We start from the raw sequence: 288,358 nt of genomic DNA on the forward strand, positions 1-288,358 counted from the left end.
TGTCAACACTGGGTCTGACTGAGCGCCTCCAGGAGAGAGGCCCGAGGAGCGTCTTGACACATGTCACCTCTGGGTCTGACTGAGCGCCTCCAGGAGAGAGGCCCAAGCAAGACGCGTCCCGAGGAGCGTCTTGTCACATGTCAACACTGGGTCTGACTGAGCGCCTCCAGGAGCGAGGCCCAAGCAAGAAACGCCCGAGGAGCGTCTTGACACATGTCAACACTGGGTCTGACTGAGCGCCTCCAGGAGAGAGGTCCAAGCAACACGCGCCCCGAGGAGCGTCTTGCCACATGTCAACACTGGGTCTGACTGAGTGCCTCCATGAGAGAAGCCCCAGCAAGACGCGCCCCGAGGAGCGTCTTGTCACATGTCACTACTCGGTCTGACTGAGCACCTCCAGGAGAGAGGCCCAAGCAAGACGTGCCCCGAGGAGCGTCTTGCCACATGTCAACAATGGGTCTGACTGAGGGCCTCCAGGAGAGAAGCCCAAGCAAGAAGCGCCCCGAGGAGCGTCTTGCCACATGTCAACACTGGTTCTGACTGAGCGCCTCCAGGAGAGAGGCCCAAGCAAGACACGCCCCGAGGAGAGTCTTGACACATGTTAACACTGGGTCTGACTGAGGGCCTCCATGTGAGAAGCCCAAAGAAGACGCGCCCCGAGGAGAGTCTTGCCACATGTCAACACTGGGTCTGACAGAGGGCATCCAGGAGAGAGGCCCAAGCAATACGCGCCCCGAGGAGCGTCTTGCCACATGTCAACAATGGGTCTGACTGAGGGCCTCCAGGAGAGAAGCCCAAGGAAGACGCGCCACAAGGAGCTTCTTGCCACATGTCAGCACTCGGTCTGACTGAGCGCCTCCAGGAGAGAGGCCAAAGCAAGATGCGCCCCGAGGAGCGTCTTGACACATGTCAACACTGGGTCTGACTGAGCGCCTCCAGGAGAGAAGCCCAAGCAAGACGCGCCCCGAGGAGCGTCTTGACACATGTTAACACTGGGTCTGACTGAGGGCCTCCATGTGAGAAGCCCAAGCAAGACGCGCCCCGAGGAGAGTCTTAACACATGTTAACACTGGGTCTGACTGAGGGCCTCCATGTGAGAAGCCCAAGCAAGACGCGCCCCGAGGAGAGTCTTGCCACATGTCAACACTGGGTCTGACAGAGGGCATCCAGGAGAGAGGCCCAAGCAATACGCGCCCCGAGGAGCGTCTTGCCACATGTCAACAATGGGTCTGACTGAGGGCCTCCAGGAGAGAAGCCCAAGGAAGACGCGCCCCGAGGAGCGTCTTGCCACGTGTCAACACTGGGTCTGACTTAGCGCCTCCAGGAGAGAGGCCCAAGCAAGACACGCCCCGAGGAGAGTCTTGACACATGTTAACACTGGGTCTGACAGAGGGCCTCCATGAGAGAGGCCCAAGCAAGACGCGCCCCGAGGAGTGTCTTGCCACATGTCAACACTGGGTCTGACTGAGCGCCTCCAGGAGAGAGGCCCAAGCAAGACGCGCCCCGAGGAGCGTCTTGCCACGTGTCAACACTGGGTCTGACTTAGCGCCTCCAGGAGAGAGGCCCAAGCAAGATGCGGCCCGAGGAGCGTCTTGCCACGTGTCACCACTGGGTCTGACTGAGCTCTTTCAGGAGAGAGGCCCAAGCAAGACGCGCCCCGAGGAGCGTCTTGCCACGTGTCACCACTGGGTCTGATTGAGCACCTCCAGGAGAGAGGCCCCAGCAAGACGCGCCGCGAGGAGCATCTTGCCTTATGTCAGCACTCGGTCTGACTGAGCGCCTCCAGGAGAGAGGCCCAAGCAAGACCCGCCCCGAGGAGCGTCTTGCCACATGTCATGACTCGGTCTAACTGAGCGCCTCCAGGAGAGAGGTCCAAGCAAGACAAGCCCCGAGGAGCGTCTTGCCACATGTCACTACTCGGTCTGACTGAGCGCCTCCAGGAGAGAGGCCCAAGCAAGACGTGCCCCGAGGAGCGTCTTGCCACTTGTCAACAATGGGTCTGACTGAGGTCCTCCAAGAGGGAAGCCCAAGCAAGACGCGCCCCGAGGAGCGTCTTGCCACATGTCAACACTGGGTCTGACTGAGGGCCCCCAGGAGAGAGGCCAAAATAAGACGCGCCCCGAGGAGTGTCTTGCCACATGTCCACACTGGGTCTGACTGAGGGCCTCCAGGAGAGAAGCCCAAGCAAGATGCGCCCCGAGGAGCGTCTTGCCACATGTCAGCACTCGGTCTGACTGAGCGCCTCCAGGAGAGAGGCCCAATTAAGACGCACCCCGAGGAGCGTCTTGCCACATGTCAACACTGGGTCTGACTGAGCGCCTCCAGGAGAGAGGCCCAAGCAAGACGCGCCCCGAGGAGCGTCTTGCCACATGTGAACACTGGGTCTGACTGAGCGCCTCCAGGAGAGAGGCCCAAGCAAGACACGCCCGGAGGAGCGTCTTGCCACATGTCAGCACTCGGTCTGACTGAGCGCCTCCAGGAGAGAGGCCCAAGCAAGACGTGCCCCGAGGAGCATCTTGCCACATGTCAACACTGGGTCTGACTGAGTGCCTCCATGAGAGAAGCCCCAGCAAGACGCGCCCCGAGGAGCGTCTTGCCACATGTCAACACTGGGTCTGACTGAGTGCCTCCAGGAGAGAGGCCCGAGGAGCGTCTTGCCACATGTCACCTCTGGGTCTGACTGAGCGCCTCCAGGAGAGAGGCGCAAGCAAGAAACGCCCGAGGAGCGTCTTGACACATGTCAACACTGGGTCTGATTGAGCGCCTCCAGGAGAGAGGCCCCAGCAAGACGCGCCCCGAGGAGCGTCTTGCCACATGTCAGCACTCGGTCTGACTGAGCGCCTCCAGGAGAGAGGCCCAAGCAAGAAGTGCCCCGAGGAGCGTCTTGCCACATGTCAACACTGGGTCTAATTGAGCGCCTCCAGGAGAGAGGCCCAAGCAAGACGCGCCCCGAGGAGCGTCTTGCCACATGTCACTACTCGGTCTGACTCAGCGCCTCCAGGAGAGAGGCCCAAGCAAGACGTGCCCCGAGGAGCGTCTTGCCACATGTCAACAATGGGTCTGACTGAGGGCCTCCAGGAGAGAAGCCCAAGCAAGAAGCGCCCCGAGGAGCGTCTTGCCAAATGTCTGCACTCGGTCTGACTGAGCGCCTCCAGGAGAGAGGCCCAAGCAAGACCCGCCCCGAGGAGCGTCTTGCCACATGTCATGACTCGGTCTAACTGAGCGCCTCCAGGAGAGAGGTCCAAGCAAGACACGCCCCGAGGAGCGTCTTGACACATGTCACTACTCGGTCTGACTGAGCGCCTCCAGGAGGGAGGTCCAAGCAAGACGCGCCCCGAGGAGCGTCTTGCCACATGTCACTACTCGGTCTGACTGAGCGCCTCCAGGAGAGAGGCCCAAGCAAGACGTGCCCCGAGGAGCGTCTTGCCACATGTCAACAATGGGTCTGACTGAGGGCCTCCAAGAGAGAAGCCCAAGCAAGACGCGCCCCGAGGAGCGTCTTGCCACATGTCAACACTGGGTCTGACTGAGGGCCCCCAGGAGAGAGGCCAAAATAAGACGCGCCCCGAGGAGTGTCTTGCCACATGTCAACACTGGGTCTGACTGAGGGCCTCCAGGAGAGAAGCCCAAGCAAGACACGCCCCGAGGAGCGTCTTGACACATGTCAACACTGGGTCTGACTGAGGGCCTCCATGAGAGAAGCCCAAGCAAGACGCGCCCCGAGGAGAGTCTTGCCACAGGTCAACACTGGGTCTGACAGAGGGCATCCAGGAGAGAGGCCCAAGCAATACGCGCCTCGAGGAGCGTCTTGCCACATGTCACCACTGGGTCTGACTGAGCGCCTCCAGGAGAGAGGCCCAAGCAAGACGCGCCCGGAGGAGCGTCTTGCCACATGTCAGCACTCGGTCTGACTGAGCGCCTCCAGGAGAGAGGCCCAAGCAAGACACGCCCCGAGGAGCATCTTGACACATGTCTCCTCTGGGTCTGACTGAGCGCCTCCAGGAGAGAGGCCCAAGCAAGACGTGCCCCGAGGAGCGTCTTGCCACATGTCAACACTGGGTCTGACTGAGTGCCTCCATGAGAGAAGCCCCAGCAAGACGCACCCCGAGGAGCATCTTGCCACATTTCAACACTGGGTATGACTGAGAACCTCCCGGAGAGAGTTCCAAGCAAGACGGGACCCGAGGAGCGTCTTGCCACATGTCAACACTGGGTCTGACTGAGCGCCTCCAGGAGAGAGGCCCAAGCAAGATGCGCCCCGAGGAGCGTCTTGTCACATGTCACTACTCGGTCTGACTGAGCACCTCCAGGAGCGAGGCCCAAGCAAGAAACGCCCGAGGAGCGTCTTGACACATGTCAACACTGGGTCTGACTGAGCGCCTCCAGGAGAGAGGTCCAAGCAACACGCGCCCCGAGGAGCGTCTTGCCACATGTCAACACTGGGTCTGACTGAGTGCCTCCATGAGAGAAGCCCCAGCAAGACGCGCCCCGAGGAGCGTCTTGTCACATGTCACTACTCGGTCTGACTGAGCACCTCCAGGAGAGAGGCCCAAGCAAGACGTGCCCCGAGGAGCGTCTTGCCACATGTCAACAATGGGTCTGACTGAGGGCCTCCAGGAGAGAAGCCCAAGCAAGAAGCGCCCCGAGGAGCGTCTTGCCACATGTCAACACTGGTTCTGACTGAGCGCCTCCAGGAGAGAGGCCCAAGCAAGACACGCCCCGAGGAGAGTCTTGACACATGTTAACACTGGGTCTGACTGAGGGCCTCCATGTGAGAAGCCCAAAGAAGACGCGCCCCGAGGAGAGTTTTGCCACATGTCAACACTGGGTCTGACAGAGGGCATCCAGGAGAGAGGCCCAAGCAATACGCGCCCCGAGGAGCGTCTTGCCACATGTCAACAATGGGTCTGACTGAGGGCCTCCAGGAGAGAAGCCCAAGGAAGACGCGCCATAAGGAGCTTCTTGCCACATGTCAGCACTCGGTCTGACTGAGCGCCTCCAGGAGAGAGGCCAAAGCAAGATGCGCCCCGAGGAGCGTCTTGACACATGTCAACACTGGGTCTGACTGAGCGCCTCCAGGAGAGAAGCCCAAGCAAGACGCGCCCCGAGGAGCGTCTTGACACATGTTAACACTGGGTCTGACTGAGGGCCTCCATGTGAGAAGCCCAAGCAAGACGCGCCCCGAGGAGAGTCTTGACACATGTTAACACTGGGTCTGACTGAGGGCCTCCATGTGAGAAGCCCAAGCAAGACGCGCCCCGAGGAGAGTCTTGCCACATGTCAACACTGGGTCTGACAGAGGGCATCCAGGAGAAAGGCCCAAGCAATACGCGCCCCGAGGAGCGTCTTGCCACATGTCAACAATGGGTCTGACTGAGGGCCTCCAGGAGAGAAGCCCAAGGAAGACGCGCCCCGAGGAGCGTCTTGCCACGTGTCAACACTGGGTCTGACTTAGCGCCTCCAGGAGAGAGGCCCAAGCAAGACACGCCCCGAGGAGAGTCTTGACACATGTTAACACTGGGTCTGACAGAGGGCCTCCATGAGAGAGGCCCAAGCAAGACGCGCCCCGAGGAGTGTCTTGCCACATGTCAACACTGGGTCTGACTGAGCGCCTCCAGGAGAGAGGCCCAAGCAAGACGCGCCCCGAGGAGCGTCTTGCCACGTGTCAACACTGGGTCTGACTTAGCGCCTCCAGGAGAGAGGCCCAAGCAAGATGCGGCCCGAGGAGCGTCTTGCCACGTGTCACCACTGGGTCTGACTGAGCTCTTTCAGGAGAGAGGCCCAAGCAAGACGCGCCCCGAGGAGCGTCTTGCCACGTGTCACCACTGGGTCTGATTGAGCACCTCCAGGAGAGAGGCCCCAGCAAGACGCGCCGCGAGGAGCATCTTGCCTTATGTCAGCACTCGGTCTGACTGAGCGCCTCCAGGAGAGAGGCCCAAGCAAGACCCGCCCCGAGGAGCGTCTTGCCACATGTCATGACTCGGTCTAACTGAGCGCCTCCAGGAGAGAGGTCCAAGCAAGACAAGCCCCGAGGAGCGTCTTGCCACATGTCACTACTCGGTCTGACTGAGCGCCTCCAGGAGAGAGGCCCAAGCAAGACGTGCCCCGAGGAGCGTCTTGCCACATGTCAACAATTGGTCTGACTGAGGTCCTCCAAGAGGGAAGCCCAAGCAAGACGCGCCCCGAGGAGCGTCTTGCCACATGTCAACACTGGGTCTGACTGAGGGCCCCCAGGAGAGAGGCCAAAATAAGACGCGCCCCGAGGAGTGTCTTGCCACATGTCCACACTGGGTCTGACTGAGGGCCTCCAGGAGAGAAGCCCAAGCAAGATGCGCCCCGAGGAGCGTCTTGCCACATGTCAGCACTCGGTCTGACTGAGCGCCTCCAGGAGAAAGGCCCAATTAAGACGCACCCCGAGGAGCGTCTTGCCACATGTCAACACTGGGTCTGACTGAGCGCCTCCAGGAGAGAGGCCCAAGCAAGACGCGCCCCGAGGAGCGTCTTGCCACATGTGAACACTGGGTCTGACTGAGCGCCTCCAGGAGAGAGGCCCAAGCAAGACACGCCCGGAGGAGCGTCTTGCCACATGTCAGCACTCGGTCTGACTGAGCGCCTCCAGGAGAGAGGCCCAAGCAAGACGCGCCCCGAGGAGCGTCTTGACACATGTCTCCTCTGGATCTGACTGAGCGCCTCCAGGAGAGAGGCCCAAGCAAGACGTGCCCCGAGGAGCATCTTGCCACATGTCAACACTGGGTCTGACTGAGTGCCTCCATGAGAGAAGCCCCAGCAAGACGCGCCCCGAGGAGCGTCTTGCCACATGTCAACACTGGGTCTGACTGAGTGCCTCCAGGAGAGAGGCCCGAGGAGCGTCTTGCCACATGTCTTCTCTGGGTCTGACTGAGCGCCTCCAGGAGAGAGGCGCAAGCAAGAAACGCCCGAGGAGCGTCTTGACACATGTCAACACTGGGTCTGATTGAGCGCCTCCAGGAGAGAGGCCCCAGCAAGACGCGCCCCGAGGAGCGTCTTGCCACATGTCAGCACTCGGTCTGACTGAGCGCCTCCAGGAGAGAGGCCCAAGCAAGAAGTGCCCCGAGGAGCGTCTTGCCACATGTCAACACTGGGTCTAATTGAGCTTCTCCAGGAGAGAGGCCCAAGCAAGACGCGCCCCGAGGAGCGTCTTGCCACATGTCACTACTCGGTCTGACTCAGCGCCTCCAGGAGAGAGGCCCAAGCAAGACGTGCCCCGAGGAGCGTCTTGCCACATGTCAACAATGGGTCTGACTGAGGGCCTCCAGGAGAGAAGCCCAAGCAAGAAGCGCCCCGAGGAGCGTCTTGCCAAATGTCTGCACTCGGTCTGACTGAGCGCCTCCAGGAGAGAGGCCCAAGCAAGACCCGCCCCGAGGAGCGTCTTGCCACATGTCATGACTCGGTCTAACTGAGCGCCTCCAGGAGAGAGGTCCAAGCAAGACACGCCCCGAGGAGCGTCTTGACACATGTCACTACTCGGTCTGACTGAGCGCCTCCAGGAGGGAGGTCCAAGCAAGACGCGCCCCGAGGAGCGTCTTGCCACATGTCACTACTCGGTCTGACTGAGCGCCTCCAGGAGAGAGGCCCAAGCAAGACGTGCCCCGAGGAGCGTCTTGCCACATGTCAACAATGGGTCTGACTGAGGGCCTCCAAGAGAGAAGCCCAAGCAAGACGCGCCCCGAGGAGCGTCTTGCCACATGTCAACACTGGGTCTGACTGAGGGCCCCCAGGAGAGAGGCCAAAATAAGACGCGCCCCGAGGAGTGTCTTGCCACATGTCAACACTGGGTCTGACTGAGGGCCTCCAGGAGAGAAGCCCAAGCAAGACACGCCCCGAGGAGCGTCTTGACACATGTCAACACTGGGTCTGACTGAGGGCCTCCATGAGAGAAGCCCAAGCAAGACGCGCCCCGAGGAGAGTCTTGCCACAGGTCAACACTGGGTCTGACAGAGGGCATCCAGGAGAGAGGCCCAAGCAATACGCGCCTCGAGGAGCGTCTTGCCACATGTCACCACTGGGTCTGACTGAGCGCCTCCAGGAGAGAGGCCCAAGCAAGACGCGCCCGGAGGAGCGTCTTGCCACATGTCAGCACTCGGTCTGACTGAGCGCCTCCAGGAGAGAGGCCCAAGCAAGACACGCCCCGAGGAGCATCTTGACACATGTCTCCTCTGGGTCTGACTGAGCGCCTCCAGGAGAGAGGCCCAAGCAAGACGTGCCCCGAGGAGCGTCTTGCCACATGTCAACACTGGGTCTGACTGAGTGCCTCAATGAGAGAAGCCCCAGCAAGACGCGGCCCGAGGAGCATCTTGCCACATTTCAACACTGGGTCTGCCTGAGAACCTCCCGGAGAGAGTTCCAAGCAAGACGGGACCCGAGGAGCGTCTTGCCACATGTCAACACTGGGTCTGACTGAGCGCCTCCAGGAGAGAGGCCCAAGCAAGATGCGCCCCGAGGAGCGTCTTGTCACATGTCACTACTCGGTCTGACTGAGCGCCTCCAGGAGAGAGGCCCAAGCAAGACGTGCCCCGAGGAGCGTCTTGCCACATGTCAACAATGGGTCTGACAGAAGGCCTCCAGGAGAGAAGCCCAAGCAAGAAGCGCCCCGAGGAGCGTCTTGCCTTATGTCAGCACTCGTCTGACTGAGCGCCTCCAGGAGAGAGGCCCAAGCAAGACCCGCCCCAAGGAGCGTCTTGCCAGATGTCACTACTCGGTCTAACTGAGCGCCTCCAGGAGAGAGGTCCAAGCAAGACACGCCCCGAGGAGCGTCTTGCCACATGTCACTACTCGGTCTGACTGAGCACCTCCAGGAGGGAGGTCCAAGCAAGGCGCGCCCCGAGGAGCGTCTTGCCACATGTCACTTCTCGGTCTGACTGAGCGCCTCCAGGAGAGAGGCCCAAGCCAGACGTGCCCCGAGGAGCGTCTTGCCACATGTCAAGAATGGGTCTGCCTGAGGGCCTCCAGGAGAGAAGCCCAAGCAAGACGCGCCCCGAGGAGCGTCCTACCACATGTCAACAATGGGTCTGACTGAGGGCCCCCAGGAGAGAGGCCCAAATAAGACGCGCCCCGAGGAGCGTCTTGCCACATTTCAACACTGGGTCTGACTGAGGGCCTCCAGGAGAGAAGCCCAAGCAAGATGCGCCCCGAGGAGCGTCTTGCCACATGTCAGCACTCGGTCTGACTGAGCGCCTCCAGGAGAGAGGCCCAAGCAAGACGCGCCCCGAGGAGCGTCTTGCCACATGTGAACACTGGGTCTGATTGAGCACCTCCAGGAGAGAGGCCCCAGCAAGACGCGCCGCGAGGAGCATCTTGCCTTATGTTAGCACTCGGTCTGACTGAGCGCCTCCAGGAGAGAGGCCCAAGCAAGACCCGCCCCGAGGAGCGTCTTGCCACATGTCACTACTCGGTCTAACTGAGCGCCTCCAGGAGAGAGGTCCAAGCAAGACACGCCCCGAGGAGCGTCTTGCCACATGTCACTACTCGGTCTGACTGAGCGCCTCCAGGAGGGAGGTCCAAGCAAGACGTGCCCCGAGGAGCGTCTTGCCACATGTCAACAATGGGTCTGACTGAGGGCCTCCAGGAGAGAAGCCCAAGCAAGACGCGCCCCGAGGAGCGTCTTGCCACATGTCAACACTGGGTCTGACTGAGGGCCTCCAGGAGAGAAGCCCAAGCAAGATGCGCCCGAGGAGCTTCTTGCCACATGTCAGCACTCGGTCTGACTGAGGGCCTCCAGGAGAGAAGCCCAAGCAAGATGCGCCCCGAGGAGCGTCTTGCCACATGTCAACACTGGGTCTGACTGAGGGCCTCCAGGAGAGAAGCCCAAGCAAGATGCGCCCCGAGGAGCGTCTTGCCACATGTCAGCACTCGGTCTGACTGAGCGCCTCCAGGAGAGAGGCCCAAGCAAGACGCGCCCCGAGGAGCGTCTTGCCACATGTCAACACTGGGTCTGACTGAGCGCCTCCAGGAGAGAGGCCCAAGCAAGACGCGCCCCGAGGAGCGTCTTGCCACATGTGAACACTGGGTCTGATTGAGCACCTCCAGGAGAGAGGCCCCAGCAAGACGCGCCGCGAGGATAATCTTGCCTTATGTCAACACTCGGTCTGACTTAGCGCCTCCAGGAGAGAGGCCCAAGCAAGACCCGCCCCGAGGAGCGTCTTGCCACATGTCACTACTCGGTCTAACTGAGCGCCTCCAGGAGAGAGGTCCAAGCAAGACACACACTGAGGAGCGTCTTGCCACATGTCACTACTCGGTCTGACTGAGCGCCTCCAGGAGGGAGGTCCAAGCAAGACGTGCCCCGAGGAGCGTCTTGCCACATGTCAACAATGGGTCTGACTGAGGGCCTCCAGGAGAGAAGCCCAAGCAAGACGCGCCCCGAGGAGCGTCTTGCCACATGTCAACACTGGGTCTGACTGAGGGCCTCCAGGAGAGAAGCCCAAGCAAGATGCGCCCCGAGGAGCGTCTTGCCACATGTCAGCACTCGGTCTGACTGAGCGCCTCCAGGAGAGAGGCCCAAGCAAGACGCGCCCCGAGGAGCGTCTTGCCACATGTCAACAATGGGTCTGACTGAGGGCCTCCAGGAGAGAAGCCCAAGCAAGACGCGCCCCGAGGAGCGTCTTGCCACATGTCAACACTGGGTCTGACTGAGGGCCCCCAGGAGAGAGGCCCAAATAAGACGCGCCCCGAGGAGCATCTTGCCACATGTCAACACTGGGTCTGACTGAGGGCCTCCAGGAGAGAAGCCCAAGCAAGAAGCGCCCCGAGGAGCGTCTTGCCACGTGTCAACACTGTGTCTGACTGAGCGCCTCCAGGAGAGAGGCCCAAGCATGACGCGCCCCGAGGAGCGTCTTGTCACATGTCACTACTCGGTCAGACTGAGCGCCTCCAGGAGAGAGGCCCAAGCAAGACGTGCCCCGAGGAGTGTCTTGCCACATGTCAACAATGGGTCTGACTGAGGGCCTCCAGGAGAAAAGCCCAAGCAAGAAGCGCCCCAAGGAGCGTCTTGCCACATGTCAACACTGGGTCTGACTGAGCGCCTCCAGGAGAGAGGCCCAAGCAAGACGCGCCCCGAGGAGAGTCTTGCCACATGTAAACACTGGGTCTGACAGAGGGCATCCAGGAGAGAGGCCCAAGCAATACGCGCCCCGAGGTGCGTCTTGCCACATGTCACCACTGGGTCTGACTGAGCGCCTCCAGGAGAGAGGCCCAAGCAAGAAGCGCCCCGAGGAGCGTCTTGCCACATGTGAACACTGGGTCTGACTGAGCGCCTCCAGGAGAGAGGCCCAAGCAAGACGTGCCCCGAGGAGCGTCTTGCCACATGTCAACACTGGGTCTGACTGAGCGCCTCCAGGAGAGAGGCCCAAGCAAGACGCGCCCTGAGGAGTGTCTTGCCACATGTGAACACTGGGTCCGACTGAGCGCCTCCAGGAGAGAGGCCCAAGCAAGACGCGCCTGGAGGAGCGTCTTGCCACATGTCAGCACTCGGTCTGACTGAGAGCCTCCAGGAGAGAGGCCCAAGCAAGACGCGCCCCGAGGAGCATCTTGACACATGTCTCCTCTGGGTCTGACTGAGCGCCTCCAGGAGAGAGGCCCAAGCAAGACGTGCCCCGAGGAGCGTCTTGCCACATGTCAACACTGGGTCTGACTGAGTGCCTCCATGAGAGAAGCCCCAGCAAGACGCGCCCCGAGGAGCATCTTGCCACATTTCAACACTGGGTCTGACTGAGAACCTCCAGGAGAGAGGCCCAAGCAAGACGCGCCCCGAGGAGCGTCTTGCCACATGTCAACACTGGGTCTGACTGAGCACCTCCAGGAGAGAGGCCCAAGCAAGACGCGCCCCGAGGAGCGTCTTGTCACATGTCACTACTCGGTCTGACTGAGCGCCTCCAGGAGAAGGGCCCAAGCAAGACGTGCCCCGAGGAGCGTCTTGCCACATGTCAACAATGGGTCTGACTGAGGGCCTCCAGGAGAGAAGCCCAAGCAATAAGCGCCCCGAGGAGCGTCTTGCCACATGTCAACACTGGGTCTGACTGAGCGCCTCCAGGAAAGAGGCCCAAGCAAGACACGCCCCGAGGAGCGTCTTGACACATGTCAACACTGGGTCTGACTGAGGGCCTCCATGAGAGAAGCCCAAGTAAGACGCACCCCGAGGAGAGTCTTGCCACATGTCAACACTGGGTCTGACAGAGGGCATCCAGGAGAGAGGCCCAAGCAATACGCGTCGCGAGGAGCGTCTTGCCACATGTCACCACTGGGTCTGACTGAGCGCCTCCAGGAGAGAGGCCCAAGCAAGAAGCGCCCCGAAGACCGTCTTGCCACGTGTCAACACTGGGTCTGATTGAGGGCCTTCTGGAGAGAGGCCCAAGCAAGACGCGCCCCGAGGAGCGTCTTGCCACATGTCAACAATGGGTCTGACTGAGGGCCTCCAGGAGAGAAGCCCAAGCAAGACGCGCCCCGAGGAGCTTCTTGCCACATGTCAGCACTCGGTCTGACTGAGCGCCTCCAGGAGAGAGGCCCAAGCAAGACGCGCCCCGAGGAGTGTCTAGCCACGTGTCACCACTGGGTCTGATTGAGCACCTCCAGGAGAGAGGCCCCAGCAAGACGCGCCGCGAGGAGCATCTTGCCTTATGTCAGCACTCGGTCTGACTGAGCGCCTCCAGGAGAGAGGCCCAAGCAAGACCCGCCCCGAGGAGCGTCTTGCCACATGTCACTACTCGGTCTAACTGAGCGCCTCCAGGAGAGAGGTCCAAGCAAGACACGCCCCGAGGAGCGTTTTGCCACATGTCACTTCTCAGTCTGACTGAGCGCCTCCAGGAGAGAGGCCCAAGCAAGACGTGCCCCGAGGAGCGTCTTGCCACATGTCAACAATGGGTCTGACTGAGGGCCTCCAGGAGAGAAGCCCAAGCAAGACGCGCCCCGAGGAGCGTCTTGCCACATGTCAACACTGGGTCTGACTGAGGAACCCCAGGAGAGAGGCCCAAATAAGACGCGCCGGAGGAGCGTCTTGCCACATGTCAACACTGGGTCTGACTGAGGGCCTCCAGGAGAGAAACCCAAGCAAGATGCGCCCCGAGGAGCGTCTTGCCACATGTCAGCACTCGGTCTGACTGAGCACCTCCAGGAGAGAGGCCCAAGCAAGATGCGCCCCGAGGAGCGTCTTGCCACATGTCAACACTGGGTCTGACTGAGCGCCTCCAGGAGAGAGGCCCAAGCAAGACGCGCCCCGAGGAGCGTCTTGCCACATGTGAACACTGGGTCTAATTGAGCACCTCCAGGAGAGAGGCCCCAGCAAGACGCGCCGCGAGGAGCATCTTGCCTTATGTCAGCACTCGGTCTGACTGAGCGCCTCCAGGAGAGAGGCCCAAGCAAGACCCGCCCCGAGGAGCGTCTTGCCACATGTCACTACTCGGTCTAACTGAGCGCCTCCAGGAGAGAGGTCCAAGCAAGACACGCCCCGAGGAGCGTCTTGCCACATGTCACTACTCGGTCTGACTGAGCGCCTCCAGGAGAGAAGCCCAAGCAAGACGTGCCCCGAGGAGCGTCTTGCCACATGTCAACACTGGGTCTGACTGAGGGCCCCCAGGAGAGAGGCCCAAATAAGACGCGCCCCGAGGAGCGTCTTGCCACATGTCAAAACTGGGTCTGACTGAGGGCCTCCAGGAGAGAAGCCCAAGCAAGATGCGCCCCGAGGAGCGTCTTGCCACATGTCAGCACTCGGTCTGACTGAGCGCCTCCAGGAGAGAGGCCCAAGCAAGACGCGCCCCGAGGAGCGTCTTGCCACATGTCACTACTCGGTCTAACTGAGCGCCTCCAGGAGAGAGGTCCAAGCAAGACACGCCCCGAGGAGCGTCTTGCCACATGTCACTACTCGGTCTTACTGAGCGCCTCCAGGAGAGAGGCCCAAGCAAGACGTGCCCCGAGGAGCGTCTTGCCACATGTCAACAATGGGTCTGACTGAGGGCCTCCAGGAGAGAAGCCCAAGCAAGACGCGCCCCGAGGAGCGTCTTGCCACATGTCAACACTGGGTCTGACTGAGGGCCCCCAGGAGAGAGGCCCAAATACGACGCGCCCCGAGGAGCGTCTTGCCACATGTCAACACTGGGTCTGACTGAGGGCCTCCAGGAGAGAAGCCCAAGCAAAATGCGCCCCGAGAAGCGTCTTGCCACAGGTCAGCACTCGGTCTGACTGAGCGCCTCCAGGAGAGAGGCCCAAGCAAGACGCGCCCCGAGGAGCGTCTTGCCACATGTGAACACTGGGTCTGACTGTGCGCCTCCAGGAGAGAGGCCCAAGCAAGACGCGCCCGGAGGAGCGTCTTGCCACATGTCAGCACCCGGTCTGACTGAGCGCCTCCAGGAGAGAGGCCCAAGCAAGACGCGCCCCGAGGAGCGTCTTGACACATGTCTCCTCTGGGTCTGACTGAGCGCCTCCAGGAGAGAGGCCCAAGCAAGATGTGCCCCGAGGAGCATCTTGCCACATGTCAACACTGGGTCTGACTGAGTGCCTCCATGAGAGAAGCCCCAGCAAGACGCGCCCCGAGGAGTGTCTTGCCACATGTCAACACTGGGTCTGACTGAGCACCTCCAGGAGAGAGGCCCAAGCAAGACGCACCCCGAGGAGCGTCTTGCCACATGTCAACACTGGGTCTGACTGAGTGCCTCCAGGAGAGAGGCCCGAGGAGCGTCTTGCCACATGTCACCTCTGGGTCTAACTGAGCGCCTCCAGGAGAGAGGCGCAAGCAAGAAACGCCCGAGGAGCGTCTTGACACATGTCAACACTGGGTCTAATTGAGGGCCTCCAGGAAAAAGGCCCAAGCAAGACGCGCCCCGAGGAGCGTCTTGCCACATGTCACTACTCGGTCTGACTGAGCGCCTCCAGGAGAGAGGCCCAAGCAAGACGTGCCCCGAGGAGCGTCTTGCCACATGTCAACAATGGGTCTGACTGTGGGCCTCCAGGAGAGAAGCCCAAGCAAGAAGCGCCCCGAGGAGCGTCTTGCCACATGTCAACACTGGGTCTGACTGAGCGCCTCCAGGAGAGAGGCCCAAGCAAGACACGCCCCGAGGAGAGTCTTGACACATGTTAACACTGGGTCTGACTGAGGGCCTCCATGTGAGAAGCCCAAGCAAGACGCGCCCCGAGGAGTGTCTTGCCACATGTCAACACTGGGTCTGACTGAGCGCCTCCAGGAGAGATGCCCAAGCAAGACGCGCCCCGAGGAGCGTCTTGCCACATGTCAACAATGGGTCTGACTGAGGGCCTCCAGGAGAGAAGCCCAAGCAAGATGCGCCCCGAGGAGTGTCTTGCCACATGTCAACACTGGGTCTGACTGAGCGCCTCCAGGAGAGAGGCCCAAGCAAGACGCGCCCCGAGGAGCGTCTTGCCACGTGTCAACACTGGGTCTGACTTAGCGCTTCCAGGAGAGAGGCCCAAGCAAAATGCGCCCCGAGGAGCGTCTTGCCACGTGTCACCACTGGGTCTGACTGAGCTCCTCCAGGAGAGAGGCCCAAGCAAGACGCGCCCCGAGGAGTGTCTTGCCACGTGTCACCACTGGGTCTGATTGAGCACCGCCAGGAGAGAGGCCCCAGCAAGACGCGCCGCGAGGAGCATCTTGCCTTATGTCAGCACTCGGTCTGACTGAGCGCCTCCAGGAGAGAGGCCCAAGCAAGACCCGCCCCGAGTAGCGTCTTGCCACATGTCACTACTCGGTCTAACTGAGCGCCTCCAGGAGAGAGGTCCAAGCAAGACACGCCCCGAGGAGCGTCTTGCCACATGTCACTACTCGGTCTTACTGAGCGCCTCCAGGAGAGAGGCCCAAGCAAGACGTGCCCCGAGGAGCGTCTTGCCACATGTCAACAATGGGTCTGACTGAGGGCCTCCAGGAGAGAAGCCCAAGCAAGACGCGCCCCGAGGAGCGTCTTGCCACATGTCAACACTGGGTCTGACTGAGGGCCCCCAGGAGAGAGGCCCAAATACGACGCGCCCCGAGGAGCGTCTTGCCACATGTCAACACTGGGTCTGACTGAGGGCCTCCAGGAGAGAAGCCCAAGCAAAATGCGCCCCGAGAAGCGTCTTGCCACATGTCAGCACTCGGTCTGACTGAGCGCCTCCAGGAGAGAGGCCCAAGCAAGACGCGCCCCGAGGAGCGTCTTGCCACATGTGAACACTGGGTCTGACTGTGCGCCTCCAGGAGAGAGGCCCAAGTAAGACGCGCCCGGAGGAGCGTCTTGCCACATGTCAGCACCCGGTCTGACTGAGCGCCTCCAGGAGAGAGGCCCAAGCAAGACGCGCCCCGAGGAGCGTCTTGACACATGTCTCCTCTGGGTCTGACTGAGCGCCTCCAGGAGAGAGGCCCAAGCAAGATGTGCCCCGAGGAGCATCTTGCCACATGTCAACACTGGGTCTGACTGAGTGCCTCCATGAGAGAAGCCCCAGCAAGACGCGCCCCGAGGAGTGTCTTGCCACATGTCAACACTGGGTCTGACTGAGCACCTCCAGGAGAGAGGCCCAAGCAAGACGCACCCCGAGGAGCGTCTTGCCACATGTCAACACTGGGTCTGACTGAGTGCCTCCAGGAGAGAGGCCCGAGGAGCGTCTTGCCACATGTCACCTCTGGGTCTAACTGAGCGCCTCCAGGAGAGAGGCGCAAGCAAGAAACGCCCGAGGAGCGTCTTGACACATGTCAACACTGGGTCTAATTGAGCGCCACCAGGAAAAAGGCACAAGCAAGACGCGCCCCGAGGAGCGTCTTGCCACATGTCACTACTCGGTCTTACTGAGCGCCTCCAGGAGAGAGGTGCAAGCAACACGCGCCCCGAGGAGCATCTTGCCACATGTCAACACTGGGTCTGACTGAGTGCCTCCATGAGAGAAGCCCCAGCAAGACGCGCCCCGAGGAGCGTCTTGCCACATGTCACTACTCGGTCTGACTGAGCGCCTCCAGGAGAGAGGTGCAAGCACCACGCGCCCCGAGGAGCGTATTGCCACATGTCATCACTGGGTCTGACTGAGTGCCTCCAGGAGAGAGGCCCAAGCAAGATGCGCCCCGAGGAGCGTCTTGCCACATGTGAACACTGGGTCTGACTGAGGGCCTCCAGGAGAGAAGCCCAAGCAAGAAGTGCCCCGAGGAGCGTCTTGCCAAATGTCACTACTCGGTCTGTCTGAGTGCCTCCAGGAGAGAGGCCCAAGCAAGATGCGCCCCGAGGAGCGTCTTGCCACATGTGAACACTGGGTCTGACTGAGCGCCTCCAGGAGAGAGGCCCAAGCAAGACGCGCCCGGAGGAGCGTCTTGCCACATGTCAGCACTCGGTCTGCCTGAGCGCCTCCAGGAGAGAGGCCAAAGCAAGACGCGCCCCGAGGAGCGTCTTGCCACATGTGAACACTGGGTCTGACTGAGGGCCTCCAGGAGAGAAGCCCAAGCAAGACACGCCCCGAGGAGCGTCTTGCCACATGTCACTACTCGGTCTGACTGAGCGCCTCCAGGAGAGAGGCCCAAGCAAGACGTGCCCCGAGGAGCGTCTTGCCACATGTCACCTCTGGGTCTAACTGAGCGCCTCCAGGAGAGAGGCGCAAGCAAGAAACGCCCGAGGAGCGTCTTGACACATGTCAACACTGGGTCTGACTGAGCGCCTCCAGGAGAGAGGCCCCAGCAAGACGCGCCCCGAGGAGCGTCTTGCCACATGTCACTACTCGGTCTGACTGAGCGCCTCCAGGAGAGAGGTGCAAGCAACACGCGCCCCGAGGAGCGTCTTGCCACATGTCAACACTGGGTCTGACTGAGTGCCTCCATGAGAGAAGCCCCAGCAAGACGCGCCCCGAGGAGCGTCTTGCCACATGTCACTACTCGGTCTGACTGAGCGCCTCCAGGAGAGAGGTGCAAGCACCACGCGCCCCGAGGAGCGTCTTGCCACATGTCATCACTGGGTCTGACTGAGTGCCTCCATGAGAGAAGCCCCAGCAAGACGCGCCCCGAGGAGCGTCTTGCCACATGTCACTACTCGGTCTGACTGAGCGCCTCCAGGAGAGAGGCCCAAGCAAGACGTGCCCCGAGGAGCGTCTTGCCACATGTCAACAATGGGTCTGACTGAGGGCCTCCAGGAGAGAAGCCCAAGCAAGAAGTGCCCCGAGGAGCGTCTTGCCAAATGTCACTACTCGGTCTGTCTGAGCGCCTCCAGGAGAGAGGCCCAAGCAAGATGCGCCCCGAGGAGCGTATTGCCACATGTGAACACTGGGTCTGACTGAGCGCCTCCAGGAGAGAGGCCCAAGCAAGACGCGCCCGGAGGAGCGTCTTGCCACATGTCAGCACTCGGTCTGCCTGAGCGCCTCCAGGAGAGAGGCCAAAGCAAGACGCGCCCCGAGGAGCGTCTTGCCACATATGAACACTGGGTCTGACTGAGGGCCTCCAGGAGAGAAGCCCAAGCAAGACACGCCCCGAGGAGCGTCTTGCCACATGTCACTACTCGGTCTGACTGAGCGCCTCCAGGAGGGAGGTCCAAGCAAGACGCGCCCCGAGGAGCGTCTTGCCACATGTCACTACTCGGTCTTACTGAGCGCCTCCAGGAGAGAGGCCCAAGCAAGACGTGCCCCGAGGAGCGTCTTGCCACATGTCAACAATGGGTCTGACTGAGGGCCTCCAGGAGAGAAGCCCAAGCAAGACGCGCCCCGAGGAGCGTCTTGCCACATGTCAACACTGGGTCTGACTGAGGGCCTCCAGGAGAGAAGCCCAAGCAAAATGCGCCCCGAGAGGCGTCTTGCCACATGTCAGCACTCGGTCTGACTGAGTGCCTCCAGGAGAGAGGCCAAAGCAAGACGCGCCCCGAGGAGCGTCTTGCCACATGTCAACACTGGGTCTGACTGAGCGCCTCCAGGAGAGAGGCCCAAGCAAGACGCGCCCCGAGGAGCGTCTTGCCACATGTGAACACTGGGTCTGACTGAGTGCCTCCAGGAGAGAGGCCAAAGCAAGACGCGCCCCGAGGAGCGTCTTGCCACATGTCAACACTGGGTCTGACTGAGCGCCTCCAGGAGAGAGGCCCAAGCAAGACGCGCCCCGAGGAGCGTCTTGCCACATGTCAGCACTCGGTCTGCCTGAGCGCCTCCAGGAGAGAGGCCCAAGCAAGACGCGCCCCGAGGAGCGTCTTGACACATGTCTCCTCTGGGTCTGACTGAGCGCCTCCAGGAGAGAGGCCCAAGCAAGACGTGCCCCGAGGAGCGTCTTGCCACATGTCAACACTGGGTCTGACTGAGTGCCTCCAGGAGAGAGGCCCGAGGAGCGTCTTGCCACATGTCACCTCTGGGTCTAACTGAGCGCCTCCAGGAGAGAGGCGCAAGCAAGAAACGCCCGAGGAGCGTCTTGACACATGTCAACACTGGGTCTGACTGAGCGCCTCCAGGAGAGAGGCCCCAGCAAGACGCGCCCCGAGGAGCGTCTTGCCACATGTCAGCACTTGGTCTGACTGAGCGCCTCCAGGAGAGAGGCCCAAGCAAGACGCGCCCCGAGGAGCGTCTTGCCGCATGTCACTACTCGGTCTTACTGAGCGCCTCCAGGAGAGAGGTGCAAGCACCACGCGCCCCGAGGAGCGTATTGCCACATGTCATCACTGGGTCTGACTGAGTGCCTCCAGGAGAGAGGCCCAAGCAAGATGCGCCCCGAGGAGCGTCTTGCCACATGTGAACACTGGGTCTGACTGAGGGCCTCCAGGAGAGAAGCCCAAGCAAGAAGTGCCCCGAGGAGCGTCTTGCCAAATGTCACTACTCGGTCTGTCTGAGTGCCTCCAGGAGAGAGGCCCAAGCAAGATGCGCCCCGAGGAGCGTCTTGCCACATGTGAACACTGGGTCTGACTGAGCGCCTCCAGGAGAGAGGCCCAAGCAAGACGCGCCCGGAGGAGCATCTTGCCACATGTCAGCACTCGGTCTGCCTGAGCGCCTCCAGGAGAGAGGCCAAAGCAAGACGCGCCCCGAGGAGCGTCTTGCCACATGTGAACACTGGGTCTGACTGAGGGACTCCAGGAGAGAAGCCCAAGCAAGACACGCCCCAAGGAGCGTCTTGCCACATGTCACTACTCGGTCTGACTGAGCGCCTCCAGGAGAGAGGCCCAAGCAAGACGTGCCCCGAGGAGCGTCTTGCCACATGTCACCTCTGGGTCTAACTGAGCGCCTCCAGGAGAGAGGCGCAAGCAAGAAACGCCCGAGGAGCGTCTTGACACATGTCAACACTGGGTCTGACTGAGCGCCTCCAGGAGAGAGGCCCCAGCAAGACGCGCCCCGAGGAGCGTCTTGCCACATGTCACTACTCGGTCTGACTGAGCGCCTCCAGGAGAGAGGTGCAAGCAACACGCGCCCCGAGGAGCGTCTTGCCACATGTCAACACTGGGTCTGACTGAGTGCCTCCATGAGAGAAGCCCCAGCAAGACACCGCCCCGAGGAGCGTCTTGCCACATGTCACTACTCGGTCTGACTGAGCGCCTCCAGGAGAGAGGTGCAAGCACCACGCGCCCCGAGGAGCGTCTTGCCGCATGTCATCACTGGGTCTGACTGAGTGCCTCCATGAGAGAAGCCCCAGCAAGACGCGCCCCGAGGAGCGTCTTGCCACATGTCACTACTCGGTCTGACTGAGCGCCTCCAGGAGAGAGGCCCAAGCAAGACGTGCCCCGAGGAGCGTCTTGCCACATGTCAACAATGGGTCTGACTGAGGGCCTCCAGGAGAGAAGCCCAAGCAAGAAGTGCCCCGAGGAGCGTCTTGCCAAATGTCACTACTCGGTCTGTCTGAGCGCCTCCAGGAGAGAGGCCCAAGCAAGATGCGCCCCGAGGAGCGTATTGCCACATGTGAACACTGGGTCTGACTGAGCGCCTCCAGGAGAGAGGCCCAAGCAAGACGCGCCCGGAGGAGCGTCTTGCCACATGTCAGCACTCGGTCTGCCTGAGCGCCTCCAGGAGAGAGGCCAAAGCAAGACGCGCCCCGAGGAGCGTCTTGCCACATATGAACACTGGGTCTGACTGAGGGCCTCCAGGAGAGAAGCCCAAGCAAGACACGTCCCGAGGAGCGTCTTGCCACATGTCACTACTCGGTCTGACTGAGCGCCTCCAGGAGGGAGGTCCAAGCAAGACGCGCCCCGAGGAGCGTCTTGCCACATGTCACTACTCGGTCTTACTGAGCGCCTCCAGGAGAGAGGCCCAAGCAAGACGTGCCCCGAGGAGCGTCTTGCCACATGTCAACAATGGGTCTGACTGAGGGCCTCCAGGAGAGAAGCCCAAGCAAGACGCGCCCCGAGGAGCGTCTTGCCACATGTCAACACTGGGTCTGACTGAGGGCCTCCAGGAGAGAAGCCCAAGCAAAATGCGCCCCGAGAGGCGTCTTGCCACATGTCAGCACTCGGTCTGACTGAGTGCCTCCAGGAGAGAGGCCAAAGCAAGACGCGCCCCGAGGAGCGTCTTGCCACATGTCAACACTGGGTCTGACTGAGCGCCTCCAGGAGAGAGGCCCAAGCAAGACGCGCCCCGAGGAGCGTCTTGCCACATGTGAACACTGGGTCTGACTGTGCGCCTCCAGGAGAGAGGCCCAAGCAAGACGCGCCCGGAGGAGCGTCTTGCCACATGTCAGCACTCGGTCTGCCTGAGCGCCTCCAGGAGAGAGGCCCAAGCAAGACGCGCCCCGAGGAGCGTCTTGACACATGTCTCCTCTGGGTCTGACTGAGCGCCTCCAGGAGAGAGGCCCAAGCAAGACGTGCCCCGAGGAGCGTCTTGCCACATGTCAACACTGGGTCTGACTGAGTGCCTCCAGGAGAGAGGCCCGAGGAGCGTCTTGCCACATGTCACCTCTGGGTCTAACTGAGCGCCTCCAGGAGAGAGGCGCAAGCAAGAAACGCCCGAGGAGCGTCTTGACACATGTCAACACTGGGTCTGACTGAGCGCCTCCAGGAGAGAGGCCCCAGCAAGACGCGCCCCGAGGAGCGTCTTGCCACATGTCAGCACTTGGTCTGACTGAGCGCCTCCAGGAGAGAGGCCCAAGCAAGACGCGCCCCGAGGAGCGTCTTGCCACATGTCACTACTCGGTCTGACTGAGCGCCTCCAGGAGAGAGGTGCAAGCAACACGCGCCCCGAGGAGCGTCTTGCCACATGTCAACACTGGGTCTGACTGAGTTCCTCCATGAGAGAAGCCCCAGCAAGACGCGCCCCGAGGTGCGTCTTGCCACATGTCACTACTCGGTCTGACTGAGCGCCTCCAGGAGAGAGGCCCAAGCAAGACGTGCCCCGAGGAGCGTCTTGCCACATGTCAACAATGGGTCTGACTGAGGGCCTCCAGGAGAGAAGCCCAAGCAAGAAGTGCCCCGAGGAGCGTCTTGCCAAATGTCACTACTCGGTCTGTCTGAGTGCCTCCAGGAGAGAGGCCCAAGCAAGATGCGCCCCGAGGAGCGTCTTGCCACATGTGAACACTGGGTCTGACTGAGCGCCTCCAGGAGAGAGGCCCAAGCAAGACGCGCCCGGAGGAGCGTCTTGCCACATGTCAGCACTCGGTCTGCCTGAGCGCCTCCAGGAGAGAGGCCCAAGCAAGACGCGCCCCGAGGAGCGTCTTGACACATGTCTCCTCTGGGTCTGACTGAGCGCCTCCAGGAGAGAGGCCCAATCAAGACGTGCCCCGAGGAGCATCTTGCCACATGTCAACACTGGGTCTGACTGAGCGCCTCCATGAGAGAGGCCCCAGCAAGACGCGCTGCGAGGAGCATCTTGCCTTATGTCAGCACTCGGTCTGACTGAGCGCCTCCAGGAGAGAGGCCCAAGCAAGACCCGCCCCGAGGAGCGTCTTGCCACATGTCACTACTCGGTCTAACTGAGCGCCTCCAGGAGAGAGGTCAGAGCAAGACACGCCCCGAGGAGCGTCTTGCCAAATGTCACTACTCGGTCTGACTGAGCGCCTCCAGGAGGGAGGTCCAAGCAAGACGCGCCCCGAGGAGCGTCTTGCCACATGTCACTACTTGGTCTGACTGAGCGCCTCCAGGAGAGAGGCCCAAGCAAGACGTGCCCCGAGGAGCGTCTTGCCACATGTCAACACTGGGTCTGACTGAGCGCCTCCAGGAGAGAGGCCCGCGGAGCGTCTTGACACATGTCACCTCTGGGTCTGACTGAGCGCCTCCAGGAGAGAGGCCCAAGCAAGACGCGTCCCGAGGAGCGTCTTGTCACATGTCAACACTGGGTCTGACTGAGCGCCTCCAGGAGCGAGGCCCAAGCAAGAAACGCCCGAGGAGCGTCTTGACACATGTCAACACTGGGTCTGACTGAGCGCCTCCAGGAGAGAGGTCCAAGCAACACGCGCCCCGAGGAGCGTCTTGCCACATGTCAACACTGGGTCTGACTGAGTGCCTCCATGAGAGAAGCCCCAGCAAGACGCGCCCCGAGGAGCGTCTTGTCACATGTCACTACTCGGTCTGACTGAGCACCTCCAGGAGAGAGGCCCAAGCAAGACGTGCCCCGAGGAGCGTCTTGCCACATGTCAACAATGGGTCTGACTGAGGGCCTCCAGGAGAGAAGCCCAAGCAAGAAGCGCCCCGAGGAGCGTCTTGCCACATGTCAACACTGGTTCTGACTGAGCGCCTCCAGGAGAGAGGCCCAAGCAAGACACGCCCCGAGGAGAGTCTTGACACATGTTAACACTGGGTCTGACTGAGGGCCTCCATGTGAGAAGCCCAAAGAAGACGCGCCCCGAGGAGAGTCTTGCCACATGTCAACACTGGGTCTGACAGAGGGCATCCAGGAGAGAGGCCCAAGCAATACGTGCCCCGAGGAGCGTCTTGCCACATGTCAACAATGGGTCTGACTGAGGGCCTCCAGGAGAGAAGCCCAAGGAAGACGCGCCACAAGGAGCTTCTTGCCACATGTCAGCACTCGGTCTGACTGAGCGCCTCCAGGAGAGAGGCCAAAGCAAGATGCGCCCCGAGGAGCGTCTTGACACATGTCAACACTGGGTCTGACTGAGCGCCTCCAGGAGAGAAGCCCAAGCAAGACGCGCCCCGAGGAGCGTCTTGACACATGTTAACACTGGGTCTGACTGAGGGCCTCCATGTGAGAAGCCCAAGCAAGACGCGCCCCGAGGAGAGTCTTGACACATGTTAACACTGGGTCTGACTGAGGGCCTCCATGTGAGAAGCCCAAGCAAGACGCGCCCCGAGGAGAGTCTTGCCACATGTCAACACTGGGTCTGACAGAGGGCATCCAGGAGAGAGGCCCAAGCAATACGCGCCCCGAGGAGCGTCTTGCCACATGTCAACAATGGGTCTGACTGAGGGCCTCCAGGAGAGAAGCCCAAGGAAGACGCGCCCCGAGGAGCGTCTTGCCACGTGTCAACACTGGGTCTGACTTAGCGCCTCCAGGAGAGAGGCCCAAGCAAGACACGCCCCGAGGAGAGTCTTGACACATGTTAACACTGGGTCTGACAGAGGGCCTCCATGAGAGAGGCCCAAGCAAGACGCGCCCCGAGGAGTGTCTTGCCACATGTCAACACTGGGTCTGACTGAGCGCCTCCAGGAGAGAGGCCCAAGCAAGACGCGCCCCGAGGAGCGTCTTGCCACATGTCACTACTCGGTCTGACTGAGCGCCTCCAGGAGAGAGGTGCAAGCAACACGCGCCCCGAGGAGCGTCTTGCCACATGTCAACACTGGGTCTGACTGAGTTCCTCCATGAGAGAAGCCCCAGCAAGACGCGCCCCGAGGTGCGTCTTGCCACATGTCACTACTCGGTCTGACTGAGCGCCTCCAGGAGAGAGGCCCAAGCAAGACGTGCCCCGAGGAGCGTCTTGCCACATGTCAACAATGGGTCTGACTGAGGGCCTCCAGGAGAGAAGCCCAAGCAAGAAGTGCCCCGAGGAGCGTCTTGCCAAATGTCACTACTCGGTCTGTCTGAGTGCCTCCAGGAGAGAGGCCCAAGCAAGATGCGCCCCGAGGAGCGTCTTGCCACATGTGAACACTGGGTCTGACTGAGCGCCTCCAGGAGAGAGGCCCAAGCAAGACGCGCCCGGAGGAGCGTCTTGCCACATGTCAGCACTCGGTCTGCCTGAGCGCCTCCAGGAGAGAGGCCCAAGCAAGACGCGCCCCGAGGAGCGTCTTGACACATGTCTCCTCTGGGTCTGACTGAGCGCCTCCAGGAGAGAGGCCCAATCAAGACGTGCCCCGAGGAGCATCTTGCCACATGTCAACACTGGGTCTGACTGAGTGCCTCCATGAGAGAGGCCCCAGCAAGACGCGCTGCGAGGAGCATCTTGCCTTATGTCAGCACTCGGTCTGACTGAGCGCCTCCAGGAGAGAGGCCCAAGCAAGACCCGCCCCGAGGAGCGTCTTGCCACATGTCACTACTCGGTCTAACTGAGCGCCTCCAGGAGAGAGGTCCAAGCAAGACACTCCCCGAGGAGCGTCTTGCCAAATGTCACTACTCGGTCTGACTGAGCGCCTCCAGGAGGGAGGTCCAAGCAAGACGCGCCCCGAGGAGCGTCTTGCCACATGTCACTACTTGGTCTGACTGAGCGCCTCCAGGAGAGAGGCCCAAGCAAGACGTGCCCCGAGGAGCGTCTTGCCACATGTCAACACTGGGTCTGACTGAGCGCCTCCAGGAGAGAGGCCCGAGGAGCGTCTTGACACATGTCACCTCTGGGTCTGACTGAGCGCCTCCAGGAGAGAGGCCCAAGCAAGACGCGTCCCGAGGAGCGTCTTGTCACATGTCAACACTGGGTCTGACTGAGCGCCTCCAGGAGCGAGGCCCAAGCAAGAAACGCCCGAGGAGCGTCTTGACACATGTCAACACTGGGTCTGACTGAGCGCCTCCATGAGAGAAGCCCCAGCAAGACGCGCCCCGAGGAGCGTCTTGTCACATGTCACTACTCGGTCTGACTGAGCACCTCCAGGAGAGAGGCCCAAGCAAGACGTGCCCCGAGGAGCGTCTTGCCACATGTCAACAATGGGTCTGACTGAGGGCCTCCAGGAGAGAAGCCCAAGCAAGAAGCGCCCCGAGGAGCGTCTTGCCACATGTCAACACTGGTTCTGACTGAGCGCCTCCAGGAGAGAGGCCCAAGCAAGACACGCCCCGAGGAGAGTCTTGACACATGTTAACACTGGGTCTGACTGAGGGCCTCCATGTGAGAAGCCCAAAGAAGACGCGCCCCGAGGAGAGTCTTGCCACATGTCAACACTGGGTCTGACAGAGGGCATCCAGGAGAGAGGCCCAAGCAATACGCGCCCCGAGGAGCGTCTTGCCACATGTCAACAATGGGTCTGACTGAGGGCCTCCAGGAGAGAAGCCCAAGGAAGACGCGCCACAAGGAGCTTCTTGCCACATGTCAGCACTCGGTCTGACTGAGCGCCTCCAGGAGAGAGGCCAAAGCAAGATGCGCCCCGAGGAGCGTCTTGACACATGTCAACACTGGGTCTGACTGAGCGCCTCCAGGAGAGAAGCCCAAGCAAGACGCGCCCCGAGGAGCGTCTTGACACATGTTAACACTGGGTCTGACTGAGGGCCTCCATGTGAGAAGCCCAAGCAAGACGCGCCCCGAGGAGAGTCTTGACACATGTTAACACTGGGTCTGACTGAGGGCCTCCATGTGAGAAGCCCAAGCAAGACGCGCCCCGAGGAGAGTCTTGCCACATGTCAACACTGGGTCTGACAGAGGGCATCCAGGAGAGAGGCCCAAGCAATACGCGCCCCGAGGAGCGTCTTGCCACATGTCAACAATGGGTCTGACTGAGGGCCTCCAGGAGAGAAGCCCAAGGAAGACGCGCCCCGAGGAGCGTCTTGCCACGTGTCAACACTGGGTCTGACTTAGCGCCTCCAGGAGAGAGGCCCAAGCAAGACACGCCCCGAGGAGAGTCTTGACACATGTTAACACTGGGTCTGACAGAGGGCCTCCATGAGAGAGGCCCAAGCAAGACGCGCCCCGAGGAGTGTCTTGCCACATGTCAACACTGGGTCTGACTGAGCGCCTCCAGGAGAGAGGCCCAAGCAAGACGCGCCCCGAGGAGCGTCTTGCCACGTGTCAACACTGGGTCTGACTTAGCGCCTCCAGGAGAGAGGCCCAAGCAAGATGCGGCCCGAGGAGCGTCTTGCCACGTGTCACCACTGGGTCTGACTGAGCTCTTTCAGGAGAGAGGCCCAAGCAAGACGCGCCCCGAGGAGCGTCTTGCCACGTGTCACCACTGGGTCTGATTGAGCACCTCCAGGAGAGAGGCCCCAGCAAGACGCGCCGCGAGGAGCATCTTGCCTTATGTCAGCACTCGGTCTGACTGAGCGCCTCCAGGAGAGAGGGCCAAGCAAGACCCGCCCCGAGGAGCGTCTTGCCACATGTCATGACTCGGTCTAACTGAGCGCCTCCAGGAGAGAGGTCCAAGCAAGACAAGCCCCGAGGAGCGTCTTGCCACATGTCACTACTCGGTCTGACTGAGCGCCTCCAGGAGAGAGGCCCAAGCAAGACGTGCCCCGAGGAGCGTCTTGCCACATGTCAACAATGGGTCTGACTGAGGTCCTCCAAGAGGGAAGCCCAAGCAAGACGCGCCCCGAGGAGCGTCTTGCCACATGTCAACACTGGGTCTGACTGAGGGCCCCCAGGAGAGAGGCCAAAATAAGACGCGCCCCGAGGAGTGTCTTGCCACATGTCCACACTGGGTCTGACTGAGGGCCTCCAGGAGAGAAGCCCAAGCAAGATAAGCCCCGAGGAGCGTCTTGCCACATGTCAGCACTCGGTCTGACTGAGCGCCTCCAGGAGAGAGGCCCAAGCAAGACGCACCCCGAGGAGCGTCTTGCCACATGTCAACACTGGGTCTGACTGAGCGCCTCCAGGAGAGAGGCCCAAGCAAGACGCGCCCCGAGGAGCGTCTTGCCACATGTGAACACTGGGTCTGACTGAGCGCCTCCAGGAGAGAGGCCCAAGCAAGACACGCCCAGAGGAGCGTCTTGCCACATGTCAGCACTCGGTCTGACTGAGCGCCTCCAGGAGAGAGGCCCAAGCAAGACGCGCCCCGAGGAGCGTCTTGACACATGTCTCCTCTGGATCTGACTGAGCGCCTCCAGGAGAGAGGCCCAAGCAAGACGTGCCCCGAGGAGCATCTTGCCACATGTCAACACTGGGTCTGACTGAGTGCCTCCATGAGAGAAGCCCCAGCAAGACGCGCCCCGAGGAGCGTCTTGCCACATGTCAACACTGGGTCTGACTGAGTGCCTCCAGGAGAGAGGCCCGAGGAGCGTCTTGCCACATGTCACCTCTGGGTCTGACTGAGCGCCTCCAGGAGAGAGGCGCAAGCAAGAAACGCCCGAGGAGCGTCTTGACACATGTCAACACTGGGTCTGATTGAGCGCCTCCAGGAGAGAGGCCCCAGCAAGACGCGCCCCGAGGAGCGTCTTGCCACATGTCAGCACTCGGTCTGACTGAGCGCCTCCAGGAGAGAGGCCCAAGCAAGAAGTGCCCCGAGGAGCGTCTTGCCACATGTCAACACTGGGTCTAATTGAGCGCCTCCAGGAGAGAGGCCCAAGCAAGACGCGCCCCGAGGAGCGTCTTGCCACATGTCACTACTCGGTCTGACTGAGCGCCTCCAGGAGAGAGGCCCAAGCAAGACGTGCCCCGAGGAGCGTCTTGCCACATGTCAACAATGGGTCTGACTGAGGGCCTCCAGGAGAGAAGCCCAAGCAAGAAGCGCCCCGAGGAGCGTCTTGCCAAATGTCTGCACTCGGTCTGACTGAGCGCCTCCAGGAGAGAGGCCCAAGCAAGACCCGCCCCGAGGAGCGTCTTGCCACATGTCATGACTCGGTCTAACTGAGCGCCTCCAGGAGAGAGGTCCAAGCAAGACACGCCCCGAGGAGCGTCTTGACACATGTCACTACTCGGTCTGACTGAGCGCCTCCAGGAGGGAGGTCCAAGCAAGACGCGCCCCGAGGAGCGTCTTGCCACATGTCACTACTCGGTCTGACTGAGCGCCTCCAGGAGAGAGGCCCAAGCAAGACGTGCCCCGAGGAGCGTCTTGCCACATGTCAACAATGGGTCTGACTGAGGGCCTCCAAGAGAGAAGCCCAAGCAAGACGCGCCCCGAGGAGCGTCTTGCCACATGTCAACACTGGGTCTGACTGAGGGCCCCCAGGAGAGAGGCCAAAATAAGACGCGCCCCGAGGAGTGTCTTGCCACATGTCAACACTGGGTCTGACTGAGGGCCTCCAGGAGAGAAGCCCAAGCAAGATGCGCCCCGAGGAGCGTCTTGCCACATGTCAGCACTCGGTCTGACTGAGCGCCTCCAGGAGAGAGGCCCAAGCAAGACGCACCCCGAGGAGCGTCTTGCCACATGTCAACACTGGGTCTGACTGAGCGCCTCCAGGAGAGAGGCCCAAGCAAGACGCGCCCCGAGGAGCGTCTTGCCACATGTGAACACTGGGTCTGACTGAGCGCCTCCAGGAGAGAGGCCCAAGCAAGACGCGCCCGGAGGAGCGTCTTGCCACATGTCAGCACTCGGTCTGACTGAGCGCCTCCAGGAGAGAGGCCCAAGCAAGACGTGCCCCGAGGAGCGTCTTGACACATGTCTCCTCTGGGTCTGACTGAGCGCCTCCAGGAGAGAGGCCCAAGCAAGACGTGCTCCGAGGAGCATCTTGCCACATGTCAACACTGGGTCTGACTGAGTGCCTCCATGAGAGAAGCCCCAGCAAGACGCGCCCCGAGGAGCGTCTTGCCACATGTCAACACTGGGTCTGACTGAGTGCCTCCAGGAGAGAGGCCCGAGGAGCGTCTTGCCACATGTCACCTCTGGGTCTGACTGAGCGCCTCCAGGAGAGAGGCGCAAGCAAGAAACGCCCGAGGAGCGTCCTGACACATGTCAACACTGGGTCTGACTGAGCGCCTCCAGGAGAGAGGCCCCAGCAAGACGCGCCCCGAGGAGCGTCTTGCCACATGTCAGCACTCGGTCTGACTGAGCGCCTCCAGGAGAGAGGCCCAAGCAAGAAGTGCCCCGAGGAGCGTCTTGCCACATGTCAACACTGGGTCTAATTGAGCGCCTCCAGGAGAGAGGCCCAAGCAAGACGCGCCCCGAGGAGCGTCTTGCCACATGTCACTACTCGGTCTGACTGAGCGCCTCCAGGAGAGAGGCCCAAGCAAGACGTGCCCCGAGGAGCGTCTTGCCACATGTCAACAATGGGTCTGACTGAGGGCCTCCAGGAGAGAAGCCCAAGCAAGAAGCGCCCCGAGGAGCGTCTTGCCAAATGTCACTACTCGGTCTGACTGAGCGCCTCCAGGAGAGAGGCCCAAGCAAGACGCGCCCCGAGGAGCGTCTTGCCACATGTGAACACTGGGTCTGACTGAGCGCCTCCAGGAGAGAGGCCCAAGCAAGACGCGCCCGGAGGAGCGTCTTGCCACATGTCAGCACTCGGTCTGACTGAGCGCCTCCAGGAGAGAGGCCCAAGCAAGACGCGCCCCGAGGAGCGTCTTGACACATGTCTCCTCTGGGTCTGACTGAGCGCCTCCAGGAGAGAGGCCCAAGACAGACGTGCCCCGAGGAGCATCTTGCCACATGTCAACACTGGGTCTGACTGAGTGCCTCCATGAGAGAAGCCCCAGCAAGACACGCCCCGAGGAGCGTCTTGCCACATGTCAACACTGGGTCTGACTGAGCACCTCCAGGAGAGAGGCCCCAGCAAGACGCGCCGCGAGGAGCATCTTGCCTTATGTCAGCACTCGGTCTGACTGAGCGCCTCCAGGAGAGAGGCCCAAGCAAGACCCGCCCCGAGGAGCGTCTTGCCACATGTCACTACTCGGTCTAACTGAGCGCCTCCAGGAGAGAGGCCCAAGCAAGACGTGCCCCGAGGAGCGTCTTGCCACATGTCAACAATGGGTCTGACTGAGGGCCTCCAGGAGAGAAGCCCAAGCAAGACGCGCCCCGAGGAGCGTCTTGCCACATGTCAACACTGGGTCTGACTGAGGGCCCCCAGGAGAGAGGCCCAAATAAGACGCGCCCCGAGGAGCGTCTTGCCACATATCAACACTGGGTCTGACTGAGGGCCTCCAGGAGAGAAGCCCAAGCAAGATGCGCCCCGAGGAGCGTCTTGCCACATGTCAGCACTCGGTCTGACTGAGCGCCTCCAGGAGAGAGGCCCAAGCAAGACGCGCCCCGAGGAGCGTCTTGCCACATGTCAAGACTGGGTCTGACTGAGCGCCTCCAGGAGAGAGACCCAAGCAAGACGCGCCCGGAGGAGCGTCTTGCCACATGTCAGCACTCTGCTGACTGAGCGCCTCCAGGAGAGAGGCCCAAGCAAGACGCGCCCCGAGGAGCGTCTTGACACATGTCTCCTCTGGGTCTGACTGAGCGCCTCCAGGAGAGAGGCCCAAGCAAGACGTGCCCCGAGGAGCATCTTGCCACATGTCAACACTGGGTCTGACTGAGCGCCTCCAGGAGAGAGGCCCCAGCAAGACGCGCCCCGAGGAGCGTCTTGCCATATGTCAGCACTCCGTCTGACTGAGCGCCTCCAGGAGAGAGGCCCAAGCAAGAAGCGCCCCGAGGAGCGTCTTGCCACATGTCAACACTGGGTCTGACTGAGTGCCTCCAGGAGAGAGGTCTGAGGAGCGTCTTGCCACATGTCACCTCTGGGTCTGACTGAGCGCCTCCTGGAGAGAGGCGCAAGCAAGAAACACCCAAGGAGCGTCTTGACACATGTCAACACTGGGTCTGACTGAGCGCCTCCAGGAGAGAGGCCCCAGCAAGACGCGCCCCGAGGAGCGTCTTGCCATATGTCAGCACTCCGTCTGACTGAGCGCCTCCAGGAGAGAGGCCCAAGCAAGAAGCGCCCCGAGGAGCGTCTTGCCACATGTCAACACTGGGTCTAATTGAGCGCCTCCAGGAGAGAGGCCCAAGCAAGACGCGCCCCGAGGAGCGTCTTGCCACATGTCACTACTCGGTCTGACTGAGCGCCTCCAGGAGAGAGGTGCAAGCAACACGCGCCCCGAGGAGCGTCTTGCCACATGTCAACACTGGGTCTGACTGAGTGCCTCCATGAGAGAAGCCCCAGCAAGACGCGCCCCGATGAGCGTCTTGCCACATGTCACTACTCGGTCTGACTGAGCGCCTCCAGGAGAGAGGCCCAAGCAAGACGTGCCCCGAGGAGCGTCTTGCCACATGTCAACAATGGGTCTGACTGAGGGCCTCCAGGAGAGAAGCCCAAGCAAGAAGCGCCCCGAGGAGCGTCTTGCCAAATGTCACTACTCGGTCTGACTGAGCGCCTCCAGGAGAGAGGCCCAAGCAAGACGTGCCCCGAGGAGCGTCTTGCCACATGTCAACAATGGGTCTGACTGAGGGCCTCCAGGAGAGAAGCCCAAGCAAGAAGCGCCCCGAGGAGCGTCTTGCCAAATGTCACTACTCGGTCTGACTGAGCGCCTCCAGGAGAGAGGCCCAAGCAAGACGCACCCGGAGGAGCGTCTTGCCACATGTCAACACTGGGTCTGACTGAGCGCCTCCAGGAGAGAGGCCCAAGCAAGACGCGCCACGAGGAGCGTCTTGCCACATGTGAACACTGGGTCTGACTGAGCTTCTCCAGGAGAGAGGCCCAAGCAATTCGCGACCGGAGGAGCGTCTTGCCACATGTCAGCACTCGGTCTGACTGAGCGCCTCCAGGAGAGAGGCCCAAGCAAGACGCGCCCCGAGGAGCGTCTTGACACATGTCTCCTCTGGGTCTGACTGAGCGCCTCCAGGAGAGAGGCCCAAGCAAGACGTGCCCCGAGGAGCATCTTGCCACATGTCAACACTGGGTCTGACTCAGTGCCTCCATGAGAGAAGCCCCAGCAAGACGCGCCCCGAGGAGCGTCTTGCCACATGTCAACAATGGGTCTGACTGAGCACCTCCAGGAGAGAGGCCCAAGCAAGACGCGCCCCGAGGAGCGTCTTGCCACATGTCAACACTGGGTCTGACTGAGTGCCTCCAGGAGAGAGGTCCGAGGAGCGTCTTGCCACATGTCACCTCTGGGTCTGACTGAGCGCCTCCAGGAGAGAGGCGCAAGCAAGAAACACCCGAGGAGCGTCTTGCCACATGTCACTACTCGGTCTGACTGAGCGCCTCCAGGAGAGAGGCCCAAGCAAGACGTGCCCCGAGGAGCGTCTTGCCACATGTCAACAATGGGTCTGACTGAGGGCCTCCAAGAGAGAAGCCCAAGCAAGACGCGCCCCGAGGAGCGTCTTGCCACATGTCAACACTGGGTCTGACTGAGGGCCCCCAGGAGAGAGGCCAAAATAAGACGCGCCCCGAGGAGTGTCTTGCCACATGTCAACACTGGGTCTGACTGAGGGCCTCCAGGAGAGAAGCCCAAGCAAGATGCGCCCCGAGGAGCGTCTTGCCACATGTCAGCACTCGGTCTGACTGAGCGCCTCCAGGAGAGAGGCCCAAGCAAGACGCACCCCGAGGAGCGTCTTGCCACATGTCAACACTGGGTCTGACTGAGCGCCTCCAGGAGAGAGGCCCAAGCAAGACGCGCCCCGAGGAGCGTCTTGCCACATGTGAACACTGGGTCTGACTGAGCGCCTCCAGGAGAGAGGCCCAAGCAAGACGCGCCCGGAGGAGCGTCTTGCCACATGTCAGCACTCGGTCTGACTGAGCGCCTCCAGGAGAGAGGCCCAAGCAAGACGTGCCCCGAGGAGCGTCTTGACACATGTCTCCTCTGGGTCTGACTGAGCGCCTCCAGGAGAGAGGCCCAAGCAAGACGTGCTCCGAGGAGCATCTTGCCACATGTCAACACTGGGTCTGACTGAGTGCCTCCATGAGAGAAGCCCCAGCAAGACGCGCCCCGAGGAGCGTCTTGCCACATGTCAACACTGGGTCTGACTGAGTGCCTCCAGGAGAGAGGCCCGAGGAGCGTCTTGCCACATGTCACCTCTGGGTCTGACTGAGCGCCTCCAGGAGAGAGGCGCAAGCAAGAAACGCCCGAGGAGCGTCCTGACACATGTCAACACTGGGTCTGACTGAGCGCCTCCAGGAGAGAGGCCCCAGCAAGACGCGCCCCGAGGAGCGTCTTGCCACATGTCAGCACTCGGTCTGACTGAGCGCCTCCAGGAGAGAGGCCCAAGCAAGAAGTGCCCCGAGGAGCGTCTTGCCACATGTCAACACTGGGTCTAATTGAGCGCCTCCAGGAGAGAGGCCCAAGCAAGACGCGCCCCGAGGAGCGTCTTGCCACATGTCACTACTCGGTCTGACTGAGCGCCTCCAGGAGAGAGGCCCAAGCAAGACGTGCCCCGAGGAGCGTCTTGCCACATGTCAACAATGGGTCTGACTGAGGGCCTCCAGGAGAGAAGCCCAAGCAAGAAGCGCCCCGAGGAGCGTCTTGCCAAATGTCACTACTCGGTCTGACTGAGCGCCTCCAGGAGAGAGGCCCAAGCAAGACGCGCCCCGAGGAGCGTCTTGCCACATGTGAACACTGGGTCTGACTGAGCGCCTCCAGGAGAGAGGCCCAAGCAAGACGCGCCCGGAGGAGCGTCTTGCCACATGTCAGCACTCGGTCTGACTGAGCGCCTCCAGGAGAGAGGCCCAAGCAAGACGCGCCCCGAGGAGCGTCTTGACACATGTCTCCTCTGGGTCTGACTGAGCGCCTCCAGGAGAGAGGCCCAAGACAGACGTGCCCCGAGGAGCATCTTGCCACATGTCAACACTGGGTCTGACTGAGTGCCTCCATGAGAGAAGCCCCAGCAAGACACGCCCCGAGGAGCGTCTTGCCACATGTCAACACTGGGTCTGACTGAGCACCTCCAGGAGAGAGGCCCCAGCAAGACGCGCCGCGAGGAGCATCTTGCCTTATGTCAGCACTCGGTCTGACTGAGCGCCTCCAGGAGAGAGGCCCAAGCAAGACCCGCCCCGAGGAGCGTCTTGCCACATGTCACTACTCGGTCTAACTGAGCGCCTCCAGGAGAGAGGCCCAAGCAAGACGTGCCCCGAGGAGCGTCTTGCCACATGTCAACAATGGGTCTGACTGAGGGCCTCCAGGAGAGAAGCCCAAGCAAGACGCGCCCCGAGGAGCGTCTTGCCACATGTCAACACTGGGTCTGACTGAGGGCCCCCAGGAGAGAGGCCCAAATAAGACGCGCCCCGAGGAGCGTCTTGCCACATATCAACACTGGGTCTGACTGAGGGCCTCCAGGAGAGAAGCCCAAGCAAGATGCGCCCCGAGGAGCGTCTTGCCACATGTCAAGACTGGGTCTGACTGAGCGCCTCCAGGAGAGAGACCCAAGCAAGACGCGCCCGGAGGAGCGTCTTGCCACATGTCAGCACTCTGCTGACTGAGCGCCTCCAGGAGAGAGGCCCAAGCAAGACGCGCCCCGAGGAGCGTCTTGACACATGTCTCCTCTGGGTCTGACTGAGCGCCTCCAGGAGAGAGGCCCAAGCAAGACGTGCCCCGAGGAGCATCTTGCCACATGTCAACACTGGGTCTGACTGAGCGCCTCCAGGAGAGAGGCCCCAGCAAGACGCGCCCCGAGGAGCGTCTTGCCATATGTCAGCACTCCGTCTGACTGAGCGCCTCCAGGAGAGAGGCCCAAGCAAGAAGCGCCCCGAGGAGCGTCTTGCCACATGTCAACACTGGGTCTGACTGAGTGCCTCCAGGAGAGAGGTCCGAGGAGCGTCTTGCCACATGTCACCTCTGGGTCTGACTGAGCGCCTCCTGGAGAGAGGCGCAAGCAAGAAACACCCAAGGAGCGTCTTGACACATGTCAACACTGGGTCTGACTGAGCGCCTCCAGGAGAGAGGCCCCAGCAAGACGCGCCCCGAGGAGCGTCTTGCCATATGTCAGCACTCCGTCTGACTGAGCGCCTCCAGGAGAGAGGCCCAAGCAAGAAGCGCCCCGAGGAGCGTCTTGCCACATGTCAACACTGGGTCTAATTGAGCGCCTCCAGGAGAGAGGCCCAAGCAAGACGCGCCCCGAGGAGCGTCTTGCCACATGTCACTACTCGGTCTGACTGAGCGCCTCCAGGAGAGAGGTGCAAGCAACACGCGCCCCGAGGAGCGTCTTGCCACATGTCAACACTGGGTCTGACTGAGTGCCTCCATGAGAGAAGCCCCAGCAAGACGCGCCCCGATGAGCGTCTTGCCACATGTCACTACTCGGTCTGACTGAGCGCCTCCAGGAGAGAGGCCCAAGCAAGACGTGCCCCGAGGAGCGTCTTGCCACATGTCAACAATGGGTCTGACTGAGGGCCTCCAGGAGAGAAGCCCAAGCAAGAAGCGCCCCGAGGAGCGTCTTGCCAAATGTCACTACTCGGTCTGACTGAGCGCCTCCAGGAGAGAGGCCCAAGCAAGACGCACCCGGAGGAGCGTCTTGCCACATGTCAACACTGGGTCTGACTGAGCGCCTCCAGGAGAGAGGCCCAAGCAAGACGCGCCACGAGGAGCGTCTTGCCACATGTGAACACTGGGTCTGACTGAGCTTCTCCAGGAGAGAGGCCCAAGCAATTCGCGACCGGAGGAGCGTCTTGCCACATGTCAGCACTCGGTCTGACTGAGCGCCTCCAGGAGAGAGGCCCAAGCAAGACGCGCCCCGAGGAGCGTCTTGACACATGTCTCCTCTGGGTCTGACTGAGCGCCTCCAGGAGAGAGGCCCAAGCAAGACGTGCCCCGAGGAGCATCTTGCCACATGTCAACACTGGGTCTGACTCAGTGCCTCCATGAGAGAAGCCCCAGCAAGACGCGCCCCGAGGAGCGTCTTGCCACATGTCAACAATGGGTCTGACTGAGCACCTCCAGGAGAGAGGCCCAAGCAAGACGCGCCCCGAGGAGCGTCTTGCCACATGTCAACACTGGGTCTGACTGAGTGCCTCCAGGAGAGAGGTCCGAGGAGCGTCTTGCCACATGTCACCTCTGGGTCTGACTGAGCGCCTCCAGGAGAGAGGCGCAAGCAAGAAACACCCGAGGAGCGTCTTGACACATGTCAACACTGGGTCTGACTGAGCGCCTCCAGGAGAGAGGCCCCAGCAAGACGCGCCCCGAGGAGCGTCTTGCCATATGTCAGCACTCCGTCTGACTGAGCGCCTCGAGGAGAGAGGCCCAAGCAAGAAGCGCCCCGAGGAGTGTCTTGCCACATGTCAACACTGGGTCTAATTGAGCGCCTCCAGGAGAGAGGCCCAAGCAAAACGCGCCCCGAGGAGCGTCTTGCCACATTTCACTACTCGGTCTGACTGAGCGCCTCCAGGAGAGAGGTGCAAGCAACACGCGCCCCGAGGAGCGTCTTGCCACATGTCAACACTGGGTCTGACTGAGTGCCTCCATGAGAGAAGCCCCAGCAAGACGCGCCCCGAGGAGCTTCTTGCCACATGTCACTACTCGGTCTGACTGAGCGCCTCCAGGAGAGAGGCCCAAGCAAGACGTGCCCCGAGGAGCGTCTTGCCACATGTCAACAATGGGTCTGACTGAGGGCCTCCAGGAGAGAAGCAAAAGCAAGAAGCGCCCCGAGGAGCGTCTTGCCGAATGTCACTACTCGGTCTGACTGAGCGCCTCCAGGAGAGAGGCCCAAGCAAGACGCGCCCCGAGGAGCGTCTTGCCACATGTGAACACTGGGTCTGACTGAGCGCCTCCAGGAGAGAGGCCCAAGCAAGACGCGCCCGGAGGAGCGTCTTGCCACATGTCAGCACTCGGTCTGACTGAGTGCCTCCAGGAGAGAGGCCCAAGCAAGACGCGCCCCGAGGAGCGTCTTGACACATGTCTCCTCTGGGTCTGACTGAGCGCCTCCAGGAGAGAGGCCCAAGCAAGACGCGCCCCGAGGAGCGTCTTGCCACATGTCAACACTGGGTCTGACTGAGCACCTCCAGGAGAGAGGCCCAAGCAAGACGCGCCCCGAGGAGCGTCTTGCCACATGTCAACACTGGGTCTGACTGAGCGCCTCCAGGAGAGAGGCCCGAGGAGCGTCTTGCCACATGTCACCTCTGGGTCTGACTGAGCGCCTCCAGGAGAGAAGCGCAAGCAAGAAACGCCCGAGGAGCGTCTTGACCCGTGTTAACACTGGGTCTGACTGAGCACCTCCAGGAGAGAGGCCCAAGCAAGACGCGCCCCGAGGAGCGTCTTGCCACATATCAACACTGGGTCTGACTGAGTGCCTCCAGGAGAGAGGTCCGAGGAGCGTCTTGCCACATGTCACCTCTGGGTCTGACTGAGCTCCTCCAGGAGATAGGCGCAAGCAAGAAACACCCGAGGAGCGTCTTGACACATGTCAACACTGGGTCTGACTGAGCGCCTCCAGGAGAGAGGTGCAAGCAACACGCGCCCCGAGGAGCGTCTTGCCATATGTCAGCACTCCGTCTGACTGAGCGCCTCCAGGAGAGAGGCCCAAGCAAGAAGCGCCCCGAGGAGCGTCTTGCCACATGTCACTACTCGGTCTGACTGAGCGCCTCCAGGAGAGAGGTGCAAGCAACACGCGCCCCGAGGAGCGTCTTGCCACATGTCAACACTGGGTCTGACTGAGTGCCTCCATGAGAGAAGCCCCAGCAAGAAGCGCCCCGAGGAGCGTCTTGCCAAATGTCACTACTCGGTCTGACTGAGCGCCTCCAGGAGAGAGGCCCAAGCAAGACGCGCCCCGAGGAGCGTCTTGCCACATGTGAACACTGGGTCTGACTGAGCGCCTCCAGGAGAGAGGCCCAAGCAAGACGCGCCCCGAGGAGCGTCTTGACACATGTCTCCTCTGGGTCTGACTGAGCGTCTCCAGGAGAGAGGCCCAAGCAAGACGTGCCCCGAGGAGCATCTTGCCACATGTCAACACTGGGTCTGACTGAGTGCCTCCATGAGAGAAGCCCCAGCAAGACGCGCCCCGAGGAGCGTCTTGCCACATGTCAACACTGGGTCTGACTGAGCACCTCCAGGAGAGAGGCCCAAGCAAGACGCTCCCCGAGGAGCGTTTTGCCACATGTCATCACTGGGTCTGACTGAGCGCCTCCAGGAGAGAGGCCCGAGGAGCGTCTTGCCACATGTCACCTCTGGGTCTGACTGAGCGCCTCCAGGAGAGAAGCGCAAGCAAGAAACGCCCGAGGAGCGTCTTGACACATGTCAACACTGGGTCTGACTGAGCGCCTCCAGGAGAGAGGCCCCAGCAAGACGCGCCCCGAGGAGCGTCTTGCCACATGTCAGCACTCGGTCTGACTGAGCGCCTCCAGGAGAGAGGCCCAAGCAAGAAGTGCCCCGAGGAGCGTCTTGCCACATGTCACCTCTGGGTCTGACTGAGCGCCTCCAGGAGAGAAGCGCAAGCAAGAAACGCCCGAGGAGCGTCTTGACCCATGTCAACACTGGGTCTGACTGAGCACCTCCAGGAGAGAGGCCCAAGCAAGATGCGCCCCGAGGAGCGTCTTGCCACATGTCAACACTGGGTCTGACTGAGTGCCTCCAGGAGAGAGGTCCGAGGAGCGTCTTGCCACATGTCACCTCTGGGTCTGACTGAGCGCCTCCAGGAGATAGGCGCAAGCAAGAAACACCCGAGGAGCGTCTTGACACATGTCAACACTGGGTCTGACTGAGCGCCTCCAGGAGAGAGGTGCAAGCAACACGCGCCCCGAGGAGCGTCTTGCCATATGTCAGCACTCCGTCTGACTGAGCGCCTCCAGGAGAGAGGCCAAAGCAAGAAGCGCCCCGAGGAGCGTCTTGCCACATGTCAACACTGGGTCTAATTGAGCGCCTCCAGGAGAGAGGCCCAAGCAAGACGCGCCCCGAGGAGCGTCTTGCCACATGTCACTACTCGGTCTGACTGAGCGCCTCCAGGAGAGAGGTGCAAGCAACACGCGCCCCGAGGAGCGTCTTGCCACATGTCAACACTGGGTCTGACTGAGTGCCTCCATGAGAGAAGCCCCAGCAAGACGCGCCCCGAGGAGCGTCTTGCCACATGTCACTACTCGGTCTGACTGAGCGCCTCCAGGAGAGACGCCCAAGCAAGACGTGCCCCGAGGAGCGTCTTGCCACATGTCAACAATGGGTCTGACTGAGGGCCTCCAGGAGAGAAGCCCAAGCAAGAAGCGCCCCGAGGAGCGTCTTGCCAAATGTCACTACTCGGTCTGACGGAGCGCCTCCAGGAGAGAGGCCCAAGCAAGACGCGCCCCGAGGAGCGTCTTGCCACATGTGAACACTGGGTCTGACTGAGCGCCTCCAGGAGAGAGGCCCAAGCAAGACGCGCCCGGAGGAGCGTCTTGCCACATGTCAGCACTCGGTCTGACTGAGCGCCTCCAGGAGAGAGGCCCAAGCAAGACGCGCCCCGAGGAGCGTCTTGACACATGTCTCCTCTGGGTCTGACTGAGCGCCTCCAGGAGAGAGGCCCAAGCAAGACGTGCCCCGAGGAGCATCTTGCCACATGTCAACACTGGGTCTGACTGAGTGCCTCCATGAGAGAAGCCCCAACAAGACGCGCCCCGAGGAGCGTCTTGCCACATGTCAACACTGGGTCTGACTGAGCACCTCCAGGAGAGAGGCCCAAGCAAGACGCGCCCCGAGGAGCGGCTTGCCACATGTCATCACTGGGTCTGACTGAGCGCCTCCAGGAGAGAGGCCCGAGGAGCGTCTTGCCACATGTCACCTCTGGGTCTGACTGAGCGCCTCCAGGAGATAAGCGCAAGCAAGAAACGCCCGAGGAGCGTCTTGACACATGTCAACACTGGGTCTGACTGAGCGCCTCCAGGAGAGAGGCCCCAGCAAGACGCGCCCCGAAGAGCGTCTTGCCACATGTCAGCACTCGGTCTGACTGAGCGCCTCCAGGAGAGAGGCCCAAGCAAGACGCGCCCCGAGGAGCGTCTTGCCACATGTCACTACTCGGTCTGACTGAGCGCCTCCAGGAGAGAGGTCCAAGCAACACGCGCCCCGAGGAGCGTCTTGCCACATGTCAACACTGGGTCTGACTGAGTGCCTCCATGAGAGAAGCCCCAGCTGTATTTGTAGTACATACACTAAGTCTTCTCTGTTGATGTCAGACTAGAGTTTTATTAGAGTTTTACTTTGCAACAATGGGATTCAAGCAATTGATGTGTATATTTTTAATAGTGCACAATGCTACTATTCCTAGGCTGAATGTATGACATGGCTCTTATGTATCATTATGAATCGTTTCCATTAAGTACTAATTTAAATAAAGTCCCTCTGTCCTCAGTGCTAGGTTGTGGGTTTAATACACATTATTATGATCAACCTGTTGAATAGTATAATAACAATATTCCTGTAAAAGTCATTTAGTAATGAACAACCTCAGTTCTGTGAAAGAACATCATGTCTCTGATGTGTACACTGCAGGCCTGACCGAGGTTTGCACGCAAGGGCCTGTGTGTGTGTGTGTGTGTGCGCGTGTGTGTGGTTGTGTGTGTGTGTGTGTGTGTGTGTGTGTGTGTGTGTGTGTGTGTGTGTGTGTGTGTGTGTGTGTGTGTGTGTGTGTGTATGTGTGTGTGTGTGTGTGTGTGTGAAACAAATAAAGATAAATATAGCTAGTGCGGCCACGAGCGGTCGTGCAGGCTAGAGGCTGCGCAAAAACGCCTCTACAACAAGCGCGTGCCCACGCCCGATCCGTGGAAGCACGTAGAACTAGCAAACGTACTAGCAGAAATCAACGATCGCACACGGGTCATTGATTGTGTACAGGGTTCGTCTGCGTGTGTGGCATTGGGCAATCTAGCGGCAACCGAGTGGCCTGAAGGCGGAACCGGCCAACCCATCGCCCTCACCATCGTTGTGCTTCGAGATGAACTATTGCTAAAGATGATCGTCCTCGTCAACCACGGCGCTACCAGAGTTACCACGACATGCGCCTTAAAAGCGTTCTCGTTTGGGTCAGCGCCACCAGAATTGAATCGGCAAGTCAGCGGATATTACACAACTCGTAACGAAGACCCTCTCCAGGACCTCGCGGCCAGTGTGCGCAGTGTACAGCAAAAGCATAAGTGCTAATGACTCCATTCCTTTTTGTGGTTGTAGGGGCTGTTGATTGGAGTACACTAAAACAAACCTAACCTCTCTAGGACATTCAGAAGCCAAGTTATAAGCCCACAAATGTGTAACTGGACAACTTTTTTAAATTTACACCAGATCCGGTGACCTTTGGGACATGGTTTGACCCCCTTAGGAAAGTGCTATCATCATGAAATGTTCAGATCACTTACAACTCAATAGATTCTACCTTCCTGTAACGTTTCAGCCTGACTGGACCTTGTTTTCACACAAATGAACCCAGAATGATGTGAAGTTGGGCTTCGTGCAACATAATTCTGGGTGCCATTTAAAAACCATAAGTGCTAATGACTCCATTCCTTTTTGTGGTTGTAGGGGCTGTTGATTGGAGTATACGAAAACAAACCTGATCTCTCTAGGACATTCAGAAGCCAAGTTATAATCCCACAAATGTGTAACTGGACTACTTCTTTAAATTGACACCAGATCCGGTGACCTTTGGGACATTGTTTGACCCCCTTAGGAAAGTGCTATCATCATGAAACGTTCAGATCACTTACAACTCAATAGATTCTACCTTCCTGTAATGTTTCAGCCTGAGTGGACCTTGTTTTAACACAAATGGACCCAGAATGATGTGAAATTGTGCTTCGTGCAACATAATTCTGGGTGCCATTTACAAACCATAAGTGCTAATGACTCCATTCCTTTTGGTGGTTGTAGGGGCTGTTGATTGGAGTACACTAAAACAAACCTGACCTCTCTAGGACATTCAGAAGCCAAGTTATAAGCCCACAAAGGTGTAACTGGACTACTTCTTTAAAGTGACACCAGGCCCGGTGACCTTTGGGACATGGTTTGACCCCCTATAGGAATGTGCGATCATCATTAAACGTTCAGATCACTTACAACTCAATAGATTCTACCTTCTTGTAACGTTTCAGCCTGATTGGACCTTGTTTTCACACAAATGAACCCAGAATGATGTGAAATTGTGCTTCGTGCAACATAATTCTGGGTGCCATTTAAAAACCATAAGTGCTAATGTCTCCATTCCTTTTTGTGGTTGTAGGGGCTGTTGATTGGAGTACACTAAAACAAACCTGACCTCTCTAGGACATTCAGAAGCCAAGTTATAAGCCCACAAATGTGTAACTGGACTACTTCTTTAAAGTGACACCAGATCCGGTGACCTTTGGGACATGGTTTGACCCCCTTAGAAAAGTGCTATCATCATGAAACGTTCAGATCACTTACAACTCAATAGATTCTACCTTCCTGTAACGTTTCAGCCTGATTGGACCTTGTTTTCACACAAATGAACCAAGAATGATGTGAAATTGGCCTTCGTGCAACATAATTCTGGGTACCATTTACAAACCATAAGTGCTAATGACTCCATTCCTTTTTGTGGTTGTAGGGGCTTTTGATTGGAGTACACTAAAACAAACCTAACCTCTCTAGGACATTCAGAAGCCAAGTTATAAGCCCACAAAGGTGTAAATGGACTACATCTTTAAAGTGACACCAGGCCCGATGACCTTTGGGACATGGTTTTACCCCCTATAGGAATGTGCGATCATCTTGAAACGTTCAGATCACTTACAACTGAATAGATTCTACCTTCTTGTAGCGTTTCAGCCTGATTGGACCTTGTTTTCACACAAATGAACCCAGAATGATGTGAAATTGTGCTTCGTGCAACATAATTCTGGGTGCCATTTAAAAACCATAAGTGCTAATGTCTCCATTCCTTTTTGTGGTTGTAGGGGCTGTTGATTGGAGTACACTAAAACAAACCTGATCGCTCTAGGACATTCAGAAGCCAAGTTATAAGCCCACAAATGTGTAACTGGACAACTTCTTTAAATTTACACCAGATCCGGTGACCTTTGGGACATGGTTTGACCCCCTTAGGAAAGTGCTATCATCATGAAATGTTCAGATCACTTACAACTCAATAGATTCTACCTTCCTGTAACGTTTCAGCCTGACTGGACCTTGTTTTCACACAAATGAACCCAGAATGATGTGAAGTTGGGCTTCGTGCAACATAATTCTGGGTGCCATTTAAAAACCATAAGTGCTAATGACTCCATTCCTTTTTGTGGTTGTAGGGGCTGTTGATTGGAGTATACTAAAACAAACCTGATCTCTCTAGGACATTCAGAAGCCAAGTTATAAGCCCACAAATGTGTAACTGGACAACTTCTTTAAATTGACACCAGATCCGGTGACCTTTGGGACATGGTTTGACCCCCTTAGGAAAGTGCTATCATCATGAAATGTTCAGATCACTTACAACTCAATAGATTCTACCTTCCTGTAACGTTTCAGCCTGACTGGACCTTGTTTTCACACAAATGAACCCAGAATGATGTGAAGTTGGGCTTCGTGCAACATAATTCTGGGTGCCATTTAAAAACCATAAGTGCTAATGACTCCATTCCTTTTTGTGGTTGTAGGGGCTGTTGATTAGAGTATACTAAAACAAACCTGATCTCTCTAGGACATTCAGAAGCCAAGTTATAAGCCCACAAATGTGTAACTGGACAACTTCTTTAAATTTACACCAGATCCGGTGACCTTTGGGACATGGTTTGACCCATTTAGGAAAGTGCTATCATCATGAAATGTTCAGATCACTTACAACTCAATAGATTCTACCTTCCTGTAACGTTTCAGCCTGACTGGACCTTGTTTTCACACAAATGAACCCAGAATGATGTGAAGTTGGGCTTCGTGCAACATAATTCTGGGTGCCATTTAAAAACCATAAGTGCTAATGACTCCATTCCTTTTTGTGGTTGTAGGGGCTGTTGATTGGAGTATACGAAAACAAACCTGATCTCTCTAGGACATTCAGAAGCCAAGTTATAAGCCCACAAATGTGTAACTGGACTACTTCTTTAAATTGACACCAGATCCGGTGACCTTTGGGACATTGTTTGACCCCCTTAGGAAAGTGCTATCATCATGAAACGTTCAGATCACTTACAACTCAATAGATTCTACCTTCCTGTAAAGTTTCAGCCTGAGTGGACCTTGTTTTAACACAAATGGACCCAGAATGATGTGAAATTGTGCTTCGTGCAACATAATTCTGGGTGCCATTTACAAACCATAAGTGCTAATGACTCCATTCCTTTTGGTGGTTGTAGGGGCTGTTGATTGGAGTACACTAAAACAAACCTGACCTCTCTAGGACATTCAGAAGCCAAGTTATAAGCCCACAAAGGTGTAACTGGACTACTTCTTTAAAGTGACACCAGGCCCGGTGACCTTTGGGACATGGTTTGACCCCCTATAGGAATGTGCGATCATCATTAAACGTTCAGATCACTTACAACTCAATAGATTCTACCTTCTTGTAACGTTTCAGCCTGATTGGACCTTGTTTTCACACAAATGAACCCAGAATGATGTGAAATTGTGCTTCGTGCAACATAATTCTGGGTGCCATTTAAAAACCATAAGTGCTAATGTCTCCATTCCTTTTTGTGGTTGTAGGGGCTGTTGATTGGAGTACACTAAAACAAACCTGACCTCTCTAGGACATTCAGAAGCCAAGTTATAAGCCCACAAATGTGTAACTGGACTACTTCTTTAAAGTGACACCAGATCCGGTGACCTTTGGGACATGGTTTGACCCCCTTAGAAAAGTGCTATCATCATGAAACGTTCAGATCACTTACAACTCAATAGATTCTACCTTCCTGTAACGTTTCAGCCTGATTGGACCTTGTTTTCACACAAATGAACCAAGAATGATGTGAAATTGGGCTTCGTGCAACATAATTCTGGGTACCATTTACAAACCATAAGTGCTAATGACTCCATTCCTTTTTGTGGTTGTAGGGGCTTTTGATTGGAGTACACTAAAACAAACCTAACCTCTCTAGGACATTCAGAAGCCAAGTTATAAGCCCACAAAGGTGTAAATGGACTACATCTTTAAAGTGACACCAGGCCCGATGACCTTTGGGACATGGTTTTACCCCCTATAGGAATGTGCGATCATCTTGAAACGTTCAGATCACTTACAACTCAATAGATTCTACCTTCTTGTAGCGTTTCAGCCTGATTGGACCTTGTTTTCACACAAATGGACCCAGAATGATGTGAAATTGTGCTTCGTGCAACATAATTCTGGGTGCCATTTACAAACCATAATTGCTAATGTCTCCATTCCTTTTTGTGGTTGTAGGGGCTGTTGATTGGAGTACAATAAAACAAACCTGACCTCTCTAGGACATTCAGAAGCCAAGTTGTAAGCCCACAAATGTGTAACTGGACTACTTCTTTAAAGTGACACCAGATCCGGTGACCTTTGGGACATGGTTTGACCCCCTTAGGAAAGTGCTATCATCATGAAACGTTCAGATCACTTAAACTCAATAGATTCTACCTTCCTGTAACGTTTCAGCCTGATTGGACCTTGTTTTCACACAAATGAACCCAGAATGATGTGAAATTGTGCTTCGTGCAACATAATTCTGGGTGCCATTTAAAAACCATAAGTGCTAATGTCTCCATTCCTTTTTGTGGTTGTAGGGGCTGTTGATTGGAGTACACTAAAACAAACCTGATCGCTCTAGGACATTCAGAAGCCAAGTTATAAGCCCACAAATGTGTAACTGGACAACTTTTTTAAATTTACACCAGATCCGGTGACCTTTGGGACATGGTTTGACCCCCTTAGGAAAGTGCTATCATCATGAAATGTTCAGATCACTTACAACTCAATAGATTCTACCTTCCTGTAACGTTTCAGCCTGACTGGACCTTGTTTTCCCACAAATGAACCCAGAATGATGTGAAGTTGGGCTTCGTGCAACATAATTCTTGGTGCCATTTAAAAACCATAAGTGCTAATGACTCCATTCCTTTTTGTGGTTGTAGGGGCTGTTGATTGGAGTATACTAAAACAAACCTGATCTCTCTAGGACATTCAGAAGCCAAGTTATAAGCCCACAAATGTGTAACTGGACTACTTCTTTAAATTGACACCAGATCCGGTGACCTTTGGGACATGGTTTGACCCCCTTAGGAAAGTGCTATCATCATGAAACGTTCAGATCACTTACAACTCAATAGATTCTACCTTCTTGTAGCGTTTCAGCCTGATTGGACCTTGTTTTCACACAAATGGACCCAGAATGATGTGAAATTGTGCTTCGTGCAACATAATTCTGGGTGCCATTTACAAACCATAAGTGCTAATGTCTCCATTCCTTTTTGTGGTTGTAGGGGCTGTTGACTGGAGTACAATAAAACAAACCTGACCTCTCTAGGACATTCAGAAGCCAAGTTGTAAGCCCACAAATGTGTAACTGGACTACTTCTTTAAAGTGACACCAGATCCGGTGACCTTTGGGACATGGTTTGACCCCCTATAGGAATGTGCGATCATCATTAAACGTTCAGATCACTTACAACTCAATAGATTCTACCTTCTTGTAATGTTTCAGCCTGATTGGACCTTGTTTTCACACAAATGAACCCAGAATGATGTGAAATTGTGCTTCGTGCAACATAATTCTGGGTGCCATTTACAAACCATAAGTGCTAATGACTCCATTCCTTTTTGTGGTTGTAGGGACTGTTTATTGGAGTACACCAAAACAAACCTGACCTCTCTAGGACATTCAGAAGCCAAGCTATAAGCCCACAAATGTGTAACTGGACTACTTCTTTAAAGTGACACCAGATCCGGTGACCTTTGGGACATGGTTTGACCCCCTTAGGAAAGTCCTATCATCATGAAACGTTCAGATCACTTACAACTCAATAGATTCTACCTTCCTGTAAAGTTTCCGCCTGATTGGACCTTGTTTTCACACAAATGAACCCGGAATGATGTGAAATTGTGCTTCGTGCAACATAATTCTGGGTGCCATTTACAAACCATAAGTGCTAATGACTCCATTCCTTTTTGTGGTTGTAGGGGCTGTTGATTGGAGTACACTAAAACAAACCTAACCTCTCTAGGACATTCAGAAGCCAAGTTATAAGCCCACAAATGTGTAACTGGACTACTTCTTTAAATTGACACAAGATCCGGTGACCTTTGGGACATGGTTTTACCCCCTTAGGAAAGTGCTATCATCATGAAACGTTCAGATTACTTAAAACTCAATAGATTCTACCTTCCTGTAACGTTTCAGCCTGATTGGACCTTGTTTTCACACAAATGAACCCAGAATGATGTGAAATTGTGCTTCGTGCAACATAATTCTGGATGCCATTTAAAAACCATAAGTGCTAATGACTCCATTCCTTTTTGTGGTTGTAGGGGCTGTTGATTGGAGTACCCTAAAACAAACCTGATCTCTCTAGGACATTCAGAAGCCAAATTATAAGCCCACAAAGGTGTAACTGGACAACTTCTTTAAATTGACACCAGATCCGGTGACATTTGGGACATGGTTTGACCCCCTTAGGAAAGTGCTATCATCATGAAACGTTCAGATCACTTACAACTCAATAGATTCTACCTTCCTGTAATGTTTCAGCCTGATTGGACCTTGTTTTCACACAAATGAACCCAGAATGATGTGAAATTGTGCTTCGTGCAACATAATTCTGGGTACCATTTACAAACCATAAGTGCTAATGACTCCATTCCTTTTTGTGGTTGTAGGGGCTTTTGATTGGCGTACACTAAAACAAACCTAACCTCTCTAGGACATTCAGAAGCCAAGTTATAAACCCACAAAGGTGTAACTGGACTACATCTTTAAAGTGACACCAGGCCCGGTGACCTTTGGGACATGGTTTTACCCCCTATAGGAATGTGCGATCATCTTGAAACGTTCAGATCACTTACAACTCAATAGATTCTACCTTCTTGTAGCGTTTCAGCCTGATTGGACCTTGTTTTCACACAAATGGACCCAGAATGATGTGAAATTGTGCTTCGTGCAACATAATTCTGGGTGCCATTTACAAACCATAAGTGCTAATGTCTCGATTCCTTTTTGTGGTTGTAGGGGCTGTTAATTGGAGTACATTAAAACAAACCTAACCTCTCTAGGACATTTAGAAGCCAAGTTATAAGCCCACAAATGTGTAACTGGACTACTTCTTTAAAGTGACACCAGATCCGGTGACCTTTGGGACATGGTTTGACCCCCTTAGGAAAGTGCTATCATCATGAAACGTTCAGATCACTTACAACTCAATAGATTCTACCTTCCTGTAACGTTTTAGCCTGATTGGACCTTGTTTTCACACAAATGAACCCAGAATGATGTGAAATAGTGCTTCGTGCAACATAATTCTGGGTGCCATTTAAAAACCATAAGTGCTAATGACTCCATTCCTTTTTGTGGTTGTAGGGGCTGTTGATTGGAGTATACTAAAACAAACCTGATCTCTCTAGGACATTCAGAAGCCAAGTTATAAGCCCACAAATGTGTAACTGGACTACTTCTTTAAATTGACACCAGATCCGGTGACCTTTGGGACATGGTTTGACCCCCTTAGGAAAGTGCAATCATCATGAAACGTTCAGATCACTTACAACTCAATAGATTCTACCTTCCTGTAACGTTTCAGCCTGAGTGGACCTTGTTTTAACACAAATGGACCCAGAATGATGTGAAATTGTGCTTCGTGCAACATAATTCTGGGTGCCATTTACAAACCATAAGTGCTAATGACTCCATTCCTTTTGGTGGTTGTAGGGGCTGTTGATTGGAGTACACTAAAACAAACCTGACCTCTCTAGGACATTCAGAAGCCAAGTTATAAGCCCACAAAGGTGTAACTGGACTACTTCTTTAAAGTGACACCAGGCCCGGTGACCTTTGGGACATGGTTTGACCCCCTATAGGAATGTGCGATCATCATTAAACGTTCAGATCACTTACAACTCAATAGATTCTACCTTCTTGTAACGTTTCAGCCTGATTGGACCTTGTTTTCACACAAATGAACCCAGAATGATGTGAAATTGTGCTTCGTGCAACATAATTCTGGGTGCCATTTAAAAACCATAAGTGCTAATGTCTCCATTCCTTTTTGTGGTTGTAGGGGCTGTTGATTGGAGTACACTAAAACAAACCTGACCTCTCTAGGACATTCAGAAGCCAAGTTATAAGCCCACAAATGTGTAACTGGACTACTTCTTTAAAGTGACACCAGATCCGGTGACCTTTGGGACATGGTTTGACCCCCTTAGAAAAGTGCTATCATCATGAAACGTTCAGATCACTTACAACTCAATAGATTCTGCCTTCCTGTAACGTTTCAGCCTGATTGGACCTTGTTTTCACACAAATGAACCAAGAATGATGTGAAATTGGGCTTCGTGCAACATAATTCTGGGTACCATTTACAAACAATAAGTGCTAATGACTCCATTCCTTTTTGTGGTTGTAGGGGCTTTTGATTGGAGTACACTAAAACAAACCTAACCTCTCTAGGACATTCAGAAGCCAAGTTATAAGCCCACAAAGGTGTAAATGGACTACATCTTTAAAGTGACACCAGGCCCGATGACCTTTGGGACATGGTTTTACCCCCTATAGGAATGTGCGATCATCTTGAAACGTTCAGATCACTTACAACTCAATAGATTCTACCTTCTTGTAGCGTTTCAGCCTGATTGGACCTTGTTTTCACACAAATGGACCCAGAATGATGTGAAATTGTGCTTCGTGCAACATAATTCTGGGTGCCATTTACAAACCATAAGTGCTAATGTCTCCATTCCTTTTTGTGGTTGTAGGGGCTGTTGATTGGAGTACAATAAAACAAACCTGACCTCTCTAGGACATTCAGAAGCCAAGTTGTAAGCCCACAAATGTGTAACTGGACTACTTCTTTAAAGTGACACCAGATCCGGTGACCTTTGGGACATGGTTTGACCCCCTTAGGAAAGTGCTATCATCATGAAACGTTCAGATCACTTACAACTCAATAGATTCTACCTTCCTGTAACGTTTCAGCCTGATTGGACCTTGTTTTCACACAAATGAACCCAGAATGATGTGAAATTGTGCTTCGTGCAACATAATTCTGGGTGCCATTTAAAAACCATAAGTGCTAATGTCTCCATTCCTTTTTGTGGTTGTAGGGGCTGTTGATTGGAGTACACTAAAACAAACCTGATCGCTCTAGGACATTCAGAAGCCAAGTTATAAGCCCACAAATGTGTAACTGGACAACTTTTTTAAATTTACACCAGATCCGGTGACCTTTGGGACATGGTTTGACCCCCTTAGGAAAGTGCTATCATCATGAAATGTTCAGATCACTTACAACTCAATAGATTCTACCTTCCTGTAACGTTTCAGCCTGACTGGACCTTGTTTTCACACAAATGAACCCAGAATGATGTGAAGTTGGGCTTCGTGCAACATAATTCTTGGTGCCATTTAAAAACCATAAGTGCTAATGACTCCATTCCTTTTTGTGGTTGTAGGGGCTGTTGATTGGAGTATACTAAAACAAACCTGATCTCTCTAGGACATTCAGAAGCCAAGTTATAAGCCCACAAATGTGTAACTGGACTACTTCTTTAAATTGACACCAGATCCGGTGACCTTTGGGACATGGTTTGACCCCCTTAGGAAAGTGCTATCATCATGAAACGTTCAGATCACTTACAACTCAATAGATTCTACCTTCTTGTAGCGTTTCAGCCTGATTGGACCTTGTTTTCACACAAATGGACCCAGAATGATGTGAAATTGTGCTTCGTGCAACATAATTCTGGGTGCCATTTACAAACCATAAGTGCTAATGTCTCCATTCCTTTTTGTGGTTGTAGGGGCTGTTGATTGGAGTACAATAAAACAAACCTGACCTCTCTAGGACATTCAGAAGCCAAGTTGTAAGCCCACAAATGTGTAACTGGACTACTTCTTTAAAGTGACACCAGATCCGGTGACCTTTGGGACATGGTTTGACCCCCTATAGGAATGTGCGATCATCATTAAACGTTCAGATCACTTACAACTCAATAGATTCTACCTTCTTGTAATGTTTCAGCCTGATTGGACCTTGTTTTCACACAAATGAACCCAGAATGATGTGAAATTGTGCTTCGTGCAACATAATTCTGGGTGCCATTTACAAACCATAAGTGCTAATGACTCCATTCCTTTTTGTGGTTGTAGGGACTGTTTATTGGAGTACACCAAAATAAACCTGACCTCTCTAGGACATTCAGAAGCCAAGCTATAAGCCCACAAATGTGTAACTGGACTACTTCTTTAAAGTGACACCAGATCCGGTGACCTTTGGGACATGGTTTGACCCCCTTAGGAAAGTCCTATCATCATGAAACGTTCAGATCACTTACAACTCAATAGATTCTACCTTCCTGTAAAGTTTCCGCCTGATTGGACCTTGTTTTCACACAAATGAACCCGGAATGATGTGAAATTGTGCTTCGTGCAACATAATTCTGGGTGCCATTTACAAACCATAAGTGCTAATGACTCCATTCCTTTTTGTGGTTGTAGGGGCTGTTGATTGGAGTACACTAAAACAAACCTAACCTCTCTAGGACATTCAGAAGCCAAGTTATAAGCCCACAAATGTGTAACTGGACTACTTCTTTAAATTGACACAAGATCCGGTGACCTTTGGGACATGGTTTTACCCCCTTAGGAAAGTGCTATCATCATGAAACGTTCAGATCACTTAAAACTCAATAGATTCTACCTTCCTGTAACGTTTCAGCCTGATTGGACCTTGTTTTCACACAAATGAACCCAGAATGATGTGAAATTGTGCTTCGTGCAACATAATTCTGGATGCCATTTAAAAACCATAAGTGCTAATGACTCCATTCCTTTTTGTGGTTGTAGGGGTTGTTGATTGGAGTACCCTAAAACAAACCTGATCTCTCTAGGACATTCAGAAGCCAAATTATAAGCCCACAAAGGTGTAACTGGACAACTTCTTTAAATTGACACCAGATCCGGTGACATTTGGGACATGGTTTGACCCCCTTAGGAAAGTGCTATCATCATGAAACGTTCAGATCACTTACAACTCAATAGATTCTACCTTCCTGTAATGTTTCAGCCTGATTGGACCTTGTTTTCACACAAATGAACCCAGAATGATGTGAAATTGTGCTTCGTGCAACATAATTCTGGGTACCATTTACAAACCATAAGTGCTAATGTCTCCATTCCTTTTTGTGGTTGTAGGGGCTTTTGATTGGCGTACACTAAAACAAACCTAACCTCTCTAGGACATTCAGAAGCCAAGTTATAAACCCACAAAGGTGTAACTGGACTACATCTTTAAAGTGACACCAGGCCCGGTGACCTTTGGGACATGGTTTTACCCCCTATAGGAATGTGCGATCATCTTGAAACGTTCAGATCACTTACAACTCAATAGATTCTACCTTCTTGTAGCGTTTCAGCCTGATTGCACCTTGTTTTCACACAAATGGACCCAGAATGATGTGAAATTGTGCTTCGTGCAACATAATTCTGGGTGCCATTTACAAACCATAAGTGCTAATGTCTCGATTCCTTTTTGTGGTTGTAGGGGCTGTTAATTGGAGTACATTAAAACAAACCTAACCTCTCTAGGACATTTAGAAGCCAAGTTATAAGCCCACAAATGTGTAACTGGACTACTTCTTTAAAGTGACACCAGATCCGGTGACCTTTGGGACATGGTTTGACCCCCTTAGGAAAGTGCTATCATCATGAAACGTTCAGATCACTTACAACTCAATAGATTCTACCTTCCTGTAACGTTTTAGCCTGATTGGACCTTGTTTTCACACAAATGAACCCAGAATGATGTGAAATAGTGCTTCGTGCAACCTAATTCTGGGTGCCATTTAAAAACCATAAGTGCTAATGACTCCATTCCTTTTTGTGGTTGTAGGGGCTGTTGATTGGAGTATACTAAAACAAACCTGATCTCTCTAGGACATTCAGAAGCCAAGTTATAAGCCCACAAATGTGTAACTGGACTACTTCTTTAAATTGACACCAGATCCGGTGACCTTTGGGACATGGTTTGACCCCCTTAGGAAAGTGCTATCATCATGAAACGTTCAGATCACTTACAACTCAATAGATTCTACCTTCCTGTAACGTTTCAGCCTGAGTGGACCTTGTTTTAACACAAATGGACCCAGAATGATGTGAAATTGTGCTTCGTGCAACATAATTCTGGGTGCCATTTACAAACCATAAGTACTAATGACTCCATTCCTTTTTGTGGTTCTAGGGGCTGTTGATTGGAGTACATTAAAACAAACCTGATCTCTCTAGGACATTCAGAAGCCAAGTTATAAGCCCACAAATGTGTAACTGGACTACTTTAAATTGACACCAGATCCGGTGACCTTTGGGACATTGTTTGACCCCCTTAGGAAAGTGCTATCATCATGAAACGTTCAGATCACTTACAACTCAATAGATTCTACCTTCCTGTAACGTTTCAACCTGACTGGACCTTGTTTTCACACAAATGAACCCAGAATGATGTGAAATTGGGCTTCGTGCAACATAATTCTGAGTGCCATTTAAAAACCATAAGTGCTAATGACTCCATTCCTTTTTGTGGTTGTAGGGGCTGTTGATTGGAGTACACTAAAACAAACCTGACCTCTCTAGGACATTCAGAAGCCAAGTTATAAGCCCACAAAGGTGTAACTGGACTACTTCTTTAAAGTGACACCAGGCCCGGTGACCTTTGGGACATGGTTTGACCACCTATAGAAATGTTCGATCATCATGAAACGTTCAGATCACTTACAACTCAATAGATTCTACCTTCCTGTAACGTTTCAGCCTGATTGGACCTTGTTTTCACACAAATGAACCCAGAATGATGTGAAATTGTGCTTCGTGCAACATAATTCTGGGTGCCATTTAAAAACCATAAGTGCTAATGTCTCCATTCCTTTTTGTGGTTGTAGCTTCTGTTGATTGGAGTACACTAAAACAAACCTGACCTCTCTAGGATATTCAGAAGCCAAGTTATAAGCCCACAAATGTGTAACTGGACTACTTCTTTAAAGTGACACCAGATCCGGTGACCTTTGGGACATGGGTTGACCCCCTTAGGAAAGTGCTATCATCATGAAACGTTCAGATCACTTACAACTCAATAGATTCTACCTTCCTGTAACGTTTCAGCCTGATTGGACCTTGTTTTCACACAAATGAACCCAGAATGATGTGAAATTTTGCTTCGTGCAACATAATTCTGGGTGCCATTTACAAACCATAAGTGCTAATGACTCCATTCCTTTTTGTGGTTGTAGGGGCTGTTGATTGGAGTACATTAAAAAATACCTGATCTCTCTAGGACATTCAGAAGCCAAGTTATAAGCCCACAAATGTGTAACTGGACTACTTCTTTAAAATTGACACCAGATCCGGTGATCTTTGGGACATGGTTTGACCCCCTTAGGAAAGTGCTATCATCATGAAACGTTCAGATCACTTACAACTCAATAGATTCTACCTTCCTGTAACGTTTCAGCCTGATTGGACCTTGTTTTCACACAAATGAACCCAGAATGATGTGAAATTGTGCTTCGTGCAACATAATTCTGGGTGCCATTTAAAAACCATAAGTGCTAATGACTCCATTCCTTTTTGTGGTTGTAGGGGCTGTTGATTGGAGTACCCTAAAACAAACATGATCTCTCTAGGACATTCAGAAGCCAAGTTATAAGCCCACAAATGTGTAACTGGACTACTTCTTTAAAGTGACACCAGATCCGGTGACCTTTGGGACATGGTTTGACCCCCTTAGGAAAGTGCTATCATCATGAAACGTTCAGATCACTTACAACTCAATAGAATCTACCTTTCTGTAACGTTTCAGCCTGATTGGACCTTGTTTTAACACAAATGGACCCAGAATGATGTGAAATTGTGCTTCGTGCAACATAATTCTGGGTGCCATTTACAAACCATAAGTGCTAATGACTCCATTCCTTTTTGTGGTTGTAGGGGCTGTTGATTGGAGTACACTAAAACAAACCTGACCTCTCTAGGACATTCAGAAGCCAAGTTATAAGCCCACAAAGGTGTAACTGGACTACTTCTTTAAAGTGACACCAGGCCCGGTGACCTTTGGGACATGGTTTGACCCCCTATAGGAATGTGCGATCATCATGAAACGTTCAGATCACTTTCAACTCAATAGATTCTACCTTCTTGTAACATTTCAGCCTGATTGGACCTTGTTTTCACACAAATGGACCCAGAATGATGTGAAATTGTGCTTCGTGCAATGTAATTCTGGGTGCCATTTACAAACCATAAGTGCTAATGACTCCATTCCTTTTTGTGGTTGTAGGGGCTGTTGATTGGAGTACATTAAAACAAACCTGATCTCTCTAGGACATTCAGAAGCCAAGTTATAAGCCCACAAATGTGTAACTGGACTACTTCTTTAAATTGACACCAGATCCGGTGACCTTTGGGACATCGTTTGACCCCCTTAGGAAAGTGCTATCATCATGAAACGTTCAGATCACTTACAACTCAATAGATTCTACCTTCCTGTAACGTTTCAGCCTGATTGGACCTTGTTTTCACACAAATGAACCCAGAATGATGTGAAATTGGGCTTCGTGCAACATAATTCTGGGTGCCATTTAAAAACCATAAGTGCTAATGACTCCATTCCTTTTTGTGGTTGTAGGGGCTGTTGATTGGAGTACAGTAAAACAAACCTGACCTCTCTAGGACATTCAGAAGCCAAGTTATAAGCCCACAAAGGTGTAACTGGACTACTTCTTTAAAGTGACACCAGGCCAGGTGACCTTTGGGACATGGTTTGACCCCCTTAGAAAAGTGCTATCATCATGAAACGTTCAGATCACTTACAACTCAATAGATTCTACCTTCCTGTAACGTTTCAGCCTGATTGGACCTTGTTTTCACACAAATGAACCAAGAATGATGTGAAATTGGGCTTCGTGCAACATAATTCTGGGTACCATTTACAAACCATAAGTGCTAATGACTCCATTCCTTTTTGTGGTTGTAGGGGCTTTTGATTGGAGTACACTAAAACAAACCTAACCTCTCTAGGACATTCAGAAGCCAAGTTATAAGCCCACAAAGGTGTAAATGGACTACATCTTTAAAGTGACACCAGGCCCGATGACCTTTGGGACATGGTTTTACCCCCTATAGGAATGTGCAATCATCTTGAAACGTTCAGATCACTTACAACTCAATAGATTCTACCTTCTTGTAGCGTTTCAGCCTGATTGGACCTTGTTTTCACACAAATGGACCCAGAATGATGTGAAATTGTGCTTCGTGCAACTTAATTCTGGGTGCCATTTACAAACCATAAGTGCTAATGTCTCCATTCCTTTTTGTGGTTGTAGGGGCTGTTGATTGGAGTACAATAAAACAAACCTGACCTCTCTAGGACATTCAGAAGCCAAGTTGTAAGCCCACAAATGTGTAACTGGACTACTTCTTTAAAGTGACACCAGATCCGGTGACCTTTGGGACATGGTTTGACCCCCTTAGGAAAGTGCTATCATCATGAAACGTTCAGATCACTTACAACTCAATAGATTCTACCTTCCTGTAACGTTTCAGCCTGATTGGACCTTGTTTTCACACAAATGAACCCAGAATGATGTGAAATTGTGCTTCGTGCAACATAATTCTGGGTGCCATTTAAAAACCATAAGTGCTAATGTCTCCATTCCTTTTTGTGGTTGTAGGGGCTGTTGATTGGAGTACACTAAAACAAACCTGATCGCTCTAGGACATTCAGAAGCCACGTTATAAGCCCACAAATGTGTAACTGGACAACTTCTTTAAATTTACACCAGATCCGGTGACCTTTGGGACATGGTTTGACCCCCTTAGGAAAGTGCTATCATCATGAAATGTTCAGATCACTTACAACTCAATAGATTCTACCTTCCTGTAACGTTTCAGCCTGACTGGACCTTGTTTTCACACAAATGAACCCAGAATGATGTGAAGTTGGGCTTCGTGCAACATAATTCTGGGTGCCATTTAAAAACCATAAGTGCTAATGACTCCATTCCTTTTTGTGGTTGTAGGGGCTGTTGATTGGAGTATACTAAAACAAACCTGATCTCTCTAGGACATTCAGAAGCCAAGTTATAAGCCCACAAATGTGTAACTGGACTACTTCTTTAAATTGACACCAGATCCGGTGACCTTTGGGACATGGTTTGACCCCCTTAGGAAAGTGCTATCATCATGAAACGTTCAGATCACTTACAACTCAATAGATTCTACCTTCCTGTAACGTTTCAGCCTGAGTGGACCTTGTTTTAACACAAATGGACCCAGAATGATGTGAAATTGTGCTTCGTGCAACATAATTCTGGGTGCCATTTACAAACCATAAGTGCTAATGACTCCATTCCTTTTGGTGGTTGTAGGGGCTGTTGATTGGAGTACACTAAAACAAACCTGACCTCTCTAGGACATTCAGAAGCCAAGTTATAAGCCCACAAAGGTGTAACTGGACTACTTCTTTAAAGTGACACCAGGCCCGGTGACCTTTGGGACATGGTTTGACCCCCTATAGGAATGTGCGATCATCATTAAACGTTCAGATCACTTACAACTCAATAGATTCTACCTTCTTGTAATGTTTCAGCCTGATTGGACCTTGTTTTCACACAAATGAACCCAGAATGATGTGAAATTGTGCTTCGTGCAACATAATTCTGGGTGCCATTTACAAACCATAAGTGCTAATGACTCCATTCCTTTTTGTGGTTGTAGGGACTGTTTATTGGAGTACACCAAAACAAACCTGACCTCTCTAGGACATTCAGAAGCCAAGCTATAAGCCCACAAATGTGTAACTGGACTACTTCTTTAAAGTGACACCAGATCCGGTGACCTTTGGGACATGGTTTGACCCCCTTAGGAAAGTGCTATCATCATGAAACGTTCAGATCACTTACAACTCAATAGATTCTACCTTCCTGTAAAGTTTCAGCCTGATTGGACCTTGTTTTCACACAAATGAACCCGGAATGATGTGAAATTGTGCTTCGTGCAACATAATTCTGGGTGCCATTTACAAACCATAAGTGCTAATGACTCCATTCCTTTTTGTGGTTGTAGGGGCTGTTGATTGGAGTACACTAAAACAAACCTAACCTCTCTAGGACATTCAGAAGCCAAGTTATAAGCCCACAAATGTGTAACTGGACTACTTCTTTAAATTGACACAAGATCCGGTGACCTTTGGGACATGGTTTTACCCCCTTAGGAAAGTGCTATCATCATGAAACGTTCAGATCACTTACAACTCAATAGATTCTACCTTCCTGTAACGTTTCAGCCTGATTGGACCTTGTTTTCACACAAATGAACCCAGAATGATGTGAAATTGTGCTTCGTGCAACATAATTCTGGATGCCATTTAAAAACCATAAGTGCTAATGACTCCATTCCTTTTTGTGGTTGTAGGGGCTGTTGATTGGAGTACCCTAAAACAAACCTGATCGTTCTAGGACATTCAGAAGCCAAGTTATAAGCCCACAAATGTGTAACTGGACAACTTCTTTAAATTGACACCAGATCCGGTGACATTTGGGACATGGTTTGACCCCCTTAGGAAAGTGCTATCATCATGAAACGTTCAGATCACTTACAACTCAATAGATTCTACCTTCCTGTAACGTTTCAGCCTGATTGGACCTGGTTTTCACACAAATGAACCCAGAATGATGTGAAATTGTGCTTCGTGCAACATAATTCTGGGTACCATTTACAAACCATAAGTGCTAATGACTCCATTCCTTTTTGTGGTTGTAGGGGCTTTTGATTGGCGTACACTAAAACAAACCTAACCTCTCTAGGACATTCAGAAGCCAAGTTATAAACCCACAAAGGTGTAACTGGACTACATCTTTAAAGTGACACCAGGCCCGGTGACCTTTGGGACATGGTTTTACCCCCTATAGGAATGTGCGATCATCTTGAAACGTTCAGATCACTTACAACTCAAGAGATTCTACCTTCTTGTAGCGTTTCAGCCTGATTGGACCTTGTTTTCACACAAATGGACCCAGAATGATGTGAAATTGTGCTTCGTGCAACATAATTCTGGGTGCCATTTACAAACCATAAGTGCTAATGTCTCGATTCCTTTTTGTGGTTGTAGGGGCTGTTAATTGGAGTACACTAAAACAAACCTAACCTCTCTAGGACATTCAGAAGCCAAGTTATAAGCCCACAAATGTGTAACTGGACTACTTCTTTAAAGTGACACCAGATCCGGTGACCTTTGGGACATGGTTTGACCCCCTTAGGAAAGTGCTATCATCATGAAACGTTCAGATCACTTACAACTCAATAGATTCTACCTTCCTGTAACGTTTTAGCCTGATTGGACCTTGTTTTCACACAAATGACCCAGAATGATGTGAAATAGTGCTTCGTGCAACATAATTCTGGGTGCCATTTAAAAACCATAAGTGCTAATGACTCCATTCCTTTTTGTGGTTGTAGGGGCTGTTGATTGGAGTACCCTAAAACAAACCTGATCTCTCCAGGACATTCAGAAGCCAAATTATAAGCCCACAAAGGTGTAACTGGACTACTTCTTTAAATTGACACCAGATCCGGTGACATTTGGGACATGGTTTGACCCCCTTAGGAAAGTGCTATCATCATGAAACGTTCAGATCACTTACAACTCAATAGATTCTACCTTCCTGTAACGTTTCAGCCTGATTGGACCTTGTTTTCACACAAATGAACCCAGAATGATGTGAAATTGTGCTTCGTGCAACATAATTCTGGGTGCCATTTAAAAACCATAAGTGCTAATGTCTCCATTCCTTTTTGTGGTTGTAGGGGCTGTTGAATGGAGTACACTAAAACAAACCTGACCTCTCTAGGACATTCAGAAGCCAAGTTATAAGCCCACAAATGTGTAACTGGATTACTTCTTTAAAGTGACACCAGATCCGGTGACCTTTGGGACATGGTTTGACCCCCTTAGGAAAGTGCTATCATCATGAAACGTTCAGATCACTTACAACTCAATAGATTCTACCTTCCTGTAACGTTTCAGCCTGATTGGACCTTGTTTTCACACAAATGAACCCGGAATGATGTGAAATTGTGCTTCGTGCAACATAATTCTGGGTACCATTTACAAACCATAAGTGCTAATGACTCCATTCCTTTTTGTGGTTGTAGGGGCTTTTGATTGGAGTACACTAAAACAAACCTAACCTCTCTAGGACATTCAGAAGCCAAGTTATAAGCCCACAAAGGTGTAACTGGACTACATCTTTAAAGTGACACCAGGCCCGGTGACCTTTGGGACATGGTTTGACCCCCTATAGGAATGTGCGATCATCTTGAAACGTTCAGATCACTTACAACTCAATAGATTCTACCTTCCTGTAACGTTTCAGCCTGATTGGACCTTGTTTTCACACAAATGAACCCAGAATGATGTGAAATTGTGCTTCGTGCAACATAATTCTGGGTACCATTTACAAACCATAAGTGCTAATGACTCCATTCCTTTTTGTGGTTGTAGGGGCTTTTGATTGGAGTACACTAAAACAAACCTAACCTCTCTAGGACATTCAGAAGCCAAGTTATAAGCCCACAAAGGTGTAACTGGACTACATCTTTAAAGTGACACCAGGCCCGGTGACCTTTGGGACATGGTTTTACCCCCTATAGGAATGTGCGATCATCTTGAAACGTTCAGATCACTTACAACTCAATAGATTCTACCTTCTTGTAGCGTTTAAGCCTGATTGGACCTTGTTTTCACACAAATGGACCCAGAATGATGTGAAATTGTGCTTCGTGCAACATAATTCTGGGTGCCATTTACAAACCATAAGTGCTAATGTCTCCATTCCTTTTTGTGGTTGTAGGGGCTGTTGATTGGAGTACACTAAAACAAACCTAACCTCTCTAGGACATTCAGAAGCCAAGTTATAAGCCCACAAATGTGTAACTGGACTACTTCTTTAAAGTGACACCAGATCCGGTGACCTTTGGGACATGGTTTGACCCCCTTAGGAAAGTGCTATCATCATGAAACGTTCAGATCACTTACAACTCAATAGATTCTACCTTCCTGTAACGTTTCAGCCTGATTGGACCTTGTTTTCACTCAAATGAACACAGAATGATGTGAAATTGTGCTTCGTGCAACATAATTCTGGGTGCCATTTAAAAAGCATAAGTGCTAATGTCTCCATTCCTTTTTGTGGTTGTAGGGGCTGTTGATTGGAGTACACTAAAACAAACCTGATCATTCTAGGACATTCAGAAGCCAAGTTATAAGCCCACAAATGTGTAACTGGACAACTTCTTTAAATTGACACCAGATCCGGTGACCTTTGAGACATGGTTTGACCCCCTTAGGAAAGGGCTATCATCATGAAACGTTCAGATCACTTACAACTCAATAGATTCTACCTTCCTGTAACGTTTCAGCCTGACTGGACCTTGTTTTCACACAAATGAACCCAGAATGATGTGAAATTGTGCTTCGTGCAACATAATTCTGGGTGCCATTTACAAACCATAAGTGCTAATGACTCCATTCCTTTTTGTGGTTGTAGGGGCTGTTGATTGGAGTACACTAAAACAAACCTGATCTCTCTAGGACATTCAGAAGCCAAGTTATAAGCCCACAAATGTGTAACTGGACTACTTCTTTGAATTGACACCAGATCCGGTGACCTTTGGGACATGGTTTGACCCCCTTAGGAAAGTGCTATCATCATGAAACGTTCAGATCACTTACAACTCAATAGATTCTACCTTCCTGTAACGTTTCAGCCTGATTGGACCTTGTTTTCACACAAATGAACCCAGAATGATGTGAAACTGTGCTTCGTGCAACATAATTCTGGGTGCCATTTACAAAGCATAAGTGCTAATGACTCCATTCCTTTTTGTGGTTGTAGGGGCTGTTGATTGGAGTTTACTAAAATAAACCTGATCTCTCTAGGACATTCAGAAGCCAAGTTATAAGCCCACACATGTGTAACTGGACTACTTCTTTAAATTGACACCAGATCCGGTGACCTTTGGGACATGGTTTGGCCCCCTTAGGAAAGTGCTATCATCATGAAACGTTCAGATCACTTACAACTCAATAGATTCTACCTTCCTGTAACGTTTCAGCCTGATTGGACCTTGTTTTCACACAAATGGACCCAGAATGATGTGAAATTGTGCTCCGTGCAACATAATTCTGGGTGCCATTTACAAACCATAAGTACTAATGACTCCATTCCTTTTTGTGGTTGTAGGGGCTGTTGATTGGAGTACACTAAAACAAACCTGACCTCTCTAGGACATTCAGAAGCCAAGTTATAAGCCCACAAAGGTGTAACTGGACTACTTCTTTAAAGTGACACCTGGCCCGGTGACCTTTGGGACATGGTTTGACCCCCTATAGGAATGTGCGATCATCATGAAACGTTCAGATCACTTACAACTCAATAGATTCTACCTTCTTGTAACGTTTCAGCCTGATTGGACCTTGTTTTCACACAAATGGACCCAGAATGATGTGAAATTGTGCTTCGTGCAACATAATTCTGGGTGCCATTTACAAACCATAAGTGCTAATGACTCCATTCCTTTTTGTGGTTGTAGGGACTGTTTATTGGAGTACACCAAAACAAACCTGACCTCTCTAGGACATTCAGAAGCCAAGCTATAAGCCCACAAATGTGTAACTGGACTACTTCTTTAAAGTGACACCAGATCCGGTGACCTTTGGGACATGGTTTGACCCCCTTAGGAAAGTGCTATCATCATGAAACGTTCAGATCACTTACAACTCAATAGATTCTACCTTCCTGTAACGTTTCAGCCTGATTGGACCTTGTTTTCACACAAATGAACCCGGAATGATGTGAAATTGTGCTTCGTGCAACATAATTCTGGGTACCATTTACAAACCATAAGTGCTAATGACTCCATTCCTTTTTGTGGTTGTAGGGGCTTTTGATTGGAGTACACTAAAACAAACCTAACCTCTCTAGGACATTCAGAAGCCAAGTTATAAGCCCACAAAGGTGTAACTGGACTACATCTTTAAAGTGACACCAGGCCCGGTGACCTTTGGGACATGGTTTTACCCCCTATAGGAATGTGCGATCATCTTGAAACGTTCAGATCACTTACAACTCAATAGATTCTACCTTCTTGTAGCGTTTAAGCCTGATTGGACCTTGTTTTCACACAAATGGACCCAGAATGATGTGAAATTGTGCTTCGTGCAACACAATTCTGGGTGCCATTTACAAACCATAAGTGCTAATGTCTCCATTCCTTTTTGTGGTTGTAGGGGCTGTTGATTGGAGTACACTAAAACAAACCTAACCTCTCTAGGACATTCAGAAGCCAAGTTATAAACCCACAAATGTGTAACTGGATTACTTCTTTAAAGTGACACCAGATCCGGTGACCTTTGGGACATGGTTTGACCCCCTTAGGAAAGTGCTATCATCATGAAACGTTCAGATCACTTACAACTCAATAGATTCTACCTTCCTGTAACGTTTCAGCCTGATTGGACCTTGTTTTCACTCAAATGAACACAGAATGATGTGAAATTGTGCTTCGTGCAACATAATTCTGGGTGCCATTTAAAAAGCATAAGTGCTAATGTCTCCATTCCTTTTTGTGGTTGTAGGGGCTGTTGATTGGAGTACACTAAAACAAACCTGATCATTCTAGGACATTCAGAAGCCAAGTTATAAGCCCACAAATGTGTAACTGGACAACTTCTTTAAATTGACACCAGATCCGGTGACCTTTGAGACATGGTTTGACCCCCTTAGGAAAGTGCTATCATCATGAAACGTTCAGATCACTTACAACTCAATAGATTCTACCTTCCTGTAACGTTTCAGCCTGACTGGACCTTGTTTTCACACAAATGAACCCAGAATGATGTGAAATTGTGCTTCGTGCAACATAATTCTGGGTGCCATTTACAAACCATAAGTGCTAATGACTCCATTCCTTTTTGTGGTTGTAGGGGCTGTTGATTGGAGTACACTAAAACAAACCTGATCTCTCTAGGACATTCAGAAGCCAAGTTATAAGCCCACAAATGTGTAACTGGACTACTTCTTTGAATTGACACCAGATCCGGTGACCTTTGGGACATGGTTTGACCCCCTTAGGAAAGTGCTATCATCATGAAACGTTCAGATCACTTACAACTCAATAGATTCTACCTTCCTGTAACGTTTCAGCCTGATTGGACCTTGTTTTCACACAAATGAACCCAGAATGATGTGAAACTGTGCTTCGTGCAACATAATTCTGGGTGCCATTTACAAAGCATAAGTGCTAATGACTCCATTCCTTTTTGTGGTTGTAGGGGCTGTTGATTGGAGTATACTAAAATAAACCTGATCTCTCCAGGACATTCAGAAGCCAAGTTATAAGCCCACAAATGTGTAACTGGACTACTTCTTTAAATTGACACCAGATCCGGTGACCTTTGGGACATGGTTTGGCCCCCTTAGGAAAGTGCTATCATCATGAAACGTTCAGATCACTTACAACTCAATAGATTCTACCTTCCTGTAACGTTTCAGCCTGATTGGACCTTGTTTTCACACAAATGGACCCAGAATGATGTGAAATTGTGCTCCGTGCAACATAATTCTGGGTGCCATTTACAAACCATAAGTACTAATGACTCCATTCCTTTTTGTGGTTGTAGGGGCTGTTGATTGGAGTACACTAAAACAAACCTGACCTCTCTAGGACATTCAGAAGCCAAGTTATAAGCCCACAAAGGTGTAACTGGACTACTTCTTTAAAGTGACACCTGGCCCGGTGACCTTTGGGACATGGTTTGACCCCCTATAGGAATGTGCGATCATCATGAAACGTTCAGATCACTTACAACTCAATAGATTCTACCTTCTTGTAACGTTTCAGCCTGATTGGACCTTGTTTTCACACAAATGGACCCAGAATGATGTGAAATTGTGCTTCGTGCAACATAATTCTGGGTGCCATTTACAAACCATAAGTGCTAATGACTCCATTCCTTTTTGTGGTTGTAGGGACTGTTTATTGGAGTACACCAAAACAAACCTGACCTCTCTAGGACATTCAGAAGCCAAGCTATAAGCCCACAAATGTGTAACTGGACTACTTCTTTAAAGTGACACCAGATCCGGTGACCTTTGGGACATGGTTTGACCCCCTTAGGAAAGTGCTATCATCATGAACCGTTCAGATCACTTACAACTCAATAGATTCTACCTTCCTGTAAAGTTTCAGCCTGATTGGACCTTGTTTTCACACAAATGAACCCAGAATGATGTGAAATTGTGCTTCGTGCAACATAATTCTGGGTGCCATTTACAAACCATAAGTGCTAATGACTCCATTCCTTTTTGTGGTTGTAGGGACTGTTGATTGGAGTACACTAAAACAAACCTAACCTCTCTAGGACATTCAGAAGCCAAGTTATAAGCCCACAAATGTGTAACTGGACTACTTCTTTAAATTGACACAAGATCCGGTGACCTTTGGGACATGGTTTTACCCCCTTAGGAAAGTGCTATCATCATGAAACGTTCAGATCACTTAAAACTCAATAGATTCTACCTTCCTGTAACGTTTCAGCCTGATTGGACCTTGTTTTCACACAAATGATCCCAGAATGATGTGAAATTGTGCTTCGTGCAACATAATTCTGGATGCCATTTAAAAACCATAAGTGCTAATGACTCCATTCCTTTTTGTGGTTGTAGGGGCTGTTGATTGGAGTACAATAAAACAAACCTGATCTCTCTAGGACATTCAGAAGCCAAATTATAAGCCCACAAAGGTGTAACTGGACAACTTCTTTAAATTGACACCAGATCCGGTGACATTTGGGACATGGTTTGACCCCCTTAGGAAAGTGCTATCATCATGAAACGTTCAGATCACTTACAACTCAATAGATTCTACCTTCCTGTAACGTTTCAGCCTGATTGGACCTTGTTTTCACACAAATGAACCCAGAATGATGTGAAATTGTGCTTCGTGCAACATAATTCTGGGTACCATTTACAAACCATAAGTGCTAATGACTCCATTCCTTTTTGTGGTTGTAGGGGCTTTTGATTGGCGTACACTAAAACAAACCTAACCTCTCTAGGACATTCAGAAGCCAAGTTATAAGCCCACAAAGGTGTAACTGGACTACATCTTTAAAGTGACACCAGGCCCGGTGACCTTTGGGACATGGTTTTACCCCCTATAGGAATGTGCGATCATCTTGAAACGTTCAGATCACTTACAACTCAATAGATTCTACCTTCTTGTAGCGTTTCAGCCTGATTGGACCTTGTTTTCACACAAATGGACCCAGAATGATGTGAAATTGTGCTTCGTGCAACATAATTCTGGGTGCCATTTACAAACCATAAGTGCTAATGTCTCGATTCCTTTTTGTGGTTGTCGGGGCTGTTAATTGGAGTACACTAAAACAAACCTAACCTCTCTAGGACATTCAGAAGCCAAGTTATAAGCCCACAAATGTGTAACTGGACTACTTCTTTAAAGTGACACCAGATCCGGTGACCTTTGGGACATGGTTTTACCCCCTATAGGAAAGTGCTATCATCATGAAACGTTCAGATCACTTACAACTCAATAGATTCTACCTTCCTGTAACGTTTCAGCCTGATTGGACCTTGTTTTCACACAAATGAACCCAGAATGATGTGAAATAGTGCTTCGTGCAACATAATTCTGGGTGCCATTTAAAAACCATAAGTGCTAATGACTCCATTCCTTTTTGTGGTTGTAGGGGCTGTTGATTGGAGTACCCTAAAACAAACCTGATCTCTCTAGGTCATTCAGAAGCCAAATTATAAGCCCACAAAGGTGTAACTGGACTACTTCTTTAAATTGACACCAGATCCGGTGACATTTGGGACATGGTTTGACCCCCTTAGGAAAGTGCTATCATCATTAAACGTTCAGATCACTTACAACTCAATAGATTCTACCTTCCTGTAACGTTTCAGCCTGATTGGACCTTGTTTTCACACAAATGAACCCAGAATGATGTGAAATTGTGCTTCGTGCAACATAATTCTGGGTGCCATTTAAAAACCATAAGTGCTAATGACTCCATTCCTTTTTGTGGTTGTAGGGGCTGTTGATTGGAGTACACTAAAACAAACCTGATCTCTCTAGGACATTCAGAAGCCAAATTATAAGCCCACAAAGGTGTAACTGGACAACTTCTTTAAATTGACACCAGATCCGGTGACATTTGGGACATGGTTTGACCCCCTTAGGAAAGTGCTATCATCATGAAACGTTCAGATCACTTACAACTCAATAGATTCTACCTTCCTGTAACGTTTCAGCCTGATTGGACCTTGTTTTCACACAAATGAACCCAGAATGATGTGAAATTGTGCATCGTGCCACATAATTCTGGGTGCCATTTAAAAACCATAAGTGCTAATGTCTCCATTCCTTTTTGTGGTTGTAGGGGCTGTTGATTGGAGTACACTAAAACAAACCTGACCTCTCTAGGACATTCAGAAGCCAAGTTATAAGCCCACAAATGTGTAACTGGACTACTTCTTTAAAGTGACACCAGATCCGGTGACCTTTGGGACATAGTTTGACCCCCTTAGGAAAGCGCTACCATCATGAAACGTTCAGATCACTTACAACGCAATAGATTCTACCTTCCTGTAACGTTTCAGCCTGATTGGACCTTGTTTTCACACAAATGAACCCAGAATGATGTGAAATTGTGCTTCGTGCAACATAATTCTGGGTACCATTTACAAACCATAAGTGCTAATGACTCCATTCCTTTTTGTGGTTGTAGGGGCTTTTGATTGGAGTACACTAAAACAAACCTAACCTCTCTAGGACATTCAGAAGCCAAGTTATAAGCCCACAAAGGTGTAACTGGACTACATCTTTAAAGTGACACCAGGCCCGGTGACCTTTGGGACATGGTTTTACCCCCTATAGGAATGTGCGATCATCTTGAAACGTTCAGATCACTTACAACTCAATAGATTCTACCTTCTTGTAGCGTTTCAGCCTGATTGGACCTTGTTTTCACACAAATGGACCCAGAATGATGTGAAATTGTGCTTCGTGCAACATAATTCTGGGTGCCATTTACAAACCATAAGTGCTAATGTCTCCATTCCTTTTTGTGGTTGTAGGGGCTGTTGATTGGAGTACACTAAAACAAACCTAACCTCTCTAGGACATTCAGAAGCCAAGTTATAAGCCCACAAATGTGTAACTGGACTACTTCTTTAAAGTGACACCAGATCCGGTGACATTTGGGACATGGTTTGACCCCCTTAGGAAAGTGCTATCATCATGAAACGTTCAGATCACTTACAACTCAATAGATTCTACCTTCCTGTAACGTTTCAGCCTGATTGGACCTTGTTTTCACTCAAATGAACACAGAATGATGTGAAATTGTGCTTTGTGCAACATAATTCTGGGTGCCATTTAAAAAGCATAAGTGCTAATGTCTCCATTCCTTTTTGTGGTTGTAGGGGCTGTTGATTGGAGTACAATAAAACAAACCTGATCGTTCTAGGACATTCAGAAGCCAAGTTATAAGCCCACAAATGTGTAACTGGACAACTTCTTTAAATTGACACCAGATCCGGTGACCTTTGAGACATGGTTTGACCCCCTTAGGAAAGTGCTATCATCATGAAACGTTCAGATCACTTACAACTCAATAGATTCTACCTTCCTGTAACGTTTCAGCCTGACTGGACCTTGTTTTCACACAAATGAACCCAGAATGATGTGAAGTTGGGCTTCGTGCAACATAATTCTGGGTGCCATTTAAAAACCATAAGTGCTAATGACTCCATTCCTTTTTGTGGTTGTAGGGGCTGTTGATTGGAGTATACTAAAACAAACCTGATCTCTCTATGACATTCAGAAGCCAAGTTATAAGCCCACAAATGTGTAACTGGACTACTTCTTTAAATTGACACCAGATCCGGTGACCTTTGGGACATGGTTTGACCCCCTTAGGAAAGTGCTATCATCATGAAACGTTCAGATCACTTACAAATCAATAGATTCTACCTTCCTGTAACGTTTCAGCCTGATTGGACCTTGTTTTCACACAAATGAACCCAGAATGATGTGAAACTGTGCTTCGTGCAACATAATTCTGGGTGCCATTTACAAACCATAAGTGCTAATGACTCCATTCCTTTTTGTGGTTGTAGGGGCTGTTGATTGGAGTACATTAAAACAAACCTGATCTCTCTAGGACATTCAGAAGCCAAGTTATAAGCCCACAAATGTGTAACTGGACTACTTCTTTAAATTGACACCAGATCCGGTGACCTTTGGGACATGGTTTGACCCCCTTAGGAAAGTGCTATCATCATGAAACGTTCAGATCACTTACAACTCAATAGATTCTACCTTCCTGTAACGTTTCAGCCTGATTGGACCTTGTTTTCACACAAATGAACCCAGAATGATGTGAAATTGTGCTTCGTTCAACATAATTCTGGGTGCCATTTACAAAGCATAAGTGCTAATGACTCCATTCCTTTTTGTGGTTGTAGGGGCTGTTGATTGGAGTATACTAAAATAAACCTGATCTCTCCAGGACATTCAGAAGCCAAGTTATAAGCCCACAAATGTGTAACTGGACTTCTTCTTCAAATTGACACCAGATCCGGTGACCTTTGGGACATGGTTTGACCCCCTTAGGAAAGTGCTATCATCATGAAACGTTCAGATCACTTACAACTCAATAGATTCTACCTTCCTGTAACGTTTCAGCCTGATTGGACCTTGTATTCACACAAATGGACCCAGAATGATGTGAAATTGTGCTTCGTGCAACATAATTCTGGGTGCCATTTACAAACCATAAGTGCTAATGACTCCATTCCTTTTTGTGGTTGTAGGGGCTGTTGATTGGAGTACACTAAAACAAACCTGACCTCTCTAGGACATTCAGAAGCCAAGTTATAAGCCCACAAAGGTGTAACTGGACTACTTCTTTAAAGTGACACCAGGCCCGGTGACCTTTGGGACATGGTTTGACCCCCTATAGGAATGTTCGATCATCATGAAACGTTCAGATCACTTACAACTCAAAAGATTCTACCTTCTTGTAACGTTTCAGCCTGATTGGACCTTGTTTTCACACAAATGAACCCAGAATGATGTGAAATTGTGCTTCGTGCAACATAATTCTGGGTGCCATTTACAAACCATAAGTGCTAATGACTCCATTCCTTTTTGTGGTTGTAGGGGCTGTTGATTGGAGTACACTAAAACAAACCTGACCTCTATAGGACATTCAGAAGCCAAGTTATAAGCCCACAAAGGTGTAACTGGACTACTTCTTTAAAGTGACACCAGGCCCGGTGACCTTTGGGACATGGTTTGACCCCCTATAGGAATGTGCGATCATCATTAAACGTTCAGATCACTTACAACTCAATAGATTCTACCTTCTTGTAACGTTTCAGCCTGATTGGACCTTGTTTTCACACAAATGAACCCAGAATGATGTGAAATTGTGCTTCGTGCAACATAATTCTGGGTGCCATTTACAAACCATAAGTGCTAATGACTCCATTCCTTTTTGTGGTTGTAGGGGCTGTTGATTGGAGTACACTAAAACAAACCTGATCTCTCTAGGACATTCAGAAGCCAAGTTATAAGCCCACAAATGTGTAACTGGACTACTTCTTTAAATTGACACCAGATCCGGTGAACTTTGGGACATGGTTTGACCCCCTTAGGAAAGTGCTATCATCGTGAAACGTTCAGTTCACTTACAACTCAATAGATTCTACCTTCCTGTAACGTTTTAGCCTGATTGGACCTTGTTTTCACACAAATGACCCCAGAATGATGTGAAATTGTGCTTCGTGCAACATAATTCTGGGTGCCATTTAAAAACCATAAGTGCTAATGACTCCATTCCTTTTTGTGGTTGTAGGGGCTGTTGATTGGAGTATACTAAAACAAACCTGATCTCTCTAGGACATTCAGAAGCCAAGTTATAAGCCCACAAATGTGTAACTGGACTACTTCTTTAAATTGACACCAGATCCGGTGACCTTTGGGACATGGTTTGACCCCCTTAGGAAAGTGCTATCATCATGAAACGTTCAGATCACTTACAACTCAATAGATTCTACCTTCCTGTAACGTTTCAGCCTGATTGGACCTTGTTTTCATACAAATGGACCCAGAATGATGTGAAATTGTGCTTCGTGCAACATAATTCTGGTTGCCATTTACAAACCATAAGTGCTAATGACTCCATTCCTTTTTGTGGCTGTAGGGGCTGTTTATTGGAGTACACTTAAACAAACCTGACCTCTCTAGGACATTCAGAAGCCAAGTTATAAGCCCAAAAAGGTGTAACTGGACTACTTCTTTAAAGTGACACCAGGCCCGGTGACCTTTGGGACATGGTTTGACCCCCTATAGGAATGTGCGATCATCATGAAACGTTCAGATCACTTACAACTCAATAGATTCTACCTTCTTGTAACGTTTCAGCCTGATTGGACATTGTTTTCACACAAATGGACCCAGAATGATGTGAAATTGTGCTTCGTGCAACATAATTCTGGGTGCCATTTACAAACCATAAGTGCTAATGACTCCATTCCTGTTTGTGGTTGTAGGGGCTGTTGATTGGAGTACACTAAAACAAAGCTAACCTCTCTAGGACATTCAGAAGCCAAGTTATAAGCCCACAAATGTGTAACTGGACTACTTCTTTAAATTGACACCAGATCCGGTGACCTTTGGGACATGGTTTTACCCCCTTAGGAAAGTGCTATCATCATGAAACGTTCAGATCACTTACAACTCAATAGATTATACCGTCCTGTAACGTTTCAGCCTGATTGGACCTTGTTTTCACACAAATGAACCCGGAATGATGTGAAATTGTGCTTCATGCAGCATAATTCTGGGTGCCATTTAAAAACCATAAGTGCTAATGACTCCATTCCTTTTTGTGGTTGTAGGGGCTGTTGATTGGAGTACCCTAAAACAAACCTGATCTCTCTAGGACATTCAGAAGCCAAATTATAAGCCCACAAAGGTGTAACTGGACTACTTCTTTAAATTGACACCAGATCCGGTGACATTTGGGACATGGTTTGACCCCCTTAGGAAAGTGCTATCATCATGAAACGTTCAGATCACTTACAACTCAATAGATTCTACCTTCTTGTAGCGTTTCAGCCTAATTGGACCTTGTTTTCACACAAATGGACCCAGAATGATGTGAATTTGTGCTTCGTGCAACATAATTCTGGGTGCCATTTACAAACCATAAGTGCTAATGTCTCCATTCCTTTTTGTGGTTGTAGGAGCTGTTGATTGGAGTACAATAAAACAAACCTGACCTCTCTAGGACATTCAGAAGCCAAGTTGTAAGCCCACAAATGTGTAACTGGACTACTTCTTTATAGTGACACCAGATCCGGTGACCTTTGGGACATAGTTTGACCCCTTTAGGAAGGTGCGATCATCTTGAAACGTTCAGATCACTTACAACTCAATAGATTCTACCTTCCTGTAACGTTTCAGCCTGATTGGACCTTGTTTTCACACAAATGGACCCAGAATGATGTGAAATTGTGCTTCGTGCAACATAATTCTGGGTGCCATTTACAAACCATAAGTGCTAATGTCTCCATTCCTTTTTGTGGTTGTAGGGGCTGTTGATTGGAGTACAATAAAACAAACATGACCTCTCTAGGACATTCAGAAGCCAAGTTGTAAGCCCACAAATGTGTAACTGGACTACTTCTTTAAAGTGACACCAGATCCGGTGACCTTTGGGACATGGTTTGACCCCCTTAGGAAAGTGCTATCATCATGAAACGTTCAGATCACTTACAACTCAATAGATTCTACCTTCCTGTAACGTTTCAGCCTGACTGGACCTTGTTTTCACACAAATGAACCCAGAATGATGTGAAATTGGGCTTCGTGCAACATAATTCTGGGTGCCATTTAAAAACCATAAGTGCTATTGACTCCATTCCTTTTTGTGGTTGTAGGGGCTGTTGATTGGAGTATACTAAAACAAACCTGATCTCTCTAGGACATTCAGAAGCCAAGTTATAAGCCCACAAATGTGTAACTGGACTACTTCTTTAAATTGACACCAGATCCGGTGACCTTTGGGACATGGTTTGACCCCCTTAGGAAAGTGCTATCATCATGAAACGTTCAGATCACTTACAACTCAATAGATTCTGCCTTCCTGTAACGTTTCAGCCTGATTGGACCTTGTTTTCACACAAATGAACCCAGAATGATGTGAAATTGTGCTTCGTGCAACATAATTCTGGGTGCCATTTAAAAACCAAAAGTGCTAATGACTCCATTCCTTTTTGTGGTTGTAGGGGCTGTTGATTGGAGTATACTAAAACAAACCTGATCTCTCAGGGACATTCAGAAGCCAAGTTATAAGCCCACAAATGTGTAACTGGACTACTTCTTTAAATTGACACCAGATCCGGTGACCTTTGGGACATGGTTTGACCCCCTTAGGAAAGTGCTATCATCATGAAACGTTCAGATCACTTACAACTCAATAGATTCTACCTTCCTGTAACGTTTCAGCCTGATTGGACCTTGTTTTCACACAAATGAACCCAGAATGATGTGAAATTGTGCTTCGTGCAACATAATTCTGGGTGCCATTTACAAACCATAAGTGCTAATGACTCCATTCCTTTTTGTGGTTGTAGGGGATTTTGATTGGAGTACACTAAAACAAACCTAACCTCTATAGGACATTCAGAAGCCAAGTTATAAGCCCACAAATGTGTAACTGGACTACTTCTTTAAAGTGGCACCAGATCCGGTGACCTTTGGGACATGGTTTGACCCCTTTAGGAATGTGCGATCATCTTGAAACGTTCAGATCACTTACAACTCAATAGATTCTACCTTCCTGTAACGTTTCAGCCTGATTGGACGTTGTTTTCACACAAATGGACCCAGAATGATGTGAAATTGTGCTTCGTGCAACATAATTCTGGGTGCCATTTACAAACCATAAGTGCTAATGACTCCATTCCTTTTTGTGGTTGTAGGGGCTGTTGATTGGAGTACAATAAAACAAACCTGACCTCTCTAGGACATTCAGAAGCCAAATTATAAGCCCACAAAGGTGTAACTGGACTACTTCTTTAAATTGACACCAGATCCGGTGACATTTGGGACATGGTTTGACCCCCTTAGGAAAGTGCTATCATCATGAAACGTTCAGATCACTTACAACTCAATAGATTCTACCTTCTTGTAGCGTTTCAGCCTGATTGGACCTTGTTTTCACACAAATGGACCCAGAATGATGTGAATTTGTGCTTCGTGCAACATAATTCTGGGTGCCATTTACAAACCATAAGTGCTAATGTCTCCATTCCTTTTTGTGGTTGTAGGAGCTGTTGATTGGAGTACAATAAAACAAACCTGACCTCTCTAGGACATTCAGAAGCCAAGTTGTAAGCCCACAAATGTGTAACTGGACTACTTCTTTAAAGTGACACCAGATCCGGTGACCTTTGGGACATAGTTTGACCCCTTTAGGAATGTGCGATCATCTTGAAACGTTCAGATCACTTACAACTCAATAGATTCTACCTTCCTGTAACGTTTCAGCCTGATTGGACCTTGTTTTCACACAAATGGACCCAGAATGATGTGAAATTGTGCTTCGTGCAACATAATTCTGGGTGCCATTTACAAACCATAAGTGCTAATGTCTCCATTCCTTTTTGTGGTTGTAGGGGCTGTTGATTGGAGTACAATAAAACAAACATGACCTCTCTAGGACATTCAGAAGCCAAGTTGTAAGCCCACAAATGTGTAACTGGACTACTTCTTTAAAGTGACACCAGATCCGGTGACCTTTGGGACATGGTTTGACCCCCTTAGGAAAGTGCTATCATCATGAAACGTTCAGATCACTTACAACTCAATAGATTCTACCTTCCTGTAACGTTTCAGCCTGACTGGACCTTGTTTTCACACAAATGAACCCAGAATGATGTGAAATTGGGCTTCGTGCAACATAATTCTGGGTGCCATTTAAAAACCATAAGTGCTAATGACTCCATTCCTTTTTGTGGTTGTAGGGGCTGTTGATTGGAGTATACTAAAACAAACCTGATCTCTCTAGGACAGTCAGAAGCCAAGTTATAAGCCCACAAATGTGTAACTGGACTACTTCTTTAAATTGACACCAGATCCGGTGACCTTTGGGACATGGTTTGACCCCCTTAGGAAAGTGCTATCATCATGAAACGTTCAGATCACTTACAACTCAATAGATTCTACCTTCCTGTAACGTTTCAGCCTGATTGGACCTTGTTTTCACACAAATGAACCCAGAATGATGTGAAATTGTGCTTCGTGCAACATAATTCTGGGTGCCATTTAAAAACCAAAAGTGCTAATGACTCCATTCCTTTTTGTGGTTGTAGGGGCTGTTGATTGGAGTATACTAAAACAAACCTGATCTCTCAGGGACATTCAGAAGCCAAGTTATAAGCCCACAAATGTGTAACTGGACTACTTCTTTAAATTGACACCAGATCCGGTGACCTTTGGGACATGGTTTGACCCCCTTAGGAAAGTGCTATCATCATGAAACGTTCAGATCACTTACAACTCAATAGATTCTACCTTCCTGTAACGTTTCAGCCTCATTGGACCTTGTTTTCACACAAATGAACCCAGAATGATGTGAAATTGTGCTTCGTGCAACATAATTCTGGGTGCCATTTACAAACCATAAGTGCTAATGACTCCATTCCTTTTTGTGGTTGTAGGGGATTTTGATTGGAGTACACTAAAACAAACCTAACCTCTATAGGACATTCAGAAGCCAAGTTATAAGCCCACAAATGTGTAACTGGACTACTTCTTTAAAGTGGCACCAGATCCGGTGACCTTTGGGACATGGTTTGACCCCTTTAGGAATGTGCGATCATCTTGAAACGTTCAGATCACTTACAACTCAATAGATTCTACCTTCCTGTAACGTTTCAGCCTGATTGGACGTTGTTTTCACACAAATGGACCCAGAATGATGTGAAATTGTGCTTCGTGCAACATAATTCTGGGTGCCATTTACAAACCATAAGTGCTAATGTCTCCATTCCTTTTTGTGGTTGTAGGGGCTGTTGATTGGAGTACAATAAAACAAACCTGACCTCTCTAGGACATTCAGAAGCCAAGTTGTAAGCCCACAAATGTGTAACTGGACTACTTCTTTAAAGTGACACCAGATCCGGTGACCTTTGGGACATGGTTTGACCCCCTTAGGAAAGTGCGATCATCTTGAAACGTTCAGATCACTTACAACTCAATAGATTCTACCTTCTTGTAGCGTTTCAGCCTGATTGGACCTTGTTTTCACACAAATGGACCCAGAATGATGTGAAATTGGGCTTCGTGCAACATAATTCTGGTTGCCATTTACAAACCATAAGTGCTAATGACTCCATTCCTTTTTGTTGCTTTAGGGGCTGTTTATTGGAGTACACTTAAACAAACCTGACCTCTCTAGGACATTCAGAAGCCAAGTTATAAGCCCACAAATGTGTAACTGGACTACTTCTTTAAAGTGACACCAGATCCGGTGACCTTTGGGACATGGTTTGACCCCCTTAGGAAAGTGCTACCATCATGAAACGTTCAGATCACTTACAACTCAATAGATTCTACCTTCTTGTAACGTTTCAGCCTGATTGGACCTTGTTTTCACACAAATGAACCCAGAATGATGTGAAATTGTGCTTCGTGCAACATAATTCTGGGTACCATTTACAAACCATAAGTGCTAATGACTCCATTCCTTTTTGTGGTTGTAGGGGCTGTTTATTGGAGTACACTAAAACAAACCTGACCTCTATAGGACATTCAGAAGCCAAGTTATAAGCCCACAAAGGTGTAACTGGACTACTTCTTTAAAGTGACACCAGGCCCGGTGACCTTTGGGACATGGTTTGACCCCCTATAGGAATGTGCGATCATCATTAAACGTTCAGATCACTTACAACTCAATAGATTCTACCTTCTTGTAACGTTTCAGCCTGATTGGACCTTGTTTTCACACAAATGAACCCAGAATGATGTGAAATTGTGCTTCGTGCAACATAATTCTGGGTGCCATTTACAAACCATAAGTGCTAATGACTCCATTCCTTTTTGTGGTTGTAGGGGCTGTTGATTGGAGTACACTAAAACAAACCTGATCTCTCTAGGACATTCAGAAGCCAAGTTATAAGCCCACAAATGTGTAACTGGACTACTTCTTTAAATTGACACCAGATCCGGTGAACTTTGGGACATGGTTTGACCCCCTTAGGAAAGTGCTATCATCGTGAAACGTTCAGATCACTTACAACTCAATAGATTCTACCTTCCTGTAACGTTTTAGCCTGATTGGACCTTGTTTTCACACAAATGACCCCAGAATGATGTGAAATTGTGCTTCGTGCAACATAATTCTGGGTGCCATTTAAAAACCATAAGTGCTAATGACTCCATTCCTTTTTGTGGTTGTAGGGGCTGTTGATTGGAGTATACTAAAACAAACCTGATCTCTCTAGGACATTCAGAAGCCAAGTTATAAGCCCACAAATGTGTAACTGGACTACTTCTTTAAATTGACACCAGATCCGGTGACCTTTGGGACATGGTTTGACCCCCTTAGGAAAGTGCTATCATCATGAAACGTTCAGATCACTTACAACTCAATAGATTCTACCTTCCTGTAACGTTTCAGCCTGATTGGACCTTGTTTTCATACAAATGGACCCAGAATGATGTGAAATTGTGCTTCGTGCAACATAATTCTGGTTGCCATTTACAAACCATAAGTGCTAATGACTCCATTCCTTTTTGTGGCTGTAGGGGCTGTTTATTGGAGTACACTTAAACAAACCTGACCTCTCTAGGACATTCAGAAGCCAAGTTATAAGCCCACAAAGGTGTAACTGGACTACTTCTTTAAAGTGACACCAGGCCCGGTGACCTTTGAGACATGGTTTGACCCCCTATAGGAATGTGCGATCATCATGAAACGTTCAGATCACTTACAACTCAATAGATTCTACCTTCTTGTAACGTTTCAGCCTGATTGGACATTGTTTTCACACAAATGGACCCAGAATGATGTGAAATTGTGCTTCGTGCAACATAATTCTGGGTGCCATTTACAAACCATAAGTGCTAATGACTCCATTCCTTTTTGTGGTTGTAGGGGCTGTTGATTGGAGTACACTAAAACAAAGCTAACCTCTCTAGGACATTCAGAAGCCAAGTTATAAGCCCACAAATGTGTAACTGGACTACTTCTTTAAATTGACACCAGATCCGGTGACCTTTGGGACATGGTTTGACCCCCTTAGGAAAGTGCTATCATCATGAAACGTTCAGATCACTTACAACTCAATAGATTCTACCTTCTTGTAGCGTTTCAGCCTGATTGGACCTTGTTTTCACACAAATGGACCCAGAATGATGTGAAATTGTGCTTCGTGCAACATAATTCTGGGTACCATTTACAAACCATAAGTGCTAATGACTCCATTCCTTTTTGTGGTTGTAGGGGCTGTTTATTGGAGTACACTAAAACAAACCTGACCTCTATAGGACATTCAGAAGCCAAGTTATAAGCCCACAAAGGTGTAACTGGACTACTTCTTTAAAGTGACACCAGGCCCGGTGACCTTTGGGACATGGTTTGACCCCCTATAGGAATGTGCGATCATCATTAAACGTTCAGATCACTTACAACTCAATAGATTCTACCTTCTTGTAACGTTTCAGCCTGATTGGACCTTGTTTTCACACAAATGAACCCAGAATGATGTGAAATTGTGCTTCGTGCAACATAATTCTGGGTGCCATTTACAAACCATAAGTGCTAATGACTCCATTCCTTTTTGTGGTTGTAGGGGCTGTTGATTGGAGTACACTAAAACAAACCTGATCTCTCTAGGACATTCAGAAGCCAAGTTATAAGCCCACAAATGTGTAACTGGACTACTTCTTTAAATTGACACCAGATCCGGTGAACTTTGGGACATGGTTTGACCCCCTTAGGAAAGGGCTATCATCGTGAAACGTTCAGATCACTTACAACTCAATAGATTCTACCTTCCTGTAACGTTTTAGCCTGATTGGACCTTGTTTTCACACAAATGACCCCAGAATGATGTGAAATTGTGCTTCGTGCAACATAATTCTGGGTGCCATTTAAAAACCATAAGTGCTAATGACTCCATTCCTTTTTGTGGTTGTAGGGGCTGTTGATTGGAGTATACTAAAACAAACCTGATCTCTCTAGGACATTCAGAAGCCAAGTTATAAGCCCACAAATGAGTAACTGGACTACTTCTTTAAATTGACACCAGATCCGGTGACCTTTGGGACATGGTTTGACCCCCTTAGGAAAGTGCTATCATCATGAAACGTTCAGATCACTTACAACTCAATAGATTCTACCTTCCTGTAACGTTTCAGCCTGATTGGACCTTGTTTTCATACAAATGGACCCAGAATGATGTGAAATTGTGCTTCGTGCAACATAATTCTGGTTGCCATTTACAAACCATAAGTGCTAATGACTCCATTCCTTTTTGTGGCTGTAGGGGCTGTTTATTGGAGTACACTTAAACAAACCTGACCTCTCTAGGACATTCAGAAGCCAAGTTATAAGCCCACAAAGGTGTAACTGGACTACTTCTTTAAAGTGACACCAGGCCCGGTGACCTTTGAGACATGGTTTGACCCCCTATAGGAATGTGCGATCATCATGAAACGTTCAGATCACTTACAACTCAATAGATTCTACCTTCTTGTAACGTTTCAGCCTGATTGGACATTGTTTTCACACAAATGGACCCAGAATGATGTGAAATTGTGCTTCGTGCAACATAATTCTGGGTGCCATTTACAAACCATAAGTGCTAATGACTCCATTCCTTTTTGTGGTTGTAGGGGCTGTTGATTGGAGTACACTAAAACAAAGATAACCTCTCTAGGACATTCAGAAGCCAAGTTATAAGCCCACAAATGTGTAACTGGACTACTTCTTTAAATTGACACCAGATCCGGTGACCTTTGGGACATGGTTTGACCCCCTTAGGAAAGTGCTATCATCATGAAACGTTCAGATCACTTACAACTCAATAGATTCTACCTTCCTGTAACGTTTCAGCCTGATTGGACCTTGTTTTCATACAAATGGACCCAGAATGATGTGAAATTGTGCTTCGTGCAACATAATTCTGGTTGCCATTTACAAACCATAAGTGCTAATGACTCCATTCCTTTTTGTGGCTGTAGGGGCTTTTTATTGGAGTACACTTAAACAAACCTGACCTCTCTAGGACATTCAGAAGCCAAGTTATAAGCCCACAAAGGTGTAACTGGACTACTTCTTTAAAGTGACACCAGGCCCGGTGACCTTTGGGACATTGTTTGACCCCCTATAGGAATGTGCGATCATCATGAAACGTTCAGATCACTTACAACTCAATAGATTCTACCTTCTTGTAACGTTTCAGCCTGATTGGACATTGTTTTCACACAAATGGACCCAGAATGATGTGAAATTGTGCTTCGTGCAACATAATTCTGGGTGCCATTTACAAACCATAAGTGCTAATGACTCCATTCCTTTTTGTGGTTGTAGGGGCTGTTGATTGGAGTACACTAAAACAAAGCTAACCTCTCTAGGACATTCAGAAGCCAAGTTATAACCCACAAATGTGTAACTGGACTACTTCTTTAAATTGACACCAGATCCGGTGACCTTTGGGACATGGTTTTACCCCCTTAGGAAAGTGCTATCATCATGAAACGTTCAGATCACTTACAACTCAATAGATTATACCTTCCTGTAACGTTTCAGCCTGATTGGACCTTGTTTTCACACAAATGAACCCGGAATGATGTGAAATTGTGCTTCGTGCAGCATAATTCTGGGTGCCATTTAAAAACCATAAGTGCTAATGACTCCATTCCTTTTTGTGGTTGTAGGGGCTGTTGATTGGAGTACCCTAAAACAAACCTGATCTCTCTAGGACATTCAGAAGCCAAATTAAAATCCCACAAAGGTGTAACTGGACTACCGTAAATCCTCTAATACAGGCCCGGGCCTGTATTTGACTCAAGCTCATCAAGCTCCAGGCCTTTATTGGAAGGAGGGCCAGTATTAGAGGCAGGCCTCTATTTCTATTTGAGCAAAATGAACTAATGGTTTGCTGGAGTTTTTGACAATTAAAATTGTGCCCACATTTTCAAAGTTAAACACATTTCTTTTAACAACGGTAGTTTCTGCTTCAGCCCTCTCCCCCCTCCCCCTGCGCAGCAGCCGCAAACTCACTGATTTGCCTGCAGCCTCTCGGAGTTCCTGCTGCTCTAAACATTAAAATAATTATTTCATTTTCTGTTCCTCACTTCTGATGACCTTCAATGGTGTCTGTTTGTTGCAACAGCAGGTACAAAAACTAACTTGTTTTTATTTGACTATTTTTCTGTCCTGTCTGTTTATTATCTTCCTGCATCTCCTCTCAATCCTAAAGAAAAACTGCTGCCTGGGTTCATATATATTCACCTCATGAGTTACCTTTGAACTGCAGTTCTAAAATATCTACCGACCGCAAAAACAGCGGAGCGCTCGCTGTTTGGCGGCCGTATCAGTGATCAGTGCGTTGGAGGACAAGTTGATGCGCGCACCGCCCCGCTCCACAGCATGCAGCGAAATGCATCAGGCGCAAATAAAAGACAGAAAACATTAAAGGAATTGAACCGACATGAACGATCGCGTGTCAGTACCTACGGTCTGGCACAGCGCATTGCTGATCACAGAGAATGTGATCATACGATAATTCAATAGGGAGCGTGGTTTCACAGACGCGGAAGTGAGAGCGTCGGTGAAACGCCGGCTGCTCTAGGAAACCCCCGAGCGTTCGAGCGTCAACGAAGTGACACAGAAATGCCGGGCTTTCCAGAAGTAAGTAAGATAACTTACTATGAGCTGATAGTTCGTTGGATTGATCGGTAGGTTGGAAACTCTGATCATGAATCTGAAGAAACGATGACTGAGCTGTAAAGGCGACTTCCGTTTATAGCCGCGGTTTGTGACGTAGATGCGACGTGGAGGGAATCCCCGCGAGGGGCATGCTGGGAGTCCCTACTTCGCGGATTTTCACCTATCGCGGCCAGGTCTGGAACGCATCTACCGCGATAAACGAGGGATTACTGTAGTTCATACACCCCCTACTGCTGCTCCCCATAGTGTTCTGCAGCATAATCAGCACGTTCTCTTTGAACTTGATAGTGTAATGACCTGGCTGGGGTTGTAAGCCAGGTGCATTCTGGGTATTGTGTTATATGTGTTTCCTATCGTTCTGCTAGTTCCTATGTGCTGATTTGCGTGTTGTGTGAGTGTTATGTAAGCCACAGGGAAGGTGATGTGTGTTCTGTGGAGCGGGTTGAATTAGCATGGTTAACTGACACCGTGACTCTGTGTGGTAGGAGCGTGATAGAGGATCGTGTCTGAAGCGTTATAAAGCTTGAAGAAAAAGCCTAATAAATGTCTGCGTGAACCCCTACTGCCCCCTGCTGGTTGATTTAGGGACTATAACCCTGCCGCTGGGACGCTTGTACTTGCTTGTTACCACATTCCATCCGGCCACAATAAGAGACCGGCCATTATTTACCTCCGCTGACTCTGACACCGGCCAAAATTGGAGACCCGGCCTTTAATTGAATACCGGCCTGTATTAGAGGATTTACGGTACTTCTTTAAATTGACACCAGATCCGGTGACATTTGGGACATGGTTTGACCCCCTTAGGAAAGTGCTATCATCATGAAACATTCAGATCACTTACAACTCAATAGATTCTACCTTCTTGTAGCGTTTCAGCCTGATTGGACCTTGTTTTCACACAAATGGACCCAGAATGATGTGAATTTGTGCTTCGTGCAACATAATTCTGGGTGCCATTTACAAACCATAAGTGCTAATGTCTCCATTCCTTTTTGTGGTTGTAGGAGCTGTTGATTGGAGTACAATAAAACAAACCTGACCTCTCTAGGACATTCAGAAGCCATGTTGTAAGCCCACAAATGTGTAACTGGACTACTTCTTTAAAGTGACACCAGATCCGGTGACCTTTGGGACATAGTTTGACCCCTTTAGGAATGTGCGATCATCTTGAAACGTTCAGATCACTTACAACTCAATAGATTCTACCTTCCTGTAACGTTTCAGCCTGATTGGACCTTGTTTTCACACAAATGGACCCAGAATGATGTGAAATTGTGCTTCGTGCAACATAATTCTGGGTGCCATTTAAAAACCAAAAGTGCTAATGACTCCATTCCTTTTTGTGGTTGTAGGGGCTGTTGATTGGAGTATAATAAAACAAACCTGATCTCTCAGGGACATTCAGAAGCCAAGTTATAAGCCCACAAATGTGTAACTGGACTACTTCTTTAAATTGACACCAGATCCGGTGACCTTTGGGACATGGTTTGACCCCCTTAGGAAAGTGCTATCATCATGAAACGTTCAGATCACTTACAACTCAATAGATTCTACCTTCCTGTAACGTTTCAGCCTGATTGGACCTTGTTTTCACACAAATGAACCCAGAATGATGTGAAATTGTGCTTCGTGCAACATAATTCTGGGTGCCATTTACAAACCATCAGTGCTAATTACTCCATTCCTTTTTGTGGTTGTAGGGGCTGTTGATTGGAGTACAATAAAACAAACCTGACCTCTCTAGGACATTCAGAAGCCAAGTTATAAGCCCACAAATGTGTAACTGGACTACTTCTTTAAAGTGACACCAGATCCGGTGACCTTTGGGACATGGTTTGACCCCTTTAGGAATGTGCGATCATCTTGAAACGTTCAGATCACTTACAACTCAAGAGATTCTACCTTCCTGTAACGTTTCAGCCTGATTGGACGTTGTTTTCACACAAATGGACCCAGAATGATGTGAAATTGTGCTTCGTGCAACATAATTCTGGGTGCCATTTACAAACCATAAGTGCTAATGTCTCCATTCCTTTTTGTGGTTGTAGGGGCTGTTGATTGGAGTACAATAAAACAAACCTGACCTCTCTAGGACATTCAGAAGCCAAGTTGTAAGCCCACAAATGTGTAACTGGACTACTTCTTTAAAGTGACACCAGATCCGGTGACCTTTGGGACATGGTTTGACCCCCTTAGGAAAGTGCGATCATCTTGAAACGTTCAGATCACTTACAACTCAATAGATTCTACCTTCTTGTAGCGTTTCAGCCTGATTGGACCTTGTTTTCACACAAATGGACCCAGAATGATGTGAAATTGGGCTTCGTGCAACATAATTCTGGTTGCCATTTACAAACCATAAGTGCTAATGACTCCATTCCTTTTTGTGGCTGTAGGGGCTGTTTATTGGAGTACACTTAAACAAACCTGACCTCTCTAGGACATTCAGAAGCCAAGTTATAAGCCCACAAATGTGTAACTGGACTACTTCTTTAAAGTGACACCAGATCCGGTGACCTTTGGGACATGGTTTGACCCCCTTAGGAAAGTGCTACCATCATGAAACGTTCAGATCACTTACAACTCAATAGATTCTACCTTCCTGTAACGTTTCAGCCTGATTGGACCTTGTTTTCACACAAATGAACCCAGAATGATGTGAAATTGTGCTTCGTGCAACATAATTCTGGGTACCATTTAAAAACCATAAGTGCTAATGTCTCCATTCCTTTTTGTGGTTGTAGGGGCTGTTGATTGGAGTACACTAAAACAAACCTGACCTCTCTAGGACATTCATAAGCCAAGATATAAGCCCACAAATGTGTAACTGGACTACTTCTTTAAAGTGACACCAGATCCGGTGACCTTTGGGACATGGTTTGACCCCCTTAGGAAAGTGCTACCATCATGAAACGTTCAGATCACTTACAACTCAATAGATTCTACCTTCCTGTAACGTTTCAGCCTGATTGGACCTTGTTTTCACACAAATGAACCCAGAATGATGTGAAATTGTGCTTTGTGCAACATAATTCTGGGTACCATTTACAAACCATAAGTGCTAATGACTCCATTCCTTTTTGTGGTTGTAGGGGCTTTTGATTGGAGTACACTAAAACAAACCTAACCTCTCTAGGACATTCATAAGCCAAGTTATAAGCCCACAAAGGTGTAACTGGACAACTTCTTTAAATTGACACCAGATCCGGTGACATTTGGGACATGGTTTGACCCCCTTAGGAAAGTGCTATCATCATGAAACGTTCAGATCACTTACAACTCAATAGATTCTACCTTCCTGTAACGTTTCAGCCTGATTGGACCTTGTTTTCACACAAATGAACCCAGAATGATGTGAAATTGTGCTTCGTGCAACATAATTCTGGGTGCCATTTAAAAACCATAAGTGCTAATGTCTCCATTCCTTTTTGTGGTTGTAGGGGCTGTTGATTGGAGTACACTAAAACAAACCTGACCTCTCTAGGACATTCAGAAGCCAAGATATAAGCCCACAAATGTGTAACTGGACTACTTCTTTAAAGTGACACCAGATCCGGTGACCTTTGGGACATGGTTTGACCCCCTTAGGAAAGTGCTACCATCATGAAACGTTCAGATCACTTACAACTCAATAGATTCTACCTTCCTGTAACGTTTCAGCCTGATTGGACCTTGTTTTCACACAAATGAACCCAGAATGATGTGAAATTGTGCTTTGTGCAACATAATTCTGGGTACCATTTACAAACCATAAGTGCTAATGACTCCATTCCTTTTTGTGGTTGTAGGGGCTTTTGATTGGAGTACACTAAAACAAACCTAACCTCTCTAGGACATTCAGAAGCCAAGTTATAAGCCCACAAATGTGTAACTGGACTACATCTTTAAAGTGACACCAGGCCCGGTGACCTTTGGGACATGGTTTTACCCCCTATAGGAATGTGCGATCATCTTGAAACGTTCAGATCACTTACAACTCAATAGATTCTACCTTCTTGTAGCGTTTCAGCCTGATTGGACCTTGTTTTCACACAAATGGACCCAGAATGATGTGAAATTGTGCTTCGTGCAACATAATTCTGGGTGCCATATACAAACCATAAGTGCTAATGTCTCCATTCCTTTTTGTGGTTGTAGGGGCTGTTGATTGGAGTACACTAAAACAAACCTAACCTCTCTAGGACATTCAGAAGCCAAGTTATAAGCCCACAAATGTGTAACTGGACTACTTCTTTAAAGTGACACCAGATCCGGTGACCTTTGGGACATGGTTTGACCCCCTTAGGAAAGTGCTATCATCATGAAACGTTCAGATCACTTACAACTCAATAGATTCTACCTTCCTGTAACGTTTCAGCCTGATTGGACCTTGTTTTCACTCAAATGAACACAGAATGATGTGAAATTGTGCTTCGTGCAACATAATTCTGGGTGCCATTTAAAAAGCATAAGTGCTAATGTCTCCATTCCTTTTTGTGGTTGTAGGGGCTGTTGATTGGAGTACACTAAAACAAACCTGATCGTTCTAGGACATTCAGAAGCCAAGTTATAAGCCCACAAATGTGTAACTGGACAACTTCTTTAAATTGACACCAGATCCGGTGACCTTTGAGACATGGTTTGACCCCCTTAGGAAAGTGCTATCATCATGAAACGTTCAGATAACTTACAACTCAATAGATTCTACCTTCCTGTAACGTTTCAGCCTGACTGGACCTTGTTTTCACACAAATGAGCCCTGAATGATGTGAAGTTGGGCTTCGTGCAACATAATTCTGGGTGCCATTTAAAAACCATAAGTGCTAATGACTCCATTCCTTTTTGTGATTGTAGGGGCTGTTGATTGGAGTATACAAAAACAAACCTGATCTCTCTAGGACATTCAGAAGCCAAGTTATAAGCCCACAAATGTGTAACTGGACTACTTCTTTAAATTGACACCAGATCCGGTGACCTTTGGGACATGGTTTGACCCCCTTAGGAAAGTGCTATCATCTTGAAACGTTCAGATCACTTACAACTCAATAGATTCTACCTTCCTGTAACGTTTCAGCCTAATTGGACCTTGTTTTCACACAAATGAACCCAGAATGATGTGAAATTGTGCTTCGTGCAACATAATTCTGGGTGCCATTTACAAACCATAAGTGCTAATGACTCCATTCCTTTTTGTGGTTGTAGGGGCTGTTGATTGGAGTACACTAAAACAAACCTGATCTCTCTAGGACATTCAGAAGCCAAGTTATAAGCCCACAAATGTGTAACTGGACTACTTTAAATTGACACCAGATCCGGTGACCTTTGGGACATGGTTTGACCCCCTTAGGAAAGTGCTACCATCATGAAACGTTCAGATCACTTACAACTCAATAGATTCTACCTTCCTGTAACGTTTCAGCCTGATTGGACCTTGTTTTCACACAAATGAACCCAGAATGATGTGAAATTGTGCTTCGTGCAACATAATTCTGGGTACCATTTACAAACCTAAGTGCTAATGACTCCATTCCTTTTTGTGGTTGTAGGGGCTTTTGATTGGAGTACACTAAAACAAACCTAACCTCTCTAGGACATTCATAAGCCAAGTTATAAGCCCACAAAGGTGTAACTGGACAACTTCTTTAAATTGACACCAGATCCGGTGACATTTGGGACATGGTTTGACCCCCTTAGGAAAGTGCTATCATCATGAAACGTTCAGATCACTTACAACTCAATAGATTCTACCTTCCTGTAACGTTTCAGCCTGATTGGACCTTGTTTTCACACAAATGAACCCAGAATGATGTGAAATTGTGCTTCGTGCAACATAATTCTGGGTGCCATTTAAAAACCATAAGTGCTAATGTCTCCATTCCTTTTTGTGGTTGTAGGGGCTGTTGATTGGAGTACACTAAAACAAACCTGACCTCTCTAGGACATTCAGAAGCCAAGATATAAGCCCACAAATGTGTAACTGGACTACTTCTTTAAAGTGACACCAGATCCGGTGACCTTTGGGACATGGTTTGACCCCCTTAGGAAAGTGCTACCATCATGAAACGTTCAGATCACTTACAACTCAATAGATTCTACCTTCCTGTAACGTTTCAGCCTGATTGGACCTTGTTTTCACACAAATGAACCCAGAATGATGTGAAATTGTGCTTCGTGCAACATAATTCTGGGTACCATTTACAAACCATAAGTGCTAATGACTCCATTCCTTTTTGTGGTTGTAGGGGCTTTTGATTGGAGTACACTAAAACAAACCTAACCTCTCTAGGACATTCAGAAGCCAAGTTATAAGCCCACAAAGGTGTAACTGGACTACATCTTTAAAGTGACACCAGGCCCGGTGACCTTTGGGACATGGTTTTACCCCCTATAGGAATGTGCGATCATCTTGAAACGTTCAGATCACTTACAACTCAATAGATTCTACCTTCTTGTAGCGTTTCAGCCTGATTGGACCTTGTTTTCACACAAATGGACCCAGAATGATGTGAAATTGTGCTTCGTGCAACATAATTCTGGGTGCCATTTACAAACCATAAGTGCTAATGTCTCCATTCCTTTTTGTGGTTGTAGGGGCTGTTGATTGGAGTACACTAAAACAAACCTAACCTCTCTAGGACATTCAGAAGCCAAGTTATAAGCCCACAAATGTGTAACTGGACTACTTCTTTAAAGTGACACCAGATCCGGTGACCTTTGGGACATGGTTTGACCCCCTTAGGAAAGTGCTATAATCATGAAACGTTCAGATCACTTACAACTCAATAGATTCTACCTTCCTGTAACGTTTCAGCCTGATTGGACCTTGTTTTCACTCAAATGAACACAGAATGATGTGAAATTGTGCTTCGTGCAACATAATTCTGGGTGCCATTTAAAAAGCATAAGTGCTAATGTCTCCATTCCTTTTTGTGGTTGTAGGGGCTGTTGATTGGAGTACACTAAAACAAACCTGATCGTTCTAGGACATTCAGAAGCCAAGTTATAAGCCCACAAATGTGTAACTGGACAACTTCTTTAAATTGACACCAGATCCGGTGACCTTTGAGACATGGTTTGACCCCCTTAGGAAAGTGCTATCATCATGAAACGTTCAGATCACTTACAACTCAATAGATTCTACCTTCCTGTAACGTTTCAGCCTGACTGGACCTTGTTTTCACACAAATGAGCCCTGAATGATGTGAAGTTGGGCTTCGTGCAACATAATTCTGGGTGCCATTTAAAAACCATAAGTGCTAATGACTCCATTCCTTTTTGTGGTTGTAGGGGCTGTTGATTGGAGTATACAAAAACAAACCTGATCTCTCTAGGACATTCAGAAGCCAAGTTATAAGCCCACAAATGTGTAACTGGACTACTTCTTTAAATTGACACCAGATCCGGTGACCTTTGGGACATGGTTTGACCCCCTTAGGAAAGTGCTATCATCTTGAAACGTTCAGATCACTTACAACTCAATAGATTCTACCTTCCTGTAACGTTTCAGCCTGATTGGACCTTGTTTTCACACAAATGAACCCAGAATGATGTGAAATTGTGCTTCGTGCAACATAATTCTGGGTGCCATTTACAAACCATAAGTGCTAATGACTCCATTCCTTTTTGTGGTTGTAGGGGCTGTTGATTGGAGTACACTAAAACAAACCTGATCTCTCTAGGACATTCAGAAGCCAAGTTATAAGCCCACAAATGTGTAACTGGACTACTTCTTTAAATTGACACCAGATCCGGTGACCTTTGGGACATGGTTTGACCCCCTTAGGAAAGTGCTATCATCATGAAACGTTCAGATAACTTACAACTCAATAGATTCTACCTTCCTGTAACGTTTCAGCCTGATTGGACCTTGTTTTCACACAAATGAACCCAGAATGATGTGAAACTGTGCTTCGTGCAACATAATTCTGGGTGCCATTTACAAACCATAAGTGCTAATGACTCCATTCCTTTTTGTGGTTGTAGGGGCTGTTGATTGGAGTACATTAAAACAAACCTGATCTCTCTAGGACATTCAGAAGCCAAGTTATAAGCCCACAAATGTGTAACTGGACTACTTCTTTAAATTGACACCAGATCCGGTGACCTTTGGGACATGGTTTGACCCCGTTAGGAAAGTGCTATCATCATGAAACGTTCAGATCACTTACATCTCAATAGATTCTACCTTCCTGTAACGTTTCAGCCTGATTGGACCTTGTTTTCACACAAATGAACCCAGAATGATGTGAAATTGTGCTTCGTTCAACATAATTCTGGGTGCCATTTACAAAGCATAAGTGCTAATGACTCCATTCCTTTTTGTGGTTGTAGGGGCTGTTGATTGGAGTATACTAAAATAAACCTGATCTCTCCAGGACATTCAGAAGCCAAGTTATAAGCCCACAAATGTGTAACTGGACTACTTCTTTAAATTGACACCAGATCTGGTGACCTTTGGGACATGGTTTGACCCCCTTAGGAAAGTGCTATCATCATTAAACGTTCAGATCACTTACAACTCAATAGATTCTACCTTCCTGTAACGTTTCAGCCTGATTGGACCTTGTTTTCACACAAATGGACCCAGAATTATGTGAAATTGTGCTTCGTGCAACATAATTCTGGGTGCCATTTACAAACCATAAGTGCTAATGACTCCATTCCTTTTTGTGGTTGTAGGGGCTGTTGATTGGAGTACATTAAAACAAACCTGATCTCTCTAGGACATTCAGAAGCCAAGTTATAAGCCCACAAAGGTGTAACTGGACTACTTCTTTAAAGTGACACCAGATCCGGTGACCTTTGGGACATGGTTTGACCCCCTTAGGAAAGTGCGATCATCTTGAAACGTTCAGATCACTTACAACTCAATAGATTCTACCTTCCTGTAACGTTTCAGCCTGATTGGACCTTGTTTTCATACAAATGGACCCAGAATGATGTGAAATTGTGCTTCGTGCAACATAATTCTGGTTGCCATTTACAAACCATAAGTGCTAATGACTCCATTCCTTTTTGTGGCTGTAGGGGCTTTTTATTGGAGTACACTTAAACAAACCTGACCTCTCTAGGACATTCAGAAGCCAAGTTATAAGCCCACAAAGGTGTAACTGGACTACTTCTTTAAAGTGACACCAGGCCCGGTGACCTTTGGGACATGGTTTGACCCCCTATAGGAATGTGCGATCATCATGAAACGTTCAGATCACTTACAACTCAATAGATTCTACCTTCTTGTAACGTTTCAGCCTGATTGGACATTGTTTTCACACAAATGGACCCAGAATGATGTGAAATTGTGCTTCGTGCAACATAATTCTGGGTGCCATTTACAAACCATAAGTGCTAATGACTCCATTCCTTTTTGTGGTTGTAGGGGCTGTTGATTGGAGTACACTAAAACAAAGCTAACCTCTCTAGGACATTCAGAAGCCAAGTTATAACCCACAAATGTGTAACTGGACTACTTCTTTAAATTGACACCAGATCCGGTGACCTTTGGGACATGGTTTTACCCCCTTAGGAAAGTGCTATCATCATGAAACGTTCAGATCACTTACAACTCAATAGATTATACCTTCCTGTAACGTTTCAGCCTGATTGGACCTTGTTTTCACACAAATGAACCCGGAATGATGTGAAATTGTGCTTCGTGCAGCATAATTCTGGGTGCCATTTAAAAACCATAAGTGCTAATGACTCCATTCCTTTTTGTGGTTGTAGGGGCTGTTGATTGGAGTACCCTAAAACAAACCTGATCTCTCTAGGACATTCAGAAGCCAAATTAAAATCCCACAAAGGTGTAACTGGACTACTTCTTTAAATTGACACCAGATCCGGTGACATTTGGGACATGGTTTGACCCCCTTAGGAAAGTGCTATCATCATGAAACATTCAGATCACTTACAACTCAATAGATTCTACCTTCTTGTAGCGTTTCAGCCTGATTGGACCTTGTTTTCACACAAATGGACCCAGAATGATGTGAATTTGTGCTTCGTGCAACATAATTCTGGGTGCCATTTACAAACCATGAGTGCTAATGTCTCCATTCCTTTTTGTGGTTGTAGGAGCTGTTGATTGGAGTACAATAAAACAAACCTGACCTCTCTAGGACATTCAGAAGCCAAGTTGTAAGCCCACAAATGTGTAACTGGACTACTTCTTTAAAGTGACACCAGATCCGGTGACCTTTGGGACATAGTTTGACCCCTTTAGGAATGTGCGATCATCTTGAAACGTTCAGATCACTTACAACTCAATAGATTCTACCTTCCTGTAACGTTTCAGCCTGATTGGACCTTGTTTTCACACAAATGGACCCAGAATGATGTGAAATTGTGCTTCGTGCAACATAATTCTGGGTGCCATTTAAAAACCAAAAGTGCTAATGACTCCATTCCTTTTTGTGGTTGTAGGGGCTGTTGATTGGAGTATAATAAAACAAACCTGATCTCTCAGGGACATTCAGAAGCCAAGTTATAAGCCCACAAATGTGTAACTGGACTACTTCTTTAAATTGACACCAGATCCGGTGACCTTTGGGACATGGTTTGACCCCCTTAGGAAAGTGCTATCATCATGAAACGTTCAGATCACTTACAACTCAATAGATTCTACCTTCCTGTAACGTTTCAGCCTGATTGGACCTTGTTTTCACACAAATGAACCCAGAATGATGTGAAATTGTGCTTCGTGCAACATAATTCTGGGTGCCATTTACAAACCATCAGTGCTAATGACTCCATTCCTTTTTGTGGTTGTAGGGGCTGTTGATTGGAGTACAATAAAACAAACCTGACCTCTCTAGGACATTCATAAGCCAAGTTATAAGCCCACAAATGTGTAACTGGACTACTTCTTTAAAGTGACACCAGATCCGGTGACCTTTGGGACATGGTTTGACCCCTTTAGGAATGTGCGATCATCTTGAAACGTTCAGATCACTTACAACTCAAGAGATTCTACCTTCCTGTAACGTTTCAGCCTGATTGGACGTTGTTTTCACACAAATGGACCCAGAATGATGTGAAATTGTGCTTCGTGCAACATAATTCTGGGTGCCATTTACAAACCATAAGTGCTAATGTCTCCATTCCTTTTTGTGGTTGTAGGGGCTGTTGATTGGAGTACAATAAAACAAACCTGACCTCTCTAGGACATTCAGAAGCCAAGTTGTAAGCCCACAAATGTGTAACTGGACTACTTCTTTAAAGTGACACCAGATCCAGTGACCTTTGGGACATGGTTTGACCCCCTTAGGAAAGTGCGATCATCTTGAAACGTTCAGATCACTTACAACTCAATAGATTCTACCTTCTTGTAGCGTTTCAGCCTGATTGGACCTTGTTTTCACACAAATGGACCCAGAATGATGTGAAATTGGGCTTCGTGCAACATAATTCTGGTTGCCATTTACAAACCATAAGTGCTAATGACTCCATTCCTTTTTGTGGCTGTAGGGGCTGTTTATTGGAGTACACTTAAACAAACCTGACCTCTCTAGGACATTCAGAAGCCAAGTTATAAGCCCACAAATGTGTAACTGGACTACTTCTTTAAAGTGACACCAGATCCGGTGACCTTTGGGACATGGTTTGACCCCCTTAGGAAAGTGCTACCATCATGAAACGTTCAGATCACTTACAACTCAATAGATTCTACCTTCCTGTAACGTTTCAGCCTGATTGGACCTTGTTTTCACACAAATGAACCCAGAATGATGTGAAATTGTGCTTCGTGCAACATAATTCTGGGTACCATTTAAAAACCATAAGTGCTAATGTCTCCATTCCTTTTTGTGGTTGTAGGGGCTGTTGATTGGAGTACACTAAAACAAACCTAACCTCTCTAGGACATTCATAAGCCAAGTTATAAGCCCACAAAGGTGTAACTGGACAACTTCTTTAAATTGACACCAGATCCGGTGACATTTGGGACATGGTTTGACCCCCTTAGGAAAGTGCTATCATCATGAAACGTTCAGATCACTTACAACTCAATAGATTCTACCTTCCTGTAACGTTTCAGCCTGATTGGACCTTGTTTTCACACAAATGAACCCAGAATGATGTGAAATTGTGCTTCGTGCAACATAATTCTGGGTGCCATTTAAAAACCATAAGTGCTAATGTCTCCATTCCTTTTTGTGGTTGTAGGGGCTGTTGATTGGAGTACACTAAAACAAACCTGACCTCTCTAGGACATTCAGAAGCCAAGATATAAGCCCACAAATGTGTAACTGGACTACTTCTTTAAAGTGACACCAGATCCGGTGACCTTTGGGACATGGTTTGACCCCCTTAGGAAAGTGCTACCATCATGAAACGTTCAGATCACTTACAACTCAATAGATTCTACCTTCCTGTAACGTTTCAGCCTGATTGGACCTTGTTTTCACACAAATGAACCCAGAATGATGTGAAATTGTGCTTTGTGCAACATAATTCTGGGTACCATTTACAAACCATAAGTGCTAATGACTCCATTCCTTTTTGTGGTTGTAGGGGCTTTTGATTGGAGTACACTAAAACAAACCTAACCTCTCTAGGACATTCAGAAGCCAAGTTATAAGCCCACAAAGGTGTAACTGGACTACATCTTTAAAGTGACACCAGGCCCGGTGACCTTTGGGACATGGTTTTACCCCCTATAGGAATGTGCGATCATCTTGAAACGTTCAGATCACTTACAACTCAATAGATTCTACCTTCTTGTAGCGTTTCAGCCTGATTGGACCTTGTTTTCACACAAATGGACCCAGAATGATGTGAAATTGTGCTTCGTGCAACATAATTCTGGGTGCCATTTACAAACCATAAGTGCTAATGTCTCCATTCCTTTTTGTGGTTGTAGGGGCTGTTGATTGGAGTACACTAAAACAAACCTAACCTCTCTAGGACATTCAGAAGCCAAGTTATAAGCCCACAAATGTGTAACTGGACTACTTCTTTAAAGTGACACCAGATCCGGTGACCTTTGGGACATGGTTTGACCCCCTTAGGAAAGTGCTATCATCATGAAACGTTCAGATCACTTACAACTCAATAGATTCTACCTTCCTGTAACGTTTCAGCCTGATTGGACCTTGTTTTCACTCAAATGAACACAGAATGATGTGAAATTGTGCTTCGTGCAACATAATTCTGGGTGCCATTTAAAAAGCATAAGTGCTAATGTCTCCATTCCTTTTTGTGGTTGTAGGGGCTGTTGATTGGAGTACACTAAAACAAACCTGATCGTTCTAGGACATTCAGAAGCCAAGTTATAAGCCCACAAATGTGTAACTGGACAACTTCTTTAAATTGACACCAGATCCGGTGACCTTTGAGACATGGTTTGACCCCCTTAGGAAAGTGCTATCATCATGAAACGTTCAGATAACTTATAACTCAATAGATTCTACCTTCCTGTAACGTTTCAGCCTGACTGGACCTTGTTTTCACACAAATGAGCCCTGAATGATGTGAAGTTGGGCTTCGTGCAACATAATTCTGGGTGCCATTTAAAAACCATAAGTGCTAATGACTCCATTCCTTTTTGTGATTGTAGGGGCTGTTGATTGGAGTATACAAAAACAAACCTGATCTCTCTAGGACATTCAGAAGCCAAGTTATAAGCCCACAAATGTGTAACTGGACTACTTCTTTAAATTGACACCAGATCCGGTGACCTTTGGGACATGGTTTGACCCCCTTAGGAAAGTGCTATCATCTTGAAACGTTCAGATCACTTACAACTCAATAGATTCTACCTTCCTGTAACGTTTCAGCCTAATTGGACCTTGTTTTCACACAAATGAACCCAGAATGATGTGAAATTGTGCTTCGTGCAACATAATTCTGGGTGCCATTTACAAACCATAAGTGCTAATGACTCCATTCCTTTTTGTGGTTGTAGGGGCTGTTGATTGGAGTACACTAAAACAAACCTGATCTCTCTAGGACATTCAGAAGCCAAGTTATAAGCCCACAAATGTGTAACTGGACTACTTTAAATTGACACCAGATCCGGTGACCTTTGGGACATGGTTTGACCCCCTTAGGAAAGTGCTACCATCATGAAACGTTCAGATCACTTACAACTCAATAGATTCTACCTTCCTGTAACGTTTCAGCCTGATTGGACCTTGTTTTCACACAAATGAACCCAGAATGATGTGAAATTGTGCTTCGTGCAACATAATTCTGGGTACCATTTACAAACCATAAGTGCTAATGACTCCATTCCTTTTTGTGGTTGTAGGGGCTTTTGATTGGAGTACACTAAAACAAACCTAACCTCTCTAGGACATTCATAAGCCAAGTTATAAGCCCACAAAGGTGTAACTGGACAACTTCTTTAAATTGACACCAGATCCGGTGACATTTGGGACATGGTTTGACCCCCTTAGGAAAGTGCTATCATCATGAAACGTTCAGATCACTTACAACTCAATAGATTCTACCTTCCTGTAACGTTTCAGCCTGATTGGACCTTGTTTTCACACAAATGAACCCAGAATGATGTGAAATTGTGCTTCGTGCAACATAATTCTGGGTGCCATTTAAAAACCATAAGTGCTAATGTCTCCATTCCTTTTTGTGGTTGTAGGGGCTGTTGATTGGAGTACACTAAAACAAACCTGACCTCTCTAGGACATTCAGAAGCCAAGATATAAGCCCACAAATGTGTAACTGGACTACTTCTTTAAAGTGACACCAGATCCGGTGACCTTTGGGACATGGTTTGACCCCCTTAGGAAAGTGCTACCATCATGAAACGTTCAGATCACTTACAACTCAATAGATTCTACCTTCCTGTAACGTTTCAGCCTGATTGGACCTTGTTTTCACACAAATGAACCCAGAATGATGTGAAATTGTGCTTCGTGCAACATAATTCTGGGTACCATTTACAAACCATAAGTGCTAATGACTCCATTCCTTTTTGTGGTTGTAGGGGCTTTTGATTGGAGTACACTAAAACAAACCTAACCTCTCTAGGACATTCAGAAGCCAAGTTATAAGCCCACAAAGGTGTAACTGGACTACATCTTTAAAGTGACACCAGGCCCGGTGACCTTTGGGACATGGTTTTACCCCCTATAGGAATGTGCGATCATCTTGAAACGTTCAGATCACTTACAACTCAATAGATTCTACCTTCTTGTAGCGTTTCAGCCTGATTGGACCTTGTTTTCACACAAATGGACCCAGAATGATGTGAAATTGTGCTTCGTGCAACATAATTCTGGGTGCCATTTACAAACCATAAGTGCTAATGTCTCCATTCCTTTTTGTGGTTGTAGGGGCTGTTGATTGGAGTACACTAAAACAAACCTAACCTCTCTAGGACATTCAGAAGCCAAGTTATAAGCCCACAAATGTGTAACTGGACTACTTCTTTAAAGTGACACCAGATCCGGTGACCTTTGGGACATGGTTTGACCCCCTTAGGAAAGTGCTATCATCATGAAACGTTCAGATCACTTACAACTCAATAGATTCTACCTTCCTGTAACGTTTCAGCCTGATTGGACCTTGTTTTCACTCAAATGAACACAGAATGATGTGAAATTGTGCTTCGTGCAACATAATTCTGGGTGCCATTTAAAAAGCATAAGTGCTAATGTCTCCATTCCTTTTTGTGGTTGTAGGGGCTGTTGATTGGAGTACACTAAAACAAACCTGATCGTTCTAGGACATTCAGAAGCCAAGTTATAAGCCCACAAATGTGTAACTGGACAACTTCTTTAAATTGACACCAGATCCGGTGACCTTTGAGACATGGTTTGACCCCCTTAGGAAAGTGCTATCATCATGAAACGTTCAGATCACTTACAACTCAATAGATTCTACCTTCCTGTAACGTTTCAGCCTGACTGGACCTTGTTTTCACACAAATGAGCCCTGAATGATGTGAAGTTGGGCTTCGTGCAACATAATTCTGGGTGCCATTTAAAAACCATAAGTGCTAATGACTCCATTCCTTTTTGTGGTTGTAGGGGCTGTTGATTGGAGTATACAAAAACAAACCTGATCTCTCTAGGACATTCAGAAGCCAAGTTATAAGCCCACAAATGTGTAACTGGACTACTTCTTTAAATTGACACCAGATCCGGTGACCTTTGGGACATGGTTTGACCCCCTTAGGAAAGTGCTATCATCTTGAAACGTTCAGATCACTTACAACTCAATAGATTCTACCTTCCTGTAACGTTTCAGCCTGATTGGACCTTGTTTTCACACAAATGAACCCAGAATGATGTGAAATTGTGCTTCGTGCAACATAATTCTGGGTGCCATTTACAAACCATAAGTGCTAATGACTCCATTCCTTTTTGTGGTTGTAGGGGCTGTTGATTGGAGTACACTAAAACAAACCTGATCTCTCTAGGACATTCAGAAGCCAAGTTATAAGCCCACAAATGTGTAACTGGACTACTTCTTTAAATTGACACCAGATCCGGTGACCTTTGGGACATGGTTTGACCCCCTTAGGAAAGTGCTATCATCATGAAACGTTCAGATAACTTACAACTCAATAGATTCTACCTTCCTGTAACGTTTCAGCCTGATTGGACCTTGTTTTCACACAAATGAACCCAGAATGATGTGAAACTGTGCTTCGTGCAACATAATTCTGGGTGCCATTTACAAACCATAAGTGCTAATGACTCCATTCCTTTTTGTGGTTGTAGGGGCTGTTGATTGGAGTACATTAAAACAAACCTGATCTCTCTAGGACATTCAGAAGCCAAGTTATAAGCCCACAAATGTGTAACTGGACTACTTCTTTAAATTGACACCAGATCCGGTGACCTTTGGGACATGGTTTGACCCCCTTAGGAAAGTGCTATCATCATGAAACGTTCAGATCACTTACATCTCAATAGATTCTACCTTCCTGTAACGTTTCAGCCTGATTGGACCTTGTTTTCACACAAATGAACCCAGAATGATGTGAAATTGTGCTTCGTTCAACATAATTCTGGGTGCCATTTACAAAGCATAAGTGCTAATGACTCCATTCCTTTTTGTGGTTGTAGGGGCTGTTGATTGGAGTATACTAAAATAAACCTGATCTCTCCAGGACATTCAGAAGCCAAGTTATAAGCCCACAAATGTGTAACTGGACTACTTCTTTAAATTGACACCAGATCTGGTGACCTTTGGGACATGGTTTGACCCCCTTAGGAAAGTGCTATCATCATTAAACGTTCAGATCACTTACAACTCAATAGATTCTACCTTCCTGTAACGTTTCAGCCTGATTGGACCTTGTTTTCACACAAATGAACCCAGAATGATGTGAAATTGTGCTTCGTGCAACATAATTCTGGGTGCCATTTACAAACCATAAGTGCTAATGACTCCATTCCTTTTTGTGGTTGTAGGGGCTGTTGATTGGAGTACATTAAAACAAACCTGATCTCTCTAGGACATTCAGAAGCCAAGTTATAAGCCCACAAAGGTGTAACTGGACTACTTCTTTAAAGTGACACCAGGCCCGGTGACCTTTGGGACATGGTTTGACCCCCTATAGGAATGTTCGATCATCATGAAACGTTCAGATCACTTACAACTCAATAGATTCTACCTTCTTGTAACGTTTCAGCCTGATTGGACCTTGTTTTCACACAAATGAACCCAGAATGATGTGAAATTGTGCTTCGTGCAACATAATTCTGGGTGCCATTTACAAACCATAAGTGCTAATGACTCCATTCCTTTTTGTGGTTGTAGGGGCTGTTGATTGGAGTACACTAAAACAAACCTAACCTCTCTAGGACATTCAGAAGCCAAGTTATAAGCCCACAAATGTGTAACTGGACTACTTCTTTAAAGTGACACCAGGCCCGGTGACCTTTGGGACATGGTTTGACCCCCTATAGGAATGTGCGATCATCATTAAACGTTCAGATCACTTACAACTCAATAGATTCTACCTTCTTGTAACGTTTCAGCCTGATTGGACCTTGTTTTCACACAAATGAACCCAGAATGATGTGAAATTGTGCTTCGTGCAACATAATTCTGGGTGCCATTTACAAACCATAAGTGCTAATGACTCCATTCCTTTTTGTGGTTGTAGGGGCTGTTGATTGGAGTACACTAAAACAAACCTGATCTCTCTAGGACATTCAGAAGCCAAGTTATAAGCCCACAAATGTGTAACTGGACTACTTCTTTAAATTGACACCAGATCCCGTGAACTTTGGGACATGGCTTGACCCCCTTAGGAAAGTGCTATCATCGTGAAACGTTCAGATCACTTACAACTCAATAGATTCTACCTTCCTGTAACGTTTTAGCCTGATTGGACCTTGTTTTCACACAAATGACCCCAGAATGATGTGAAATTGTGCTTCGTGCAACATAATTCTGGGTGCCATTTAAAAACCATAAGTGCTAATGACTCCATTCCTTTTTGTGGTTGTAGGGGCTGTTGATTGGAGTATACTAAAACAAACCTGATCTCTCTAGGACATTCAGAAGCCAAGTTATAAGCCCACAAATGTGTAACTGGACTACTTCTTTAAATTGACACCAGATCCGGTGACCTTTGGGACATGGTTTGACCCCCTTAGGAAAGTGCTATCATCATGAAACGTTCAGATCACTTACAACTCAATAGATTCTACCTTCCTGTAACGTTTCAGCCTGATTGGACCTTGTTTTCATACAAATGGACCCAGAATGATGTGAAATTGTGCTTCGTGCAACATAATTCTGGGTGCCATTTACAAACCATAAGTGCTAATGACTCCATTCCTTTTTGTGGCTGTAGGGGCTGTTTATTGGAGTACACTTAAACAAACCTGACCTCTCTAGGACATTCAGACACCAAGTTATAAGCCCACAAAGGTGTAACTGGACTACTTCTTTAAAGTGACACCAGGCCCGGTGACCTTTGGGACATGGTTTGACCCCCTATGGGAATGTGCGATCATCATGAAACGTTCAGATCACTTACAACTCAATAGATTCTACCTTCTTGTAACGTTTCAGCCTGATTGGACATTGTTTTCACACAAATGGACCCAGAATGATGTGAAATTGTGCTTCGTGCAACATAATTCTGGGTGCCATTTACAAACCATAAGTGCTAATGACTCCATTCCTTTTTGTGGTTGTAGGGGCTGTTGATTGGAGTACACTAAAACAAACCTAACCTCTCTAGGACATTCAGAAGCCAAGTTATAAGCCCACAAATGTGTAACTGGAATACTTCTTTAAATTGACACCAGATCCGGTGACCTTTGGGACATGGTTTTACCCCCTTAGGAAAGTGCTATCATCATGAAACGTTCAGATCACTTACAACTCAATAGATTCTACCTTCCTGTAACGTTTCAGCCTGATTGGACCTTGTTTTCACACAAATGAACCCAGAATGATGTGAAATTGTGCTTCGTGCAACATAATTCTGGGTGCCATTTACAAACCATAAGTGCTAATGACTCCATTCCTTTTTGTGGTTGTAGGGGATTTTGATTGGAGTACACTAAAACAAACCTAACCTCTATAGGACATTCAGAAGCCAAGTTATAAGCCCACAAATGTGTAACTGGACTACTTCTTTAAAGTGACACCAGGCCCGGTGACCTTTGGGACATGGTTTGACCCCCTATAGGAATGTGCGATCATCATTAAACGTTCAGATCACTTACAACTCAATAGATTCTACCTTCTTGTAACGTTTCAGCCTGATTGGACCTTGTTTTCACACAAATGAACCCAGAATGATGTGAAATTGTGCTTCGTGCAACATAACTCTGGGTGCCATTTACAAACCATAAGTGCTAATGACTCCATTCCTTTTTGTGGTTGTAGGGGCTGTTGATTGGAGTATACTAAAACAAACCTGATCTCTCTAGGACATTCAGAAGCCAAGTTATAAGCCCACAAATGTGTAACTGGACTACTTCTTTAAATTGACACCAGATCCGGTGACCTTTGGGACATGGTTTGACCCCCTTAGGAAAGTGCTATCATCATGAAACGTTCAGATCACTTACAACTCAATAGATTCTACCTTCCTGTAACGTTTCAGCCTGATTGGACCTTGTTTTCATACAAATGGACCCAGAATGATGTGAAATTGTGCTTCGTGCAACATAATTCTGGTTGCCATTTACAAACCATAAGTGCTAATGACTCCATTCCTTTTTGTGGCTGTAGGGGCTGTTTATTGGAGTACACTTAAAAAAACCTGACCTCTCTAGGACATTCAGAAGCCAAGTTATAAGCCCACAAAGGTGTAACTGGACTACTTCTTTAAAGTGACACCAGGCCCGGTGACCTTTGGGACATGGTTTGACCCCCTATAGGAATGTGCGATCATCATGAAACGTTCAGATCACTTACAACTCAATAGATTCTACCTTCTTGTAACGTTTCAGCCTGATTGGACATTGTTTTCACACAAATGGACCCAGAATGATGTGAAATTGTGCTTCATGCAACATAATTCTGGGTGCCATTTACAAACCATAAGTGCTAATGACTCCATTCCTTTTTGTGGTTGTAGGGGCTGTTGATTGGAGTACACTAAAACAAAGCTAACCTCTCTAGGACATTCAGAAGCCAAGTTATAAGCCCACAAATGTGTAACTGGACTACTTCTTTAAATTGACACCAGATCCGGTGACCTTTGGGACATGGTTTTACCCCCTTAGGAAAGTGCTATCATCATGAAACGTTCAGATCACTTACAACTCAATAGATTATACCTTCCTGTAACGTTTCAGCCTGATTGGACCTTGTTTTCACACAAATGAACCCGGAATGATGTGAAATTGTGCTTCGTGCAGCATAATTCTGGGTGCCATTTAAAAACCATAAGTGCTAATGACTCCATTCCTTTTTGTGGTTGTAGGGGCTGTTGATTGGAGTACCCTAAAACAAACCTGATCTCTCTAGGACATTCAGAAGCCAAATTATAAGCCCACAAAGGTGTAACTGGACTACTTCTTTAAATTGACACCAGATCCGGTGACATTTGGGACATGGTTTGACCCCCTTAGGAAAGTGCTATCATCATGAAACGTTCAGATCACTTACAACTCAATAGATTCTACCTTCTTGTAGCGTTTCAGCCTGATTGGACCTTGTTTTCACACAAATGGACCCAGAATGATGTGAATTTGTGCTTCGTCCAACATAATTCTGGGTGCCATTTACAAACCATAAGTGCTAATGTCTCCATTCCTTTTTGTGGTTGTAGGAGCTGTTGATTGGAGTACAATAAAACAAACCTGACCTCTCTAGGACATTCAGAAGCCAAGTTGTAAGCCCACAAATGTGTAACTGGACTACTTCTTTAAAGTGACACCAGATCCGGTGACCTTTGGGACATAGTTTGACCCCTTTAGGAATGTGCGATCATCTTGAAACGTTCAGATCACTTACAACTCAATAGATTCTTCCTTCCTGTAACGTTTCAGCCTGATTGGACCTTGTTTTCACACAAATGGACCCAGAATGATGTGAAATTGTTCTTCGTGCAACATAATTCTGGGTGCCATTTAAAAACCATAAGTGCTAATGACTCCATTCCTTTTTGTGGTTGTAGGGGCTGTTGATTGGAGTATACTAAAACACACCTGATCTCTCTAGGACATTCAGAAGCCAAGTTATAAGCCCACAAATGTGTAACTGGACTACTTCTTTAAATTGACACCAGATCCGGTGACCTTTGGGACATGGTTTGACCCCCTTAGGAAAGTGCTATCATCATGAAACGTTCAGATCACTTACAACTCAATAGATTCTACCTTCCTGTAACGTTTCAGCCTGACTGGACCTTGTTTTCACACAAATGAACCCAGAATGATGTGAAATTGGGCTTCGTGCAACATAATTCTGGGTGCCATTTAAAAACCATAAGTGCTAATGACTCCATTCCTTTTTGTGGTTGTAGGGGCTGTTGATTGGAGTATACTAAAACACACCTGATCTCTCTAGGACATTCAGAAGCCAAGTTATAAGCCCACAAATGTGTAACTGGACTACTTCTTTAAATTGACACCAGATCCGGTGACCTTTGGGACATGGTTTGACCCCCTTAGGAAAGTGCTATCATCATGAAACGTTCAGATCACTTACAACTCAATAGATTCTACCTTCCTGTAACGTTTCAGCCTGATTGGACCTTGTTTTCACACAAATGAACCCAGAATGATGTGAAATTGTGCTTCGTGCAACATAATTCTGGGTGCCATTTAAAAACCAAAAGTGCTAATGACTCCATTCCTTTTTGTGGTTGTAGGGGCTGTTGATTGGAGTATACTAAACAAACCTGATCTCTCAGGGACATTCAGAAGCCAAGTTATAAGCCCACAAATGTGTAACTGGACTACTTCTTTAAATTGACACCAGATCCGGTGACCTTTGGGACATGGTTTGACCCCCTTAGGAAAGTGCTATCATCATGAAACGTTCAGATCACTTACAACTCAATAGATTCTACCTTCCTGTAACGTTTCAGCCTGACTGGACCTTGTTTTCACACAAATGAACCCAGAATGATGTGAAATTGTGCTTTGTGCAACATAATTCTGGGTACCATTTACAAACCATAAGTGCTAATGACTCCATTCCTTTTTGTGGTTGTAGGGGCTTTTGATTGGAGTACACTAAAACAAACCTAACCTCTCTAGGACATTCAGAAGCCAAGTTATAAGCCCACAAAGGTGTAACTGGACTACATCTTTAAAGTGACACCAGGCCCGGTGACCTTTGGGACATGGTTTTACCCCCTATAGGAATGTGCGATCATCTTGAAACGTTCAGATCACTTACAACTCAATAGATTCTACCTTCTTGTAGCGTTTCAGCCTGATTGGACCTTGTTTTCACACAAATGGACCCAGAATGATGTGAAATTGTGCTTCGTGCAGCATAATTCTGGGTGCCATTTAAAAACCATAAGTGCTAATGACTCCATTCCTTTTTGTGGTTGTAGGGGCTGTTGATTGGAGTACCCTAAAACAAACCTGATCTCTCTAGGACATTCAGAAGCCAAATTATAAGCCCACAAAGGTGTAACTGGACTACTTCTTTAAATTGACACCAGATCCGGTGACATTTGGGACATGGTTTGACCCCCTTAGGAAAGTGCTATCATCATGAAACGTTCAGATCACTTACAACTCAATAGATTCTACCTTCTTGTAGCGTTTCAGCCTGATTGGACCTTGTTTTCACACAAATGGACCCAGAATGATGTGAATTTGTGCTTCGTCCAACATAATTCTGGGTGCCATTTACAAACCATAAGTGCTAATGTCTCCATTCCTTTTTGTGGTTGTAGGAGCTGTTGATTGGAGTACAATAAAACAAACCTGACCTCTCTAGGACATTCAGAAGCCAAGTTGTAAGCCCACAAATGTGTAACTGGACTACTTCTTTAAAGTGACACCAGATCCGGTGACCTTTGGGACATAGTTTGACCCCTTTAGGAATGTGCGATCATCTTGAAACGTTCAGATCACTTACAACTCAATAGATTCTTCCTTCCTGTAACGTTTCAGCCTGATTGGACCTTGTTTTCACACAAATGGACCCAGAATGATGTGAAATTGTTCTTCGTGCAACATAATTCTGGGTGCCATTTAAAAACCATAAGTGCTAATGACTCCATTCCTTTTTGTGGTTGTAGGGGCTGTTGATTGGAGTATACTAAAACACACCTGATCTCTCTAGGACATTCAGAAGCCAAGTTATAAGCCCACAAATGTGTAACTGGACTACTTCTTTAAATTGACACCAGATCCGGTGACCTTTGGGACATGGTTTGACCCCCTTAGGAAAGTGCTATCATCATGAAACGTTCAGATCACTTACAACTCAATAGATTCTACCTTCCTGTAACGTTTCAGCCTGACTGGACCTTGTTTTCACACAAATGAACCCAGAATGATGTGAAATTGGGCTTCGTGCAACATAATTCTGGGTGCCATTTAAAAACCATAAGTGCTAATGACTCCATTCCTTTTTGTGGTTGTAGGGGCTGTTGATTGGAGTATACTAAAACACACCTGATCTCTCTAGGACATTCAGAAGCCAAGTTATAAGCCCACAAATGTGTAACTGGACTACTTCTTTAAATTGACACCAGATCCGGTGACCTTTGGGACATGGTTTGACCCCCTTAGGAAAGTGCTATCATCATGAAACGTTCAGATCACTTACAACTCAATAGATTCTACCTTCCTGTAACGTTTCAGCCTGATTGGACCTTGTTTTCACACAAATGAACCCAGAATGATGTGAAATTGTGCTTCGTGCAACATAATTCTGGGTGCCATTTAAAAACCAAAAGTGCTAATGACTCCATTCCTTTTTGTGGTTGTAGGGGCTGTTGATTGGAGTATACTAAACAAACCTGATCTCTCAGGGACATTTAGAAGCCAAGTTATAAGCCCACAAATGTGTAACTGGACTACTTCTTTAAATTGACACCAGATCCGGTGACCTTTGGGACATGGTTTGACCCCCTTAGGAAAGTGCTATCATCATGAAACGTTCAGATCACTTACAACTCAATAGATTCTACCTTCCTGTAACGTTTCAGCCTGATTGGACCTTGTTTTCACACAAATGAACCCAGAATGATGTGAAATTGTGCTTCGTGCAACATAATTCTGGGTGCCATTTACAAACCATAAGTGCTAATGACTCCATTCCTTTTTGTGGTTGTAGGGGATTTTGATTGGAGTACACTAAAACAAACCTAACCTCTATAGGACATTCAGAAGCCAAGTTATAAGCCCACAAATGTGTAACTGAACTACTTCTTTAAAGTGACACTAGATCCGGTGACCTTTGGGACATGGTTTGACCCCTTTAGGAATGTGCGATCATCTTGAAACGTTCAGATCACTTACAACTCAATAGATTCTTCCTTCCTGTAACGTTTCAGCCTGATTGGACCTTGTTTTCACACAAATGGACCCAGAATGATGTGAAATTGTGCTTCGTGCAAAATAATTCTGGGTGCCATTTACAAACCATAAGTGCTAATGACTCCATTCCTTTTTGTGGTTGTAGGGGCTGTTGATTGGAGTACAATAAAACAAACCTGACCTCTCTAGGACATTCAGAAGCCAAGTTGTAAGCCCACAAATGTGTAACTGGACTACTTCTTTAAAGTGACACCAGATCCGGTGACCTTTGGGACATGGTTTGACCCCCTTAGGAAAGTGCTATCATCATGAAACGTTCAGATCACTTACAACTCAATAGATTCTACCTTCCTGTAACGTTTCAGCCTGACTGGACCTTGTTTTCACACAAATGAACCCAGAATGATGTGAAATTGGGCTTCGTGCAACATAATTCTGGGTGCCATTTAAAAACCATAAGTGCTAATGACTCCATTCCTTTTTGTGGTTGTAGGGGCTGTTGATTGGAGTATACTAAAACACACCTGATCTCTCTAGGACATTCAGAAGCCAAGTTATAAGCCCACAAATGTGTAACTGGACTACTTCTTTAAATTGACACCAGATCCGGTGACCTTTGGGACATGGTTTGACCCCCTTAGGAAAGTGCTATCATCATGAAACGTTCAGATCACTTACAACTCAATAGATTCTACCTTCCTGTAACGTTTCAGCCTGATTGGACCTTGTTTTCACACAAATGAACCCAGAATGATTTGATATTGTGCTTCGTGCAACATAATTCTGGGTGCCATTTAAAAACCAAAAGTGCTAATGACTCCATTCCTTTTTGTGGTTGTAGGGGCTGTTGATTGGAGTATACTAAACAAACCTGATCTCTCAGGGACATTCAGAAGCCAAGTTATAAGCCCACAAATGTGTAACTGGACTACTTCTTTAAATTGACACCAGATCCGGTGACCTTTGGGACATGGTTTGACCCCCTTAGGAAAGTGCTATCATCATGAAACGTTCAGATCACTTACAACTCAATAGATTCTACCTTCCTGTAACGTTTCAGCCTGATTGGACCTTGTTTTCACACAAATGAACCCAGAATGATGTGAAATTGTGCTTCGTGCAACATAATTCTGGGTGCCATTTACAAACCATAAGTGCTAATGACTCCATTCCTTTTTGTGGTTGTAGGGGATTTTGATTGGAGTACACTAAAAAAAACCTAACCTCTATAGGACATTCAGAAGCCAAGTTATAAGCCCACAAATGTGTAACTGGACTACTTCTTTAAAGTGACACTAGATCCGGTGACCTTTGGGACATGGTTTGACCCCTTTAGGAATGTGCGATCATCTTGAAACGTTCAGATCACTTACAACTCAATAGATTCTACCTTGCTGTAACGTTTCAGCCTGATTGGACCTTGTTTTCACACAAATGGACCCAGAATGATGTGAAATTGTGCTTCGTGCAACATAATTCTGGGTGCCATTTACAAACCATAAGTGCTAATTTCTCCATTCCTTTTTGTGGTTGTAGGGGCTGTTGATTGGAGTACAATAAAACAAACCTGACCTCTCTAGGATATTCAGAAGCCAAGTTGTAAGCCCACAAATGTGTAACTGGACTACTTCTTTAAAGTGACACCAGATCCGGTGACCTTTGGGACATAGTTTGACCCCTTTAGGAATGTGCGATCATCTTGAAACGTTCAGATCACTTACAACTCAATAGATTCTACCTTCCTGTAACGTTTCAGCCTGATTGGACCTTGTTTTCACACAAATGGACCCAGAATGATGTGAAATTGTGCTTCGTGCAACATAATTCTGGGTGCCATTTACAAACCATAAGTGCTAATGTCTCCATTCCTTTTTGTGGTTGTAGGGGCTGTTTATTGGAGTACACTTAAACAAACCTGACCTCTTTAGGACATTCAGAAGCCAAGTTATAAGCCCACAAAGGTGTAACTGGACTACTTCTTTAAAGTGACACCAGGCCCGGTGACCTTTGGGACATGGTTTGACCCCCTATAGGAATGTGCGATCATCATGAAACGTTCAGATCACTTACAACTCAATAGATTCTACCTTCTTGTAACGTTTCAGCCTGATTGGACATTGTTTTCACACAAATGGACCCAGAATGATGTGAAATTGTGCTTCATGCAACATAATTCTGGGTGCCATTTACAAACCATAAGTGATAATGACTCCATTCCTTTTTGTGGTTGTAGGGGCTGTTGATTGGAGTACACTAAAACAAAGCTAACCTCTCTAGGACATTCAGAAGCCAAGTTATAAGCCCACAAATGTGTAACTGGACTACTTCTTTAAATTGACACCAGATCCGGTGACCTTTGGGACATGGTTTTACCCCCTTAGGAAAGTGCTATCATCATGAAACGTTCAGATCACTTACAACTCAATAGATTATACCTTCCTGTAACGTTTCAGCCTGATTGGACCTTGTTTTCACACAAATGAACCCGGAATGATGTGAAATTGTGCTTCGTGCAGCATAATTCTGGGTGCCATTTAAAAACCATAAGTGCTAATGACTCCATTCCTTTTTGTGGTTGTAGGGGCTGTTGATTGGAGTACCCTAAAACAAACCTGATCTCTCTAGGACATTCAGAAGCCAAATTATAAGCCCACAAAGGTGTAACTGGACTACTTCTTTAAATTGACACCAGATCCGGTGACATTTGGGACATGGTTTGACCCCCTTAGGAAAGTGCTATCATCATGAAACGTTCAGATCACTTACAACTCAATAGATTATACCTTCCTGTAACGTTTCAGCCTGATTGGACCTTGTTTTCACACAAATGGACCCAGAATGATGTGAAATTGTGCTTCGTGCAACATAATTCTGGGTGCCATTTACAAACCATAAGTGCTAATGTCTCAATTCCTTTTTGTGGTTGTAGGAGCTGTTGATTGGAGTACAATAAAAAAAACCTGACCTCTCTAGGACATTCAGAAGCCAAGTTGTAAGCCCACAAATGTGTAACTGGACTACTTCTTTAAAGTGACACCAGATCCGGTGACCTTTGGGACATAGTTTGACCCCTTTAGGAATGTGCGATCATCTTGAAACGTTCAGATCACTTACAACTCAATAGATTCTACCTTCCTGTAACGTTTCAGCCTGATTGGACCTTGTTTTCACCCAAATGGACCCAGAATGATGTGAAATTGTGCTTCGTGCAACATAATTCTGGGTGCCATTTACAAACCATAAGTGCTAATGTCTCCATTCCTTTTTGTGGTTGTAGGGGCTGTTGATTGGAGTACAATAAAACAAACCTGACCTCTCTAGGACATTCAGAAGCCAAGTTGTAAGCCCACAAATGTGTAACTGGACTACTTCTTTAAAGTGACACCAGATCCGGTGACCTTTGGGACATGGTTTGACCCCCTTAGGAAAGTGCTATCATCATGAAACGTTCAGATCACTTACAACTCAATAGATTCTACCTTCCTGTAACGTTTCAGCCTGACTGGACCTTGTTTTCACACAAATGAACCCAGAATGATGTGAAATTGGGCTTCGTGCAACATAATTCTGGGTGCCATTTAAAAACCATAAGTGCTAATGACTCCATTCCTTTTTGTGGTTGTAGGGGCTGTTGATTGGAGTATACTAAAACACACCTGATCTCTCTAGGACATTCAGAAGCCAAGTTATAAGCCCACAAATGTGTAACTGGACTACTTCTTTAAATTGACACCAGATCCGGTGACCTTTGGGACATGGTTTGACCCCCTTAGGAAAGTGCTATCATCATGAAACTTTCAGATCACTTACAACTCAATAGATTCTACCTTCCTGTAACGTTTCAGCCTGATTGGACATTGTTTTCACACAAATGAACCCAGAATGATGTGAAATTGTGCTTCGTGCAACATAATTCTGGGTGCCATTTAAAAACCAAAAGTGCTAATGACTCCATTCCTTTTTGTGGTTGTAGGGGCTGTTGATTGGAGTATACTAAACAAACCTGATCTCTCAGGGACATTCAGAAGCCAAGTTATAAGCCCACAAATGTGTAACTGGACTACTTCTTTAAATTGACACCAGATCCGGTGACCTTTGGGACATGGTTTGACCCCCTTAGGAAAGTGCTATCATCATGAAACGTTCAGATCACTTACAACTCAATAGATTCTACCTTCCTGTAACGTTTCAGCCTGATTGGACCTTGTTTTCACACAAATGAACCCAGAATGATGTGAAATTGTGCTTCGTGCAACATAATTCTGGGTGCCATTTACAAACCATAAGTGCTAATGACTCCATTCCTTTTTGTGGTTGTAGGGGATTTTGATTGGAGTACACTAAAACAAACCTAACCTCTATAGGACATTCAGAAGCCAAGTTATAAGCCCACAAATGTGTAACTGGACTACTTCTTTAAAGTGACACTAGATCCGGTGACCTTTGGGACATGGTTTGACCCCTTTAGGAATGTGCGATCATCTTGAAACGTTCAGATCACTTACAACTCAATAGATTCTACCTTGCTGTAACGTTTCAGCCTGATTGGACCTTGTTTTCACACAAATGGACCCAGAATGATGTGAAATTGTGCTTCGTGCAACATAATTCTGGGTGCCATTTACAAACCATAAGTGCTAATGTCTCCATTCCTTTTTGTGGTTGTAGGGGCTGTTGATTGGAGTACAATAAAACAAACCTGACCTCTCTAGGATATTCTGAAGCCAAGTTGTAAGCCCACAAATGTGTAACTGGACTACTTCTTTAAAGTGACACCAGATCCGGTGACCTTTGGGACATAGTTTGACCCCTTTAGGAATGTGCGATCATCTTGAAACGTTCAGATCACTTACAACTCAATAGATTCTACCTTCCTGTAACGTTTCAGCCTGATTGGACCTTGTTTTCACACAAATGGACCCAGAATGATGTGAAATTGTGCTTCGTGCAACATAATTCTGGGTGCCATTTACAAACCATAAGTGCTAATGTCTCCATTCCTTTTTGTGGTTGTAGGGGCTGTTGATTGGAGTACAATAAAAAAAACCTGACCTCTCTAGGACATTCAGAAGCCAAGTTGTAAGCCCACAAATGAGTAACTGGACTACTTCTTTAAAGTGACACCAGATCCGGTGACCTTTGGGACATGGTTTGACCCCCTTAGGAAAGTGCTATCATCATGAAACGTTCAGATCACTTACAACTCAATAGATTCTACCTTCCTGTAACGTTTCAGCCTGACTGGACCTTGTTTTCACACAAATGAACCCAGAATGATGTGAAATTGGGCTTCGTGCAACATAATTCTGGGTGCCATTTAAAAACCATAAGTGCTAATGACTCCATTCCTTTTTGTGGTTGTAGGGGCTGTTGATTGGAGTATACTAAAACAAACCTGATCTCTCTAGGACATTCAGAAGCCAAGTTATGAGCCCACAAATGTGTAACTGGACTACTTCTTTAAATTGACACCAGATCCGGTGACCTTTGGGACATGGTTTGACCCCCTTATGAAAGTGCTATCATCATGAAACGTTCAGATCACTTACAACTCAATAGATTCTACCTTCCTGTAACGTTTCAGCCTGATTGGACCTTGTTTTCATACAAATGGACCCAGAATGATGTGAAATTGTGCTTCGTGCAACATAATTCTGGTTGCCATTTACAAACCATAAGTGCTAATGACTCCATTCCTTTTTTTGGCTGTAGGGGCTGTTTATTGGAGTACACTTAAACAAACCTGACCTCTCTAGGACATTCAGAAGCCAAGTTATAAGCCCACAAAGGTGTAACTGGACTACTTCTTTAAAGTGACACCAGGCCCGGTGACCTTTGGGACATGGTTTGACCCCCTATAGGAATGTGCGATCATCATGAAACGTTCAGATCACTTACAACTCAATAGATTCTACCTTCTTGTAACGTTTCAGCCTGATTGGACATTGTTTTCACACAAATGGACCCAGAATGATGTGAAATTGTGCTTCATGCAACATAATTCTGGGTGCCATTTACAAACCATAAGTGCTAATGACTCCATTCCTTTTTGTGGTTGTAGGGGCTGTTGATTGGAGTACACTAAAACAAAGCTAACCTCTCTAGGACATTCAGAAGCCAAGTTATAAGCCCACAAATGTGTAACTGGACTACTTCTTTAAATTGACACCAGATCCGGTGACCTTTGGGACATGGTTTTACCCCCTTAGGAAAGTGCTATCATCATGAAACGTTCAGATCACTTACAACTCAATAGATTCTACCTTCCTGTAACGTTTCAGCCTGATTGGACCTTGTTTTCACACAAATGAACCCGGAATGATGTGAAATTGTGCTTCGTGCAGCATAATTCTGGGTGCCATTTAAAAACCATAAGTGCTAATTACTCCATTCCTTTTTGTGGTTGTAGGGGCTGTTGATTGGAGTACCCTAAAACAAACCTGATCTCTCTAGGACATTCAGAAGCCAAATTATAAGCCCACAAAGGTGTAACTGGACTACTTCTTTAAATTGACACCAGATCCGGTGACATTTGGGACATGGTTTGACCCCCTTAGGAAAGTGCTATCATCATGAAACGTTCAGATCACTTACAACTCAATAGATTATACCTTCCTGTAACGTTTCAGCCTGATTGGACCTTGTTTTCACACAAATGGACCCAGAATGATGTGAATTTGTGCTTCGTGCAACATAATTCTGGGTGCCATTTACAAACCATAAGTGATAATGTCTCCATTCCTTTTTGTGGTTGTAGGAGCTGTTGATTGGAGTACAATAAAACAAACCTGACCTCTCTAGGACATTCAGAAGCCAAGTTGTAAGCCCACAAATGTGTAACTGGACTACTTCTTTAAAGTGACACCAGATCCGGTGACCTTTGGGACATAGTTTGACCCCTTTAGGAATGTGCGATCATCTTGAAACGTTCAGATCACTTACAACTCAATAGATTCTACCTTCCTGTAACGTTTCAGCCTGATTGGACCTTGTTTTCACCCAAATGGACCCAGAATGATGTGAAATTGTGCTTCGTGCAACATAATACTGGGTGCCATTTACAAACCATAAGTGCTAATGTCTCCATTCCTTTTTGTGGTTGTAGGGGCTGTTGATTGGAGTACAATAAAACAAACCTGACCTCTCTAGGACATTCAGAAGCCAAGTTGTAAGCCCACAAATGTGTAACTGGACTACTTCTTTAAAGTGACACCAGATCCGGTGACCTTTGGGACATGGTTTGACCCCCTTAGGAAAGTGCTATCATCATGAAACGTTCAGATCACTTACAACTCAATAGATTCTACCTTCCTGTAACGTTTCAGCCTGACTGGACCTTGTTTTCACACAAATGAACCCAGAATGATGTGAAATTGGGCTTCGTGCAACATAATTCTGGGTGCCATTTAAAAACCAAAAGTGCTAATGACTCCATTCCTTTTTGTGGTTGTAGGGGCTGTTGATTGGAGTATACTAAACAAACCTGATCTCTCAGGGACATTCAGAAGCCAAGTTATAAGCCCACAAATGTGTAACTGGACTACTTCTTTAAATTGACACCAGATCCGGTGACCTTTGGGACATGGTTTGACCCCCTTAGGAAAGTGCTATCATCATGAAACGTTCAGATCACTTACAACTCAATAGATTCTACCTTCCTGTAACGTTTCAGCCTGATTGGACCTTGTTTTCACACAAATGAACCCAGAATGATGTGAAATTGTGCTTCGTGCAACATAAATCTGGGTGCCATTTACAAACCATAAGTGCTAATGACTCCATTCCTTTTTGTGGTTGTAGGGGATTTTGATTGGAGTACACTAAAACAAACCTAACCTCTATAGGACATTCAGAAGCCAAGTTATAAGCCCACAAATGTGTAACTGGACTACTTCTTTAAAGTGACACTAGATTCGGTGACCTTTGGGACATGGTTTGACCCCTTTAGGAATGTGCGATCATCTTGAAACGTTCAGATCACTTACAACTCAATAGATTCTACCTTCCTGTAACGTTTCAGCCTGATTGGACGTTGTTTTCACACAAATGGACCCAGAATGATGTGAAATTGTGCTTCGTGCAACATAATTCTGGGTGCCATTTACAAACCATAAGTGCTAATGTCTCCATTCCTTTTTGTGGTTGTAGGGGCTGTTGATTGGAGTACAATAAAACAAACCTGACCTCTCTAGGACATTCAGAAGCCAAGTTGTAAGCCCACAAATGTGTAACTGGACTACTTCTTTAAAGTGACACCAGATCCGGTGACCTTTGGGACATGGTTTGACCCCCTTAGGAAAGTGCTATCATCATGAAACGTTCAGATCACTTACAACTCAATAGATTCTACCTTCCTGTAACGTTTCAGCCTGACTGGACCTTGTATTCACACAAATGAACCCAGAATGATGTGAAATTGGGCTTCGTGCAACATAATTCTGGGTGCCATTTAAAAACCATAAGTGCTAATGACTCCATTCCTTTTTGTGGTTGTAGGGGCTGTTGATTGAAGTATACTAAAACAAACCTGATCTCTCTAGGACATTCAGAAGCCAAGTTATAAGCCCACAAAAGTGTAACTGGACTACTTCTTTAAAGTGACACCAGATCCGGTGACCTTTGGGACATGGTTTGACCCCCTTAGGAAAGTGCTATCATCATGAAACGTTCAGATCACTTACAACTCAATAGATTCTACCTTCCTGTAACGTTTCAGCCTGACTGGACCTTGTTTTCACACAAATGAACCCAGAATGATGTGAAATTGGGCTTCGTGCAACATAATTCTGGGTGCCATTTACAAACCATAAGTGCTAATGACTCCATTCCTTTTTGTGGTTGTAGGGGCTGTTGATTGGAGTACAATAAAACAAACCTGACCTCTCTAGGACATTCAGAAGCCAAGTTGTAAGCCCACAAATGTGTAACTGGACTACTTCTTTAAAGTGACACCAGATCCGGTGACCTTTGGGACATGGTTTGACCCCCTTAGGAAAGTGCTATCATCATGAAACGTTCAGATCACTTACAACTCAATAGATTCTACCTTCCTGTAACGTTTCAGCCTGATTGGACCTTGTTTTCACACAAATGAACCCAGAATGATGTGAAATTGTGCTTCGTGCAACATAATTCTGGGTGCCATTTACAAACCATAAGTGCTAATGACTCCATTCCTTTTTGTGGTTGTAGGGGATTTTGATTGGAGTACACTAAAACAAACCTGACCTCTCTAGGACATTCAGAAGCCAAGTTATAAGCCCACAAATGTGTAACTGGACTACTTCTTTAAAGTGACACTAGATTCGGTGACCTTTGGGACATGGTTTGACCCCTTTAGGAATGTGCGATCATCTTGAAACGTTCAGATCACTTACAACTCAATAGATTCTACCTTCCTGTAACGTTTCAGCCTGATTGGACGTTGTTTTCACACAAATGGACCCAGAATGATGTGAAATTGTGCTTCGTGCAACATAATTCTGGGTGCCATTTACAAACCATAAGTGCTAATGTCTCCATTCCTTTTTGTGGTTGTAGGGGCTGTTGATTGGAGTACAATAAAACAAACCTGACCTCTCTAGGACATTCAGAAGCCAAGTTGTAAGCCCACAAATGTGTAACTGGACTACTTCTTTAAAGTGACACCAGATCCGGTGACCTTTGGGACATGGTTTGACCCCCTTAGGAAAGTGCTATCATCATGAAACGTTCAGATCACTTACAACTCAATAGATTCTACCTTCCTGTAACGTTTCAGCCTGACTGGACCTTGTATTCACACAAATGAACCCAGAATGATGTGAAATTGGGCTTCGTGCAACATAATTCTGGGTGCCATTTAAAAACCATAAGTGCTAATGACTCCATTCCTTTTTGTGGTTGTAGGGGCTGTTGATTGAAGTATACTAAAACAAACCTGATCTCTCTAGGACATTCAGAAGCCAAGTTATAAGCCCACAAAAGTGTAACTGGACTACTTCTTTAAAGTGACACCAGATCCGGTGACCTTTGGGACATGGTTTGACCCCCTTAGGAAAGTGCTATCATCATGAAACGTTCAGATCACTTACAACTCAATAGATTCTACCTTCCTGTAACGTTTCAGCCTGACTGGACCTTGTTTTCACACAAATGAACCCAGAATGATGTGAAATTGGGCTTCGTGCAACATAATTCTGGGTGCCATTTACAAACCATAAGTGCTAATGACTCCATTCCTTTTTGTGGTTGTAGGGGCTGTTGATTGGAGTACAATAAAACAAACCTGACCTCTCTAGGACATTCAGAAGCCAAGTTGTAAGCCCACAAATGTGTAACTGGACTACTTCTTTAAAGTGACACCAGATCCGGTGACCTTTGGGACATGGTTTGACCCCCTTAGGAAAGTGCTATCATCATGAAACGTTCAGATCACTTACAACTCAATAGATTCTACCTTCCTGTAACGTTTCAGCCTGATTGGACCTTGTTTTCACACAAATGGACCCAGAATGATGTGAAATTGTGCTTCGTGCAACATAATTCTGGGTGCCATTTACAAACCATAAGTGCTAATGTCTCCATTCCTTTTTGTGGTTGTAGGGGCTGTTGATTGGAGTACAATAAAACAAACCTGACCTCTCTAGGACATTCAGAAGTCAAGTTGTAAGCCCACAAATGTGTAACTGGACTACTTCTTTAAAGTGACACCAGATCCGGTGACCTTTGGGACATGGTTTGACCCCCTTAGGAAAGTGCTATCATCATGAAACGTTCAGATACCTTACAACTCAATAGATTCTACCTTCCTGTAACGTTTCAGCCTGATTGGACATTGTTTTCACACAAATGAACCCGGAATGATGTGAAATTGTGCTTCGTGCAGCATAATTCTGGGTGCCATTTAAAAACCATAAGTGCTAATGACTCCATTCCTTTTTGTGGTTGTAGGGGCTGTTGATTGGAGTACCCTAAAACAAACCTGATCTCTCTAGGACATTCAGAAGCCAAATTATAAGCCCACAAAGGTGTAACTGGACTACTTCTTTAAATTGACACCAGATCCGGTGACATTTGGGACATGGTTTGACCCCCTTAGGAAAGTGCTATCATCATGAAACGTTCAGATCACTTACAACTCAATAGATTATACCTTCCTGTAACGTTTCAGCCTGATTGGACCTTGTTTTCACACAAATGGACCCAGAATGATGTGAATTTGTGCTTCGTGCAACATAATTCTGGGTGCCATTTACAAACCATAAGTGATAATGTCTCCATTCCTTTTTGTGGTTGTAGGAGCTGTTGATTGGAGTACAATAAAACAAACCTGACCTCTCTAGGACATTCAGAAGCCAAGTTGTAAGCCCACAAATGTGTAACTGGACTACTTCTTTAAAGTGACACCAGATCCGGTGACCTTTGGGACATAGTTTGACCCCTTTAGGAATGTGCGATCATCTTGAAACGTTCAGATCACTTACAACTCAATAGATTCTACCTTCCTGTAACGTTTCAGCCTGATTGGACCTTGTTTTCACCCAAATGGACCCAGAATGATGTGAAATTGTGCTTCGTGCAACATAATACTGGGTGCCATTTACAAACCATAAGTGCTAATGTCTCCATTCCTTTTTGTGGTTGTAGGGGCTGTTGATTGGAGTACAATAAAACAAACCTGACCTCTCTAGGACATTCAGAAGCCAAGTTGTAAGCCCACAAATGTGTAACTGGACTACTTCTTTAAAGTGACACCAGATCCGGTGACCTTTGGGACATGGTTTGACCCCCTTAGGAAAGTGCTATCATCATGAAACGTTCAGATCACTTACAACTCAATAGATTCTACCTTCCTGTAACGTTTCAGCCTGACTGGACCTTGTTTTCACACAAATGAACCCAGAATGATGTGAAATTGGGCTTCGTGCAACATAATTCTGGGTGCCATTTAAAAACCAAAAGTGCTAATGACTCCATTCCTTTTTGTGGTTGTAGGGGCTGTTGATTGGAGTATACTAAACAAACCTGATCTCTCAGGGACATTCAGAAGCCAAGTTATAAGCCCACAAATGTGTAACTGGACTACTTCTTTAAATTGACACCAGATCCGGTGACCTTTGGGACATGGTTTGACCCCCTTAGGAAAGTGCTATCATCATGAAACGTTCAGATCACTTACAACTCAATAGATTCTACCTTCCTGTAACGTTTCAGCCTGATTGGACCTTGTTTTCACACAAATGAACCCAGAATGATGTGAAATTGTGCTTCGTGCAACATAAATCTGGGTGCCATTTACAAACCATAAGTGCTAATGACTCCATTCCTTTTTGTGGTTGTAGGGGATTTTGATTGGAGTACACTAAAACAAACCTAACCTCTATAGGACATTCAGAAGCCAAGTTATAAGCCCACAAATGTGTAACTGGACTACTTCTTTAAAGTGACACTAGATTCGGTGACCTTTGGGACATGGTTTGACCCCTTTAGGAATGTGCGATCATCTTGAAACGTTCAGATCACTTACAACTCAATAGATTCTACCTTCCTGTAACGTTTCAGCCTGATTGGACGTTGTTTTCACACAAATGGACCCAGAATGATGTGAAATTGTGCTTCGTGCAACATAAATCTGGGTGCCATTTACAAACCATAAGTGCTAATGACTCCATTCCTTTTTGTGGTTGTAGGGGCTGTTGATTGGAGTACAATAAAACAAACCTGACCTCTCTAGGACATTCAGAAGCCAAGTTGTAAGCCCACAAATGTGTAACTGGACTACTTCTTTAAAGTGACACCAGATCCGGTGACCTTTGGGACATGGTTTGACCCCCTTAGGAAAGTGCTATCATCATGAAACGTTCAGATCACTTACAACTCAATAGATTCTACCTTCCTGTAACGTTTCAGCCTGACTGGACCTTGTATTCACACAAATGAACCCAGAATGATGTGAAATTGGGCTTCGTGCAACATAATTCTGGGTGCCATTTAAAAACCATAAGTGCTAATGACTCCATTCCTTTTTGTGGTTGTAGGGGCTGTTGATTGAAGTATACTAAAACAAACCTGATCTCTCTAGGACATTCAGAAGCCAAGTTATAAGCCCACAAAAGTGTAACTGGACTACTTCTTTAAAGTGACACCAGATCCGGTGACCTTTGGGACATGGTTTGACCCCCTTAGGAAAGTGCTATCATCATGAAACGTTCAGATCACTTACAACTCAATAGATTCTACCTTCCTGTAACGTTTCAGCCTGACTGGACCTTGTTTTCACACAAATGAACCCAGAATGATGTGAAATTGGGCTTCGTGCAACATAATTCTGGGTGCCATTTACAAACCATAAGTGCTAATGACTCCATTCCTTTTTGTGGTTGTAGGGGCTGTTGATTGGAGTACAATAAAACAAACCTGACCTCTCTAGGACATTCAGAAGCCAAGTTGTAAGCCCACAAATGTGTAACTGGACTACTTCTTTAAAGTGACACCAGATCCGGTGACCTTTGGGACATGGTTTGACCCCCTTAGGAAAGTGCTATCATCATGAAACGTTCAGATCACTTACAACTCAATAGATTCTACCTTCCTGTAACGTTTCAGCCTGATTGGACCTTGTTTTCACACAAATGAACCCAGAATGATGTGAAATTGTGCTTCGTGCAACATAATTCTGGGTGCCATTTACAAACCATAAGTGCTAATGACTCCATTCCTTTTTGTGGTTGTAGGGGATTTTGATTGGAGTACACTAAAACAAACCTGACCTCTCTAGGACATTCAGAAGCCAAGTTATAAGCCCACAAATGTGTAACTGGACTACTTCTTTAAAGTGACACTAGATTCGGTGACCTTTGGGACATGGTTTGACCCCTTTAGGAATGTGCGATCATCTTGAAACGTTCAGATCACTTACAACTCAATAGATTCTACCTTCCTGTAACGTTTCAGCCTGATTGGACGTTGTTTTCACACAAATGGACCCAGAATGATGTGAAATTGTGCTTCGTGCAACATAATTCTGGGTGCCATTTACAAACCATAAGTGCTAATGTCTCCATTCCTTTTTGTGGTTGTAGGGGCTGTTGATTGGAGTACAATAAAACAAACCTGACCTCTCTAGGACATTCAGAAGCCAAGTTGTAAGCCCACAAATGTGTAACTGGACTACTTCTTTAAAGTGACACCAGATCCGGTGACCTTTGGGACATGGTTTGACCCCCTTAGGAAAGTGCTATCATCATGAAACGTTCAGATCACTTACAACTCAATAGATTCTACCTTCCTGTAACGTTTCAGCCTGACTGGACCTTGTATTCACACAAATGAACCCAGAATGATGTGAAATTGGGCTTCGTGCAACATAATTCTGGGTGCCATTTAAAAACCATAAGTGCTAATGACTCCATTCCTTTTTGTGGTTGTAGGGGCTGTTGATTGAAGTATACTAAAACAAACCTGATCTCTCTAGGACATTCAGAAGCCAAGTTATAAGCCCACAAAAGTGTAACTGGACTACTTCTTTAAAGTGACACCAGATCCGGTGACCTTTGGGACATGGTTTGACCCCCTTAGGAAAGTGCTATCATCATGAAACGTTCAGATCACTTACAACTCAATAGATTCTACCTTCCTGTAACGTTTCAGCCTGACTGGACCTTGTTTTCACACAAATGAACCCAGAATGATGTGAAATTGGGCTTCGTGCAACATAATTCTGGGTGCCATTTACAAACCATAAGTGCTAATGACTCCATTCCTTTTTGTGGTTGTAGGGGCTGTTGATTGGAGTACAATAAAACAAACCTGACCTCTCTAGGACATTCAGAAGCCAAGTTGTAAGCCCACAAATGTGTAACTGGACTACTTCTTTAAAGTGACACCAGATCCGGTGACCTTTGGGACATGGTTTGACCCCCTTAGGAAAGTGCTATCATCATGAAACGTTCAGATCACTTACAACTCAATAGATTCTACCTTCCTGTAACGTTTCAGCCTGATTGGACCTTGTTTTCACACAAATGGACCCAGAATGATGTGAAATTGTGCTTCGTGCAACATAATTCTGGGTGCCATTTACAAACCATAAGTGCTAATGTCTCCATTCCTTTTTGTGGTTGTAGGGGCTGTTGATTGGAGTACAATAAAACAAACCTGACCTCTCTAGGACATTCAGAAGTCAAGTTGTAAGCCCACAAATGTGTAACTGGACTACTTCTTTAAAGTGACACCAGATCCGGTGACCTTTGGGACATGGTTTGACCCCCTTAGGAAAGTGCTATCATCATGAAACGTTCAGATCACTTACAACTCAATAGATTCTACCTTCCTGTAACGTTTCAGCCTGACTGGACCTTGTTTTCACACAAATGAACCCAGAATGATGTGAAATTGGGCTTCGTGCAACATAATTCTGGGTGCCATTTAAAAACCATAAGTGCTAATGACTCCATTCCTTTTTGTGGTTGTAGGGGCTGTTGATTGGAGTATACTAAAACAAACCTGATCTCTCTAGGACATTCAGAAGCCAAGTTATAAGCCCACAAATGTGTCTCTGGACTACTTCTTTAAATTGACACCAGATCCGGTGACCTTTGGGACATGGTTTGACCCCCTTAAGAAAGTGCTATCATCTTGAAACGTTCAGATCACTTACAACTCAATAGATTCTACCTTCCTGTAACGTTTCAGCCTGATTGGACCTTGTTTTCACACAAATGGACCCAGAATGATGTGAAATTGTGCTTCGTGCAACATAATTCTGGGTGCCATTTACAAACCATAAGTGCTAATGACTCCATTCCTTTTTGTGGTTGTAGGGGCTGTTGATTGGAGTACACTAAAACAAACCTGATCTCTCTAGGACATTCAAAAGCCAAGTTATAAGCCCACAAATGTGTAACTGGACTACTTCTTTAAATTGACACCAGATCCGGTGACCTTTGGGACATGGTTTGACCCCCTTAGGAAAGTGCTATCATCATGAAACGTTCAGATCACTTACAACTCAATAGATTCTACCTTCGTGTAACGTTTCAGCCTGATTGGACCTTGTTTTCACACAAATGAACCCAGAATGATGTGAAATTGTGCTTCGTGCAACATAATTCTGGGTGCCATTTAAAAACCAAAAGTGCTAATGACTCCATTCCTTTTTGTGGTTGTAGGGGCTGTTGATTGGAGTATACTAAAACAAACCTGATCTCTCAGGGACATTCAGAAGCCAAGTTATAAGCCCACAAATGTGTAACTGGACTACTTCTTTAAATTGACACCAGATCCGGTGACCTTTGGGACATGGTTTGACCCCCTTAGGAAAGTGCTATCATCATGAAATGTTCAGATCACTTACAACTCAATAGATTCTACCTTCCTGTAACGTTTCAGCCTGATTGGACCTTGTTTTCACACAAATGAACCCAGAATGATGTGAAATTGTGCTTCGTGCAACATAATTCTCGGTGCCATTTACAAACCATAAGTGCTAATGACTCCATTCCTTTTTGTGGTTGTAGGGGATTTTGATTGGAGTACACTAAAACAAACCTAACCTCTATAGGACATTCAGAAGCCAAGTTATAAGCCCACAAAGGTGTAACTGGACTACATCTTTAAAGTGACACCAGGCCCGGTGACCTTTGGGACATGGTTTTACCCCCTATAGGAATGTGCGATCTTCTTGAAATGTTCAGATCACTTACAACTCAATAGATTCTACCTTCTTGTAGCGTTTCAGCCTGATTGGACCTTGTTTTCACACAAATGGACCCAGAATGATGTGAAATTGTGCTTCGTGCAACATAATTCTGGGTGCCATTTACAAACCATAAGTGCTAATGTCTCCATTCCTTTTTGTGGTTGTAGGGGCTGTTGATTGGAGTACAATAAAACAAACCTGACCTCTCTAGGACATTCAGAAGCCAAGTTATAATCCCACAAATGTGTAACTGGACTACTTCTTTAAAGTGACACCAGATCCGGTGACCTTTGGGACATGGTTTGACCCCTTAGGAAAGTGCTATCATCATGAAACGTTCAGATCACTTACAACTCAATAGATTCTACCTTCCTGTAACGTTTCAGCCTGATTGGACCTTGTTTTCACACAAATGAACCCAGAATGATGTGAAATTGTGCTTCGTGCAACATAATTCTGGGTGCCATTTACAAACCATAAGTGCTAATTTCTCCATTCCTTTTTGTGGTTGTAGGGGCTGTTGATTGGAGTACAATAAAACAAACCTGACCTCTCTAGGACATTCAGAAGCCAAGTTGTAAGCCCACAAATGTGTAACTGGACTACTTCTTTAAAGTGACACCAGATCCGGTGACCTTTGGGACATGGTTTGACCCCCTTAGGAAAGTGCTATCATCATGAAACGTTCAGATCACTTACAACTCAATAGATTCTACCTTCCTGTAACGTTTCAGCCTGATTGGACCTTGTTTTCACACAAATGAACCCAGAATGATGTGAAATTGTGCTTCGTGCAACATAATTCTGGGTGCCATTTACAAACCATAAGTGCTAATGACTCCATTCCTTTTTGTGGTTGTAGGGGCTGTTGATTGGAGTACACTAAAACAAACCTGATCACTCTAGGACATTCAGAAGCCAAGTTATAAGCCCACAAATGTGTAACTGGACTACTTCTTTAAATTGACACGAGATCCGGTGACCTTTGGGACATGGTTTGACCCCCTTAGGAAAGCGCTATCATCATGAAACGTTCAGATCACTTACAACTCAATAGATTCTACCTTCCTGTAACGTTTCAGCCTGACTGGACCTTGTTTTCACACAAATGAACCCAAAATGATGTGAAATTGTGCTTCGTGCAACATAATTCTGGGTGCCATTTAAAAACCAAAAGTGCTAATGACTCCATTCCTTTTTGTGGTTGTAGGGGCTGTTGATTGGAGTATACTAAAACAAACCTGATCTCTCAGGGACATTCAGAAGCCAAGTTATAAGCCCACAAATGTGTAACTGGACTACTTCTTTAAATTGACACCAGATCCGGTGACCTTTGGGACATGGTTTGACCCCCTTAGGAAAGTGCTATCATCATGAAATGTTCAGATCACTTACAACTCAATAGATTCTACCTTCCTGTAACGTTTCAGCCTGATTGGACCTTGTTTTCACACAAATGAACCCAGAATGATGTGAAATTGTGCTTCGTGCAACATAATTCTGGGTGCCATTTACAAACCATAAGTGCTAATGTCTCCATTCCTTTTTGTGGTTGTAGGGGCTGTTGATTGGAGTACAATAAAACAAACCTGACCTCTCTAGGACATTCAGAAGCCAAGTTATAATCCCACAAATGTGTAACTGGACTACTTCTTTAAAGTGACACCAGATCCGGTGACCTTTGGGACATGGTTTGACCCCTTAGGAAAGTGCTATCATCATGAAACGTTCAGATCACTTACAACTCAATAGATTCTACCTTCCTGTAACGTTTCAGCCTGATTGGACCTTGTTTTCACACAAATGAACCCAGAATGATGTGAAATCGTGCTTCGTGCAACATAATTCTGGGTGCCATTTACAAACCATAAGTGCTAATGTCTCCATTCCTTTTTGTGGTTGTAGGGGCTGTTGATTGGAGTACAATAAAACAAACCTGACCTCTCTAGGACATTCAGAAGCCAAGTTGTAAGCCCACAAATGTGTAACTGGACTACTTCTTTAAATTGACACCAGATCCAGTGACCTTTGGGACATGGTTTGACCCCTTAGGAAAGGGCTATCATCATGAAACGTTCAGATCACTTACAACTCAATAGATTCTACCTTCCTGTAACGTTTCAGCCTGATTGGACCTTGTTTTCACACAAATGAACCCAGAATGATGTGAAATCGTGCTTCGTGCAACATAATTCTGGGTGCCATTTACAAACCATAAGTGCTAATGTCTCCATTCCTTTTTGTGGTTGTAGGGGCTGTTGATTGGAGTACAATAAAACAAACCTGACCTCTCTAGGACATTCAGAAGCCAAGTTGTAAGCCCACAAATGTGTAACTGGACTACTTCTTTAAATTGACACCAGATCCGGTGACCTTTGGGACATGGTTTGACCCCCTTAGGAAAGTGCTATCATCTTGAAACGTTCAGATCACTTACAACTCAATAGATTCTACCTTCCTGTAACGTTTCAGCCTGATTGGACCTTGTTTTCACACAAATGGACCCAGAATGATGTGAAATTGTGCTTCGTGCAACATAATTCTGGGTGCAATTTACAAACCATAAGTGCTAATGACTCCATTCCTTTTTGTGGTTGTAGGGGCTGTTGATTGGAGTACACTAAAACAAACTTGATCTCTCTAGGACATTCAGAAGCCAAGTTATAAGCCCACAAATGTGTAACTGGACTACTTCTTTAAATTGACACGAGATCCGGTGACCTTTGGGACATGGTTTTACCCCCTTAGGAAAGTGCTATCATCATGAAAAGTTCAGATCACTTACAACTCAATAGATTCTACCTTCCTGTAACGTTTCAGCCTGATTGGACCTTGTTTTCACACAAATGAACCCAGAATGATGTGAAATTGTGCTTCGTGCAACATAATTCTGGGTGCCATTTACAAACCATAAGTGCTAATGACTCCATTCCTTTTTGTGGTTGTAGGGGCTGTTGATTGGAGTACACTAAAACAAACCTGATCACTCTAGGACATTCAGAAGCCAAGTTATAAGCCCACAAATGTGTAACTGGACTACTTCTTTAAATTGACACGAGATCCGGTGACCTTTGGGACATGGTTTGACCCCCTTAGGAAAGCGCTATCATCATGAAACGTTCAGATCACTTACAACTCAATAGATTCTACCTTCCTGTAACGTTTCAGCCTGACTGGACCTTGTTTTCACACAAATGAACCCAGAATGATGTGAAATTGTGCTTCGTGCAACATAATTCTGGGTGCCATTTAAAAACCAAAAGTGCTAATGACTCCATTCCTTTTTGTGGTTGTAGGGGCTGTTGATTGGAGTATACTAAAACAAACCTGATCTCTCAGGGACATTCAGAAGCCAAGTTATAAGCCCACAAATGTGTAACTGGACTACTACTTTAAATTGACACCAGATCCGGTGACCTTTGGGACATGGTTTGACCCCCTTAGGAAAGTGCTATCATCATGAAACGTTCAGATCACTTACAACTCAATAGATTCTACCTTCCTGTAACGTTTCAGCCTGATTGGACCTTGTTTTCACACAAATGAACCCAGAATGATGTGAAATTGTGCTTCGTGCAACATAATTCTTGGTGCCATTTAAAAACCATAAGTGCTAATGTCTCCATTCCTTTTTGTGGTTGTAGGGGCTGTTGATTGGAGTAAACTAAAACAAACCTGACCTCTCTAGGACATTCAGAAGCCAAGTTATAAGCCCACAAATGTGTAACTGGACTACTTCTTTAAAGTGACACCAGATCCGGTGACCTTTGGGACATGGTTTGACCCCCTTAGGAAAGTGCTATCATCATGAAACGTTCAGATCACTTACAACTCAATAGATTCTACCTTCCTGTAACGTTTCAGCCTGATTGGACCTTGTTTTCACACAAATGAACCCAGAATGATGTGAAATTGTGCTTCGTGCAAAATAATTCTGGGTGCCATTTACAAACCATAAGTGCTAATGACTCCATTCCTTTTTGTGGTTGTAGGGGCTGTTGATTGGAGTATACTAAAACAAACCTGATCTCTCTAGGACATTCAGAAGCCAAGTTATAAGCCCACAAATGTGTAACTGGACTACTTCTTTAAATTGACACCAGATCCGGTGACCTTTGGGACATGGATTGACCCCCTTAGGAAAGTGCTATCATCATGAAACGTTCAGATCACTTACAACTCAATAGATTCTACCTTCCTGTAACGTTTCAGCCTGATTGGACCTTGTTTTCACACAAATGAACCCAGAATGATGTGAAATTGTGCTTCGTGCAACATAATTCTGGGTGCCATTTACAAACCATAATTGCTAATGACTCCATTCCTTTTTGTGGTTGTAGGGGCTGTTGATTGGAGTACACTAAAACAAACCTGATCACTCTAGGACATTCAGAAGCCAAGTTATAAGCCCACAAATGTGTAACTGGACTACTTCTTTAAATTGACACGAGATCCTGTGACCTTTGGGACATGGCTTAACCCCCTTAGGAAAGCGCTATCATCATGAAACGTTCAGATCACTTACAACTCAATAGATTCTACCTTCCTGTAACGTTTCAGCCTGACTGGACCTTGTTTTCACACAAATGAACCCAGAATGATGTGAAATTGTGCTTCGTGCAACATAATTCTGGGTGCCATTTACAAACCATAAGTGCTAATGACTCCATTCCTTTTTGTGGTTGTAGGGGCTTTTGATTGGAGTACACTAAAACAAACCTAACCTCTATAGGACATTCAGAAGCCAAGTTATAAGCCCACAAAGGTGTAACTGGACTACATCTTTAAAGTGAGACCAGTCCCCGTGACCTTTGGGACATGGTTTTACCCCCTATAGGAATGTGCGATCTTCTTGAAACGTTCAGATCACTTACAACTCAATAGATTCTACCTTCCTGTAACGTTTCAGCCTGATTGGACCTTGTTTTCACACAAATGGACCCAGAATGATGTGAAATTGTGCTTCGTGCAACATAATTCTGGGTGCCATTTACAAATCATAAGTGCTAATGTCTCCATTCCTTTTTGTGGTTGTAGGGGCTGTTGATTGGAGTACATTAAAACAAACCTGATCTCTCTAGGACATTCAGAAGCCAAGTTATAAGCCCACAAATGTGTAACTGGACTACTTTAAATTGACACCAGATCCGGTGACCTTTGGGGCATGGTTTGACCCCCTTAGGAAAGTGCTATCATCATGAAACGTTCAGATCACTTACAACTCAATAGATTCTACCTTCCTGTAACGTTTCAGCCTGATTGGACCTTGTTTTCACACAAATGAACCCAGAATGATGTGAAATTGTGCTTCGTGCAACATAATTCTGGGTGCCATTTAAAAACCAAAAGTGCTAATGACTCCATTCCTTTTTGTGGTTGTAGGGGCTGTTGATTGGAGTATACTAAACAAACCTGATCTCTCAGGGACATTCAGAAGCCAAGTTATAAGCCCACAAATGTGTAACTGGACTACTTCTTTAAATTGACACCAGATCCGGTGACCTTTGGGACATGGTTTGAACCCCTTAGGAAAGTGCTATCATCATGAAACGTTCAGATCACTTACAACTCAATAGATTCTACCTTCCTGTAACGTTTCAGCCTGACTGGACCTTGTTTTCACACAAATGAACCCAGAATGATGTGAAATTGGGCTTCGTGCAACATAATTCTGGGTGCCATTTAAAAACCATAAGTGCTAATGACTCCATTCCTTTTTGTGGTTGTAGGGGCTGTTGATTGGAGTATACTAAAACAAACCTGATCTCTCTAGGACATTCAGAAGCCAAGTTATAAGCCCACAAATGTGTATCTGGACTACTTCTTTAAATTGACACCAGATCCGGTGACCTTTGGGACATGGTTTGACCCCCTTAAGAAAGTGCTATCATCTTGAAACGTTCAGATCACTTACAACTCAATAGATTCTACCTTCCTGTAACGTTTCAGCCTGATTGGACCTTGTTTTCACACAAATGGACCCAGAATGATGTGAAATTGTGCTTCGTGCAACATAATTCTGGGTGCCATTTACAAACCATAAGTGCTAATGACTCCATTCCTTTTTGTGGTTGTAGGGGCTGTTGATTGGAGTACACTAAAAAAAACCTGATCTCTCTAGGACATTCAGAAGCCAAGTTATAAGCCCACAAATGTGTAACTGGACTACTTCTTTAAATTGACACCAGATCCGGTGACCTTTGGGACATGGTTTGACCCCCTTAGGAAAGTGCTATCATCATGAAACGTTCAGATCACTTACAACTCAATAGATTCTATCTTCGTGTAACGTTTCAGCCTGATTGGACCTTGTTTTCACACAAATGAACCCAGAATGATGTGAAATTGTGCTTCGTGCAACATAATTCTGGGTGCCATTTAAAAACCAAAAGTGCTAATGACTCCATTCCTTTTTGTGGTTGTAGGGGCTGTTGATTGGAGTATACTAAAACAAACCTGATCTCTCAGGGACATTCAGAAGCCAAGTTATAAGCCCACAAATGTGTAACTGGACTACTTCTTTAAATTGACACCAGATCCGGTGACCTTTGGGACATGGTTTGACCCCCTTAGGAAAGTGCTATCATCATGAAATGTTCAGATCACTTACAACTCAATAGATTCTACCTTCCTGTAACGTTTCAGCCTGATTGGACCTTGTTTTCACACAAATGAACCCAGAATGATGTGAAATTGTGCTTCGTGCAACATAATTCTGGGTGCCATTTACAAACCATAAGTGCTAATGACTCCATTCCTTTTTGTGGTTGTAGGGGATTTTGATTGGAGTACACTAAAACAAACCTAACCTCTATAGGACATTCAGAAGCCAAGTTATAAGCCCACAAAGGTGTAACTGGACTACATCTTTAAAGTGACACCAGGCCCGGTGACCTTTGGGACATGGTTTTACCCCCTATAGGAATGTGCGATCTTCTTGAAATGTTCAGATCACTTACAACTCAATAGATTCTACCTTCTTGTAGCGTTTCAGCCTGATTGGACCTTGTTTTCACACAAATGGACCCAGAATGATGTGAAATTGTGCTTCGTGCAACATAATTCTGGGTGCCATTTACAAACCATAAGTGCTAATGTCTCCATTCCTTTTTGTGGTTGTAGGGGCTGTTGATTGGAGTACAATAAAACAAACCTGACCTCTCTAGGACATTCAGAAGCCAAGTTATAATCCCACAAATGTGTAACTGGACTACTTCTTTAAAGTGACACCAGATCCGGTGACCTTTGGGACATGGTTTGACCCCTTAGGAAAGTGCTATCATCATGAAACGTTCAGATCACTTACAACTCAATAGATTCTACCTTCCTGTAACGTTTCAGCCTGATTGGACCTTGTTTTCACACAAATGAACCCAGAATGATGTGAAATTGTGCTTCGTGCAACATAATTCTGGGTGCCATTTACAAACCATAAGTGCTAATTTCTCCATTCCTTTTTGTGGTTGTAGGGGCTGTTGATTGGAGTACAATAAAACAAACCTGACCTCTCTAGGACATTCAGAAGCCAAGTTGTAAGCCCACAAATGTGTAACTGGACTACTTCTTTAAAGTGACACCAGATCCGGTGACCTTTGGGACATGGTTTGACCCCCTTAGGAAAGTGCTATCATCATGAAACGTTCAGATCACTTACAACTCAATAGATTCTACCTTCCTGTAACGTTTCAGCCTGATTGGACCTTGTTTTCACACAAATGAACCCAGAATGATGTGAAATTGTGCTTCGTGCAACATAATTCTGGGTGCCATTTACAAACCATAAGTGCTAATGACTCCATTCCTTTTTGTGGTTGTAGGGGCTGTTGATTGGAGTACACTAAAACAAACCTGATCACTCTAGGACATTCAGAAGCCAAGTTATAAGCCCACAAATGTGTAACTGGACTACTTCTTTAAATTGACACGAGATCCGGTGACCTTTGGGACATGGTTTGACCCCCTTAGGAAAGTGCTATCATCATGAAACGTTCAGATCACTTACAACTCAATAGATTCTACCTTCCTGTAACGTTTCAGCCTGACTGGACCTTGTTTTCACACAAATGAACCCAGAATGATGTGAAATTGTGCTTCGTGCAACATAATTCTGGGTGCCATTTAAAAACCAAAAGTGCTAATGACTCCATTCCTTTTTGTGGTTGTAGGGGCTGTTGATTGGAGTATACTAAAACAAACCTGATCTCTCAGGGACATTCAGAAGCCAAGTTATCAGCCCACAAATGTGTAACTGGACTACTTCTTTAAATTGACACCAGATCCGGTGACCTTTGGGACATGGTTTGACCCCCTTAGGAAAGTGCTATCATCATGAAATGTTCAGATCACTTACAACTCAATAGATTCTACCTTCCTGTAACGTTTCAGCCTGATTGGACCTTGTTTTCACACAAATGAACCCAGAATGATGTGAAATTGTGTTTCGTGCAACATAATTCTGGGTGCCATTTACAAACCATAAGTGCTAATGACTCCATTCCTTTTTGTGGTTGTAGGGGATTTTGATTGGAGTACACTAAAACAAACCTAACCTCTATAGGACATTCAGAAGCCAAGTTATAAGCCCACAAAGGTGTAACTGGACTACATCTTTAAAGTGACACCAGGCCCGGTGACCTTTGGGACATGGTTTTACCCCCTATAGGAATGTGCGATCTTCTTGAAATGTTCAGATCACTTACAACTCAATAGATTCTACCTTCTTGTAGCGTTTCAGCCTGATTGGACCTTGTTTTCACACAAATGGACCCAGAATGATGTGAAATTGTGCTTCGTGCAACATAATTCTGGGTGCCATTTACAAACCATAAGTGCTAATGTCTCCATTCCTTTTTGTGGTTGTAGGGGCTGTTGATTGGAGTACAATAAAACAAACCTGACCTCTCTAGGACATTCAGAAGCCAAGTTATAATCCCACAAATGTGTAACTGGACTACTTCTTTAAAGTGACACCAGATCCGGTGACCTTTGGGACATGGTTTGACCCCTTAGGAAAGTGCTATCATCATGAAACGTTCAGATCACTTACAACTCAATAGATTCTACCTTCCTGTAACGTTTCAGCCTGACTGGACCTTGTTTTCACACAAATGAACCCAGAATGATGTGAAATCGTGCTTCGTGCAACATAATTCTGGGTGCCATTTACAAACCATAAGTGCTAATGTCTCCATTCCTTTTTGTGGTTGTAGGGGCTGTTGATTGGAGTACAATAAAACAAACCTGACCTCTCTAGGACATTCAGAAGCCAAGTTGTAAGCCCACAAATGTGTAACTGGACTACTTCTTTAAATTGACACCAGATCCGGTGACCTTTGGGACATGGTTTGACCCCTTAGGAAAGTGCTATCATCATGAAACGTTCAGATCACTTACAACTCAATAGATTCTACCTTCCTGTAACGTTTCAGCCTGATTGGACCTTGTTTTCACACAAATGAACCCAGAATGATGTGAAATCGTGCTTCGTGCAACATAATTCTGGGTGCCATTTACAAACCATAAGTGCTAATGTCTCCATTCCTTTTTGTGGTTGTAGGGGCTGTTGATTGGAGTACAATAAAACAAACCTGACCTCTCTAGGACATTCAGAAGCCAAGTTGTAAGCCCACAAATGTGTAACTGGACTACTTCTTTAAATTGACACCAGATCTGGTGACCTTTGGGACATGGTTTGACCCCCTTAGGAAAGTGCTATCATCTTGAAACGTTCAGATCACTTACAACTCAATAGATTCTACCTTCCTGTAACGTTTCAGCCTGATTGGACCTTGTTTTCACACAAATGGACCCAGAATGATGTGAAATTGTGCTTCGTGCAACATAATTCTGGGTGCAATTTACAAACCATAAGTGCTAATGACTCCATTCCTTTTTGTGGTTGTAGGGGCTGTTGATTGGAGTACACTAAAACAAACTTGATCTCTCTAGGACATTCAGAAGCCAAGTTATAAGCCCACAAATGTGTAACTGGACTACTTCTTTAAATTGACACGAGATCCGGTGACCTTTGGGACATGGTTTTACCCCCTTAGGAAAGTGCTATCATCATGAAAAGTTCAGATCACTTACAACTCAATAGATTCTACCTTCCTGTAACGTTTCAGCCTGATTGGACCTTGTTTTCACACAAATGAACCCAGAATGATGTGAAATTGTGCTTCGTGCAACATAATTCTGGGTGCCATTTACAAACCATAAGTGCTAATGACTCCATTCCTTTTTGTGGTTGTAGGGGCTGTTGATTGGAGTACACTAAAACAAACCTGATCACTCTAGGACATTCAGAAGCCAAGTTATAAGCCCACAAATGTGTAACTGGACTACTTCTTTAAATTGACACGAGATCCGGTGACCTTTGGGACATGGTTTGACCCCCTTAGGAAAGCGCTATCATCATGAAACGTTCAGATCACTTACAACTCAATAGATTCTACCTTCCTGTATTGTTTCAGCCTGACTGGACCTTGTTTTCACACAAATGAACCCAGAATGATGTGAAATTGTGCTTCGTGCAACATAATTCTGGGTGCCATTTAAAAACCAAAAGTGCTAATGACTCCATTCCTTTTTGTGGTTGTAGGGGCTGTTGATTGGAGTATACTAAAACAAACCTGATCTCTCAGGGACATTCAGAAGCCAAGTTATAAGCCCACAAATGTGTAACTGGACTACTACTTTAAATTGACACCAGATCCGGTGACCTTTGGGACATGGTTTGACCCCCTTAGGAAAGTGCTATCATCATGAAACGTTCAGATCACTTACAACTCAATAGATTCTACCTTCCTGTAACGTTTCAGCCTGATTGGACCTTGTTTTCACACAAATGAACCCAGAATGATGTGAAATTGTGCTTCGTGCAACATAATTCTTGGTGCCATTTAAAAACCATAAGTGCTAATGTCTCCATTCCTTTTTGTGGTTGTAGGGGCTGTTGATTGGAGTAAACTAAAACAAACCTGACCTCTCTAGGACATTCAGAAGCCAAGTTATAAGCCCACAAATGTGTAACTGGACTACTTCTTTAAAGTGACACCAGATCCGGTGACCTTTGGGACATGGTTTGACCCCCTTAGGAAAGTGCTATCATCATGAAACGTTCAGATCACTTACAACTCAATAGATTCTACCTTCCTGTAACGTTTCAGCCTGATTGGACCTTGTTTTCACACAAATGAACCCAGAATGATGTGAAATTGTGCTTCGTGCAAAATAATTCTGGGTGCCATTTACAAACCATAAGTGCTAATGACTCCATTCCTTTTTGTGGTTGTAGGGGCTGTTGATTGGAGTATACTAAAACAAACCTGATCTCTCTAGGACATTCAGAAGCCAAGTTATAAGCCCACAAATGTGTAACTGGACTACTTCTTTAAATTGACACCAGATCCGGTGACCTTTGGGACATGGATTGACCCCCTTAGGAAAGTGCTATCATCATGAAACGTTCAGATCACTTACAACTCAATAGATTCTACCTTCCTGTAACGTTTCAGCCTGATTGGACCTTGTTTTCACACAAATGAACCCAGAATGATGTGAAATTGTGCTTCGTGCAACATAATTCTGGGTGCCATTTACAAACCATAATTGCTAATGACTCCATTCCTTTTTGTGGTTGTAGGGGCTGTTGATTGGAGTACACTAAAACAAACCTGATCACTCTAGGACATTCAGAAGCCAAGTTATAAGCCCACAAATGTGTAACTGGACTACTTCTTTAAATTGACACGAGATCCTGTGACCTTTGGGACATGGCTTGACCCCCTTAGGAAAGCGCTATCATCATGAAACGTTCAGATCACTTACAACTCAATAGATTCTACCTTCCTGTAACGTTTCAGCCTGACTGGACCTTGTTTTCACACAAATGAACCCAGAATGATGTGAAATTGTGCTTCGTGCAACATAATTCTGGGTGCCATTTACAAACCATAAGTGCTAATGACTCCATTCCTTTTTGTGGTTGTAGGGGCTTTTGATTGGAGTACACTAAAACAAACCTAACCTCTATAGGACATTCAGAAGCCAAGTTATAAGCCCACAAAGGTGTAACTGGACTACATCTTTAAAGTGACACCAGTCCCGGTGACCTTTGGGACATGGTTTTACCCCCTATAGGAATGTGCGATCTTCTTGAAACGTTCAGATCACTTACAACTCAATAGATTCTACCTTCCTGTAACGTTTCAGCCTGATTGGACCTTGTTTTCACACAAATGGACCCAGAATGATGTGAAATTGTGCTTCGTGCAACATAATTCTGGGTGCCATTTACAAACCATAAGTGCTAATGTCTCCATTCCTTTTTGTGGTTGTAGGGGCTGTTGATTGGAGTACATTAAAACAAACCTGATCTCTCTAGGACATTCAGAAGCCAAGTTATAAGCCCACAAATGTGTAACTGGACTACTTTAAATTGACACCAGATCCGGTGACCTTTGGGGCATGGTTTGACCCCCTTAGGAAAGTGCTATCATCATGAAACGTTCAGATCACTTACAACTCAATAGATTCTACCTTCCTGTAACGTTTCAGCCTGATTGGACCTTGTTTTCACACAAATGAACCCAGAATGATGTTAAATTGTGCTTCGTGCAACATAATTCTGGGTGCCATTTACAAACCATAAGTGCTAATGACTCCATTCCTTTTTGTGGTTGTAGGGGCTGTTGATTGGAGTACATTAAAACAAACCTGATCTCTCTAGGACATTCAGAAGCCAAGTTATAAGCCCACAAATGTGTAACTGGACTACTTCTTTAAATTGACACCAGATCCGGTGACCTTTGGGACATGGTTTGACCCCCTTAGGAAAGTGCTATCATCATGAAACGTTCAGATCACTTACAACTCAATAGATTCTACCTTCCTGTAACGTTTCAGCCTGATTGGACCTTGTTTTCACACAAATGAACCCAGAAAGATGTGAAATTGTGCTTCGTTCAACATAATTCTGGGTGCCATTTACAAAGCATAAGTGCTAATGACTCCATTCCTTTTTGTGGTTGTAGGGGCTGTTGATTGGAGTATACTAAAACAAACCTGATCTCTCTAGGACATTCAGAAGCCAAGTTATGAGCCCACAAATGTGTAACTGGACTACTTCTTTAAATTGACACCAGATCCGGTGACCTTTGGGACATGGTTTGACCCCCTTATGAAAGTGCTATCATCATGAAACGTTCAGATCACTTACAACTCAATAGATTCTACCTTCCTGTAACATTTCAGCCTGATTGGACCTTGTTTTCACACAAATGGACGCAGAATGATGTGAAATTGTGCTTCGTGCAACATAATTCTGGGTGCCATTTAAAAACCATAAGTGATAATGACTCCATTCCTTTTTGTGGTTGTAGGGGCTGTTGATTGGAGTACAATAAAACAAACCTGACCTCTCTAGGACATTCAGAAGCCAAGTTATAAGCCCACAAAGGTGTAACTGGACTACTTCTTAAAAGTGACACCAGGCCCGGTGACCTTTGGGACATGGTTTGACCCCCTATAGCAGGGGTGGGCAATTATTTTTTCCATGGGGCCACATGAGAAATAGAAAATATTGTGGAGGGCCGCAGGCCAAAAGGCTGAAGTCAATTATGCATAATATTAATGGTATTTCTTTATAAAAAGCAGTAAATACCATTGTTTCTTCAAGCTGGTAAGAGTAGACTATATGTTATAAATGAGCAAAAAGGAAAAAGTGAGGTTGGCTTACAAAAATGTGATTTATTCAAATTTCCCAAGGCAATGGTAAACAAAGTGTGCACATTTGGTTTTTGTTAAACATTTGTGACTTATATTAGTTAACAGTTTCAGTCACATTCACTCCAAAACACATTCTGAGTTTCAAATATTGTTGGAAAGAGGTTCTTAGCATTCTACAGACACACAGTATCGTCTGTAAAATAAAATCACTGAACTGTGATCTTGAGAAAGAGGTTTAAAAAAAGTGTCCCAGTTCACTGCTAGTTGCCTACATTTGTGGTCCAAACACCTTATTTTGTGTTTTTAAGCAATTTTTTTCTTATTCAGTGAGAGAAATCTAGTCTCTGCTGGGCTTTAACGAGTGCATCAAAGTCAGGTTGGATGTCTGAGGTGGAGAAGCGAAGCACAGCTGACAAATGATCATCAGTGAGAGAGGATCTTTACCTGGATTTTGTAAACTTCATCATTGAAAATGTTTGTTCACAAATGTAGGTAGAGCTGAAGAGAACCAACATCTTCTGAGCATGTCTCTTCAGGTTTGGAAAATCCTCCTTAAGAGAAGAGTAGAAATCCAGCAGAGATCCTGAATCTCTGCTTTCGAGTCCCAAACCTTCTTCAGCACTTTCCCCAGGCTGAGCCATCTGACAGCTGTGTGGAGTCCTCCACAAGAGCCACAAACTGTCTGTGATTCATCGCCCGCGCCCTGATGAAGTTTATTATTTTAGTAACAACATCAGTAACATGGTTGATTTTTAGCACTGACTTGCACAACACATGTTGGTGTATAATACAATGCAAAAACACCTATTTTTGATCTGCATCGATTTCTGTCACTTTATCTTGCATGCGTTTCAAAAGTCCGACATTTTTCCCTGTAAAGCCGGACGTACACTGTGCGACTTTTTCACTCGCAGCACTCAGCTTCAGCTCAAACTGTACGACTTCCCCGCAGAGCAGATCTCACGAGTCATGTGCTCACACTGTACGACCCAGTTCTCGCATGCGACCTGACTGCTCACACTGTACGTCTGGTAGCAACATGTCGGCCCTAAAAATGTGCTAAAAATAGCAGTTTTTACTCAACACGTTAGACTTTTTTGTCTTGTTTTGCCTGTTGTCCTTCGGGAGTGCTGCTGGAGGACACACAGGGATTTATGGGGGTTGGATGAGGAAAACGAAATAAAGAAAGTAAATCTGTGTTTTGTGATCAGTTTAATTTGACATGAACACGACAAACACACTTTCTTGACAATCTTTGTGAGTAAAAAAAATGTGTAGAAACAAAAACGAACAGCGTGTGTTATTAGGGAAATAGCGAGCGACAAGCGTTGATGCAGGATTGCGCGCGCATGCGCCGTGAGTGGTTCTGATACTTTTTGGGTCGCAGCTGCTCACAGCGCCGCTTCAACAGTGCGATACCCTCACGAGGGACGAGCGAAATATTAAACACACCAGAGTGCGACCTCACGACTGCTGATCGGCGGCTGGTCACGTGGTGTTAATCGCCTCTCGTAACCCCCTGTACACTACACGACCGCTCGGCGCAAAACTCGCCCCGATGTCGTGGCTTCTCGCACGACTGGAAAATCGGCTCAAAAATGTGAAAAAGTCGCACAGTGTACGCCCGGCTGTGACAGTCTCTCCCATTTCAATCCCAGAGTGTCCATGCACGCATTTACCTCTGTAAAAAGATCACTCCCTGTCGTTGTCCCTCTCATCGACCGCATTGCTGCCCGCTCCTCTGTGAGCTTGAAGTCCGTTATCCCCCGGACAAATACGAGGAGCTGGGCTGTGTCCCGGACATCACAGCTCCCGTCTAATGAGAAAAAGTCAAAACTTGCCACTTCACGTTGCAGCTGAAGCTCCAGGTTCCCCGCAATGTCCTCGATCCTCCTGGTCACGGTTCGCTGTTTTTAGCTATTTTGTGGGATATCACAAAGCTGGTCCTGGTTGCTGCATCCCTGGATGTGTGAAGCTTAGTAAAAAAGCCTTGCTGCTTTTGCAACTTTGCTAGCAAAGCTTCGGATGTCCGTGCCCTCTCAGCATCAGACAAGTTCTTGTATTTTTCCGAGTGTTTCTTGTCGTAATGCCGACTCAAATTGTAGTCCTTAAACACGGCAATCTCCTCCCCGCAAACCAAACACACGGTTTAACCTCCGACTTCAGTAAAAAAAAATACTTAGCAGTCCAATTTTTGTTGAAAATCCTGCATTCGGCATCTTTCTTTTTTTTTTTTTTTTTGCATGAGCGGACATTTCTCAGGCTACAATCACCATGTCAACCGCGGGCACTTGTTGCTATACGTATTGCGTCATTGTGCACGTAAAATACAACTTCAAAATAAAAGCAATGCAGCCTTAGCCCATGCATGAGGTAAAATGAGAAAATACATTTATTTTGTAATTTCCAATTAACCTTACGCGGGCCGGTCAAAGTCAACCAAAGGGCCGGATGTGGCCCGCGGGCCGTAAAATGCCCAGGTCTGCCCTATAGGAATGTGTGATCATCATGAAACGTTCAGATCACTTACAACTCAATAGATTCTACCTTCTTGTAACGTTTCAGCCTGATTGGACCTTGTTTTCACACAAATGAACCCAGAATGATGTGAAATTGTGCTTCGTGCAACATAATTCTGGGTGCCATTTACAAACCATAAGTGCTAATGACTCCATTCCTTTTTGTGGTTGTAGGGGCTGTTTGTTGGAGTACACTAAAACAAACCTGACCTCTCTAGGACATTCAGAAGCCAAGTTATAAGCCCACAAATGTGTAACTGGACTACTTGACACCAGATCCGGTGACCTTTGGGACATGGTTTGACCCCCTTAGGAAAGTGCTATCATCATGAAACGTTCAGATCACTTACAACTCAATAGATTCTACCTTCCTGTAACGTTTCAGCCTGATTGGACCTTGTTTTCACACAAATGAACCCAGAATGATGTGAAATTGTGCTTTGTGCAACATAATTCTGGGTGCCATTTACAAACCATAAGTGCTAATGACTCCATTCCTTTTTGTGGTTGTAGGGGCTGTTGATTGGAGTACACTAAAACAAGCCTGACCTCTCTAGGACATTCAGAAGCCAAGTTATAAGCCCACAAATGTGTAACTGGACTACTTCTTTAAATTGACACCAGATCCGGTGACCTTTGGGACATGGTTTGACCCCCTATAGGAATTTGCTATCATCATGAAACGTTCAGATCACTTACAACTCAATAGATTCTACCTTCCTGTAACGTTTCAGCCTGATTGGACCTTGTTTTCACACAAATGGACCCAGAATGATGTGAAATTGTGCTTCGTGCAACATAATTCTGGGTGCCATTTACAAACCATAAGTGCTAATGACTCCATTCCTTTTTGTGGTTGTAGAGGCTGTTGATTGGAGTACACTAAAACAAACCTGACCTCTTTAGGATATTCAGAAGCCAAGTTATTAGCTCACAAAGGTGTAACTGGACTACTTCTTTAAAGTGACACGAGGCCCGGTGACCTTTGGGACATGGTTTTACCCCCTATAGGAATGTGCGATCATCATGAAACGTTCAGATCACTTACAACTCAATAGATTCTACCTTCTTGTAACGTTTCAGCCTGATTGGACCTTGTTTTCACACAAATGGACCCAGAATGATGTGAAATTGTGCTTCGTGCAACATAATTCTGGGTGCCATTTACAAACCATAAGTGCTAATGACTCCATTTCTTTTTGTGGTTGTAGTGGCTGTTGATTGGAGTACACTAAACCAAACCTGATCTCTCTAGGACATTCAGAAGCCAAGTTATAAGCCCACAAATGTGTAACTGGACTACTTTAAATTGACACCAGATCTGGTGACATTTTGGGACATGGTTTGACCCCCTTAGGAAAGTGCTATCATCATGAAACGTTCAGATCACTTACAACTCAATAGATTCTACCTTCCTGTAACGTTTCAGCCTGATTGGACCTTGATTTCACACAAATGAACCCAGAATGATGTGAAATTGTGCTTCGTGCAACATAATTCTGGGTGCCATTTAAAAACCATAAGTGCTAATGACTCCATTCCTTTTTGTGGTTGTAGGGGCTGTTGATTGGAGTACATTAAAACAAACCTGATCTCTCTAGGACATTCAGAAGCCAAGTTATAAGCCCACAAATGTGTAACTGGACTACTTCTTTAAATTGACACCAGATCCGGTGACCTTTGGGACATGGTTTGACCCCCTTAGGAAAGTGCTATCATCATGAAACGTTCAGATCACTTACAACTCAATAGATTCTACCTTCCTGTAACGTTTCAGCCTGATTGGACCTTGTTTTCACACAAATGAACCCAGAAAGATGTGAAATTGTGCTTCGTTCAACATAATTCTGGGTGCCATTTACAAAGCATAAGTGCTAATGACTCCATTCCTTTTTGTGGTTGTAGGGGCTGTTGATTGGAGTATACTAAAACAAACCTGATCTCTCTAGGACATTCAGAAGCCAAGTTATGAGCCCACAAATGTGTAACTGGACTACTTCTTTAAATTGACACCAGATCCGGTGACCTTTGGGACATGGTTTGACCCCCTTATGAAAGTGCTATCATCATGAAACGTTCAGATCACTTACAACTCAATAGATTCTACCTTCCTGTAACATTTCAGCCTGATTGGACCTTGTTTTCACACAAATGGACGCAGAATGATGTGAAATTGTGCTTCGTGCAACATAATTCTGGGTGCCATTTAAAAACCATAAGTGATAATGACTCCATTCCTTTTTGTGGTTGTAGGGGCTGTTGATTGGAGTACAATAAAACAAACCTGACCTCTCTAGGACATTCAGAAGCCAAGTTATAAGCCCACAAAGGTGTAACTGGACTACTTCTTAAAAGTGACACCAGGCCCGGTGACCTTTGGGACATGGTTTGACCCCCTATAGCAGGGGTGGGCAATTATTTTTTCCATGGGGCCACATGAGAAATAGAAAATATTGTGGAGGGCCGCAGGCCAAAAGGCTGAAGTCAATTATGCATAATATTAATGGTATTTCTTTATAAAAAGCAGTAAATACCATTGTTTCTTCAAGCTGGTAAGAGTAGACTATATGTTATAAATGAGCAAAAAGGAAAAAGTGAGGTTGGCTTACAAAAATGTGATTTATTCAAATTTCCCAAGGCAATGGTAAACAAAGTGTGCACATTTGGTTTTTGTTAAACATTTGTGACTTATATTAGTTAACAGTTTCAGTCACATTCACTCCAAAACACATTCTGAGTTTCAAATATTGTTGGAAAGAGGTTCTTAGCATTCTACAGACACACAGTATCGTCTGTAAAATAAAATCACTGAACTGTGATCTTGAGAAAGAGGTTTAAAAAAAGTGTCCCAGTTCACTGCTAGTTGCCTACATTTGTGGTCCAAACACCTTATTTTGTGTTTTTAAGCAATTTTTTTCTTATTCAGTGAGAGAAATCTAGTCTCTGCTGGGCTTTAACGAGTGCATCAAAGTCAGGTTGGATGTCTGAGGTGGAGAAGCGAAGCACAGCTGACAAATGATCATCAGTGAGAGAGGATCTTTACCTGGATTTTGTAAACTTCATCATTGAAAATGTTTGTTCACAAATGTAGGTAGAGCTGAAGAGAACCAACATCTTCTGAGCATGTCTCTTCAGGTTTGGAAAATCCTCCTTAAGAGAAGAGTAGAAATCCAGCAGAGATCCTGAATCTCTGCTTTCGAGTCCCAAACCTTCTTCAGCACTTTCCCCAGGCTGAGCCATCTGACAGCTGTGTGGAGTCCTCCACAAGAGCCACAAACTGTCTGTGATTCATCGCCCGCGCCCTGATGAAGTTTATTATTTTAGTAACAACATCAGTAACATGGTTGATTTTTAGCACTGACTTGCACAACACATGTTGGTGTATAATACAATGCAAAAACACCTATTTTTGATCTGCATCGATTTCTGTCACTTTATCTTGCATGCGTTTCAAAAGTCCGACATTTTTCCCTGTAAAGCCGGACGTACACTGTGCGACTTTTTCACTCGCAGCACTCAGCTTCAGCTCAAACTGTACGACTTCCCCGCAGAGCAGATCTCACGAGTCATGTGCTCACACTGTACGACCCAGTTCTCGCATGCGACCTGACTGCTCACACTGTACGTCTGGTAGCAACATGTCGGCCCTAAAAATGTGCTAAAAATAGCAGTTTTTACTCAACACGTTAGACTTTTTTGTCTTGTTTTGCCTGTTGTCCTTCGGGAGTGCTGCTGGAGGACACACAGGGATTTATGGGGGTTGGATGAGGAAAACGAAATAAAGAAAGTAAATCTGTGTTTTGTGATCAGTTTAATTTGACATGAACACGACAAACACACTTTCTTGACAATCTTTGTGAGTAAAAAAAATGTGTAGAAACAAAAACGAACAGCGTGTGTTATTAGGGAAATAGCGAGCGACAAGCGTTGATGCAGGATTGCGCGCGCATGCGCCGTGAGTGGTTCTGATACTTTTTGGGTCGCAGCTGCTCACAGCGCCGCTTCAACAGTGCGATACCCTCACGAGGGACGAGCGAAATATTAAACACACCAGAGTGCGACCTCACGACTGCTGATCGGCGGCTGGTCACGTGGTGTTAATCGCCTCTCGTAACCCCCTGTACACTACACGACCGCTCGGCGCAAAACTCGCCCCGATGTCGTGGCTTCTCGCACGACTGGAAAATCGGCTCAAAAATGTGAAAAAGTCGCACAGTGTACGCCCGGCTGTGACAGTCTCTCCCATTTCAATCCCAGAGTGTCCATGCACGCATTTACCTCTGTAAAAAGATCACTCCCTGTCGTTGTCCCTCTCATCGACCGCATTGCTGCCCGCTCCTCTGTGAGCTTGAAGTCCGTTATCCCCCGGACAAATACGAGGAGCTGGGCTGTGTCCCGGACATCACAGCTCCCGTCTAATGAGAAAAAGTCAAAACTTGCCACTTCACGTTGCAGCTGAAGCTCCAGGTTCCCCGCAATGTCCTCGATCCTCCTGGTCACGGTTCGCTGTTTTTAGCTATTTTGTGGGATATCACAAAGCTGGTCCTGGTTGCTGCATCCCTGGATGTGTGAAGCTTAGTAAAAAAGCCTTGCTGCTTTTGCAACTTTGCTAGCAAAGCTTCGGATGTCCGTGCCCTCTCAGCATCAGACAAGTTCTTGTATTTTTCCGAGTGTTTCTTGTCGTAATGCCGACTCAAATTGTAGTCCTTAAACACGGCAATCTCCTCCCCGCAAACCAAACACACGGTTTAACCTCCGACTTCAGTAAAAAAAAATACTTAGCAGTCCAATTTTTGTTGAAAATCCTGCATTCGGCATCTTTCTTTTTTTTTTTTTTTTTGCATGAGCGGACATTTCTCAGGCTACAATCACCATGTCAACCGCGGGCACTTGTTGCTATACGTATTGCGTCATTGTGCACGTAAAATACAACTTCAAAATAAAAGCAATGCAGCCTTAGCCCATGCATGAGGTAAAATGAGAAAATACATTTATTTTGTAATTTCCAATTAACCTTACGCGGGCCGGTCAAAGTCAACCAAAGGGCCGGATGTGGCCCGCGGGCCGTAAAATGCCCAGGTCTGCCCTATAGGAATGTGTGATCATCATGAAACGTTCAGATCACTTACAACTCAATAGATTCTACCTTCTTGTAACGTTTCAGCCTGATTGGACCTTGTTTTCACACAAATGAACCCAGAATGATGTGAAATTGTGCTTCGTGCAACATAATTCTGGGTGCCATTTACAAACCATAAGTGCTAATGACTCCATTCCTTTTTGTGGTTGTAGGGGCTGTTTGTTGGAGTACACTAAAACAAACCTGACCTCTCTAGGACATTCAGAAGCCAAGTTATAAGCCCACAAATGTGTAACTGGACTACTTGACACCAGATCCGGTGACCTTTGGGACATGGTTTGACCCCCTTAGGAAAGTGCTATCATCATGAAACGTTCAGATCACTTACAACTCAATAGATTCTACCTTCCTGTAACGTTTCAGCCTGATTGGACCTTGTTTTCACACAAATGAACCCAGAATGATGTGAAATTGTGCTTTGTGCAACATAATTCTGGGTGCCATTTACAAACCATAAGTGCTAATGACTCCATTCCTTTTTGTGGTTGTAGGGGCTGTTGATTGGAGTACACTAAAACAAGCCTGACCTCTCTAGGACATTCAGAAGCCAAGTTATAAGCCCACAAATGTGTAACTGGACTACTTCTTTAAATTGACACCAGATCCGGTGACCTTTGGGACATGGTTTGACCCCCTATAGGAATTTGCTATCATCATGAAACGTTCAGATCACTTACAACTCAATAGATTCTACCTTCCTGTAACGTTTCAGCCTGATTGGACCTTGTTTTCACACAAATGGACCCAGAATGATGTGAAATTGTGCTTCGTGCAACATAATTCTGGGTGCCATTTACAAACCATAAGTGCTAATGACTCCATTCCTTTTTGTGGTTGTAGAGGCTGTTGATTGGAGTACACTAAAACAAACCTGACCTCTTTAGGATATTCAGAAGCCAAGTTATTAGCTCACAAAGGTGTAACTGGACTACTTCTTTAAAGTGACACGAGGCCCGGTGACCTTTGGGACATGGTTTTACCCCCTATAGGAATGTGCGATCATCATGAAACGTTCAGATCACTTACAACTCAATAGATTCTACCTTCTTGTAACGTTTCAGCCTGATTGGACCTTGTTTTCACACAAATGGACCCAGAATGATGTGAAATTGTGCTTCGTGCAACATAATTCTGGGTGCCATTTACAAACCATAAGTGCTAATGACTCCATTTCTTTTTGTGGTTGTAGTGGCTGTTGATTGGAGTACACTAAACCAAACCTGATCTCTCTAGGACATTCAGAAGCCAAGTTATAAGCCCACAAATGTGTAACTGGACTACTTTAAATTGACACCAGATCTGGTGACATTTTGGGACATGGTTTGACCCCCTTAGGAAAGTGCTATCATCATGAAACGTTCAGATCACTTACAACTCAATAGATTCTACCTTCCTGTAACGTTTCAGCCTGATTGGACCTTGATTTCACACAAATGAACCCAGAATGATGTGAAATTGTGCTTCGTGCAACATAATTCTGGGTGCCATTTAAAAACCATAAGTGCTAATGACTCCATTCCTTTTTGTGGTTGTAGGGGCTGTTAATTGGAGTACTCTTAAACAAACCTGACCTCTCTAGGATGTTCAGAAGCCAAGTTATAAGCCCACAAATGTGTAACTGGACTACTTCTTTAAATTGACACCAGATCCGGTGACCTTTGGGACATGGTTTGACCCCCTTAGGAAAGTGCTATCATCATGAAACGTTCAGATCACTTACAACTCAATAGATTCTACCTTCCTGTAACGTTTCAGCCTGATTGGACCTTGTTTTCACACAAATGAACCCAGAATGATGTGAAATTGTGCTTCGTGCAACATAATTCTTGGTGCCATTTAAAAACCATAAGTGCTAATGTCTCCATTCCTTTTTGTGGTTTTAGGGGCTGTTGATTGGAGTATACTAAAACAAACCTGACCTCTCTAGGACATTCAGAAGCCAAGTTATAAGCCCACAAATGTGTAACTGGACTACTTCTTTAAATTGACACCAGATCCGGTGACCTTTGGGACATGGATTGACCCCCTTAGGAAAGTGCTATCATCATGAAACGTTCAGATCACTTACAACTCAATAGATTCTACCTTCCTGTAACGTTTCAGCCTGATTGGACCTTGTTTTCACACAAATGAACCCAGAATGATGTGAAATTGTGCTTCGTGCAACATAATTCTGGGTGCCATTTACAAACCATAATTGCTAATGACTCCATTCCTTTTTGTGGTTGTAGGGGCTGTTGATTGGAGTACACTAAAACAAACCTGATCACTCTAGGACATTCAGAAGCCAAGTTATAAGCCCACAAATGTGTAACTGGACTACTTCTTTAAATTGACACGAGATCCTGTGACCTTTGGGACATGGCTTGACCCCCTTAGGAAAGCGCTATCATCATGAAACGTTCAGATCACTTACAACTCAATAGATTCTACCTTCCTGTAACGTTTCAGCCTGACTGGACCTTGTTTTCACACAAATGAACCCAGAATGATGTGAAATTGTGCTTCGTGCAACATAATTCTGGGTGCCATTTACAAACCATAAGTGCTAATGACTCCATTCCTTTTTGTGGTTGTAGGGGCTTTTGATTGGAGTACACTAAAACAAACCTAACCTCTATAGGACATTCAGAAGCCAAGTTATAAGCCCACAAAGGTGTAACTGGACTACATCTTTAAAGTGACACCAGTCCCGGTGACCTTTGGGACATGGTTTTACCCCCTATAGGAATGTGCGATCTTCTTGAAACGTTCAGATCACTTACAACTCAATAGATTCTACCTTCCTGTAACGTTTCAGCCTGATTGGACCTTGTTTTCACACAAATGGACCCAGAATGATGTGAAATTGTGCTTCGTGCAACATAATTCTGGGTGCCATTTACAAACCATAAGTGCTAATGTCTCCATTCCTTTTTGTGGTTGTAGGGGCTGTTGATTGGAGTACATTAAAACAAACCTGATCTCTCTAGGACATTCAGAAGCCAAGTTATAAGCCCACAAATGTGTAACTGGACTACTTTAAATTGACACCAGATCCGGTGACCTTTGGGGCATGGTTTGACCCCCTTAGGAAAGTGCTATCATCATGAAACGTTCAGATCACTTACAACTCAATAGATTCTACCTTCCTGTAACGTTTCAGCCTGATTGGACCTTGTTTTCACACAAATGAACCCAGAATGATGTTAAATTGCGCTTCGTGCAACATAATTCTGGGTGCCATTTACAAACCATAAGTGCTAATGACTCCATTCCTTTTTGTGGTTGTAGGGGCTGTTGATTGGAGTACATTAAAACAAACCTGATCTCTCTAGGACATTCAGAAGCCAAGTTATAAGCCCACAAATGTGTAACTGGACTACTTCTTTAAAGTGACACCAGATCCGGTGACCTTTGGGACATGGTTTGACCCCCTTAGGAAAGTGCTATCATCATGAAACGTTCAGATCACTTACAACTCAATAGATTCTACCTTCCTGTAACGTTTCAGCCTGATTGGACCTTGTTTTCACACAAATGAACCCAGAATGATGTGAAATTGTGCTTCGTGCAACATAATTCTGGGTGCCATTTACAAACCATAAGTGCTAATGACTCCATTCCTTTTTTTGGTTGTAGAAGCTATTAATTGAAGTACTCTAAAACAAACCTGACCTCTCTAGGGCATTCAGAAGAAAAGTTATAAGCAGACAAAGGTGTTACTGGACTACTTCTTTAAAGTGACACCAGGCCGCGTGACCTTTGGGACATGGTTTGACCCCCTATAGTAATGTGCAATCATCTTGAAACGTTCAGATCACTTACAACTCAATAGATTCTACCTTCTTGTAACGTTTCAGCCTGATTGGACCTTGTTTTCACACAAATGGACCCAGAATGATGTGAAATTGTGCTTCTTGCAACATAATTCTGGGTGCCATTTACAAACCATAAGTGCTAATGACTCCATTCCTTTTTGTGGTTGTAGAGGCTGTTGATTGGAGTACACTGAAACAAACCTGACCTCTTTAGGATATTCAGAAGCCAAGTTATAAGCCCACAAAGGTGTAACTGGACTACTTCTTTAAAATGACACCAGGCCCGGTGACCTTTGGGACATGGTTTGACCCCCTATAGGAAAGTGCAATCATCATGAAATGTTCAGATCACTTACAACTCAATAGATTCTACCTTCTTGTAACGTTTCAGCCTGATTGGACCTTGTTTTCACACAAATGGACCCAGAATGATGTGAAATTGTGCGTCGTGCAACATAATTCTGGGTGCCATTTACAAACCATAAGTGCTAATGACTCCATTCCTTTTTGTGGTTGTAGGGGCTGTTGGTTGGAGTTGTAAGTGATCTGAACGTTTCATGATGATATCACTTTCCTAAGGGGGTCAAACCATGTCCCAAAGGTCACCGGATCTGGTGTCACTTTAAAGAAGTAGTCCAGTTACACATTTGTGGGCTTATAACTTGGCTTCTGAATGTCCTAGAGAGGTCAGGTTTGTTTTATTGTACTCCAATCAACAGCCCCTACAACCACAAAAAGGAATGGAGACATTAGCACTTATGGTTTGTAAATGGCACCCAGAATTATGTTGCACGAAGAACAATTTCACATCATTCTGGGTCCATTTGTGTGAAAACAAGGTCCAATCAGGCTGAAACGCTACAAGAAGGTTGAATCTATTGAGTTGTAAGTGATCTGAACGTTTCAAGAAGATCACACATTCCTATAGGGGGTAAAACCATGTCCCAAAGGTCACCGGGCCTGGTGTCACTTTAAAGATGTAGTCCAGTTACACCTTTGTGGGCTTATAACTTGGCTTCTGAATGTCCTATAGAGGTTAGGTTTGTTTTATTGTACTCCAATCAAAATCCCCTACAACCACAAAAAGGAATGGAGACATTAGCACTTATGGTTTTTAAATGGCACCCAGAATTATGTTGCACGAAGCACAATTTCACATCATTCTGGGTCCATTTGTGTGAAAACAAGGTCCAATCAGGCTGAAACGCTACAAGAAGGTAGAATCTATTGAGTTGTAAGTGATCAGAACGTTTCAAGAAGATCACACATTCCTATAGGGGGTAAAACCATGTCCCAAAGGTCACCGGGCCTGGTGTCACTTTAAAGATGTAGTCCAGTTACACCTTTGTGGGCTTATAACTTGGCTTCTGAATGTCCTATAGAGGTTAGGTTTGTTTTAGTGTACTCCAATCAAAATCCCCTACAACCACAAAAAGGAATGGAGTCATTAGCACTTATGGTTTGTAAATGGCACCCAGAATTATGTTGCACGAAGCACAATTTCACATCATTCTGGGTTCATTTGTGTGAAAACAAGGTCCAATCAGGCTGAAACGTTACAGGAAGGTAGACTCTATTGAGTTGTAAGTGATCTGAACGTTTCATGATGATAGCACTTTCCTAAGGGGGTCAAACCATGTCCCAAAGGTCACCGGATCTGGTGTCACTTTAAAGAAGTAGTCCAGTTACACATTTGTGGGCTTATAACTTGGCTTCTGAATGTCCCTGAGAGATCAGGTTTGTTTTAGTATACTCCAATCAACAGCCCCTACAACCACAAAAAGGAATGGAGTCATTAGCACTTTTGGTTTTTAAATGGCACCCAGAATTATGTTGCACGAAGCACAATTTCACATCATTCTGGGTTCATTTGTGTGAAAACAAGGTCCAGTCAGGCTGAAACGTTACAGGAAGGTAGAATCTATTGAGTTGTAAGTGATCTGAACGTTTCATGATGATAGCGCTTTCCTAAGGGGGTCAAACCATGTCCCAAAGGTCACCGGATCTCGTGTCAATTTAAAGAAGTAGTCCAGTTACACATTTGTGGGCTTATAACTTGGCTTCTGAATGTCCTAGAGTGATCAGGTTTGTTTTAGTGTACTCCAATCAACAGCCCCTACAACCACAAAAAGGAATGGAGTCATTAGCACTTATGGTTTGTAAATGGCACCCAGAATTATGTTGCACGAAGCACAATTTCACATCATTCTGGGTTCATTTGTGTGAAAACAAGGTCCAATCAGGCTGAAACGTTACAGGAAGGTAGAATCTATTGAGTTGTAAGTGATCTGAAAGTTTCATGATGATAGCACTTTCCTAAGGGGGTCAAACCATGTCCCAAAGGTCACCGGATCTGGTGTCACTTTAAAGAAGTAGTCCAGTTACACATTTGTGGGCTTACAACTTGGCTTCTGAATGTCCTAGAGAGGTCAGGTTTGTTTTATTGTACTCCAATCAACAGCCCCTACAACCACAAAAAGGAATGGAGACATTAGCACTTATGGTTTGTAAATGGCACCCAGAATTATGTTGCACGAAGCACAATTTCACATCATTCTGGGTCCATTTGTGTGAAAACAAGGTCCAATCAGGCTGAAACGTTACAGGAAGGTAGAATCTATTGAGTTGTAAGTGATCTGAACGTTTCATGATGATAGCACTTTCCTAAGGGGTCAAACCATGTCCCAAAGGTCACCGGATCTGGTGTCACTTTAAAGAAGTAGTCCAGTTACACATTTGTGGGATTATAACTTGGCTTCTGAATGTCCTAGAGAGGTCAGGTTTGTTTTATTGTACTCCAATCAACAGCCCCTACAACCACAAAAAGGAATGGAGTCATTAGCAATTATGGTTTGTAAATGGCACCCAGAATTATGTTGCACGAAGCACAATTTCACATCATTCTGGGTTCATTTGTGTGAAAACAAGGTCCAATCAGGCTGAAACGTTACAGGAAGGTAGAATCTATTGAGTTGTAAGTGATCTGAACGTTTCATGATGATAGCACTTTCCTAAGGGGGTCAATCCATGTCCCAAAGGTCACCGGATCTGGTGTCAATTTAAAGAAGTAGTCCAGTTACACATTTGTGGGCTTATAACTTGGCTTCTGAATGTCCTAGAGTGATCAGGTTTGTTTTAGTGTACTCCAATCAACAGCCCCTACAACCACAAAAAGGAATGGAGTCATTAGCACTTATGGTTTGTAAATGGCACCCAGAATTATGTTGCACGAAGCCCAATTTCACATCATTCTGGGTTCATTTGTGTGAAAACAAGGTCCAATCAGGCTGAAACGTTACAGGAAGGTAGAATCTATTGAGTTGTAAGTGATCTGAACGTTTCATGATGATAGCACTTTCCTAAGGGGGTCAAACCATGTCCCAAAGGTCACCGGATCTGGTGTCACTTTAAAGAAGTAGTCCAGTTACACATTTGTGGGCTTACAACTTGGCTTCTGAATGTCCTAGAGAGGTCAGGTTTGTTTTATTGTACTCCAATCAACAGCCCCTACAACCACAAAAAGGAATGGAGACATTAGCACTTATGGTTTGTAAATGGCACCCAGAATTATGTTGCACGAAGCACAATTTCACATCATTCTGGGTCCATTTGTGTGAAAACAAGGTCCAATCAGGCTGAAACGTTACAGGAAGGTAGAATCTATTGAGTTGTAAGTGATCTGAACGTTTCATGATGATAGCACTTTCCTAAGGGGTCAAACCATGTCCCAAAGGTCACCGGATCTGGTGTCACTTTAAAGAAGTAGTCCAGTTACACATTTGTGGGATTATAACTTGGCTTCTGAATGTCCTAGAGAGGTCAGGTTTGTTTTATTGTACTCCAATCAACAGCCCCTACAACCACAAAAAGGAATGGAGACATTAGCACTTATGGGTTGTAAATGGCACCCAGAATTATGTTGCACGAAGCACAATTTCACATCATTCTGGGTCCATTTGTGTGAAAACAAGGTCCAATCAGGCTGAAACGCTACAAGAAGGTAGAATCTATTGAGTTGTAAGTGATCTGAACGTTTCAAGAAGATCGCACATTCCTATAGGGGGTAAAACCATGTCCCAAAGGTCACCGGGCCTGGTGTCACTTTAAAGATGTAGTCCAGTTACACCTTTGTGGGCTTATAACTTGGCTTCTGAATGTCCTATAGAGGTTAGGTTTGTTTTAGTGTACTCCAATCAAAATCCCCTACAACCACAAAAAGGAATGGAGTCATTAGCACTTATGGTTTGTAAATGGCACCCAGAATTATGTTGCACGAAGCACAATTTCACATCATTCTGGGTTCATTTGTGTGAAATCAAGGTCCAATCAGGCTGAAACGTTACAGGAAGGTAGAATCTATTGAGTTGTAAGTGATCTGAACATTTCATGATGATAGCACTTTCCTAAGCGGGTCAAACCATGTCCCAAAGGTCACCGGATCTGGTGTCAATTTAAAGAAGTAGTCCAGTTACACATTTGTGGGCTTATAACTTGGCTTCTGAATGTCCCTGAGAGATCAGGTTTGTTTTAGTATACTCCTGTTGAGGGTCTGACCTCATGAGGAAATTACTATGCAGTGATTTTCTCCAAAATGACTGTGCTTAAATTGCTCTGAAAAGCAAATAATCACATCAGCGCCAAGAAACTTCATTTCCCATGATGCTTTGCACACGGAAGCATTGTGATGACGTCACCGCCTAGTACCAGAAACACGATCTGCGGGAGGCGGGAGCTTGGAGCTTTCCCGCGACTTCAAAGACTATAAATCATGAATGAGACAAAGAAACCTCGTTCTTTTGCCCAGGATACCTGGCGGTGAGGACACGCTTGTCGAACGCTCCGACTTCTTTGAGCACGCGGAAGCTCTAAGAGCCAAGTTGAGCCCACGGGACCGCTGATCTGCTCGTTTCTGCTCCCCTCCAGCTGATGTTTGAGGACACAGAACTGCGGAGGGAAACAACAACTCCATCCAGCTCTCAGAAACGCTGTAAGTTATAACTCAGCACAGAAAGAAACTTTGCTGTCTCTGTCCAGCCCGTGGAGAAACACTCGTGAACGCCAAACAACGGAGAAAGCATCAAACCGACGGATGACGCCGGAAACTGCGGAGAAAAACGGAGAACCGTCAAGTCATAACAGCGGGGGACGCCTTGCTGCTTTGGTGATCAGGAAACTCATTTTTTTCTCTCCTTTTCTTCTCCCGTTTCCTCTATAGTCTCAAATAAGCAATAAACCGCGTCTATTGCTTAAAAAGTAGCTTCGTGTTTTCCTCTTTCGTCCCAAACACGTCCGTCGGGTCATTTTGAAAGAATAAACTGCTTATTGATCATTGTTTGGTATCTTAAAATGGTTTCTGTCATGGCCAGGCTGAAACTAAAAGATATTAATTTGTGATTAATCTTTTGTGTTGTTTCATGATCTTTTGAAATGTTTTGAGTGATTTAAGGTTAAGTTACTACTGATTCTAAGTGCTTTGGAAGTTAAAGTGCAAGTTGCCACCCACACTTTAGCCAGACAAAGGGGTCAGCCATCTTGTATTCAAGACTCCATTTTGAATCCATACACACGCACACACACACACACACACACATACACACTACTCCTTTGTGAGAACAAAGGACCCCATTCATACATCCTCCATCACATGCAAACACATCCATCTTCAATCATATCACACGGTTATTATTCATCTATTCCACTGTTTATTCATTTGACAAATTGTTAATTAAATGTTATAAAATTCAGATTTTTGTGTCCAGTAGCTTTGTTGTGTCGAAGAGAAGTCTCTGCTCCAAGGATTCTACGAACTTCAAGAAAGACTGATAAGAGTTTTGGATTCAATTTTTCCCCGGAAAAAGGGGAATGGTGCCCCGTATATCTAAGAATATCTTAATTAATTAATAAATCAGTAAATATTCCCATATTTACAGAATTTATTGAAGAATCCAAAAGTAAGTTGAAGCTTACTAATTGTTCGCTCCTAATAACCCCAACATTTTATTGGTGCCCCGCGTGAGGCTTGGATACACAGAGATTTCTATCCGGCACAAACAAACAAATAAATCCAAAGAGCTTGAATTAAAAATAATCCGTTGTTCAGCCTTGAACCAGCAACAGAGTGGTGCTGATTTCGCTGAGCAGGAAGCTGCATCGAACTCTCACCAGTAACTCAGTGCTTCTTTAAAGGTGCAACGTGTAAATTAATTCTGGTTGACTTTTAGGTTAAAAATTCAGTTTTTTCCTTAAAGGTGCAACGTGTAATTAATTCTGGCTAACCTTTTAGGTTAAAATTCAGCTTTTCCTTAAAGGTGCAACGTGTAATTAATTCTGGCTAACCTTTTAGGTTAAAATTCAGTTTTTCCTTAAAGGTGCAACGTGTAATTAATTCTGGCTAACCTTTTAGGTTAAAATTCAGTTCCTCATTAAAGGTGCAGCGTGTAAGTAATTCTGACTAACCCTTTTAGGCTAAAATTAACTGCTAATTTAGCGACTTTAACTCACAGTGGCTATTATAACTAACTGAAACCTTCACTCAAAGACTGATAACACCTTGTTTGCTAATATTCTGAAGGAATAACTAGCATATTTAACACTGCAAGTGTTGTAAGACGTTGCTACGGCAACGCACCAGCTTTTGCTAAAATACTGAAAGGAATAGTATTTTAAGCGTCAGTCACGGCATTCCGTGCAATCTTAAAACGCTAAAACCTGTGCGCACAAAGGTTAATTTAGTGTTTTTCTGCTACAAAGCTAGCAGTTGCTGCCCAAAAGGTGCAGCTTGAGCTATCTGCAGAAGCTCTACTAGGCTATTTTTGGTTCGGTTGTTAAAATGGAGGGACAGAGTAGTGAACTGACCAACTCCCAGCAACCAGGTGACGCTGCGGCCCACGACTATGAACCTGGCCTACTTTCTGGACAAATATTGTCCAAACTGGTTGCGGTTGCTCGAGAACCCGACTACCCTTCTAGGGATTTCACTGAAGAACAGCGTAGCGTCGAGCTAGAAGCTGTAATTGATCAAATAGAAAACCCGGATGGTACAAAACCAATCCAGGTTCACTTAGCTAAGTTAGCCCTGATCCTCTATCAGAGAGGACTCCAACGTGGTCAGAAGATCATGAACCTCCAGAGTATGCTAGCTGAAAAACAGCGAAATGGAAGGCTGATCGAGGAAGACGACACCCGCACCGATTCTGGGGAAGATGGGGAGGAGACCCTGCCCCCCTCTGCTGATGACAACAGACAGTGGGAAGGGGGGAAACACCAGGACTCTCTGGACGGACGCACGCCGCAGGGGAGAGATGAAGCTCATCTGTTCCAACCTTCGGCCCCGTTCCCTACACACACTATAGGGCATTCAGGACCACCTAGGGGCCGAGAGCAGTTCACCCTCGAATCCCAGGTTGGACCCTCATCTTCACGGCCTTCTCAATCAGTGAGAAGTCGACCAGCTGAGCGGCACCTCTATTTAGACCGCTCCCCCAGTCCACGAAGGGTGCAAGGTGCCGATTGGGGTTATGCACCCCAACCTGCACCTCAACCATCCACCCATCCTAGCTACTCCGGTATTCGGCATGCCGGTAACCAGCTGCAGGACAAAGCATCATACGCCAGTCCGTATCCGGACAAAGTGTATTACGCAGAAGCCCCAGTTGAAAGACGCAGGCTGCACTACGCAGACGTGCCCCGGGAGGAGGACCTCCCAAGACACCCACGTGACGTGCCAGCAGCCCGCCACAGCATGCCGAACCCCGATTTGGGCCCCAGGAGTCAACATTGGGAGCCCAGAGCACACCAGCGATATCCAGCGCCCTCTGAGACAGACCGTGGGTCAGAGTCAGAGGATGACGCGCCGTACCGTGAGTCAGGGCTCCGTGTACGTCAAATTGAATCGCTAGCTAAAGACATAGAACGCTTTGATCCTAACACCAATGAATCCAATGTCGACGATTATCTCAGGGAGATAGAATGTTGTCTGCTTGATCTTCCAGCACCCTCTTCAAGGGAAAAGCTCAAGCTAATTTGGAAAACCACATCTAGAACGGTGCACGGTTTCATGGAAACTCTACCACCTGACATTCGTGATCGGTACTCCTCGCTCTGCCGAGCGTTGAGAGATGAATACGCCACGTATGCAGACTCTGCGTCAGCTACAATGGGGGCCTTCTCCATCAAACACGGGAGGAACGAACCCCCCAGAGAGTATTATCGCCGACTCAAAAGTGCTTATTTCCAAGGTCGAAACGGCCCTGGGCTCGAGGAAGACCCTGCCTTCAGATCCCTGTTCATTCACAACCTGCACGAGTGTGTTCGATCCGAAGTCTCAATGTATTGTCGGATGAAAAAACTGACAACTCAGGAGATTAGGAGATATGCTCAACAGGCTTGGGAAGCCGGCGGAAAGCCCCAAAAGCCTGACGCACATCACCGCGTCATGCACCTTGCTCCCGACGCCGAGCCGCGTTTGGAGCTTGAAGGCACAGAAGCTCCACCCACTAAGCCAAAATCTGCTAAACCTAGACCTGTTAAACCGCGAGAGCAGTCCCAATCTCCTCAACAGGGGAAGGGGGGTGCTGATTGGCCGCCTAGGTCTGGACAATCAGACAGGAAGTGGCCCAACCAAAACCAACGGCAGGCAGGTCGGAACAGTGGAAGGTTTAAGGAGCGCCGCCCACAGGTAGGTCCCGAACACAAGTCCGCAGGTGAGTACTTGACCAAAGCCGACCTCCAGGAGATGTTTCAGCAGTTCCTAGCTAAACAGAAGGAACAGCTGAGATCTGCAGATGAGACCCCTGCACCAAAGTCTGCTTCTAAGAAGCCAGACCCAGAGCCAACGTCCGCATGACTAGGCGTGGCTCAACCTCCCAGCGTGGCCAGGACCTACCTGATCAGCTGGGGGAACACTACTGGTAGATCACAGGAGTCTCCTGAAATCTACCCCCCAGAGAAACCTGATACTAAATTTCTGAAGTTCCTTGGTGACTTAACAAACCATGATCATGCTCGCCGTTTGTACTGTAGCACCAACGTAGGTGGATGCATACAGGTTGATGCTCTGCTGGATACCGGCTCAGAAATCACCCTGATGTGCTCCACGCTGTTCCATCGCGTGTCTGACACCATGCGGTCGCTCGGGAAACCAGTCCAGGTTGAACCTTGTGACCTGAAAATCACCAGCTACACCCAGACCCGGGAGTGTATCACTCACCGGGCGTGGCTGGACATCACCTTCCAAGACATGACTCTGGTTCACCCGTTTTATGTCTGCCAGCTAGACACTGAACCACTTCTCGTTGGTCAGGACCTGCTTGAACGTCTAGCTCCCCTCATCGACTGCCAGAAGGGTCAACTGTGGGCCCAGGTGGACACACCTAAGCCCTGGAACCCAGATAGCAGCCGACCATCCTCCATTCTTGAAGTCAGCATAAGTGAGCCGCAAAACCCTTGTTCCAAGGTCATGCCCCTCCCTACGGCTCCCACAGACGATGTCCGCCTGCAAAGGCATGAAACCGCTCCTGGAACTCCGTTCCGCACACATTCATCTTTTCTCTGCTCGCTGAAGAACGTCAGCCTGCAGCCATATGCACCACACATAGTTGGTGGTCTTACCATCAACTGCACCCACATCTCAGATGCTCGCCTTGCTCTTTGGTCTGAAAAGTCAGCCATCAGCCAGCAGACGTTTGAACACCTGCGTCAGAAGGACCCCCTTTTGGTCAGTGTGACAAGTAGCCATCGGCTCTTGTCAGCTACTTGGCCGCAGAGGCTCCTGAAAGCGCCAGAGGTCTGCTCTCTGACTATCCAACTTGGAGTAAGACAGCTCACACATACATTCAGCATCATACCACAGCTTGATCCACCTGCACTCATCGGAGCAGATCTGCTGGTTCGACTCGGTGCCCAGCTGGACACTTGCAATCAAGTCCTTTGGGCCCGGGCCACACCTTCCTCTGAGCCTCGCTCAGAAGGCCGTGAACACTTGCTGTCCGGACAGACCATTCCACAGGCCTGCCGTGCAGTGGTTGAGGCCAGCACGCTTCTGCCCCCACTGGTCAAAGGAGTGCCTGTTCGTCTGACTCTGATGAAGCATCAGAAGCTGCCAGGCACACAGGCCTTCTTCCAGCCATCACCACACTTCTTGGAGCTCAACTTAGCCGTCTGTGGCACGCCACTCTTGGAGCTGAACAATCGTTCTGCGTACTTGTTGGTCGAAAATCCGACCCAGAGTCCTATCCACATGCCGGCAGGAAAGCCCTTGGGCATGCTGATAGATAGCTCATTCCATGACTTCGAACTTTCAGCCCCCGTGATCGGACAACTTCCGTTGTTCTTGAACGACAGACAGGTTGGTGTAGACACATTCAGTACTTTCCCTTCACAAATGATTACCATCAAGCGGCATGAAGCCCTTCCTGAGGAACCTATTTGCAGTGCAACCTTAGATACTGACTGCGGTCAGTGTCTAACGGTTTTTGCAATAAATACTCAACCCTCTGAGTCACCGGTTGAAAGCCCGGAACATCAGAGACCCTCCTCCTCTGAACCTTATGACGGCTTCGAGGCCGAAGTCAGCCAGCAGCTTGACAAAGCGGATGCGCTGGAGTCAGAGGAGCAGAGAGCAGCGCTTAGAAGCCTGTTCTATGAGTTTCAGTCCGTCTTATCCAGGGACTCCCTGGACTGTGGACTCACAAACCTGCACACGGTTCGCATTCCGACGAACCCGAATGCCCCTCCTACTTATGTACGTCAGTACAAGATTCCCCTCGCTGCTTATGAGTCGATCCAGGAGATCCTCGATCAGCTGAAGGAGAAAAACATCATCAGAGAGTGTAACTCCACTTACAACTCTCCCATCTGGCCGGTTCTGAAACCGACTGGGAAATGGCGTCTGACCATAGACTATCGTGCACTGAACAAACAAGTACCTCTCTCCAGATGGCCTATGATCCATTTAGATCAAGAGCTAGCCAGAGTCAGAGATGCTCGTTTCTTCTCTACGGTTGACGTAGCCAACGGCTTCTGGACCATGAAGGTTGAGCCGGCGGACCAGTATAAACTGGCTTTCTCCTTTGGAAATCGCCAATATACTTGGAACCGCTGCCCCTTTGGCTACTCTAACTCACCTGCCGAGTTCAACATCTTCCTCCACAAAGCCATGTCAGATGCTGCCTCCAGAGGGAACCTCATATATGTCGATGACATCTTGATGAGGAGTCGAACCTTCGAGGAGCACTTGGCCGAACTCCGTCACGTGCTGCGACAGCTCGCTGACGCCGGAGCTAAATTGACGATTCTCAAAGGACAGTGGTGTAGAACCAAAGTGGAGTATGTTGGACTGCTGGTTGGCCCTAATGGAGTCGAGCCCCAAGCGGGACGCATTAGAGCCATTCAGGACATCAAAGCCCCAGCTAATCTGACTGAACTCAGGAGCTTCCTCGGAGTCTGCAACTACTCCAGACAGTTCTTTGAGGAGTACGCTGAAACAGCGAGGCCCCTCACTGAGCTGCTTCGGAACGACACACCTTTCGTGTGGGACAGACCCCAAGAACTCTCCTTCCAGTTCCTAAAACAGAAGTTGGCGTCCGCACCCTGTCTGGCTTACCCAGACAAGGATAAAGAGTTCTACATAGAGGCTACTTTCTCCTCTCACTGCCTGAGCGCTGCTTTGAAGCAAAAACACGATCAGGACATGAGAGTTGTGGCATACGCCAGCAAGCCTCTGAGCAAGGTGGAACTCCAATTCTCAGACTGCGAGAGAGCTCTCCTCTCTACAGTCTGGGCCGTCGAACACTTTCGTAGTTACATCGGTGGACAGAAAGTGATCATTGAAACGTGTCATCAGCCTGTCACCTTCCTAAACAGCCAGCGACTGCGCGAAGGAAGAGTGTCAAACAGCCGCATTGCGACGTGGATGATGGTGCTCCAAGGATACAACATTGAGGTCAAGTATGGTCAGAACACCAAGCTAGCGCTAGGACAAGGGCTAGCAGGCTGCCAGCACTGTGACTCTGACTCCGTCATGGGCCCCCTGGACACACCTGCCGCAGTCTACCCAACCGCATCCAATCATCGCTACTTTGATGAGAATGTTTGCCAAGGGCTTCCGAAAGTTTACACTGACGGATGCGCCTACCTTCACGAAGGCCAGCTCCGTGCCGGGGTTGGAGTCGTTTGGGTGGACTGTGACACTAAGCAACCAAATCACTACCGGTTGGGCCAAAAGTCTAGTCAGTACGCCGAAATTGCTGCAGTGTTGATAACCCTCCAGCAGGCGGCAGCCTTGGACATCACTCAAATCGTCCTTTGCTCTGATTCAAACTACGCTAGACACAGCTTCATCTCTCACTTCCCCATGTGGAAGGAGAACCACATGAAAAACGCCAGGAACAGAGACGTGAAACACTCGGAGTTATTCCTAGCGTGTGATCTGCTCACCACTGAGAAAGGCATAATGGTCTACTGGAAAAAGGTCAAAGGTCACTCCAGGACCCTAGGTCCAGAGAAAGATGGTAATGACGAAGCTGACCGCCTTGCTAAGCTCGGTGCTGACCAGGGAACCTGCTGGGAATTCAAAGACGAGTGGCTTCCACCCAAGGCCGTTCACAAGGTCTGCGCGATTACTCGTCGCCATGCTAAACAGGCAGACGAACCTCGGACCGTTGAGGTACCCGTGTTTCTAGGCAGAAAACCACAGGACGCGGACCTAGTCACCATGCAGGAACAAGATCCTGACCTGAAGCTCATCCGCGAGCTTCTCCAAAAGGGCCCGATGCCTGAACAACCGTCACCACCTACTGGCGCAAGCCGAGATTTGGTAACCCTGCATCGTCAACTCGCGCACCTGAAACTACAAAACGATTTGTTAGTTTACATGCGTGACGATCACAGCCCGCCGCGCTGGGTTGTTCCACTTGACCACAGAGGAGTCATGCTTGCCTACGCCCACGACACTCCGGTTGGAGGTCACCGCGGAGCAAAAGCTACCCTCGCGTCACTGACAGAAGTAGCATATTGGCCATCGATGTCCAAGGACGTACACAGCTATGTCCAAGGCTGCCTCATCTGTGCCCAGTTTCAACCCTCCCAGCCGCTTGCTAGAGCACCACTGCAACGCAGGGGAATAACCTTCCCTTGGTCCCACCTGCAGATCGACTGGGTTGGACCGGTTCCCAAATCGGCAAGAGGAAACAAATATATGCTAACTGTAACTTGCAGTTTCACAAAGTGGGTTGAGTGCCTTCCAGCGCCAAACGATACAGCCGTCACAACCGCTGTACTGCTGATTAACCACGTTTTCAGTCGATGGGGACTTCCACTCTGCATTGACTCTGACCGGGGAACTCATTTCACATCCAGTGTAATGACGTCCCTGTTTGAACTTCTGGGAGTGGAAGTGAGATTCCACCTCCCCTATCACCCACAGTCATCCGGACAGGTCGAACGGATGAACCGCACGGTCGTCTCTATGCTCAAAAAGTACGTCTGCTCCACTGGGAAGGACTGGGACGTCAAGCTCCCTCTGGTCCTGATGGCCATACGGTCCACTCCACAGCGATCCACGGGGGTTACGCCCTTTGAGATGATGACCGGCAGACTGATGACTCTACCACTGCACCTCCTGTATCACCCAGAGGATGTCAGTGTTGCCACTGCCTATACCGCTCATCAGTATGTGGCAGACTTGAAAACACACCTCAGAGCTACGTTCGCGCACGCTCAGAAGAAACTGGAGACCAACGTAGAAGGCGCTAAAGCCTACTACGACCAAAAGACAACCAGCCGCGAATACGAGGTGGGTGACAAAGTATTCTACTTTCGGTTCGCCCAACCGGCACGCAAAGCTAAGAAGTTCCTGCCCTGCTGGTCAGGACCATTTGAGATCGTGGCAAAACTCTCTCCAGTTGCATACAGGTTACGCATCACCAAAGCGAGACAGGAGCCTGTCTACAAATGGGTGCATGCAAACCAAATCAAACCCTACGTCAAACCGTCCCCGCGGGTACAGAGACCAGACTCCCCGCAGGAGGTAGACGTAGTCTCGACATAGTTCTATGCATGGAAATGGAAACGGGGGGAAAGTGCACGTTTAACCCACTAACATGTACTAACCGACAAAGAACCAAGCCCCCCCGCCGTCATTTTCACTAACCAAGAGAAACTCCTTCCTAGACCGCTAACAGGATGTACCTACTAAAACCTTACAGAGTACTCTGGTACCTACACTAGGCTCTGATTAATGGATCTCTACGTGCAATCAAGACTTTGTCTGAAACCATACATCAGGATATTGTGTACACATGAGTGGTGAGAGATTTGATGCAGGACCTGCTCAGGGAAGTAAGTTCCACGCTGGACAGCTTGGTTGAAAGTCGTATTTCCCCGTACTTGGTACCACTGGACCTGCTCAAAGATAGCTTGACAGCTGCTACCCCTCTACTGTGCACCTTTCACAAATCCACCTAGCGTACAGCCTAGGTAGTGCAATTCCCATTCACGTTGATGCAGAAAATTAGAACTCGGTTTCCTGTTACATGTTCCCATAATTGTGACACCTCACATCTATAGGTTTAAGTCGATGCTGAACATTGGTATTTGAAAGGACGGTAGGCATTTCCACTTTGAACTAGAAACCTGACACTCCATCACCTCAACCTCGAACAGCATGACTCAGAGATTGAGATCATGGACGCTTTCCGGGGTTGTAACTTTGCCTTCGATTTAGAAATTGACCAACAATTACTGATTGAAGGAACCAAATTTGCTAAGTTCACACAAAACCCGCGTGAACTTACTTTGACGCCCAAGACGCTACATTGACACAGATTATACGACTTTAATCTGCACATTGGTCGCCCTGGGGATGGAATGGCTCATCACGGCCGTGATAGCTTATTCCGCCTACAGGCGTGTTAATAAACTCCAAGATAAGATGCACTTGCTCACCTACGGTGTGCCTCGTAACCGCGTTCGGGGAGACTCCAAGCGTGAATGTACCACACCTGTCTAAAGGGGGTGAGCAACATTTTCTTTGTTATTCTGTAAACCTAAGAGTAGTTCTCAATTTAGTCTACCTCACATTTTTATCTGAGTGTTGCATTATGTCACATTCTTTATAAGCTACACACTGAATGTATGACCTAAGAATGTATTTTATGAGACCTCAAGGTTGCTATGAATTTTCTTGGATGTTATATGTTACATGTTTTTTTTTGGGTTTTCTGTATTTTTGTTTCTTACTTGGTCACATATTAACTAGTGGTTATGTGCCGGCCCAGCTCAGTCTGTCAATGACTCTGTCTGACGCACCAGCACATTGTAGTACCTCTTAGTTTTATGGTCCTTGTTTTAGCCCAAAGACTGTCCTGATCCGCCCTTTGGACCAAAAAAGGGGGGAATCTTGGGACCACATAGGTCAATGCGCGTTTGCGAACTATGGACCTCGTACATCACCGCGTGCTCCATAAACTGAACTGTATGGCCGGCGGTGAGATGCCTTTGTGTCCACTCGTGGAGTTAACCGCCCACCGACCTTCCTCCTTCTACACTACTACCTCTCGCATGGACGACATCATCATTGCGTACCACCTGCGTGAGTGGCTTCTTCTCGTTATGCGCGTTGGGGACTATCCCGTTTCCTATCCTCTTTGTGCCTGACCAGGATCAAAGACCAAAGGCGCCAGGATCCAAGACAAAGACCAAAGACAAAGGCGTCCAAGGAGACCAACGTCCTAAGGGACAAACCCACCTGTGCTTCCGACAATCAAGTCGACCTACGTTCATGAGGAACAAACCCATATGTGCTTCCGACGATCGAGCTTTGGGCGCGATCCCCGAAACCAAAAGGGGGAATGTTGAGGGTCTGACCTCATGAGGAAATTACTATGCAGTGATTTTCTCCAAAATGACTGTGCTTAAATTGCTCTGAAAAGCAAATAATCACATCAGCGCCAAGAAACTTCATTTCCCATGATGCTTTGCACACGGAAGCATTGTGATGACGTCACCGCCTAGTACCAGAAACACGATCTGCGGGAGGCGGGAGCTTGGAGCTTTCCCGCGACTTCAAAGACTATAAATCATGAATGAGACAAAGAAACCTCGTTCTTTTGCCCAGGATACCTGGCGGTGAGGACACGCTTGTCGAACGCTCCGACTTCTTTGAGCACGCGGAAGCTCTAAGAGCCAAGTTGAGCCCACGGGACCGCTGATCTGCTCGTTTCTGCTCCCCTCCAGCTGATGTTTGAGGACACAGAACTGCGGAGGGAAACAACAACTCCATCCAGCTCTCAGAAACGCTGTAAGTTATAACTCAGCACAGAAAGAAACTTTGCTGTCTCTGTCCAGCCCGTGGAGAAACACTCGTGAACGCCAAACAACGGAGAAAGCATCAAACCGACGGATGACGCCGGAAACTGCGGAGAAAAACGGAGAACCGTCAAGTCATAACAGCGGGGGACGCCTTGCTGCTTTGGTGATCAGGAAACTCATTTTTTTCTCTCCTTTTCTTCTCCCGTTTCCTCTATAGTCTCAAATAAGCAATAAACCGCGTCTATTGCTTAAAAAGTAGCTTCGTGTTTTCCTCTTTCGTCCCAAACACGTCCGTCGGGTCATTTTGAAAGAATAAACTGCTTATTGATCATTGTTTGGTATCTTAAAATGGTTTCTGTCATGGCCAGGCTGAAACTAAAAGATATTAATTTGTGATTAATCTTTTGTGTTGTTTCATGATCTTTTGAAATGTTTTGAGTGATTTAAGGTTAAGTTACTACTGATTCTAAGTGCTTTGGAAGTTAAAGTGCAAGTTGCCACCCACACTTTAGCCAGACAAAGGGGTCAGCCATCTTGTATTCAAGACTCCATTTTGAATCCATACACACGCACACACACACACACACACACATACACACTACTCCTTTGTGAGAACAAAGGACCCCATTCATACATCCTCCATCACATGCAAACACATCCATCTTCAATCATATCACACGGTTATTATTCATCTATTCCACTGTTTATTCATTTGACAAATTGTTAATTAAATGTTATAAAATTCAGATTTTTGTGTCCAGTAGCTTTGTTGTGTCGAAGAGAAGTCTCTGCTCCAAGGATTCTACGAACTTCAAGAAAGACTGATAAGAGTTTTGGATTCAATTTTTCCCCGGAAAAAGGGGAATGGTGCCCCGTATATCTAAGAATATCTTAATTAATTAATAAATCAGTAAATATTCCCATATTTACAGAATTTATTGAAGAATCCAAAAGTAAGTTGAAGCTTACTAATTGTTCGCTCCTAATAACCCCAACACTCCATTCAACAGCCCCTACAACCACAAAAAGGAATGGAGTCATTAGCACTTTTGGTTTTTAAATGGCACCCAGAATTATGTTGCACGAAGCACAATTTCACATCATTCTGGGTTCATTTGTGTGAAAACAAGGTCCAATCAGGCTGAAACGTTACAGGAAGGTAAAATCTATTGAGTTGTAAGTGATCTGAACGTTTCAAGATGATAGCACTTTCCTAAGGGGGTCAAACCATGTCCCAAAGGTCACCGGATCTGGTGTCAATTTAAAGAAGTAGTCCAGTTACACATTTGTGGGCTTATAACTTGGCTTCTGAATGTCCTAGAGAGATCAGGTTTGTTTTAGTGTACTCCAATCAACAGCCCCTACAACCACAAAAAGGAATGGAGTCATTAGCACTTATGGTTTGTAAATGGCACCCAGAATTATGTTGCACGGAGCACAATTTCACATCATTCTGGGTCCATTTGTGTGAAAACAAGGTCCAATTAGGCTGAAACGTTACAGGAAGGTAGAATCTATTGAGTTGTAAGTGATCTGAACGTTTCAAGATGATAGCACTTTCTTAAGGGGGTCAAACCATGTCCCAAAGGTCACCGGATCTGGTGTCAATTTAAAGAAGTAGTCCAGTTACACATTTGTGGGCTTATAACTTGGCTTCTGAATGTCCTAGAGAGATCAGGTTTGTTTTAGTATACTCCAATCAACAGCCCCTACAACCACAAAAAGGAATGGAGTCATTAGCACTAATGGTTTTTAAATGGCACCCAGAATTATGTTGCACGAAGCCCAATTTCACATCATTCTGGGTTCATTTGTGTGAAAACAAGGTCCAGTCAGGCTGAAACGTTACAGGAAGGTAGAATCTATTGAGTTGTAAGTGATCTGAACGTTTCATGATGATAGCACTTTCCTAAGGGGGTCAAACCATGTCCCAAAGGTCACCGGATCTGGTGTCACTTTAAAGAAGTAGTCCAGTTACACATTTGTGGGCTTACAACTTGGCTTCTGAATGTCCTAGAGAGGTCAGGTTTGTTTTATTGTACTCCAATCAACAGCCCCTACAATCACAAAAAGGAATGGAGACATTAGCACTTATGGTTTGTAAATGGCACCCAGAATTATGTTGCACGAAGCACAATTTCACATCATTCTGGGTCCATTTGTGTGAAAACAAGGTCCAATCAGGCTGAAACGTTACAGGAAGGTAGAATCTATTGAATTGTAAGTGATCTGAACGTTTCAAGATGATCGCACATTCCTAAAGGGGTCAAACCATGTCCCAAAGGTCACCGGATCTGGTGTCACTTTAAAGAAGTAGTCCAGTTACACATTTGTGGGCTTATAACTTGGCTTCTGAATGTCCTAGAGAGATCAGGTTTGTTTTAGTATACTCCAATCAACAGCCCCTACAACCACAAAAAGGAATGGAGTCATTAGCACTTATGGTTTTTAAATGGCACCCAGAATTATGTTGCACGAAGCCCAATTTCACATCATTCTGGGTTCATTTGTGTGAAAACAAGGTCCAGTCAGGCTGAAACGTTACAAGAAGGTAGAATCTATTGAGTTGTAAGTGATCTGAACGTTTCATGATGATAGCACTTTCCTAAGGGGGTCAAACCATGTCCCAAAGGTCACCGGATCTGGTGTCACTTTAAAGAAGTAGTCCAGTTACACATTTGTGGGCTTACAACTTGGCTTCTGAATGTCCTAGAGAGGTCAGGGTTGTTTTATTGTACTCCAATCAACAGCCCCTACAACCACAAAAAGGATTGGAGACATTAGCACTTATGGTTTTTAAATGGCACCCAGAATTATGTTGCACGAAGCACAATTTCACATCATTCTGGGTCCATTTGTGTGAAAACAAGGTCCAATCAGGCTGAAACGTTACAGGAAGGTAGAATCTATTGAGTTGTAAGTGATCTGAACGTTTCAAGATGATCGCACATTCCTAAAGGGGTCAAACCATGTCCCAAAGGTCACCGGATCTGGTGTCACTTTAAAGAAGTAGTCCAGTTACACATTTGTGGGCTTATAACTTGGCTTCTGAATGTCCTATAGAGGTTAGGTTTGTTTTAGTGTACTCCAATCAAAATCCCCTACAACCACAAAAAGGAATGGAGTCATTAGCACTTATGGTTTGTAAATGGCACCCAGAATTATGTTGCACGAAGCACAATTTCACATCATTCTGGGTTCATTTGTGTGAAAACAAGGTCCAATCAGGCTGAAACGTTACAGGAAGGTAGAATCTATTGAGTTGTAAGTGATCTGAACGTTTCATGATGATAGCACTTTCCTAAGGGGGTCAAACCATGTCCCAAAGGTCACCGGATCTGGTGTCAATTTAAAGAAGTAGTCCAGTTACACATTTGTGGGCTTATAACTTGGCTTCTGAATGTCCCTGAGAGATCAGGTTTGTTTTAGTATACTCCAATCAACATCCCCTACAACCACAAAAAGGAATGGAGTCATTAGCACTTTTGGTTTTTAAATCGCACCCAGAATTATGTTGCACGAAACGCAATTTCACATCATTCTGGGTTCATTTGTGTGAAAACAAGGTCCAATCAGGCTGAAACGTTACAGGAAGGTAGAATCTATTGAGTTGTAAGTGATCTGAACGTTTCAAGATGATAGCACTTTCTTAAGGGGGTCAAACCATGTCCCAAAGGTCACCGGATCTGGTGTCAATTTAAAGAAGTAGTCCAGTTACACATTTGTGGGCTTATAACTTGGCTTCTGAATGTCCTAGAGCGATCAGGTTTGTTTTAGTATACTCCAATCAACAGCCCCTACAACCACAAAAAGGAATGGAGTCATTAGCACTTATGGTTTTTAAATGGCACCCAGAATTATGTTGCACGAAGCCCAATTTCACATCATTCTGGGTTCATTTGTGTGAAAACAAGGTCCAGTCAGGCTGAAACGTTACAGGAAGGTAGAATCTATTGAGTTGTAAGTGATCTGAACGTTTCATGATGATAGCACTTTCCTAAGGGGGTCAAACCATGTCCCAAAGGTCACCGGATCTGGTGTCACTTTAAAGAAGTAGTCCAGTTACACATTTGTGGGCTTACAACTTGGCTTCTGAATGTCCTAGAGAGGTCAGGTTTGTTTTATTGTACTCCAATCAACAGCCCCTACAACCACAAAAAGGAATGGAGACATTAGCACTTATGGTTTGTAAATGGCACCCAGAATTATGTTGCACGAAGCACAATTTCACATCATTCTGGGTCCATTTGTGTGAAAACAAGGTCCAATCAGGCTGAAACGTTACAGGAAGGTAGAATCTATTGAGTTGTAAGTGATCTGAACGTTTCAAGATGATCGCACATTCCTAACGGGGTCAAACTATGTCCCAAAGGTCACCGGATCTGGTGTCACTTTAAAGAAGTAGTCCAGTTACACATTTGTGGGCTTACAACTTGGCTTCTGAATGTCCTAGAGAGGTCAGGTTTGTTTTATTGTACTCCAATCAACAGCCCCTACAACCACAAAAAGGAATGGAGACATTAGCACTTATGGTTTGTAAATGGCACCCAGAATTATGTTGCACGAAGCACAAATTCACATCATTCTGGGTTCATTTGTGTGAAAACAAGGTCCAATCAGGCTGAAACGCTACAAGAAGGTAGAATCTATTGAGTTGTAAGTGATCTGAACGTTTCAAGATGATCGCACATTCCTATAGGGGGTAAAACCATGTCCCAAAGGTCACCGGGCCTGGTGTCACTTTAAAGATGTAGTCCAGTTACACCTTTGTGGGCTTATAACTTGGCTTCTGAATGTCCTAGAGAGGTAAGGTTTGTTTTAGTGTACTCCAATCAACAGCCCCTACAACCACAAAAAGGAATGGAGACATTAGCACTTATGGTTTTTAAATGGCACCCAGAATTATGTTGCACGAAGCACAATTTCACATCATTCTGGGTTCATTTGTGTGAAAACAAGGTCCAATCAGGCTGAAACGTTACAAGAAGGTAGAATCTATTGAGTTGTAAGTGATCTGAACGTTTCATGATGATAGCACTTTCCTAAGGGGGTCAAACCATGTCCCAAATGTCACCGGATCTGGTGTCAATTTAAAGAAGTAGTCCAGTTACACATTTGTGGGCTTATAATTTGGCTTCTGAATGTCCTAGAGAGATCAGGTTTGTTTTACGGTACTCCAATTAACAGCCCCTACAACCACAAAAAGGAATGGAGTCATTAGCACTTATGGTTTTTAAATGGCACCCAGAATTATGCTGCACGAAGCACAATTTCACATCATTCCGGGTTCATTTGTGTGAAAACAAGGTCCAATCAGGCTGAAACGTTACAGGAAGGTATAAGCTATTGAGTTGCAAGTGATCTGAACGTTTCATGATGATAGCACTTTCCTAAGGGGGTAAAACCATGTCCCAAAGGTCACCGGATCTGGTGTCAATTTAAAGAAGTAGTCCAGTTACACATTTGTGGGCTTATAACTTGGCTTCTGAATGTCCTAGAGAGGTTAGCTTTATTTTAGTGTACTCCAATCAACAGCCCCTACAACCACAAAAAGGAATGGAGTCATTAGCACTTATGGTTTGTAAATGGCACCCAGAATTATGTTGCACGAAGCACAATTTCACATCATTCTGGGTCCATTTGTGTGAAAACAATGTCCAATCAGGCTGAAACGTTACAAGAAGGTAGAATCTATTGAGTTGTAAGTGATCTGAACGTTTCATGATGATCGCACATTCCTATAGGGGGTCAAACCATGTCCCAAAGGTCACCGGGCCTGGTGTCACTTTAAAGAAGTAGTCCAGTTACACCTTTGTGGGCTTATAACTTGGCTTCTGAATGTCCTAGAGAGGTCAGGTTTGTTTTAGTGTACTCCAATCAACAGCCCCTACAACCACAAAAAGGAATGGAGTCATTAGCACTTATGGTTTGTAAATGGCACCCAGAATTATGTTGCACGAAGCACAATTTCACATCATTCTGGGTTCATTTGTGTGAAAACAAGGTCCAATCAGGCTGAAACGTTACAGGAAGGTAGAATCTATTGAGTTGTAAGTGATCTGAACGTTTCAAGATGATCGCACATTCCTATAGGGGGTAAAACCATGTCCCAAAGGTCACCGGGCCTGGTGTCACTTTAAAGATGTAGTCCAGTTACACCTTTGTGGGCTTATAACTTGGCTTCTGGATGTCCTAGAGAGGTTAGGTTTGTTTTAGTGTACTCCAATCAAAAGCCCCTACAACCACAAAAAGGAATGGAGACATTAGCACTTATGGTTTTTAAATGGCACCCAGAATTATGTTGCACGAAGCACAATTTCACATCATTCTGGGTTCATTTGTGTGAAAACAAGGTCCAATCAGGCTGAAACGTTACAGGAAGGTAGAATCTATTGAGTTGTAAGTGATCTGAACGTTTCATGATGATAGCACTTTCCTAAGGGGGTCAAACCATGTCCCAAATGTCACCGGATCTGGTGTCAATTTAAAGAAGTAGTCCAGTTACACCTTTGTGGGCTTATAATTTGGCTTCTGATTGTCCTAGAGAGATCAGGGTTGTTTTAGGGTACTCCAATCAACAGCTCCTACAACCACAAAAAGGAATGGAGTCATTAGCACTTATGGTTTTTAAATGGCACCCAGAAATATGCTGCACGAAGCACAATTTCACATCATTCCGGGTTCATTTGTGTGAAAACAAGGTCCAATCAGGCTGAAACGTTACAGGAAGGTATAATCTATTGAGTTGTAAGTGATCTGAACGTTTCATGATGATAGCACTTTCCTAAGGGGGTAAAATAATGTCCCAAAGGTCACCGGATCTGGTGTCAATTTAAAGAAGTAGTCCAGTTACACATTTGTGGGCTTATAACTTGGCTTCTGAATGTCCTAGAGAGGTTAGGTTTGTTTTAGTATACTCCAATCAACAGCCCCTACAACCACAAAAAGGAATGGAGTCATTAGCACTTATGGTTTTTAAATGGCACCCAGAATTATGTTGCAGGAAGCCCAAATTCACATCATTCTGGGTTCATTTGTGTGAAAACAAGGTCCAGTCAGGCTGAAACGTTACAGGAAGGTAGAATCTATTGAGTTGTAAGTGATCTGAACGTTTCATGATGATAGCACTTTCCTAAGGGGGTCAAACCATGTCCCAAAGGTCACCGGATCTGGTGTCACTTTAAAGAAGTAGTCCAGTTACACATTTGTGGGCTTACAACTTGGCTTCTGAATGTCCTAGAGAGGTCAGGTTTGTTTTATTGTACTCCAATCAACAGCCCCTACAACCACAAAAAGGAATGGAGACATTAGCACTTATGGTTTGTAAATGGCACCCAGAATTATGTTGCACGAAGCACAATTTCACATCATTCTGGGTCCATTTGTGTGAAAACAAGGTCCAATCAGGCTGAAACGTTACAGGAAGGTAGAATCTATTGAATTGTAAGTGATCTGAACGTTTCAAGATGATCGCACATTCCTAAAGGGGTCAAACTATGTCCCAAAGGTCACCGGATCTGATGTCACTTTAAAGAAGTAGTCCAGTTACACATTTGTGGGCTTACAACTTGGCTTCTGAATGTCCTAGAGAGGTCAGGTTTGTTTTATTGTACTCCAATCAACAGCCCCTACAACCACAAAAAGGAATGGAGACATTAGCACTTATGGTTTGTAAATGGCACCCAGAATTATGTTGCACGAAGCACAAATTCACATCATTCTGGGTCCATTTGTGTGAAAACAAGGTCCAATCAGGCTGAAACGCTTCAAGAAGGTAGAATCTATTGAGTTGTAAGTGATCTGAACGTTTCATGATGATTGCACTTTCCTAAGGGGGTCAAACCATGTCCCAAATGTCACCGGATCTGGTGTCAATTTAAAGAAGTAGTCCAGTTACACCTTTGTGGGCTTATAATTTGGCTTCTGAATGTCCTAGAGAGATCAGGTTTGTTTTAGGGTACTCCAATCAACAGCCCCTACAACCACAAAAAGGAATGGAGTCAATAGCACTTATGGTTTTTAAATGGCACCCAGAATTATGCTGCACAAAGCACAATTTCACATCATTCCGGGTTCATTTGTGTGAAAACAAGGTCCAATCAGGCTGAACCGTTACAGGAAGGTATAATCTATTGAGTTGTAAGTGATCTGAACGTTTCATGATGATAGCACTTTCCTAAGGGGGTAAAACCATGTCCCAAAGGTCACCGGATCTGGTGTCAATTTAAAGAAGTAGTCCAGTTACACATTTGTGGGCTTATAACTTGGCTTCTGAATGTCCTAGAGAGTTAGCTTTGTTTTAGTGTACTCCAATCAACAGCCCCTACAACCACAAAAAGGAATGGAGTCATTAGCACTTATGGTTTGTAAATGGCACCCAGAATTATGTTGCACGAAGCACAATTTCACATCATTCTGGGTCCATTTGTGTGAAAACAATGTCCAATCAGGCTGAAACGTTACAAGAAGGTAGAATCTATTGAGTTGTAAGTGATCTGAACGTTTCATGATGATCCCACATTCCTATAGAGGGTCAAACCATGTCCCAAAGGTCACCGGGCCTGGTGTCACTTTAAAGAAGTAGTCCAGTTACACCTTTGTGGGCTTATAACTTGGCTTCTGAATGTCCTAGAGAGGTCAGGTTTGTTTAAGTGTACTCCAATAAACAGCCCCTACAGCCACAAAAAGGAATGGAGTCATTAGCACTTATGGTTTGTAAATGGCAACCAGAATTATGTTGCACGAAGCACAATTTCACATCATTCTGGGTCCATTTGTATGAAAACAATGTCCAATCAGGCTGAAACGTTACAGGAAGGTAGAATCTATTGAGTTGTAAGTGATCTGAACTTTTCATGATGATAGCACTTTCCTAAGGGGGTCAAACCATGTCCCAAAGGTCACCGGATCTGGTGTCAATTTAAAGAAGTAGTCCAGTTACACATTTGTGGGCTTATAACTTGGCTTCTGAATGTCCTAGAGAGATCAGGTTTGTTTTAGTATACTCCAATCAACAGCCCCTACAACCACAAAAAGGAATGGAGTCATTAGCACTTATGGTTTTTAAATGGCACCCAGAAATATGCTGCACGAAGCACAATTTCACATCATTCCGGGTTCATTTGTGTGAAAACAAGGTCCAATCAGGCTGAAACGTTACAGGAAGGTATAATCTATTGAGTTGTAAGTGATCTGAACGTTTCATGATGATAGCACTTCCCTAAGGGGGTAAAACTATGTCCCAAAGGTCACCGGATCTGGTGTCAATTTAAAGAAGTAGTCCAGTTACACATTTGTGGGCTTATAACTTGGCTTCTGAATGTCCTAGAGAGGTTAGGTTTGTTTTAGTATACTCCAATCAACAGCCCCTACAACCACAAAAAGGAATGGAGTCATTAGCACTTATGGTTTTTAAATGGCACCCAGAATTATGTTGCACGAAGCCCAATTTCACATCATTCTGGGTTCATTTGTGTGAAAACAAGGTCCAGTCAGGCTGAAACGTTACAGAAAGGTAGAATCTATTGAGTTGTAAGTGATCTGAACGTTTCATGATGATAGCACTTTCCTAAGGGGGTCAAACCATGTCCCAAAGGTCACCGGATCTGGTGTCACTTTAAAGAAGTAGTCCAGTTACACATTTGTGGGCTTACAACTTGGCTTCTGAATGTCCTAGAGAGGTCAGGTTTGTTTTATTGTACTCCAATCAACAGCCCCTACAACCACAAAAAGGAATGGAGACATTAGCACTTATGGTTTGTAAATGGCACCCAGAATTATGTTGCACGAAGCACAATTTCACATCATTCTGGGTCCATTTGTGTGAAAACAAGGTCCAAACAGGCTGAAACGTTACAGGAAGGTAGAATCTATTGAAATGTAAGTGATCTGAACGTTTCAAGATGGTCGCACATTCCTAAAGGGGTCAAACTATGTCCCAAAGGTCACCGGATCTGGTGTCACTTTAAAGAAGTAGTCCAGTTACACATTTGTGGGCTTACAACTTGGCTTCTGAATGTCCTAGAGAGGTCAGGTTTGTTTTATTGTACTCCAATCAACAGCCCCTACAACCACAAAAAGGAATGGAGACATTAGCACTTATGGTTTGTAAATGGCACCCAGAATTATGTTGCACGAAGCACAAATTCACATCATTCTGGGTCCATTTGTGTGAAAACAAGGTCCAATCAGGCTGAAACGCTACAAGAAGGTAGAATCTATTGAGTTGTAAGTGATCTGAACGTTTCATGATGATTGCACTTTCCTAAGGGGGTCAAACCATGTCCCAAATGTCACCGGATCTGGTGTCAATTTAAAGAAGTAGTCCAGTTACACCTTTGTGGGCTTATAATTTGGCTTCTGAATGTCCTAGAGAGATCAGGTTTGTTTTAGGGTACTCCAATCAACAGCCCCTACAACCACAAAAAGGAATGGAGTCATTAGCACTTATGGTTTTTAAATGGCACCCAGAATTATGCTGCACGAAGCACAATTTCACATCATTCCGGGTTCATTTGTGTGAAAACAAGGTCCAATCAGGCTGAAACGTTACAGGAAGGTATAATCTATTGAGTTGTAAGTGATCTGAACGTTTCATGATGATAGCACTTTCCTAAGGGGGTAAAACCATGTCCCAAAGGTCACCAGATCTGGTGTCAATTTAAAGAAGTAGTCCAGTTACACATTTGTGGGCTTATAACTTGGCTTCTGAATGTCCTAGAGAGGTTAGCTTTGTTTTAGTGTACTCCAATCAACAGCCCCTACAACCACAAAAAGGAATGGAGTCATTAGCACTTATGGTTTGTAAATGGCACCCAAAATTATGTTGCACGAAGCACAATTTCACATCATTCTGGGTCCATTTGTGTGAAAACAATGTCCAATCAGGCTGAAACGTTACAAGAAGGTAGAATCTATTGAGTTGTAAGTGATCTGAACGTTTCATGATGATCGCACATTCCTATAGGGGGTCAAACCATGTCCCAAAGGTCACCGGGCCTGGTGTCACTTTAAAGAAGTAGTCCAGTTACACCTTTGTGGGCTTATAACTTGGCTTCTGAATGTCCTAGAGAGGTCAGGTTTGTTTAAGTGTACTCCAATAAACAGCCCCTACAGCCACAAAAAGGAATGGAGTCATTAGCACTTATGGTTTGTAAATGGCAACCAGAATTATGTTGCACGAAGCACAATTTCACATCATTCTGGGTCCATTTGTATGAAAACAAGGTCCAATCAGGCTGAAACGTTACATGAAGGTAGAATCTATTGAGTTGTAAGTGATCTGAACGTTTCATGATGATAGCACTTTCCTAAGGGGGTCAAACCATGTCCCAAAGGTCACCGGATCTGGTGTCAATTTAAAGAAGTAGTCCAGTTACACATTTGTGGGCTTATAACTTGGCTTCTGAATGTCCTAGAGAGATCAGGTTTGTTTTAGTATACTCCAATCAACAGCCCCTACAACCACAAAAAGGAATGGAGTCATTAGCACTTATGGTTTTTAAATGGCACCCAGAATTATGTTGCACGAAGCACAATTTCACATCATTCTGGGTTCATTTGTGTGAAAACAAGGTCCAATCAGGCTGAAACGTTACAGGAAGGTAGAATCTATTGAGTTGTAAGTGATCTGAACGTTTCATGATGATAGCACTTTCCTAAGGGGGTCAAACCATGTCCCAAAGGTCACCGGATCTGGTGTCAATTTAAAGAAGTAGTCCAGTTACACATTTGTGGGCTTATAACTTGGCTTCTGAATGTCCTAGAGAGATCAGGTTTGTTTTAGTATACTCCAATCAACAGCCCCTACAACCACAAAAAGGAATGGAGTCATTAGCACTTATGGTTTTTAAATGGCACCCAGAATTATGTTGCACGAAGCACAATTTCACATCATTCTGGGTTCATTTGTGTGAAAACAACGTCCAATCAGGCTGAAACGTTACAGGAAGGTAGAATCTATTGAGTTTTAAGTGATCTGAACGTTTCACGATGATAGCACTTTCCTAAGGGGGTCAAACCATGTCCCAAAGTTCAACGGACCTGGTGTCAATTTAAAGAAGTAGTCCAGTTACACATTTGTGGGCTTATAACTTGGCTTCTGAATGTCCTAGAGAGATCAGGTTTGTTTTAGTGTACTCCAATCAACAGCCCCTACAACCACAAAAAGGAATGGAGTCATTAGCACTTATGGTTTGTAAATGGCACCCAGAATTATGTTGCACGAAGCACAATTTCACATCATTCTGGGTTCATTTGTGTGAAAACAAGGTCCAATCAGGCTGAAACGTTACAAGAAGGTAGAATCTATTGAGTTGTAAGTGATCTGAACGTTTAATGATGATCGCACATTCCTATAGGGGGTCAAACCATGTCCCAAAGGTCACCGGGCCTGGTGTCACTTTAAAGAAGTAGTCCAGTTACACTTTTGTGGGCTTATAACTTGGCTTCTGAATGTCCTAGAGAGGTCAGGTTTGTTTTAGTGTACTCCAATCAACAGCCCCTACAACCACAAAAAGGAATGGAGTAATTAGCACTTATGGTTTGTAAATGGCACCCAGAATTATGTTGCACGAAGCACAATTTCACATCATTCTGGGTTCATTTGTGTGAAAACAAGGTCCAATCAGGCTGAAACGTTACAGGAAGGTAGAATCTATTGAGTTGTAAGTGATCTGAACGTTTCAAGATGATCGCACATTCCTATAGGGGGTAAAACCATGTCCCAAAGGTCACCGGGCCTGGTGTCACTTTAAAGATGTAGTCCAGTTACACCTTTGTGGGCTTATAACTTGGCTTATGAATGTCCTAGAGAGGTCAGGTTTGTTTTAGTGTACTCCAATCAACAGCCCCTACAACCACAAAAAGGAATGGAGTCATTAGCACTTATGGTTTGTAAATGGCACCCAGAATTATGTTGCACAAAGCACAATTTCACATCATTCTGGGTCCATTTGTGTGAAAACAAGGTCCAATCAGGCTGAAACGTTACAGGAAGGTAGAATCTATTGAGTTGTAAGTGATCTGAACGTTTCATGATGATAGCACTTTCCTAAGGGGGTCAAACCATGTCCCAAAGGTCACCGGATCTGGTGTCAATTTAAAGAAGTAGTCCAGTTACACATTTGTGGGCTTATAACTTGGCTTCTGAATGTCCTAGAGAGATCAGGTTTATTTTAGTATACTCCAATCAACAGCCCCTACAACCACAAAAAGGAATGGAGTCATTAGCACTTATGCTTTGTAAATGGCACCCAGAATTATGCTGAACGAAGCACAATTTCACATCATTCTGGGTTCATTTGTGTGAAAACAAGGTCCAATCAGGCTGAAACGTTACAGGAAGGTAGAATCTATTGAGTTGTAAGTGATCTGAACGTTTCATGATGATAGCACTTTCCTAAGGGGGTCAAACCATGTCCCAAAGGTCACCGGATCTGTTGTCAATTTAAAGAAGTAGTCCAGTTACACATTTGTGGGCTTATAACTTGGCTTCTGAATGTCCTAGAGAGATCAGGTTTGTTTTAATGTACTCCAATCAACAGCCCCTACAACCACAAAAAGGAATGGAGTCATTAGCACTTATGGTTTGTAAATGGCACCCAGAATTATGTTGCACGAAGCACAGTTTCACATCATTCTGGGTTCATTTGTGTGAAAACAAGGTCCAATCAGGCTGAAACGTTACAGGAAGGTAGAATCTATTGAGTTGTAAGTGATATGAACGTTTCATGATGATAGCACTTTCCTAAGGGGGTCAAACCATGTCCCAAAGGTCACCGGATCTGGTGTCAATTTAAAGAAGTAGTCCAGTTACACATTTGTGGGCTTATAACTTGGCTTCTGAATGTCCCAGAGAGATCAGGTTTGTTTTAGTGTACTCCAATCAACAGCCCCTACAACCACAAAAAGGAATGGAGTCATTAGCACTTATGGTTTGTAAATGGCACCCAGAATTATGTTGCACGAAGCACAATTTCACATCATTCTGGGTTCATTTGTGTGAAAACAAGGTCCAATCAGGCTGAAACGTTACAGGAAGGTAGAATCTATTGAGTTGTAAGTGATCTGAACGTTTCAAGATGATAGCACTTTCCTAAGGGGGACAAACCATGTCCCAAAGGTCACCGGATCTGGTGTCAATTTAAAGAAGTAGTCCAGTTACACATTTGTGGGCTTATAACTTGGCTTCTGAATGTCCTAGAGAGATCAGGTTTGTTTTAGTATACGCCAATCAACAGCCCCTACAACCACAAAAAGGAATGGAGTCATTAGCACTTATGGTTTTTAAATGGCACCCAGAATTATGTTGCACGAAGCCCAACTTCACATCATTCTGGGTTCATTTGTGTGAAAACAAGGTCCAGTCAGGCTGAAACGTTACAGGAAGGTAGAATCTATTGAGTTGTAAGTGATCTGAACGTTTCATGATGATAGCACTTTCCTAAGGGGCTCAAACCATGTCTCAAAGGTCACCGGATCTGGTGTCAATTTAAAGAAGTAGTCCAGTTACACATTTGTGGGCTTATAACTTGGCTTCTGAATGTCCTAGAACGATCAGGTTTGTTTTAGTGTACTCCAATCAACAGCCCCTACAACCACAAAAAGGAATGGAGACATTAGCACTTATGCTTTTTAAATGGCACACCAGAATTATTTTGCACGAAGCACAATTTCACATCATTCTGTGTTCATTTGAGTGAAAACAAAGTCCAATCAGGCTGAAACGTTACAGGAAGGTAGAATCTATTGAGTTGTAAGTGATCTGAACGTTTCATGATGATAGCACTTTCCTAAGGGGGTCAAACCATGTCCCAAAGGTCACCGGATCTGGTGTCAATTTAAAGAAGTAGTCCAGTTACACATTTGTGGGCTTATAACTTGGCTTCTGAATGTCCTAGAGAGATCAGGTTTGTTTTAGTGTACTCCAATCAACAGCCCCTACAACCACAAAAAGGAATGGAGTCATTAGCACTTATGGTTTGTAAATGGCACCCAGAATTATGTTGCACGAAGCACAATTTCACATCATTCTGGGTCCATTTGTGTGAAAACAAGGTCCAATCAGGCTAAAACGTTACAGGAAGGTAGAATCTATTGAGTTGTAAGTGATCTGAACGTTTCAAGATGATAGCACTTTCTTAAGGGGGTCAAACCATGTCCCAAAGGTCACCGGATCTGGTGTCAATTTAAAGAAGTAGTCCAGTTACACATTTGTGGGCTTATAACTTGGCTTCTGAATGTCCTAGAGCGATCAGGTTTGTTTTAGTATACTCCAATCAACAGCCCCTACAACCACAAAAAGGAATGGAGTCATTAGCACTTATGGTTTTTAAATGGCACCCAGAATTATGTTGCACGAAGCCCAATTTCACATCATTCTGGGTTCATTTGTGTGAAAACAAGGTCCAGTCAGGCTGAAACGTTACAGGAAGGTAGAATCTATTGAGTTGTAAGTGATCTGAACGTTTCATGATGATAGCACTTTCCTAAGGGGGTCAAACCATGTCCCAAAGGTCACCGGATCTGGTGTCACTTTAAAGAAGTAGTCCAGTTACACATTTGTGGGCTTACAACTTGGCTTCTGAATGTCCTAGAGAGGTCAGGTTTGTTTTATTGTACTCCAATCAACAGCCCCTACAACCACAAAAAGGAATGGAGACATTAGCACTTATGGTTTGTAAATGGCACCCAGAATTATGTTGCACGAAGCACAATTTCACATCATTCTGGGTCCATTTGTGTGAAAACAAGGTCCAATCAGGCTGAAACGTTACAGGAAGGTAGAATCTATTGAGTTGTAAGTGATCTGAACGTTTCAAGATGATCGCACATTCCTAACGGGGTCAAACTATGTCCCAAAGGTCACCGGATCTGGTGTCACTTTAAAGAAGTAGTCCAGTTACACATTTGTGGGTTTACAACTTGGCTTCTGAATGTCCTAGAGAGGTCAGGTTTGTTTTATTGTACTCCAATCAACAGCCCCTACAACCACAAAAAGGAATGGAGACATTAGCACTTATGGTTTGTAAATGGCACCCAGAATTATGTTGCACGAAGCACAAATTCACATCATTCTGGGTCCATTTGTGTGAAAACAAGGTCCAATCAGGCTGAAACGCTACAAGAAGGTAGAATCTATTGAGTTGTAAGTGATCTGAACGTTTCAAGATGATCGCACATTCCTATAGGGGGTAAAACCATGTCCCAAAGGTCACCGGGCCTGGTGTCACTTTAAAGATTAAGTCCAGTTACACCTTTGTGGGCTTATAACTTGGCTTCTGAATGTCCTAGAGAGGTTAGGTTTGTTTTAGTGTACTCCAATCAACAGCCCCTACAACCACAAAAAGGAATGGAGACATTAGCATTTATGGTTTTTAAATGGCACCCAGAATTATGTTGCACGAAGCACAATTTCACATCATTCTGGGTTCATTTGTGTGAAAACAAGGTCCAGTCAGGCTGAAACGTTACAGGAAGGTAGAATCTATTGAGTTGTAAGTGATCTGAGCGTTTCATGATGATAGCACTTTCCTAAGGGGGTCAAACCATGTCCCAAATGTCACCGGATCTGGTGTCAATTTAAAGAAGTAGTCCAGTTACACCTTTGTGGGCTTATAATTTGGCTTCTGAATGTCCTAGAGAGATCAGGTTTGTTTTAGGGTACTCCAATCAACAGCCCCTACAACCACAAAAAGGAATGGAGTCATTAGCACTTATGGTTTTTAAATGGCACCCAGAATTATGCTGCACGAAGCACAATTTCACATCATTCCGGGTTCATTTGTGTGAAAACAAGGTCCAATCAGGCTGAAACGTTACAGGAAGGTATAATCTATTGAGTTGTAAGTGATCTGAACGTTTCGTGATGATAGCACTTTCCTAAGGGGGTAAAACCATGTCCCAAAGGTCACCGGATCTGGTGTCAATTTAAAGAAGTAGTCCAGTTACACATTTGTGGGCTTATAACTTGGCTTCTGAATGTCCTAGAGAGGTTAGCTTTGTTTTAGTGTACTCCAATCAACAGCCCCTACAACCACAAAAAGGAATGGAGTCATTAGCACTTATAGTTTGTAAATGGCACCCAGAATTATGTTGCACGAAGCACAATTTCACATCATTCTGGGTCCATTTGTGTGAAAACAATGTCCAATCAGGCTGAAACGTTACAAGAAGGTAGAATCTATTGAGTTGTAAGTGATCTGAACGTTTCATGATGATCGCACATTCCTATAGGGGGTCAAACCATGTCCCAAAGGTCACCGGGCCTGGTGTCACTTTAAAGAAGTAGTCCAGTTACACCTTTGTGGGCTTATAACTTGGCTTCTGAATGTCCTAGAGAGGTCAGGTTTGTTTAATTGTACTCCAATAAACAGCCCCTACAGCCACAAAAAGGAATGGAGTCATTAGCACTTATGGTTTGTAAATGGCACCCAGAATTATGTTGCACGAAGCACAATTTCACATCATTCTGGGTCCATTTGTATGAAAACAAGTTCCAATCAGGCTGAAACGTTACAGGAAGGTAGAATCTATTGAGTTGTAAGTGATCTGAACGTTTCATGATGATAGCACTTTCCTAAGGGGGTCAAACCATGTCCCAAAGGTCACCGGATCTGGTGTCAATTTAAAGAAGTAGTCCAGTTACACATTTGTGGGCTTATAACTTGGCTTCTGAATGTCCTAGAGAGATCAGGTTTGTTTTAGTATACTCCAATCAACAGCCCCTACAACCACAAAAAGGAATGGAGTCATTAGCACTTATGGTTTTTAAATGGCACCCAGAATTATGTTGCACGAAGCACAATTTCACATCATTCTGGGTTCATTTGTGTGAAAACAAGGTCCAATCAGGCTGAAACGTTACAGGAAGGTAGAATCTATTGAGTTTTAAGTGATCTGAACGTTTCACGATGATAGCACTTTCCTAAGGGGGTCAAACCATGTCCCAAAGTTCACCGGACCTGGTGTCAATTTAAAGAAGTAGTCCAGTTACACATTTGTGGGCTTATAACTTGGCTTCTGAATGTCCTAGAGAGATCAGGTTTGTTTTAGTGTACTCCAATCAACAGCCCCTACAACCACAAAAAGGAATGGAGTCATTAGCACTTATGGTTTGTAAATGGCACCCAGAATTATGTTGCACGAAGCACAATTTCACATCATTCTGGGTTCATTTGTGTGAAAACAAGGTCCAATCAGGCTGAAACGTTACAAGAAGGTAGAATCTATTGAGTTGTAAGTGATCTGAACGTTTAATGATGATCGCACATTCCTATAGGGGGTCAAACCATGTCCCAAAGGTCACCGGATCTGGTGTCAATTTAAAGAAGTAGTCCAGTTACACATTTGTGGGCTTATAACTTGGCTTCTGAATGTCCTAGAGAGGTTAGGTTTGTTTTAGTCTACTCCAATCAACAGCCCCTACAACCACAAAAAGGAATGGAGTCATTAGCACTTATGGTTTGTAAATGGCACCCAGAATTATGTTGCACGAAGCACAATTTCACATCATTCTGGGTCCATTTGTGTGAAAACAATGTCCAATCAGGCTGAAACGTTACAAGAAGGTAGAATCCATTGAGTTGTAAGTGATCTGAACGTTTCATGATGATCGCACTTTCCTATAGGGGGTCAAACCATGTCCCAAAGGTCACCGGGCCTGGTGTCACTTTAAAGAAGTAGTCCAGTTACACCTTTGTGGGCTTATAACTTGGCGTCTGAATGTCCTAGAGAGGTCAGGTTTGTTTAAGTGTACTCCAATAAACAGCCCCTACAGCCACAAAAAGGAATGGAGTCATTAGCACTTATGGTTTGTAAATGGCACCCAGAATTATGTTGCACGAAGCACAATTTCACATCATTCTGGGTCCATTTGTATGAAAACAAGGTCCAATCAGGCTGAAACGTTACAGGAAGGTAGAATCTATTGAGTTGTAAGTGATCTGAACGTTTCATGATGATAGCACTTTCCTAAGGGGGTCAAACCATGTCCCAAAGGTCACCGGATCTGGTGTCAATTTAAAGAAGTAGTCCAGTTACACATTTGTGGGCTTATAACTTGGCTTCTGAATGTCCTAGAGAGATCAGGTTTGTTTTAGTATACTCCAATCAACAGCCCCTACAACCACAAAAAGGAATGGAGTCATTAGCACTTATGGTTTTTAAATGGCACCCAGAATTATGTTGCACGAAGCACAATTTCACATCATTCTGGGGTCATTTGTGTGAAAACAAGGTCCAATCAGGCTAAAACATTACAGGAAGGTAGAATCTATTGAGTTGTAAGTGATCTGAACGTTTCACGATGATAGCACTTTCCTAAGGGGGTCAAACCATGTCCCAAAGTTCACCGGATCTGGTGTCAATTTAAAGAAGTAGTCCAGTTACACATTTGTGGGCTTATAACTTGGCTTCTGAATGTCCTAGAGAGATCAGGTTTGTTTTAGTGTACTCCAATCAAGAGCCCCTACAACCACAAAAAGGAATGGAGTCATTAGCACTTATGGTTTGTAAATGGCACCCAGAATTATGTTGCACGAAGCACAATTTCACATCATTCTGGGTTCATTTGTGTGAAAACAAGGTCCAATCAGGCTGAAACGTTACAAGAAGGTAGAATCTATTGAGTTGTAAGTGATCTGAACGTTTAATGATGATCGCACATTCCTATAGGGGGTCAAACCATGTCCCAAAGGTCACCGGGCCTGGTGTCACTTTAAAGAAGTAGTCCAGTTACACCTTTGTGGGCTTATAACTTGGCTTCTGAATGTCCTAGAGAGGTCAGGTTTGTTTTAGTGTACTCCAATCAACAGCCCCTACAACCACAAAAAGGAATGGAGTCATTAGCACTTATGGTTTGTAAATGGCACCCAGAATTATGTTGCACGAAGCACAATTTCACATCATTCTGGGTTCATTTGTGTGAAAACAAGGTCCAATCAGGCTGAAACGTTACAAGAAGGTAGAATTTATTGAGTTGTAAGTGATCTGAACGTTTCATGATGATCGAACATTCCTATAGGGGGTCAAACCGTGTCCCAAAGGTCACCCGGCCTGGTGTCACTTTAAAGAAGTAGTCCAGTTACACCTTTGTGGGCTTATAACTTGGCTTCTGAATGTCCTAGAGAGGTCAGGTTTGTTTTAGTGTACTCCAATCAACAGCCCCTACAACCACAAAAAGGAATGGAGTCATTAGCACTTATGCTTTGTAAATGGCACCCAGAATTATGTTGAACGAAGCACAATTTCACATCATTCTGGGTTCATTTGTGTGAAAACAAGGTCCAATCAGGCTGAAACGTTACAGGAAGGTAGAATCTATTGAGTTGTAAGTGATCTGAACGTTTCATAATGATTGCACTTTCCTAAGGGGGTCAAACCATGTCCCAAAGGTCACCGGATCTGGTGTCAATTTAAAGAAGTAGTCCAGTTACACATTTGTGGGCTTATAACTTGGCTTCTGAATGTCCTAGAGAGATCAGGTTTGTTTTAATGTACTCCAATCAACAGCCCCTACAACCACAAAAAGGAATGGAGTCATTAGCACTTATGGTTTGTAAATGGCACCCAGAATTATGTTGCACGAAGCACAGTTTCACATCATTCTGGGTTCATTTGTGTGAAAACAAGGTCCAATCAGGCTGAAACGTTACAGGAAGGTAGAATCTATTGAGTTGTAAGTGATCTGAACGTTTCATGATGATAGCACTTTCCTAAGGGGGTCAAACCATGTCCCAAATGTCACCGGATCTGGTGTCAATTTAAAGAAGTAGTCCAGTTACACATTTGTGGGCTTATAACTTGGCTTCTGAATGTCCTAGAGAGATCAGGTTTGTTTTAGTGTACTCCAATCAACAGCCCCTACAACCACAAAAAGGAATGGAGTCATTAGCACTTATGGTTTGTAAATGGCACCCAGAATTATGTTGCACGAAGCACAATTTCACATCATTCTGGGTTCATTTGTGTGAAAACAAGGTCCAATCAGGCTGAAACGTTACAGGAAGGTAGAATCTATTGAGTTGTAAGTGATCTGAACGTTTCAAGATGATAGCACTTTCCTAAGGGGGTCAAACCATGTCCCAAAGGTCACCGGATCTGGTGTCAATTTAAAGAAGTAGTCCAGTTACACATTTGTGGGCTTATAACTTGGCTTCTGAATGTCCTAGAGAGATCAGGTTTGTTTTAGTATACTCCAATCAACAGCCCCTACAACCACAAAAAGGAATGGAGTCATTAGCACTTATGGTTTTTAAATGGCACCCAGAATTATGTTGCACGAAGCCCAACTTCACATCATTCTGGGTTCATTTGTGTGAAAACAAGGTCCAATCAGGCTGAAACGTTACAGGAAGGTAGAATCTATTGAGTTGTAAGTGATCTGAGCGTTTCATGATGATAGCACTTTCCTAAGGGGGTCAAACCATGTCCCAAATGTCACCGGATCTGGTGTCAATTTAAAGAAGTAGTCCAGTTACACCTTTGTGGGCTTATAATTTGGCTTCTGAATGTCCTAGAGAGATCAGGTTTGTTTTAGGGTACTCCAATCAACAGCCCCTACAACCACAAAAAGGAATGGAGTCATTAGCACTTATGGTTTTTAAATGGCACCCAGAATTATGCTGCACGAAGCACAATTTCACATCATTCCGGGTTCATTTGTGTGAAAACAAGGTCCAATCAGGCTGAAACGTTACAGGAAGGTATAATCTATTGAGTTGTAAGTGATCTGAACGTTTCGTGATGATAGCACTTTCCTAAGGGGGTAAAACCATGTCCCAAAGGTCACCGGATCTGGTGTCAATTTAAAGAAGTAGTCCAGTTACACATTTGTGGGCTTATAACTTGGCTTCTGAATGTCCTAGAGAGGTTAGCTTTGTTTTAGTGTACTCCAATCAACAGCCCCTACAACCACAAAAAGGAATGGAGTCATTAGCACTTATGGTTTGTAAATGGCACCCAGAATTATGTTGCACGAAGCACAATTTCACATCATTCTGGGTCCATTTGTGTGAAAACAATGTCCAATCAGGCTGAAACGTTACAAGAAGGTAGAATCTATTGAGTTGTAAGTGATCTGAACGTTTCATGATGATCGCACATTCCTATAGGGGGTCAAACCATGTCCCAAAGGTCACCGGGCCTGGTGTCACTTTAAAGAAGTAGTCCAGTTACACCTTTGTGGGCTTATAACTTGGCTTCTGAATGTCCTAGAGAGGTCAGGTTTGTTTAAGTGTACTCCAATAAACAGCCCCTACAGCCACAAAAAGGAATGGAGTCATTAGCACTTATGGTTTGTAAATGGCACCCAGAATTATGTTGCACGAAGCACAATTTCACATCATTCTGGGTCCATTTGTATGAAAACAAGGTCCAATCAGGCTGAAACGTTACAGGAAGGTAGAATCTATTGAGTTGTAAGTGATCTGAACGTTTCATGATGATAGCACTTTCCTAAGGGGGTCAAACCATGTCCCAAAGGTCACCGGATCTGGTGTCAATTTAAAGAAGTAGTCCAGTTACACATTTGTGGGCTTATAACTTGGCTTCTGAATGTCCTAGAGAGATCAGGTTTGTTTTAGTATACTCCAATCAACAGCCCCTACAACCACAAAAAGGAATGGAGTCATTAGCACTTATGGTTTTTAAATGGCACCCAGAATTATGTTGCACGAAGCACAATTTCACATCATTCTGGGTTCATTTGTGTGAAAACAAGGTCCAATCAGGCTGAAACGTTACAGGAAGGTAGAATCTATTGAGTTTTAAGTGATCTGAACGTTTCACGATGATAGCACTTTCCTAAGGGGGTCAAACCATGTCCCAAAGTTCACCGGACCTGGTGTCAATTTAAAGAAGTAGTCCAGTTACACATTTGTGGGCTTATAACTTGGCTTCTGAATGTCCTAGAGAGATCAGGTTTGTTTTAGTGTACTCCAATCAACAGCCCCTACAACCACAAAAAGGAATGGAGTCATTAGCACTTATGGTTTGTAAATGGCACCCAGAATTATGTTGCACGAAGCACAATTTCACATCATTCTGGGTTCATTTGTGTGAAAACAAGGTCCAATCAGGCTGAAACGTTACAAGAAGGTAGAATCTATTGAGTTGTAAGTGATCTGAACGTTTAATGATGATCGCACATTCCTATAGGGGGTCAAACCATGTCCCAAAGGTCACCGGATCTGGTGTCAATTTAAAGAAGTAGTCCAGTTACACATTTGTGGGCTTATAACTTGGCTTCTGAATGTCCTAGAGAGGTTAGGTTTGTTTTAGTCTACTCCAATCAACAGCCCCTACAACCACAAAAAGGAATGGAGTCATTAGCACTTATGGTTTGTAAATGGCACCCAGAATTATGTTGCACGAAGCACAATTTCACATCATTCTGGGTCCATTTGTGTGAAAACAATGTCCAATCAGGCTGAAACGTTACAAGAAGGTAGAATCCATTGAGTTGTAAGTGATCTGAACGTTTCATGATGATCACACTTTCCTATAGGGGGTCAAACCATGTCCCAAAGGTCACCGGGCCTGGTGTCACTTTAAAGAAGTAGTCCAGTTACACCTTTGTGGGCTTATAACTTGGCGTCTGAATGTCCTAGAGAGGTCAGGTTTGTTTAAGTGTACTCCAATAAACAGCCCCTACAGCCACAAAAAGGAATGGAGTCATTAGCACTTATGGTTTGTAAATGGCACCCAGAATTATGTTGCACGAAGCACAATTTCACATCATTCTGGGTCCATTTGTATGAAAACAAGGTCCAATCAGGCTGAAACGTTACAGGAAGGTAGAATCTATTGAGTTGTAAGTGATCTGAACGTTTCATGATGATCGCACTTTCCTAAGGGGGTCAAACCATGTCCCAAAGGTCACCGGATCTGGTGTCAATTTAAAGAAGTAGTCCAGTTACACATTTGTGGGCTTATAACTTGGCTTCTGAATGTCCTAGAGAGATCAGGTTTGTTTTAGTATACTCCAATCAACAGCCCCTACAACCACAAAAAGGAATGGAGTCATTAGCACTTATGGTTTTTAAATGGCACCCAGAATTATGTTGCACGAAGCACAATTTCACATCATTCTGGGGTCATTTGTGTGAAAACAAGGTCCAATCAGGCTAAAACGTTACAGGAAGGTAGAATCTATTGAGTTGTAAGTGATCTGAACGTTTCACGATGATAGCACTTTCCTAAGGGGGTCAAACCATGTCCCAAAGTTCACCGGATCTGGTGTCAATTTAAAGAAGTAGTCCAGTTACACATTTGTGGGCTTATAACTTGGCTTCTGAATGTCCTAGAGAGATCAGGTTTGTTTTAGTGTACTCCAATCAAGAGCCCCTACAACCACAAAAAGGAATGGAGTCATTAGCACTTATGGTTTGTAAATGGCACCCAGAATTATGTTGCACGAAGCACAATTTCACATCATTCTGGGTTCATTTGTGTGAAAACAAGGTCCAATCAGGCTGAAACGTTACAAGAAGGTAGAATCTATTGAGTTGTAAGTGATCTGAACGTTTAATGATGATCGCACATTCCTATAGGGGGTCAAACCATGTCCCAAAGGTCACCGGGCCTGGTGTCACTTTAAAGAAGTAGTCCAGTTACACCTTTGTGGGCTTATAACTTGGCTTCTGAATGTCCTAGAGAGGTCAGGTTTGTTTTAGTGTACTCCAATCAACAGCCCCTACAACCACAAAAAGGAATGGAGTCATTAGCACTTATGGTTTGTAAATGGCACCCAGAATTATGTTGCACGAAGCACAATTTCACATCATTCTGGGTTCATTTGTGTGAAAACAAGGTCCAATCAGGCTGAAACGTTACAAGAAGGTAGAATTTATTGAGTTGTAAGTGATCTGAACGTTTCATGATGATCGAACATTCCTATAGGGGGTCAAACCGTGTCCCAAAGGTCACCCGGCCTGGTGTCACTTTAAAGAAGTAGTCCAGTTACACCTTTGTGGGCTTATAACTTGGCTTCTGAATGTCCTAGAGAGGTCAGGTTTGTTTTAGTGTACTCCAATCAACAGCCCCTACAACCACAAAAAGGAATGGAGTCATTAGCACTTATGCTTTGTAAATGGCACCCAGAATTATGTTGAACGAAGCACAATTTCACATCATTCTGGGTTCATTTGTGTGAAAACAAGGTCCAATCAGGCTGAAACGTTACAGGAAGGTAGAATCTATTGAGTTGTAAGTGATCTGAACGTTTCATAATGATTGCACTTTCCTAAGGGGGTCAAACCATGTCCCAAAGGTCACCGGATCTGGTGTCAATTTAAAGAAGTAGTCCAGTTACACATTTGTGGGCTTATAACTTGGCTTCTGAATGTCCTAGAGAGATCAGGTTTGTTTTAATGTACTCCAATCAACAGCCCCTACAACCACAAAAAGGAATGGAGTCATTAGCACTTATGGTTTGTAAATGGCACCCAGAATTATGTTGCACGAAGCACAGTTTCACATCATTCTGGGTTCATTTGTGTGAAAACAAGGTCCAATCAGGCTGAAACGTTACAGGAAGGTAGAATCTATTGAGTTGTAAGTGATCTGAACGTTTCATGATGATAGCACTTTCCTAAGGGGGTCAAACCATGTCCCAAATGTCACCGGATCTGGTGTCAATTTAAAGAAGTAGTCCAGTTACACATTTGTGGGCTTATAACTTGGCTTCTGAATGTCCTAGAGAGATCAGGTTTGTTTTAGTGTACTCCAATCAACAGCCCCTACAACCACAAAAAGGAATGGAGTCATTAGCACTTATGGTTTGTAAATGGCACCCAGAATTATGTTGCACGAAGCACAATTTCACATCATTCTGGGTTCATTTGTGTGAAAACAAGGTCCAATCAGGCTGAAACGTTACAGGAAGGTAGAATCTATTGAGTTGTAAGTGATCTGAACGTTTCAAGATGATAGCACTTTCCTAAGGGGGTCAAACCATGTCCCAAAGGTCACCGGATCTGGTGTCAATTTAAAGAAGTAGTCCAGTTACACATTTGTGGGCTTATAACTTGGCTTCTGAATGTCCTAGAGAGATCAGGTTTGTTTTAGTATACTCCAATCAACAGCCCCTACAACCACAAAAAGGAATGGAGTCATTAGCACTTATGGTTTTTAAATGGCACCCAGAATTATGTTGCACGAAGCCCAACTTCACATCATTCTGGGTTCATTTGTGTGAAAACAAGGTCCAGTCAGGCTGAAACGTTACAGGAAGGTAGAATCTATTGAGTTGTAAGTGATCTGAACGTTTCATGATGATAGCACTTTCCTAAGGGGGTCAAACCATGTCTCAAAGGTCACCGGATCTGGTGTCAATTTAAAGAAGTTGTCCAGTTACACATTTGTGGGCTTATAACTTGGCTTCTGAATGTCCTAGAACGATCAGGTTTGTTTTTGTGTACTCCAATCAACAGCCCCTACAACCACAAAAAGGAATGGAGACATTAGCACTTATGGTTTGTAAATGGCACCCAGAATTATGTTGCACGAAGCACAATTTCACATCATTCTGGGTCCATTTGTGTGAAAACAAGGTCCAATCAGGCTGAAACGCTACAAGAAGGTAGAATCTATTGAGTTGTAAGTTATCTGAACGTTTCAAGATGATCGCACATTCCTATAGGGGGTAAAACCATGTCCCAAAGGTCACCGGGCCTGGTGTCACTTTAAAGATGTAGTCCAGTTACACCTTTGTGGGCTTATAACTTGGCTTCTGAATGTCCTAGAGAGGTTAGGTTTGTTTTAGTGTACTCCAATCAAAAGCCCCTACAACCACAAAAAGGAATGGAGTCATTAGCACTCATGGTTTGTAAATGGTACCCAGAATTATGTTGCACGAAGCACAATTTCACATCATTCTGGGTTCATTTGTGTGAAAACAAGGTCCAATCAGGCTGAAACGTTACAGGAAGGTAGAATCTATTGAGTTGTAAGTGATCTGAACGTTTCATGATGGTAGCACTTTCCTAAGGGGGTCAAACCATGTCCCAAAGGTCACCGGATCTGGTGTCACTTTAAAGAAGTAGTCCAGTTACACATTTGTGGGCTTATAACTTGGCTTCTGAATGTCCTAGAGAGGTCAGGTTTGTTTTAGTGTACTCCAATCAACAGCCCCTACAACCACAAAAAGGAATGGAGACATTAGCACTTATGGTTTTTAAATGGCACCCAGAATTATGTTGCACGAAGCACAATTTCACATCATTCTGGGTTCATTTGTGTGAAAACAAGGTCCAATCAGGCTGAAACTTTACAGGAAGGTAGAATCTATTGAGTTGTAAGTGATCTGAACGTTTCATGATGATAGCACTTTCCTAAGGGGGTCAAACCATGTCCCAAATGTCACCGGATCTGGTGTCAATTCAAAGAAGTTGTCCAGTTACACCTTTGTGGGCTTATAATTTGGCTTCTGAATGTCCTAGAGAGATCAGGTTTGTTTTAGGGTACTCCAATCAACAGCCCCTACAACCACAAAAAGGAATGGAGTCATTAGCACTTATGGTTTTTAAATGGCACCCAGAATTATGTTGCACGAAGCACAATTTCACATCATTCTGGGTTCATTTGTGTGAAAACAAGGTCCAATCAGGCTGAAACGTTACAGGAAGGTAGAATCTATTGAGTTGTAAGTGATCTGAACGTTTCAAGATGATCGCACATTCCTATAGGGGGTCAAACCATGTCCCAAAGGTCACCGGGCCTGGTGTCACTTTAAAGATGTAGTCCAGTTACACCTTTGTGGGCTTATAACTTGGCTTCTGAATGTCCTAGAGAGGTTAGGTTTGTTTTAGTGTACTCCAATCAAAAGCCCCTACAACCACAAAAAGGAATGGAGTCATTAGCACTTATGGTTTGTAAATGGTACCCAGAATTATGTTGCACGAAGCACAATTTCACATCATTCCGGGTTCATTTGTGTGAAAACAAGGTCCAATCAGGCTGAAACGTTACAGGAAGGTAGAATCTATTGAGTTGTAAGTGATCTGAACGTTTCATGATGATATCACTTTCCTAAGGGGGTCAAACCATGTCCCAAAGGTCACTGGATCTGGTGTCACTTTAAAGAAGTAGTCCAGTTACACATTTGTGGGCTTATAACTTGGCTTCTGAATGTCCTAGAGAGGTCAGGTTTGTTTTAGTGTACTCCAATCAACAGCCCCTACAACCACAAAAAGGAATGGAGACATTAGCACTTATGGTTTTTAAATGGCACCCAGAATTATGTTGCACGAAGCACTATTTCACATCATTCTGGGTTCATTTGTGTGAAAACAAGGTCCAATCAGGCTGAAACGTTACAGGAAGGTAGAATCTATTGAGTTGTAAGTGATCTGAACGTTTCATGATGATAGCACTTTCCTAAGGGGGTCAAACCATGTCCCAAAGGTCACCGGATCTGGTGTCACTTTAAAGAAGTAGTCCAGTTACACATTTGTGGGCTTATAACTTGGCTTCTGAATGTCCTAGAGAGGTTAGGTTTGTTTTAGTGTACTCCAATCAACAGCCCCTACAACCACAAAAAGGAATGGAGTCATTATCACTTATGGTTTGTAAATGGTACCCAGAATTATGTTGCACGAAGCACAATTTCACATCATTCTGGGTTCATTTGTGTGAAAACAAGGTCCAATCAGGCTGAAACGTTACAGGAAGGTAGAATCTATTGAGTTGTAAGTGATCTGAACGTTTCATGATGATAGCACTTTCCTAAGGGGGTCAAACCATGTCCCAAATGTCACCGGATCTGGTGTCAATTTAAAGAAGTTGTCCAGTTACACCTTTGTGGGCTTATAATTTGGCTTAAGAATGTCCTAGAGAGATCAGGTTTGTTTTAGGGTACTCCAATCAACAGCCCCTACAACCACAAAAAGGAATGGAGTCATTAGCACTTATGGTTTTTAAATGGCATCCAGAATTATGTTGCACGAAGCACAATTTCACATCATTCTGGGTTCATTTGTGTGAAAACAAGGTCCAATCAGGCTGAAACGTTACAGGAAGGTAGAATCTATTGAGTTTTAAGTAATCTGAACGTTTCATGATGATAGCCTTTCCTAAGGGGGTAAAACCATGTCCCAAAGGTCACCGGATCTTGTGTCAATTTAAAGTAGTAGTCCAGTTACACATTTGTGGGCTTATAGCTTGGCTTCTGAATGTCCTAGAGAGGTCAGGTTTGTTTTGGTGTACTCCAATAAACAGTCCCTACAACCACAAAAAGGAATGGAGTCATTAGCACTTATGGTTTGTAAATGGCACCCAGAATTATGTTGCACGAAGCACAATTTCACATCATTCTGGGTCAATTTGTGTGAAAACAAGGTCCAATCAGGCTGAAACGTTACAAGAAGGTAGAATCTATTGAGTTGTAAGTGATCTGTACGTTTCATGATGATCGCACATTCCTATAGGGGGTCAAACCATGTCCCAAAGGTCACCGGGCCTGGTGTCACTTTAAAGAAGTAGTCCAGTTACACCTTTGTGGGCTTATAACTTGGCTTCTGAATGTCCTAGAGAGGTCAGGTTTGTTTTAGTGTACTCCAATCAACAGCCCCTACAACCACAAAAAGGAATGGAGTCATTAGCACTTATGGTTTGTAAATGGCACCCAGAATTATGTTGCACGAAGCACAATTTCACATCATTCTGGGTCCATTTGTGTGAAAACAAGGTCCAATCAGGCTGAAACGTTACAGGAAGGTAGAATCTATTGAGTTGTAAGTGATCTGAACGTTTCATGATGATAGCACTTTCCTAAGGGGGTCAAATCATGTCCCAAAGGTCACCGGATCTGGTGTCAATTTAAAGAAGTAGTCCAGTTACACATTTGTGGGCTTATAACTTGGCTTCTGAATGTCCTAGAGAGATCAGGTTTATTTTAGTATACTCCAATCAACAGCCCCTACAACCACAAAAAGGAATGGAGTCATTAGCACTTATGCTTTGTAAATGGCACCCAGAATTATGTTGAACGAAGCACAATTTCACATCATTCTGGGTTCATTTGTGTGAAAACAAGGTCCAATCAGGCTGAAACGTTACAGGAAGGTAGAATCTATTGAGTTGTAAGTGATCTGAACGTTTCATGATGATAGCACTTTCCTAAGGGGGTCAAACCATGTCCCAAAGGTCACCGGATCTGGTGTCAATTTAAAGAAGTAGTCCAGTTACACATTTGTGGGCTTATAACTTGGCTTCTGAATGTCCTAGAGAGATCAGGTTTGTTTTAATGTACTCCAATCAACAGCCCCTACAACCACAAAAAGGAATGGAGTCATTAGCACTTATGGTTTGTAAATGGCACCCAGAATTATGTTGCACGAAGCACAGTTTCACATCATTCTGGGTTCATTTGTGTGAAAACAAGGTCCAATCAGGCTGAAACGTTACAGGAAGGTAGAATCTATTGAGTTGTAAGTGATCTGAACGTTTCATGATGATAGCACTTTCCTAAGGGGGTCAAACCATGTCCCAAAGGTCACCGGATCTGGTGTCAATTTAAAGAAGTAGTCCAGTTACACATTTGTGGGCTTATAACTTGGCATCTGAATGTCCTAGAGAGATCAGGTTTGTTTTAGTATACTCCAATCAACAGCCCCTACAACCACAAAAAGGAATGGAGTCATTAGCACTTATGGTTTTTAAATGGCACCCAGAATTATGTTGCACGAAGCCCAACTTCACATCATTCTGGGTTCATTTGTGTGAAAACAAGGTCCAGTCAGGCTGAAACGTTACAGGAAGGTAGAATCTATTGAGTTGTAAGTGATCTGAACGTTTCATGATGATAGCACTTTCCTAAGGGGGTCAAACCATGTCTCAAATGTCACCGGATCTGGTGTCAATTTAAAGAAGTTGTCCAGTTACACATTTGTGGGCTTATAACTTGGCTTCTGAATGTCCTAGAACGATCAGGTTTGTTTTAGTGTACTCCAATCAACAGCCCCTACAACCACAAAAAGGAATGGAGACATTAGCACTTATGCTTTTTAAATGGCACCCAGAATTATGTTGCACGAAGCACAATTTCACATCATTCTGTGTTCATTTGAGTGAAAACAAGGTCCAATCAGGCTGAAACGTTACAGGAAGGTAGAATCTATTGAGTTGTAAGTGATCTGAACGTTTCATGATGATAGCACTTTCCTAAGGGGGTCAAACCATGTCCCAAAGGTCACCGGATCTGGTGTCACTTTAAAGAAGTAGTCCAGTTACACATTTGTGGGCTTATAACTTGGCTTCTGAATGTCCTAGAGAGGTTAGGTTTGTTTTAGTGTACTCCAATCAACAGCCCGTACAACCACAAAAAGGAATGGAGACATTAGCACTTATGGTTTGTAAATGGCACCCAGAATTATGTTGCACGAAGCACAATTTCACATCATTCTGGGTCCATTTGTGTGAAAACAAGGTCCAATCAGGCTGAAACGCTACAAGAAGGTAGAATCTATTGAGTTGTAAGTGATCTGAACGTTTCAAGATGATCGCACATTCCTATAGGGGGTAAAACCATGTCCCAAAGGTCACCGGGCCTGGTGTCACTTTAAAGAAGTAGTCCAGTTACACATTTGTGGGCTTATAACTTGGCTTCTGAATGTCCTAGAGAGGTTAGGTTTGTTTTAGTGTACTCCAATTAACAGCCCCTACAACCACAAAAAGGAATCGAGACATTAGCACTTATGGTTTGTAAATGGCACCCAGAATTATGTTGCACGAAGCACAATTTCACATCATTCTGGGTCCATTTGTGTGAAAACAAGGTCCAATCAGGCTGAAACGCTACAAGAAGGTAGAATCTATTGAGTTGTAAGTGATCTGAACGTTTCAAGATGATCGCACATTCCTATAGGGGGTAAAACCATGTCCCAAAGGTCACCGGGCCTGGTGTCACTTTAAAGATGTAGTCCAGTTACACATTTGTGGGCTTATAACTTGGCTTCTGAATGTCCTAGAGAGGTTAGGTTTGTTTTAGTGTACTCCAATCAACAGCCCCTACAACCACAAAAAGGAATGGAGTCATTAGCACTTATGGTTTGTAAATGGCACCCAGAATTATGTTGCACGAAGCACAATTTCACATCATTCCGGGTTCATTTGTGTGAAAACAAGGTCCAATCAGGCTGAAACTTTACAGGAAGGTAGAATCTATTGAGTTGTAAGTGATCTGAACGTTTCATGATGATAGAACTTTCCTAAGGGGGTCAAACCATGTCCCAAAGGTCACCGGATCTGGTGTCACTTTAAAGAAGTAGTCCAGTTACACATTTGTGGGCTTATAGCTTGGCTTCTGAATGTCCTAGAGAGGTCAGGTTTGTTTTGGTGTACTCCAATAAACAGTCCCTACAACCACAAAAAGGAATGGAGTCATTAGCATTTATGGTTTGTAAATGGCACCCAGAATTATGTTGCACGAAGCACAATTTCACATCATTCTGGGTCCATTTGTGTGAAAACAAGGTCCAATCAGGCTGAAACGTTACAAGAAGGTAGAATCTATTGAGTTGTAAGTGATCTGAACGTTTCATGATGATCGCACATTCCTATAGGGGGTCAAACCATGTCCCAAAGGTCACCGGGCCTGGTGTCACTTTAAAGAAGTAGTCCAGTTACACCTTTGTGGGCTTATAACTTGGCTTCTGAATGTCCTAGAGAGGTCAGGTTTGTTTTAGTGTACTCCAATCAACAGCCCCTACAACCACAAAAAGGAATGGAGTCATTAGCACTTATGGTTTTTAAATGGCACCCAGAATTATGTTGCACGAAGCACAATTTCACATCATTCTGGGTCCATTTGTGTGAAAACAAGGTCCAATCAGGCTGAAACGTTACAGGAAGGTAGAATCTATTGAGTTGTAAGTGATCTGAACGTTTCATGATGATAGCACTTTCCTAAGGGGGTCAAACCATGTCCCAAAGGTCACCGGATCTGGTGTCAATTTAAAGAAGTAGTCCAGTTACACATTTGTGGGCTTATAACTTGGCTTCTGAATGTCCTAGAGAGATCAGGTTTATTTTAGTATACTCCAATCAACAGCCCCTACAACCACAAAAAGGAATGGAGTCATTAGCACTTATGCTTTGTAAATGGCACCCAGAATTATGTTGCACGAAGCACAGTTTCACATCATTCTGGGTTCATTTGTGTGAAAACAAGGTCCAATCAGGCTGAAACGTTACAGGAAGGTAGAATCTATTGAGTTGTAAGTGATCTGAACGTTTCATGATGATAGCACTTTCCTAAGGGGGTCAAACCATGTCCCAAAGGTCACCGGATCTGGTGTCAATTTAAAGAAGTAGTCCAGTTACACATTTGTGGGCTTATAACTTGGCATCTGAATGTCCTAGAGAGATCAGGTTTGTTTTAGTATACTCCAATCAACAGCCCCTACAACCACAAAAAGGAATGGAGTCATTAGCACTTATGGTTTTTAAATGGCACCCAGAATTATGTTGCACGAAGCCCAACTTCACATCATTCTGGGTTCATTTGTGTGAAAACAAGGTCCAGTCAGGCTGAAACGTTACAGGAAGGTAGAATCTATTGAGTTGTAAGTGATCTGAACGTTTCATGATGATAGCACTTTCCTAAGGGGGTCAAACCATGTCCCAAAGGTCACCGGATCTGGTTTCACTTTAAAGAAGTAGTCCAGTTACACATTTGTGGGCTTATAACTTGGCTTCTGAATGTCCTAGAGAGGTTAGGTTTGTTTTAGTGTACTCCAATCAACAGCCCGTACAACCACAAAAAGGAATGGAGACATTAGCACTTATGGTTTGTAAATGGCACCCAGAATTATGTTGCACGAAGCACAATTTCACATCATTCTGGGTCCATTTGTGTGAAAACAAGGTCCAATCAGGCTGAAACGCTACAAGAAGGTAGAATCTATTGAGTTGTAAGTGATCTGAACGTTTCAAGATGATCGCACATTCCTATAGGGGGTAAAACCATGTCCCAAAGGTCACCGGGCCTGGTGTCACTTTAAAGAAGTAGTCCAGTTACACATTTGTGGGCTTATAACTTGGCTTCTGAATGTCCTAGAGAGGTTAGGTTTGTTTTAGTGTACTCCAATTAACAGCCCCTACAACCACAAAAAGGAATCGAGACATTAGCACTTATGGTTTGTAAATGGCACCCAGAATTATGTTGCACGAAGCACAATTTCACATCATTCTGGGTCCATTTGTGTGAAAACAAGGTCCAATCAGGCTGAAACGCTACAAGAAGGTAGAATCTATTGAGTTGTAAGTGATCTGAACGTTTCAAGATGATCGCACATTCCTATAGGGGGTAAAACCATGTCCCAAAGGTCACCGGGCCTGGTGTCACTTTAAAGATGTAGTCCAGTTACACATTTGTGGGCTTATAACTTGGCTTCTGAATGTCCTAGAGAGGTTAGGTTTGTTTTAGTGTACTCCAATCAACAGCCCCTACAACCACAAAAAGGAATGGAGTCATTAGCACTTATGGTTTGTAAATGGCACCCAGAATTATGTTGCACGAAGCACAATTTCACATCATTCCGGGTTCATTTGTGTGAAAACAAGGTCCAATCAGGCTGAAACTTTACAGGAAGGTAGAATCTATTGAGTTGTAAGTGATCTGAACGTTTCATGATGATAGCACTTTCCTAAGGGGGTCAAACCATGTCCCAAAGGTCACCGGATCTGGTGTCACTTTAAAGAAGTAGTCCAGTTACACATTTGTGGGCTTATAGCTTGGCTTCTGAATGTCCTAGAGAGGTCAGGTTTGTTTTGGTGTACTCCAATAAACAGTCCCTACAACCACAAAAAGGAATGGAGTCATTAGCATTTATGGTTTGTAAATGGCACCCAGAATTATGTTGCACGAAGCACAATTTCACATCATTCTGGGTCCATTTGTGTGAAAACAAGGTCCAATCAGGCTGAAACGTTACAAGAAGGTAGAATCTATTGAGTTGTAAGTGATCTGAACGTTTCATGATGATCGCACATTCCTATAGGGGGTCAAACCATGTCCCAAAGGTCACCGGGCCTGGTGTCACTTTAAAGAAGTAGTCCAGTTACACCTTTGTGGGCTTATAACTTGGCTTCTGAATGTCCTAGAGAGGTCAGGTTTGTTTTAGTGTACTCCAATCAACAGCCCCTACAACCACAAAAAGGAATGGAGTCATTAGCACTTATGGTTTTTAAATGGCACCCAGAATTATGTTGCACGAAGCACAATTTCACATCATTCTGGGTCCATTTGTGTGAAAACAAGGTCCAATCAGGCTGAAACGTTACAGGAAGGTAGAATCTATTGAGTTGTAAGTGATCTGAACGTTTCATGATGATAGCACTTTCCTAAGGGGGTCAAACCATGTCCCAAAGGTCACCGGATCTGGTGTCAATTTAAAGAAGTAGTCCAGTTACACATTTGTGGGCTTATAACTTGGCTTCTGAATGTCCTAGAGAGATCAGGTTTATTTTAGTATACTCCAATCAACAGCCCCTACAACCACAAAAAGGAATGGAGTCATTAGCACTTATGCTTTGTAAATGGCACCCAGAATTATGTTGCACGAAGCACAGTTTCACATCATTCTGGGTTCATTTGTGTGAAAACAAGGTCCAATCAGGCTGAAACGTTACAGGAAGGTAGAATCTATTGAGTTGTAAGTGATCTGAACGTTTCATGATGATAGCACTTTCCTAAGGGGGTCAAACCATGTCCCAAAGGTCACCGGATCTGGTGTCAATTTAAAGAAGTAGTCCAGTTACACATTTGTGGGCTTATAACTTGGCATCTGAATGTCCTAGAGAGATCAGGTTTGTTTTAGTATACTCCAATCAACAGCCCCTACAACCACAAAAAGGAATGGAGTCATTAGCACTTATGGTTTTTAAATGGCACCCAGAATTATGTTGCACGAAGCCCAACTTCACATTATTCTGGGTTCATTTGTGTGAAAACAAGGTCCAGTCAGGCTGAAACGTTACAGGAAGGTAGAATCTATTGAGTTGTAAGTGATCTGAACGTTTCATGATGATAGCACTTTCCTAAGGGGGTCAAACCATGTCTCAAATGTCACCGGATCTGGTGTCAATTTAAAGAAGTTGTCCAGTTACACATTTGTGGGCTTATAACTTGGCTTCTGAATGTCCTAGAACGATCAGGTTTGTTTTAGTGTACTCCAATCAACAGCCCCTACAACCACAAAAAGGAATGGAGACATTAGCACTTATGCTTTTTAAATGGCACCCAGAATTATGTTGCACGAAGCACAATTTCACATCATTCTGTGTTCATTTGAGTGAAAACAAGGTCCAATCAGGCTGAAACGTTACAGGAAGGTAGAATCTATTGAGTTGTAAGTGATCTGAACGTTTCATGATGATAGCACTTTCCTAAGGGGGTCAAACCATGTCCCAAAGGTCACCGGATCTGGTGTCACTTTAAAGAAGTAGTCCAGTTACACATTTGTGGGCTTATAACTTGGCTTCTGAATGTCCTAGAGAGGTTAGGTTTGTTTTAGTGTACTCCAATCAACAGCCCGTACAACCACAAAAAGGAATGGAGACATTAGCACTTATGGTTTGTAAATGGCACCCAGAATTATGTTGCACGAAGCACAATTTCACATCATTCTGGGTCCATTTGTGTGAAAACAAGGTCCAATCAGGCTGAAACGCTACAAGAAGGTAGAATCTATTGAGTTGTAAGTGATCTGAACGTTTCAAGATGATCGCACATTCCTATAGGGGGTAAAACCATGTCCCAAAGGTCACCGGGCCTGGTGTCACTTTAAAGAAGTAGTCCAGTTACACATTTGTGGGCTTATAACTTGGCTTCTGAATGTCCTAGAGAGGTTAGGTTTGTTTTAGTGTACTCCAATTAACAGCCCCTACAACCACAAAAAGGAATCGAGACATTAGCACTTATGGTTTGTAAATGGCACCCAGAATTATGTTGCACGAAGCACAATTTCACATCATTCTGGGTCCATTTGTGTGAAAACAAGGTCCAATCAGGCTGAAACGCTACAAGAAGGTAGAATCTATTGAGTTGTAAGTGATCTGAACGTTTCAAGATGATCGCACATTCCTATAGGGGGTAAAACCATGTCCCAAAGGTCACCGGGCCTGGTGTCACTTTAAAGATGTAGTCCAGTTACACATTTGTGGGCTTATAACTTGGCTTCTGAATGTCCTAGAGAGGTTAGGTTTGTTTTAGTGTACTCCAATCAACAGCCCCTACAACCACAAAAAGGAATGGAGTCATTAGCACTTATGGTTTGTAAATGGCACCCAGAATTATGTTGCACGAAGCACAATTTCACATCATTCCGGGTTCATTTGTGTGAAAACAAGGTCCAATCAGGCTGAAACTTTACAGGAAGGTAGAATCTATTGAGTTGTAAGTGATCTGAACGTTTCATGATGATAGCACTTTCCTAAGGGGGTCAAACCATGTCCCAAAGGTCACCGGATCTGGTGTCACTTTAAAGAAGTAGTCCAGTTACACATTTGTGGGCTTATAGCTTGGCTTCTGAATGTCCTAGAGAGGTCAGGTTTGTTTTGGTGTACTCCAATAAACAGTCCCTACAACCACAAAAAGGAATGGAGTCATTAGCATTTATGGTTTTTAAATGGCACCCAGAATTATGTTGCACGAAGCACAATTTCACATCATTCCGGGTTCATTTGTGTGAAAACAAGGTCCAATCAGGCTGAAACTTTACAGGAAGGTAGAATCTATTGAGTTGTAAGTGATCTGAACGTTTCATGATGATCGCACATTCCTAAGGGGGTCAAACCATGTCCCAAAGGTCACCGGGCCTGGTGTCACTTTAAAGAAGTAGTCCAGTTACACCTTTGTGGGCTTATAACTTGGCTTCTGAATGTCCTAGAGAGGTCAGGTTTGTTTTAGTGTACTCCAATCAACAGCCCCTACAACCACAAAAAGGAATGGAGTCATTAGCACTTATGGTTTTTAAATGGCACCCAGAATTATGTTGCACGAAGCACAATTTCACATCATTCTGGGTCCATTTGTGTGAAAACAAGGTCCAATCAGGCTGAAACGTTACAGGAAGGTAGAATCTATTGAGTTGTAAGTGATCTGAACGTTTCATGATGATAGCACTTTCCTAAGGGGGTCAAACCATGTCCCAAAGGTCACCGGATCTGGTGTCAATTTAAAGAAGTAGTCCAGTTACACATTTGTGGGCTTATAACTTGGCTTCTGAATGTCCTAGAGAGATCAGGTTTATTTTAGTATACTCCAATCAACAGCCCCTACAACCACAAAAAGGAATGGAGTCATTAGCACTTATGCTTTGTAAATGGCACCCAGAATTATGTTGAACGTAGCACAATTTCACATCATTCTGGGTTCATTTGTGTTAAAACAAGGTCCAATCAGGCTGAAACGTTACAGGAAGGTAGAATCTATTGAGTTGTAAGTGATCTGAACGTTTCATGATGATAGCACTTTCCTAAGGGGGTCAAACCATGTCCCAAAGGTCACCGGATCTGGTGTCAATTTAAAGAAGTAGTCCAGTTACACATTTGTGGGCTTATAACTTGGCTTCTGAATGTCCTAGAGAGATCAGGTTTGTTTTAATGTACTCCAATCAACAGCCCCTACAACCACAAAAAGGAATGGAGTCATTAGCACTTATGGTTTGTTAATGGCACCCAGAATTATGTTGCACGAAGCACAGTTTCACATCATTCTGGGTTCATTTGTGTGAAAACAAGGTCCAATCAGGCTGAAACATTACAGGAAGGTAGAATCTATTGAGTTGTAAGTGATCTGAACGTTTCATGATGATAGCACTTTCCTAAGGGGGTCAAACCATGTCCCAAAGGTCACCGGATCTGGTGTCAATTTAAAGAAGTTGTCCAGTTACACATTTGTGGGCTTATAACTTGGCTTCTGAATGTCCTAGAACGATCAGGTTTGTTTTAGTGTACTCCAATCAACAGCCCCTACAACCACAAAAAGGAATGGAGACATTAGCACTTATGCTTTTTAAATGGCACCCAGAATTATGTTGCACGAAGCACAATTTCACATCATTCTGTGTTCATTTGAGTGAAAACAAGGTCCAATCAGGCTGAAACGTTACAGGAAGGTAGAATCTATTGAGTTGTAAGTGATCTGAACGTTTCATGATGATAGCACTTTCCTAAGGGGGTCAAACCATGTCCCAAAGGTCACCGGATCTGGTGTCACTTTAAAGAAGTAGTCCAGTTACACATTTGTGGGCTTATAACTTGGCTTCTGAATGTCCTAGAGAGGTTAGGTTTGTTTTAGTGTACTCCAATCAACAGCCCGTACAACCACAAAAAGGAATGGAGACATTAGCACTTATGGTTTGTAAATGGCACCCAGAATTATGTTGCACGAAGCACAATTTCACATCATTCTGGGTCCATTTGTGTGAAAACAAGGTCCAATCAGGCTGAAACGCTACAAGAAGGTAGAATCTATTGAGTTGTAAGTGATCTGAACGTTTCAAGATGATCGCACATTCCTATAGGGGGTAAAACCATGTCCCAAAGGTCACCGGGCCTGGTGTCACTTTAAAGAAGTAGTCCAGTTACACATTTGTGGGCTTATAACTTGGCTTCTGAATGTCCTAGAGAGGTTAGGTTTGTTTTAGTGTACTCCAATTAACAGCCCCTACAACCACAAAAAGGAATCGAGACATTAGCACTTATGGTTTGTAAATGGCACCCAGAATTATGTTGCACGAAGCACAATTTCACATCATTCTGGGTCCATTTGTGTGAAAACAAGGTCCAATCAGGCTGAAACGCTACAAGAAGGTAGAATCTATTGAGTTGTAAGTGATCTGAACGTTTCAAGATGATCGCACATTCCTATAGGGGGTAAAACCATGTCCCAAAGGTCACCGGGCCTGGTGTCACTTTAAAGATGTAGTCCAGTTACACATTTGTGGGCTTATAACTTGGCTTCTGAATGTCCTAGAGAGGTTAGGTTTGTTTTAGTGTACTCCAATCAACAGCCCCTACAACCACAAAAAGGAATGGAGTCATTAGCACTTATGGTTTGTAAATGGCACCCAGAATTATGTTGCACGAAGCACAATTTCACATCATTCCGGGTTCATTTGTGTGAAAACAAGGTCCAATCAGGCTGAAACTTTACAGGAAGGTAGAATCTATTGAGTTGTAAGTGATCTGAACGTTTCATGATGATCGCACTTTCCTAAGGGGGTCAAACCATGTCCCAAAGGTCACCGGATCTGGTGTCACTTTAAAGAAGTAGTCCAGTTACACATTTGTGGGCTTATAGCTTGGCTTCTGAATGTCCTAGAGAGGTCAGGTTTGTTTTGGTGTACTCCAATAAACAGTCCCTACAACCACAAAAAGGAATGGAGTCATTAGCATTTATGGTTTGTAAATGGCACCCAGAATTATGTTGCACGAAGCACAATTTCACATCATTCTGGGTCCATTTGTGTGAAAACAAGGTCCAATCAGGCTGAAACGTTACAAGAAGGTAGAATCTATTGAGTTGTAAGTGATCTGAACGTTTCATGATGATCGCACATTCCTATAGGGGGTCAAACCATGTCCCAAAGGTCACCGGGCCTGGTGTCACTTTAAAGAAGTAGTCCAGTTACACCTTTGTGGGCTTATAACTTGGCTTCTGAATGTCCTAGAGAGGTCAGGTTTGTTTTAGTGTACTCCAATCAACAGCCCCTACAACCACAAAAAGGAATGGAGTCATTAGCACTTATGGTTTTTAAATGGCACCCAGAATTATGTTGCACGAAGCACAATTTCACATCATTCTGGGTCCATTTGTGTGAAAACAAGGTCCAATCAGGCTGAAACGTTACAGGAAGGTAGAATCTATTGAGTTGTAAGTGATCTGAACGTTTCATGATGATAGCACTTTCCTAAGGGGGTCAAACCATGTCCCAAAGGTCACCGGATCTGGTGTCAATTTATAGAAGTAGTCCAGTTACACATTTGTGGGCTTATAACTTGGCTTCTGAATGTCCTAGAGAGATCAGGTTTATTTTAGTATACTCCAATCAACAGCCCCTACAACCACAAAAAGGAATGGAGTCATTAGCACTTATGCTTTGTAAATGGCACCCAGAATTATGTTGAACGTAGCACAATTTCACATCATTCTGGGTTCATTTGTGTTAAAACAAGGTCCAATCAGGCTGAAACGTTACAGGAAGGTAGAATCTATTGAGTTGTAAGTGATCTGAACGTTTCATGATGATAGCACTTTCCTAAGGGGGTCAAACCATGTCCCAAAGGTCACCGGATCTGGTGTCAATTTAAAGAAGTAGTCCAGTTACACATTTGTGGGCTTATAACTTGGCTTCTGAATGTCCTAGAGAGATCAGGTTTGTTTTAATGTACTCCAATCAACAGCCCCTACAACCACAAAAAGGAATGGAGTCATTAGCACTTATGGTTTGTAAATGGCACCCAGAATTATGTTGCACGAAGCACAGTTTCACATCATTCTGGGTTCATTTGTGTGAAAACAAGGTCCAATCAGGCTGAAACGTTACAGGAAGGTAGAATCTATTGAGTTGTAAGTGATCTGAACGTTTCATGATGATAGCACTTTCCTAAGGGGGTCAAACCATGTCCCAAAGGTCACCGGATCTGGTGTCAATTTAAAGAAGTAGTCCAGTTACACCTTTGTGGGCTTATAACTTGGCTTCTGAATGTCCTAGAGAGGTTAGGTTTGTTTTAGTGTACTCCAATCAAAAGCCCCTACAACCACAAAAAGGAATGGAGTCATTAGCACTTATGGTTTGTAAATGGTACCCAGAATTATGTTGCACGAAGCACAATTTCACATCATTCTGGGTTCATTTGTGTGAAAACAAGGTCCAATCAGGCTGAAACGTTACAGGAAGGTAGAATCTATTGAGTTGTAAGTGATCTGAACGTTTCATGATGGTAGCACTTTCCTAAGGGGGTCAAACCATGTCCCAAAGGTCACCGGATCTGGTGTCACTTTAAAGATGTAGTCCAGTTACACCTTTGTGGGCTTATAACTTGGCTTCTGAATGTCCTAGAGAGGTTAGGTTTGTTTTAGTGTACTCCAATCAAAAGCCCCTACAACCACAAAAAGGAATGGAGTCATTAGCACTTATGGTTTGTAAATGGTACCCAGAATTATGTTGCACGAAGCACAATTTCACATCATTCTGGGTTCATTTGTGTGAAAACAAGGTCCAATCAGGCTGAAACGTTACAGGAAGGTAGAATCTATTGAGTTGTAAGTGATCTGAACGTTTCATGATGGTAGCACTTTCCTAAGGGGGTCAATCCATGTCCCAAAGGTCACCGGATCTGGTGTCACTTTAAAGAAGTAGTCCAGTTACACATTTGTGGGCTTATAACTTGGCTTCTGAATGTCCTAGAGAGGTCAGGTTTGTTTTAGTGTACTCCAATCAACAGCCCCTACAACCACAAAAAGGAATGGAGACATTAGCACTTATGGTTTTTAAATGGCACCCAGAATTATGTTGCACGAAGCACAATTTCACATCATTCTGGGTTCATTTGTGTGAAAACAAGGTCCAATCAGGCTGAAACTTTACAGGAAGGTAGAATCTATTGAGTTGTAAGTGATCTGAACGTTTCATGATGATAGCACTTTCCTAAGGGGGTCAAACCATGTCCCAAATGTCACCGGATCTGGTGTCAATTCAAAGAAGTTGTCCAGTTACACCTTTGTGGGCTTATAATTTGGCTTCTGAATGTCCTAGAGAGATCAGGTTTGTTTTAGGGTACTCCAATCAACAGCCCCTACAACCACAAAAAGGAATGGAGTCATTAGCACTTATGGTTTTTAAATGGCACCCAGAATTATGTTGCACGAAGCACAATTTCACATCATTCTGGGTTCATTTGTGTGAAAACAAGGTCCAATCAGGCTGAAACGTTACAGGAAGGTAGAATCTATTGAGTTGTAAGTGATCTGAACGTTTCAAGATGATCGCACATTCCTATAGGGGGTCAAACCATGTCCCAAAGGTCACCGGGCCTGGTGTCACTTTAAAGATGTAGTCCAGTTACACCTTTGAGGGCTTATAACTTGGCTTCTGAATGTCCTAGAGAGGTTAGGTTTGTTTTAGTGTACTCCAATCAAAAGCCCCTACAACCACAAAAAGGAATGGAGTCATTAGCACTTATGGTTTGTAAATGGTACCCAGAATTATGTTGCACGAAGCACAATTTCACATCATTCCGGGTTCATTTGTGTGAAAACAAGGTCCAATCAGGCTGAAACGTTACAGGAAGGTAGAATCTATTGAGTTGTAAGTGATCTGAACGTTTCATGATGATATCACTTTCCTAAGGGGGTCAAACCATGTCCCAAAGGTCACTGGATCTGGTGTCACTTTAAAGAAGTAGTCCAGTTACACATTTGTGGGCTTATAACTTGGCTTCTGAATGTCCTAGAGAGGTCAGGTTTGTTTTAGTGTACTCCAATCAACAGCCCCTACAACCACAAAAAGGAATGGAGACATTAGCACTTATGGTTTTTAAATGGCACCCAGAATTATGTTGCACGAAGCACTATTTCACATCATTCTGGGTTCATTTGTGTGAAAACAAGGTCCAATCAGGCTGAAACGTCACAGGAAGGTAGAATCTATTGAGTTGTAAGTGATCTGAACGTTTCATGATGATAGCACTTTCCTAAGGGGGTCAAACCATGTCCCAAAGGTCACCGGATCTGGTGTCACTTTAAAGAAGTAGTCCAGTTACACATTTGTGGGCTTATAACTTGGCTTCTGAATGTCCTAGAGAGGTTAGGTTTGTTTTAGTGTACTCCAATCAACAGCCCCTACAACCACAAAAAGGAATGGAGTCATTATCACTTATGGTTTGTAAATGGTACCCAGAATTATGTTGCACGAAGCACAATTTCACATCATTCTGGGTTCATTTGTGTGAAAACAAGGTCCAATCAGGCTGAAACGTTACAGGAAGGTAGAATCTATTGAGTTGTAAGTGATCTGAACGTTTCATGATGATAGCACTTTCCTAAGGGGGTCAAACCATGTCCCAAATGTCACCGGATCTGGTGTCAATTTAAAGAAGTTGTCCAGTTACACCTTTGTGGGCTTATAATTTGGCTTAAGAATGTCCTAGAGAGATCAGGTTTGTTTTAGGGTACTCCAATCAACAGCCCCTACAACCACAAAAAGGAATGGAGTCATTAGCACTTATGGTTTTTAAATGGCATCCAGAATTATGTTGCACGAAGCACAATTTCACATCATTCTGGGTTCATTTGTGTGAAAACAAGGTCCAATCAGGCTGAAACGTTACAGGAAGGTAGAATCTATTGAGTTTTAAGTAATCTGAACGTTTCATGATGATAGCCTTTCCTAAGGGGGTAAAACCATGTCCCAAAGGTCACCGGATCTTGTGTCAATTTAAAGAAGTAGTCCAGTTACACATTTGTGGGCTTATAGCTTGGCTTCTGAATGTCCTAGAGAGGTCAGGTTTGTTTTGGTGTACTCAAATAAACAGTCCCTACAACCACAAAAAGGAATGGAGTCATTAGCACTTATGGTTTGTAAATGGCACCCAGAATTATGTTGCACGAAGCACAATTTCACATCATTCTGGGTCAATTTGTGTGAAAACAAGGTCCAATCAGGCTGAAACGTTACAAGAAGGTAGAATCTATTGAGTTGTAAGTGATCTGTACGTTTCATGATGATCGCACATTCCTATAGGGGGTCAAACCATGTCCCAAAGGTCACCGGGCCTGGTGTCACTTTAAAGAAGTAGTCCAGTTACACCTTTGTGGGCTTATAACTTGGCTTCTGAATGTCCTAGAGAGGTCAGGTTTGTTTTAGTGTACTCCAATCAACAGCCCCTACAACCACAAAAAGGAATGGAGTCATTAGCACTTATGGTTTGTAAATGGCACCCAGAATTATGTTGCACGAAGCACAATTTCACATCATTCTGGGTCCATTTGTGTGAAAACAAGGTCCAATCAGGCTGAAACGTTACAGGAAGGTAGAATCTATTGAGTTGTAAGTGATCTGAACGTTTCATGATGATAGCACTTTCCTAAGTGGGTCAAATCATGTCCCAAAGGTCACCGGATCTGGTGTCAATTTAAAGAAGTAGTCCAGTTACACATTTGTGGGCTTATAACTTGGCTTCTGAATGTCCTAGAGAGATCAGGTTTATTTTAGTATACTCCAATCAACAGCCCCTACAACCACAAAAAGGAATGGAGTCATTAGCACTTATGCTTTGTAAATGGCACCCAGAATTATGTTGAACGAAGCACAATTTCACATCATTCTGGGTTCATTTGTGTGAAAACAAGGTCCAATCAGGCTGAAACGTTACAGGAAGGTAGAATCTATTGAGTTGTAAGTGATCTGAACGTTTCATGATGATAGCACTTTCCTAAGGGGGTCAAACCATGTCCCAAAGGTCACCGGATCTGGTGTCAATTTAAAGAAGTAGTCCAGTTACACATTTGTGGGCTTATAACTTGGCTTCTGAATGTCCTAGAGAGATCAGGTTTGTTTTAATGTACTCCAATCAACAGCCCCTACAACCACAAAAAGGAATGGAGTCATTAGCACTTATGGTTTGTAAATGGCACCCAGAATTATGTTGCACGAAGCACAGTTTCACATCATTCTGGGTTCATTTGTGTGAAAACAAGGTCCAATCAGGCTGAAACGTTACAGGAAGGTAGAATCTATTGAGTTGTAAGTGATCTGAACGTTTCATGATGATAGCACTTTCCTAAGGGGGTCAAACCATGTCCCAAAGGTCACCGGATCTGGTGTCAATTTAAAGAAGTAGTCCAGTTACACATTTGTGGGCTTATAACTTGGCTTCTGAATGCCCTAGAGAGATCAGGTTTGTTTTAGTGTACTCCAATCAACAGCCCCTACAACCACAAAAAGGAATGGAGTCATTAGCACTTATGGTTTGTAAATGGCACCCAGAATTATGTTGCACGAAGCACAATTTCACATCTTTCTGGGTTCATTTGTGTGAAAACAAGGTCCAATCAGGCTGAAACGTTACAGGAAGGTAGAATCTATTGAGTTGTAAGTGATCTGAACGTTTCAAGATGATAGCACTTTCCTAAGGGGGTCAAACCATGTCCCAAAGGTCACGGGATCTGGTGTCAATTTAAAGTAGTCCAGGTACACATTTGTGGGCTTATAACTTGGCATCTGAATGTCCTAGAGAGATCAGGTTTGTTTTAGTATACTCCAATCAACAGCCCCTACAACCACAAAAAGGAATGGAGACATTAGCACTCATGCTTTTTAAATGGCACCCAGAATTATGTTGCACGAAGCACAATTTCACATCATTCTGTGTTCATTTGAGTGAAAACAAGGTCCAATCAGGCTGAAACGTTACAGGAAGGTAGAATCTATTGAGTTGTAAGTGATCTGAACGTTTCATGATGATAGCACTTTCCTAAGGGGGTCAAACCATGTCCCAAAGGTCACCGGATCTGGTGTCACTTTAAAGAAGTAGTCCAGTTACACATTTGTGGGCTTATAACTTGGCTTCTGAATGTCCTAGAGAGGTTAGGTTTGTTTTAGTGTACTCCAATCAACAGCCCGTACAACCACAAAAAGGAATGGAGACATTAGCACTTATGGTTTGTAAATGGCACCCAGAATTATGTTGCACGAAGCACAATTTCACATCATTCTGGGTCCATTTGTGTGAAAACAAGGTCCAATCAGGCTGAAACGCTACAAGAAGGTAAAATCTATTGAGTTGTAAGTGATCTGAACGTTTCAAGATGATCGCACATTCCTATAGGGGGTAAAACCATGTCCCAAAGGTCACCGGGCCTGGTGTCACTTTAAAGAAGTAGTCCAGTTACACATTTGTGGGCTTATAACTTGGCTTCTGAATGTCCTAGAGAGGTTAGGTTTGTTTTAGTGTACTCCAATTAACAGCCCCTACAACCACAAAAAGGAATCGAGACATTAGCACTTATGGTTTGTAAATGGCACCCAGAATTATGTTGCACGAAGCACAATTTCACATCATTCTGGGTCCATTTGTGTGAAAACAAGGTCCAATCAGGCTGAAACGCTACAAGAAGGTAGAATCTATTGAGTTGTAAGTGATCTGAACGTTTCAAGATGATCGCACATTCCTATAGGGGGTAAAACCATGTCCCAAAGGTCACCGGGCCTGGTGTCACTTTAAAGATGTAGTCCAGTTACACATTTGTGGGCTTATAACTTGGCTTCTGAATGTCCTAGAGAGGTTAGGTTTGTTTTAGTGTACTCCAATCAACAGCCCCTACAACCACAAAAAGGAATGGAGTCATTAGCACTTATGGTTTGTAAATGGCACCCAGAATTATGTTGCACGAAGCACAATTTCACATCATTCCGGGTTCATTTGTGTGAAAACAAGGTCCAATCAGGCTGAAACTTTACAGGAAGGTAGAATCTATTGAGTTGTAAGTGATCTGAACGTTTCATGATGATAGAACTTTCCTAAGGGGGTCAAACCATGTCCCAAAGGTCACCGGATCTGGTGTCACTTTAAAGAAGTAGTCCAGTTACACATTTGTGGGCTTATAGCTTGGCTTCTGAATGTCCTAGAGAGGTCAGGTTTGTTTTGGTGTACTCCAATAAACAGTCCCTACAACCACAAAAAGGAATGGAGTCATTAGCATTTATGGTTTGTAAATGGCACCCAGAATTATGTTGCACGAAGCACAATTTCACATCATTCTGGGTCCATTTGTGTGAAAACAAGGTCCAATCAGGCTGAAACGTTACAAGAAGGTAGAATCTATTGAGTTGTAAGTGATCTGAACGTTTCATGATGATAGCACTTTCCTAAGGGGGTCAAACCATGTCCCAAAGGTCACCGGATCTGGTGTCAATTTAAAGAAGTAGTCCAGTTACACATTTGTGGGCTTATAACTTGGCTTCTGAATGTCCTAGAGAGATCAGGTTTGTTTTAATGTACTCCAATCAACAGCCCCTACAACCACAAAAAGGAATGGAGTCATTAGCACTTATGGTTTGTAAATGGCACCCAGAATTATGTTGCACGAAGCACAGTTTCACATCATTCTGGGTTCATTTGTGTGAAAACAAGGTCCAATCAGGCTGAAACGTTACAGGAAGGTAGAATCTATTGAGTTGTAAGTGATCTGAACGTTTCATGATGATAGCACTTTCCTAAGGGGGTCAAACCATGTCCCAAAGGTCACCGGATCTGGTGTCAATTTAAAGAAGTAGTCCAGTTACACATTTGTGGGCTTATAACTTGGCTTCTGAATGTCCTAGAGAGATCAGGTTTGTTTAAGTGTACTCCAATCAACAGCCCCTACAACCACAAAAAGGAATGGAGTCATTAGCACTTATGCTTTGTAAATGGCACCCAGAATTATGTTGCACGAAGCACAATTTCACATCATTCTGGGTACATTTGTGTGAAAACAAGGTCCAATCAGGCTGAAACGTTACAGGAAGGTAGAATCTATTGAGTTGTAAGTGATCTGAACGTTTCAAGATGATAGCACTTTCCTAAGGGGGTCAAACCATGTCCCAAAGGTCACCGGATCTGGTGTCAATTTAAAGAAGTAGTCCAGTTACACATTTGTGGGCTTATAACTTGGCTTCTGAATGTCCTAGAGAGATCAGGTTTGTTTTAGTATACTCCAATCAACAGCCCCTACAACCACAAAAAGGAATGGAGTCATTAGCACTTATGGTTTTTAAATGGCACCCAGAATTATGTTGCACGAAGCCCAACTTCACATCATTCTGGGTTCATTTGTGTGAAAACAAGGTCCAGTCAGGCTGAAACGTTACAGGAAGGTAGAATCTATTGAGTTGTAAGTGATCTGAACGTTTCATGATGATAGCACTTTCCTAAGGGGGTCAAACCATGTCTCAAAGGTCACCGGATCTGGTGTCAATTTAAAGAAGTTGTCCAGTTACACATTTGTGGGCTTATAACTTGGCTTCTGAATGTCCTAGAACGATCAGGTTTGTTTTAGTGTACTCCAATCAACAGCCCCTACAACCACAAAAAGGAATGGAGACATTAGAACTTATGCTTTTTAAATGGCACCCAGAATTATGTTGCACGAAGCACAATTTCACATCATTCTGTGTTCATTTGAGTGAAAACAAGGTCCAATCAGGCTGAAACGTTACAGGAAGGTAGAATCTATTGAGTTGTAAGTGATCTGAACGTTTCATGATGATAGCACTTTCCTAAGGGGGTCAAACCATGTCCCAAAGGTCACCGGATCTGGTGTCACTTTAAAGAAGTAGTCCAGTTACACATTTGTGGGCTTATAACTTGGCTTCTGAATGTCCTAGAGAGGTTAGGTTTGTTTTAGTGTACTCCAATCAACAGCCCCTACAACCACAAAAAGGAATGGAGACATTAGCACTTATGGTTTGTAAATGGCACCCAGAATTATGTTGCACGAAGCACAATTTCACATCATTCTGGGTTCATTTGTGTGAAAACAAGGTCCAATCAGGCTGAAACGCTACAAGAAGGTAGAATCTATTGAGTTGTAAGTGATCTGAACGTTTCAAGATGATCGCACATTCCTATAGGGGGTAAAACCATGTCCCAAAGGTCACCGGGCCTGGTGTCACTTTAAAGATGTAGTCCAGTTACACCTTTGTGGGCTTATAACTTGGCTTCTGAATGTCCTAGAGAGGTTAGGTTTGTTTTAGTGTACTCCAATCAAAAGCCCCTACAACCACAAAAAGGAATGGAGTCATTAGCACTTATGGTTTGTAAATGGTACCCAGAATTATGTTGCACGAAGCACAATTTCACATCATTCTGGGTTCATTTGTGTGAAAACATGGTCCAATCAGGCTGAAACGTTACAGGAATGTAGAATCTATTGAGTTGTAAGTGATCTGAACGTTTCATGATGGTAGCACTTTCCTAAAGGGGTCAAAACATGTCCCAAAGGTCACCGGATCTGGTGTCACTTTAAAGAAGTAGTCCAGTTACACATTTGTGGGCTTATAACTTGGCTTCTGAATGTCCTAGAGAGGTCAGGTTTGTTTAGTGTACTCCAATCAACAGCCCCTACAACCACAAAAAGGAATGGAGACATTAGCACTTATGGTTTTTAAATGGCACCCAGAATTATGTTGCACGAAGCACAATTTCACATCATTCTGGGTTCATTTGTGTGAAAACAAGGTCCAATCAGGCTGAAACGTTACAGGAAGGTAGAATCTATTGAGTTGTAAGTGATCTGAACGTTTCATGATGATAGCACTTTCCTAAGGGGGTAAAACCATGTCCCAAAGGTCACCGGATCTGGTGTCAATTTAAAGAAGTAGTCCAGTTACACATTTGTGGGCTTATAACTTGGCTTCTGAATGTCCTAGAGAGGTTAGGTTTGTTTTAGTCTACTCCAATCAACAGCCCCTACAACCACAAAAAGGAATGGAGTCATTAGCACTTATGGTTTGTAAATGGCACCCAGAATTATGTTGCACGAAGCACAATTTCACATCATTCTGGGTCCATTTGTGTGAAAACAATGTCCAATCAGGCTGAAACGTTACAAGAAGGTAGAATCCATTGAGTTGTAAGTGATCTGAACGTTTCATGATGATCGCACTTTCCTATAGGGGGTCAAACCATGTCCCAAAGGTCACCGGGCCTGGTGTCACTTTAAAGAAGTAGTCCAGTTACACCTTTGTGGGCTTATAACTTGGCGTCTGAATGTCCTAGAGGGGTCAGGTTTGTTTAAGTGTACTCCAATAAACAGCCCCTACAGCCACAAAAAGGAATGGAGTCATTAGCACTTATGGTTTGTAAATGGCACCCAGAATTATGTTGCACGAAGCACAATTTCACATCATTCTGGGTCCATTTGTATGAAAACAAGGTCCAATCAGGCTGAAACGTTACAGGTAGGTAGAATCTATTGAGTTGTAAGTGATCTGAACGTTTCATGATGATAGCACTTTCCTAAGGGGGTCAAACCATGTCCCAAAGGTCACCGGATCTGGTGTCAATTTAAAGAAGTAGTCCAGTTACACATTTGTGGGCTTATAACTTGGCTTCTGAATGTCCTAGAGAGATCAGGTTTGTTTTAGTATACTCCAATCAACAGCCCCTACAACCACAAAAAGGAATGGAGTCATTAGCACTTATGGTTTTTAAATGGCACCCAGAATTATGTTGCACGAAGCACAATTTCACATCATTCTGGGGTCATTTGTGTGAAAACAAGGTCCAATCAGGCTAAAACGTTACAGGAAGGTAGAATCTATTGAGTTGTAAGTGATCTGAACGTTTCACGATGATAGCACTTTCCTAAGGGGGTCAAACCATGTCCCAAAGTTCACCGGATCTGGTGTCAATTTAAAGAAGTAGTCCAGTTACACATTTGTGGGCTTATAACTTGGCTTCTGAATGTCCTAGAGAGATCAGGTTTGTTTTAGTGTACTCCAATCAACAGCCCCTACAACCACAAAAAGGAATGGAGTCATTAGCACTTATGGTTTGTAAATGGCACCCAGAATTATGTTGCACGAAGCACAATTTCACATCATTCTGGGTTCATTTGTGTGAAAACAAGGTCCAATCAGGCTGAAACGTTACAAGAAGGTAGAATCTATTGAGTTGTAAGTGATCTGAACGTTTAATGATGATCGCACATTCCTATAGGGGGTCAAACCATGTCCCAAAGGTCACCGGGCCTGGTGTCACTTTAAAGAAGTAGTCCAGTTACACCTTTGTGGGCTTATAACGTGGCTTCTGAATGTCCTAGAGAGGTCAGGTTTGTTTTAGTGTACTCCAATCAACAGCCCCTACAACCACAAAAAGGAATGGAGTCATTAGCACTTATGGTTTGTAAATGGCACCCAGAATTATGTTGCACGAAGCACAATTTCACATCATTCTGGGTTCATTTGTGTGAAAACAAGGTCCAATCAGGCTGAAACGTTACAAGAAGGTAGAATCTAATGAGTTGTAAGTGATCTGAACGTTTCATGATGATCGAACATTCCTATAGGGGGTCAAACCGTGTCCCAAACGTCACCCGGCCTGGTGTCACTTTAAAGAAGTAGTCCAGTTACACCTTTGTGGGCTTATAACTTGGCTTCTGAATGTCCTAGAGAGGTCAGGTTTGTTTTAGTGTACTCCAATCAACAGCCCCTACAACCACAAAAAGGAATGGAGTCATTAGCACTTATGCTTTGTAAATGGCACCCAGAATTATGTTGAACGAAGCACAATTTCACATCATTCTGGGTTCATTTGTGTGAAAACAAGGTCCAATCAGGCTGAAACGTTACAGGAAGGTAGAATCTATTGAGTTGTAAGTGATCTGAACGTTTCATAATGATTGCACTTTCCTAAGGGGGTCAAACCATGTCCCAAAGGTCACCGGATCTGGTGTCAATTTAAAGAAGTAGTCCAGTTACACATTTGTGGGCTTATAACTTGGCTTCTGAATGTCCTAGAGAGATCAGGTTTGTTTTAATGTACTCCAATCAACAGCCCCTACAACCACAAAAAGGAATGGAGTCATTAGCACTTATGGTTTGTAAATGGCACCCAGAATTATGTTGCACGAAGCACAGTTTCACATCATTCTGGGTTCATTTGTGTGAAAACAAGGTCCAATCAGGCTGAAACGTTACAGGAAGGTAGAATCTATTGAGTTGTAAGTGATCTGAACGTTTCATGATGATAGCACTTTCCTAAGGGGGTCAAACCATGTCCCAAATGTCACCGGATCTGGTGTCAATTTAAAGAAGTAGTCCAGTTACACATTTGTGGGCTTATAACTTGGCTTCTGAATGTCCTAGAGAGATCAGGTTTGTTTTAGTGTACTCCAATCAACAGCCCCTACAACCACAAAAAGGAATGGAGTCATTAGCACTTATGGTTTGTAAATGGCACCCAGAATTATGTTGCACGAAGCACAATTTCACATCATTCTGGGTTCATTTGTGTGAAAACAAGGTCCAATCAGGCTGAAACGTTACAGGAAGGTAGAATCTATTGAGTTGTAAGTGATCTGAACGTTTCAAGATGATAGCACTTTCCTAAGGGGGTCAAACCATGTCCCAAAGGTCACCGGATCTGGTGTCAATTTAAAGAAGTAGTCCAGTTACACATTTGTGGGCTTATAACTTGGCTTCTGAATGTCCTAGAGAGATCAGGTTTGTTTTAGTATACTCCAATCAACAGCCCCTACAACCACAAAAAGGAATGGAGTCATTAGCACTTATGGTTTTTAAATGGCACCCAGAATTATGTTGCACGAAGCCCAACTTCACATCATTCTGGGTTCATTTGTGTGAAAACAAGGTCCAGTCAGGCTGAAACGTTACAGGAAGGTAGAATCTATTGAGTTGTAAGTGATCTGAACGTTTCATGATGATAGCACTTTCCTAAGGGGGTCAAACCATGTCTCAAAGGTCACCGGATCTGGTGTCAATTTAAAGAAGTTGTCCAGTTACACATTTGTGGGCTTATAACTTGGCTTCTGAATGTCCTAGAACGATCAGGTTTGTTTTAGTGTACTCCAATCAACAGCCCCTACAACCACAAAAAGGAATGGAGACATTAGCACTTATGCTTTTTAAATGGCACCCAGAATTATGTTGCACGAAGCACAATTTCACATCATTCTGTGTTCATTTGAGTGAAAACAAGGTCCAATCAGGCTGAAACGTTACAGGAAGGTAGAATCTATTGAGTTGTAAGTGACCTGAACGTTTCATGATGATAGCACTTTCCTAAGGGGGTCAAACCATGTCCCAAAGGTCACCGGATCTGGTGTCACTTTAAAGAAGTAGTCCAGTTACACATTTGTGGGCTTATAACTTGGCTTCTGAATGTCCTAGAGAGGTTAGGTTTGTTTTAGTGTACTCCAATCAACAGCCCCTACAACCACAAAAAGGAATGGAGACATTAGCACTTATGGTTTGTAAATGGCACCCAGAATTATGTTGCACGAAGCACAATTTCACATCATTCTGGGTCCATTTGTGTGAAAACAAGGTCCAATCAGGCTGAAACGCTACAAGAAGGTAGAATCTATTGAGTTGTAAGTGATCTGAACGTTTCAAGATGATCGCACATTCCTATAGGGGGTAAAACCATGTCCCAAAGGTCACCGGGCCTGGTGTCACTTTAAAGATGTAGTCCAGTTACACCTTTGTGGGCTTATAACTTGGCTTCTGAATGTCCTAGAGAGGTTAGGTTTGTTTTAGTGTACTCCAATCAAAAGCCCCTACAACCACAAAAGGGAATGGAGTCATTAGCACTTATGGTTTGTAAATGGTACCCAGAATTATGTTGCACGAACCAAAATTTCACATCATTCTGGGTTCATTTGTGTGAAAACAAGGTCCAATCAGGCTGAAACGTTACAGGAAGGTAGAATCTATTGAGTTGTAAGTGATCTGAACGTTTCATGATGGTAGCACTTTCCTAAGGGGGTCAAACCATGTCCCAAAGGTCACCGGATCTGGTGTCACTTTAAAGAAGTAGTCCAGTTACACATTTGTGGGCTTATAACTTGGCTTCTGAATGTCCTAGAGAGGTCAGGTTTGTTTTAGTGTACTCCAATCAACAGCCCCTACAACCACAAAAAGGAATGGAGACATTAGCACTTATGGTTTTTAAATGGCACCCAGAATTATGTTGCACGAAGCACAATTTCACATCATTCTGGGTTCATTTGTGTGAAAACAAGGTCCAATCAGGCTGAAACGTTACAGGAAGGTAGAATCTATTGAGTTGTAAGTGATCTGAACGTTTCATGATGATAGCACTTTCCTAAGGGGGTCAAACCATGTCCCAAATGTCACCGGATCTGGTGTCAATTCAAAGAAGTTGTCCAGTTACACCTTTGTGGGCTTATAATTTGGCTTCGGAATGTCCTAGAGAGATCAGGTTTGTTTTAGGGTACTCCAATCAACAGCCCCTTCAACCACAAAAAGGAATGGAGTCATTAGCACTTATGGTTTTTAAATGGCACCCAGAATTATGTTGCACGAAGCACAATTTCACATCATTCTGGGTTCATTTGTGTGAAAACAAGGTCCAATCAGGCTGAAACGTTACAGGAAGGTAGAATCTATTGAGTTGTAAGTGATCTGAACGTTTCAAGATGATCGCACATTCCTATAGGGGGTCAAACCATGTCCCAAAGGTCACCGGGCCTGGTGTCACTTTAAAGATGTAGTCCAGTTACACCTTTGTGGGCTTATAACTTGGCTTCTGATTGTCCTAGAGAGGTTAGGTTTGTTTTAGTGTACTCCAATCAAAAGCCCCTACAACCACAAAAAGGAATGGAGTCATTAGCACTTATGGTTTGTAAATGGTACCCAGAATTATGTTGCACGAAGCACAATTTCACATCATTCCGGGTTCATTTGTGTGAAAACAAGGTCCAATCAGGCTGAAACGTTACAGGAAGGTAGAATCTATTGAGTTGTAAGTGATCTGAACGTTTCATGATGATAGCACTTTCCTAAGGGGGTCAAACCATGTCCCAAAGGTCACTGGATCTGGTGTCACTTTAAAGAAGTAGTCCAGTTACACATTTGTGGGCTTATAACTTGGCTTCTGAATGTCCTAGAGAGGTCAGGTTTGTTTTAGTGTACTCCAATCAACAGCCCCTACAACCACAAAAAGGAATGGAGACATTAGCACTTATGGTTTTTAAATGGCACCCAGAATTATGTTGCACGAAGCACTATTTCACATCATTCTGGGTTCATTTGTGTGAAAACAAGGTCCAATCAGGCTGAAACGTTACAGGAAGGTAGGATCTATTGAGTTGTAAGTGATCTGAACGTTTCATGATGATAGCACTTTCCTAAGGGGGTCAAACCATGTCCCAAAGGTCACCGGATCTGGTGTCACTTTAAAGAAGTAGTCCAGTTACACATTTGTGGGCTTATAACTTGGCTTCTGAATGTCCTAGAGAGGTTAGGTTTGTTTTAGTGTACTCCAATCAACAGCCCCTACAACCACAAAAAGGAATGGAGTCATTATCACTTATGGTTTGTAAATGGTACCCAGAATTATGTTGCACGAAGCACAATTTCACATCATTCTGGGTTCATTTGTGTGAAAACAAGGTCCAATCAGGCTGAAACGTTACAGGAAGGTAGAATCTATTGAGTTGTAAGTGATCTGAACGTTTCATGATGATAGCACTTTCCTAAGGGGGTCAAACCATGTCCCAAATGTCACCGGATCTGGTGTCAATTTAAAGAAGTTGTCCAGTTACACCTTTGTGGGCTTATAATTTGGCTTCTGAATGTCCTAGAGAGATCAGGTTTGTTTTAGGGTACTCCAATCAACAGCCCCTACAACCACAAAAAGGAATGGAGTCATTAGCACTTATGGTTTTTAAATGGCATCCAGAATTATGTTGCACGAAGCACAATTTCACATCATTCTGGGTTCATTTGTGTGAAAACAAGGTCCAATCAGGCTGAAACGTTACAGGAAGGTAGAATCTATTGAGTTTTAAGTAATCTGAACGTTTCATGATGATAGCCTTTCCTAAGGGGGTAAAACCATGTCCCAAAGGTCACCGGATCTGGTGTCAATTTAAAGAAGTAGTCCAGTTACACATTTGTGGGCTTATAGCTTGGCTTCTGAATGTCCTAGAGAGGTCAGGTTTGTTTTGGTGTACTCCAATAAACAGTCCCTACAACCACAAAAATGAATGGAGTCATTAGCACTTATGGTTTGTAAATGGCACCCAGAATTATGTTGCACGAAGCACAATTTCACATCATTCTGGGTCAATTTGTGTGAAAACAAGGTCCAATCAGGCTGAAGCGTTACAAGAAGGTAGAATCTATTGAGTTGTAAGTGATCTGTACGTTTCATGATGATCGCACATTCCTATAGGGGGTCAAACCATGTCCCAAAGGTCACCGGGCCTGGTGTCACTTTAAAGAAGTAGTCCAGTTACACCTTTGTGGGCTTATAACTTGGCTTCTGAATGTCCTAGAGAGGTCAGGTTTGTTTTAGTGTACTCCAATCAACAGCCCCTACAACCACAAAAAGGAATGGAGTCATTAGCACTTATGGTTTGTAAATGGCACCCAGAATTATGTTGCACGAAGCACAATTTCACATCATTCTGGGTCCATTTGTGTGAAAACAAGGTCCAATCAGGCTGAAACGTTACAGGAAGGTAGAATCTATTGAGTTGTAAGTGATCTGAACGTTTCATGATGATAGCACTTTCCTAAGGGGGTCAAATCATGTCCCAAAGGTCACCGGATCTGGTGTCAATTTAAAGAAGTAGTCCAGTTATACATTTGTGGGCTTATAACTTGGCTTCTGAATGTCCTAGAGAGATCAGGTTTATTTTAGTATACTCCAATCAACAGCCCCTACAACCACAAAAAGGAATGGAGTCATTAGCACTTATGCTTTGTAAATGGCACCCAGAATTATGTTGAACGAAGCACAATTTAACATCATTCTGGGTTCATTTGTGTGAAAACAAGGTCCAATCAGGCTGAAACGTTACAGGAAGGTAGAATCTATTGAGTTGTAATGATCTGAACGTTTCATGATGATAGCACTTTCCTAAGGGGGTCAAACCATGTCCCAAAGGTCACCAAATCTGGTGTCAATTTAAAGAAGTAGTCCAGTTACACATTTGTGGGCTTATAACTTGGCTTCTGAATGTCCTAGAGAGATCAGGTTTGTTTTAATGTACTCCAATCAACAGCCCCTACAACCACAAAAAGGAATGGAGTCATTAGCACTTATGGTTTGTAAATGGCACCCAGAATTATGTTGCACGAAGCACAGTTTCACATCATTCTGGGTTCATTTGTGTGAAAACAAGGTCCAATCAGGCTGAAACGTTACAGGAAGGTAGAATCTATTGAGTTGTAAGTGATCTGAACGTTTCATGATGATAGCACTTTCCTAAGGGGGTCAAACCATGTCCCAAAGGTCACCGGATCTGGTGTCAATTTAAAGAAGTAGTCCAGTTACACATTTGTGGGCTTATAACTTGGCTTCTGAATGTCCTAGAGAGATCAGGTTTGTTTTAGTGTACTCCAATCAACAGCCCCTACAACCACAAAAAGGAATGGAGTCATTAGCACTTATGGTTTGTAAATGGCACCCAGAATTATGTTGCACGAAGCACAATTTCACATCATTCTGGGTCCATTTGTGTGAAAACAAGGTCCAATCAGGCTGAAACGTTACAGGAAGGTAGAATCTATTGAGTTGTAATGATCTGAACGTTTCATGATGATAGCACTTTCCTAAGGGGGTCAAACCATGTCCCAAAGGTCACCGGATCTGGTGTCAATTTAAAGAAGTAGTCCAGTTACACATTTGTGGGCTTATAACTTGGCTTCTGAATGTCCTAGAGAGATCAGGTTTGTTTTAATGTACTCCAATCAACAGCCCCTACAACCACAAAAAGGAATGGAGTCATTAGCACTTATGGTTTGCAAATGGCACCCAGAATTATGTTGCACGAAGCACAGTTTCACATCATTCTGGGTTCATTTGTGTGAAAACAAGGTCCAATCAGGCTGAAACGTTACAGGAAGGTAGAATCTATTGAGTTGTAAGTGATCTGAACGTTTCATGATGATAGCACTTTCCTAAGGGGGTCAAACCATGTCCCAAAGGTCACCGGATCTGGTGTCAATTTAAAGAAGTAGTCCAGTTACACATTTGTGGGCTTATAACTTGGCTTCTGAATGTCCTAGAGAGATCAGGTTTGTTTTAGTGTACTCCAATCAACAGCCCCTACAACCACAAAAAGGAATGGAGTCATTAGCACTTATGGTTTGTAAATGGCACCCAGAATTATGTTGCACGAAGCACAATTTCACATCATTCTGGGTTCATTTGTGTGAAAACAAGGTCCAATCAGGCTGAAACGTTACAGGAAGGTAGAATCTATTGAGTTGTAAGTGATCTGAACGTTTCAAGATGATAGCACTTTCCTAAGGGGGTCAAACCATGTCCCAAAGGTCACGGGATCTGGTGTCAATTTAAAGTTGTCCAGGTACACATTTGTGGGCTTATAACTTGGCATCTGAATGTCCTAGAGAGATCAGGTTTGTTTTAGTATACTCCAATCAACAGCCCCTAAAACCACAAAAAGGAATGGAGTCATTAGCACTTATGGTTTTTAAATGGCACCCAGAATTATGTTGCACGAAGCCCAACTTCACATCATTCTGGGTTCATTTGTGTGAAAACAAGGTCCAGTCAGGCTGAAACGTTACAGGAAGGTAGAATCTATTGAGTTGTAAGTGATCTGAACGTTTCATGATGATAGCACTTTCCTAAGGGGGTCAAATCATGTCTCAAAGGTCACCGGATCTGGTGTCAATTTAAAGAAGTTGTCCAGTTACACATTTGTGGGCTTATAACTTGGCTTCTGAATGTCCTAGAACGATCAGGTTTGTTTTAGTGTACTCCAATCAACAGCCCCTACAACCACAAAAAGGAATGGAGACAATTAGCACTTATGCTTTTTAAATGGCACCCAGAATTATGTTGCACGAAGCACAATTTCACATCATTCTGTGTTCATTTGAGGGAAAACAAGGTCCAATCAGGCTGAAACGTTACAGGAAGGTAGAATCTATTGAGTTGTAAGTGATCTGAACGTTTCATGATGATAGCACTTTCCTAAGGGGGTCAAACCATGTCCCAAATGTCACCGGATCTGGTGTCAATTTAAAGAAGTTGTCCAGTTACACCTTTGTGGGCTTATAATTTGGCTTCTGAATGTCCTAGAGAGATCAGGTTTGTTTTAGGGTACTCCAATCAACAGCCCCTACAACCACAAAAAGGAATGGAGTCATTAGCACTTATGGTTTTTAAATGGCATCCAGAATTATGTTGCACGAAGCACAATTTCACATCATTCTGGGTTCATTTGTGTGAAAACAAGGTCCAATCAGGCTGAAACGTTACAGGAAGGTAGAATCTATTGAGTTTTAAGTAATCTGAACGTTTCATGATGATAGCCTTTCCTAAGGGGGTAAAACCATGTCCCAAAGGTCACCGGATCTTGTGTCAATTTAAAGAAGTAGTCCAGTTACACATTTGTGGGCTTATAGCTTGGCTTCTGAATGTCCTAGAGAGGTCAGGTTTGTTTTGGTGTACTCCAATAAACAGTCCCTACAACCACAAAAAGGAATGGAGTCATTAGCACTTATGGTTTGTAAATGGCACCCAGAATTATGTTGCACGAAGCACAATTTCACATCATTCTGGGTCAATTTGTGTGAAAACAAGGTCCAATCAGGCTGAAACGTTACAAGAAGGTAGAATCTATTGAGTTGTAAGTGATCTGTACGTTTCATGATGATCGCACATTCCTATAGGGGGTCAAACCATGTCCCAAAGGTCACCGGGCCTGGTGTCACTTTAAAGAAGTAGTCCAGTTACACCTTTGTGGTCTTATAACTTGGCTTCTGAATGTCCTAGAGAGGTCAGGTTTGTTTTAGTGTAGTCCAATCAACAGCCCCTACAACCACAAAAAGGAATGGAGTCATTAGCACTTATGGTTTGTAAATGGCACCCAGAATTATGTTGCACGAAGCACAATTTCACATCATTCTGGGTCCATTTGTGTGAAAACAAGGTCCAATCAGGCTGAAACGTTACAGGAAGGTAGAATCTATTGAGTTGTAAGTGATCTGAACGTTTCATGATGATAGCACTTTCCTAAGGGGGTCAAATCATGTCCCAAAGGTCACCGGATCTGGTGTCAATTTAAAGAAGTAGTCCAGTTACACATTTGTGGGCTTATAACTTGGCTTCTGAATGTCCTAGAGAGATCAGGTTTATTTTAGTATACTCCAATCAACAGCCCCTACAACCACAAAAAGGAATGGAGTCATTAGCACTTATGCTTTGTAAATGGCACCCAGAATTATGTTGAACGAAGCACAATTTCACATCATTCTGGGTTCATTTGTGTGAAAACAAGGTCCAATCAGGCTGAAACGTTACAGGAAGGTAGAATCTATTGAGTTGTAATGATCTGAACGTTTCATGATGATAGCACTTTCCTAAGGGGGTCAAACCATGTCCCAAAGGTCACCGGATCTGGTGTCAATTTAAAGAAGTAGTCCAGTTACACATTTGTGGGCTTATAACTTGGCTTCTGAATGTCCTAGAGAGATCAGGTTTGTTTTAATGTACTCCAATCAACAGCCCCTACAACCACAAAAAGGAATGGAGTCATTAGCACTTATGGTTTGTAAATGGCACCCAGAATTATGTTGCACGAAGCACAGTTTCACATCATTCTGGGTTCATTTGTGTGAAAACAAGGTCCAGTCAGGCTGAAACGTTACAGGAAGGTAGAATCTATTGAGTTGTAAGTGATCTGAACGTTTCATGATGATAGCACTTTCCTAAGGGGGTCAAATCATGTCTCAAAGGTCACCGGATCTGGTGTCAATTTAAAGAAGTTGTCCAGTTACACATTTGTGGGCTTATAACTTGGCTTCTGAATGTCCTAGAACGATCAGGTTTGTTTTAGTGTACTCCAATCAACAGCCCCTACAACCACAAAAAGGAATGGAGACAATTAGCACTTATGCTTTTTAAATGGCACCCAGAATTATGTTGCACGAAGCACAATTTCACATCATTCTGTGTTCATTTGAGGGAAAACAAGGTCCAATCAGGCTGAAACGTTACAGGAAGGTAGAATCTATTGAGTTGTAAGTGATCTGAACGTTTCATGATGATAGCACTTTCCTAAGGGGGTCAAACCATGTCCCAAATGTCACCGGATCTGGTGTCAATTTAAAGAAGTTGTCCAGTTACACCTTTGTGGGCTTATAATTTGGCTTCTGAATGTCCTAGAGAGATCAGGTTTGTTTTAGGGTACTCCAATCAACAGCCCCTACAACCACAAAAAGGAATGGAGTCATTAGCACTTATGGTTTTTAAATGGCATCCAGAATTATGTTGCACGAAGCACAATTTCACATCATTCTGGGTTCATTTGTGTGAAAACAAGGTCCAATCAGGCTGAAACGTTACAGGAAGGTAGAATCTATTGAGTTTTAAGTAATCTGAACGTTTCATGATGATAGCCTTTCCTAAGGGGGTAAAACCATGTCCCAAAGGTCACCGGATCTTGTGTCAATTTAAAGAAGTAGTCCAGTTACACATTTGTGGGCTTATAGCTTGGCTTCTGAATGTCCTAGAGAGGTCAGGTTTGTTTTGGTGTACTCCAATAAACAGTCCCTACAACCACAAAAAGGAATGGAGTCATTAGCACTTATGGTTTGTAAATGGCACCCAGAATTATGTTGCACGAAGCACAATTTCACATCATTCTGGGTCAATTTGTGTGAAAACAAGGTCCAATCAGGCTGAAACGTTACAAGAAGGTAGAATCTATTGAGTTGTAAGTGATCTGTACGTTTCATGATGATCGCACATTCCTATAGGGCAGGGGTGGGCAATTATTTTTTCCATGGGGCCACATGAGAAATAGAAAATATTGTGGAGGGCCAGGCCAAAAGGCTGAAGTCAATTATGCATAATATTAATGGTATTTCTTTATAAAAAGCAGTAAATACCATTGTTTCTTCAAGCTGGTAAGAGTAGACTAAATGTTATAAATGAGCAAAAAGGAAAAAGTGAGGTTGTCTTACAAAAATGTGATTTATTCAAATTTCCCAAGGCAATGGTAAACAAAGTGTGCACATTTGGTTTTTGTTAAACATTTGTGACTTCTATTAGTTAACAGTTTCAGTCACATTCACTCCAAAACACATTCTGAGTTTCAAATATTGTTGGAAAGAGGTTCTTAGCATCCTACAGACACACAGTATTGTCTGTAAAATAAAATCACTGAACTGTGATCTTGAGAAAGAGGTTTAAAAAAAGTGTCCCAGTTCACTGCTAGTTGCCTACATTTGTGGTCCAAACACCTTATTTTGTGTTTTTAAGTGATTTTTTTCTTATTCAGTGAGAGAAATCTAGTCTCTGCTGGGCTTTAGCGAGTGCATCAAAGTCAGGTTGGATGTCTGAGGTGGAGAAGCGAAGCACAGCTGACAAATGATCATCAGTGAGAGAGGATCTATACCTGGATTTTGTAAACTTCATCATTGAAAATGTTTGTTCACAAATGTAGGTAGAGCTGAAGAGAACCAACATCTTCTGAGCATGTCTCCTCAGGTTTGGAAATTCCTCCTTAAGAGAAGAGTAGAAATCCAGCAGAGATCCTGAATCTCTGCTTTCAAGTCCCAAACCCTCTTCAGCACTTTCCCCAGGCTGAGCCAGCTGACAGCTGGGTGGAGTCCTCCACAAGAGCCACAAACTGTCTGTGATCCATCGCCCGCGCCCTGATGAAGTTTATTATTTTAGTAACAACATCAGTAACATGGTTGATTTTTACCACTGACTTGGACAACACACGTTGGTGTATAAAACAATGCAAAAACACCTATTTTTGATCTGCATCGATTTCTGTCACTTTATCTTGCATGCGTTTCAAAAGTCCGACATTTTTCCCTGTAAAGCCGGGCGTACACTGTGCAACTTTTTCACTCGCAGCACTCAGCTTCAGCTCAAACTGTACGACTTCCTTGCAGAGCAGATCTCACGAGTCATGTGCTCACACTGTACGACCCAGTTCTCGTATGCGACCTGACTGCTCACACTGTACGTCTGGTAGCAACACGTCGGCCCTAAAAATGTGCTAAAAATAGCAGTTTTTACTCAACACGTCAGAGTTTTTTGTCTTGCCTGTTGTCCTTCGGGAGTGCTGCAGGAGGACACACAGGGATTTATGGGGGATGGATGAGGAAAACGAAATAAAGAAAGTAAATCTGTGTTTTGTGATCAGTTTAATTTGACATGAACACGACAAACACGCTTTCTTGACAATCTTTGTGAGTAAAAAAAACGTGTAGAAACAAAAACGAACAGCGTGTGTTATTAGGGAAATAGCGAGCGACCGGCGTTGATGCAGGATTGCGCGCGCATGCGCCGTGAGCGGTTCTGATACTTTTTGGGTCGCAGCTGCTCGCAGCGCCGCTTCAACAGTGCGATACCCTCACGAGGGACGAGCGAAATATTAAACACACCAGAGTGCAACCTCACGACTGCTGATCGGCGGCTGGTCACGTGGTGTTAATCGCCTCTCGTAACCCCCTGTACACTACACGACCGCTCGGCGCAAAACTCGCCCCGATGTCGTGGCTTCTCGCACGACTGGAAAATCGGCTCAAAAAAGTGAAAAAGTCGCACAGTGTACACCCGGCTTAAGATTTGGACAACCGTCTGTTGTGACACCTGACAGTCTCTCCCATTTCAATCCCAGTGTCCATGCACGCATTTACCTCTGTAGAAACATCACTCCCTGTCGTTGTCCCTTTCATCGACCGCAATGCTGCCCGCTCCTCTGTGAGCTTGAAGTCCGTTATCCCCGGACAAATACGAGCAGCTGGGCTGTGTCCCGGACATCACAGCTCCCGTCTAATGAGAAAAAGTCAAAACTTGCCACTTCACGTTGCAGCTGAAGCTCCAGGTTCCCCGCAATGTCCTCGATCCTCCTGGTCACGGTTCGCCTGGACAGCAGGATTTGCTCAAATGCGCCTTTTTTTTTTTCAGGGCATATTAGTGCGGCAGAGTCCACCATGCACTCTTTGACAAACTCTCCCTCCGAAAACGGCTTGCTGTTTTTAGCTATTTTGTGGGATATCACAAAGCTGGTCGTGGTTGCTGCATCCCTGGATGTGTGAAGCTTAGTAAAACAGCCTTGCTGCTTTTGCAACTTTGCAAGCAAAGCTTCGGATGTCCGTGCCCTCTCAGCTCTCAGCATCAGAAAACTTCTTGTATTTTTCCGAGTGTTTCTTGTCATAATGCCGACTCAAATTGTAGTCCTTAAACACGGCAATCTCCTCCCCGCAAACCAAACACACGGCTTTACCTCCGACTTCAGTAAAAAAAATACTTAGCAGTCCAATTTTTGTTGAAAATCCTGCATTCGGCATCTTTCTTTTTTTTTTTTTTTTTTTTGCATGAGCGGACATTTCTCAGGCTACAATCACCATGTCAACCGCGGGCACTTGTTGCTATACGTATTGCGTCATTGTGCACGTAAAAAACAACTTCAAAATAAAAGCAATGCAGCCTTAGTCCATGCATGAGGTAAAATGAGAAAATACATTTATTTTGTAATTTCCAATTAACCTTACGCGGGCCGGTCAAAGTCAACCAAAGGGCCGGATGTGGCCCACGGGCCGTAAAATGCCCAGGTCTGCTATAGGGGGTCAAACCATGTCCCAAAGGTCACCGGGCCTGGTGTCACTTTAAAGAAGTAGTCCAGTTACACCTTTGTGGTCTTATAACTTGGCTTCTGAATGTCCTAGAGAGGTCAGGTTTGTTTTAGTGTAGTCCAATCAACAGCCCCTACAACCACAAAAAGGAATGGAGTCATTAGCACTTATGGTTTGTAAATGGCACCCAGAATTATGTTGCACGAAGCACAATTTCACATCATTCTGGGTCCATTTGTGTGAAAACAAGGTCCAATCAGGCTGAAACGTTACAGGAAGGTAGAATCTATTGAGTTGTAAGTGATCTGAACGTTTCATGATGATAGCACTTTCCTAAGGGGGTCAAATCATGTCCCAAAGGTCACCGGATCTGGTGTCAATTTAAAGAAGTAGTCCAGTTACACATTTGTGGGCTTATAACTTGGCTTCTGAATGTCCTAGAGAGATCAGGTTTATTTTAGTATACTCCAATCAACAGCCCCTACAACCACAAAAAGGAATGGAGTCATTAGCACTTATGCTTTGTAAATGGCACCCAGAATTATGTTGAACGAAGCACAATTTCACATCATTCTGGGTTCATTTGTGTGAAAACAAGGTCCAATCAGGCTGAAACGTTACAGGAAGGTAGAATCTATTGAGTTGTAATGATCTGAACGTTTCATGATGATAGCACTTTCCTAAGGGGGTCAAACCATGTCCCAAAGGTCACCGGATCTGGTGTCAATTTAAAGAAGTAGTCCAGTTACACATTTGTGGGCTTATAACTTGGCTTCTGAATGTCCTAGAGAGATCAGGTTTGTTTTAATGTACTCCAATCAACAGCCCCTACAACCACAAAAAGGAATGGAGTCATTAGCACTTATGGTTTGTAAATGGCACCCAGAATTATGTTGCACGAAGCACAGTTTCACATCATTCTGGGTTCATTTGTGTGAAAACAAGGTCCAATCAGGCTGAAACGTTACAGGAAGGTAGAATCTATTGAGTTGTAAGTGATCTGAACGTTTCATGATGATAGCACTTTCCTAAGGGGGTCAAACCATGTCCCAAAGGTCACCGGATCTGGTGTCAATTTAAAGAAGTAGTCCAGTTACACATTTGTGGGCTTATAACTTGGCTTCTGAATGTCCTAGAGAGATCAGGTTTGTTTTAGTGTACTCCAATCAACAGCCCCTACAACCACAAAAAGGAATGGAGTCATTAGCACTTATGGTTTGTAAATGGCACCCAGAATTATGTTGCACGAAGCACAATTTCACATCATTCTGGGTTCATTTGTGTGAAAACAAGGTCCAATCAGGCTGAAACATTACAGGAAGGTAGAATCTATTGAGTTGTAAGTGATCTGAACGTTTCAAGATGATAGCACTTTCCTAAGGGGGTCAAACCATGTCCCAAAGGTCACGGGATCTGGTGTCAATTTAAAGTTGTCCAGGTACACATTTGTGGGCTTATAACTTGGCATCTGAATGTCCTAGAGAGATCAGGTTTGTTTTAGTATACTCCAATCAACAGCCCCTACAACCACAAAAAGGAATGGAGTCATTAGCACTTATGGTTTTTAAATGGCACCCAGAATTATGTTGCACGAAGCCCAACTTCACATCATTCTGGGTTCATTTGTGTGAAAACAAGGTCCAGTCAGGCTGAAACGTTACAGGAAGGTAGAATCTATTGAGTTGTAAGTGATCTGAACGTTTCATGATGATAGCACTTTCCTAAGGGGGTCAAATCATGTCTCAAAGGTCACCGGATCTGGTGTCAATTTAAAGAAGTTGTCCAGTTACACATTTGTGGGCTTATAACTTGGCTTCTGAATGTCCTAGAACGATCAGGTTTGTTTTAGTGTACTCCAATCAACAGCCCCTACAACCACAAAAAGGAATGGAGACATTAGCACTTATGCTTTTTAAATGGCACCCAGAATTATGTTGCACGAAGCACAATTTCACATCATTCTGTGTTCATTTGAGTGAAAACAAGGTCCAATCAGGCTGAAACGTTACAGGAAGGTAGAATCTATTGAGTTGTAAGTGATCTGAACGTTTCATGATGATAGCACTTTCCTAAGGGGGTCAAACCATGTTCCAAAGGTCACCGGATCTGGTGTCACTTTAAAGAAGTAGTCCAGTTACACATTTGTGGGCTTATAACTTGGCTTCTGAATGTCCTAGAGAGGTTAGGTTTGTTTTAGTGTACTCCAATCAACAGCCCCTACAACCACAAAAAGGAATGGAGACATTAGCACTTATGGTATGTAAATGGCACCCAGAATTATGTTGCACGAAGCACAATTTCACATCATTCTGGGTCCATTTGTGTGAAAACAAGGTCCAGTCAGGCTGAAACGCTACAAGAAGGTAGAATCTATTGAGTTGTAAGTGATCTGAACGTTTCAAGATGATCGCACATTCCTATAGGGGGTAAAACCATGTCCCAAAGGTCACCGGGCCTGGTGTCACTTTAAAGATGTAGTCCAGTTACACATTTGTGGGCTTATAACTTGGCTTCTGAATGTCCTAGAGAGGTTAGGTTTGTTTTAGTGTACTCCAATCAACAGCCCCTACAACCACAAAACGAATGGAGTCATTAGCACTTATGGTTTGTAAATGGCACCCAGAATTATGTTGCACGAAGCACAATTTCACATCATTCCGGGTTCATTTGTGTAAAAACAAGGTCCAATCAGGCTGAAACTTTACAGGAAGGTAGAATCTATTGAGTTGTAAGTGATCTGAACGTTTCATGATGATAGCACTTTCCTAAGGGGGTCAAACCATGTCCCAAAGGTCACCGGATCTGGTGTCACTTTAAAGAAGTAGTCCAGTTACACATTTGTGGGCTTATAGCTTGGCTTCTGAATGTCCTAGAGAGGTCAGGTTTGTTTTGGTGTACTCCAATAAACAGTCCCTACAACCACAAAAAGGAATGGAGTCATTAGCATTTATGGCTTGTAAATGGCACCCAGAATTATGTTGCACGAAGCACAATTTCACATCATTCTGGGTCCATTTGTGTGAAAACAAGGTCCAATCAGGCTGAAACGTTACAAGAAGGTAGAATCTATTGAGTTGTAAGTGATCTGAACGTTTCATGATGATCGCACATTCCTATAGGGGGTCAAACCATGTCCCAAAGGTCACCGGGCCTGGTGTCACTTTAAAGAAGTAGTCCAGTTACACCTTTGTGGGCTTATAACTTGGCTTCTGAATGTCCTAGAGAGGTCAGGTTTGTTTTAGTGTACTCCAATCAACAGCCCCTACAACCACAAAAAGGAATGGAGTCATTAGCACTTATGGTTTTTAAATGGCACCCAGAATTATGTTGCACGAAGCACAATTTCACATCATTCTGGGTCCATTTGTGTGAAAACAAGGTCCAATCAGGCTGAAACGTTACAGGAAGGTAGAATCTATTGAGTTGTAAGTGATCTGAACGTTTCATGATGATAGCACTTTCCTAAGGGGGTCAAACCATGTCCCAAAGGTCACCGGATCTGTTGTCAATTTAAAGAAGTAGTCCAGTTACACATTTGTGGGCTTATAACTTGGCTTCTGAATGTCCTAGAGAGATCAGGTTTATTTTAGTATACTCCAATCAACAGCCCCTACAACCACAAAAAGGAATGGAGTCATTAGCACTTATGCTTTGTAAATGGCATAAGTGTTCACGACTTGTGAAGAGACCCTATCAATCACCCCAAAACACAACTCTGAAAGAACTTTGGAAGGCCAAGTAGACCCCCAGAGGTCCCATCATAACTGCACCGAGATATGCGGGTAAAGTCCGTTTGATAAGCAACATACTCAGATTTCATGTTTAAATCTCAACGCATGAGTTGAGTTGAGTTGTTAGACAAAAGCAGGCCAAAAGGCCACTTCAATGGCTGACCTCTGTGACTTTTGACACTTCCCAAGGTGCTGCGAGTCTAAAAATTTGCACAGTGTATGGCTCGAGCACCACAATCTAGACATTAAAATTTCAGCTCCTTAGGTCAAAAGGTTTGGAAGTTATTCATTTTCCCTACATTTTGTCATTTAAAATTTCATAAAGGGGATTTTTTGCACATTGTGGTGACCTTTGACCCCATTGAAGCCAAACTCAGACCAAGTAATGGTCTTAGCCCCCCACATGATTATACTCAATTTTGATATTAAGAAAAACCTGTTTGACAGTGTTGTCTGTTTTGATGTTTAACTTTGAAATAAAGGGAGCCATTCCTAACCATTGCTTTCATGTCCTAAAGTACACAATATGTTACTGTAAATGTCATATTACTAGATATTGCTGTAGTACCATTCAGGTTACTATAACACCCATCCATCCATCCATTTTCACCCGCTTATCTGGAGTCAGGTCGCAGGGACAGTAGCCTAAGTCGAGAGGCCCAGACATCCCTCTCCCCAGCCACTTGGGCCAGCTCCTCCGGGGGAATCCCAAGGCGTTCCCTGGCCAGGTGAGAGACATAGTCCCTCCAACGTGTCCTGGGTCTACCTTTAGGCCTCCTCCCAGTTGGACATGCCCGGAAAACCTCATCAGGGAGGCGTCAAGGAGGCATCCTGACCAGATGCCCGAGCCACCTCAACTGGCTCCTCTCCATGTGGAGGAGCAGCGGGTCTACTTCGAGCCCCTCCCGAATGACAGAGCTTCTCACCCTGTCTCTAAGGGAGAGCCCAGCCACTCTGTGGAGAAAACTCATTTCGGCCGCTTTTATCCGCGATCTCATTCTTTCAGTCACTACCCAAAGCTCGTGACCATAGGTGAGGGTAGGAACGTAGATTGACCAGTAAATGGAGAGCTTCGCCTTCTGACTCAGCTCTCTCTTCACTACGACAGACTGGTACAACGCCCGCATCACTGCAGATGCAGCACCAATCCGCCTATCGATCTCACGCTCCAGTTTTCCCTCACTCGTGAGCAAGACCCCGAGATACTTAAACTCCTCCATTTGGGGTAGGACCTCATCCCTGAGGCAAAGAAGGCATTCTACCCTTTTCCAAATCAAGACCATGGTCTCAGATTTAGAGGAGATGATTCTCATCCCAGCTGCTTCACACTCGGCTGCGAACCGCTCCAGCAAAAGCTGAAGATCACGTTCTGATGAAGCCAACAGCACCACATCATCTGCAAAAAGCTGAGAACTGATCCTCAGGCCACCAAAACGGATGCCCTCCACACCTTGGCTGCGCCTAGAAATCCTTTCCATAAAGGTTATGAACAGAATCGGTGACAAAGGGCAGCCTTGGCGGAGTCCAACTCTTACTGGGAACGAGCCTGACTTACTGCCAGCAATGCGGACCAAGCTCTGACACCAGTCATACAGGGACCTAAGAGCCCGTATCAGAGGGCCTGGTACCCCATACTCCCGGAGTACCCCCCACAGGGCCCCCAGAGGGACATGGTCAAACACCTTCTCCAAATCCACAAAACACATGTAAATTGGTTGGGCAAATTCTGACGCACCCTCCAGGACCCTCCTAAGGGTATAGAGCTGGTCCAGTGTTCCACGGTCAGGACGAAAACCACATTGCTCCTCCTGAATTCGAGGTTCAACAATCCGATGGACCCTCCTCTCCAGAACCCCTGAATAGACCTTACCATGAATGTTCAGGAGTGTGATCCCCTGTAGTTGGAACACACCCTGCGGTCTCCCTTTTAAAATAAGGGAACCACCACCCCAATCTGCCAGTCCAGTGGAACTGCCCCCGATGTCCACGCGATATTGCAGCCAACACAGCCCCACAGCATCCAGAGCCTTAAGGAACTCCAGGCGGATCTCATCCACCCCTGGGGCCTTGTCACAGAGGAGCTTTTTAACCACCTCAGTGGCCTCAGCACCAGAGATTTGAGAGCCCAACTCAAAGTCCCCAGACTCTGCTTCCTCACTGGAAGACATGTCGGTGGGATTGAGGAGGTCTTCGAAGTATTCTGCCCATCGATCCACAACGTCCTGAGTAAGAGGTCAGCAGCACACCGTCCCCACTATAAATAGTGTTGGTAGCGCACTGCTCACCCCCACCCCCACCCCCGCCCCACCCACCCCCCCACCCCCCCAAGGCGCCGGATGGTGGACGAGAATCTCCTTGAAGCCATACGGAAGTCTTGCTCCATGGTCTCACCAAACTCCTCCCACGCCCAGGTTTTTGCCTCAACGACCACCCAAGCCGCGTTCCGCTTGGACCGTCAGTACTCGTCAGCTGCCTCTGGAGTCTCACAGGCCAAAACGGCCTGATAGGACTCTTTCTTCAGCTTGACAGCATCCCTAACCACCGGTATCCATCAGTGGGTTCGGGAGTTGCCACCACGACAGGCACCGACGATCCTGCGACCACAGCTCCGGTCAGCCGCCTCAACAATAGAGGCACAGAACAGGGTCCATTCAGACTCAATGTCCCCCGCCTCCCCTGGAACATTTTGGAAGTTCTGTTGGAGATGAGAATTGAAGCTCCTTTTGACAGGGGACTCTGCCAGGCGTTCCCAGCATACTCTTGCGATACGTTTGGGCCTGCCTGGTCTGACCGGCATCCTCCCCCACCATCTGAGCCAACTCACCACCAGGTAGTGGTCAGTTGACAGCTCCGCCCCTCTCTTCACCTGAGTGTCCAAGACATACGGCCACAGGTCAGATGAAACAACAACAAAGTTGATCATCGAGCTGAGGCCAAGGTATCGTAGTGCCAAGAGCACATATGGACACCTTTATGTTTGAACATGGTGTTCATTATGGACAATCAATGACTGGCACAGAAGTCCAACAACAAAACACCACTCGAATTCAGATCAGGGGGGCCGTTTCTCCCAACCACACCTCTCCAGGTCTCACTGTTGTTGCCCACATGAGCGTTAAAGTCCCTAGCAGAATGAGGGAGTCACTGGAAGGAGCACTCTCCAGCACCCCCTCCAAGGTCTCCAAAAAGGGTGGGTAGTCTGAACTGTAGTTTGGTGCATAAGCACAGACCGCAGTCAGAACCTGTCCCCCCCCACACGTAGGCGGAGGGATGATACCCTCTCATTCACCGGGGTAAACTCCAACGTACAGGCACCAAGATGGGGGGCAACTAGTATGCCCTGCATACCCCTGCTCGGCACCTCTCAGTGGGAGCAACTCCAGAGTGGTAGAGTGTCCAACCCCTCTCAAGGAAACTGGTTCCAGAGCCAGAGCCATGCGTTGAGGTGAGACCGACTATATCTAGTCAGAATCTCTCAACCTCACACACCAACTCAGGCTCCTTCCCCACCAGAGAGGCGACATTCCATGTGCCAAGAGCCAGCTTCTTTAGCCGAGGATCAGACCGCCAAGGTCCCCCGCCCTCGACTACCACCTGTCACACACTGCACCTGACCCCTTTGGCCCCTCCCATGAGTGGTGAGCCCATGGGAAGGGGGACCCACGTTTCCTCTTCGGGCTGTGACCGGCCGGGCTCGCCAACGTATCCCACCTCTAGGCCTGGCTCCAGAGGGGGGCCCTGGTGACCCACGTCCGAGCAAGGGTACACAGTTTCCATTGAATTTATTCATCATAAGAGGTCTTCAGGCTGCTCTTTGATCCCTCACCTAGAACCTGTTTGCCATAAGTGACCCTACCAGAGGCATAAAGCCTCAGACAACTTAGCTCCTAGGATCATTGGGACACTCAAACCCCTCCACCACGGTAAGGTGGCAGCCCAGGGAGAGGCTATACCCAATGGTTATATATGATGTTACTGCAAATCTTTACAGTAATGTACTGGTTGCTATAATTACTTAAAAATACATTGTACAATTAAAACAATTACTGTGAATTTTTACAGTATCATGTTGCTTGATGTGGTTTCCCGAAGTACACGATATCACTCTGAAATTACCTTTGGTTGTAGTTTTACACAGTACGTGATGAGTTACTGTGACATTTTACAGCTGGTTGAGGTTTCTATAGTACACAATATGTAACTGAATTTCAACAGTATACTGTAATGGTTACTGTGAGCTTTTAAAGTATTTACATGTTGTTATAACAATAAATAATATGTTTCTTTAAATTCCAATATATTGTGAATTTCTACAGTACTGTAATAGGTACTGCAATTCCCTATGGTACACATGTTACTGTGAATTTAAATTATTATTGTGAATTTCTGCAGTATGTTTTTATCCAGTACACAATAAGTCATTGTGAAATTTCTCACCACTGTAAAATCTTGTTTTGTTTTGTACAGTAGTGATTATATTACTGTTACTTACTACAGTAGAACTTGGTATGCTGTGAATTTATAAAGTATTGCATGTATTACCATAATTTATGCAGTAATTTTACACTACTGTAAATTTTTGCATTTTTTCTTACAGTAGTAATTATATTACTGTGAATTACAACAGTAGAACTTGGCCTGCTGTGAATTATACAGTATTGCATTCATTACTATAACTTATGCAATTGTTTCACACCACTGTAATTTAACTCTCTGTTTTTTACAGTAGTGATGATATTACAGTGACTTACTACAGTAGAACTTGATCTGCTGTGAATTTATACAGTATTGTATTTATTACAATGATTTATACAATTATTTCACATCACTGTAAAATCTTGTTTTGTTTTTTACAGTAGTGATGATATTACTGTGACTTAATGCAGTAGAACTTGGTATGCTGTGAATTTTTAAAGTATTGCATGTATTACCATAATTTATGCAGTAATTTCACACTACTGTAATTTCTTTCTCTGTTTTTGACAGTAGTGAATATGTTACTGTGACTTACTACAGTAGACCTTGATCTGCTGTGAATTTATACAGTATTGTATTTATTACAGTGATTTATACAATAATTTCCCATTACTGCAAAGTCTTATTTTGTTTTTTACAGTTGTGATGATATTACTGTGACTTACTACAGTAGACCTTGATCTGCTGTGAATTTATACAGTATTGTATTTATTACAGTGATTTATACAATAATTTCCCATTACTGTAAAGTCTTGTTTTGTTTTTTACAGTTGTGATGATATTACTGTGACTTAATGCAGTAGAACTTGGTATGCTGTGAATTTTTAAAGTATTGCATGTATTACCATAATTTATGCAGTATTTTCATACTACTGTAAATTTTTGCTTTGTTTCTTACAGTAGTGATTAGATTACTGTGACTTACTACAGTAGAACTTAGTCTGCTGTGAAGTTTTACAGTATTGCATTTATTACTGTGATTTATACAGTACTGCAACAGTTACTGTCAATTATACAGTATTTTACTTTAAATACATTCACAGTGAGGTACTTTACAGAAACACAGTAAATTACTGTGTAATTCACAGTCATTTTTTACAGTGTGTGTGAGGGAGAGGGACTGTGACTGTGACTGTGTGAGGGAGAGGGACTGTGACTGTGACTGTGTGAGGGAGAGGGACTTTGACTGTGACTGTGTAAGGGAGAGGGAGAGCGACTGTGACTGTGACTGTGTGAGGGAGAGGGACTGTGACTGTGTGAGGGAGAGGGACTGTGACTGTGACTGTGTGAGGGAGAGCGACTGTGACTGTGACTGTGTGAGGGAGAGGGACTGTGACTGTGTGATGGAGAGGGACTGTGACTGTGACTGTGACTGTGTGAGGGAGAGGGACTGTGACTGTGTGAGGGAGAGGGACTGCGACTGTGTGAGGGAGAGGGACTGTGACTTTGACTGTGTGAGGGAGAGGTACTGTGACTGTGACAGTGACTGTGTGAGGGAGAGGGATTGTGACAGTGACTGTGTGATGGAGAGGGACTGTGACTGTGTGAGGGAGAGGGACTGTGACTGTGTGAGGGAGAGGGACTGTGACTGTGTGAGGGAGAGGGACTGTGACTGTGTGAGGGAGAGGGACTGTGACTGTGTGAGGGAGAGAGACTGTGACTGTGACTGTGTGAGGGAGAGGGACTGTGACTGTGATTGTGACTGTGACTGTGTGAGGGAGAGGGACTGTGACTGTGTGAGGGAGAGGGACTGTGACTGTGACTGTGTGAGGGAGAGGGACTGTGACTGTGTGAGGGAGAGGGACTGTGACTGTGTGAGGGAGAGGGACTGTGACTGTGACTGTGTGAGGGAGAGGGACTGTGACTGTGTGAGGGAGAGGGACTGTGACTGTGTGAGGGAGAGGGACTGTGACTGTGACTGTGTGAGGGAGAGGGACTGTGACTGTGTGAGGGAGAGGGACTGTGACTGTGACTGTGTGAGGGAGAGGGACTGTGACTGTGTGAGGGAGAGGGACTGTGACTGTGTGAGGGAGAGGGACTGTGACTGTGTTAGGGAGAGGGACTGTGACTGTGTGAGGGAGAGAGACTGTGACTGTGACTGTGTGAGGGAGAGGGACTGTGACTGTGTGAGGGAGAGGGACTGTGACTGTGTGAGGGAGAGGGACTGTGACTGTGACTGTGACTGTGTGAGGGAGAGGGACTGTGACTGTGACTGTGTGAGGGAGAGCGACTGTGACTGTGACTGTGTGAGGGAGAGGGACTGTGACTGTGTGAGGGAGAGGGACTGTGACTGTGACTGTGACTGTGTGAGGGAGAGGGACTGTGACTGTGACTGTGTGAGGGAGAGCGACTGTGACTGTGACTGTGTGAGGGAGAGGGACTGTGACTGTGTGATGGAGAGGGACTGTGACTGTGACTGTGACTGTGTGAGGGAGAGGGACTGTGACTGTGTGAGGGAGAGGGACTGCGACTGTGTGAGGGAGAGGGACTGTGACTTTGACTGTGTGAGGGAGAGGTACTGTGACTGTGACAGTGACTGTGTGAGGGAGAGGGACTGTGACTGAGTGAGGGAGAGGGACTGTGACTGTGTGAGGGAGAGGGACTGTGACTGTGTGAGGGAGAGGGACTGGTTCTGTGTGAGGGAGAGGGACTGTGACTTTGACTGTGTGAGGGAGAGGGACTGTGACTGTGACTGTGTGAGGGAGAGGGACTGTGTCTGTGTGAGGGAGAGGGACTGTGACTGTGTGAGGGAGAGGGACTGTGACTGTGTGAGGGAGAGGGACTGTGACTGTGTGAGGGAGAGGGACTGTGACTGTGTGAGGGAGAGGGACTGTGACTGTGTGAGGGAGAGAGACTGTGACTGTGACTGTGTGAGGGAGAGGGACTGTGACTGTGATTGTGACTGTGACTGTGTGAGGGAGAGGGACTGTGACTGTGTGAGGGAGAGGGACTGTGACTGTGTGAGGGAGAGGGACTGTGACTGTGACTGTGTGAGGGAGAGGGACTGTGACTGTGTGAGGGAGAGGGACTGTGACTGTGTGAGGGAGAGGGACTGTGACTGTGACTGTGTGAGGGAGAGGGACTGTGACTGTGTGAGGGAGAGGGACTGTGACTGTGACTGTGTGAGGGACTGTGACTGTGACTGTGTGAGGGAGAGGGACTGTGACTGTGTGAGGGAGAGGGACTGTGACTGTGTGAGGGAGAGGGACTGTGACTGTGTGAGGGAGAGGGATTGTGACAGTGACTGTGTGATGGAGAGGGACTGTGACTGTGTGAGGGAGAGGGACTGTGACTGTGTGAGGGAGAGGGACTGTGACTGTGTGAGGGAGAGGGACTGTGACTGTGTGAGGGAGAGGCACTGTGACTGTGTGAGGGAGAGGGACTGTGACTGTGTGAGGGAGAGAGACTGTGACTGTGACTGTGTGAGGGAGAGGGACTGTGACTGTGATTGTGACTGTGACTGTGTGAGGGAGAGGGACTGTGACTGTGTGAGGGAGAGGGACTGTGACTGTGTGAGGGGAGAGGGACTGTGACTGTGTGAGGGAGAGGGACTGTGACTGTGACTGTGTGAGGGAGAGGGACTGTGACTGTGTGAGGGAGAGGGACTGTGACTGTGTGAGGGAGAGGGACTGTGACTGTGACTGTGTGAGGGAGAGGGACTGTGACTGTGTGAGGGAGAGGGACTGTGACTGTGACTGTGTGAGGGAGAGGGACTGTGACTGTGTGAGGGAGAGGGACTGTGACTGTGTGAGGGAGAGGGACTGTGACTGTGTGAGGGAGAGGGACTGTGACTGTGTGAGGGAGAGAGACTGTGACTGTGACTGTGTGAGGGAGAGGGACTGTGACTGTGTGAGGGAGAGGGACTGTGACTGTGTGAGGGAGAGGGACTGTGACTGTGACTGTGACTGTGTGAGGGAGAGGGACTGTGACTGTGACTGTGTGAGGGAGAGCGACTGTGACTGTGACTGTGTGAGGGAGAGGGACTGTGACTGTGTGAGGGAGAGGGACTGTGACTGTGACTGTGACTGTGTGAGGGAGAGGGACTGTGACTGTGACTGTGTGAGGGAGAGCGACTGTGACTGTGACTGTGTGAGGGAGAGGGACTGTGACTGTGTGATGGAGAGGGACTGTGACTGTGACTGTGACTGTGTGAGGGAGAGGGACTGTGACTGTGTGAGGGAGAGGGACTGCGACTGTGTGAGGGAGAGGGACTGTGACTTTGACTCTGTGAGGGAGAGGTACTGTGACTGTGACAGTGACTGTGTGAGGGAGAGGGATTGTGACAGTGACTGTGTGATGGAGAGGGACTGTGACTGTGTGAGGGAGAGGGACTGTGACTGTGTGAGGGAGAGGGACTGTGACTGTGTGAGGGAGAGGGACTGTGACTGAGTGAGGGAGAGGGACTGTGACTGTGTGAGGGAGAGGGACTGTGACTGTGTGAGGGAGAGGGACTGGTTCTGTGTGAGGGAGAGGGACTGTGACTTTGACTGTGTGAGGGAGAGGGATTGTGACTGTGTGAGGGAGAGGTACTGTGACTGTGACTGTGTGAGCGAGAGGGACTGTGACTGTGACTGTGTGAGGGAGAGGGACTGTGACTGTGACTGTGTGAGGGAGAGGGACTGTGTCTGTGTGAGGGAGAGGGACTGTGACTGTGTGAGGGAGAGGGACTGTGACTGTGTGAGGGAGAGGGACTGTGACTGTGTGAGGGAGAGGGACTGTGACTGTGTGAGGGAGAGGGACTGTGACTGTGTGAGGGAGAGAGACTGTGACTGTGACTGTGTGAGGGAGAGGGACTGTGACTGTGATTGTGACTGTGACTGTGTGAGGGAGAGGGACTGTGACTGTGTGAGGGAGAGGGACTGTGACTGTGACTGTGTGAGGGAGAGGGACTGTGACTGTGTGAGGGAGAGGGACTGTGACTGTGTGAGGGAGAGGGACTGTGACTGTGACTGTGTGAGGGAGAGGGACTGTGACTGTGTGAGGGAGAGGGACTGTGACTGTGTGAGGGAGAGGGACTGTGACTGTGACTGTGTGAGGGAGAGGGACTGTGACTGTGTGAGGGAGAGGGACTGTGACTGTGACTGTGTGAGGGACTGTGACTGTGACTGTGTGAGGGAGAGGGACTGTGACTGTGTGAGGGAGAGGGACTGTGACTGTGTGAGGGAGAGGGACTGTGACTGTGTGAGGGAGAGGGACTGTGACTGTGTGAGGGAGATGGACTGTGACGGTGTGAGGGAGAGGGACTGTGACTGTGTGAGGTAGAGGGACTCTGACTGTGTGAGGGAGAGGGATTGTGACTGTGACTCTGACTGTGTGAGGGAGAGGGACTGTGACTGTGTGAGGGAGAGGGAGAGGTACTGTGACTGTGTGAGGGAGAGGGCCTGTGTGAGGGAGAGGGACTGTGACTGTGTGAGGGAGAGGGACTGTGACTGTGTGAGGGAGGGGGACTGTGACTGTGTGAGGGAGAGGGACTGTGACTGTATGAGGGAGAGGGACTGTGACTGTGTGAGGGAGAGGGACTGTGACTGTGACTGTGACTATGACTGTGTAAGGGAGAGGGACTGTGACTGTGTGAGGGAGAGGGACTGTGACTGTGTGAGGGAGAGGAACTGTGACTGTGTGAGGGAGAGGGACAGTGACTGTTTGAGGGAGAGGGATTGTGACTGTGTGAGGGAGAGGAACTGTGACTGAGTGAGGGAGAGGGACAGTGACTGTGTGAGGGAGAGGGACTGTGACTGTGTGAGGGAGAGGGACTGTGACTGTGTGAGGGAGAGGGAGTGTGACTGTGTGAGGGAGAGGGACTGTGACTGTGACTGTGTGAGGGAGAGGGACTGTGACTGACTGTGTGAGGGAGAGGGACTGTGACTGTGACTGTGACTGAGGGAGAGGGACTGTCACTGTGACTGTGACTGTGTGAGGGAGAGAGACTGTAACTGTGTGAGGGAGAGGGACTGTGACTGTGTGAGGGAGAGGGACTGTGACTGTGTGAGGGAGAGGGACTGTGACTTTGACTGTGTGAGGGAGAGGGACTGTGACTGTGTGAGGGAGAGGGACTGTGACTGTGTGAGGGAGAGGGACTGTGACTGTGACTGTGACTGTGTGAGGGAGAGGGACTGTGACTGTGACTGTGACTGTCACTGTGTGAGGGAGAGGGACTGTGACTGTGACTCTTACTGTGTGAGGGAGAGGGACTGTGACTGTGACTGTGACTGTGTGAGGGAGAGGGACTGTGACTGTGACTGTGACTGTCACTGTGTGAGGGAGAGGGACTGTGACTGTGACTCTTACTGTGTGAGGGAGAGGGACTGTGACTGTGACTGTGTGAGGGAGAGGGACTGTGACTGTGACTGTGTGAGGGAGAGGGACTGTGACTGTGACTGTGACTGTGTGAGGGAGAGGGACTGTGACTGTGACTGTGACTCTTACTGTGTGAGGGAGAGGGACTGTGACTGTGACTGTGACTGTGTGAGGGAGAGGGACTGTGACTGTGACTGTGACTGTCACTGTGTGAGGGAGAGGGACTGTGACTGTGACTCTTACTGTGTGAGGGAGAGGGACTGTGACTGTGACTGTGTGAGGGAGAGGGACTGTGACTGTGACTGTGTGAGGGAGAGGGACTGTGACTGTGACTGTGACTGTGTGAGGGAGAGGGACTGTGACTGTGACTGTGACTGTGTCAGGGAGAGGGACTGTGACTGTGTGAGGGAGAGGGACTGTGACTGTGTGAGGGAGAGGGACTGTGACTGTGACTGTGTGAGCGAGAGGGACTGTGACTGTGACTGTGTGAGGGAGAGGGACTTTTACTGTGTGAGGGAGAGGGACTGTGACTGTGAGGGACTGTGTTAGGGAGAGGGACTGTGACTGTGTGATTGAGAGGGACTGTGACTGTGACTGTGTGAGGGAGAGGGACTGTGACTGTGACTGTGACTGTGTGAGGGAGAGGGACTGTGACTGTGACTGTGTGAGGGAGAGGGACTGTGACTGTGACTGTGACTGTGTGAGGGAGAGGGACTGTTACTGTGACTGTGTGAGTGAGAGGGACTGTGACTGTGTGAGGGAGAGAGACTGTGACTGTGACTGTGTGAGGGAGAGGGACTGTGACTGTGTGAGGGAGAGGGACTGTGACTGTGACTGTGTGAGGGAGAGGGACTGTGACTGTGTGAGGGAGAGGGACTGTGACTGTGACTGTGACTGTGTGAGGGAGAGGGACTGTGACTGTGTGAGGGAGAGGGACTGCGACTGTGTGAGGGAGAGGGACTGTGACTTTGACTGTGTGAGGGAGAGGTACTGTGACTGTGACAGTGACTGTGTGAGGGAGAGGGATTGTGACAGTGACTGTGTGATGGAGAGGGACTGTGACTGTGTGAGGGAGAGGGACTGTGACTGTGTGAGGGAGAGGGACTGTGACTGTGTGAGGGAGAGGGACTGTGACTGTGTGAGGGAGAGGGACTGTGACTGTGTGAGGGAGAGAGACTGTGACTGTGACTGTGTGAGGGAGAGGGACTGTGACTGTGATTGTGACTGTGACTGTGTGAGGGAGAGGGACTGTGACTGTGTGAGGGAGAGGGACTGTGACTGTGACTGTGTGAGGGAGAGGGACTGTGACTGTGTGAGGGAGAGGGACTGTGACTGTGTGAGGGAGAGGGACTGTGACTGTGACTGTGTGAGGGAGAGGGACTGTGACTGTGTGAGGGAGAGGGACTGTGACTGTGTGAGGGAGAGGGACTGTGACTGTGACTGTGTGAGGGAGAGGGACTGTGACTGTGTGAGGGAGAGGGACTGTGACTGTGACTGTGTGAGGGAGAGGGACTGTGACTGTGTGAGGGAGAGGGACTGTGACTGTGTGAGGGAGAGGGACTGTGACTGTGTTAGGGAGAGGGACTGTGACTGTGTGAGGGAGAGAGACTGTGACTGTGACTGTGTGAGGGAGAGGGACTGTGACTGTGTGAGGGAGAGGGACTGTGACTGTGTGAGGGAGAGGGACTGTGACTGTGACTGTGACTGTGTGAGGGAGAGGGACTGTGACTGTGACTGTGTGAGGGAGAGCGACTGTGACTGTGACTGTGTGAGGGAGAGGGACTGTGACTGTGTGAGGGAGAGGGACTGTGACTGTGACTGTGACTGTGTGAGGGAGAGGGACTGTGACTGTGACTGTGTGAGGGAGAGCGACTGTGACTGTGACTGTGTGAGGGAGAGGGACTGTGACTGTGTGATGGAGAGGGACTGTGACTGTGACTGTGACTGTGTGAGGGAGAGGGACTGTGACTGTGTGAGGGAGAGGGACTGCGACTGTGTGAGGGAGAGGGACTGTGACTTTGACTGTGTGAGGGAGAGGTACTGTGACTGTGACAGTGACTGTGTGAGGGAGAGGGACTGTGACTGAGTGAGGGAGAGGGACTGTGACTGTGTGAGGGAGAGGGACTGTGACTGTGTGAGGGAGAGGGACTGGTTCTGTGTGAGGGAGAGGGACTGTGACTTTGACTGTGTGAGGGAGAGTGATTGTGACTGTGTGAGGGAGAGGTACTGTGACTGTGACTGTGTGAGCGAGAGGGACTGTGACTGTGACTGTGTGAGGGAGAGGGACTGTGACTGTGACTGTGTGAGGGAGAGGGACTGTGTCTGTGTGAGGGAGAGGGACTGTGACTGTGTGAGGGAGAGGGACTGTGACTGTGTGAGGGAGAGGGACTGTGACTGTGTGAGGGAGAGGGACTGTGACTGTGTGAGGGAGAGGGACTGTGACTGTGTGAGGGAGAGAGACTGTGACTGTGACTGTGTGAGGGAGAGGGACTGTGACTGTGATTGTGACTGTGACTGTGTGAGGGAGAGGGACTGTGACTGTGTGAGGGAGAGGGACTGTGACTGTGACTGTGTGAGGGAGAGGGACTGTGACTGTGTGAGGGAGAGGGACTGTGACTGTGACTGTGTGAGGGAGAGGGACTGTGACTGTGTGAGGGAGAGGGACTGTGACTGTGTGAGGGAGAGGGACTGTGACTGTGACTGTGTGAGGGAGAGGGACTGTGACTGTGTGAGGGAGAGGGACTGTGACTGTGACTGTGTGAGGGACTGTGACTGTGACTGTGTGAGGGAGAGGGACTGTGACTGTGTGAGGGAGAGGGACTGTGACTGTGTGAGGGAGAGGGACTGTGACTGTGTGAGGGAGAGGGATTGTGACAGTGACTGTGTGATGGAGAGGGACTGTGACTGTGTGAGGGAGAGGGACTGTGACTGTGTGAGGGAGAGGGACTGTGACTGTGTGAGGGAGAGGGACTGTGACTGTGTGAGGGAGAGGCACTGTGACTGTGTGAGGGAGAGGGACTGTGACTGTGTGAGGGAGAGAGACTGTGACTGTGACTGTGTGAGGGAGAGGGACTGTGACTGTGATTGTGACTGTGACTGTGTGAGGGAGAGGGACTGTGACTGTGTGAGGGAGAGGGACTGTGACTGTGTGAGGGGAGAGGGACTGTGACTGTGTGAGGGAGAGGGACTGTGACTGTGACTGTGTGAGGGAGAGGGACTGTGACTGTGTGAGGGAGAGGGACTGTGACTGTGTGAGGGAGAGGGACTGTGACTGTGACTGTGTGAGGGAGAGGGACTGTGACTGTGTGAGGGAGAGGGACTGTGACTGTGACTGTGTGAGGGAGAGGGACTGTGACTGTGTGAGGGAGAGGGACTGTGACTGTGTGAGGGAGAGGGACTGTGACTGTGTGAGGGAGAGGGACTGTGACTGTGTGAGGGAGAGAGACTGTGACTGTGACTGTGTGAGGGAGAGGGACTGTGACTGTGTGAGGGAGAGGGACTGTGACTGTGTGAGGGAGAGGGACTGTGACTGTGACTGTGACTGTGTGAGGGAGAGGGACTGTGACTGTGACTGTGTGAGGGAGAGCGACTGTGACTGTGACTGTGTGAGGGAGAGGGACTGTGACTGTGTGAGGGAGAGGGACTGTGACTGTGACTGTGACTGTGTGAGGGAGAGGGACTGTGACTGTGACTGTGTGAGGGAGAGCGACTGTGACTGTGACTGTGTGAGGGAGAGGGACTGTGACTGTGTGATGGAGAGGGACTGTGACTGTGACTGTGACTGTGTGAGGGAGAGGGACTGTGACTGTGTGAGGGAGAGGGACTGCGACTGTGTGAGGGAGAGGGACTGTGACTTTGACTCTGTGAGGGAGAGGTACTGTGACTGTGACAGTGACTGTGTGAGGGAGAGGGATTGTGACAGTGACTGTGTGATGGAGAGGGACTGTGACTGTGTGAGGGAGAGGGACTGTGACTGTGTGAGGGAGAGGGACTGTGACTGTGTGAGGGAGAGGGACTGTGACTGAGTGAGGGAGAGGGACTGTGACTGTGTGAGGGAGAGGGACTGTGACTGTGTGAGGGAGAGGGACTGGTTCTGTGTGAGGGAGAGGGACTGTGACTTTGACTGTGTGAGGGAGAGGGATTGTGACTGTGTGAGGGAGAGGTACTGTGACTGTGACTGTGTGAGCGAGAGGGACTGTGACTGTGACTGTGTGAGGGAGAGGGACTGTGACTGTGACTGTGTGAGGGAGAGGGACTGTGTCTGTGTGAGGGAGAGGGACTGTGACTGTGTGAGGGAGAGGGACTGTGACTGTGTGAGGGAGAGGGACTGTGACTGTGTGAGGGAGAGGGACTGTGACTGTGTGAGGGAGAGGGACTGTGACTGTGTGAGGGAGAGAGACTGTGACTGTGACTGTGTGAGGGAGAGGGACTGTGACTGTGATTGTGACTGTGACTGTGTGAGGGAGAGGGACTGTGACTGTGTGAGGGAGAGGGACTGTGACTGTGACTGTGTGAGGGAGAGGGACTGTGACTGTGTGAGGGAGAGGGACTGTGACTGTGTGAGGGAGAGGGACTGTGACTGTGACTGTGTGAGGGAGAGGGACTGTGACTGTGTGAGGGAGAGGGACTGTGACTGTGTGAGGGAGAGGGACTGTGACTGTGACTGTGTGAGGGAGAGGGACTGTGACTGTGTGAGGGAGAGGGACTGTGACTGTGACTGTGTGAGGGACTGTGACTGTGACTGTGTGAGGGAGAGGGACTGTGACTGTGTGAGGGAGAGGGACTGTGACTGTGTGAGGGAGAGGGACTGTGACTGTGTGAGGGAGAGGGACTGTGACTGTGTGAGGGAGATGGACTGTGACGGTGTGAGGGAGAGGGACTGTGACTGTGTGAGGTAGAGGGACTCTGACTGTGTGAGGGAGAGGGATTGTGACTGTGACTCTGACTGTGTGAGGGAGAGGGACTGTGACTGTGTGAGGGAGAGGGAGAGGGACTGTGACTGTGTGAGGGAGAGGGCCTGTGTGAGGGAGAGGGACTGTGACTGTGTGAGGGAGAGGGACTGTGACTGTGTGAGGGAGGGGGACTGTGACTGTGTGAGGGAGAGGGACTGTGACTGTATGAGGGAGAGGGACTGTGACTGTGTGAGGGAGAGGGACTGTGACTGTGACTGTGACTATGACTGTGTGAGGGAGAGGGACTGTGACTGTGTGAGGGAGAGGGACTGTGACTGTGTGAGGGAGAGGAACTGTGACTGTGTGAGGGAGAGGGACAGTGACTGTTTGAGGGAGAGGGATTGTGACTGTGTGAGGGAGAGGAACTGTGACTGAGTGAGGGAGAGGGACAGTGACTGTGTGAGGGAGAGGGACTGTGACTGTGTGAGGGAGAGGGACTGTGACTGTGTGAGGGAGAGGGAGTGTGACTGTGTGAGGGAGAGGGACTGTGACTGTGACTGTGTGAGGGAGAGGGACTGTGACTGACTGTGTGAGGGAGAGGGACTGTGACTGTGACTGTGACTGAGGGAGAGGGACTGTCACTGTGACTGTGACTGTGTGAGGGAGAGAGACTGTAACTGTGTGAGGGAGAGGGACTGTGACTGTGTGAGGGAGAGGGACTGTGACTGTGTGAGGGAGAGGGACTGTGACTTTGACTGTGTGAGGGAGAGGGACTGTGACTGTGTGAGGGAGAGGGACTGTGACTGTGTGAGGGAGAGGGACTGTGACTGTGACTGTGTGAGGGAGAGGGACTGTGACTGTGACTGTGACTGTCACTGTGTGAGGGAGAGGGACTGTGACTGTGACTCTTACTGTGTGAGGGAGAGGGACTGTGACTGTGACTGTGACTGTGTGAGGGAGAGGGACTGTGACTGTGTGAGGGAGAGGGACTGTGACTGTGTGAGGGAGAGGGACTGTGACTGTGTGAGGGAGAGAGACTGTGACTGTGACTGTGTGAGGGAGAGGGACTGTGACTGTGATTGTGACTGTGACTGTGTGAGGGAGAGGGACTGTGACTGTGTGAGGGAGAGGGACTGTGACTGTGACTGTGTGAGGGAGAGGGACTGTGACTGTGTGAGGGAGAGGGACTGTGACTGTGTGAGGGAGAGGGACTGTGACTGTGACTGTGTGAGGGAGAGGGACTGTGACTGTGTGAGGGAGAGGGACTGTGACTGTGTGAGGGAGAGGGACTGTGACTGTGACTGTGTGAGGGAGAGGGACTGTGACTGTGTGAGGGAGAGGGACTGTGACTGTGACTGTGTGAGGGACTGTGACTGTGACTGTGTGAGGGAGAGGGACTGTGACTGTGTGAGGGAGAGGGACTGTGACTGTGTGAGGGAGAGGGACTGTGACTGTGTGAGGGAGAGGGACTGTGACTGTGTGAGGGAGATGGACTGTGACGGTGTGAGGGAGAGGGACTGTGACTGTGTGAGGTAGAGGGACTCTGACTGTGTGAGGGAGAGGGATTGTGACTGTGACTCTGACTGTGTGAGGGAGAGGGACTGTGACTGTGTGAGGGAGAGGGAGAGGGACTGTGACTGTGTGAGGGAGAGGGCCTGTGTGAGGGAGAGGGACTGTGACTGTGTGAGGGAGAGGGACTGTGACTGTGTGAGGGAGGGGGACTGTGACTGTGTGAGGGAGAGGGACTGTGACTGTATGAGGGAGAGGGACTGTGACTGTGTGAGGGAGAGGGACTGTGACTGTGACTGTGACTATGACTGTGTGAGGGAGAGGGACTGTGACTGTGTGAGGGAGAGGGACTGTGACTGTGTGAGGGAGAGGAACTGTGACTGTGTGAGGGAGAGGGACAGTGACTGTTTGAGGGAGAGGGATTGTGACTGTGTGAGGGAGAGGAACTGTGACTGAGTGAGGGAGAGGGACAGTGACTGTGTGAGGGAGAGTGACTGTGACTGTGTGAGGGAGAGGGACTGTGACTGTGTGAGGGAGAGGGAGTGTGACTGTGTGAGGGAGAGGGACTGTGACTGTGACTGTGTGAGGGAGAGGGACTGTGACTGACTGTGTGAGGGAGAGGGACTGTGACTGTGACTGTGACTGAGGGAGAGGGACTGTCACTGTGACTGTGACTGTGTGAGGGAGAGAGACTGTAACTGTGTGAGGGAGAGGGACTGTGACTGTGTGAGGGAGAGGGACTGTGACTGTGTGAGGGAGAGGGACTGTGACTTTGACTGTGTGAGGGAGAGGGACTGTGACTGTGTGAGGGAGAGGGACTGTGACTGTGTGAGGGAGAGGGACTGTGACTGTGACTGTGACTGTGTGAGGGAGAGGGACTGTGACTGTGACTGTGACTGTCACTGTGTGAGGGAGAGGGACTGTGACTGTGACTCTTACTGTGTGAGGGAGAGGGACTGTGACTGTGACTGTGACTGTGTGAGGGAGAGGGACTGTGACTGTGACTGTGACTGTCACTGTGTGAGGGAGAGGGACTGTGACTGTGACTCTTACTGTGTGAGGGAGAGGGACTGTGACTGTGACTGTGTGAGGGAGAGGGACTGTGACTGTGACTGTGTGAGGGAGAGGGACTGTGACTGTGACTGTGACTGTGTGAGGGAGAGGGACTGTGACTGTGACTGTGACTCTTACTGTGTGAGGGAGAGGGACTGTGACTGTGACTGTGACTGTGTGAGGGAGAGGGACTGTGACTGTGACTGTGACTGTCACTGTGTGAGGGAGAGGGACTGTGACTGTGACTCTTACTGTGTGAGGGAGAGGGACTGTGACTGTGACTGTGTGAGGGAGAGGGACTGTGACTGTGACTGTGTGAGGGAGAGGGACTGTGACTGTGACTGTGACTGTGTGAGGGAGAGGGACTGTGACTGTGACTGTGACTGTGTCAGGGAGAGGGACTGTGACTGTGTGAGGGAGAGGGACTGTGACTGTGTGAGGGAGAGGGACTGTGACTGTGACTGTGTGAGCGAGAGGGACTGTGACTGTGACTGTGTGAGGGAGAGGGACTTTTACTGTGTGAGGGAGAGGGACTGTGACTGTGAGGGACTGTGTTAGGGAGAGGGACTGTGACTGTGTGATTGAGAGGGACTGTGACTGTGACTGTGTGAGGGAGAGGGACTGTGACTGTGACTGTGACTGTGTGAGGGAGAGGGACTGTGACTGTGACTGTGTGAGGGAGAGGGACTGTGACTGTGACTGTGACTGTGTGAGGGAGAGGGACTGTGACTGTGACTGTGTGAGTGAGAGGGACTGTGACTGTGTGAGGGAGAGAGACTGTGACTGTGACTGTGTGAGGGAGAGGGACTGTGACTGTGTGAGGGAGAGGGACTGTGACTGTGACTGTGTGAGGGAGAGGGACTGTGACTGTGTGAGGGAGAGGGACTGTGACTGTGTGAGGGAGAGGGACTGTGACTGTGTGAGGGAAAGGGACTGTGACTGTGACTATGACTGTGACTGTGTGAGGGAGAGGGACTGTGACTGTGTGAGGGAGAGGGACTGTGACTGTGTGAGGGAGAGGGACTGTGACTGTGTGAGGGAGAGGGACTGTGACTGTGTGAGGGAGAGGGACTGTGACTGTGTGAGTGAGAGGGACTGTGACTGTGTGAGGGAGAGGGACTGTGACTGTGACTGTGACTGTGCGAGGGAGAGGGACTGTGACTGTGACTGTGTGAGGGAGAGGGATTGTGACTGTTACTTTGTGAGGGAGAGGGACTGTGACTGTGTGAGGGAGTGGGACTGTGACTGTGTGAGGGAGAGGGACTGTGACTGTGTGAGGGAGATGGACTGTGACTGTGTGAGTGAGAGGGACTGTGACTGTGTGAGGGAGAGGGACTGTGACTGTGACTGTGACTGTGTGAGGGAGAGGAACTGTGACTCTGTGAGGGAGAGGGACTGTGTCTGTGTGAGGGAGAGGGACTGTGACTGACTGTGTGAGGGTGAGGGACTGTGACTGTGACTGTGTGAGGGAGAGGGACTGTGACTGTGACTGTGTGAGGGAGAGGGACTGTGACTGTGACTGTGTGAGGGAGAGTGACTGTGACTGTGACTGTGTGAGGGATACGGACTGTGACTGTGACTCTTACTGTGTGAGGGAGAGGGACTGTGACCGTGACTCTTACTGTGTGAGGGAGAGGGACTGTGACTGTGACCTTGTGAGGGAGAGGGACAGTGACTGTGACTGTGTGAGGGAGACAGACTGTGACTGTGACTCTTACTGTGTGAGGGAGAGGGACTGTGACTGTGACTCTTACTGTGTGAGGGAGAGGGACTGTGACTGTGACTGTGACTGTGTGAGGGAGAGGGACTGTGACTGTGACTGTGACTGTCACTGTGTGAGGGAGAGGGACTGTGACTGTGACTCTTATTGTGTGAGGGAGAGGGACTGTGACTGTGACTGTGACTGTCACTGTGTGAGGGAGAGGGACTGTGACTGTGACTCTTATTGTGTGAGGGAGAGGGACTGTGACTGTGACCTTGTGAGGGAGAGGGACAGTGACTGTGACTGTGTGAGGGAGACGGACTGTGACTGTGACTCTTACTGTGTGAGGGAGAGGGACTGTGACTGTGACTCTTACTGTGTGAGGGAGAGGGACTGTGACTGTGACTGTGACTGTGTCAGGGAGAGGGACTGTGACTGTGTGAGGGAGAGGGACTGTGACTGTGTGAGGGAGAGGGACTGTGACTGTGTGAGGGAGAGGGACTGTGACTGTGTGAGGGCGAGGGACTGTGACTGTGTGAGGGAGAGGGACTGTGACTGTGTGAGGGAGAGGGACTGTGACTGTGTGAGGGAGAGGGACTGTGACTGTGTGAGGGCGAGGGACTGTGACTGTGTGAGGGAGAGGGACTGTGACTGTGTGAGGGAGAGGGACTGTGACTGTGACTGTGTGAGGGAGAGGGACTGTGACTGTGACTGTGACTGTGTCAGGGAGAGGGACTGTGACTGTGTGAGGGAGAGGGACTGTGACTGTGTGAGGGAGAGGGACTGTGACTGTGTGAGGGCGAGGGACTGTGACTGTGTGAGGGCGAGGGACTGTGACTGTGTGAGGGAGAGGGACTGTGACTGTGTGAGGGAGAGGGACTGTGACTGTGTGAGGGAGAGGGACTGTGACTGTGTGAGGGCGAGGGACTGTGACTGTGTGAGGGAGAGGGACTGTGACTGTGTGAGGGAGAGGGACTGTGACTGTGACTGTGTGAGGGAGAGGGACTGTGACTGTGACTGTGTGAGGGAGAGGGACTGTGACTGTGACTGTGTGAGGGAGAGCGACTGTGACTGTGTGAGGGAGAGGGACTGTGACTATGACTGTGTGAGGGAGAGGGACTGTGACTGTGTGAGGTAGAGGGACTGTGACTGTGACTGTGTGAGGGAGAGGGACTGTGACTGTGTGAGGGAGAGGGACTGTGACTGTGTGAGGGAGAGGGACTGTGACTGTGTCTGTGTGAGGGAGAGGGTCTGTGACTTTGACTGTGTGAGGGCGAGTGACTGTGACTGTGAGGGACTGTGTTAGGGAGAGGGACTGTGACTGTGTGATTGAGAGGGACTGTGACTGTGACTGTGTGAGGGAGAGGGACTGTGACTGTGACTGTGACTGTGTGAGGGAGAGGGACTGTGACTGTGACTGTGTGAGTGAGAGGGACTGTGACTGTGACTGTGTGAGGGAGAGAGACTGTGACTGTGACTGTGTGAGGGAGAGGGACTGTGACTGTGTGAGGGAGAGGGACTGTGACTGTGACTGTGTGAGGGAGAGGGACTGTGACTGTGTGAGGGAGAGGGACTGTGACTGTGTGAGGGAGAGGGACTGTGACTGTGTGAGGGAAAGGGACTGTGACTGTGACTATGACTGTGACTGTGTGAGGGAGAGGGACTGTGACTGTGTGAGGGAGAGGGACTGTGACTGTGTGAGGGAGAGGGACTGTGACTGTGTGAGGGAGAGGGACTGTGACTGTGTGAGTGAGAGGGACTGTGACTGTGTGAGGGAGAGGGACTGTGACTGTGACTGTGCGAGGGAGAGGGACTGTGACTGTGACTGTTTGAGGGAGAGGGATTGTGACTGTTACTTTGTGAGGGAGAGGGACTGTGACCGTGTGAGGGAGAGGGACTGTGACTGTGTGAGGGAGAGGGACTGTGACTGTGTGAGGGAGAGGGACTGTGACTGTGTGAGTGAGAGGGACTGTGACTGTGTGAGGGAGAGGGACTGTGACTGTGACTGTGACTGTGTGAGGGAGAGGAACTGTGACTCTGTGAGGGAGAGGGACTGTGTCTATGTGAGGGAGAGGGACTGTGACTGACTGTGTGAGGGTGAGGGACTGTGACTGTGACTGTGTGAGGGAGAGGGACTGTGACTGTGACTCTTACTGTGTGAGGGAGAGGGACTGTGACTGTGACCTTGTGAGGGAGAGGGACAGTGACTGTGACTGTGTGAGGGAGACGGACTGTGACTGTGACTCTTACTGTGTGAGGGAGAGGGACTGTGACTGTGACTCTTACTGTGTGAGGGAGAGGGACTGTGACTGTGACTGTGACTGTGTGAGGGAGAGGGACTGTGACTGTGACTGTGACTGTCACTGTGTGAGGGAGAGGGACTGTGACTGTGACTCTTATTGTGTGAGGGAGAGGGACTGTGACTGTGACTGTGACTCTTATTGTGTGAGGGAGAGGGACTGTGACTGTGACCTTGTGAGGGAGAGGGACAGTGACTGTGACTGTGTGAGGGAGACGGACTGTGACTGTGACTCTTACTGTGTGAGGGAGAGGGACTGTGACTGTGACTCTTACTGTGTGAGGGAGAGGGACTGTGACTGTGACTGTGACTGTGTCAGGGAGAGGGACTGTGACTGTGTGAGGGAGAGGGACTGTGACTGTGTGAGGGAGAGGGACTGTGACTGTGACTGTGTGAGCGAGAGGGACTGTGACTGTGACTGTGTGAGGGAGAGGGACTGTGACTGTGTGAGGGAGAGGGACTGTGACTGTGTGAGGGCGAGGGACTGTGACTGTGTGAGGGAGAGGGACTGTGACTGTGTGAGGGAGAGGGACTGTGACTGTGTGAGGGAGAGGGACTGTGACTGTGTGAGGGCGAGGGACTGTGACTGTGTGAGGGAGAGGGACTGTGACTGTGTGAGGGAGAGGGACTGTGACTGTGACTGTGTGAGGGAGAGGGGCTGTGACTGTGACTGTGTGAGGGAGAGGGACTGTGACTGTGACTGTGTGAGGGAGAGCGACTGTGAGTGTGTGAGGGAGAGGGACTGTGACTGTGACTGTGTGAGGGAGAGGGACTGTGACTGTGTGAGGTAGAGGGACTGTGACTGTGACTGTGTGAGGGAGAGGGACTGTGACTGTGTGAGGGAGAGGGACTGTGACTGTGTGAGGGAGAGGGACTGTGACTGTGTCTGTGTGAGGGAGAGGGTCTGTGACTGTGACTGTGTGAGGGCGAGGGACTGTGACTGTGAGGGACTGTGTGAGGGAGAGGGACTGTGACTGTGACTGTGAGGGACTGTGTGAGGGAGAGGGACTGTGACTCTGACTGTGAGGCACTGTGTGAGGGAGAGGGACTGTGTGAGGGAGAGGGACTGTGACTGTGACTGTGTGAGGGAGAGGGACTTTGACTGTGACTGTGACTGTGTGAGGGAGAGGGACTGTGACTGTGAGGGACTGTGTGAGGGAGAGGGACTGTGACTGTGACTGTGAGGGACTGTATGAGGGAGAGGGACTGTGACTGTGACTGTGAGGCACTGTGTGAGGGAGAGGGACAGTGACTGTGACTGTGTGAGGGAGAGGGACTGTGACTGTGACTGTGTGAGGGAGAAGGACTGTGACTGTGACTGTGAGGGAGAGGGACTGTGACTGTGACTGTGAGGGAGAGGGACTGTGACTGTGACTGTGTGAGGGAGATGGACTGTGACTGTGTGAGTGAGAGGGACTGTGACTGTGTGAGGGAGAGGGACTGTGACTGTGACTGTGTGAGGGAGAGGGACAGTGACTGTGACTGTGTGAGGGAGAGGGACTGTGACTGTGACTGTGTGAGGGAGAAGGACTGTGACTGTGAGGGACTGTGTGAGGGAGAGGGACTGTGACTGTGACTGTGAGGGAGAGGGACTGTGACTGTGACTGTGTGAGGGAGACGGACTGTGACTGTGTGAGTGAGAGGGACTGTGACTGTGTGAGGGAGAGGGACTGTGACTGTGTGAGGGAGAGGGACTGTGACTCTGTGAGGGAGAGGGACTTTGTCTGTGTGAGGGAGAGGGACTGTGACTGTGACTGTGACTGTGTGAGGTAGAGGGACTGTGACTGCGTGAGGGAGAGGGACTGTGACTCTGTGAGGGAGAGGGACTTTGTCTGTGTGAGGGAGAGGGACTGTGACTGTGTGAGGGAGAGGGACTGTGACTGTGACTGTGTGAGGGAGAGGGACTGTGACTGTGACTGTGACTGTGTGAGGGAGAGGGACTGTGACTGTGACTGTGACTGTGTGAGGGAGAGGGACTGTGACTGTGACTGTGACTGTCACTGTGTGAGGGAGAGGGACTGTGACTGTGACTCTTACTGTGTGAGGGAGAGGGACTGTGACTATGACTGTGACTGTGTGAGGGAGAGGGACTGGTACTGTGACTGTGTGAGGGAGAGGGACTGTGACTGTGACTGTGTGAGGGAGAGGGACTGTGACTGTGACTCTGTGAGGGAGAGGGACTGTGACTGTGACTGTTAGGGACTGTGTGAGGGAGAGGGACTGTGACTGTGACTGTGAGGGACTGTGTGAGGGAGAGGGAGTGTGACTGTGAGGGACTGTGTGAGCAAGAGGGACTGTGACTGTGACTGTGTGAGGGAGAGGGACTGTGACTGTGTGAGGGAGAGGGACTGTGACTGTGACTGTGTGAGGGAGAGGGACTGTGACTGTGACTGTATGAGGGAGAAGGACAGTGACTGTGTGAGGGAGAGGGACTGTGACTGTGTGAGGGAGAGGGACTGTGACTGACTGTGTGAGGGAGAGGGACTGTGACTGTGACTGTGTGAGGGAGAGGGACTGTGACTGTGACTGTGTGAGGGAGAGGGACTGTGACTGACTGTGTGAGGGAGAGGGACTGTGACTGTGACTCTTACTGTGTGAGGGAGAGGGACTGTGACTGTGACTGTGTGAGGGAGAGGGACTGTGACTGTTACTGTGTGAGGGAGAGGGACTGTGACTGTGACTGTCTGAGGGAGAGGGACTGTGACTCTGTGAGGGAGAGGGACTTTGTCTGTGTGAGGGAGAGGGACTGTGACTGTGTGAGGGAGAGGGACTGTAACTGACTGTGTGAGGGAGAGGGACTGTGACTGTGACTGTGTGAGGGAGAGGGACTTTGACTGTGTGAGGGAGAGGGACTGTGACTGTGTGAGGGAGAGGGACTGTGACTGTGTGAGGGAGAGGGACTGTAACTGACTGTGTGAGGGAGAGGGACTGTGACTGTGACTGTGACTGTGTGAGGGAGAGGGACTGTGACTGTGACTGCTACTGTCACTGTGTGAGGGAGAGGGACTGTGACTGTGTGAGGGAGAGGGACTGTGACTGTGACTGTGAATGTGTGAGGGAGAGGGACTGTGACTGTGACTGTGACTGTGTGAGGGAGAGGGACTGTGACTGACTGTGTGAGGGAGAGGGACTGTGACTCTGACTGTGACTGTGTGAGGGAGAGGGACTGTGACTGTGACTGTGACTGTAACTGTGTGAGGGAGAGGGACTGTGACTGTGACTGTGTGAGGGAGAGGGACTGTGACTGTGACTGTGACTGTGTGAGGGAGAGGGACTGTGACTGTGACTGTGTGAGGGAGAGGGACTGTGACTGTGACTGTGACTGTGTGAGGGAGAGGGGCTGTGACTGTGACTGTGACTGTGTGAGGGAGAGGGACTGTGACTGTGACTGTGACTGTGTGAGGGAGAGGGACTGTGACTGTGACTGTGTGAGGGAGAGGGACTGTGACTGTGTCAGGGAGAGGGACTGTGACTGTGACTGTGTGAGGGAGAGGGACTTTGACTGTGTGAGGGAGAGGGACTGTGACTGAGTGAGGGAGAGGGACTGTGACTCTGTGAGGGAGAGGGACTGTGACTGTGACTGTGTGACCGAGAGGGACTGTGACTGTGACTGTGTGACCGAGAGGGACTGTGACTGTGACTGTGTGAGGGAGAGGGACTGTGACTGTGTGAGGGAGAGGGACGGTGACTGTGACTGTGTGACCGAGAGGGACTGTGACTGTGACTGTGTGAGGGAGAGGGACTGTGACTCTGTGAGGGAGAGGGACTGTGACTGTGTGAGGGCGAGGGCGAGGGACTGTGACTGTGTGAGGGAGAGGGACTGTGACTGTGTGAGGGAGAGGGTTTGTAACTGTGACTGTGACTGTGTGAGGAAGAGGGACTGTGACTGTGACTGTGACTGTGTGAGGGAGAGGGACTGTGACTGTGTGAGGGAGAGGGACTGTAACTGTGTGAGGGAGACGGATTGTGACTGTGTGAGCGAGAGGGACTGTGACTGTGACTGTGTGAGGGAGAGGGACTTTGACTGTGAATGTGTGAGCGAGAGGGACTGTGACTGTGACTGTGTGAGGGAGAGGGACTGTGACTCTGTGAGGGAGAGGGACTGTGTCTGTGTGAGGGAGAGGGACTGTGACTGTGAGAGGGAGAGGGGCTGTGACTGTGACTGTGACTGTGTGAGGGAGAGGGACTGTGACTGTGACTGTGTGAGGGAGAGGGAACTAGACTCTTACTGTGCGAGGGAGAGGGACTGTGACTGTGACTGTGTGAGGGAGAGGGACTGTGACTGTGACTGTGTGAGGGAGAGGGACTGTGACTGTGACTGTGATTGTGTGAGGGAGAGGGACTGTGACTGTGTGAGGGAGAGGGACGTTGACTGTGACTGTGACTGTGTGAGGGAGAGGGACTTTGACTGTGTGAGGGAGGGGGACTGTGACTGTGTGAGGTAGAGGGACTGTGACTGTGTGAGGGAGAGGGACTGTGACTGTGTGAGGGAGAGGGACTGTGACTGTGACTGTGTGAGCGAGAGGGACTGTGACTGTGACTGTGTGAGGGAGAGGGACTGTGACTGTGACTGTGACTGTGTGAGGGAGAGGGACTGTGACTGTGACTGTGTGAGGGAGAGGGACTGTGACTGTGACTGTGTGAGGGAGAGGGACTGTGACTGTGATTGTGTGAGGGAGAGGGACTGTGACTGTGACTGTGTGAGGGAGAGGGACTGTGACTGTGACTGTGCCTGTGTGAGGGAGAGGGACTGTGACTGTGACTGTGACTGTGTGAGGGAGAGGGACTGTAACTGTGACTGTAAGTGTGTGAGGGAGAGGGACTGTGACTGTGACTGTGTGAGGGAGAGGGACTGTGACTTTGACTGTGTGAGGGAGAGGGACTGTGACTGTGACTGTGACTGTGTGAGGGAGAGGGACTGTGACTGTGACTGTGACTGTGTGAGGGAGAGGGACTGTGACTTTGACTGTGTGAGGGAGAGGGACTGTGACTGTTACTGTGACTGTGTGAGGGAGAGGGACTGTGACTTTGACTGTGTGAGGGAGAGGGACTGTGACTGTGACTGTGACTGCGTCAGGGAGAGGGGTTGTGACTGTGACTGTGTGAGGGAGAGGGACTGTGACTGTGACTGTGTGAGGGAGAGGGACTGTGACTGTGACTGTGACTGTGTGAGGGAAAGGGACTGTGACTGTGACTGTGTGAGGGAGAGGGACTGTTACTGTGTCTGTGTGAGGGAGAGGGTCTGTGACTGTGACTGTGTGAGGGAGAGGGACTGTGACTGTGAGGGACTGTGTGAGGGAGAGGGACTGTGACTGTGACTGTGAGGGACTGTGTGAGGGAGAGGGACTGTGACTGTGAGGGACTGTGTGAGGGAGAGGGACTGTGACTGTGAGGGACTGTATGAGGGAGAGGGACTGTGACTGTGACTGTGACTGTAAGGGACTGTGTGAGGGAGAGGGACTGTGACTGTGAGGGACTGTGTGAGGGAGAGGGACTGTGACTGTGAGGGACTGTATGAGGGAGAGGGACTGTGACTGTGACTGTGTGAGGGAGAGGGACTGTGACTGTGAGGGACTGTGACTGTGTGAGGGAGAGGGACTGTGACTGTGACTGTGTGAGGGAGAGGGACTGTGACTGTGACTGTGTGAGGGAGAGGGACTGTGACTGACTGTGTGAGGGAGAGGGACTGTGACTGTGACTGTGTGAAGGAGAGGGACTGTGACTGACTGTGTGAGGGAGAGGGACTGTGACTGTGACTGTGACTGTGTGAGGGAGAGGGAATGTGACTGTGACTGTGACTGTCACTGTGTGAGGGAGAGGGACTGTGACTGTGTGAGGGAGAGGGACTGTGACTGTGACTGTGACTGTGTGAGGGAGAGGGACTGTGACTGTGACTGTGACTGTGTGAGGGAGAGGGACTGTGACTGTGACTGTGTGAGGGAGAGGGACTGTGACTGTTACTGTGACTGTGTGAGGGAGAGGGACTGTGACTGTGAGGGACTGTGTGAGGGAGAGGGACTGTGACTGTGACTGTGAGGGACTGTGTGAGGGAGAGGGACTGTGACTGTGACTGTGTGAGGGAGAGGGACTGTGACTGTGTGAGGGAGAGGGACTGTGACTGTGACTGTGACTGTGTGAGGGAGAGGGACTGTGACTGTGACTGTGTGAGGGAGAAGGACTATGACTGTGTGAGGGAGAGGGACTGTGACTCTGTGAGGGAGAGGGACTGTGTCTGTGTGAGGGAGAGGGACTGTGACTGAGTGAGGGAGAGGGGCTGTGACTGTGACTGTGACTGTGTGAGGGAGAGGGACTGTGACTGTGACTGTGACTGTCACTGTGTGAGGGAGAGGGACTGTGACTGTGACTGTGTGAGGGAGAGGGACTGTGACTGTGACTGTGTGAGGGAGAGGGACTGTGACTCTTACTGTGCGAGGGAGAGGGACTGTGACTGTGACTGTGTGAGGGAGAGGGACTGTGACTGTGACTGTGTGAGGGAGAGGGACTGTGACTGTGACTGTGTGAGGGAGAGGGACTGTGACCGTGACTGTGTGAGGGAGAGGGACTTTGACTGTGTGAGGGAGAGGGACTGTGACTGTGTGAGGTAGAGGGACTGTGACTGTGTGAGGGAGAGGGACTGTGACTGTGACTGTGTGAGCGAGAGGGACTGTGACTGTCACTGTGTGAGGGAGTGGGACTGTGACTGTGACTGTGTGAGGGAGAGGGGCTGTGACTGTGACTGTGACTGTGTGAGGGAGAGGGACTTTGACTGTGACTGTGACTGTGTGAGGGAGAGGGACTGTGACTGTGACTGTGTCAGGGAGAGGGACTGTGACTGTGACTGTGTGAGGGAGAGGGACTTTGACTGTGTGAGGGAGACGGACTGTGAGTGTGTGAGGGAGAGGGACTGTGACTGTGTTCGGGAGAGGGACTGTGACTGTGACTGTGTGAGCGAGAGGGACTGTGACTGTGACTGTGTGAGGGAGAGGGACTGTGACTGTGACTGTGACTGTGTGAGGGAGAGGGACTGTGACTGTGTGAGGGAGAGGGACTGTGACTGTGTGAGGGAGAGGGACTGTGACTGTGACTGTGACTGTGTGAGCGAGAGGGACTGTGACTGTGTGAGGGAGAGGGACTGTGACTGTGTGAGGGAGAGGGACTGTGACTTTGACTGTGACTGTGTGAGGGAGAGGGACTGTGACTGTGACTGTGACTGTGTGAGGGAGAGGGACTGTGACTGTGTGGGGTAGAGGGACTGTGACTGTGACTGTGTGAGGGAGAGGGACTGTGACTGTGTGAGGGAGAGGGTCTGTGACTGTGACTGTGTGAGGGAGAGGGACTGTGACTGTGACTGTGTGAGGGAGAGGGACTGTTACTGTGTCTGTGTGAGGGAGAGGGTCTGTGACTGTGACTGTGTGAGGGAGAGGGACTGTGACTGTGAGGGACTGTGTGAGGGAGAGGGACTGTGACTGTGACTGTGAGGGACTGTGTGAGGGAGAGGGACTGTGACTGTGACTGTGAGGGACTGTGTGAGGGAGAGGGACTGTGACTGTGAGGGACTGTGTGAGGGAGAGGGACTGTGACTGTGAGGGACTGTATGAGGGAGAGGGACTGTGACTGTGACTGTGTGAGGGAGAGGGACTGTGACTGTGACTGTGTGAGGGAGAGGGACTGTGACTGTGACTGTGTGAGGGAGAGGGACTGTGACTGTGACTGTGTGTGGGAGAGGGACTGTGACTGACTGTGTGAGGGAGATGGACTGTGACTGTGACTGTGTGAGGGAGAGGGACTGTGACTGACTGTGTGAGGGAGAGGGACTGTGACTGTGACTGTGTGAGGGAGAGGGACTGTGACTGTGACTGTGACTGTGTGAGGGAGAGGGAATTTGACTGTGACTGTGACTGTCACTGTGTGAGGGAGAGGGACTGTGACTGTGTGAGGGAGAGGGACTGTGACTGTGACTGTGACTGTGTGAGGGAGAGGGACTGTGACTGTGACTGTGACTGTGTGAGGGAGAGGGACTGTGACTGTGACTGTGTGAGGGAGAGGGACTGTGACTGTTACTGTGACTGTGTGAGGGAGAGGGACTGTGACTGTGAGGGACTGTGTGAGGGAGAGGGACTGTGACTGTGACTGTGTGAGGGAGAGGGACTGTGACTGTGTGAGGGAGAGGGACTGTGACTGTGACTGTGTGAGGGAGAGGGACTGTGACTGTGACTGTGACTGTGTGAGGGAGAGGGACTGTGACTGTGACTGTGTGAGGGAGAAGGACTATGACTGTGTGAGGGAGAGGGACTGTGTCTGTGTGAGGGAGAGGGACTGTGACTCTGTGAGGGAGAGGGACTGTGTCTGTGTGAGGGAGAGTGACTGTGACTGTGTGAGGGAGAGGGGCTGTGACTGTGACTGTGACTGTGTGAGGGAGAGGGACTGTGACTGTGACTGTGACTGTCACTGTGTGAGGGAGAGGGACTGTGACTGTGACTGTGTGAGGGAGAGGGACTGTGACTGTGACTGTGTGAGGGAGAGGGACTGTGACTGTGACTGTGACTGTGTGAGGGAGAGGGACTGTGACCGTGACTGTGTGAGGGAGAGGGACTTTGACTGTGTGAGGGAGAGGGACTGTGACTGTGTGAGGTAGAGGGACTGTGACTGTGTGAGGGAGAGGGACTGTGACTGTGACTGTGTGAGCGAGAGGGACTGTGACTGTCACTGTGTGAGGGAGTGGGACTGTGACTGTGACTGTGTGAGGGAGAGGGGCTGTGACTGTGACTGTGACTGTGTGAAGGAGAGGGACTTTGACTGTGACTGTGTGAGGGAGAGGGACTGTGACTGTGACTGTGTCAGGGAGAGGGACTGTGACTGTGACTGTGTGAGGGAGAGGGACTTTGACTGTTTGAGGGAGACGGACTGTGAGTGTGTGAGGGAGAGGGACTGTGACTGTGTTCGGGAGAGGGACTGTGACTGTGACTGTGTGAGCGAGAGGGACTGTGACTGTGACTGTGTGAGGGAGAGGGACTGTGACTGTGACTGTGACTGTGTGAGGGAGAGGGACTGTGACTGTGTGAGGGAGAGGGACTGTGACTGTGTGAGGGAGAGGGACTGTGACTGTGACTGTGACTGTGTGAGCGAGAGGGACTGTGACTGTGACTGTGTGAGGGAGAGGGACTGTGACTGTGACTGTGACTGTGTGAGGGAGAGGGACTGTGACTGTGTGAGGGAGAGGGACTGTGACTGTGACTGTGACTGTGTGAGGGAGAGGGAATGTGACTGTGACTGTGTGAGGGAGAGGGACTGTGACTGTGACTGTGTGAGGGAGAGGGACTGTGACTGTGACTGTGTGAGGGAGGAGGACTGTTACTGTGACTGTGTGAGGGAGAAGGACTATGACTGTGTGAGGGAGAGGGACTGTGACTCTGTGAGGGACTGTGACTGTGACTGTGTGAGGGAGAGGGACTGTGACTGTTGAGGGAGAGGGACTGTGACTGTGTGAGGGAGAGGGACTGTGACGGTGTGAGGGAGAGGGACTGTGACTGTATGAGGGAGAGGGACTTTGACTGTGACTGTGACTGTGTGAGGGAGAGGGACTGTGACTGTATGAGGGAGAGGGACTGTGACTGTGACTGTGACTGTGTGAGGGAGAGGGACTGTGACTGTGACTGTGACTGTGTGAGGGAGAGGGACTGTGACTGTGACTGTGTGAGGGAGAGGGACTGTGACTGTGACTGTGTGAGGGAAAGGGACTGTGACTGTGACTGTGAGGGAGAGGGACTGTGACTGTGTGAGGGAGAGGGACTGTGACTGTGACTGTGACTGTGTGAGGGAGAGGGACTGTGACTGTATGAGGGAGAGGGACTGTGACTGTGACTGTGACTGTGTTAGGGAGAGGGACTGTGACTGTGACTGTGTGAGGGAGAGGGACTGTGACTGTGACTGTGACTGTGTGGGGGAGAGGGACTGTGACTGTGACTGTGTGAGAGAGAAGGACTGTGACTGTGACTGTGACTGTGTGAGGGAGAGGGACTGTGACTGTGACTGTGACTGTGTGAGGGAGAGGGACTGTGACTGTATGAGGGAGAGGGACTGTGACTGTGACTGTGACTGTGTGAGGGAGAGGGACTGTGACTGTGACTGTGACTGTGTGAGGGAGAGGGACTTTGACTGTGTGAGGGAGAGGGACTGTGACTGTGAGGGACTGTGTGAGGGAGAGGGACTGTGACTGTGACTGTGAGGGACTGTGTGAGGGAGAGGGACTGTGACTGTGAGGGACTGTGTGAGGGAGAGGGACTGTGACTGTGAGGGACTGTATGAGGGAGAGGGACTGTGACTGTGACTGTAAGGGACTGTGTGAGGGAGAGGGACTGTGACTGTGAGGGACTGTGTGAGGGAGAGGGACTGTGACTGTGAGGGACTGTATGAGGGAGAGGGACTGTGACTGTGACTGTGTGAGGGAGAGGGACTGTGACTGTGAGGGACTGTGACTGTGTGAGGGAGAGGGACTGTGACTGTGACTGTGTGAGGGAGAGGGACTGTGACTGTGACTGTGTGAGGGAGAGGGACTGTGACTGACTGTGTGAGGGAGAGGGACTGTGACTGTGACTGTGTGAAGGAGAGGGACTGTGACTGACTGTGTGAGGGAGAGGGACTGTGACTGTGACTGTGACTGTGTGAGGGAGAGGGAATGTGACTGTGACTGTGACTGTCACTGTGTGAGGGAGAGGGACTGTGACTGTGTGAGGGAGAGGGACTGTGACTGTGACTGTGACTGTGTGAGGGAGAGGGACTGTGACTGTGACTGTGACTGTGTGAGGGAGAGGGACTGTGACTGTGACTGTGTGAGGGAGAGGGACTGTGACTGTTACTGTGACTGTGTGAGGGAGAGGGACTGTGACTGTGAGGGACTGTGTGAGGGAGAGGGACTGTGACTGTGACTGTGAGGGACTGTGTGAGGGAGAGGGACTGTGACTGTGACTGTGTGAGGGAGAGGGACTGTGACTGTGTGAGGGAGAGGGACTGTGACTGTGACTGTGACTGTGTGAGGGAGAGGGACTGTGACTGTGACTGTGTGAGGGAGAAGGACTATGACTGTGTGAGGGAGAGGGACTGTGACTCTGTGAGGGAGAGGGACTGTGTCTGTGTGAGGGAGAGGGACTGTGACTGAGTGAGGGAGAGGGGCTGTGACTGTGACTGTGACTGTGTGAGGGAGAGGGACTGTGACTGTGACTGTGACTGTCACTGTGTGAGGGAGAGGGACTGTGACTGTGACTGTGTGAGGGAGAGGGACTGTGACTGTGACTGTGTGAGGGAGAGGGACTGTGACTCTTACTGTGCGAGGGAGAGGGACTGTGACTGTGACTGTGTGAGGGAGAGGGACTGTGACTGTGACTGTGTGAGGGAGAGGGACTGTGACTGTGACTGTGTGAGGGAGAGGGACTGTGACCGTGACTGTGTGAGGGAGAGGGACTTTGACTGTGTGAGGGAGAGGGACTGTGACTGTGTGAGGTAGAGGGACTGTGACTGTGTGAGGGAGAGGGACTGTGACTGTGACTGTGTGAGCGAGAGGGACTGTGACTGTCACTGTGTGAGGGAGTGGGACTGTGACTGTGACTGTGTGAGGGAGAGGGGCTGTGACTGTGACTGTGACTGTGTGAGGGAGAGGGACTTTGACTGTGACTGTGACTGTGTGAGGGAGAGGGACTGTGACTGTGACTGTGTCAGGGAGAGGGACTGTGACTGTGACTGTGTGAGGGAGAGGGACTTTGACTGTGTGAGGGAGACGGACTGTGAGTGTGTGAGGGAGAGGGACTGTGACTGTGTTCGGGAGAGGGACTGTGACTGTGACTGTGTGAGCGAGAGGGACTGTGACTGTGACTGTGTGAGGGAGAGGGACTGTGACTGTGACTGTGACTGTGTGAGGGAGAGGGACTGTGACTGTGTGAGGGAGAGGGACTGTGACTGTGTGAGGGAGAGGGACTGTGACTGTGACTGTGACTGTGTGAGCGAGAGGGACTGTGACTGTGTGAGGGAGAGGGACTGTGACTGTGTGAGGGAGAGGGACTGTGACTGTGACTGTGACTGTGTGAGGGAGAGGGAATGTGACTGTGACTGTGTGAGGGAGAGGGACTGTGACTGTGACTGTGACTGTGTGAGGGAGAGGGACTGTGACTGTGACTGTGTGAGGGAGAGGGACTGTGACTGTGACTGTGTGAGGGAGGAGGACTGTTACTGTGACTGTGTGAGGGAGAAGGACTATGACTGTGTGAGGGAGAGGGACTGTGACTCTGTGAGGGACTGTGACTGTGACTCTGTGAGGGAGAGGGACTGTGACTGTTGAGGGAGAGGGACTGTGACTGTGTGAGGGAGAGGGACTGTGACTCTGTGAGGGACTGTGACTGTGACTGTGTGAGGGAGAGGGACTGTGACTGTTGAGGGAGAGGGACTGTGACTGTGTGAGGGAGAGGGACTGTGACGGTGTGAGGGAGAGGGACTCTGACTGTATGAGGGAGAGGGACTGTGACTGTGACTGTGACTGTGTGAGGGAGAGGGACTGTGACTGTATGAGGGAGAGGGACTGTGACTGTGACTGTGACTGTGTGAGGGAGAGGGACTGTGACTGTGACTGTGACTGTGTGAGGTAGAGGGACTGTGACTGTGACTGTGTGAGGGAGAGGGACTGTGACTGTGACTGTGTGAGGGAAAGGGACTGTGACTGTGACTGTGAGGGAGAGGGACTGTGACTGTGACTGTGTGAGGGAGAGGGACTGTGACTGTGACTGTGACTGTGTGAGGGAGAGGGACTGTGACTGTATGAGGGAGAGGGACTGTGACTGTGACTGTGACTGTGTTAGGGAGAGGGACTGTGACTGTGACTGTGTGAGGGAGAGGGACTGTGACTGTGACTGTGTGAGGGAGAGGGACTGTGACTGTGACTGTTTCTGTGACTTTGTGAGGGAGAGGGACTGTGACTGTGACTGTGCCTGTGTGAGGGAGAGGGACTGTGTGAGGGAGAGGGACTGTGACTGTGTGAGGGAGAGGGACTGTGACTGTGACTGTGTGAGGGAGAGGGTCTGTGACTTTGACTGTGACTGTGTGAGGGAGAGGGACTGTGACTGTGACTGTGACTGTGTGAGGGAGAGGGACTGTGACTGTGTGGGGTAGAGGGACTGTGACTGTGACTGTGTGAGGGAGAGGGACTGTGACTGTGTGAGGGAGAGGGTCTGTGACTGTGACTGTGTGAGGGAGAGGGACTGTGACTGTGACTGTGTGAGGGAGAGGGACTGTTACTGTGTCTGTGTGAGGGAGAGGGTCTGTGACTGTGACTGTGTGAGGGAGAGGGACTGTGACTGTGAGGGACTGTGTGAGGGAGAGGGACTGTGACTGTGACTGTGAGGGACTGTGTGAGGGAGAGGGACTGTGACTGTGACTGTGAGGGACTGTGTGAGGGAGAGGGACTGTGACTGTGAGGGACTGTGTGAGGGAGAGGGACTGTGACTGTGAGGGACTGTATGAGGGAGAGGGACTGTGACTGTGACTGTGTGAGGGAGAGGGACTGTGACTGTGACTGTGTGAGGGAGAGGGACTGTGACTGTGACTGTGTGAGGGAGAGGGACTGTGACTGTGACTGTGTGTGGGAGAGGGACTGTGACTGACTGTGTGAGGGAGATGGACTGTGACTGTGACTGTGTGAGGGAGAGGGACTGTGACTGACTGTGTGAGGGAGAGGGACTGTGACTGTGACTGTGTGAGGGAGAGGGACTGTGACTGTGACTGTGACTGTGTGAGGGAGAGGGAATGTGACTGTGACTGTGACTGTCACTGTGTGAGGGAGAGGGACTGTGACTGTGTGAGGGAGAGGGACTGTGACTGTGACTGTGACTGTGTGAGGGAGAGGGACTGTGACTGTGACTGTGACTGTGTGAGGGAGAGGGACTGTGACTGTGACTGTGTGAGGGAGAGGGACTGTGACTGTTACTGTGACTGTGTGAGGGAGAGGGACTGTGACTGTGAGGGACTGTGTGAGGGAGAGGGACTGTGACTGTGACTGTGTGAGGGAGAGGGACTGTGACTGTGTGAGGGAGAGGGACTGTGACTGTGACTGTGTGAGGGAGAGGGACTGTGACTGTGACTGTGACTGTGTGAGGGAGAGGGACTGTGACTGTGACTGTGTGAGGGAGAAGGACTATGACTGTGTGAGGGAGAGGGACTGTGTCTGTGTGAGGGAGAGGGACTGTGACTCTGTGAGGGAGAGGGACTGTGTCTGTGTGAGGGAGAGTGACTGTGACTGTGTGAGGGAGAGGGGCTGTGACTGTGACTGTGACTGTGTGAGGGAGAGGGACTGTGACTGTGACTGTGACTGTCACTGTGTGAGGGAGAGGGACTGTGACTGTGACTGTGTGAGGGAGAGGGACTGTGACTGTGACTGTGTGAGGGAGAGGGACTGTGACTGTGACTGTGACTGTGTGAGGGAGAGGGACTGTGACCGTGACTGTGTGAGGGAGAGGGACTTTGACTGTGTGAGGGAGAGGGACTGTGACTGTGTGAGGTAGAGGGACTGTGACTGTGTGAGGGAGAGGGACTGTGACTGTGACTGTGTGAGCGAGAGGGACTGTGACTGTCACTGTGTGAGGGAGTGGGACTGTGACTGTGACTGTGTGAGGGAGAGGGGCTGTGACTGTGACTGTGACTGTGTGAAGGAGAGGGACTTTGACTGTGACTGTGACTGTGTGAGGGAGAGGGACTGTGACTGTGACTGTGTCAGGGAGAGGGACTGTGACTGTGACTGTGTGAGGGAGAGGGACTTTGACTGTTTGAGGGAGACGGACTGTGAGTGTGTGAGGGAGAGGGACTGTGACTGTGTTCGGGAGAGGGACTGTGACTGTGACTGTGTGAGCGAGAGGGACTGTGACTGTGACTGTGTGAGGGAGAGGGACTGTGACTGTGACTGTGACTGTGTGAGGGAGAGGGACTGTGACTGTGTGAGGGAGAGGGACTGTGACTGTGTGAGGGAGAGGGACTGTGACTGTGACTGTGACTGTGTGAGCGAGAGGGACTGTGACTGTGACTGTGTGAGGGAGAGGGACTGTGACTGTGACTGTGACTGTGTGAGGGAGAGGGACTGTGACTGTGTGAGGGAGAGGGACTGTGACTGTGACTGTGACTGTGTGAGGGAGAGGGAATGTGACTGTGACTGTGTGAGGGAGAGGGACTGTGACTGTGACTGTGTGAGGGAGAGGGACTGTGACTGTGACTGTGTGAGGGAGGAGGACTGTTACTGTGACTGTGTGAGGGAGAAGGACTATGACTGTGTGAGGGAGAGGGACTGTGACTCTGTGAGGGACTGTGACTGTGACTGTGTGAGGGAGAGGGACTGTGACTGTTGAGGGAGAGGGACTGTGACTGTGTGAGGGAGAGGGACTGTGACGGTGTGAGGGAGAGGGACTGTGACTGTATGAGGGAGAGGGACTTTGACTGTGACTGTGACTGTGTGAGGGAGAGGGACTGTGACTGTATGAGGGAGAGGGACTGTGACTGTGACTGTGACTGTGTGAGGGAGAGGGACTGTGACTGTGACTGTGACTGTGTGAGGGAGAGGGACTGTGACTGTGACTGTGTGAGGGAGAGGGACTGTGACTGTGACTGTGTGAGGGAAAGGGACTGTGACTGTGACTGTGAGGGAGAGGGACTGTGACTGTGTGAGGGAGAGGGACTGTGACTGTGACTGTGACTGTGTGAGGGAGAGGGACTGTGACTGTATGAGGGAGAGGGACTGTGACTGTGACTGTGACTGTGTTAGGGAGAGGGACTGTGACTGTGACTGTGTGAGGGAGAGGGACTGTGACTGTGACTGTGTGGGGGAGAGGGACTGTGACTGTGACTGTGTGAGAGAGAAGGACTGTGACTGTGACTGTGTGAGGGAGAGGGACTGTGACTGTGACTGTGACTGTGTGAGGGAGAGGGACTGTGACTGTATGAGGGAGAGGGACTGTGACTGTGACTGTGACTGTGTGAGGGAGAGGGACTGTGACTGTGACTGTGTGAGGGAGAGGGACTGTGACTGTGACTGTGACTGTGTGAGGGAGATGGACTGTGACTGTGACTGTGTGAGGGAAAGGGACTGTGACTGTGTGAGGGAGAGGGAATGTGACTGTGACTGTGTGAGGGAGAGGGACTGTGACTGTGACTGTGTGAGGGAGAGGGACTGTGACTGTGACTGTGTGAGGGAGAGGGACTTTGACTGTGACTGTGTAAGGGAGAGGGAGAGCGACTGTGACTGTGACTGTGTGAGGGAGAGGCACTGTGACTGTGTGAGGGAGAGGGACTGTGACTGTGACTGTGTGAGGGAGAGGGACTGTGACTGTGTGAGGGAGAGCGAATGTGACTGTGACTGTGTGAGGGAGAGGGACTTTGACTGTGTGAGGGAGAGGGACTGTGACTGTGACTGTGTGAGGGAGAGGGACTGTGACTGTGACTGTGTGAGGGAGAGGGACTGTGACAGTGACTGTGTGAGGGAGAGGGACTTTGACTGTGTGAGGGAGAGGGACTGTGACTGTGACTGTGTGAGGGAGAGGGACTGTGACTGTGACTGTGTGAGGGAGAGGGACTGTGACTGTGACTATGTGAGGGAGAGGGACTGTGACTGTGTGAGGGAGAGGGACTCCGACCTTGACTGTGACTGTGTGAGGGCGAGGGACTGTGACTGTGTGAGGGAGAGGGACTGTGACTGTGTGAGGGAGAGGGACTGTGACTGTGTGAGGGAAAGGGACTGTGACTGTGATTGTGAATGTGACTGTGTGAGGGAGAGGGACTGTGACTGTGTGAGGGAGAGGGACTCCGACTGTGACTGTGACTGTGTGAGGGAGAGGGACTGTGACTGTGTGAGGGAGAGGGACTGTGACTGTGTGAGGGAGAGGGACTGTGACTGTGTGAGGGAGAGGGACTGTGACTGTGTGAGGGAGAGGGACTGTGACTGTGATTGTGAATGTGACTGTGTGAGGGAGAGGGACTGTGACTGTGTGAGGGAGAGGGACTGTGACTGTGTGAGGGAGAGGGACAGTGACTGTGTGAGGGAGAGGGAATGTTACTGTGTGAGGGAGAGGGACTGTGACTGTGTGAGGGAGATGGACTGTTACTGTGTGAGGGAGAGGGACTGTGACGGTGTGAGGGAGAGGGACTGTGACTGTGTTAGGGAGAGGGACTGTGACTGTGTGAGGGAGAGGGATTGTGACTGTGACTCTGACTGTGTGAGGGAGAGGGACTGTGACTGTGTGAGGGAGAGGGAGAGGGACTGTGTGAGGGAGAGGGACTGTGACTGTGTGAGGGAGAGGGACTGTGACTGTGTGAGGGAGAGGGACTGTGACTGTGTGAGGGAGAGGGACTGTGACTGTGTGAGGGAGAGGGACTGTGACTGTGTGAGGGAGAGGGACTGTGACTGTGTGAGGGAGAGGAACTGTGACTGAGTGAGGGAGAGGGACAGTGACTGTGTGAGGGAGAGGGACAGTGACTGTGTGAGGGAAAGGGACTGTGACTGTGTGAGGGAGAGGGACAGTGACTGTGTGAGGGAGAGGGACTGTGACTGTGTGAGGGAGAGGAACTGTGACTGAGTGAGGGAGAGGGACAGTGACTGTTTGAGGGAGAGGGACTGTGACTGTGTGAGGGAGAGGAACTGTGACTGTGTGAGGGAGAGGGACAGTGACTGTGTGAGGGAAAGGGACTGTGACTGTGTGAGGGAGAGGGACAGTGACTGTGTGAGGGAGAGGGACTGTGACTCTGTCTGTGACTGTGTGAGGGAGAGGGACTGTGACTTTGTGAGGGAGAGGGACTGTGACTGTGTGAGGGAGAGGAACTGTGACTGTGTGAGGGAGACGGACAGTGACTGTGTGAGGGAGAGGGACTGTGACTGTGACTGTGTGAGGGAGAGGGACTGTGACTGTGACTGTGACTCTGTGAGGGAGAAGGACTGTGACTGTGTGCGGGAGAGGGACTGTGACTGTGACTGTGTGAGGGAGAGGGACTGTGACTGTGACTGTGTCTGTGTGAGGGAGAGGGGATTGTGACTGTGACTGTGTGAGGGGGAGAGACTGTGACTGTGTGAGGGAGAGGGACGGTGACCGTGTGAGGGAGAGGGACTGTGACTGTGACTGTGTGAGGGAGAGGGACTGTGATTGTGACTGTGACTGTGACTGTGTGAGGGAGAGGGACTGGGACTGTGTGAGGGACTGTGACTGTGACTGTGACTGTGACTGTGACTGTGTGAGGGAGAGGGACTGTGACTGTGACTGTGGGAGGGAGAGCGACTGTGACTGTGACTGTGTGAGGGAGAGGGACTGTGACTGTGACTGTGGGAGGGAGAGCGACTGTGACTGTGACTGTGTGAGGGAGAGGGACTGTGACTGTGACTATGACTGTGACTGTGTGAGGGAGAGGGACTGTGACTGTGTGAGGGAGAGGGACTGTGACTGTGTGAGGGAGAGGGACTGTGACTGTGTGAGGGAGAGGGACTGTGACTGTGACTGTGACTGTGTGAGGGAGAGGGACTGTGACTGTGTGAGGGAGAGGGACTGTGACTGTGACTGTGACTGTGTGAGGGAGAGGGACTGTGACTGTGTGAGGGAGAGGGACTGTGACTGTGACTGTGTGAGGGAGAGGGACTGTGACTGTGTGAGGGAGAGGGACTGTGACTGTGTGAGGGAGAGGGACTGTGACTGTGTGAGGGAGAGGGACTGTGACTGTGTGAGGGAAAGGGACTGTGACTGTGTTAGGGAGAGGGACTGTGACTGTGTGAGGGAGAGGGACTGTGACTGTGTGAGGGAGATGGACTGTGACTGTGACTGTGTGAGGGAGAGGGACTGTGACTGTGACTGTGTGAGGGAGAGGGACTGTGACTGTGACTGTGTGAGGGAGAGCGACTGTGACTGTGTGAGGGAGAGGGACTGTGACTGTGACAGTGTGAGGGAGAGGGACTGTGACTGTGTGAGGGAGAGGGACTGTGACTGTGTGAGGGAGAGGGACTGTGACTGTGACTGTGACTGTGTGAGGGAGAGGGACTGTGACTGTGACTGTGAGGGACTGTGTGAGGGAGAGGGACTGTGACTGTGACTGTGTGAGGGAGAGGGACTGTGACTGTGACTGTGACTGTGTGAGGGTGAGGGACTGTGACTGTGTGAGGGAGAAGGACTGTGACTGTGTGAGGGAGAGGGACTGTGACTGTGTGAGGGAGAGGGACTGTGACTGTGTGAGGGAGAGGGACTGTGACTGTGACTGTGACTGTGTGAGGGAGAGGGACTGTGACTGTGTGAGGGAGAGGGACTGTGACTCTGTGAGGGAGAGGGACTGTGTCTGTGTGAGGGAGAGGGACTGTGACTGTGTGAGGGAGAGGGACTGTGACTGTGTGAGGGAGAGGGATTGTAACTGACTGTGTGAGGGAGAGGGACTGTGACTGTGACTGTCACTGTCACTGTGTGAGGGATAGGGACTGTGACTGTGACTGTGTCTGTGTGAGGGAGAGGGGATTGTGACTGTGACTGTGTGAGGGGGAGAGACTGTGACTGTGACTGTGTGAGCGAGAGGGACTGTGACTGACTGTGTGAGGGAGAGGGACTGTGACTGTGACTGTGACTGTGTGAGGGAGAGGGACTGTGACTGTGTCAGTGTGAGGGCGAGGGACTGTGACTGTGAGGGACTTTGTGAGGGAGAGGGACTGTGACTGTGACTGTGAGGGACTGTGTGAGGGAGAGGGACTGTGACTGTGACTGTGAGGGACTGTGTGAGGGAGAGGGACTGTGACTGTGACTGTGAGGCACTGTGTGAGGGAGAGGGACTGTGACTGTGACTGTGAGGGACTGGGTGAGGGAGAGGGACTGTGACTGTGACTGTGTGAGGGAGAGGGACTGTGACTGTGACTGTGACTGTGTGAGGGTGAGGGACTGTGACTGTGAGGGACTGTGTGAGGGAGAGGGACTGTGACTGTGACTGTGAGGGACTGTGTGAGGGAGAGGGACTGTGACTGTGACTGTGAGGGACTGTGTGAGGGAGAGGGACTGTGACTGTGACTGTGTGAGGGAGAGGGACTGTGACTGTGACTGTGACTGTGCGAGGGAGAGGGACTGTGACTGTGTGAGGGAGAAGGACTGTGACTGTGACTGTGTGAGGGAGAAGGACTGTGACTGTGTGAGGGAGAGGGACTGTGACTCTGTGAGGGAGAGGGACTGTGTCTGTGTGAGGGAGAGGGACTGTGACTGACTGTGTGAGGGAGAGGGACTGTGACTGTGACTGTGTGAGGGAGAGGGACTGTGACTGTGACTGTGTGAGGGAGAGGGACTGTGACTGTGTGAGGGAGAGGGACTTTGTCTGTGTGAGGGAGAGGGACTGTGACTGTGTGAGGGAGAGGGACTGTGACTGTGTGAGGGAGAGGGATTGTAACTGACTGTGTGAGGGAGAGGGACTGTGACTGTGACTGTGACAGTGTGAGGGAGAGGGACTGTGACTGTGACTGTGACTGTGTGAGGGAGAGGGAGTGTGACTGTGTGAGGGAGAGGGACTTTGTCTGTGTGAGGGAGAGGGACTGTGACTGTGTGAGGGAGAGGGACTGTGACTGTGTGAGGGAGAGGGATTGTAACTGACTGTGTGAGGGAGAGGGACTGTGACTGTGACTCTTACTGTGTGAGGGAGAGGGACTGTGACTGTGACTGTGACTGTCACTGTGTGAGGGAGAGGGACTGTGACTGTGACTGTGTGAGGGAGAGGGACTGTGACTGTGACTGTGACTGTGTGAGGGAGAGGGACTGTGACTGTGACTGTGTGAGGGAGAGGGACTGTGACTGTGACTGTGTGAGGGAGAGGGACTGTGACTGTGACTGTGAGGGACTGTGTGAGGGAGAGGGACTGTGACTGTGACTGTGAGGGAGAGGGACTGTGGCTGTGTGAGGGAGAGGGAGTGTGACTGTGAGGGACTGTGTGAGTGAGAGGGACTGTGACTGTGACTGTGTGAGGGAGAGGGACTGTGACTGTGTGAGGGAGAGGGACTGTGACTGTGACTGTGTGAGGGAGAGGGACTGTGACTGTGACTGTGTGAGGGAGAAGGACTGTGACTGTGTGAGGGAGAGGGACTGTGACTCTGTGAGGGAGAGGGACTGTGTCTGTGTGAGGGAGAGGGACTGTGACTGACTGTGTGAGGGAGAGGGACTGTGACTGTGACTGTGTGAGGGAGAGGGACTGTGACTGTGACTGTGACTGTCACTGTGTGAGGGAGACGGACTGTGACTGTGACTGTGTGAGGGAGAGGGACTGTGACTGTGACTGTGTGAGGGAGAGGGACTGTGACTGTGACTGTGACTGTGTGAGGGAGAGGGACTGTGACTGTGAATGTGACTGTGTGAGGGAGAGGGACTGTGACTGTGACTGTGTGAGGGAGAGGGACTGTGACTGTGTGAGGGAGAGGGACTGTGACTGTGTGAGGGAGAGGGACTGTGACTGTGACTGTGTCTGTGTGAGGGAGAGGGGATTGTGACTGTGACTGTGTGAGGGGGAGAGACTGTGACTGTGTGAGGGAGAGGGAGGGTGACCGTGTGAGGGAGAGGGACTGTGACTGTGACTGTGTGAGGGAGAGGGACTGTGACTGTGTGAGGGGAGGGACTGTGACTGTGTGAGGGAGAGGGAGAGGGACTGTGACTGTGACTGTGTGAGGGAGAGGGACTGTGACTGTGTGAGGGAGAGGGCCTGTGTGAGGGAGAGGGACTGTGACTGTGTGAGGGAGAGGGCCTGTGTGAGGGAGAGGGACTGTGAATGTGTGAGGGAGAAGGACTGTGACTGTGTGAGGGAGAGGGACTGTGACTGTGTGAGGGAGAGGGACTGTGACTGTGTGAGGGAGAGGGACTGTGACTGTGAGTGTGACTGTGTGAGGGAGAGGGACTGTGACTGTGTGAGGGAGAGGGACTGTGACTGTGACTGTCACTGTGTGAGGGAGAGGGACTGTGACTGTTACTGTGTCAGGGAGAGGGACTGGTACTGTGACTGTGTGAGGGAGAGGGACTGTGACTGTGTGAGGGAGAGGGACTGTGACTGTGACTGTGTGAGGGAGAGGCACTGTGACTGTGACTGTGAGGGACAGTGTGAGGGAGATGGACAGTGACTGTGACTGTGAGGGACTGTGTGAGGAAGAGGGATTGTGACTGTGAGGGACTGTGTGAGCGAGAGGGACTGTGACTGTGACTGTGTGAGGGAGAGGGACTGTGTCTGTGTGAGGGAGAGGGACTGTGACTGTGACTGTGACTGTGTGAGGGAGAAGGACTGTGACTGTGTGAGGGAGAGGGACTGTGACTCTGTGAGGGAGAGGGACTGTGTCTGTGTGAGGGAGAGGGACTGTGACTGACTGTGTGAGGTAGAGGGACTGTGACTGTGACTGTGTGAGGGAGAGGGACTGTGACTGTGACTGTGTGAGGGAGAGGGACTGTGACTGTGACTGTGACTGTGTCAGGGAGAGGGACTGTGACTGTGACTGTGTGAGGGAGAGGTACTTTGACTGTGTGAGGGAGAGGGACTGTGACTGTGTGAGGGAGAGGGACTGTGACTGTGTGAGGGAGAAGGACTGTGACTGTGACTGTGTGAGCGAGAGGGACTGTGACTGTGACTGTGTGAGGGAGAGGGACTGTCACTGTGACTGTGACTGTGTGAGGGAGAGGGACTTTGACTGTGTGAGGGAGAGGGACTGTGACTGTGTGAGGGCGAGGGCTAGGGACTGTGACTGTGTGTGGGAGAGGGACTGTGACTGTGTGAGGGAGATGGACTGTGACTGTGACTGTGACTGTGTGAGGGAGAGGGACCGTGACTGTTACTGTGACTGTGTGAGGGAGAGGGACTGTGACTGTGACTGTGTGAGGGAGAGGAACTGTGACTGACTGTGTGAGGGAGAGGGACTGTGACTGTGACTGTGTGAGGGAGAGGGACTGTGACTGTGACTGTGACTTTAACTGTGTGAGGGAGAGGGACTGTGACTGTGACTCTTACTGTGTGAGGGAGAGGGACTGTGACTGTGACTGTGTGAGGGAGAGGGACTGTGACTGTGACTGTGTGAGGGAGAGGGACTGTGACTGTGACTGTGACTGTGTGAGGGAGAGGGACTGTGAGTGTGACTGTGTGAGGGAGAGGGGCTGTGACTGTGACTGTGACTGTGTGAGGGAGAGGGCCTGTGACTGTGACTGTGTGAGGGAGAGGGACTGTGACTGTGACTGTGTGAGGAGAGGGACTGTGACTGTGACTGTGTGAGGGAGAGGGACTGTGACTGTGTCAGGGAGAGGGACTGTGACTGTGACTGTGTGAGGGAGAGGGACTTTGACTGTGTGACGGAGAGGGACTGTGACTGTGTGAGGGAGAGGGACTGTGACCTTGGGCCTCTCTCCTGGAGGCGCTCAGTCAGACCCAGAGGAGACATGTGTCAAGACGCTCCTCGGGGCGCGTCTTGCTTGGGCCTCTCTCCTGGAGGCGCTCAGTCAGACCGAGTGCTGACATGTTGCAAGACGCTCCTCCGGGCGCGTCTTGCTTGGGCCTCTCTCCTGGAGGCGCTCAGTCAGACCCAGTGTTCACATGTGGCAAGACGCTCCTCGGGGCGCGTCTTGCTTGGGCCTCTCTCCTGGAGGCGCTCAGTCAGACCCAGTGTTGACACGTGGCAAGACGCTCCTCGGGGCGCGTCTTGCTTGGGCCTCTCTCCTGGAGGCGCTCAGTCAGACCCAGTGTTAGCATGTGGCAAGACACTCCTCGGGGCGCGTCTTGGTTGGGCCTCTCTCCTGGAGGCGCTCATTCAGACCCAGTGGTGACATGTGGCAAGACGCTCCTCGGGGCGCGTATTGCTTGGACCTCTCTCCTGAATGCCCTCTGTCAGACCGAGTGTTGACATGTGGCAAGACTCTCCTCGGGGCGCGTCTTGCTGGGGCGTCTCTCCTGGAGGCGCTCAGTCAGACCCAGTGCTGACATGTGGCAAGACGCTCCTCGGGGCGCGTCTTGCTTGGGAATCTCTCCTGGAGGCGCTCAGTCAGACTGAGTAGTGACATGTGGCCTGACGCTCCTCGGGGCGCGTCTTGCTTGGGCCTCTCTCCTGGAGGCGCTCAGTCAGACCCAGTGGTGACATGTGGCAAGACACTCCTCGGGGCGCGTCTTGCTTGGGCCTCTCTCCTGGAGGCCCTCTGTCAGACCCAGTGTTGACATGTGTCAAGACGCTCCTCGGGGCGCGTCTTGCTTGGGCTTCTCTCCTGGAGGCCCTCAGTCAGACCCATTGTTGACATGTGGCAAGACGCTCCTCGGGGCGCGTCTTGCTTGGGCTTCTCTCCTGGAGGCGCTCAGACAGACCCAGTGTTGACATATGACAAGACGCTCCTCGGGGCGCGTCTTGCTTGGGCCTCTCTCCTGGAGGCGCTCAGTCAGAACCAGAGGTGACATGTGGCAAGACTCTCCTCGGGGCGCGTCTTGCTTGGGCCTCTCTCCTGGAGGCCCTCTGTCAGACCCAGTGTTGACATGTGGCAAGACGCTCCTCAGGCCTCTCTCCTGGAGACGCTCAGTCAGACCCAGTGTTGACATGTGGCAAGACGCTCCTCGGGGCGCGTCTTGCTGGGGCTTCTCTCATGGAGGCACTCAGTCAGACCCTGTGTTGACATGTGGCAAGATGCTCGTCGGGGCACGTCTTGCTTGGGCCTCTCTCCTGGAGGCGCTCAGTCAGACCCAGAGGAGACATGTTGCAAGACGCTCCTCCGGGCGCGTCTTGCTTGGGCCTCTCTCCTGGAGGCGCTCAGTCAGACCCAGTGTTGACACGTGGCAAGACGCTGCTCGGGGCGCGTCTTGCTTGGGCCTCTCTCCTGGAGGCGCTCAGTCAGACCCAGTGTTAGCATGTGGCAAGACGCTCCTCGGGGCTCGTCTTGCTTGGGCCTCTCTCCTGGAGGCGCTCAGGCAGACCCAGTGTTGACACGTGGCAAGACGCTCCTCGGGGCGCATCTTGCTTGGGCCTCTCTCCTGGAGGCGCTCAGTCAGACCCAGTGTTGGCATGTGGCAAGACACTCCTCGGGGCGCGTCTTGGTTGGGCCTCTCTCCTGGAGGCACTCATTCAGACCCAGTGGTGACATGTGGCAAGACGCTCCTCGGGGCGCGTATTGCTTGGGCCTCTCTCCTGAATGCCCTCTGTCAGACCGAGTGTTGACATGTGGCAAGACTCTCCTCGGGTCGCGTCTTGCTTGGGCTTCTCTCATGGAGTTCCTCAGTCCGACCCAGTGTTGACATGTGGCAAGACGCTCCTCTGGGCGCGTCTTGCTTGGGCTTCTCTCCTGGAGGCCCTCAGTCAGACCCATTGTTGACATGTGGCAAGACACTCCTCGGGGCACGTCTTGCTTGGGCCTCTCTAATGGAGACGCTCAGTCAGACCGAGTGCTGACATAAGGCAAGACGCGCCCCGAGGAGCGTCTTGCCACGTGTCAACACTGGGTCTGATTGAGGGCCTTCTGGAGAGAGGCCCAAGCAAGACGCGCCCCGAGGAGCGTCTTGCCACATGTCACTACTCGGTCTGACTGAGTGCCTCCGGGGCACATGTCAGCACTCGGTCGGACTGAGCGCCTCCAGGAGAGAGGCCAAAGCAAGACGCGCCCCGAGGAGCGTCTTGACACATGTCAACACTGGGTCTGACAGAGGGTATTCAGGAGAGAGGCCCAAGCAATACGCGCCCCGAGGAGCATCTTGCCACATGTCACCACTGGGTCTGAATGAGCGCCTCCAGGTGAGAAGCCCAAGCAAAACGCGCCCCGAGGAGCGTCTTGCCACATGTCAACACTGGGTCTAATTGAGCGCCTCCAGGAGAGAGGCCCAAGCAAGACGCGCCCCGAGGAGCGTCTTGCCACATGTCATTACTTGGTCTGACTGAGCGCCTCCAGGAGAGAGGTCCAAGCAAGACGCGCCCCGAGGAGCGTCTTGCCACGTGTCAACACTGGGTCTGACTTAGCGCCTCCAGGAGAGAGGCCCAAGCAAGGTGCGCCCCGAGGGGCGTCTTGCCACGTGACACCACTGGGTCTGACTGAGCTCCTCCAGGAGAGAGGCCCCAGCAAGACGCGCCCCGAGGAGCGTCTTGCCTTATGTCAGCACTCGGTCTGACTGAGCGCCTCCATTAGAGAGGCCCAAGCAAGACGTGCCCCGAGGTGCGTCTTGCCACATGTCACTACTCGGTCTAACTGAGCGCCTCCAGGAGAGAGGTCCAAGCAAGAAGCGCCCCGAGGAGCGTCTTGCCAAATGTCACTACTCGGTCTGACTGTGCGCCTCCAGGAGGGAGGTCCAAGCAAGACGCGCCCCGAGGAGCATCTTGCCACATGTCACTACTCGGTCTGACTGAGTGCCTCCAGGAGAGAGGCCCAAGCAAGACGTGCCCCGAGGAGCGTCTTGCCACATGTCAACAATGGGTCTGACTGAGGGCCTCCAGGAGAGAAGCCCAAGCAAGAAGCGCCCAGAGGAGCGTCTTGCCACATGTCAACACTGGGTCGGACTGAGGAACTCCATGAGAGAAGCCCAAGCAAGACGCGCCCCGAGGAGAGTCTTGCCACATGTCAACACTCGGTCTGACAGAGGGCATTCAGGAGAGAGGCCCAAGCAATACGCGCCCCGAGGAGCGTCTTGCCACATGTCACCACTGGGTCTGACTGAGCGCCTCCAGGAGAGAGGCCCAAGCAAGATGCGCCCGGAGGAGCGTCTTGCCACATGTCAACACTGGGTCTGACAGAGGGCCTCCAGGAGAGAGGCCCAAGCAAGACGTGCCCCGAGGAGCGTCTTGCCACATGTCAACAATGGGTCTGACTGAGGGCCTCCAGGAGAGAAGCCCGAGGAGCGTCTTGCCACATGTCACCTCTGGGTCTGATGGCAAGACTCTCCTCGGGGCGCGTCTTGCTTGGGCTTCTCTCATGGAGGCCCTCAGTCCGACCCAGTGTTGACATGTGTCAAGACGCTCCTCGGGGCGTGTCTTGCTTGGGCCTCTCTCCTGGAGGCGCTCAGTCAGACCCAGTGTTGACATGTGGCAAGACGCTCCTCTGGGCGCGTCTTGCTTGGGCCTCTCTCCTGGAGGCGCTCAGTCAGACCGAGTGCTGAAATAAGGCAAGACGCTCCTCGGGGCGCGTCTTGCTGGGGCCTCTCTCCTGGAGGTGCTCAATCAGACCCAGTGGTGCCACGTGGCAAGACGCTCGTCTGGGCACGTCTTGCTTGGGCCTCTCTCCTGGAGGAGCTCAGTCAGACCCAGTGGTGACACGTGGCAAGACGCTCCTCGGGGCGCATCTTGCTTGGGCCTCTCTCCTGGAGGCGCTAAGTCAGACCCAGTGTTGACACGTGGCAAGAAGCTCCTCGGGGCGCGTCTTGCTTTGGCTTCTCTCCTGGAGGCCCTCAGTCAGACCCATTGTTGACATGTGGCAAGAGGCTCCTCGGGGCGCGTATTGCTTGGGCCTCTCTCCTGGATGCCCTCTGTCAGACCCAGTGTTGACATGTGGCAAGACTCTCCTCGGGGTGCGTCTTGCTTGGACCTCTCTCCTGGAGGCGCTCAGTCGAACCGAGTAGTGACATGTGGCAAGTCGCTCCTCGGGGCGCGTCTTGCTTGGGCTTCTCTCCTGGAGGCCCTCAGTCAGACCCATTGTTGACATGTGGCAAGACGCTCCTCGGGGCGCTTCTTGCTTGGGCCTCTCTCCTGGAGGCGCTCAGTCAGACAGAGTGCTGACATGTGGCAAGACGCTCCTCGGGGCGCGTCTTTGCTGGGGCCTCTCTCCTGGAGGCGCTCAGTCAGACCCAGTGTTGACATGTGTCAAGACGCTCCTCGGGCGTTTCTTGCTTGCGCCTCTCTCCTGGAGGCGCTCAGTCAGACCCAGAGGTGACATGTGGCAAGACGCTCCATGGGCCTCTCTCCTGGAGGCGCTCAGTCAGACCCAGTGTTGACATGTGGCAAGACGCTCCTCGGGGCGCTTCTTGCTTGGGCCTCTCTCCTAGAGGTGCTCAGTCAGACCCAGAGGAGACATGTGTCAAGACGCTCCTCGGGGCGCGTCTTGCTTGGGCCTCTCTCCTGGAGGCGCTCAGTCAGACCGAGTGCTGACATGTTGCAAGACGCTCCTCCGGGCGCGTCTTGCTTGGGCCTCTCTCCTGGAGGCGCTCAGTCAGACCCAGTGTTGACACGTGGCAAGACGCTCCTCGGGGCGCATCTTGCTTGGGCCTCTCTCCTGGAGGCGCTCAGTCAGACCCAGTGTTGGCATGTGGCAAGACACTCCTCGGGGCGCGTCTTGGTTGGGCCTCTCTCCTGGAGGCGCTCATTCAGACCCAGTGGTGACATGTGGCAAGACGCTCCTCGGGGCGCGTATTGCTTGGGCCTCTCTCCTGAATGCCCTCTGTCAGACTGAGTGTTGACATGTGGCAAGACTCTCCTCGGGGCGCGTCTTGCTTGGGCTTCTCTCATGGAGTTCCTCAGTCCGACCCAGTGTTGACATGTGGCAAGACGCTCCTCTGGGCGCGTCTTGCTTGGGCTTCTCTCCTGGAGGCCCTCAGTCAGACCCATTGTTGACATGTGGCAAGACACTCCTCGGGGCGCGTCTTGCTTGGGCTTCTCTAAAGGAGGCGCTCAGTCAGACCGAGTGCTGACATAAGGCAAGACGCGCCCCGAGGAGCGTCTTGCCACGTGTCAACACTGGGTCTGATTGAGGGCCTTCTGGAGAGAGGCCCAAGCAAGATGCGCCCCGAGGAGCGTCTTGCCACATGTCACTACTCGGTCTGACTGAGTGCCTCCGGGGCACATGTCAGCACTCGGTCGGACTGAGCGCCTCCAGGAGAGAGGCCAAAGCAAGAAGCGCCCCGAGGAGCGTCTTGCCACATGTCAACACTGGGTCTAATTGAGCGCCTCCAGGAGAGAGGCCCAAGCAAGACGCGCCCCGAGGAGCGTCTTGCCACATGTCATTACTCGGTCTGACTGAGCGCCTCCAGGAGAGAGGTCCAAGCAAGACGCGCCCCGAGGAGAGTCTTGCCACATGTCAACACTGGGTCTGACTGAGCGCCTCCAGGAGAGAGGCCCAAGCAAGACGCGCCCCGAGGAGCGTCTTGCCACGTGTCAACACTGGGTCTGACTTAGCGCCTCCAGGAGAGAGGCCCTAGCAAGGTGCGCCCCGAGGGGCGTCTTGCCACGTGTCACCACTGGGTCTGACTGAGCTCCTCCAGGAGAGAGGCCCCAGCAAGACGCGCCCCGAGGAGCGTCTTGCCTTATGTCAGCACTCGGTCTGACTGAGCGCCTCCATTAGAGAGGCCCAAGCAAGACGTGCCCCGAGGAGCGTCTTGCCACATGTCACTACTCGGTCTAACTGAGCTCCTCCAGGAGAGAGGTCCAAGCAAGACGCGCCCCGAGGAGCGCCTTGCCAAATGTCACTACTCGGTCTGACTGAGCGCCTCCAGGAGGGAGGTCCAAGCAAGACGCGCCCCGAGGAGCATCTTGCCACATGTCACTACTCGGTCTGACTGAGCGCCTCCAGGAGAGAGGCCCAAGCAAGACGTGCCCCGAGGAGCGTCTTGCCACAGTCAACAATGGGTCTGACTGAGGGCCTCCAGGAGAGAAGCCCAAGCAAGACGCGCCCAGAGGAGCGTCTTGCCACATGTCAACACTGGGTCGGACTGAGGAACTCCATGAGAGAAGCCCAAGCAAGACGCGCCCCGAGGAGAGTCTTGCTACATGTCAACACTCGGTCTGACAGAGGGCATTCAGGAGAGAGGCCCAAGCAATACGCGCCCCGAGGAGCGTCTTGCCACATGTCACCACTGGGTCTGAATGAGCGCCTCCAGGAGAGAGGCCCAACCAAGACGCGCCCCGAGGAGTGTCTTGCCACATGCCAACACTGGGTCTGACTGAGCGCCTCCAGGAGAGAGGCCCAAGCAAGACGCGCCCCGAGGAGCGTCTTGCCACGTGTCAACACTGGGTCTGACTGAGCGCCTCCAGGAGAGAGGCCCAAGCAAGACGCGCCCCGAGGAGCGTCTTGCCACAGCTGAACACTGGGTCTGACTGAGCGCCTCCAGGAGAGAGGCCCAAGCAAGACGTGCCCGGAGGAGCGTCTTGCAACATGTCAGCACTCGGTCTGACTGAGCGCATCCAGGAGAGAGGCCCAAGCAAGACGCGCCCCGAGGAGCGTCTTGACACATGTCTCCTCTGGGTCTGACTGAGCGCCTCCAGGAGAGAGGCCCAAGCAAGACGTGCCCCGACGAGCATCTTGCCACATGTCAACACTGGGTCTGACTGAGTGCCTCCATGAGAGAAGCCCCAGCAAGACGCGCCCCGAGGAGCGTCTTGCCACATGTCAACACTGGGTCTGACTGAGCACCTCCAGGAGAGAGGCCCAAGCAAGAAGCTCCCCGAGGAGCGTCTTGCCACATGTCAACACTGGGTCTGACTGAGCGCCTCCAGGAGAGAGGCCTGAGGAGCGTCTTGCCACTTGTCACCTCTGGGTCTTACTGAGCGCCACCAGGTGAGAGGCGCAAGCAAGAAACGCCCGAGGAGCGTCTTGACACATGTCAACACTGGGTCTGACTGAGCGCCTCCAGGAGAGAGGCCCCAGCAAAGACGCGCCCCGAGGAGCGTCTTGCCACAAGTCAACAATGGGTCTGACTGATGGCCTCCAGGAGAGAAGCCCAAGCAAGACGCGCCCCGAGGAGCGTCTTGCCACATGTCAACACTGGGTCTAATTGAGCGCCTCCAGGAGAGAGGCCCAAGCAAGACGCGCCCCGAGGAGCGTCTTGCCACATGTCACTACTCGGACTGACTGAGCGCCTCCAGGAGAGAGGTCCAAGCAAGACGTGCCCCGAGGAGAGTCTTGCCACATGTCAACACTGGGTCTGACAGAGGGCATCCAGGAGAGAGGCCCAAGCAATACGCGCCCCGAGGAGCTTCTTTCCACATGTCAACAATGGGTCTTACTGAGGGCCTCCATGAGAGAAGCCCAAGCAAGACGCGCCCCGAGGAGTGTCTTGCCACATGTCAACACTGTGTCTGACTGAGCGCCTCCAGGAGAGAGGCCCAAGCAAGACGC

This window comes from Nothobranchius furzeri, unplaced genomic scaffold (assembly GCF_043380555.1).
Source record: "Nothobranchius furzeri strain GRZ-AD unplaced genomic scaffold, NfurGRZ-RIMD1 Scf026, whole genome shotgun sequence".
Lineage (NCBI taxonomy): Eukaryota > Metazoa > Chordata > Actinopteri > Cyprinodontiformes > Nothobranchiidae > Nothobranchius > Nothobranchius furzeri.